Below are 264,800 nucleotides of genomic sequence, written 5' to 3'. Positions count from 1 at the left end.
GGTATTAACCAACTGTACGTCATTCGAAGCCTATAATAAATGAGACGTGTTTGTTATCGTCTGGTGGGGTTTATTTATGATTTCTAGCCAATGTGATGAAATGATCCTGAAGTTACTTAATATCCCAAGTGATTCCTTGGGCCTATTGGTAAGTATCATGTATGAAAAAACAAAATGGCATGAAAAGGTATGCAGTCTTCAGAATCATTATGTTTCACTAGAAAAATAACTGGTAGTAAGTCTTATTTGGTATTATTAGCTGATATTGAACTGAAAGCAATAAAGACAAGTATATAGTTATGTATGTTCACTTACTACCTATTATGATTTATACAAAAGAAACCAAGCTAAGGAAAATCATATGATGCTAGGAAGCTTAGTAAAAGATACTTCTTAGCTCAGTTTCTAATCAGGGAAAGCCGGGATAAGCATAACTTGTGAGAAATTAAATGCAGACCTCTAGTACTAAACAGCATTTATTGTCAGACTCACAAAAATCATATAATGCAAAGTTTTCAAAAACATCAGCACATCAGTTTGTACACAATACCCAAAATATTTTATTTTGAGAAAAACACTTATGAAATACATCAACCACTTGTTAATATTAGACATATTTTAAACCAATCTCCTTATATTTATAACAGTAATCATTAGCTACCTCTAAGGATAATCACATTATCCCTTTGTCCGGCAAACTCCTGTAGACAGCTCAGCGGGAATATGAAACTTTAATTTAATTGACAGAAACTATATAAACTCTAGCAGCTCAAAATTGTGAATGTCAGCCGAGGGATTATATAATATGATAACAATGTATTCATACATAAATCTAATTCATATTTACATGTGTTAGTTTCTTCAGCTCATTAAGATTGATTAATCATCACATTCTAGTTTCCTACAATTATTTATAATTTCTATTTCTGAGGGATTAAATTCTTTGTGATTTAATAACTTTGCTACAATAACGATACAGCAATCTAGAGATCATATCATGCTAAAACACACTTTGGACTTGGTCCCTGTCCGTTTACACAAACCAAATGTACAGAAACATAAACAGACATCATTATAGAAGATCGTAAAGCACCAAAATGGTGTTTATAAACAAACAAATCAATACAGCGTTATAGTTTATTCTTGAGAAAAACTTAATGATATTTTCATTATAATATACATGTAAATGTGGTTATATTTATAATCAGTCATTTTAGTATAAATTATACTATTATAGAGGCACAAACGAGGACACCCCAGGTGTTTGGGGCAAGTTTATTGGTTGGATTTCACGGCGGTAAAAGCGAGTAAATGTGTCCTGGCTACGCCAGTTACCTTGTGCCAAGATGTCGTCTAGAGGTAGTTGTAGCACCCAGTTTTTGGATGCCACCGCTGGGCGAAGACTCCCTGGGCTAGCTTTAATGCCTGCCTCGTTTAACGTCCGTTTCACCCATCCAGCAATCACTGTACGTGATGCGGGTTTTGGTGGTCCACAGCAAGTCAGAAACAGGTTGTCGTTATTGCACACACTTCGCCGGTCTGCAGACAATGTAATGACCCGCTTCACCCAGTGAACTGGGTCAATATTAATGTTGTTTTTATTGCGCAATAGGCGCCAGCCAGATTGCCTTTGCCTCTCATTGTCTGTCTTGGAACCAAACATTGGAAAAAAGGAGACTGAATCTTCCTCTATTACACATCGGTTTTGATTTATTGACAACAATGTCAGGTCGTGAACCCTACGCCCTGAACATAGCAACAAAAGTGTTGCCGTCCTTTTGGAGCACTGAAATAAGTTATTATCATCGCATCTATTATTTATGAGATAATTAGTCAAAATATCTGTATCCCAAATTGGTGGTTTATATGTTTCGCGTGGTTTTTGAATAGCTATTGATTTTAGAATTTTCTTTACCAAGATATTTGAGCTTAGCCTGTCTGATAAATCGGGATTACATAAAGTAGCAATTGCCGATTTATAAACTAAAATAGTGCGATATGATAACTTATCTTTTTGGTACAAATCAGAGAGAAATCTAGCCAATTGTGACCCACTAGGATCATAAGGAGACGATATATTATTAACTGAGCACCATTTTAACCATTTACTCCATGCATTTTTATAGGTTCTTAGAGACGATTCGCGCCAACCTGATTGTAAAAGTAATTTTTGTTCTGGAGTCCAGTCTGTTAATTTACAAGTCCACCCCCACATCTCCAGACTTGAAGAGTCATTTCGTGGACTTTCTTGGGGGGCAGACCCGTTAGCGTATCTACTAAGACCCGGTGAAGGCGGTGTATTGTGAAAGGAGGGCTCAGGGATCTGTTCCGTATATCCGGCTTCCAAAATACTTTCTCCCATTTGGGAGCTACAATCAGATAGGTCCCTTTGGCCGAATTCAGGTGAGAAAGTACTTTCGGAATTAGGAATGGCGGAGGGAAGACCCACGCTAGAGGGAAGTCCCAATTTCTGCTGAAAGCATCGTGAAACAGTACCTTTTGATCCAATATGTCCAGACTGACATACTGGGGTACTACATGAGCTGTTTCTGATGCCATCAGATCGACAAGGGGCACTCCCCATTTTTGAAATATGACTCGTGTTACCTCGGGAAGAAGATGCCATTCCGGATCGGTCCTGAGACGAGATATGTGGTCCGCTTCTCCATTGAATCTCCCTGGTATGTGGTGAGCCGTCAGGTAAATGTTGTACTGGTCCAATAGTTTGAACACTTTCCTGGTTATGCTCATCAGGCTGGTGGACTTCGTCCCGCCTTCCTTCCTCAAGTACGCTATTGTCGTCTTGTTGTCGCATTGTAACATCACAGACGAATCCTTTAGGTAAGGACCTCGTTCTCGCAAGACGTGGAACACAGCGAGCATTTCCTTTTGATTGGAGTGTAGGAGAGTCTCCTGCGGTGACCATCTGCCCGATAGTTGCAATTTGTCTAGCCGCGCTCCCCACGCCAAGTTTGATGCATCGGTCGCCAGAAAGTGATCGATTGGTGGCTTGTGTAGGGCAGACGGGCAGTTGTGATGTCTCAGCCACCACCTTAATTCTTTTAGACTCTGCTTGGGGACCTGATAGCGGCGAGAGAAATTGTTGGCCGGTAAGCTTAAGGAAAATTGGATTAGATCTCGATGGTTTAATCGACCTCGCGGCACTACAAAACTTGCGAAGTTTATAAGACCTATGAGACTTTGAATCTCTTTTAGCCGAACCGATTGTCGAGACAAAACTTGAAGTATTTTCTCTTTCAATACGGTGCATTTTGCATCTGGGAGGCTCTTTATCCCGTGCCACGGGTCCCATGTGATCCCTAAATATTCTAGACGTCTTTGTGGGGTCAGTATGGACTTTGCATAATTTATCTGCCATCCTAGGGTTTCTAGGAGGTGTACAGCCTCGATTGCTTGTACAGATAGAATCTGCTTGTCTTGGTGGGCTAACAAAAAATCGTCTAGGTATACTATAACCCTGAGACCCCTTTCTCTTAATTTTTGGGTGACCCAATTCGACAAGCTGGCGAATACCTTCGGTGCCGTGGCCAACCCGAACGGCAATGACGTCATCTGATATATTTTGCCTTTGAACATTATTCGTAAGAATCTTCGATGTGACTCCGCAACGGGGAGATGAAAGTACGCGTTGGATAGGTCGATTTTTACTAACCAATCGCGCGGCTGAATAAAATCCGGTATTCGTTGGATATTTATCAGTCGAAACTTGGACACAATTAGGTAATTGTTCAAATTGCGCAGATTGAAAATCGGACGCATTGTCCCATCCGATTTGGGAGCCAAAAACATCGGGGATATGTAACTTGGGGATGGCAACACCGGCTCCAGTGCCCCGATTTTTATTAATGATTTTACAGCTACCTTCATTTCGCATGAGAATTTTGTTTGGTGCTTGTGATTTTTCTTTGGCCAACAAAGAGGCACTTTTTGTTTCAGAGGTAATCGGTACCCTCGAATCATTTTTATTAAGGAGTCTGGTGCCTTCATTTGCTCCCAAACATGAATAAATTCTTGAAGGCGACCCGCTATGAAAGTCTGCGCGACCGAGTCAGAATTTTCGCTTGCCTCGAAACCTTTTGTTGTCTCGACGGCCTCTAAAGTTAGAATTTGGCATTTGTTCGTCATTTTTCGGGGTATTACGATTTTTATTATATTTCTTATTTTGTTTGCCATCTCGATTTTGCGAAAATCGTTGCGGCATATAATAAGGCGCTTGTTGAGAAAGCGGATTCATAAAATATCCTTGCGGAGGATATTGGTAGTATGGGAAACCATGCGCTGGTGGAGCTGGCAAAGGTTTGCCAAGATAGCCCGTATTAGGATAATTGTTTGAGCCCTGCGCGGGCTGTCTAGCACGAGACGGTCCGGCTTGCGCAGCCGGCCAGTTAGACTTTGATGGAGTTTGACTTGGTAACGGCCAAAGGGTTTTCGCAACCCCGCCGTTTTTCTCCAGCTCGGCTGATAGCAATTGCTTATCAAATAACGCTTCGCAAGTTGGCGGAATCTTACGAAGGCTCGCGCGAACGAATTTGTCCTTGACGTATCTCAGAATACCGTCGCGTCTTTGTTGAATTAGATCTGCTCTATGTCCACATGCCATTTGGAGAAGGTCCACGGAAATTTTATTAAACGACCCAGCAATAAAAATTTCGTTAAGTTTCTCTCTTAAAACAGCTACAGTAACATCTTCAGTAGATGAGGAAATCCACGAGAGTAAAGACTCTAACCCAGATTGCAACGAATCCTTTTGTTTGATTAATGCCTGAGTAATGGCGGCAAAGCCCTTCTCAGTAACACTAAGCGAGATATTTCGGTCGTACGGTTTCAATTCATCGTTACACTCGGTTTCGATGAAACCTGGGGTTGAGCAATAAGTTTTCTGGACCTCCGCGTATCGCACGTCAGCCCAATCAGGCGCGCCAAAATGCTGGACACTATTTAAAAAATCAATATGAGCTTGGCATGACTGAGGAACTGTCGGCTCTTTTACAGTAGTACTAAACGGCAAATTAATGCTTAAATCTGCCGATTCAGTTGTACCCGCGCCACGTGTTTCATTGTCGGGGCAAAGTTCACCGCTGACATTTAGGCTGATGTTATCGTCCCCATCGTCTGAGCTAAGATTTGACGAGGGCATGGGCATGGGCGGCGGAGCATGTGGGTATACCATTGAGGATAAAAAGCGTTTTACCTCACTCACCTCTTTGGCGAGGTTATGAAACATACCATCTTCTCGACGTTTCCTTTTTGAAGATTTGTGTGGCGCTCTCCGTTTCCTCTTTGAAGGCCCTGGTATTGACGGATCCACCGATTCCATGCTCGTTTCCGAGCTATCTGAAGATGAGGAATTACCCTCGTCGTCGCCCATCGTACGTACTGAAAAACAAAACTAATTAAAATCTATCATACGAACGGTTACACCGTTAAAATTTTTTCAAAATATATATAAATAGATATGAATAATGAAAAAATAGGCACTTATTTTTTACCAGATCGCAGAAATATCGAGCGTGCTTTCTGGTAACAACCGTCTAGTCGGAAAACAAAATTGCCAATGAAGCTCGATTTGAATTCGAGAATCCATTATGGCTGCCATGGTGGGGTTTAAACGGAAACAAATGGCGGGAATGTAGGGTGACCAGTACTGAAAAACGGCACTTCAACCAACATAGTCTCGGAAATCAGTGTTGCTACTCATTTATTATAGGCTTCGAATGACGTACAGTTGGTTAATATTGATTGACAGATTGACAGTGACAGAGTGACAGACAGATAATAAAATTATGTTGCGTGTTAAATAAATAATGAAAATATATTTTGATATTGTTTCTAAAGAAAATACTTATTCAATCAAAACACAAGCCGAAAGTGGAAAACATTATTTATTTACTTATTTTTAATTTTATTACAACTAAAAATTAAAATAAAATGCAAGTGTATCATAGATAAAGTATTAAAAGTTTATCGATTTCCGGCTTTCAGTTCAAAGAATTTTCAAAAGTGTCTTACTATTTAAACGACAAATTAACAGATTAAATTATTCGTTACTAATCAGCGCTTAAATAATTAGAAATGAAATATATTCTCAGTCTCAATGCACTGAAACGAGAAGTAATTTTCTCTGTTGCAAGTTTAAAAAATGTTTATTTCCGGTGTGATTCAGTTCTAGAAACATAAGAAAGTGTACATTTTCATTTATTTTCTGTCGTCAATTTTAGCCACGGTAACGTGTAAGCGATTGTTGAAAATTAATTTTACTTTTATGTTCGTTCGGAGCCAGTCGTAAACCGCGTTCTAATTGTGTGCGATCTCCTTTTGGAGAGGTTTCACGAGGTGCTTCGTCATAGATAGTGGAAGGTACGTAAAATCGAATTCGCACACCATGTTGCTATGGTAGATTATTTATGTAGGTATTCTAGATCCGTAGACCACGTTTTTGCCAGCTGGTGCGTACGTTGCGGGAGTAGAAATTGGTTAGAATAATAGTTTATAGTGTTAAGCCTGCTAAAATTGATTCATTGAGTGTTAGAAAGTGTATACTGTGGTTGTTATAGTGATTTTGTGTGCACTGCGGCAGGTTCGCGCGGCCGGCGACTGCGGAGCCGTGTTTTCCTGGTGCCAGCTTCAGTGAAGCCAGGATCAACGATTCATCCAGTCTGTCAGCTCTCGTCCAGTGGGGCGTTACCGTTTTATATGACTTTAGCAAGATATATAGGTGAGTACAACCTTTATTAATTGGTATTCGCTTATTGGAAATCGTATACTAATTATTGTTGTTGCCAATTTTATCAGTCGCGAGTCGTGCAGTAATGTTACTGCATTTTCACCATTGTTTTGTTTATGGGTGTGTTTATTAATAATAAATATCTATGCTCTAATCCAAACGGTAAATTATAAATTATGGAAATGTTAAGCTCAACTATGGAAAATTATGAAAAACTTAAGACAGTTTCATAAGGTATTAATTTTCCATCATATAATTTTTCTATTAAATTACATATTTGTATTAAATATCATGGTGAATACCTTGAAAATAGTTAAAATAACTTGATGAGATTGATGATAAGTATTATTGGTATTGTGCATAAAAATTAAAACTATAATTTTCAGTGTGTTAAAATAGTGTAAGCATTATTTTGAGGGAACCAGAGTGAATACTTCTATAATGTGAGGTGCAAACAGAAAGTAACAGGGTATTTTCAAAATATTATTTTATAACAGAATGGAAGTCCACCCATGAAAAAAATATAATTTATAAGTAATGCTTTCGATGAAATCGGTTATTCCCATTTTCCATGAAATTACTAAATGTTTCTGACATTCATTGTTATATTGTTAACAAATAACTTTGATTGTAAGCATCACAACCAATATGAGGTTCCGGTATATTACAAACTTTACGCACATTTCAATGGTCTGTTCTGTGCAAATTGGTATTTATTCAATGAAAAGTATTATCATCAGTTGTCTCATTCGTTTTTGGTTTATTTCTCATTTCATATCATTCTGTATTCATCACTTGTTCTTTATTTGTCTTGTCTTTGTTATTATCTTCTTTGGTCACAGTCTGTAACTTGTCTCTCTTAATGTCTTATTAGATTTTGGTCATGGTCTTCCATGGTCTAGTATTTATATATTTAAACTTTATTGCACAAACAAAGAAAAATGCACACATGGCAGACTTAATGCCAAAAGGCATTCTCTACAACTCGACCAAACAGAGCCATAAATGATGGTGCAGGAGAGATTCAGAAATTATAACGAGAAATTGAACCGAAAAGTCACATCAAGTCATTTATGTACATAATTACAAACATTGATATCCATTTTGGTAAAGCTGGTGGATTGCTTCATTACATATTCCATACAGTATGTTCATTAGCATACCCCGCGGGAACACAGGCTTGGAAAATGTATATTTATGGGATCATGCTAATTTCCCTCTCACCTATCACTGAAATATCTAATTTATTTTATAAAAAAATTAAAAATGCCTAAAATACCTACATTCTACTCTTCGAGTTGTGTAATATTACATAGCTGTGTTAATATATCTAGTGTATATGAATTAGATATTTCCACACGCTTCAGAATGTCAGGCAATCCAAATTTAAATGTAAACTGGACAAGTGCGAGTAATTGTTTGCCCCTGTTCATCATTTTGTCTGTTGTTAGAATGAGACAAAATTTAACAGAGGTTTGTAAGGTTGCAAAGTTTTATAAATAAGGGTATGAGTAGTACTTTGTATGGAAACGGCCGCTAAATTATGTCACAGCTATCCTTTGAAATATCCTAAATATCCTTAGAGCTTAACATTGTGCATTTGTTGGTTGACTTCTTAAAAAAAAACTTCTCATGGCATACCAGTAGTTCCCACTTGTAACCAAGGCCATTGATAATTTAATTAATTAATAATGAATTAACGGGCGATAATGCAGAGATGTTGATTGAATCTTGTGATCATTCTAGATTCTAGATAATTGTTAGATACATATAGGTAAGTACATTCTAGGATTTCTAGGTTATTAAGCTTCCTAGTTCCTACCGTTATTTAATGCCTATTTAATTTTGAGGGAGCGATGCTGTTTGACTGATGACATATTCAAAAATATGAATGACCTATTCACAATTCTGCTGGACTGGATCAGAAATAAATATTATCAGCTATTATATAGAAATAAATATTTTTCATTTCTCATGCTCTGAAAGAGGGTACTTAATTGTTGTTTTAAAAAGTGTGCAGAAAATGATATGATTCTGCAGTAGAGCATTTTTAGGTTCCAAGTACAATTTTTTTTTACGACAAGTAATTGAAATTTGGGTATAAATGGATTTTTTTATACAATTACCATTCTGATATTTGGTTCCCCATTTCATAAATAACGATATTAGTTGCCTAAATTGTTAATTGAAAGTATCCTCAAAAATACTATGAAAATTCATATGTAGTTTACTCATATTCAAAATGAAATGTAGAGTGTTTAACTCGGGTGAAAGGCATCATTTCAGCCTCGGACATACATATAATCACGCCTATTTCCCGGAGGGGTAGGCAGAGACCACGGGTTTCCACTTGCTACGATCCTGACATACCTCTTTCGCTTCCTTCACTTTCATAACATTTCTTCTCAAAGTTACCCTTTATTTCTGAGAACCCAATTCTTTTCCCCCCAACGATGCCTTTTATCGGGCATTTGTGTCAAAGGCACTCACTGAGCCGTGTATAATAAAATCATGCCACTTGGGATGCTACTGCGTATTTGCGAGAAAAATATGATATTGAATTACTGTTGCCTGTTGCCAATCGGTGATGACATTTCTCGTACATTCGAGAATTTATTACATGGGATATAATATAATCCTATTAGAAGATGTGACACCTTGAGGGTGGTATTCCACTTGTCCAATTCCTTTGTCCAATGTCTTTGCTTCTCAATATCTCATTAAAGCAAAATGTGAGACGCAATACACAAAGAAATTGGAATACCACAGTAAGGTACGTTTGTTCTCCGTTGATTTCGAATCCCATACGAACCCGCTGCCAAAAAGTACGACTGCGCCTAGGTTCTTGTAACTCTTACATTGAAAACTAAAACGTGACATTGACTCTTCGTGGCAATATACACGAAGCCTTACGGCTCGGCTACGACATCGAGCGACTTGCGACGGCGGGAGCGATAACCATAGGTTGGAGCGTGACACAGCGATCGGACCTTTCGCTCCAACCTATGGTTATCGCTCCCGCCGTCGCAAGTCGCTCGAAGTCGTGCGAGTCAGGGCTGATTTAGACGGCGCGCGAACTCTCATGCGCCTTTATAGTATTGCGGACTGATGATGATTACGTCCAATTCGACCGACCGATCAAAAACCGCAATTTAATGAAACTTGCATCGTCTAAATCAATCAATCAATCAATGTCTTGATTTTGCATAAAAAGTGCCCTAAATAAATGAGCCCTTATGCCCCCTACAGTGCAGTGCCACGCATGGTATGTTGGCTCGGCCTAGCCAGGCCTGGAAGTCACGTATGCGTCGCGTATCGATCGGCGCAAGGATGCACCCTCCGCTTGACACTGCTATGTTTCATTTGGCTTTTGTCCCCGCTACGCAATATTTCAGCTTTTCATGAACATGGTCACAGAGAATGTTGCATTTTGCTGGATGTTCCATACTATAACTTAATGTACGAAATATAAACAAGTGCGAGTCGGACTCGCGCACGAAGGGTTCCGTACTATAATGCAAAAAAAAAACAAAAAAAAAGCAAAAAAAAAAACGGTCACCCATCCAAGTACTGACCACTTCCGACGTTGCTTAACTTTGGTCAAAAATCACGTTTGTTGTATGGGAGTCCTATTTAAATCTTTATTTTATTCTGTTTTTAGTATTTGTTGTTATAGCGGCAACAGAAATACATCATCTGTGAAAATTTCAACTGTCTAGCTATCACGGTTCGCGAGATACAGCCTGGTGACAGACGGACGGACGGACGGACAGACGGACGGACGGACAGCGAAGTCTTAGTAATAGGGTCCCGTTTTACCCTTTGGGTACGGAACCCTAAAAACGGGACAAGTGCGAGTCGGACTCGCCAACCGAGGGTTCCGTACTTTTTAGTATTTGTTGTTATAGCGGCAACAGAAATACATCATCTGTGAAAATTTCAACTGTCTAGCTATCACGGTTCGTGAGATACAGCCTGGTGACAGACGGACGGACGGACGGACAGCGGAGTCTTAGTAATAGGGTCCCGTTTTACCCTTTGGTTACGGAACCCTAAAACGTAGGTGGGTAGGTAATATTTACATTGTATAGAATATTATGACATGTTACGAAGAAACGCGTCCAATGAAACTTGAACGTTAGGTAACCTGTTAAAAAGTGTCTTCGTCGTTTTCAATCTTGACTTGACAAGGTGACAAACATTGTATCAGACAGTCAGTGGCGTGCAGTGCATACAAAAAAAGGTAGGCACTAGGGTAGGCAGTCCATACAAAATGACCAAAAAAAAAGTTGCCGATTTTTATAGTTTGCGTTACATTCCTTCAAGAATGACTCTTCTAGAGCCCGATTTAAGTCTTATCTCCACTGCACGCCACTGCAGACAGTTGTATCAACTTTCTGATATTGAACAAAGGCACATTCATTGCCTCCTGCATGACTGAATACATCAGTTGACGGCAGGGGTAATATTCTACACTAATGATTATGAAAACAATGCTAACTAAACAGCCTTATGTTATACCTTAGCTTAGAGCTGTCCCTTATCTCTGATAAAATATCCTGCTTCTTTCAATTTCTTAGTTAGGGACCTCCGTAGCTTGGTACCCTTTCCCTAGCCCGCAAAAATCTTTCTTGATAATCTAATAGCCACAACCGAATACAGAACCTCCTCCTTCTTGGAACTGAAGTCAGTTAAAATGCGAATGCTGGGTGCTACTTGTGCAAAGTTGACGCTAGACGCGTACCTGCGTCTAATAAATCTACCTCTTCGCCGAATTTCGTTAATCGATCATTTCCCCTTCAAGCACATGCACGTAATGAGGCAAGCGTGCCACGTGTTATGTGACTTGCAAGGCGGCAGACATCCCTGAACCACAAAAAAAAGTCGCCTCGGCAAAAAAAAATTCGCTGTGTTCATGTTAATCGATCATGTTCTCTTGAAGCAGACGCAATGAGGCCTGTGTGCCACTTGCTAGGACGCTAGACGAGAAAGGCAGGTCGTTGACCGCCGTGACATAACAGCGATTCGGCGACTGTAACATTTTGTAGGTTCACCTAGTTCATGCCGAATTTGAACCTTATTTAATGCTGTTTAAGGTTCATAGTCCTACGTTGAACTCGCTGAACTGATCCTAGAGAGGCATTCAGCAAACTTACTTGATTTTAGTTTTAACCGAGTGGCCAGAACAAGTATCAGTTTTGTTCCTACACTGCACACTGTCTTTGTAAAGTTCATGATGATTTTATGTTTACAGACCTATTTTTATTTAGTATGGTAAATAAAGTACACTGTATAGTACTGTATAGGTAAACTGTTTCCCGCCCTTTATATTGCTGTGCCCAATATAAAGGGAGGCATCATCATCCCAATATTCGCAATATAAAGGCAGGCATGCTCATGCATGAAGACCAGAATGAAACTCCTCGACAGCAAGCATTTTACGCCTGGGAGCAACTTGTAATTGTTATGAGACTTATGAGATGCACTATGGTTGTAAAAATGTATATTAAATGGCATTTCAATCAAACTGTTTTGAGATGTCCCTTTTTTCTATTGAAGATCTTTAACATATTTAAAAAGCTAATATTATTACTCTGGACGTCTGGGGAGTGTGATACGTTACATTACAGCATATAGCATATCTGTGTTATTGACACTGTGAAAAGTGTATGTATGTTTATGACCGTGACTGTAGCCACTGCCGTGTCATTGTCGCCATTGTTGTGACTATTGTCACACAATAGTCGTTGGTAATATTTGGTTTCCAGTTTCAGTTTTGCTTGGTGCTGTGGTATGGGATATATGCTTTCAATTTCTATTTTGTTGCCAGAAAGAAGACCCGCCCCGGGTTCGCACGGGTAAACCTTATCAAATTATGTACTTAAACCTTCCTCATGAATCACTCTATTGATAGATGAAAACCGCATGAAAATCCGTTCAGTAAGTAGTTTTTGAGTTTATCGCATACATACAAACAGACAAACAGACACACGCGGCGGGGGACTTTGTTTTACCTATAGCAAAGACATATGTAACTTCGTATAAGATGAATAAAGTCTAAGGAAAAAACGTGCCTCGGAAATCAAGAAAAAGTCATTCTCGGATAGATGGCGCACACACCTTTAGCCTATATATGCTCGGCTAGATGGCTTGATATCAGTGAATGAACATGGGTCAAAATGATATAAAAATAATAAAATCATTTATCCATATATATACATTTTAGTCTGTAGTATAGAGTTTTAGTCTGGTGTCGATAGATGGCAGTAAATTTACTGTGACTACAAAATTTACTATGACAGGACCCCTCTATACTATCTATTCTCTTTGCCTATAGGGTCCGTGCGCGTTGGAGGGTCTGCCATCTTGTGGGCTGAATAAAAAACGTGCACATTTACATTGCCAAATCAAGTGCTACCATCTACCGTTCTCGTCGTTTCATTGTGCATAGTAGGTTCTGCCATCTTGTGGGCTACATCGGAGCATAAACGACACATTTACGCCTCGCGCCATTAATCTGACGGCTCCTATGCTGCCCCCTATAGTTCATGCACGGGGCCTATAAGATGTAGTGATACCTACCTATTTATACCTGTTTACTTAAATACTCGTCTTCGTCAATTGACAGGTTTAGATAAACGTGCCACAATTGATGTAAAGGTGTGACATAATTGTCCCCTACGTGTTAGGTTGCATGTTTCGCTTCATTGACAATCGCGGTGATTAGCTAATAGGTAAAGAATATACATACATTAGCAGGTAGGATAGTGTAGGGCAGTCAGATACAGAGGCACCAGATACATTTTATCTCTATCTGTACGGATATGATGGTCGTTCTTGTCTACATGTCAGCGTGATAAAACGGTGTCCGTCACTTTCTATTCCACGGTGTTAAAAAGTGACAGATATTTTATCACGTGAATAAAGATGGATAAAGCTATCCATAATACGCCGGCTGGAGTAGCCCGACCAGGCTTCATCTTCTAGCTAGAAGACCACTAGTATGTGTAAGCGGTTAGGGACCTGCATTTCTCCCTTAAAAGTTTGAATTCTCTTATAACTAACGTTTAGAGCCAATACAGACCGACGGCAACCTGACTGCTATTTGTTTGGGAACTACTAGGGACTGCACGCCAACTGCAACGTTCCTATACAAGTCGCAGTTGGGTTACATTTCGTCTGTACCGGCCCTTAGTTGACCAGACGCTTGGTTTTCACCGTAGTGGCAGAAAAACGTGTAATCATCAACAACACTTTATCAAATAAATTAGAGATAATTATTATGTGATGCTAACGTTACCTAAAGATAACAGTTGAAATATGAAATTGAATTATATGACATCTTGCTTGATAAGTTGACAGGTCACTCTTGCTCGAAAAAATATCCGGTTAAACAAAGTCATTAACTAGACACGTTAATGTCAGTTATGCAAGCGGATGCTTGGCTGAGTCAGACTCGATGGAGCACCAGAGTGTCATTTACGAAAAATACTCTTTAAAGTTTTGTAAATGCTAGGTTTATAAATAATAAGGTAATAAATGTAATAATACATATAATGACAGAATCTATTTAATATCTTCACGCGATCAGGATTCTGGTAAAAAAACTTAAATAGTCTACGGAATTTCAAACAAGTTAAAGCTCTTGAAAAAAGGCCGAAATGTTTGGTAAATTTCAGACCTTGTTTGATACGCTAGTTTTGCGAATTGTCCCATTACAATTCCTTTGGACAATGACATAATGACCCAATCGCCGAAATAAATTGCAACAAGTTCCCAACCCGAGAACTTTTCGGATTATATCTGATTGTAACTGACGAATTCCAGTTGTTGTATGGTGAGTTTGGTGAGATTCTTACTCTGTTGTCATACAGATACAGTCCTATCTATTGAAAACGCGAGTATTGGAGAATGTTTTTGTTTTGAGTTTAATTAAGTCAAGTAATAATCATTAAATTGTACAAAACAATATAAGTAACAGCAGATATACATTAGGAAGTACCTATAAAGCGACCTTATCCTTACTATGAGGGATCTCTTCCAGCTAATCTCATACTTCATTTCATCATACATAATTATGTAATTTACCTTGTGCAGTAAGAAGTGCATTCCGAATTCCGAAGCTGCAGTTTCCTAGAGTAATACTTACACTGGTTTTGTGAGACATAGTCCGACATTTGGACCCACACTTAGGAAAAATGTGACGAAATGTTTCCCAAATTTTTGAGTTATTTGACATATATTATAAAGAATGTTTTAAATTTCAAGGTCTTGCCTTCAACGGTTTAGGCTGTCTGACAGTATCTGAGCAACGGAATTGTTTTATAGCGGAGGATAATATAACGTTGCTATAGTGTTATTTCGTCATGCCTACATTTAAAGGTGTCGTTCGCTCCAATTTCTATATATATAGCGGTTTTGAGTTTGACCTAATGATTCGAGTGCAACGCAATATGCCTAACTAAAGACATATTAGTTATAATGTTTGTTTAATTAAGAAATTGAAATATGAGCCATAGAACCAGTATGCAGTAATTTTCAACCTGTTATTAACATGGTGGGTTTAAGTACTACGAGTAATATACGGTACGGTAATAACAAATTTATTAAGAAAAGTCATAACAACAATAGATTAACATTTTGTTCCAATTGGCGACATTACGCTCATCATGAAAATACGAACCGTTGGAAAAATCCAGATCTATATATCGTGATGTCTAAAAGTCAGATCAACATTCGACTTATTCTAGCATTATTAGAATTAGAATTACGAAAGCAACACATATGGACTATTTCTGGGGCGGCTAGAAATCAAGACTAGGTTTACATTTACATCTCCGAAATGTACAAAATTTGTGAGCCAACAATGTGATCGATATTGGGCATATTAATCCGTGTTTCCCACCCATTTGTAATTGGATTTAGAGTAACGCGTCCAATTTCACGCACCACTTGCCGGCAGAATGGATTCAGTATAAAGGTCATATAACAACCCCCTACAAAACCCCACTTATTTAGATCTACTTTAACACTCTTAATTAGCAAACCAAAATTACCTGTGTCTACAATTAATTAAAATGGCCATAAAGAAAGTTGTGATCGTCTAGTTAATGGAAGGACTCCTAAGTTATGTGTAATAAACCAGATTCTTTTTACATTAGAAGGATAAGCTAGCCTGATAAAATAAAGAGTATAGAGACAAGTACATGTAAGAATTTTAAGATTCTAAAGATAACTATGTTAATGTAGTGATAAGCAATCGATGGTAAAGTTTTATATGATCCCACAAGGGAGTAAAATTTGTATAAATTAGTTTAGCTTAGGTACACAATAAAAATAAAAAGATATGAATATTAGTTTTTTATATAATTGGGGTAAAACCTCCTACCCACTGGAAGCTTGTTATAGGAATATATATATCATCTATATCAATTCCCCAGCTGAAGCGTGTGAGTAATTGGAGTTGTCGGACTCAAATTTTATATTCTTAAAATTGAGTAACGGTTCCTTAGAACATTTATGGAGGGGGACTCTATAGTAGTGTCATAACACTTTTGTGAGTACTAGAATTTAGTACTACAAATAAGAAATTTACTTAAGGAACACTTGATCCCTGAAATAATTTTGATTTGTGGGATATTTTTGTTACAACCACTCCAATCTTTCTCGTCGGGATGAAGACGGCTTCTAATCCTATTTTCATTCTAGCAAGGAAAGCGGAAGATCCCTCAGGATAATCCTAGTTGGACCTTTATCATACAGTCATCTTTTAATTCTAACCAAAATCACTCTAATGAGTATACATCCATCAAATGGCATGTCCTTAGACTCAGATTCCTTCAAGTAAAAATAATGTTAGACAGGCCTTAGCCTTTATGGAAATATTCAAAATTCCAGACTATAAATTCCTTAGGCATGTAATGATACCACATTCCAAGTATAGCGGACCACTACCTAACATTGTGTTACACATAGTCAGTGCCAGAATTGTCTATTATTCTGAATAGTTCATTTCATTTTATATAATTTGATAGGAGGAATTATTGCTTCTAATTCATACCATTATCAGTAAAATATACAACAAACAATCTGCTTTATGCAAATTGAGCTCTTGATTTTATTCTCAATCTTTCAGTGATAGAAATGAAAACCTACCATAATTAAATGGCCTAAGCAATGAGAGATGTGAATTTAATAAAATCTCCAAGACTGTTCTTTAGAAGTTAATGATTCTACAGATATATATCTAACAAATTTCACTATAAATATCAAAACTTAAGCATAATGCCATCCCATCTTTTTGTAATTATGGAATTTTTCAATAAAATTACTCAATGAATAAAGGAATTACTTCAAAAGGAATACAATAAAAATGATTCTATAATTTAAATAAATTATATATGTTAAATCAAAATGGTCTTATTGTCAGAGTTTCACTAATCCTGTTATGTAATGAAATGCCAAAATTTAGCCAACTCTAATTTCTCTTTTCGAAAGCTAGCTACAAGAGGAAATAAGTATACATAATTTAAATATATAATTTTATAGAAAATAAATAATTACATTTTTTTAATTATTTTATAATAAACATATTTTAAATTGTCGTTTAATTGTTTTAGAATGTATACATGGAAATTGAGCAAATAGCTCAATAGGTTAATGAAATAATATTTGATTGAGGATAATGCAGATGTTAAGTAAAAGCTTAATTCTGAAAAATAAACGCTCTGAAATTTACACAAAATTAAAATCATCTTGAAACGTAATCGTCTTCAATTTCTAAATTAAACGCTCTGAAATATTAAATTTATCTATAACGCCCTAAAACTGGATAAATATTTACAAAATCCTGAAATTACACACAAACACTCATCTCATATTTCATTATCATTCACTTCCTGAAAATTAACACAATAAGGGCTAGTTGCAAGGAACTGAGAGTAACGTTAAAGTTCTCTACATTTTTATGTATGAAAGGTTCCATAGTAAACGCCGAGGTGAACCGGCTGACGACGATCAGTCAGTTAAACATGTTTCGCCTAAACTAGCCTTAAATTAATCACAGTTTTTCTAACTAATCTCTTACCGAATCAGGATCGCTTCGTTTCTCGTACCACTTCAAATTCTATGTCAATCTGACTTATGTTAGTATGCTAATACTTCCCTACTTCAAAATGGCATCTGCCTGACAATCACTTCGAATCAAACATAAATCACTTCTGAAACCACTGTTTAACCAAGAGACTTCGTTGGCATCGTTATACATATCCGTCCCCAGTTAAACAGCGTTATTAGGGTTAGTACACAGTTATATTTTTGTTAACCCCTTACTGCATGTAATAATAAAAAAATATATGTTGAAATTTGAATCTAATTAACCGTCTAAAGAGCTAAATATAATTACTGCCACATATGGCTTTATAAGCGGTAAAGGGATAAGGAATTAATGGAACTTTATTTTATCAAGTTAAAATCTATTTATTTTATTTAAAAAAAAACTAATTTATGATTCTTTATCTGATATTTTAAATGAACTATAAAAGATATAATTAAAGGTCAAAAGTCTTTCTAAATATTTACTGAATTTGAATAAAATCTGAATAATTAATTAATTACTTATTAATTTTAATTAAATAAATTAACTCACCACCCCGCCGATTTATTCACTGGATCTTACTGCCTACTGCTCTCCGCTGACGCTCCGCCTTGGTCCTAGCTGTCGCTCCTTGCTGTAGCTCTGCTGCTCAGCTACCTCCAAACTCCTCACCACATGCTCCAACTCCAGCAACTCCTGACCGAGCTCAATGCCTCTCGACGCGATAGCAGAGCTTTCTTTAATTAATTTGTTATTAATTTAATTTAATGAACCTTAGAGCAAATAAAACCGATGTTCACACGGACAGAGTTTCCCCTTACGCGTCTGAATTTTGAAAATTGAATGTCCCGAAATTTTAATTACTCCCCCTTTTATAGCTAATATTTTTCTATTTCCCAGACTAAACCAATTCCTACTTTAATACGTATGAGTTATGGTTCATTTTTATCCAAACGGCTAATCATGTTAATCGGGCCAACAGGGCCAATAGGGTTGATAGGGCAAATATGGTTAGTCATGCGCAGTTCGATCCTTACAGCATTGGTCGACAACCTTTCAGCAGCCAAGGGGTCCGTAGCAGTTTATGATTTAAACGCGTACCTCCTGTTTCCGATCTCTGATTACGGGGATACCAGTTATAAATTTAAATTTCCCAATAAATTTTATTATTTAATTAATGAAACCAGTGGGGAAATTGTAGATGCACGCAATATTTGATTTAATTGTTGGATGTCTTTAATAATTTTATCTAGACTTATGAAAACAATTCTGATTAGAATTACTTCCAGTATTCCATATAGAGATTGCACCTTCTGTTTTATCATGGTAATTTCGCCTATTTACTTTCACATTAGAAGATTTTACACATTACCATTACCATAGTCTTGACCTTAACCAAACCAAGTCTGCACCACAGACGTTTGTTATCGACCGATTCCCATATATTTTCAAATATCCTTCCGTATACATAGAAAACTCCCACGATCTCGTAACATACATACATGACCACCTTATGTTATACAAATGTTTCCCATCGGGACCCGAACCCGGAACCTCCACGTAAGACTGACTTAATAAATGATTAATTTATCAAATATAAATGAGTACAATGCAAATAAATAAAATAGCTAATTAGTGTAAACTTCTTAAGATAATTTAATATTTTTAACTCATAATTCTCCCCAAAGTTGACCAATTCTCCCGACGTTCTAGGGTAATTTTAAACATATGGCATCCCCAAAATTCTCTTCGAAACCATGGCAACGGCCTTGACCTACATTCCCCAACACGCCATGATACCAATGTCGAATTTCTTTCAAGTTTACTGATTATATTAATTTTTATAACATTGTATTTATGTTTTTAGACTTTTGCCGACTTATTTACTTGTAAAATTATATTTACATAAGCTTATTTATGAACTTGTGATTATTTACTGTATGATGATGCTTTTTCTAGACTTTAGAATAAAATTGTCCGTTGACTTACTGACTTATTTATCAAAATAAATGTTGATTATATACATACACTTAATTATACTTGTTATATAGTTAATATCTGTACGGGAGCCCGTGCGGTCCGTTACAGTCACCCTGCACAAGGATGGTATTCCAATCGCCGTTATAACTCATCGCCTCCAAATCCGTACCTCTAGATCAGGGGGTTCCAACTAGATGCCTCTACAGCACACTCGCTAGTCTTCTACAACGGACTCTTAACTACGGCCCGAGAGCACTTTCAAGGCCTTGCCGAAAGAAAGCAGAAGTAACGAAAGACTGATTGTAACAGTAGCAGAGAAAACCTATTTTTAACTCGCACGAATTTATCTAAGTAACCGTCCTACGGCCAAAAAGTTTGCAGTCAAAAACGGTGCAAGATAAAGTTAAATGTCTTGTCATCAACAAGCTAAATGTGTTAAAACGTTAATAACTTTACCTGACTCCCGCATATTTTGGTATCGAACTTACCGGCATAAACACCAGTAAAATTTAGAGCCAAAAAACCAATTAATCAAAATCGGCTCAATAGTTTTGACGCTTTTGCGAATAACAATACACATATAAGCCTACAATCATCAGGCTTTTAGACTGTGAAACTGATAAATGTGAATTGAAAATGAAATCCCAATCTCCCAGTTTCTCTTTAGATATTTAACATAAAATCATGTTTAAAGAAGTGAGTGAAGATATGACATATATCATGGACAAAAAAGAAAGAGAAACCTTGCGTTGAATCGTATTCTGCTTTATTTAAGTATCCTTGCGTGCTACTGACACAACAGTGTAAATAGCGCTCCCAAATAAACGCGATCTACTCTACGTTAGTCATATGCGAAACAAATTCAAGCGTAGCACATAATACTGGCACATTTCTAAATGGCACCAACACGGTTGTTTCCACTATTTCTACCTGCTCCCAGGGACTTCGTTACCAGTTGTAAAAATTTCCAGCTACTGAAACAAAAGTGAATTTAGGGTTAATAATATAATAAATGCTAACTGACAGGGGGATTAACCGAACATAGCGCATTCGATATTCGATTCGAGCGCTTGATGGAGATTGAAAACGGCAGAAATATCGTATAACTGTTGACCGTAATAATCTCAGGGGCCGTCCCGGGACGTAAATCCCAGATTTTACTGACTTTGACCCCCTGACAACACATGCCAGTGCGAACTCACCCTACATATTGTGGGTGGTATCGATTATAATGTGGGAATTGCATATATTCCTTGAGAGAAATAGAGCAGAACACTAAAGAATGTTCCACCAACTGCTCGGCTGTTCCTTATGCTCTATTCTCCTCAAGCTTTTACTGTTGCGCCAGCTTACCGACTACTATATATGTAGTAGAATCAGGTGGCTCAAGTCTTTGGAGTCTACCTCTAGTTATTCATAAACGCGCTACAAGCCTCAATTAGCTAATAATCGTTTGTCTTTATCTATCATTTTAACTTATGTATTTGTAAGAAAGGGATATACCATAGGTAATTTAACCAAAACATGCCCGCAAAGTTTTATGAATAAGGGGGTACATCTTTAAGTCGCCACTCAGTTTTTGATACAGTTTATTAAGTCGAAGCTTGTGTTCTTTATTTACTTGTCAGAGACAGAAAAGTCTGGATGGTGTCTGTACAGATTTCGTCTTATCAGGAGTCCCAAAATTTTTACAACAATTGTCTTGTCAAGGCTCTAAAAAAACTTTCTCGACTTAAGGCTCTAATTTCTTATTAAGCTCGGAAAATTCAGCCGAGTTCTTCAAATTCACTCTGAAATTATTAGAGTTATTTCAGTTATTACCAAATTGAGTGACTTATTAGTCTGCTGTTTTCTCATCTTGGGGGTTTTGAGGTCTGACAAAAACGCCGAAAATTTTGTAAGCAATGGAGCGGAATATCTCTTGTCTCTCCCTATTGTGAGCCATTCAGGCTCAGCCATAAGGATATCCGGGCTTATGCGATTAATCTTATAGCTCCATTATTTTGCGGCTCGCATTTTGGTAATCGCATAAACGTTGTAGAGCTTATCATTAAGAATTCATTCATTAGAGCTCGGTTACTCTGTCGACCATCGCTATGGGTTTTCATCAATTTGAGCTCTGTTTTATGTCCTAGATACTAAAATGACGTTTCGATTAGCCAACTTAACCACTCGATCATCCGGCTTTTGTACCAATGAATGTCGAACAATTTGGAGAAATCAAATTGTCATCAGGGTTATAAGAATAAGCTTTAGCCTAAGGGCAACGACACCAGCAATGGATAAAGGGACAATTAAACATTTATTTGATCATTCTATTTATAGCTGTAGGATATTTAAAATAAGAACGGAGCGTCCATCATTGTTGAATCTCAGCATAAAGTTTCCAAAACTCGCGCCATCATAGTCCGTGGTCTTCACTTAATTATACGGCAAATGATGATGATGGAATTTCCTTTTGAAGAGTTGCTCCATTTGTCTCTCAGATTGATTTAAGAAGGCCCCAAGCCAATCGAATTTTTGATGCAAAATTTTGACTTAAGGGTGACTCAGGGGTGCCCCCCAAAATTTGTAAAAAAAAAGTTTTGCCTTGTCGTTAAGTTTGGTATCATTTTCGTGTAATTTAAGGATGCTGAATTCATTTCTGATTTCCTAAATCAATCTCTAAGTCAAAAGGAGTAACTGTTTAACTGTGTTCCATCATCATCATTTGCCGTATATCGCACTTTTTTTTCGTGAGCGGCACGGACTATCAGTCAACAGTCCAAAGGCAGTCGAGTGTAAATGCGCTCTCTGTATTTTCAGGGCTTGGGACTTTTGTTACGTTTTATTCCGTTTCTGTGAATTTTAATTAAAATTTTTCGAGTATTATGTGCGGTTTGTTTCTCTTGAATCCGTTTTGTTGGAATGGAGGCACTGACCTGGTTTTACCCCTGACTTAATTTAATTTTAAAATTTATTTCATTCAACAAGGCCCATATTAATAGACTAACATGCATGTAAATTTCAATAACTTAAAACTAAACCCTTTCGCGATAGAACGGCGACTTGAACAGACACAGACCAATTCTCTTTGGTATTCTTGAGAAGTGGTTTTGCTGCTCTTATCAATCAATCAATCAATCAAAAATATTTATTTGCATAAATAAAGGTACAATAGCTATATTCTGGCTATATGTACATACATGCATTCTTATAAGCTAAGTATATGGCACAATTTTACACAAAGCTAAACTAATTAGTATGTGTTGTGACCGTATGAATTGACAGATTAATATGTATAAATGAAACAAATTGGTCATTATTTCAGAATGTTCAGCACATCTTACTGCGTTAAAAGCACAACTTGGTCATATCCAATAAAAGTCATAGTCGTGTGTGCTAGACGTGCTAAATTATAAGTTTACTTGCTATAAAACTTCTTGTAAAACTTGTGAAATTGTTTTATCGCAACAATTTTGACTGAACTTCGCCCTCTTTGCTAAGTTACATTAACTTTTTCAACGCCAATCCCGTAATTTCTTTATACAATAAAGTTTTCCTGTTGTAACTAGATATAGGTCAAGTCAGTGCCGTTTACGAGGACGTTATTTTTTTTAAAGTCTGCGACGGAGTAGCGTGCAGCGTCAATCGATAGTTCCCACCGCGCATGCTCCCCGCTCTGGGCCTTAGGCGTCCTAGCGTTGCGATCCGTTTACAGGCGTTCTACTGCATACTCGATCTATAGCCAATTTAACTGGGACCTGGAACCTACTTTATAAAGCTCAAATTTACAAGTATATAACACTTTAAACTCTCGCGTTTTGTACGCATATTTAATTACACAAACGGGTCTACCGCGATATAATTTTATTGTTTTTATCTTAAATTCCGACGTTTCAGCTGAGTTGCACCAACTGAAGTATCATGATTAATACGAACGCTTTTGAGAAAATAGAAATACGATGGCAAACAATTATGCACTACATATCTGTTGTGCGTATTTAGAGATCATAAATAAATTGGTTTGCTCTAAGCGAGAACTCTTACCTTTTGGAATACCTAGCCTGAGTCCTTCCAGGCCCCAGAGGCTTCAAGAATCGTTTCAAGTGTCCATTGTTCGCTTATGAATATCCCCTTTTCCAGTAAAAGGATTGCTGTTTTGCTTACTGGGCTTTACAAACGTTTTCTATTGTACAAAAGCAACACTCGTAACTGTACATCGGTGCACCTTATTACAAAAGGCATAAGGTCCACCGATGTACACACACAACACACAGTAACAGTGTGGGCGATGGTTGTTACTGGAGGGTGCCTCTTCAAGACATTTGAATGGTTTCGTCTGTCCTATAATGCTTTCGGTTTTGTCGTCATTACTTCTTCTAAAAATTTCGAGGATCGACTTTTATTGCATGTTAGTGAGATATCAAATAAGTATTAGTTTCCTCCGTGACATGGCAACGGTGATAATTAACAAGCCACTAATGCAACCGGCCTTGACTGGAAGAGTCATACATAGCGGTGTTGACCGACTTGTTAATTTGATCGACTGATCGTTGACACGTCTGATCGACATCACCGGTACTGTATACATGCCACTGCAGGGCAGCGACCTAGTCGAAGGTTTGGTCTGTAAGCCTTTTTTAGTCTAATTCAGATTGAGGATGTTATAATCCTTTCAAAATCAGTTTTCTAATATTCTTAATATAATAATATTGATATATTTTATGATAGATAGACTAGAAGTTTCATAATAACCTGCTTAGTCAAACGGCTCAAAGTTAAACTTACCTAAAACCCTGACTAAGTTAGAACGACAACTTGTCAACCGATAAAATTGTCTTGTTATTATACTTGTTAGATACACTTTCATCCTTGTAACTTTATTGCTGAAGCGCAAGCTATTCGAAAACTTCAACAAACCGGTATATGAATTCTTTCTCATTAGTCTCATTCTCATTACATATATGTACAATGTGTATGCACTTTTTACCGCATTTGAATAATTTATCTGGACTTTGGCTTTGCAAATCATGTTTGCAAAGATCATGGTTCAATGGTTTGGCTATGTTTTCGTCTCATGCGATACAATACCGGGCATTAACCGGATTTGTCCACCACTGAAGCCTTGGCTAAGTGCTCCCGCCCGCCCTGTCAATTTTAATACGAACGGCAAGACGCTTACGATGTTATCCTAGTAAGCAATTTGATATTATTACGAGCCCCGATGCAAATTATTTCGTCTAGTTCCACGCAACAATTTTGTTTATTTTAATAAATTTTACACATGAACATAAAATGACCCAGTAATGGGAACCATAATAGCAATGTTTAATGTAGTTTATTTTGATCGTATAATAAAATTGCATGAGACTTTTATTGCTGAAAAAAAGGACTTTTCAAAAACGTTGTCCAAATCATATTGTCCTCTCCTACAGCACTGCTGCATGCATGGGCTCGAAACAAAATTGTCAGTACATTGACAGAGCCCTATTGCTTTCCCTAGTAATAGCCCTTTTCACATATGTTGTAATCCTACCCGTCAATAAAAAAATAAAAAAACATGATATTTTTCCTTTCAGTACAAACGGTATTTCTTGTGTTTGGATTTAGTTATTGCAGAGTATTATCATATAAAATTAAATTACATTAATATAAGCATTAAATATTAGTAATTTTTAAACAAAAACATTATTTTTGAACAAACACGAGAACCTCAAAAAATGGTCTCACTAGACGAAAACATATGCATCGGGGCTCGTATTATAGAAGAGATGCTCTAATTAGGGCGTATATATTAGAGTCTAATATATACTTCCTATCGTCTGCACTGTTAGGAGTGGGGGTGGGGGGGGGGCAAAGCCAGGAACAAACAAAAGAAGAAGAAGGGGACAAGGAAGAAAGGCATGGGATTTGACTTCTTGTGTGATCCTCCACAGCCGGACCACCTCGTCCGATTGCGCTCAGTTTTTAATGGCGAAATGTACCTCTAATGTACTTCATGTACCTCGTCGGAAATTGAACGTACCTCTGTAGTTTGGCAGATATATGCGTTTAAAAGGGGTCCGGCTGGGGAGTAAAATCTGCAGCCGGACCACGCCTGGATCCGATCATATCTGTTATTTTGAGATATAATTTAAATATCAGATGAATGTACCTGTTACGTACCTCCGAAGAAATCGTTTTTTTATTTAAAAAATGGTCTCATAAATGAATTTTCATACATTTCATTTTTTGAGTATACGCGTAAGCGCCTGTCAAAAAATAATAGCAACATAGTAGAAAACAAATGTATTCAATTCGGGCAAGTCGTCTAACGCGTCAACTAGATACAAATGTGGGTGGTTATAGGGAGTGTTTTAAACCGACACGAGTTGCGAATTACCTTTTCGCACGTGTATTGTACAACGTTTTACAGTACACAGTTGAAATTCGCAGAGATGTTGCCGCTATAACAACAAATACTAAAAAATAATAAAATAAATATTAACGTGGGGCTCCCATGCAACAAACGTGATTTACTTTGCCTCTTTGTGCGTAATTTATAAATAAATATTAAGTATACGGAAATCGATTTCCGCTCATGTCGTCCGGGATATGGGTGAATATGGTATCAATGCATTCAGTGTAATGCCTTGAACCCAAATATATGAGATGACAAGCGCGAAAGTGGTGGGGATAATTGCTGTGACGTCATAAAGTCGGCAGTACAAATATATAACGTACTGTAACATTTTCAATACTTGGTCTAACAAATTATTAGAAAACGTTCAAAAATTTCACAAACCACAGTTGACTTCGAACTGCTATAAATTGAAAATGGCTGAATGGATTAGTCCAAAATACATACCAAATGACTGTGAATATCCTTTACATAATGTTAAAAAATGATTGACCAGATATATCAAAAAATAAGAAAAGTATATCAAGTTGGAAAAAAAGTGTAGGTCTCACAGTGTTTTATAGAAGCCAAAAAAGTGACATCCTCATTTTATTGCAAATTACTGAAGTTTAGATCATTACAAATGCGAGACTAAAATTCCCGCGTGTCCAATTTGCGTAGTTTTTGTGTAATCATTTTTTGGAAATCGTGTTTTAGGCACCCGGATATAACGAAAAACTTAAAAAAAATTGCAAATCGTTTTATGAACTTTCCGTTGTTTAGTATTATTGGATAAACCGTTTGAAGACGCAAATTTAGAGGCAATTGTGACATCTCTAGGTATATTGGTTACAAAGATATTAATGAATTTATTGTTTTTAGTTTTTATTTTTTTTCTTCCATGTTCCGCCGTAGTAGGAGCTCATATTTGTATGACAGCTTCATTTATACGTCTTCTATCTACACTGTTTTTTACAAGACCTAATTCCGTGGAAGATTGAATTTAAAGCCAATTAAAATTTTCGGTCAGGGCTGCCACTACCAATATCCGGGTTCAGCCGGATATAATATTAACGCTGTATACATAGTATAGCACTTTTATGGGTGGTAAAAACAAACTTTAATATGTTAATAAAAACCTACACATATGAAATAATAAGTTTTTTTAAGATTTAGTAATTTATTAGCTATAGATAACTTACAAATTCTTCCGGTAGATAATATTTACATTTTGGTCGTTAGCTGTATGACAGTTAACTACAAAGAGACGTATACACTTTTGGACCTCATTACCATGCAGTAAGGTGAAACACTGCTGTATATATCTGTTTTTAGTCGGGTCATCATTTTCTACTTCGAGGCTCTCTGCCCCATCTTGCACCTCGTAATAACTGTCGTCTGGACAGAACTCGGATGTTGGTGTTGGGGTTTCCTCCTGAGCCTGTGGTGATTGCGGTGCATTCAATAAAGCTACTGCGGCAGATGGTAGGGGACGTTTTTTAATATATTTTATTCTCTGTGACATCTGTTGTTCGGAAATTACTGGATCTGATGAGACTAGTGCTCTGTGAAACAATCAGACATTGTTTTTATCCTATCCGATTTCCGAGTATGGTGTTCTCGATCGTGACGCCAATATTTGTTCCGTGACTCTGCTGCTTGCTCGGAAAGCATACCAACTGGAACAGACGAGTTTCGAATGATTGCAGCGCCATGGGCCAAAATTGTATGTATGGTGACTGTCATAGGACACCATTTGTAAGTATTGACATATTTTTGGACTAGTTCTTTACAAAAATTGCCAAACTTCTCTGCGTCTATTGGAAGACCACTCGACAATACAACTAGAACTGTGTGGGGATCGTCCAGAAGCCACTTCTCTAAGCCAAGGATGTTTGCAAATGCTTCACGATGTTTGTCAGACAAAACTGTTCTCGCGGTATTGCCGTCATTAGTAGTGCCACTATTGAAACGTACTGCCCTAAATTTAAATTCCAATTATTGAATGTTTAAAAATTAAATTAAATAAAGTTAGGGTCAAGTACGAGTTGGAGTTGCACATTGAGGACCCGTGTCATCGTACACTGTATGACATGGTAAAATTTTTTTAGACCCTTCGTGTGCGAACCCGACTCTCACTTGCCTGATAGGTACTTACTAAATCAGTTCTCGAAGCAGTGGGATCACATTTTCTTCCATATGAAGTCGAAACCAGATATCCCCAAGAAAATGGCGTATAAATAAAAATACCGAAGTGCCAACCCTAGCGGCCGGATAACCCGGATATAGTGTTTCGATGATTACTTGAATGTTTCACGGAATTAGGTCTTGTAAAAAATAGGGTGGATAGAAGACATATAAATGAAGCTGTCATACAAATATGGGCTCCTACTACGGCGGAATATGGAAGAAAAAAAATGAAAACCAAAAACATTAAATTCATTAATATCTTATAACCAATATACCTAGAGAAGTCACAATTGCCACTAAATTTGCGTCTTTGAATGGTTTATCCAATAGCACTAAACAACGGAAAGTTTACAAAATAATTTGCAAATTATTAACGTTTTTCGTAAAATCCGGGGGCCTAAAACACGATCTTCAAAAATTTATTACACAAAAACTATGCAAATGACTAAAATGAAATGAAAAAGACTATGCTAATGAAAAAGACTACTAACTAAACTCGTGTCGGTTTAAAACACTCCCTATAACCACCCACATTTGTATCTAGTTGACACGTTAGACGACTTGCCCGAATTGAATACATTTGTTTTCTACTATGTTGCTATTATTTTTTGACAGGCGCTTACGCGTATACTCAAAAAATGAAATGTATGAAAATTCATTTATGAGACCATTTTTTAAATAAAAAAACGATTTCTTCGGAGGTACGTAACAGGTACATTCATCTGATATTTAAATTATATCTCAAAATAACAGATATGATCGGATCCAGGCGTGGTCCGGCTGCAGATTTTACTCCCCAGCCGGACCCCTTTTAAACGCATATATCTGCCAAACTACAGAGGTACGTTCAATTTCCGACGAGGTACATGAAGTACATTAGAGGTACATTTCGCCATTAAAAACTGAGCGCAATCGGACGAGGTGGTCCGGCTGTGGAGGATCACACTGACTTCTTATCTCAATTGCTCTGAAAAATCTACTTCTGTTTAAAATTTGTATCAAAATATACTGTTGTGGTATGAAGTAGGATTACAACGAACGTAACGATTACAACTCAAAATAAAAAAAATTGACATGTTTTCAATCAGGGCAAGCATCAAAATTTGAAGATTGATCTGCCTCTCTTTTTTCTAAATGGAGAATGAAGATATACAGACGGTCTCTAATTTCCCATTACGTTCCTCGGATGGGTCCCATTACGCCGGTTCGCCCGCGCTCGGTGTGCATTGACAATAGCAGCCCTGATGAGTTTCATGTCGCCAACGCGGTATCAGTATCCGGCGGGTGTCAAAACATCGATATTACCTGCCAAGCGTCTATTCCTGCACCTTATTCCACCGACTTAAGGCTTACCAGTGATCAGTGGTGTGAGTGTTGTTAGTGTTAGCTTCCGGACGGCATACAAAGCGACCGTCGTCACTCCGCTCGATTACTGATCATGTGTCGATTGGCAGGAAATATCGGAAACATGATGCGTGGAAACGCTAGAAATGTGCTGTGATAAAAAAATATCATAACTTGTTTTAAGTCGACGAGGTTTTAGGGCTGAATTAGACGGCGCGCGAACTCGCATGCGATTTTAGTTACATTGCGGACTGTTGGTTACGTCCAATTCAACCGACCGATCAAAACCCGCAATGTAATGAAACTCGCATGCGAGTTCTCGTATCGTCTAAATGAGCCCTTAAATAAATACTATCTAATAGGGGTTTGACTTTCAACTTTGTAATATGGCCTAATATGTTCAACAAGACTTTGGTCTGTAAAATTAAAGGATTGAAGCTTCTTGACAATCTATTTTATGCGATCCGATTTGTAAAATGAGAGTTATTCTCTTCACATGTAAAACATAAAAATGTTATCAAAGTTATTTATCACGATTGTTACGTGACTTTTTTACTAAGCATTATCCGATTTATGCTCAGAGAGACGAGTCATATCGAGCAGCGAGCTCACGCGGGGCGAATATTTGCTACATGTTTTATTTAAGGGACATGTCCCAATGGGACGTTTGGCGAGCTTTGACATTGGCAGAACATGCGAGTAAAATTATACCGGGTGTGGCCTGTAATATGAGCAAAAATTTAAACTGTAGGCTGTACTCCTCATACTGACCAACATTTGTTCAGCGACTTTTAATAATAACTTGTGGTATAATTTTAAATACACTTTAAGTTTATTCTAAGACGCAATGTATAATCACAATGAAATGGCGTGGCGATGGCGACCATTGAAGATAATATTTATTTTGTATGAAAAGTAGGAAGTCTAAATACTTCATAATTTTTAAAAGTTGTTGAACAAAAGTGTCACCGTTTGAGGAGTGCAATCTATGTTTTAATTACTTGCTCATGTTACAGGCCACACCCGGTAAATGAAAATAAATATTATTTTATAAATGTCACATCAGGCATATATCAGTCAAATACGTCAGAAAACTGTAGTACCTATTACTTATTTAGTTCCTCAATTCTTATTATTAACATACACGAAATGTTCTTCAAGACCTTATAATATATAAATATTTACCCTAATTGACCAGAAATCTCTTACAATGCACAATGTAAACTACCTACATCTATTCCTGTTTGATGGAAACCTAAGACGGGATTTGCAAATGGATTATCGATTATGTCAGTCCATTACGCCCATTTGGAGAGTCCATTAGGTTCCTGTTGTGGACAAGTTTATTATTTGCTTGTGACTGGCAAGGTCAGTAGATACACTAATCGGGTGGGGTTGGATCTATTTATTGTTGCTTATGTAAGTTATGTATAATTGCAAACACATTGTTTTGTTATGATATAATCTTAGTCCATAACGTTTTTAAACTGGGGTATCCTTCCATTTACTTCTTGTGAGGTGTAATCCGTGTAATTAAGAAGTATTTTCCCATAGAAACCGTGAATACTCTTCATTAGGCGGCTCTCCACGTCCATTGAGCGGTGTTCCACTTTGTTCCATCTTGGGATGTCGTTCTAATCGCCAACCGAGCTAGGGCGAATCAAAGGCTCACGAGCCTGTATAAAAAGGTTTAACTTTACGTACCCTATACTTGTCCAATTGTTGTGTTGTTGTTGTCGGGCGTCCCGTCCTAGGTATCGCTGGAGCGACGAGGTTGAAGCGGACTTGCGCGATCTTCAAGCCGATAACTGGCGGGAGATTGCGCTTGTGAATCGATTCCGGAGGCCGAGACTCGTTTTGGGTCGCTGCGACATTGTGTATGTATGTATACTTGTTACGGATCTGAAAGACACAAGCCACTAAAGTCTAAACCCAAGTAGCCAATGTGCAAACTCGCAATAAACACTAATCAATGTGTAAACAGGCCCCAATGTGCAGCCCAGCCACACTTAACCGTATTGACCTTACTTGAGCTGGTGGTAATTCTTAAAGCCTTATTTTAAATTACAAGGAGAACTCATTCCAGCTCTACAAGACAAGACCTGTAGGACTTGATCTTTTGAGGCTTCGGACCAGTCCTTTGTGTGCTTTGCTGTGTGACTCAATTGTGATTGAAATTTGATGCAAAAACTCGATTCCTCTGAAGAATTATCTCGAATTTCTCCATCAGGAGACCAAGTTTCTAACAAGTTTGTACTCGAGTTTCAAAACTGAGTATTCGTAAATATGGACTCCAAAGGCCTTTTCAAAATACACTGGTTTGCCCAACAGTCGTCTCGTGCATCCAACAAGAATGTACTGCCTGCGGGCCGCAGTCCAATTAGCTGGAGCTGGAATAACTAAGCAATTCCAGCTCCAGCTAATTGGACTGCGCTCGGCTCTTTGCTTTGCTCCGTCCAAAATAGAGGCGATGAAAGATGGCTTGACACACGCGCCTAACACGAGTTGTGTTTTCTCGTGTCCCTTTAATGTTGCGTTAAATAGAGAAAGAAGACTGGTCAACAATCAAGTGTCAGTCATAGATATCTTAGTGCTTTCTAAAGGCGCTCGGGGTCCGCTTTGACAACTTTATCGTAAAAATTGTTTACAAAAGCGACTACTACCTGAGTTAATTGGACTTTCGGGTTAAATGGACGTTCGAGGAATTGGACATTCGAGGAAAATGGACATTCGAAGAAAATGGACATTCGAGGAATTGGACATTCGAGGCCATAATCGTCTACCTTATAATCACGAGGGGAAACTAGTAACCTGAATATCTATTATGAATGCCCTTTACTCCTGAAACCCCTTAAAAGCATAAAAGCAAGTTAAACTTGATTAGGTACATTAGATGCTCGTAATCTTTGGCCTTGACTCTGAAGCCAATATTCGTACGAATATTTTACACTAAAACTGTCTCAGCTCCGATATTTACAAACCATACACTTAAAAAATTATTTTACAGTACATGTGGTCCTATTTTTCCGCACTAGTGCGTAAAATAGCACTTTTCGTGCGATGTCAAAAGTTTAAAGGGCCATATGTACTGTAAAACGTTGTACGATACACGTGCGAATAGGTAATTCGCAACTCGTGTCGATTTAAAACACTCCCTTCGGTCGTGTTTTAATTTATCGCCACGCGTTTCGAATTTCCTCTTTTTCGCACTTGTATCGTAAATAACTATTAAAGCAGCAGAATCTTTAGAAATTTAGCTGAATTATCTACGCAAACACGTTGAAAATACCCAGTCTTTTCATGTTCACCACATGGCCCATGACGTCACATATTCACGTATCTCTCCTGTGTCTGTTTTGTTACCTGCAATTAACTTTCCGTGTGACGTGCCACCTACAATGGCATACATTATAATTTCGCTGCTGTAGTATTTGTTCAGCTGACACGCGTGGTGTGTAAACACCGTAACGTAGATTCATAACATAACATATTTAACAATGATACAGGGTTTATTTTCTGTATGTAATAGGTATCTAAACACGACTTTGTCAAGGCTGTAGAGTACTTGTTTACATGTTTTTAAACACCCGTAATATACAAGACTGTGTCCACACCGCTTTTCTTTTAAATTCGTTTTTTTTTTGGTTCCGTTAGGAATGGACGGTACGAAAATTTTATGGAAATCTTTTAGGTAATTTTTCCTTTTGTAAAGATCGAAATGGCTGGTGATTAATTGAAAACTCTCCTAATAATAGCCCACATTTTTGATGGATACTATAAGTAAGTACTATACTAACGGCAAGTTACTTAGTTGCGCCACAGTTGAACGATTCTCGCATCGCCATAAAACGCGTGAATTTCCTGCGTATCAAAACGCATGCACTTTAAAGAGCGCGCCGCCCAATCACGAGCCTCCCACCAAGGCTGCCGCGCGATAGCGACGTTTGACAACACTTTTTAATTTAAACAACCACTTGCTACTCACGAGTACGGCTATACCACCTATGTGTTGTTTTAAACTGCTTTTTTAATCCTTCCTGGATTTAACCTTGTGAAATCTGGCCGTTAATGGTTTCAGCTGATCTACATATTCTACATGAAGGTTATATAGTCTGTACTGTAGGCTCCAGAGCTAATAATCAATATTTACACTTTTATTTCTTTCAAAGTAAGTGACTTGTTAGCTACTGGAGACTAGTTTTTGGTTGTAATCCGAACCTTGATACCTTTCGCCGTGTTGACGTCAGTAGTGACATTATCAGATTATATGGAAGCTCCATTCATTATCAGGTCTGTCAACATTTGCTTACACCTACTTACTGTGGCTTTGTGCAGATTTTTGCTTGCGTCAACGTTTACGTAGTTGCTAGTTGCTACCGAAATGTTTATCTGGATTAATCATCTTTTTAGTATCACTCGTTGCCATGGTTACGGTTAGTTGTCCAGGGCAACAAGAACTACTTAAATCCTGATTTTATAAGCTCGAGCTCTTTCCACAATGGTCTACGTTAGTTAAACAGTTAGCGACTTCGTACGCACAAAACGATAATAACTGTGATAAAATGTATATATTATTAAATTGACTCAAATTCCTTACAAAATTTCGTTTAAATCGGTTCAGCAGCTTAAATGATAATGAGAGTTAACTGACAAAAATGCATACTGAGTACTTTCGCATTTAGGTATAGTATTATGTTAGTAGCGATATATCACACAATGTTATATATTATTTTGAAGAAATTACATGTATTTGTTGTTTATCTGCGGTTTACAATGAATAGTTAATAACTCGCTCGATGAAATTGAACTAGAACGTAGATAGATAACGTAATCTCGTAGCAAGTAAGTACAAAGGATGGATGCAGTGACCCAATGACTGTCAAGTGTCATGTCGTTAAAATTATTGTTTATAGATTATACTATGTATCGTTTGTCTTTGTACTTTGAAGTAGAGTAATAAACGTTCTACACTATTTTGTTCGGCTTATTCTGCCAACAAGTATTCTGCTGAATTTATCTATTTCTGCATTCAGCGTAAATGTCAACTGTTTTTATCTGGGTGGTAGGTACAGTCACCATCAAAAGTAACCGATCCACCATCCTATAAAAACTTAACTAATATCAGTGGGGAGACACTCCTGACTTCGGTCGAACTCGGCTCAGCATTGCTCCGAGCAATTTTTAGGGTTGGCACCACGTGACTTCCGTTTAGGTGCACGACCACAGATAAAATAATCACTTGATTTTTGACAACCCTACAATGGGAATACATAGCCGAAAGGGATAGTGCCATGTATTAGAAAGAGATAGCATGATTCGACCCTGAACTGCTGTCAAACTTCGGGTTTGTAGGAAGTGTCTTTTCTGTACGGTAGTACTATTATTTCTTCTGTGCTAATACTCGTATGTGATATTAGAAACCGAGTCGTACCTACATTTTACACTATGCGACAAAATTTCGGACAATGTGTAAATCACACGTATACGAATTCTCTGCGGTGGTGACCGATGATTTCTTGCAATCTCTTATTAGAAATATAGGACTCAGCAGGCATTTACATTTGGCTCTATCATGAGCGGCCTCGCGGTCACCACTACAATTTTTTTAGTTAATTTGAGCTGAATCAGAAATTTACAAGTTCCAATTCATTATTTAAGAGTTATCTGAAGTTTTGTTTAACATTCGTCTTGCATTTGTTACAGAGACATCAGTACAGTGCGAGGAGAGCGGTCGGTGCGGCGCGACGAGGAGAGCGGCCGGCTGCCGTCGAGCGTGCATGACTCACACAACACTTAGCACTACTGCTCGCAGGTACAGTTACTGTCCCACCCGCGGCTGTGGCTGTAGCGCGACAGAGACAGCAGTACCTCCACTATCCACCAAACAAAAAATTGTTGCGATAAAACAAAACAGCACAGCTCCCAGTATAGCATAGCCGTCGAAGGGGTTGGTAGACCCATGGGTGTTGGAGCTAGCATCCGGATCACTGTTAGACTGGATCTCTTTGTTGCGTAAGCCCATTTGGATGCGTCTTGGCGAAAGTTGAAGAACGTCCAATAATTCTTAACTCTCATTCGGCTAACAGTTCAAAAATAACAATCAATTGTCGGTCTTACTCATTGAATATTGAACTAATTACATGTTAGAAGTGACTAAATAGTCGCTAAATCGCCTCTGCTATGATACGGGCTAAAGTACCTAACCTTAAGCTTCTCATTCGCCTTTAGGAAGAATCGACAAAAAGCCATTATCGTCCGCCTCATAGACGTTGAATTACGTTTTGCGCTTAGAGAATTCATTGCACAGAACAGAATACACAGCCCGCAATACGTTACCGGCTACCGGCTAGGTTGCATTGCGAGCGCTTCAGCCGCAAGATTAAATTTTAGAAAAGGGGTAATTTAATGAGAGTCGACTACAGCGCTGTAGATAGACATTAGATAGACCCAGGCAAATGATAATATCCCAAGTTCTACATAATATAATTTATTTTCTCTGCTGAACTGAGGTTTTCGTGCATAACAATGAAATAAAGTCATTGATATGGTGTGATGAATGTGATGATAAAGAAGGAAGGTTATATTATTTGAGCATGTTAGAAGTACCAAATTATGTTTTTATTTGTCTGTATGTAATAATCATGGCTGATGCTTATCCAAGTATAGGTAACCCAATGGGGTTATGATGAACTAATGATCCCAATAACTAAAATGATAAATTAATGTCGAGACAAAAGCTTGTCAAGACTCGTTTGTCATTGATGCATTGTCATATCAGACGCCACACCCCGACCTTGGCCCGGTCGCCGGGCGTCCAGTAGCCGTTGGAAGCACCGTTGGTGCGTGTTCTGTTTCAGAAGATCAAAATTTTGCAGTAACCGCCATCGGAAGCTGCTGCCGCTGCGGCAGACGTGACTGCAGCCCGCTGTCGCGCGCCGCGCCACATGCCCCGCTAGCACTCCCAGCCCGGAACAAGGTATCTCACATACACCTGCCGGCCTAGCCAAGGTTACAATCGCTATCGCTTCGACAACGAAACGCTTTGTGTCTCTCTATCACTCTTTCATAAAGTGCGACAGTAACAGTTGCGTTTCGATCGCTACGGAGCGTTAGCGATTGGCATGTTGGCTACGCGGCCTGGCTATGGCGTTATTCTTAAACGCGTAAAGATTGGTTTCCCTAGGATAGCGGTGCCGTCATATAGCGGCCCTCTCCATACTAAATAATACGGCTAAATATGGATGTCGTAGTATTTGTATGGAGACGGCCGCTATATGACGGCAGCGGCACCAGAAACTAAATCAGGCCCGTAAAGTTTTATGAATATGAGGGTTACTGTACACAATCCATTTTTAAACTTACTTTTATGTCAGGTCGGCAAATCGCAGTTCCCCACTCGCATGCTGCTCTTTGTAGGAACAGTTATGGCTCTTCAAGCCGCCCTGAATATTGCATTTACGGCTCTTTGAGACACCAAAAACTGGTGATACCTATTGCGATTGGCTCTACTCAAAAGTTTTCATATCCTTGTTTTTGGTAACTACTACAATGTCAAAGGATTAAGCCAAGATATACATTATAAATCCGTTTTACATTATAAATCCGAAATAATGACATCAGCACAGCATAGAAATTATGTACATTATTTGTTGGATTCTAAACTTTGATTAGGGTACTGAATAAAAATAAAGATTGACACTGATTTGCACTGTTGTCCATTTCAGAAGCAGTGGGTAGCCCGGTTTAGTTAGTTAGTTGTATTCATAAGCATCAACCATGGGTTCCCTCAACGTGAACCGCAATGTCGCCGACGCCTTCTACCGCTACAAGATGCCGCGCATCTGCGCCAAGGTCGAGGGCAAGGGCAACGGGATCAAGACCGTCATAGTTAACATGCCCGAGGTCGCCAAGGCTCTTGGCCGGCCAGCTACATGTGAGTTTCACTGCCCTCGTTGTACTATACTATAATACCTATGCTAAGGTCTAGGGCATGGCATCAAGGTCATCCTCTACATGCCCTTAATCGTTAAGGCTCTTGGCCGGCGAGCTACATGTGAGTTTAACTGCCCTCATTGTACTATACTCGTAATACCTATGCTAATTTCAAGGGCATGGCATCAAGGTCATCCTCAACATGTCCTTAATCGTTAAGGCTCTTTTCCGGCGAGCTACATGTGAGTTTCACTGCCCTCGTTGTACTATAATACCTATGCTAAGTTCAAGGGCATGGTATCAAGGTCATCATCGACACGCCCTTGATTGTTAAGGCTCTTGGCCGGCCAGCTACATGAGACTTTCACTGCCCTCGTACATATGCCAAGATTAAGGGCACGGCATCAAGGTCATTATCAATATGCCCGAGGTCGCCAAGGCTCTTGGCTGGCCAGCTACATGTGAGTTTATTTTCTTTGCGCTTGTGTTCTTGACCTTGGCATCTTATAGTACACAAAATGCCAAGGTCAAAGTCAACATTCCCGAGGTCACCACAGCATTCTGCCATGCTACATGTTTTACAAAATTCTCGTCAGTGGACGGTATAAATGACGCGTGATTCTTCCATTAGGCTATAGATTAAAATTTTCGTATGAAATAAGTTTTTGTTTTACCTCCAGACCCGACGAAATACTTCGGGTGCGAGCTGGGCGCGCAGACGCAGTTCGACTACAAGAACGAGCGCTTCATCGTCAACGGCTCCCACGACTCGGCCAAGCTGCAGGACCTGCTGGACGGGTACGTGGCTCTATTATTACTTTACTGGTCCTTGCCCATATTTTTATTTTACAAGCTTTTATTTAGTTTCACCTGACCGTTGTCTGTCTGTCTGTCTGCCTGTGTGTAATCAAATCTTAGCAAGTTAAATTTGATCCACTTCCCGGTTTCCGATTGAGCTGATATTTTGCATACATACGTAAGTCGGGTGACAATGCAATATTATGGTGTTATCAAGCTGATCTGATGATGGAGACCGGAGGTGGCCATAGGAACTCTGTGATAAAACAACGAAACCTAATTGTGTTTCGGGTTTTTAGAATTGTCTCGATGAGTATTAGTTGCCTGTGGAAAAAATTTTTTTGCCAAAAACTTATACTTTTTTATTTAGAAATTTAATTCAGGCAACAAGGCCCATATTACAAATACCTTACAGACTAACATACATATGTATTTTATAAACATAAAACTATATATTCCCAGTTCATCTGGGGTCGGGCCTCGTAGTGCAGCGGCGCCAGGACCTTCCATGCCAGGTTGTCATTGGCGAAATGTCTTGGGCCTTTAGATCCCTCTCGACAGTTGACCACCACGTGGCAGGTGGCCTGCCTCTTCCCCTGGGCTATGTTTTAATGTTGAGCACAGTCTTTATAGTGATGTTGAGCACAGTCTCAAATATTACTAACAACAGCATTTGGTATCGTCTTGGGACGTCCCATTCGTTTTTCGTCAAGTTCTTAAATTAGTCCTATTCTGCTTTCGTCACGCATTCTACATTGAAAGGCATCGACGATTGTGACGAATGTAGAATGGGTGACGAAAGCAGAATAGGACTTATTTAAGAACTTGACGAAAAACGAATGGGACGACCCAAGACGATACCCAGCATTTCATGTGCAGTGGATTCAGCCAGCAGAGTTTGTGAAAAATCGTAGCGCTATTTTATAACAATCTTGTGGCCTTTTTCAATTAACTTCATCGTCTCGAAACCTGACTAAGCAACTTTCGCTTGACGGAAAAAAAACCGGACAAATGCGAGTCGTACTCGCCCACTGAGGGTTCCGTACTTTTTAGTGTTTGTTATAGCGGCAACAGAAATATATCATCTGTGGAAATTTCAACTGTCTGTCTATCACGGTTCATGAGATACAGCCTCGTGACAGACAGACGGACAGTCAGGAGTCTTAGTAATAGGGTCCCGTTTTAACCCTTTGGGTGTGGAACCCTAAAAACGAAGAATTGAAACGTGTTGTTTGCATCAGGTTCATCCGCAAGTTCGTCCTCTGCCCCGAGTGCGACAACCCGGAGACTGAGCTGATCGTGTCCACCAAGCGGAACACCATCTCGCAGGGCTGCAAGGCATGCGGCTACCACGGGACCCTCGACTTCTCCCACAAGCTCAACACCTTCATACTCAAGAATCCGCCCACCAAGGACCCCAGCACTGAGGTATTCAATCAATCAATACTTGGTCACAGAATAAATAATAGTACTAGGTACAGAAGACTCACTCTCTAGCAAAACGCTTCTGTCACGATCAGCACAGATATGGCCGCTAGGTGGCGACAGCGCCACGCGCGGCTTATGGGAAACCCCAAAATTGGGGTCGAACGGATGGACTTTTAGCTACCTGTAGCAAAGCGACGAAATCGCGGAGTGAGCCACGCCTGACTTGGTACAGATACGACTTGACGACCGGTCTGACCTAAGTGGGTGGGACCCTGTCTGTGAAGCCGATTTCTTATATTAATAGCTGATTGAGGCTTGTAACGCGTTTATGAATAACGGCATTAAGGCCTGTGCACACCGGCTGCGTGTGCGTGCGGCGTTGTAGTATACAGATTCTTATGAGAGACGGCACAACGCTTGCGTGATGTGTGCGTGTGCGGCTCCAACTTTTTAGCGCTCGTGCACGTCACGCACACGCAAGCCTTTAAGGGCTGTGCACACCGGCTGCGTGTGCGTGGCGTGCACGTGCGCGAGCGGCGTTGTAGTATACAGATCCATATGAGAGACGGCACACCGCTTGCGTGACGTGTGCGTGTGCGGCTCCAACATTTTAGCGCACGCACACGCGCACGTCACGCACACGCAAGCCTTTAGACTTCCTGTGTGACTTTGAATAATGTGTGTGTGTGTGTGCAGGGCTCGTCGCTGACGGAGGGCAACCGCGGCAAGCGCTCCAAGCGCTCCGGGCCCGGCGCCGCCAACGGCAACCACGACGCCGACAACAACGACGCCAAGCCTGTGAGTGTACCCACAAACTGTAAACTGAGGTTACTTTGAATCAAATCGCGAAAAAAACTTCTGCCGTCTCATAGTCATCAACGTTTTCTATAGAACAGCAGATTTTTTTCGAGACGTCGTGGTTGGCCTGACCTACATGTCCACCACTCAGAGTATGGTCAGAGAACAATTTCACCCTGTATAGGAATGTTACGTAAATCACGTAAATGTTCATACCAAGTGTACATGTACAGCGCCTACGCTTTTAATAACGACGCTCCAATACGATGCAATGTAAACGCCAACCGCTATAAGGTACCTTTACCCGTGGAACATCACATTTGGGATAAACAACAGGATTTTATAAGTTGCCATCTGAGGATGTACCACGAAAGCATAGAGAAATATAGTAAGACAAGAGTGCTCACTCCATCAGTGCGACATCTAACATCGAGTAGCGGAATTATCAGTACTGCTACTTGACAATAGATGTAGCACCGACCAGATAATTCCGCTACTCGATGCTAGCATGAAAATAATAGTCTTGGTACCAAAACTGATGTATAGTATAGAGTGAGCAATCTATGTATTTCTCTATGACGAAACTAAGGAGTCTCATGTACGATATGATATTACAGGAAAGCGAGACGCCAGCCACCCCCGTGGCGCCGACGCCGAAGAGCAAGAAGGAGCACAAGCATAAGCACGACGACGACGATGACGACGGCACCTGGACCGTCGACGTCAGCGACGCGGCCGTGCGGGCCCGCATGCAAGGTACACCCGTCTCACTTACACACCACCAGCATGAGTAGGACAGACGGAAGGCGACGCCATGCAATGCCCATCCGTGCCACTCACACTATACCGGTTACCATGAGTCACTACTCAGCATGAGCACAAACACAAGCACGACGATGATGATGACGACGGCACCTGGACCATCGACGTCAGCCCCGCCGCCGTGCGGGCCCGCATGCAAGGTACGACCGTCCCACCCGCACACCACCACGACGAGCAGGACAGACTGAAGGCGACGCCATGTAATGCTCATCCGTCCCACTCACACACTTTACCCGACTCACTCGCAGACTATTCGTCTCACTATGTCGCGCGCGCGTGGGAGACAATTTATTAATGTACTAATATGTGTTTTCAGATCTAACGGAGGGCGCCAAGTCGATGACCCTGAGCGAGGATAGCGAGAAGAACGAGAAGCAGCGCATGGACCTGTTCTACGCGTACCTCAAGCAGAAGGCCGCGGCCGGGGACGTGACGTCCACCAAGGCCTGCACTGACTTGCTGCACGAGGCCGAACGGTCAGTATTGTGTGTGCTCTGGTACAATAGTCTCAGGAACGAGAGGCAGGGAATGTGTGATGGTATGAATATATTGGGATATTTTTTTTGATTGACAACCTCTATTGTCTTTCTTAGATTATGAAAAGATGTATGTTGTAGGTATTTTTGTAAAACCTTTTAGGTACATATGGTAAATAAAACCATCATCGGTGTAAAATTGCTCATTTCGTTTACTCATTATCATCATCCTGCCCTATTCCCAACTTCAGTTGGGGTCAGGCCTTCCTCTGCGTCTGCGCCAGGACAATCCGTCCCGTGTTGTCAGTGGTGGGGTACTATTACGTCTTCAGGTCGGGTCAGGTTTCGTTTACTCATTATATAATCCATAAATGAATGAAAATAGTTTTTACATGTTTTATAAAAGCTTGTGTTTGTATTGCAGGTTGGAGGTGAAGTCGAAGGCGCCGCTGGTGCTGTTCGAGGTGCTGGTCCGCCCCGCCGCGCTGGCGGCGGACGTGCGGCGCCACCGCGCGCTGCTGCTGCGCTTCACGCACGGCGACGCGCGCGCGCAGCGCTCCGCCCTGTCCGCCCTCGACGTGCTGTGCGCGCTCAACCCCGGCCTGGTGCCCAAGGTGGCCGGCGCGCTCAAGGTACACCCCCCACCCTACACAATATGCCACATCGCAATACACGACGACTTTCGCGTCCACATTTCAAGTGTTCACGAACCGACTTTATAAATGTTTCGTACAGACGGTATTCCACATATCCAATTTCTTTGTCCAATATCATTGCGTCTCTAGTTCTGCGTTATGCAAAATGTGAGACGCAAATACACATTAGACCAAGAAATTGGACAGGTGAAGTACCATCCTAACCACAGAATAAATAATAGTACTATCGTACAGAAGGGGAACTTCCTACAACACCGAAGTTTGACAGCAATTCAGGGTCGATGATATCCCTTTCTAACTTATAGCACTATCCCTTTCGACTATTAAATTTAGGGTTGTCAAAATGCAAGTGATTATCTTATCTGTAGTCGTGCACGCACAAGGACGTCAAGTGGTGCCAACCCTAATATATTGCTCGGAGCAATGCTGAGCCGAACGGAGCCGAGTTTGCCCCGAAGTCAGGAGTGTCTCCCCACTGTCCTAACATAGATGATATATTGCTAACAAATATTGAACACGAGTATATTTTGTCAGTTGCTGTACGACCTGGACATCGTGGAGGAGAAGGCGATCGTGGAGTGGTTCAACAAGCCATCGCGCAAGGCGCTGAGCAAGGAGGTGGCGGCGGAGGTGCGGCGCCGCGCGCAGCCCTTCCTGGACTGGCTGCAGCAGGCCGAGGAGGACTCGGACGAGGACGACGACGAGGAGGGCGAGCTCGAGGTGAGACCACTGTGCTACCAGTGCAGGATACTTGTCCACGATCATCCTCAGAAGCCTCTAGAGATCGCGTGTATGGTACCGCTGGGATTACAGCGATCGTCGCGACCGGTTCGACTCGGCCTCGCAGTCCTCAGTTACTTTATTCTTTCGTGTGTGATACGGCCAACATATTTGTCTTATAATCCAGTGGTTACCAAAGTTGACTGAGCTCCGACCCACCCACCTAACAAAAACTGCCTATTCGAGACCTCACCTCTTGACTGTAGGGATCATGAAATATTATTAGTACCAGCTGTTAAGCCGAATCGTCGGCATGTAGTCTTATGTTTTAGGGTCCACTCAAATTTCACTCGCGTCGCGACCCATAGTTGGTTCGGCTCGTGACCTATAGTTTGGGAAATGTATAATCAATATCGATCCCTTCATCAATTACGATTATGCTACGCGCAACTCTTGTTAATACCGTCGTGTATGTTTGCAGATCGAGTACAATGACCGCGCCGCGGCGACGCCGATGAAGGCGCAGGCCGCCGCCGCCGCCGCCAAGCCGGCGCCGCGCGACGACGACGACAACGACCTCGACATCGACGCCATCTAACCTGCACCCTCCACCCCCACCACCACACACACACACGAGCCCGCCGTCGGTCGGCAAACAACTACTGTCTCTAGGGTTGCCAGGTTCACGACATTCGAAAGGCGAGATTCAAAAATGCAACCTTATGTCGACATCAATAACGGTAGCGTTCACAAATATATTATATGCGGCGCCTGGTAATTTGAATGTCGATAAATGGATCCTATTTGACTCCATTTGGTTTACTGACCGACGGGGCGCTCTGAAACGTCGCAATAGAAATAAGAGTATATCGCTTTTATAAAATACATATTGAGCATTTTACTCCATCTTAATCGAGTCATTAACTGATTTTTTAATTTCTCGTAATGTGCAGCTGCCGTTTGGTTTGATTGTTCCTATAAAAACGTATACCTCGTTAAAATATCACAATCATCAAATAACTTTAAATACCAGCTCGTCACGCGAATCCCGTGCATTTACTTATCTGGGATTTCCGTTGTATGAAGTATTTACAATTTCAAAAACATTCATGTGATATAGTTTTCAACCCAAATTACACATTTGGTAAGGAAACGTAAAAACTATGTACTTTATTGAAGCGATATACAAGTACCCATGGGAGAAAATAATCACATACAAGAACTGTTTAATTTTGACTTATTTTTAAAATTTATTGACAGATACCTAACGAAAATATAATTAAAAGACCCGAGTCTGGACGTTAATCAGACTAAATAAGCCCCAAGTTTCCAGGTTAAATAATGTACAGTCACCTGCAATAATATGTTACTCTTCGAAGGCCGCAAAAATATGTGACACGCTCTTATGGCTCTACAAATAAGATCGTGTCAGATATTTTTGCGGCCTTCAAAGAGTAAGATATTATTGCTGGTGACTGTACAAGAGGCTAACATGGATATTTCGCTCGGATTATGTATAGTTCGGGTCTTTTGAATGCTCGAATCAGCAATTCGTTCACGGTTTTCGTTGGGTATACATACAATACAATACGACCATACAATCATCTACTACACCCGTAACTATAATACCAAGTCGAACCAAGTAGTTCGACTACTGATTGCCCCACCTGTGGCCGATTGTTTGATCTCGTCACATTTAAAACAAGATCGTTTAGACATTATTTATTCGCTTGGATTGCCGAACTGTATTCAAATCCATATTTTTTACCTACCATTTATTTCTATGCAATGAATCGTTTCATTTTTGATGATATTCTTGTAAAAATATAATTATGAGAGTCGAATTATGTTATTAAACCGTCGATATGGATGTACGTGTGCGTCTCGTGGAGCATTTTGAGGAGTGCGCGCACTCGCGCAGGCGCGGCGCTAGGCTAGTCTGTAGGTAGAACCTAGTACCCGGCTTGTACCTAGCTAGGCTTAGATCGCTACCATTTTCTATTACCGAAACCTCGTTCCTGTATCTATGTAGATAATTTTATTTGATATATTTAATATTATATTCTGATTTATACACGCGGATTGTCACAAAATGAATGCAAATAAAATGGGATCGAGCATTTTAATGGAATAAAATTTATAGATATTGGTTTAGAGTTAATTGTACAGGGAATGGCGCGCGGGGTTCGGCGAGGAAACTAACGGAATTGTCATTGTTTGGAAAATGGACCTAGTTTACTGTACAATAAGGTGCATTACAGTTTCTAATAATTAAATACATAGTATATGGCCGCTGGCAGCTAAGAAGTTTATCGTAACATCTTTAATTTGAAAATATTTTACCACCTGTGTCGAAATGATATTTCAGCGTCTGCGACATGTCATTAAAAATAGTCCATATTTCATAAATTTCAACAATTTTAAGCAGCAACGTTTGAGATCTGATGTTATTCAAGTAAAGGTAACTCATATGTTGGTAACGCAATATAGTTTCCTGGGCACCGCTCGCGCTTTACCACATGTAACTTAGGTTAGTTTATTTCCTATCAAGCCTCAAGTACTGCGTTATTTAGTAAAATATCGACCTTATGATCTAAGTAATAAAGACCCGAATTGTAATGAAAGTGATTTTCATGTCATGTAATTAGAAATATACTGAGTAACGCAGCTTTGTAAGTTTCGTGAAGCGGCCGTGCGTAGCCTGCCTCTACTATCAAATTGCCACCTGACAACTAAGCGTTTGTTTTGTATTCAATACATTTTTGGATTCTGAATATTGGAGTTTTATTTGCTTATTATTAAATCCCAATATCTCCGTCTCTATAGACATGATACAGACTGCGGGCCGGGTGCATGTTTCGTTGATCATCGCATCCCGGGCGAAGTGGTTATGGGCGATGTGTAACCCTCGTGGACGTCAGCTGCCGCTCCGTTGCTGGGTGGAGGAACGGTAGCCACACATACATATAAAACAATTGTCATCGCCTCTCGATTGCTAATGTCGCTGAAAAAATTATCAGCCGGTTTGTATCGCGGTGGAAAGACCGTCAGCTGATGCTTAGACATTTGAAATAACTGTATTGAAGGTAATCTTTTTTTTGACACTTGATGTCCAACAACAGTATGTTGGAGTGGTCTTACGTATTTCATTCAAATACAGTAAATTATTTACTGTATTTGAATTATCTCAGCCTACCTAACCCTTTAGTGGCTTTAGTCCGTCGTACCTGCAACATACTTGCCATCATACTTAACCCTTTGACCGCCGTTGTCCGGTATAGAAGACAACGATAGAACGATACGCTGGCGCCGTCGTCTTGTATACAAGACACAAATTCAACCACTGAGTTAATGTGAAAATAATAACAATTGCAATTTCATTTACACTCGTGTTCATATTTAAGGTCTTTATTTTTTCATTTATTTGCTTTTTAAGCCGCTATATAAATCCCTTCTTTTATAATAAGGCATTTAAAAAAATTGCTCCAATTTTCAACATTTTTCATGTTCCTCGTCGCCGTTGTCTTGTATAAAAGACAGCTAGGGATGGGAATGTTAACTCGATATGGTAATTTTTAAAGTAAATATAAAGTCAGAAATATGTTTTTATCTAAGTATTTGAACACTTGTTAATCGGCAATTTTTTTCAACGAATAGTAGGTAACTACTTACTAGAATACGTAGAACGAGAGTCAGATAGGCATAACTATATTTAAAGTTCAGATAGCTTCTTTAGCTCTATAAAGTAGAGTCAGACAAGTAAATTTGCCATTGTAGATTGTGGACTATTTAATTGCAGAAGAGATAAATAAAAAAAATAATTGATGTTATTTTATAGCTTAGTGGGAAGGGATACACCGCAGCGACCGCTTCGCACAAGTGTGGTACAGGGACATACCTGTTTATCAGACTTTACTTTTATTGTTATAACATTGAAGTTAATGTGTAATTTTTTTGTAACAAGTCGTTGAACGTTTTTTTGATAAGAGTTTACCTATAGATTAATGTAAACCAAACTGAAATTATAATGATAGATTCTAATTCCGGAATAATATCTTCACTCATTAAAAATTCAACCCACGTGTAATTTTCACTAAAACAGTTCCGGTATATTGACTTTATCGACACATGATGCGCAGCTTTAACGTTACGCCAATAAAGTTTACGTACCGACAAGCGCTTACGCCGTTGACCTAGAGACTATTATTACTTGATCCGCGCGGAAACAGTCCTTGTCGGTCTGCATTGCGGGCAGTCCATGGGCGCCGTTGTCTTGTATAAAAGACTTCTGGTACAGCCTAGTGCGGCGATATCACGTCTTGAATCGACATTGTTTAGTGGTTGTTTTTTATGTTAAATCCCTATATTTTAAACATTTTCGGGTGTAAAACATATGTTTAATTTTGGCAATTTGGAATGAAATTAAAACAGGATAAGAACAAAGCTAAATTAAAAAGATTTTTACCATAATATTGTAAATATCGATATCACTATTTGCAATCCCTAAACTTTTTATTAGTTGTTTACTTAAAATTTGCTCTGGCGTGTGAGTGAGCGTCTTTGCGGACTAGGTCCGGCGGCCAAAAGGTTAAAACAGAAACGCATCACTATACTCGTAAGAATACGGTTCGAAATCGATTGACTAGAAAGGAATGCCAAATGGTTAAATTTTAGTACCGTGAACTGGTACAAGGTTAGAAAGAACGTGAGTATTATATTCTTTGGAAAGAACATGGTAACTACTATAGTTAAGTAAAGCACCAATAAAAGCTGCAATCAGTCTAATTGTTTTTAAGTTTAAATACTATAATTAACAAATGCAAATTCTAAAACGCTGATAAGCGGCATGCGAGGTTACTATTTTTAGTACCTTGCGATTTTTAATATAACAAATATGTCGCGCACACGCCATCATGATCGGTATTGAAGTTAACATCGCTTTATCCGCGCATAACGGTGTCTTGCTCACACACCGGAGCGGCGTGCGGATCCACATCAGTGTGATACTTATGTAAATAGCGTGAGTCGGACAGAGTTGAATAACGATAGTTGGCCCTTCGAGCCGGATTCCAATTTTAACGTTACCTACCTATTCGTACCAGCCTATAATAAATTAATAATACAGAATTCTACCATGTTATACGTATGTACAGTCAACAATAGAGCTATGAATACAGGCAAAGTGTCAAAAACATGTATACAGTACTTTATTGCCTGTACATTAAGGTCGTGTATACATATTTTTGGCACTTTGCCTGTATTCATAGCTCTGTTGTTGACTGTACGTACAGCTGTGTGAGGTACAGTCAACGGTAAAAATATGGGTGTAGACAACTTACTCAAAAATATGTCCCATAGTTCTTAATTCACTGACATAAGAGTTATGGGACATATTTTTGAAATGATTTGTACACCCATATTTTTACCGTTGACTGTACCTAATTAACTAATATAGGTAGTTTAGAATTATTATTAATTATGTATTATTAGTTGTCAACTAACTATGCGTTATGCGTGTAATGAGTTAGTACGCATAATCTCGGAATTCGAATGAATCAAGAATCACTCAATGATATTAACACGCTCGAGTTATTTTTAGCGATCATCTCATTAAATCAATGGCATTATCTTGCTTGTCTGACATTAGTTCAGAGTCAACGCCCTTACAGTGAGGGAGCAAAGCTCATTATCTCTTAAAGTAATTCTTAACAGGAACCCGTACATACTCGTGTAGGTATATAGGGATGTTAATTTTTTTAAAACAACGCTGGATAACCAATAGTTTGAACAAGTACCTATAAGGAGTTCGTGTTTTGATTACGCGTGCCTAATACGGGTCATATGTAGAAAGTATAAATACACACAGATAATTTTCTGGTTGACTTTATATCGGTCAAAACCAGTCCCATCGTTGTATTTTGGGCCTGGCAAAATTTAAGACATGCTTCACTAATGTCTGCCTGCCTGTCGGCAATAGAAAAGTTACAATGGACGAGAAATCTTAAGCTATAAAATTAAATTAGAGCCTCAAGTCTCTATATAACTATGACTCATATTCATGCCGAATCTTTGAGCGAGTTATAGTCATAGTTGTCTCTCCGTTGAGTTTGCATTGAGCGTACGACTAAGATGTAAGCGATGAGAATCCGCATCGGACAGCATCTACGTTGCGTTGGTCATTAAATTAAAAACAAAACTTAAAAGTAAACTGCAGTGTTGCTACAACATCCGCGCGAAGCGCACGCCTCGCGCTCCAAAATTCACGCGAACTAAATTGTAAATAAATAAAAAAATATTGGTGTTAGTGAATATAATATGGCTACGGAAACTAAGTTGGATATAATTTCGGAGTCTCCGAAGCGGTCGCCGAAGCTAGTGAGTCCGTTGGACCATGAGGCCGTGGAGATGGTTTTTGGGAAGCCGACATCGCCGAAAGTAGAACCGGAGGTGCATGCTAAGGGTGAAAAAGATAAGGATCCAGTAAGTTACATTTTATTAAAATTTTTTTTAAGTGGCAATGTTCCCATGTAAGTTGTCTTTAAATATTGCAAGCCAAGTTTCGACCACTTGTTGCCATCTTGTTGGTATTTAATTAATTAAGTTGATATTTGGCATTGTAAACCCGGTGTCACTGCAATACGGTGGAACCTCGATAATAGAAATAATCCTCGTTAACACGAGATAAAATAGGTACTATTATGCTGCTTAATTAAAGCTTTAATACGTTACTATCTAATTTAATTTATCCGCAGTTTTTATATGGTAGGTACCTAGCTAATGTACCTGATAACGATAAACCAACCTACCACAATATTTTAAACGTTGGAAATAAAGGAAAATGGGAAAATTTGCAGTCTCATGGGAGTCGAGAGTTCGAGTGTCACCCGAGACAGTGGATTTTTCTATATTTCAAACATTGCTAATAAAATAAATACTTTGAATAATTGAATAGGTATTCACTGGCTCAAAAGCGCAAAATTTAATTTTCTTTATCCGCAGGTCCATACCTACGTTAGGTAATATGTATTAACTGTACTTACCTATTTTTTTTTCTTAGCCCGCTTTGGTGTCCCACTGCTGGGCAAAGGCCTCCCCTCGTATTCCTCACTCGACCCTGTCATCGGCATTTTCCCACCATTTGGGGTAGAATGCGTCCAAGTCATCCCGCCATCTCCTTTTCGGTCTGCCTAAACCCCGGCCTGCACCATCTATTGTGTTCCGTGGGTACTTACCTATCGTCATTCATTCATTTTCATTTTCATTCCTCTCAGTCTTGAGAGAACGGATGTAGAGCCAAGATTACTTCTAGGCCTATTCGGATTTCGAGATAATCATAAGATCTAGAGACGATTTAGAGATCAACTAGATCTACATTAGATATCGACTAGATGTGACTTGGATATCTAAGTCATAACTTGTCGAAATTGTTCAAGAGGACCTCCAGAATCGCGGAAACGTCTGACATATCTATCTTACAAATATCTTTCAATTATCCATATCGTAACTTGTTGAAGTCTAGTAGAAATCTAATTCATTTTCCGAATCTAGCCGTCAGTGTGTTAATTTTTATTCATTGCGGGAGAGTTTGACCTAGGTATACTTTTGGCAATAGGTACATTTCATGTGTTGCCAAACATATATATACCTAGTCATCACAATCTTTGCCGACCGATTCGGCATTCGCTGAAATCAGATCAGTACAAATCTCGCCTATGATTACACAAAGTTAAACAAATCAAAGTCGAGAACTTTAACGAATCTCGAAGTTCATTAAGAAATTAGAGGTAAGTAGAGGCACAGAATAAATAATAGTACTAAGTACAGAAGACTCACTCTCTAACAAAACGCGTCTGTTACGATCAGCACAGATATGGCCGCTAGGTGGCGACAGCGCCACGCGCGGCTTATGGCAAACCCCAAAATTGGGACCGAACGGATGTACTTTTAGCTACCTGTAGCAAAGCGACGAAATCGCGGAGTGAGACACGCCTGGTAGAGGTAGAGAAGCAATTTCATTGTGCATACTTACAAGCCGATACACACCGATAAATACCTATTAGCTTAAGTAGGTATATATTCACAAAAATATAGCGAATTGCTATAGTAGGCAATATAGTCCGGTCACGTCTGAAAATATCGAAACGAAAGAAGTGCCAAAAATATGTATAGGTACGCCAGTTAATGGTATTGTTAAATGTCCCATGCATAAGTAAGCTGATAACAGCTACAACAACATCAAGTTAACTAGGTACGAATATCCTCATTCTTACTTCTGTCCTTAATTTCTATTGCCAAAAATATAACGCCATAATAAACTTCATCATAACGGTCGAGCGGGTGGAGTAAGTTTTGGATTTTAAAACCGGGCAAGTGCGAGTCGGACTCGCGCACGAAGGGTTCCGTACCATACTGCAAAAAAAAAAAAAACAAAAAAAAACCAAAAAAAAATGGTCACCCATCCAAGTACTGACCACTCCCGACGTTGCTTAACTTTGGTCAAAAATCACGTTTGTTGTATGGGAGCCCCATTTAAATCTTTATTTTATTCTGTTTTTAGTATTTGTTGTTATAGCGGCAACAGAAATACATCATCTGTGGAAATTTTAACTGTCTAGCTATCACGGTTCGTGAGATACAGCCCGGTGACAGACAGACGGACAGCGAAGTCTTAGTAATAGGGTCCCGTTTTACCCTTTGTGTACGGAACCCTAATAATTAGGATAATTGAAGCCATGATTCACAGACCGCCATCCTTGGACCCTCGAGTTCATGACTAACCAACTTGTCCCTTGAAGCTCGTCAAATGAATTGTTTGACATGCTGGTTTAATGAGGTTTATGACACTGGTAGAACCGTTACTCGTAGCTTGCGTCTCTGTACTTTTTGACCGTTGCAAGTTTAGCAACTTTGGCTTTAGCCTGTCCGAAATGAGATACGCGTATGAGGGTGCGTGCAGTAATTCGCGCGTCGTGTGTGCGTGCCCATACGGCCCATTTCTCCGAGCACAAGCACGATATCGAGAGAGTGGCAAATTGCAACCGAGAAATCGGCGCTCGATGAGTCGAGGAAGATTTATTCCACCACGGTAATGAGAATGCACAACATTACAGTTACTTTAAGTCACGGTTCGGCAAAGTTTTGAGGAGAAATGTAGCTGAAATCAGCAGTATCATCAATCTCAGAGTCATTATTTTTTAGGTGACTTGAAGAACAGGAATAGTAGATTGTTAACCAAGGGATGAAAGGCACTCATTCCTGCCGATTGTCTTTCACCGGAGTTAAACACACTACTTGTCATTTCGAATGCGCGGAAAGTAAAATGCATGTGTTTTTTTTTTTTTAAACATGACTACGTAAGAATTTTTTGAGGGTACCTTTAATTAACTATTTAGGCAAAAGTATCGTTATTTATGGAATAAGGAGTCTAATATCAGATTGGAAATTGTATAACAAATCCATTTATACCCAAATTTAAATTGCTTATAAGTACGTATAGTTAAAAAACATCGTACTTGGAACCTAAAATGCTCTAGTGCAGAAACGTAACATCATTTTCTGCACACCTTTTAGAACAACAATGACCCTCTTTCAGAGCGTGAGAAATGAAAACTAAGTAATTATATTGAAAATTGAACAGTTAACTAATATTTTCCATTGCCGAGACCACTACCTTGAGCCTTGGAGGCACCAGTCATCTTACAGGACACAATGACTCAATATCGCTATGCCAAGGATATTCACTTTGATAGTCTACAACTTTAATTACTCGGGAATAAGGGCTAGTCCCTTGGTAGCAAACAGACTATGACGTACATAAATATTAATTAGAAATACCTACGTTATTGTAATAAAGTTGTAGTTCGTTCTAATTAGATAACTTGAGGAAAACTTTTTTCACCTCATAATTAACCTTTAAGTAGTTAGGTAATTGAAGTAATTAAGTATATATACATAATAATTAATAACATGTACGATTAGGTACATCATAATATATATACTTACTGTACAGCACAGCTTTCGGCACATCACGAATGGAACTATAGTCGCACTTTTGGTAGGCAATCTTATAGGTACATTATAGATTTGTGGTCCGGAGTTAGCTCGGTCTGAAACTAGTAGAATACTGAATAAGTAAAGTAGGAACTGTATGTATACAGGGTGTGTCTGACCATGGGCTTTAAATCCAGGGCTTAGGCCAGGGGCCAGGGGCTTAGGGCAGGGGGTATAGGTTCTGTAGTAATTCTCAAGATATTCTCACGTCATAACGCCTTCAATGTTATCAGTTCCCAATAACAAGAAGCTTCCAATAAGGAAGTATAATATCCCCCGTTGGACGAGTTGCCCACTCGTTGATATGATTCATTAAGTTGAATGGAACAATAAACATTGTGTTGGTTTGGTTGATGGAAGCAGACTGATAGGAGAGGTGACCTGCGGTCAATATCTTTATTTTACTTTATTGAAGTAACTACTAATTAGAGTTATATTCAGGTCAGAATGTTCAGACACATGTTCACCTCGATTCGAATTTGATTCCATAGTCATAAAAGTGGTGCGTGGTACTGTCATTCAGGGGGCCTATTTGACTCGAGAATGTGATGGAAGTTGAACAGGACAGCTACTTTCGTGATAATTAAGTAGCGATGGCTGAAATGTATCCAACCAAGTACAGTCAACCAAGAAAGTGGTCTAGCATTTTCGACTCTATCATCTGATTGATAGAGTCGAAAAGTGGTACACCACTTTCTTGGCTGACCGTACCTGTTTAGCCACTAGTCAGCTCACTTTCTGTCACTGTCGAGTTAAGTATACCCATTAATAATAATTTGAGCTACTTAAAACCAAGATTTAATAAAATTATTGACTGATTTGATATCAATCCGATTCTGCAATTTTGAAGGGCAATCTTTTTCCATACTGGAAGCGAGGACCTACCTATATACATATATATAACTTAAAAAAGGCGAAACAAAAGAATAACATACAGTGCCCTTTTAAGAATCCTGTCGTCGAATACGACGTTGTTATTCGAAAGTATGTGTGCGTGGTGTGGTGTGGAACCGGTTGTAATATATATTATTGCCTTCGCGTCATTTCTCGTTCGCAGCCTTTTGCGGAGACTTAGATCCCTGTGACGCGGGGTTCGGGTAAAACCTCGTCAATCATTTAATCAAACATCAAATATTTGCTATGGTGAATGGTGAGTCAGCGACTATTCCTACGATACCCAAATATTTAAAAATGATTTATAACCAAATTACTAATTTGGTATTTATAATTTCAAAACTTTGATTATGTAGTAGAGGTATCTACTTCAAACTGGTCTTGAATAAATTACTTAATAAGGCATGTATGATGTATTTAAATTAGTCTTTAAATCAATTCATAACATAAAGATTCCCTTACCCGTATAAAATTAGCTCTTCAGAAAGTCGAATCGTAATTAACTACCTATCATAAATAATATGGGCTTCGCCCCAACTAAAATCAATACGTACTATAGGTAAAAATGGGTTAAAATATGTTAAGTATTTCTCTACTTAGGTACAGACCTACTTGATACGTAATCGAAACGTAAGGACAGAAAAATGCAATTGCTTTGCATGCTTCAAGTCATTACACATTTACACAGCTATGTGTATTACATTACTTCGATATATATCTAGTTTTTTATTTATTTTATGTTAGGTTTAAGTTTAAATCTAGCCACAACCAAATCCTGATGGAAAACCTAAGAAGGAAGACACCCTTATCCAGGAGACGCCTGTTATATTGCATAGTAATTTAAATGATGAGATTATTGTTTGATCGTCATTTCATCGTTTATCCTATAGTTCGTTTTGTTTAGCATTAGAAAGAACTCCACAGAAGCAAGCGTGCAGTTTTTATCAGGGTCTTTAATTTTTAATAATTATTGAATTATCTAAAGTAGCATGGTCAATACATATAATTTACTTTAAATTATTACCGCTAAAAGTGCCGGATTTGGAACCACAGGCTTACTTCTGCGAAGATCTTTCTAATGCTAAAAAAACGAACTATATATATCTGCCAGCCTTTATTATAAGTACCTACTTACAGTGAGATCGAGGAGTTAACTCTAACACACAGCTTGGCAATTCTAAATACATATTAAGACAATAATGGACCATTTGCTGGCATTTCGAATTTTTTACATTTGAAAACTATCGTCATTTGTTACAATATATTTTTTATCGTTATATTTCAATAGTGCATCAATCAGGGTTGAAATTACTTATTCTTCATCGATCGTCATAATTTATTTATTTACATACAGCGTAAGCAATTCTATAAAGACAATCGACTATTTTGCATAACTATCGTGATTCCTGACAATATTATTTTTTATCATGAGCTTTAAACTGATTCAATGTCCACGGTGCCACCCACACCACTCAAGCGTAAACCTAAGTACCTTGTATATCAATAATGTGATTAAAATATTTCATTTCATCTTTAATAATCTGCACCTAATGCAACTTCCAGAAAGGCTACAACAAGTATCTAACCGCTTGAATCTTCAGGATGCTCGAATATAGGTACATATATCTACCTAATTGAGTATTCTAGGAATAAGTATATAAAGCGACTATTTCCAAATCATGTGAAACGGTGACGCAACAAATCTAAGCCTACTTACAATAGCCTCATAGAGTTTTTAGGGTTCCGTACCCAAAGGGTAAAACGGGACCCTATTACTAAAACTTCGCTGTCCGTCCGTCCGTCCGTCCATCCGTCCGTCCGTCCGTCCGTCCATCCGTCCGTCCGTCGGTCCGTCCGTCCGTCCGTCCGTCTGTCACCAGGCTGTATCTCACGAACCGTGATAGCTAGACAGTTGAAATTTTCACAGATGATGTATTTCTGTTGCCGCTATAACAACAAATACTAAAAACAGAATAAAATAAAGATTTAAATGGGGCTCCCATACAACAAACGTGATTTTTGACCAAAGTTAAGCAACGTCGGGAGGGGTCAGTACTTGGATGGGTGACCGTTTTTTTTTGGTTTTTTTTTTTTTTTTGCTTTATGGTACGGAACCCTTCGTGCGCGAGTCAGACTCGCACTTGCCCGGTTTTTTTGTTAACCGAAGGTCGCTATACAATATGATAAACAGTTGAGTCAATATGTGTAGGCGGGGTCGATGTACTGCGGATCACCTCCCAAAATATTAGAAATATGAAAATCTGATCTAGGTACTAATCTTTAGGAACCATAAACATCATCAACATCATATATATTAGCTCTCCTTTATACAGTTTCACAATGACAGATTTAGATATGGCTAATTGGCCATCTGATGGTCCATGGTTTTTAGCGTAGGTAAGCACTGTTTTTTTAATTACATCATTGAACACTAAATTGCCTTAAGCCTAATGCCTTAAGGCATTAAGTCCGCCATTTGTACCTTCATGTATTGTGAAATAAAGATAAAAAAATCAGGAGACAAAACATAAAGATTTCAGTTAACACGGATTCTAAACCGGTAAACGCGGACCCGCGACCCGCGGACCACTTGGTCATTGTCATTAGAAGCTCTTGATGTGATCCGCGAATTTATAAACAGAACTTTATTCTCGTAGGGTACCCTAGGCATTACTTAAGTTCAAAACTGTTAGTGGTATCCCTAACAAACAATTAATTGTGTCGAAGAACCCCTTATCACTGAAAGATTAAGAACCAAAGATATCATTGAAAATAAATGTTAGCCACAAAACTTCGTCTCTGTTTCTGGTCAATACGCAGCTGTGACACTGTACCATTAGCGGTTGTGTAGCCATGAAAACAACCGGCGTTGACCTCGATCATTTGTGACTTGTCAAACTAAGCTAAGTCTAAGAAACAATCGAAAAATAACTCTTAATGGCTTTACTATAAGGTCATTATGTCATTATCGCTACTTTTGTCGTCTCCGTGTCTAGCAGATGCTTATTAAAACAGTTGAATACAGATGTTATATTCTGTTTTTAATGGAAGGTAAGGAAGTTGTAGTTTGTTTATTTTTATTAAAAGGAATTTAAATCTCTACTGAATTTGCTGAATTTAAATCCAAATTGTAAAGTTCAGTTATCGATAAGGAATCAGGCACATTATATAATACCTTACCTAAGATAAATACTTACCTAAGTTCTATTTAAAATCGATGGAACTTTTCCGGTTAAATAATGCATTGAACTGCTTCCTACCGTGTCAGGGCCGGACTGCCGATAGCAAACTATGTCAAATCAGTGTACTTTAAAGACTTTAATGAGGTATTTATTTAGCCCAAATGATAGGTACCTAATAATTACACACATGGTAGAGAAGATAATTCCTGGGGGCCTAGCCAAGTGACAATTGTTTATATAGAAAACGCAAAACGAAACTTAAAATAATGTGTGGTGCTCTGCTCACGTCACTTTTCGTTGCTACTGTCCTCCAATTTTCACTTTTCGATTGAAGTTAGCTCGATGTGTCTTCCTAGTTTTAGAGCTTTGTTGCAATCTTATCACTCATATTTGTACCTAGGGTAAAAGCACCAGTAGTCAGCCTTATAACGAAATTTCTATGTTCAAGATCGTATAATTTGCACACTTATGGACCAATAGGTATTATCAATGTTTTTTCTGTTCAAGAATTTAATAAAGATTAATTTCTGTAAAGAATAAAACTCAATTGAATTCAACTTTTGGAAATATTTAATTAAATATAATAAAAGGGCATTTTTGCCAGTAATCAGCCCCCTGTATACCAATACACAGCCTTTAGGTACCCAGTGCCCAGCCATCCCATTCTAATGGCTGATTAGTGGGTTCGAATAGAGTGAGCTTATTGTCCAGTGGTCGGCCACAGGCTGACTACTGGGTATTTAATGTATTTCAATCAAATAAATTCATAATAACGTAATTTTTTAAAGGAGCTTGATTTAACGACTTACACTTCATTTTAAAATAATAACAAATCCTAAATCCTATGATCAGCCTCCCCCGGCTGACTTCTGGGTTTACGACCTTGTTAAAGGGCATTTCTCAGGAGCGTCATTTTTACGTATCTGGGGCAGAAATTGATTGAATTTACTGTTCAATAAATCTGAATTAATTTAGGCATGATCTTCAGCTTATATTCTGTCTGGGACACTATCAAATTATTTATTTATTATTTATATAATACAAGAAAAAAAAAATCAAATGCCATAAATGATGTCCGGTGGGCGTGTCCCGCACCCAGATTTTATGAAACAAAAAATTATTACTCAAGATGGGGCATTAGATCGGAGTTATTATGGGTATTCACGCATAAGGTATTAGTTAGCTTATCATATTCTTTATATCACAATAATGTGTTTGCTCAACACATTGAATAAAACCAAATTTACGATGTGTCCCGGGCTAGTGACTGATATCGGTGTAATTTGCAAAACATGTCGGTACTCCTTCAAAGTTGTAGACCAGGAACTCAGTGTCTCAAACATAGTATGCTTTAGTTGTGCCTTAACCGTTGAATAAAGTAGAGGTACAGTCACAGTATAATAAAGTGATTTTTTAAAAGTTTCTCCGTCCTTCGGTGGGTTTGGTTCTATGTTTTTTTGAGATCGGTGGTGCAATTTACTCCGAAAGTTTTAGTGCAATTATCGTTATGCAAGTGATTAGGAAATCCTCGAAAGTACGTTAATCCACCATTATTACATATCCTCTGTATCATTCATGCTATTTCTGTAATTGCTAAAAAGCGATTAATTTTGATATCGCTGGTGTTGATTTCCTTGGTTTCGGTGGATTTTTTGACCACCGATATCAAAAATGTGGTCACTGAATTCAAATCCTGCTTTGTAAACTAGTTTATTGTACTAATTTATCATATCTAAAAAGTGAAAGATACGTTGTATAAACGTAAAATTATGTTTGTAAGTAAATTAAGTCATAGTAGGTACACAAAATCACTAGTTCAGTATGAGAAGTTTTTTTAAACCAGACGTGTAGACTCAATGTTTCTTTCTGTGTCTTGATATTATTTTCAAACCAATTAAGTAAATTATGTTAATTGTCATCCGTATCACCTGAGGCCCTACACCTCAATACCTTTAAACATGTCAGCCATGTTAAATAAATATAGTCAATTAGATCCCACTTTTTTTTAAATAACTTATGTATGTAAGTACTATGCAAGGTGCACCCAAGGGACAGGATGTACAGAACAAGGGATTAAAAAAAAGGGGCCTTCTAATGTCGAGATCGCGTCAAAGGCACTGAGCGTACCTACTGATCGATATTTGTAAAGGATAGCCATAGACATAAATTGAATATAGCAAATGTTTTAACAATCCTCAATGTCTTATGTCTTTATGTCTAAATATAGGAGTTACAATTTAGCTCAAGTGTTTGAGGATGCTGGAGATCATAATTAATTGGTAATTAGATCTTCAAGCATTACTCGACCACATCAAATTTTATAGTTTTAAATTGATGGGGTTCAGCTTTAAAACTCTATTATTAAAAAATACTTGTTTTCCGTATTGCATCACATTGCTTTATAAGTACATTAAATATTTTTTGAGCATTGAACACCACTCAAGAGTGTATTGTTTATCGGGTGCAGGTAGCATAAATTTCTTTTTGATGCGTGTGCGGTCGGATTGCGTGAAACAAACATCTTCTCTTTCATGGCTATAATAATTAAATGATTATAATGTGCGAATTTGTGGTCGACGTGTCTAAAAGTCGTTCCAGGACCATATATCACCTTATTATATGAGGACAGTCATATATAGTGTGGGCTATCTTCTAGACATGTTGATTTACAAGCCGTAATTTGTTATTTTAAAATATTGAGTGTAATTATTAAATTTATGTAAGCTTTTGAGATCATTAGCCTTGTTACATTGCTTATCATCAAATAGGAATGAAAAATATGATTAAAGTGTAATATAATTGAGATATAAAACTGAAATAGGTTTTTTGTGTAAGCATTATTGAATTCGGTGACGTAAATTGATTTCAGTGCCTGCACATGATTTCAGTGTTTTTTAAATCTCAAATATCTTGAAAACTATAAGGTTCTAATGGAGGCCTCCACTACCAATATTTTTTATATTAAGGGTAGATTTTTAGGAAATAAAGCCTCATATCATATAAGTTAAAAAAAAATTTTGGCACCGAAGTCAGGCACCGAAGGTCATCTCTGAGAATCGCCCTAAAATTACTGCTTCAAACCCAGTAGTCAGCCAGGGGAGGCTGACTATTGGATTTTGTACAAAAAAGTTGTTTCCAATAGTCAGCCGCCATAAAAATGTTACTTCCACATGGATTAATATTAATCTTTTACGTTTTTCAGATAGTTTAGGTATTAATTAGGTGAAGCAGTCCATATTCTTTTAAAAATAAATCACAATTCGGCTGCTATTGTCTTATCAAAATACCATGTCACATTCCAAAAAAAATGGCGCATATCTCTTATCCTTTCATGTCAGAAGACACCGCCACTTTGAATTTTTTTTTGTGGATCATCGTAGAGTATTCGTTTAAAAATTAAGGTATTTTTCAATGAATAGCTTATCAATCTATAATATTACCTAGTTTTCACATGAAAATTAGAAAAACTATATTATATACAGCCAAAAATAGGCAAGAAAGGCTGACTACTGGTGCATGGCTGAGCACTGGTGCCTTTACCCTACATAGTGTACACACCATGGTTTGCAATAATATAAGATTTAGGTACTTACTCTTGGAGTTTACCAGATCATTATTGATAGGTACGCGTTGATTTCATGAATAATTTGGCAACAGAGAGTTGTGGGTGTGTTGACGTACGAAAATAAACAGGAATTCTTTGAACGGGGGAAACCCCGCTTTCATGTGATACGTCACAATGTAAATTTTGATGGCTCTACAAATGTTAGTATTTTCCTGGCGTTGGTTTGGTGAAAATGTTTATTTCACCCGAGAGCAAAGTCTGTTTAACCCTCGTCTTGAAACCCTCGCAACGCTCAAGATTCCAAATTGTAGGAATTCTCCTTTATAAACGACTAAGGGTTCCAGGAAGATATATTACTGGATGGATATTCCAATATTAACCGTTGTCAATTACGATTCCAGCACATGACGCAGAAGGACAAGGACTCGGAGCCTTCGCAGCCCCTGCTGGAGCCACATCGAGAGAAGCAGCAACCGCCGCTAGCTGGTAAGGCAGCTTAATTAACTCTTAACAATGTCCAAAGTAATGGACACTCTAGCCACCTTTTAGCTTGACACTCTAGCCACCTTTTAGCTCGCTAACCCGCTCGCTTCACCTACGGACGCCCTTAATCAAAAATTATGAAACTGCATGAACTCTTTTATCCTTCGAGCAACACCGGCTTCCGACACACCGGCTTCCGAAGCTTTTATCCTTAAATTCGATTTGGGTAATTAGTTATATAATTACATTATAACAATTATATAAAGCCTGATGAGTGCACTTGGTAGTGCGCTGCCTTCTCCTGGATTCTCAAGTATGCGGTTATGGCCGACCTAGTATTACTTGAACATTAACAATAAAGAGCTAATGAATCATAATTATAGTCGTCACGTCATAGCAATAAAAGCCTTGCACGCATATCCTGTCTTGCAAATGTATGTTTGTATGAGCCGCTTAACAATGAATTAAAAATTCTTTAACCATACACCGCAGGCGTACGTACAAATATGTTGGATTAATCTATCACTGGCCATGATAAAGTTAGACCAAGAAAAGTCTGCAACGATTTTGATAACTTCTATCTATGAAATGAAATTATGACAAGCTAATACGTACTTGAGTTAAAGAAAACAAATAACACAGCAAAAATTTATTTGCTTAATTTTCTTTGTTATAAGTATCAAAACTTGTTTTTGTAACTTTCTCAATTTTATTTGCTTTCACGCACGCTTTTCATGCCTTCGTGCAGGTCCCGAGGTGGATGACCTGGACGAGACCCCAGCAGCCGCCGCACCGTACCCCGGCATTGATGACGGGCTACTGGAACCCAGCGACAAGAAGCCAGATCTTGATGCAGGTTGGTTCTACAGGATATTGTTTTAACCCTTTATGTTTTGAGGCAGCTGTCGGCAACAGGCGGCCCGCGGGCCGCATGTGGCCCGCGTACCTCTCACTTGCGGCCCGGGAGGCCCCTGGCCAGTTTGTGTGTATAAACGAAAATGTCTGATAATGTCACACATATTAACAAAGTGCGGCAATCGTCAACTTTGTTAACTACTATGTGGCCCTTGGCTACTAAAAGGTTGCCGACCGCTTCTCTAAGGGGAAGGGGTGTATACGATAAGAACACGACAATTTTAGGCCCGCAGCACGCATCAGCGCTAGATTTTATACCTATGTAATTTTTTGGTGTTTATTAAACTGCGCTATTTTTATCACGTCATAAATTTTCCGACTGCGCTCTCATAACAAAGACCTATACATATAAGGAGATACAATTATATTTAACACACAAAAAAGGCTGTTATCTATTTGCCACAAACCGCAGCGATAACGTTGTTGGTTTGAATTGAGCTCACCTATATACCTAAGTACTTACTACGGCATTGTGATAAGTGCACCAATTGTGGCAATTGTTGTTACATTTAAAATCGGAGTAATTTACCTACCAAACTTCCTTTTATTTGCCCGAGGGATGTTAATAGTCCATCGACTCTTCAATCGTTCGAAGTTGTCGACTACATATGTACTTAGATGGGATTTCTCCCATGGATGTAATGTATTTGTAATTTTGTATATGTATTGATGGACCTTCCCGCATTAGTCCCATAGGTAAGCTGCTAACAAATCGAGAAAAAAAGTGACAATCGTGGAGTCCTAAGCGCGCGAGAGGACCTCAGAGAAATGACTAAGAACCGTTGACTCGCTTGTCACCAATAAGTAGTTCGAGCATCACTTCCGTCTTGCTTCAAGACGTTATACTTCCTACTAATTTTATCACTAACATTATATGAACGCCATTACCCCTGTTTCCCATATACTATTTATTAACATCATATAGGTATACCTACTGTATAGCTCTAACATATTTGAGATGAAATTGTTGTTGGCTTGGAAACCTTGGCGTCAGGAAGTGGTGACCCGCCGTCACCCGTCGTCTATCCTTTGGATAACGGTGTCCTTAACCAACATAAAGTGACAATGCAATTGCTAACTGATAATATATGACGTTCAATTATTATACACACTGAACGTCGGACACTCTGTGTATGGTAATTTTATTACACATCTTTAATAAGTTCTTCGAATTCCTTAGAGCAGCGGTCGGCAACCTTTTAGCAGCCAAGGGCCACATAGCAGTTAACGAAGAGGACGCGGGCCGCACTTTGTTAATATTTATGACTTTATCAGACATTTTCATTTGTAAATTTTACATACAATATAGCCAGGGAGGCTCACGGGCTGCAAGTGAGAGGTACGCGGGCCGCTGGTTACCGACCGCTGCCTTAGAGGAACTCCTATCTCCTATAGACAGCTAACATCACTAGATAGCCATGACCAAGGCATGACACGATGGTCATGTACTCCTAAGACTAGATGAATAAGGTATAAACGTACTTTGGTTAGCGTCGAGACGTGGTCCCAGTACATGTCATCTTGAAACTTAAGTCATTGTCAATAGAGGTGACAGCAAGCTGTCATCTATTGGGCATTAGCATGTCGAGCACTAGTACGTTTACCTTATATTGTATGAAGATAACGTTGTTCTCTCGGCCACATTACCTCGGACGGGGCAGGGGCACCTCTCCATTGATCAAGCTTCTTCGCGCGGCAATTTCCTCGCGAGGTGGCTCGTTCTGTGTGGAATCGCCTATAAATGTATTTATTCTTTTGTACAGCCTGACAAAAAAGAGTAGAAATTAAAAAGTGGCAACACTGTAGTGTCGTCCCGTTCTCTTATATAAATTGATTTGAAAGGGACGACACTACAGTGTTTTGCCACTTTTTAATTTCTACTCTTTTTGCCAGGCTGTAACTAAAATTGTTTGTTTGCTTGGTGTTCCAGACAGCGAGGAGTCTCACAAGGAGCCGCCGGACTCCGAGCACGACGAGGGTAAATGGCTGTGGCCGTCCGGGGACGACGTGCCCGACTATCCTGGTGACTGGACGCACTGTCAACAATGTAGTTGAACGACCACTCTGGAACTTTATGCCAATGAATGAATGAAAATCTTTATTTCAGGCAACTAATGGCCCATACATAAATACCTTAAAACTAGCATACATATTATAAAAATATATTTTAAAACTAAACACTACAAAACACATTATGGCTGCGATGCATTACGCAACCCCGCAGTGTCAGGGAGCCGGCCGCGGAACCGCCGAAACTTGACACCCTTCGGCCAAAATTCCTCCTTGGTGAAGGCGATAGAGATTGAACGAACTTTGCTAATAGAATAGCCCCGTCGGCACCAATCATAAGACCGATAATATACTTTCGTGAGACATATTTTAAACTGTTTAGACGACAACGGTTTCACTCACTTGAATTTTTAGTCGCTATTGATGACATGATTCGGGCCCTTCGGGGTCCTTCCTTCCTCAGGCTCGAGTGCTAAACTTTTGAATACGTTTCATTATTATATTTGATATTTGATATTTATTGAAATCAAATTTTACAGCATTACAGCTAACACCAATGCACTGTAAAATCAAGTAGTATATAGTCACACGTTCATAATATGTGTGTTTACCGAAGGTGTAGCAGAAACGTAAGCTGACCTTACGATTCTTAAGAATCAATCTTCATCTGTAATCGAATATTACAAGTTTCTAATGTGATCGCTCCGAACGGCTTGGCGTCACTACTGGCACAAAAATAGTACTTAGAAACTTATGTTTACCGATTTTTGAGTTTCTTATATTAGTTCGGATCAGTCGGTCGGTATTTGGTAGCTGTTTAATTAAGTACCTATTATAGTTATTTTCCAGAGTGGTCTTTCAGTTAGTGATAAATACTTACGTGACAACGATTGTTGCTTTCCTGGCTCGGTCACATAGCCAGGAAAGAAGGTCATAATCCTGAACAAGTCATAGTTACTTGCAAGATTGGCAAACGACCTAGAGGCCGTAGCGAACAAGGTGGGCAGATCAAGTCCGTTCTACCCTGGACACCCAACTGCATGTCGCCCTTCACGATGCCAAAAACAGGCACAGACGGCGGGACACCGTCAAAGAGATTCCTTCCCCGGGGATTTCACGACCCTCAGCAGTGAGGAATGAGGAATACGACGCGAGGAGCAGGACAATCAAGATTAAGTTGCAAAATTAAAAAAATCATTTACTATTATACGAATTATGATCGATGTCACGTAGGTTGATGTAATTTGCATGTTGTTATTTGTCTATGTTGTTGACTACAAAACTATGCGCCACTATCTCGGAGTAATTAACAATGGAGCCGCCATTAACAGGCATTCCCCTCTGTCGAAAATAGGCGGCCAATGGTCAACCATATGTATGGACTGACGTTTATCTGACATGACGTACCTATACATTTGATGTTCCCCTCCCCCGCAAAAAACGGCAGACTATTTTGTACCGAAAATTTTAGACATGGCGTCTCCGTTGTTAATTACTCCGAGGCCACTATAGAATAATTACGTTACACAACGGAAGAATTAAAATTAAAGCTAGCTTCGTTAAGGTGGTTCGCCTAGGTTACTCAAAACTTAACTTTCGCTAGATGGCACCACTTTTGCAAAATTTCAGATTTTATTTTTTTGTGAAATGGTCTTGGTATTTGTATACTTAAAAGTATGTTTCGCGCACTCTTTAAGTAAATATTGAACTATTAAAATAAACATTGAATACTTCATTGTGCAAAAACCACCTTTTTAATTCGACGGAGTGTTGCTGTCACGCTTTTTCCTACTATTACTCACACATGCAAACAGTGTTTCCGTCATCCTTGTAGTAGACAATTTCACACAACGTAACTATGTTGCAATAGCGTAACGGTATGTTCGTGGAAATACGTGCAAGAGGATTGGGGTTCAAGACTGGTGCGAGTAGGTAATTTCTTTTTGTTTCTCCTTTGTGTTATCTTACCTTTAAACGAGCAATTATTAGATATATAATTATTTATTTATATATTTGGATGGTATCAGAAACGGCTCTAACGATTTCGATGAAATTTGCTATAAGGGGTTTGATCTCTTAGCTAGGTCTATGAGAAAACGCGCATTTTTGAGTTTTTATGTTTTGTAAGCTTTGGTCGGTCTCCCAGATATTCAATCTCCGCTTGGCAACTAATCCCAGAATTGGCATGCGCACTAGTTTTTACGAAATCGACTGCCCTGACCTACCAACCCAGAGAGTAAACTTATTTGGATTAGTCCGGTTTCCTCACATTGTTTTCTTTCACCGAAAAATAGGTATCGGTGTATAAATAGGTAGGTATCAAATGCTATTTCGTACAAAAGTTCGAAAAATCATTGGTACGAGCCGGGGTTAGAACCCGCGACCTCCGAATTGCTTTCCGCTAGGCCAGCAGCGCTTCCCCCACATACTCAGTGTTATCAGGTTTTTTAAAAATCAAAAACGATTACTTATGAAAGCAGAAGAATATAAATGATCGTATTAGATTTATAATTGTTAAATATTTGCCGTAACTTATTTTTAAAATGTGTTTTTCAATTAAAAGACACGTCAAGATTCCATTATTTTTAACCACAGGAAATTTTATACACTTCTTTTTAGGGTTCCGTACCCAAAGGGTAAAACGGGACCCTATTACTAAGACTTCGCTGTCCGTCCGTCCGTCCGTCTGTCACCAGGCCGTATCTCACGAACCGTGATAGCGTAGCGTTCACAGATAACGTATTTCTGTTGCCGCTATAACAACAAATACTAAAAACAGAATAAAATAAAGATTTAAGTGGGGCTCCCATACAACAAACGTGATTTTTGACCAAAGTTAAGCAACGTCGGGCGGGGTCAGTACTTGGATGGGTGACCGTTTTCTTTTTGCATTTTTTCCGTTTTTTTTTTTTGCTTTATGGTACGGAACCCTTCGTGCGCGAGTCCGACTCGCACTTGCCCGTTTTTTTTTTGCTTTTTTTTGTTTTTTTTTTGCATTATGGCACGGAACGGAACCCTTCGTGCGCGAGTCCGACTCGCACTTGCCCGGTTTTTATTGCAGTGAGGATGTCCTGATTGTAAAAATCAGAGAGATTAGGTAGAGTATAATTTCTAATTATCTTTGTAAAAATAAAAGAATACGTGTAGCCCATACTTAATAATCGATTTATGATAATAAGAAAAATTAAATAAAAATAAAAAAACAATACGAAATTTAGGTGTAACAAAAATACAAAAAGTTATGTTCCAGCATACAATTACTGGGGATCGAACCGGGAATCTTCCGTTTGCAAGCAAAAAAGCGACTGCTTGCATAACACGCCATGATAGTTCTTAGCTAAGCTGACGAACTTCTCGCTTAGGTCAATTAACTACCTGTCAAATATCAGTGTCAATAAAATTGCACTAAACATGACGGCACTCCAAATTCGAGCCGTGGTCAGCCCGGCAACGTCGGAAATGGTATGGCAACGTCGCAAATGTATCTGTACACGACATTTGTGACACACACATACGTAAAATTGATGAAAAGTTAACTATGATTTTTGCATGATTTCTGTATGAAACATTGTTTTCCTGTTAATTTCGCGCAAACGAATATTCGAAAGAAGATAAATGCGGAAATATTTGTGTACTAATAGTGTGTAGTTACTTAATGAGCTTTGATTGAATTTTGTATGAAAAGCGAACCACCTTAACTGTTATGGCTTAGATCCAAATTTTTGTATAGTTTGTATACTTATATCTGTAAAAAGACAAACAGTTTCAAATCGATAGAATTATATAAGCTATTTCAAGGAAATTGGCCGATTTCAATTGTTCCTCACATCATATTTACTAGCATGGCATGTCGCATGTTACAAAGAATCTAGAATGAAGAATTAAATGTTCGTATATTTTACATACAAGTTAGAGAACGTTGAACATCTAGAATAATTTCAGGGCCACATTATGAATGAATTCCATTCACAAAATGTGTCCATGCAATTTTACAGCTTGCTCATACCTACGTACCCTGTCCATCTCAAATTTAAAATAGTATTATTATTTATTTTACTCTTTAAACGGGATCAGATATTTTTTACTTAATTTTGATTTTAACTTACGCATGCTATCAATATTCTTGCATAATAAAGTTTATAGTACAGTCAGCGTCAAAAGTAACGGACCAAACTACGCGTCAAAAGTATCTACATCATTTCCTAATAGCTTCAAAAATATGGGTCCCTGTCCCTATATGTGGAACAATTAACCGGCGTCAGAAACTTTAGAACGTGAACTGTAGATACATATCTCTATTTGGAAAATAATTCCAAGACGGAAGATATTTCTGGAGTGTTGTTCCATCTGCTACTATTGATGCTCACTGCACATTGCATTCAATTTTATCTGGTCGAGTCAACAGCCGGAGTGGTTAGCTACGTGATTGTAGTGCTCAAAATTATGCAGATCAAGATTTTTTTAAGTAGGTACTCTGCACGTGGGGGCTTTATCTCTGAATTTTTTCGCTGTAAGTAAATACTTATTTAGCGAAGTTATAATTATAATCCTAGTCCGTCTTATGGCTTACATACCCAGAGCATGTCAAGGGTGGGTTCTTGTAAAAGTGTTCAATACTAATCATACCAATGTGTGATTTCAGATGGCGTTCACGGTTTCAGCAACGGTCTGGACACGCGGTTTGGCGTTGACCGTCCCGGGTCTCCATTTCCACCAGGGGTAAGAATATAGCTTATCAATTACAGCTTATTTAAACATTTGACCGCTAATGACGTCAACTGACGCGAGTGGTTGCCTATAGGTATTCCTGTGGTTACCTATAGTACCTATAGGACACGCGACAAGATGACGCGCCGCACCGATCAGCCGTCATAGAAAATGACATGGCGGACGCCTCGGCCCGGTCTAGCGTGAGTCATCCTTTAGATAGGTAGTCTTGTTTTAGATTTTTGTAGGTACATCCATCTTTAATAGACCATTTCCTTACATTCACTGATTTCAATTTAATGTTGTAGTAATTAATTGTTACCTAAATCGTGTTCCAGTCGATACCTGACGTGAACACCTACCAGCAGAAGAAGAATTTGGCCCAAGGCATGATGGACTTGGCTCTCCTGTCAGCCAACGCGAACCAGCTACGATACGTCCTCGAGTCTTCCACCTCGCACCCATACTTCTACCCGAGCCTGGCGTTTATATCCATCAGCATCCTACTGCAGGTTGGTTATTTATGAGTATTCATACAAGCCACGGCTTATATCACGATACAAGCCTTCGCCTACAAGTATACAATGACTGGGTTGTTCTGTCAGCCAACGCGTACCGATGTGTCCTAGCACGAGTCTTCCATCACGCACCCATGTTGCTACCCGAGCCTGACGTTTTATTAGTTTAGGTATACATAATAGTTTTTTTTTTTAATAATTAAAAATTGTTCATAATAGTTATATTTTATTCCTAGTACTATGATATCTATCATAGTCGTTCTAGCCAACGTCAACCAGCTACGACTACGATATCTATTCAATACACCTTTTTCTACGAAAGAGAAAATCTATACGCGATTTGATTCATTATGGTTCACCAAAGTGTAGTATGTATAATGAATTTATTATAGCTGAGTCGGGAACTCCATAAAGAAATAGTACATTACTACAGAGGCCGGGACGAAAGGGGTTGCCGGCCGAAGACATATACCGGATAGGTCTGAGCGCGGGCAACCCCATTTCCCGCCGAGGTATGTATAGTGCTTTTCTCAAACATGCAATGAAATAAATAAAATAAAAAATCCACGAAACCCAAGTTTTATTTATAGAAAAAAACTAAAAGTAAACTACACCCAAAATATAACCAGCACGTACCTATATCATTATCACGCGTATGTTTTACACGAGTCGTGTATTTTTACTACCCGTATATTTTCATGTATCTTTGATTTTTTCGCCTTGTATCCGTCTGACTGTCGTTTTCGTCACATAAGTTTACATAGTCTTTCATATTGATATCATGTTTCACATACATCGTTGCTTTATGCATGGAGTAAATAAGTATAATTTCCACAGTGTTGACGAATTTGTAGTTACATTCATTTAAAATATGCCACAAAACTGTTTCTAATATACTGTAAGCCATTTTTCTTAGTTTCTCAAATAATAAAATTGCCATAAGCAACCATATACATACTTCGTCTTTGTCTTGGCGGCAGAGGCAGCAAGTTATTTAAAATCAATTCTGCTTACGCTGCCAATTCCAACACCTACGATTACAATTAATATTAATTTCATTATTTCGTCGGAACTCATATTAAAGTCAAAAAATCAACAACACACCATAAATCCAATAAAACAGAATGAATATTTTTCAACTTTACCTCCATAACATTTAAAAAAAAATATAACTACGCGTGTTTGAGTAGACCTTTTTACCGCTAACGTTTAGATGAAATATTTTAAATGTTTTTATTTGTGTAGTTAAATTTATAATTTAAAATTATAAAATTATATAATGTATTATTTATTAAGTTCATGTTGATTTTATACAAATAAAACTGCAAATTATAGCAAACATTGTTTTTTGTTTTTTTTTTATAGGCGTAGTGGCAGAGTGTCATTACGAACCATAAAGCAAATACTGCCTCTAGTTTTTTTTAATGGATGAATGCCACGATGCTGTGTCACAAATATCTGTGAAATGAAAATTAAAAAAGAGTACTTTGCCGGCCTAGGCCTGCAAGATGTGTATGAAATTCCATTAACTACCTTTTGTCCTAGCCGCACCTGAAACGTCATACTTCGCAGCCTATTATAAGGAACATAACATTAATATTTCATTGCATGTTTGAGAAAAGTACCTAACGCTAATATAATTTTTGGTTTCGGTACGAATAGAACAGAAACAATAGTGTTAACGTTATTTTTTCCATGTTTCCAGATAGCAGTAGGCGTGGGGCTGATAATGAACAGCCGTTACGACGTGAACGACAAGAAGGACATCTGCAAGGCGGACAAGATCAACAACATGACGGTGCTGGGCGTGTTCCTCGTGACCATCGTGAACGTGTTCATTACGTCGTTCAGCGTGGCCACGCCGCAGGTCACCACGGCGATCAATGGCGGTTAAACGTTTAGGGGCGGTCGCTAGCGTGGGCACAGTGGGATATAGGGTCGGTTGCACTAAACTCTTCGTATCGTGAGTTCGCTAAATTTTTATGTATGGAAAGCTTCATAGTAAAGCACCGGGGCGCGCCGGCTGACGCTGATCAGTCTGTCAAATGTGGTTGGTGCAACTGGCCCATAGTCTGTCGATTTGTAACAGGCTCCCACGGCTAATCCTTTGTAACCCGCTCGTGCTACCACCTGCATAAAAATTCGTTCGTTCACTTTAACCGGTTATTGAGTTACAACTCCTATGGAAACTGCAATAAGATTCAAAATGAGTAATGGAAAAATATTTATCTGACTGTGTGTACTACGGTTACTGAGTGTCGGCGAGTAGACGCTACAGAACCAGTCTAAAATGTGTCATGGCGATGCGTAACAAAGGCGCATTATCGGAGAGCGCACCTACACTGGTTTTTTGAGCGTTGGACTAGCCCGCGCTCAGGTGCCAATTAGAATAATTAAGATCCTTTTTTGCAGGTAAGTAGCACGTGCGGTTTTACTTAACAATAGACAAAAGATTAGCCGTCGGGGCCTGTTACAAATCGACAGACTATAACATCCGTTGCACGCGTCCGCGCAATTTAGTAACCCTCATACTAGTCATACTAGTTAACCCGTTCCGTGCAAGAGCCCCAGCTAACGGTACCCCTTGTACCTACAAATTTCAGCATCTGTACCATAGAGCAGCGGTCGGCAACCTTTTAGCAGCCAATGGCCACATAGCAGTTAGCGGAGGTGACGCGAGCCGTACTTTGTTAATATTTATGACTTTATGAGATATTGTCGTTTGTCACTATTACATGCAAAATAGCCAAGGCGGCACTCGGGCCGCAAGTGACAGGTTCACGAGTCGCATGCGGCCCGCGGGCCGCAGGTTGCCGACCGCTGCCATAGAGGTACCTACCTAGATCTGTTACCAAGGTTCATAAGTCTGGAACCTCTGTGTACCACTACCACTGTACAGTTAGCATATTTGTAAAAAGTAAAGCATACAAATATGTATGCAGAGGTGCTAAAGCTAATAGTTTTACCCGATTGAACGAAGAAAGTTGCAAATAAGATCTACTAAGTATCTGTTAACTAAAATAATGAATTAATGATATTTCATGCAACTATTATAACATCAAAACATATTCTTATGACCTAGATCTAAATTAGTGTAAGTACCTTGTACTTAAAGTACATGTAGGTATGCAATTTAACTTATGATATTCACTTAAGTGCCTGACAAAAATAGTTTACTTACTGTAACGCTAGACGGAATAATAATTATTTTTAGCTAATTATTTTACTGCCATACCTTGATAAACAAGGCACAAGCGTTGATTTCTGTGCTACCGTATACCGTATGGCGCATAATGATTTCGTGTTTTGTATTTCCGACCGGGACAATATTGTAAAAGTAAGGGTAGGTACTTTTTTTTTTTTATTATTTTTTATTACTTACATGATGTACAGTCGCCATCAGATATATCGGAGCGGCCAAGGTGCTCATAAATATCTGAACACGCCTCAATTGTCAGGGAGTTAGAGCGCGTGCTCAGATATTGTGAACACCTTGGCTGCTCCGATATATATGATGGCGACTGTACTATGTAGCGTATATTAGGCCCCCCCACATCTGGCGTCTTTCGAGCGTCGGCGTCTGTCGGCGTCGGTCCAGCGCTATGGAAAATGACGTCGCTGCGCAGTTGCGTCGACGCTGTGTCGACGTTGCGTCGTCGTCGGCCATAGAATTGTAGACGCCGACGCTCGAAAGACGCCAGATGTGGGGGGGCCCTTAAGTACACGACACGGTCTTTCAAGCCAGACATAAGATCCTTTTTTTCCCCCTCCCTATATTATATAGCTCTTTTTACACTGATTTAAGTGAGGGTAATACCTAAGGATCTCTGTAAATTGATTAATACGCATTTAACCATTCATTGAATCTCAGTTATGATATTTAAACCCTATACAGTGTTATAATTTCAAATAAGCTCATAATAATCTTGCATTTATACTTTTTTTAAGGCAACGTAGTACCTATGTTATATTTAAATAAGAATTCCATTCTCTTCTTTTGATGATATAAAGAAATATGGGACTAGAAAAAACTAAGTCAAGCTTTGATCTGTATTTTTTCATATTTAGTATGAAAGTTTTGTTACTTAAGTATAGGTTACAATATAAATTGTATGTATAACGAGTAAGTTCTATGTAAATACCTAGGTACATATGTATTATATTTAAAAGAGTTGTAAAATTTATTTATTATTATACCTCCTTATTCATAAAACTTTACGGGCCTGATTTAGTCAAATTATATTTTATCCCTTTCTTACAAATACATAAGTCAAAATGATAGATAAAGACAAACGATTATTGGCTAATTGAGGCATGTAGCGCGTTTATGAATAAGGGGGAAAGTATGGAAATCTCAACATATAAACTAAACATATTTTCGTGTTGAATGTAATTTATATGACTTGAAAGTGCAATAAAAATATTTTTTTACCAATGTGTTTCAAATGAAATGACCCTCTATCTCTATTTTAGGTACAATATTCTATTTTTATCAAATAAATTAATGATTATGTTACCGTATAAACCAGTTTTTAGTTAAAAATCCGTTTTCTCTAGTTAAAACTAGTTTTCACTAAAAAGGGTTTTTTTTACCGTAATAGTAAGGTATACACAAATTTCCGAGACCGAAAACCGACCTCCAGGTTTCGTGAAATATTACGCTACACTAGCGGAGCGCCCCTAGTGGCTAATTCAGACAACTCTTATCTTATCGGCTCTAAGAAATCAATGGGCTATACCACTCGAATATAAATTAAGACGAGCGTATAGGTAGCCTTATCTTCAGGATCGATAGCACAGAATAAATAATAGTACTACCGTACAGAAAGGAAGCTTCCTACAAAACCGAAGTTTGACAGCGGTTCAGGGTCGAATCATACTATCCCTTTCTAATATATGGCACTATCCCTTTCGGCTATTTAGGGTTGTCAAAATTTAAGTGATTATCTTATCTGTGGTCGTGCACGCAAAAGGAAGTCAAGTGGTGCCAACCCTAAAAATTGCTCGGAGCAATGCTGAGCCGAGCGGAGCCGAGTTAGGCCGAAGTCAGGAGCTTGGCACCCCTGTCGATAGGTACTAAAATCAAAACAACCTCTAAATTTGGGCAAAGCCACCTTTATTAATAAAGGCAATATAATTGAAAAAAATAAGCGTCTAACAATTACATAGGCACCTAATCAATATAATCATACAACTTAAGGTTATCAAGTAATGTGCAAAATCACATCAAATATAGATTTTTTGAAGTATATTTCATAAGTTTCTTTTTATAGAATGGGGTTACGAGAGACAGGCGGGGTTAATATAAACAGATGTTTCGACTATAAATAAGAGATCCTGAGGCTGGTACAGGTACCAAAATTAAAATTGAGTTTTCGAAATCATTTCTAGACCTCGTCAGTATTTCCATTGTCTACAGTAGCCCCACATGTTTCTCATTGCCCCATTTGGCCTGTAATTTTCGAGTTCTGAGTGTCAATTTTAAAACGTTTGATGGATTTATCAATATCACCAAATATTTACAAATTTGGTCGCATAACTCGCATCGCAAATATGAATAAAAATCTGTTTACATATTCTTAATTAATTATACCTACACTTATAAATGCAATAAAGGGTTTCTCGTAAATGTACATAAGAAGATACATGTAGAATAAGTAAATTGTATAACTAATAGACATAATTATATATTTGTATCCCTTTTCATAAATTGTAATATTTTACAAAAGGCGCACAGAGTGGACGCAACGACAGTGATTAGTGAATTTTCAATTTCAATTTGTTTGTGTAAATATTTGCTCAGTTTTGGATAGATGACATTTTAAGTACAATATATTATTTAGGGTAGATTTACATGAAACTATAAGCAATGAGCTACGTTTTTGAATCTTATGGAATTCTGTGTAAAATTCTTAAGAGTAGGAAAACTCTAGAATCTTCACAACTTTCAGTAAATTCTTATGTAATAAACTTTAAGTGTTATTTATATATTTCAATAGACAAAATTATTATTAAAATTCAAATATAAGAACATTATAAATTGTATGGCAGTATAGATATATCACCATGAGAGTGTAAAATTGGCAAATAGATTCTGGTTGGCCAGATACAAAGTAGGTACTTTTCCTACGAGGGCGCCTTTTTGACTAGGTCAAATCAAATAAAAATACGTAAGTACGTTAGCATAATAATATACGAATATGTACCTATACGTATTAGGTTAACATTTATAAAATGAAATAAGTACTTTAAATATAATTTTAAAAGTCTATTTAGACCATTATTTCTCTATCTCTCTTGTTTTCGTGCACATTGTGTGCAATGTTGAACTAAAAATAAGACATTGTATTTTGTAGTATAAAATGGATATTATTAAATCATAGGTATATACATATGTAGAATTTAACGTAGTTACCAATCGCAATATTGGCTGAAATAATATTGACGTACAATATATTATATATTATTGAAGTTTACAATTTTGAACTTGTACATTTATATTAAAAACCTTATATCCCCAACAGACAACTATCCATATATTTACTGAATTTTTATGTACAAATTGGACACAATACAAAATACATCTTAAATAATTACGAAAGTAACTATCCGTCAAAACCCGTTCCTTATCGCTTCCGGTGCAAAAGTGCCCATAACACTCACGGCATTACCCCGCTGAATGGCTATGGACAGCCTCTGCACCAGAAATGATTCGGAGCGGGGATCCTCTCCCTTTTGCCTGAGTCGACGGCCTATGTCACGCACAAATTGTTTCGCGTCAGCACCCCAGCAGCCCGCCGTTTCCACCGCAAAAGGGACGAAAATATAACCCGAGCCCAAGGGAACATACTTTTGGCGCTTCACCGCCGCCTGAGACTCGGCCGCCGCTCCGGCCGCGCGTGCCGTGCGACTGATATGAGAGGCGGCGAAGGTGCTGACGCACGTAGCGTCCCAGACCAGGCACCGCCCTCTCTCCCACGGCACTAAGGTTAGGCCATCAGGCCGCTTGCCGTCCGTGCGACTTAGACCCGGAGGCTCAAGCACGGATGGAACACCCGCTGATCTGAGCGCCCTCTGGACAATATCGTTCAAGGCATGGTGACGCGGATGCCTCCCGACGCATCGACGGCAACTCAATGCATGATGGCCGTCAGCCCCCACCGTGGAACCGCAGATGCATAAATGTGGTTGACATACATCGCAGCCCAGGCGGAGAGCGACGGACACCCGCAACGAGTCACCGTCGAGTAACGTACCCAGTTGAGGGGAGGGTAACGCCTGCAGCCAAGCCCCTGATTCTGGCCGCGCCACTGCCAGAAGCCTTGCGCGGTCCACACCCGAAGCGTTCCCAACCAGACCGTCCAAGGTGGCCTTACACCCTACCTCATCCCACGCGCGCTGGAGTCTTGGGTTCTCCGGGACGGACGCACCTGGGTTGATAGCCAACCACTGTCTCACAGCGTCGGCCACATACGGTATGCTCACCCCGTCGCCATTTAGTGATAACATTTTAGCAACTAGGTCAGCAACCCCATGGGCCGACGCCAAGAAGGCCGGCAGGCTAATGTCCCCCACACGCCGCACCCCAATGCCTCCGTGACGGATTGGCAAACCTGCTTGTGTCCACTGAATATCATCCAGGGACACATTGACCACCGACTCAATCGTCGACTTAATCGCCAAATCAAAGGTCTCAATGTCACCCGGGAATAACCAAACAGGGGCCGTGCGCAACAGGTACGTGATCTTGGGAACGGCGAAACACTTTTGCAATAGAACTAAGGCCACGTGCGGGGTCAAACCCTTGAGACGTTCGCCCGCAAGGAGAAGGAGATTCCTACGAATTTGTAGTGCCTCAGGAACTGCGGAAGGAAAAATCGGTGCACCAAGTAGGCAAAAAGAATCAGTATGCAATTCCTTGAGGCCGGGAAGTAAACCCGAGAAAAAAGAGAAGAGAGAAGATGACTGCGGTCCACAGGGGAAAAACTCACATTTGGAGGTGTTCACTTCCAGCCCCATATCCTTCAGGCGCGGCAGCAAGACGAGCAAGTCTTGCTCCACCTCTTCCGGTTTGCCCCCAATGGTACCATCATCGAGGTACCAGATGTTAAGAGGGGACTTTAGATCGGTAATGACCTTCTGGATTGCGAGGCTAAAAGTGAGTGGACCCAGTGGATCCCCTGCTGAGCCCCCACTTGTGACAAAATCCGGTCAGTTCCGTAAAAAAGGTTGGAAGGTGAATGATAGACCTGGTGAAGAAAAGAATAGAGCGTAGGAATTTTCTCCTTAGCCTCACCCAGCAAAACGTCCCTCTCCACTGTGTTAAAAGCGTTTTTTAGGTCGAGTTTTATAATGACGCTGCCGGCATTCTCCGGTTTTAATGCAAAGGCACGTACCGCATGTATCGCCGCTTCGCACCCCAATTGCGTCCCAAAACCCACCTGATGCGGCTGAAGATAAGAGGCCATCTCCCCTCTCACTGCACGGCACCCAAGCTTGGCCACGAGTCGACGGAAAGTGCTCCCCACGGCTATCGGTCTCAGTCCCCCTTCTTTCTTATTTAATGCTATGGGCACTATCCATATATTTATTAAGACTTAAACTAAGTACAATATTAATAAAAGCAATTATTTATTAAGTGTTATCTTGCATCCAGTCTTTCAAACACGCATTCAGTGCTTATTGTTTATTATCATTATATTATATCATTTTATTTTTCTTACTAACTAATATAATTCCCATATTTAGTGTGATCCCATCAGAGAAACACTTTATACATATAATCGTAATTATTTGCTTCGAAAAATAACTACTCCTCGAAATAGCTGTCAATAAAATTAAGTAAATAATTTTACTGACGCATCGATCATAAGCGTTTATCCTTTTTTACTATCAGTAGTTACTTAATCATGTATCTTATTTTCAAAAAAGTTACAAATTGGCTCAAGATGAGACCAATCTAGATGGGATAACTTCCTCACAAATATACCTTTCAGAAGTAAACCTCTATTGAAGCACTGCTCCGGCTATATAGGTCTACCGAATGTAATTTATTATTAACACGAGTGACTGGCCCTTACATCTATGAGGGCTATAAAAAATAGCTAAGAAAATATGACAAAATTATTCTGTAAAAGGGATATTTCACGATGTTGCTTATGAAATGCCATTTTTCTAATACTTTGAGAAAGCGATATCTGGTCTGGTTATATTTAATTATTCGTGTAACAAATTGTCCGTACATTTCGAGCTATACATATTATCAAACTTTACTCATTCGATTGAGGTAGCCGCCATACAAGGCGAAAGGATTTCGTAAGTATATAAGGAAAATGCTCAGCGTTGCAATGCAAATCGATGGGAAGTTATATGTACGCCCCGCCACCAAGTTGTGTATAGGCATAAACTAGGAATCATCTAGACGGAGTTTAGAGCAATTATTTCATGAAACCGATGCTGCCAAAAATACAGGGGTGCGGGGGACGAGGTGAGCGAGTCCCGTGCCGTGATTGGTCCATTCAAAGATACGGGCGTCACACAAAGACACTTTGACTCGAAAATGGAGTAAAATTACCGTATATTTGTGGCAGAGGGGGTAGCGCTACTATGCTCAGTAAGGAGGATGTCTTGTCTGTGTGTGTACCTTCACATGTGTGCGATCTAATAAACCTTGTTAGGTCCTTCCATGTCTTCCGCACTGCGCAGCATCAGGTAGTAGCTGTGGACGCACAGGATGCAGTACGCCAGGAAACCTGCCAATAAATAGATATGATAGAGCGACTTTTCTGCAGTCGCCATCAGATATATATGGGAGCGGCCGATGCTCGCAAATATCTGAACTCGCCTCTATTGTCAAGGCGTTAGAATGCGTGTTCAGATATTTTTTTGCACCTCGGCCGCTTCGATACAATGACACGAGTTGGATAAAAATATAAAGAAAGGACGCTTATCAAGAGGAATTTCGGACCTGCGTGTTCCGTAAGAAACTACTGCTCAAAAGTAAAATTATGTTTGAAACTTAATTTTTTCCAGAGTCAGGGTAATTGCTAAAAATAGCAAAAATAATTTGTATGTTCTAAGAGTAAAGGAACACGGGATGCAGCCACACAATAGGACCAATAGAACCAAACTGCAGTTGTCTCGAAAATTTGGCCACGCCTTACAAACAACAAATGCTAGCGATGGGAGTTAAAGATCCTGATCTGTTACGAGTCGGAAATGTAGGCTAACATTTGTAAAATGGTAAATAAGTACGAACTATCCTGCTAAAGCCCGGCCATACAAATGCAAACCAAAAATTTGTCACTGAACTATGCACCTATAGTGCAGGGAATAGAGTTGATTTTTATTTGATAGAAAATTTATCAAAACAATAGATATGCAACTCTGTTCCAATTGCATATGGTTTAAATTTTATCGAATTGTAGAAGTACTATAGGTAGGACCTTCGGTCTTGGGAGGCTACAGTGAACGCCATTAGACACTCACCAAAGACCAGCACAGCCTCCAAAAAGGCGAGGAACACGTCGGAGCCCGAGCCGCTCAGGCCGCGCATCGCCGCCGTTATGATGATGTAAAGCAGGGCACACACGTACAGTATACACATGATGTACACGTACGCGCGGAGGACCGTCATGTGACGCTGGAAAAAAAAAGTTTATTCAGTAACATAAAGTAACATTTCAATATTATCCATGCTCTTTTTATGTATACAAGATTCAAGTCTTAAGAGACAACCGCTCTTCCACAGAGGTTAAATATATAAATAAGTTTTTATTAAACATTTCGATCTGATCAAGCTTTTATCGCTGATTGTATTTTTACCCGACTACGGCAACGCAAAAGGAGGGTTATGATTTTGACCGGTACGTATGTGGGTATGTATGTATGTATGTATGTTCATCTGTTCCCTCATAACTTCTAAAGTACTTATTATAATTAAACTGTGGTGCCGAGGAACAGAGTATCCGACATATTTTCCAAGAGTGCCCATCTACTCGATATACTGGAGGCCCCCCGGAAGACCTGATAAAACTGAACGACGAAGCTATCAAGTGGATTAATTCTCTGGAGTTAGATTTATGATATCTCTGTATCTGTAAATATAATGCCATACGATTAAATAAATAAATAAATTATAATTTAACAAACGATGTGTCATTCGAATCGTCTTAATCGTCCGCTGGTTATATGCTATATGGCGTCACAAAAAAATGAACACTACACCCTCTAGAGGTCATAAAGTCACGAACCAAAAAACTAAAATAAAGTAATGATGATGTGTTATACATCATTGGAAAGAGCTCAATTAGCACATTTCAAATATATAAATATTGTTAGCTTTTGCATCCGGCTTTGCTTGCATGCGCCAGATAAAACATTAATTTATCGGTTAGGTGATTCGAACTATGAATCTACAAGCGCTCTGGATTCTATCCGCGTGTTACGCGACTACAAGAAGGTTTTTGCAAAATAAATTTGTTTGGCCGCTATACATGGTGTTTTTAATGTCCTGCAACATTTTATAACGTGAATAGGTATAGAAGTCCTGATCAGCCAAAATGTATGAAACAGTCAATTTTTTTACAAGATACGTACGCGTTCCGAAGCCGGGCACCTTCGGCGCCCTCGTACTAAAATTCGTAGCCCGACGTACGCGTTCCAGAGCCGGGCGCCTTCGGCGCCCTCATACTAAAAGAGTCGGGCGGAGCCCGACGGACGCGTTCCAAAGCCGGGCGCCTACGGCGCCCTCATACTAAAAGAGTCGGACGTAGCCCGACGTACGCGTTCGAAAGCCGGGCGCCTGCGGCGCCCTCATACTAAAAGAGTCGGGCGTAGACCGACATACGCGTTCCAAAGCCGGGCGCCTTCGGCGCCCTCATACTAAAAGTGTCGGGCGTAGCCCGACGTACGCGTTCCAAAGCCAGGCGCCTTCGGCGACCCAGTACTAAAAGAGTCGGGCGTAGCCCGACATACGCGTTCCAAAGCCGGGCGCCTTCGGTGCCCTCATACCAAAAGAGTCGAGCGTAGCCCGACATACGCGTTCCAAAGCCGGGCGCCTTCGGCGCCCTCATACTAAATGTGTCGGGCGTAGCCCGACGTACGCGTTCCAAAGCCGGGCGCCTGCGGCGCCCTCATACTAAAAGTGTCGAGCGTAATCCGACGTACGCGTTCCAAAGCCGGGCGCCTTCCTCATACTAAAAGAGTCGGGCGTAGCCCGACGTACGCGTTCCAAGGCGCCCTCATACTAAAAGTGTCGAGCGTAACCCGACGTACGCGTTCCAAAGACAGCCGCCATCGGCGCCCTCATAGGCACTAAAGAAGTCGGGCGTAGCCCGATATAGGCGGCGCTCTGCGTGCATTTCTGTACTGAGGACGCCCTCGCAAAAGTAATATAAAGTGACTTCAAAAAGTTAGTAACGAAATCATGACCCCAAAATTAATTAAATAAAAAATAAGTTCAAAAACTAAAACCCGACTACTGCAAATCGCGCTCTAAAAATATGAAACAAGATAGAATTCTTATCTAAAATTGGACGTAGTTTAGCGTAAAAGATCCATCCTCTAAAATTTGTCATTTAAATGAACGACTTTTCCGTTTGACAGAAAGTTCAAATTTCACTAACAGATTTTTGTGGATTGGATCTTTTACCCTAAACTATGTCCAATTATCAAGCAGGAAATATTATAAATGTTACCATTTTTTTATATAAAAATACAACGTAATATAATTTACTGATATAATTTATTTTTTATATATTTACAGAGATTCAGAGGATAGCCGTGGTCGGTCGTATGCCACATTACTTTTAAGTTTATAATCGTGGCATACGACCACGGCGATCCTCTGAATCTCTGTAAATATATAAAAAATTCAGTAAATTATATTACGTTGTATTTTTATATAAAAAAATGGTAACATTTATAATATTTCCTGCTTGATAATTTTAGATAAGAATTCTATCTTGTTTCATACTTTTTAGAGCGCGATTTGCAGTAGTCGGGTTTTAGTTTTTGAACTTATTTTTTATTCTGTCAACAGGTTCTTTCAATCGGTATTAGAATATTGAACGAACACGTTAAACCTCATATATTTACTGCGATATTGTACTACGAGTAGATGGTAGACGCTATTAATTAGCGTTATTAATATACGTGTGTCAAATCGAACAAACCGTTGGTAATCGTTTGTCGCTATCCGTCTATTTGAGTGCATTTCGTTTTGTTAGAGACTAAATTTAGCGATCCGGTACCAGAGGGAGTAGATGTGATCTCCTTCCTTACCTTATACACAGCATATAACAAGGCCAACGCCAGTAGGACGTGCACCGTGGTCAGCACGGCTGCGCCTATAGCGATCCGGTACCAGATGCAGTAGAGATGGTCCCCTTCCTTACCTTATATACAGCGTATAACAAGGCCAACGCCAGTAGCACGTGCACCGTGGTCAGCACGGCTGCGCCTATAGCGATCCGGTACCAGATGCAGTAGAGATGGTCCCCTTCCTTACCTTATATACAGCGTATAACAAGGCCAACGCCAGTAGCACGTGCACCGTGGTCAGCACGGCCGCGCCTATAGCGATCCGGTACCAGATTGAGTAGATGTGGTCTCCCTCGTCCTCGATGGTGCCCACGTAGGAGCCAGCGTCGTGCGCCATTAGTGAGGTCACAATTAAGAGGCAGCCTGAGGCGATCTGAAAAATAAATAAATATTTGGTAAATTAAAATGTATTTTATTGTAAAAAATTACATTTTTGATACAAGCTTTTTATGACTGACTGTACTTTTCCCTCAACCGGCAACTAATACTCCTCGAGACAATTCTAAATCCAAACACAATTAGGTTATGTTGTTTTATCCTCTAGCCGCCCAGAGACCTATAAAAAGGCCATCGTTCAATTGATTGATTGTTGTTTATGTTGTTTTTGTAAACATCCCTTCAATTGCATTTTGAATCTTTCTTATGACAAAACAAAATTGCTTCTGTCTTGGCAAGTTGTGGTACGTGGGCGACTATAGGTTATCACAGTCAAATAATGATGTCTCGATAATGTTTTCGCCTCTTTCTAGGTATACAAGCGTCGACAGAAACAGAATTTATTTCGTGGCAAACGCGAGTTAAATTGGCACACAGAAAGCTGAAATCCTTCACATCATTATGATACATCAGCGAATCGGAATAATGAAAAAACCGGGCAAGTGCGAGTTGGACTCGCGCACGAAGGGTTCCGTACCACAATGCAAAAAAAAACAAAAAAAAGCAAAAAAAAAACAGTCATCCATCCAAGTACTGACCCCTCCCGACGTTGCTTAACTTTGGTCAAAAATCACGTTTGTTGTATGGGAGCCCCATTTAAATCATTATTTTATTCTGTTTTTAGTATTTGTTGTTATAGCGGCAACAGAAATACATCATCTGTGAAAATTTCAACTGTCTAGCTATGACGGTTCGTGAGATACAGCCCGGTGACAGACGGACGGACGGACGGACGGACGGACGGACGGACAGCGAAGTCTTAGTAATAGGGTCCCGTTTTACCCTTTGGGTACGGAACCCTAAAAACAACTACTAGAAGTATTTAACAACGAATATGCTCTGGTTTAACTGATGACCATAATACTAATACCTAAATCAAGCCTATTATGGATCGCTTTATCCACATTTATCCACGTGATAAAACAAATGTCACTTTTTAACTCTGCGGGATAGAAAGAGACGAACACCGTTTTATCACGCTGTCACGTAGACAAATACGACCATCGTATCCGTACAGAAGTCTATTTGTGTCCGTGGAGACCTAATAAAAGCTTCTACTACAAAAAGAAGCTCCAAGTAAGCGCTGTTGCATTTATAAATCTATATATATAAATGCAAGTGTCCTGACTGACTGACTGACTGACTGACTGACTGATTCATCAACGCAGAGCCGAAACTACAAAAGATAGAAAGTTGAAATTTGCACACTAGATTACATTTATAAAGTGTACAAGAGATAAGAGGCGATTTTGAGAAATTCAACCCCTAAGGGGGTTAAAAAGGGGATGAAAGTTTGTATGGGGTTCAAGTTTTATTTTAAGCTAGGAATTTGAAACTTCGTAAAAAGATATATTATTAAAATACAAGAAAACTAATTTCAGCGTTTTTGAAAATTCATCCCCTAAGGTGGTGAAAAAGGGGTTGAAAGTTTGTATGGATATCAAATTTTTTTTCGAACGCGGGACTTGAATCTTTGTATTTGGGGATATTATTAAAAGACAGGAAAAGTAATTTCAGCGTTTTGTAAAATTCATCCCCTAACAGGGTTAAAAAGGGGTTGAAAGTTCGAATCCATTACAAATGCTTTGAAACTTCTTAGAAAGGCGTAATAGCTGATTAGAAAAAAAAGTAATTGCAACGTTTTTGAAAATGCAACCCCTAAGGGGGTTAAAAAGGTGATGAAAGTTCGTCTTGGGGTGCAAATTTTATTTTAAGCTAGGAACTTGAAACTTTGCAAAAAGGTATTAAATTAAAATACAAGAAAACTAATTTCAGCGTTTTTGAAAATTCATCCCCTAAGGTGGTGAAAAAGGGGTTGAAAGTTTGTATGGATATCAAACATTTTTTCGAGTGTGGGACTTGAATCTTTGTATTTAGGGATATTATTAAAAGACAGGAAAAGTAATTTCAGCGTTTTATAATATTCATCCCCTAACAGGGATAAAAAGGGGTTGAAAGTTTGAATCCATCACAAATGCTTTGAAACTTCTTAGAAAGGCGTATTAGCTGATTACAAAAAAAAGTAATTGAAACGTTTTTGGAAATTCAACCTCTAAAGGGGTTAAAAGGGGATGAAAGTTCGTCTTGGGGTGCAAATTTTATTTTAAGCTAGGAACTTGAAACTTTGCAAAAAGGTTTTGAATTAAAATACAAGAAAACTGCCTTCAGCGTTTTTGAAAATTCATCCCCTATAGTGGTGAAAAGGGGGTTGAAAGTTTGTATGGATATCAAACATTTTTTTTTCAAGCTTTCAAGCTAGGAACTTCAAACTTGGTAAAAGGGCATTAACATTATATTAAAAGTTTGTATTATAAAGTTTGCATCGATTAAAATTATAGGTACTCAAGATGTAAAATGTTCAAGATAAAAGTCCACGCGGACGAAGTCGCGGGCAACAGCTAGTATGTTTATAAAACCTGTTGCTTTGCACATGATCTTGACAATAAGCAGTTTTTATTGAAGGATATCGCAAGGTCTTGCGTGAACGGTGCTATTTAGTCTATTATAAAATGTTTACACTTTATTTAGTATATGTACAATCTCTCACTTCGAACGTCATCGGGACAAACAACTACATACTAAAACTTAATTGAATATGCATTTATATTTTGCGTACTTTTTAGTTGTCCGTAGCAAACTTACTACTCGGAATACTTATGACATCATTTCACAGTCTGACCTCCCAGGCTTTTTTGCATGCATCTATATTTACCTACTTTAAAATGGTTTTGAGTACATTGGTAAACGAGTCAAATAAAGAACACGGTATTTGATCGGTAGTACACGAGAGCGCCGCGACAGTGTTTTAGATTTTTTATTTTTCTAATAATATTAATCAGAAACAGACGGGGACCAATCAATCAATCAATCAACTACACCGACGGCGGACTATGGCGGTACACTCATGCCAAGCCTACTAAATAAACACATTCTGAGCAAAGTTAAAAGATTTCGTCCCCTCCGATCCAGCCTTATTATATCTATCTATGTAAAGGCAATAATAGGCATTAGAAAAAGTACAATAAGTAAGTATCCGAATATTGATAAATTTTATGAAATGATAGATGACTGACCGTTGTTACAAAACTGTTATTCCGTCTGTGTGTCCATTTGCTGTTTAAATATTTATATATAATGGCAAATTATCTCTAAATGGACATTGTATTTCATGAATTTATTTAGTGTTATGCTTCTAATACTCTATGTATTCAAACACAATTGACATTGTTTATAAATAAATATCTTGTATCTTGTATGCCTGACCGATATCAAATATGAAATAAATTATTACGCTTGTGGGCTATCAAGTATTCATTGATTGATAGTTACTCAACATAATTGAACAGAATACTTAAAAAGGATGACTCATTCCCTATTTATTGACGGGTTGAAGGCAAAGGGCGGTTCCAGACTTTCCTTATTATGACTCATGTGTCATGGTAGACAAATTTTACACCCGCCTTGCAATGAACAGATTTCTGAAACAAACTGTTGACGCGTAGGCGGTAAATACGGCTCTATAGTCTGACTTTTATCATATAAAGATTCTGCACTTTGAAGTAAAATAATACGTATCTAACTCCAGGGCACATAACCGCCGATATCATATTATACGTAAATATGGGTTGATGATGGTTGGGAATGATGAAGGAATAGAACCGCACATAAAAATAAAATGGAGATAAGAATTCTAAATTTAACCTCTTGGGGTTCAATGTCCTAATACTAGTACAAATTAGCTCCAATGAAATTTAAATCTTAATGGAATGGAATAGAGTTGCTTTTATTTTGTTTCGTTCGATTTTAAAACAAAACGAATTGAACTCTATTTTCTAATACCGTTGATTCAAATTCGATTGCCAATTTTCTTTGTATGGTGGGCCGCTAGAGGTTAAATTTGATGCTGATAGTTTCATGTATGGACAGGACTGTTAATTGTGGTTACTCTCCAATATTAAATACCTACCTGCACTGTAGCACTGTAGGTACTTGTGCTGCACAAAATAATTAATAGTAGGTCCTAGGTACAACAGAATTAGAGGGATAACGATCGCTCTAATGCACGAGTCACATGACGCTTTTCCTTTTTTTTACACGACTGCCCAAAAACAGGAGTGTATTTTTTTTATTCAGCAAGTAAGCATGCAATGTGCTTATATGAACGCCAAATAAAGCTATCCTAAATTGTAGGAGGCATATAAATCTTCTCGCTCTCTAGATTGTGCCTTACTGACAGCTCGAAGTATTCGTGAGCTGAACGCTTGAGTGAAACACCACAGCCTGTAGAAAAATGTTATAACTCACCAAATGCATGACGCCGACGACTCTGGCGCCGCTCTCCAGGCCCATGCACCAGCAGAACGACGTGATGTGCGGGAGACCCATGCTCTCTTCCTTGTGGTCCCTGGAACAGAACAATACCATTATCAGGAGGTTTTTTTGTTGCGGACACTATATTCTGTATCTTTAGGTATTTCAATAAAAGTAAACAAAATCTACCCTCAAACGGCTCCTTAAGCCAGTTGAGGGTAGATGAAAACATTACATGATCAAATAATGTAGGTTAAAGTCAGGTCGTTCAGTGACAGATCCAGGCGGTTTTGTATTTGGTTGGTTGACTAATAAATGTTATAACTACCCGAAAATGTACAAATTGTTAATTTTTATTTAAATACAGACTATGGGTACTTATAGGATATTATATTTATAACACAACATTCGGGATTTGCCACGAAGAATATCGTAGAAAACCCGGGAAATCTGCCGATCCTAAATAATCATTTGCTACAATTCTTTGTAAACTATTCCCTCATTTATTGTATAGGTACATTTCATTTATTTACTTTTAAAGGGAAGCAATGTTGTACATGGACAAATTTAGAGGTACGGAAAAAAAGTTTAGTTACTAATTTTGAAATAACTTTAGGTGCTGTAATCCAGTAAATAAACCTTTTTTTGCGTTCCTCTAAATTTGTCCATGAGTATAATATGATAATATCCAGAAAATGATCGGACAAATTACAGTAAACGAACTGACATTATGGTCATTTTAGCGTTTAGGACATAAAAACAATGATTAATAATTGTTTAGAGAAACTCACTGCCTAGCTTCCGCGGCCATTGTCGGAGATGCACTGAAATGCATCTGCATCTGGGCAATTATCTGCCATATTGTTACCTACATACAAATTATAAATGGCTGCACAAAAAGACGCCCTTCGCTCGATCTATCTTGTCTTGACTAGGGTTAAGTTACGAGCGGATTGCATGCTAGGTTCCTACTCTAACTATAATACCGTAACTTTATATCTACATTTATACGAGGGAAAATCGGCTATTTTTTATACAGTGACCTTTTTAAGTACCTCGTCTCGTACAGTGTTTGTTTTGCAACAAAACAGAGCCAACAAGGGAAATACTAATTGATAATTGCGTTTTTATTATAATACCATTTATACCTTATTACGCAAAAGTCTTTCAATATGATCTACACCTAGCAGCATACTTAAAGACGAAAAAAATTACCTTACATAGATTGTGATTTTCGATGTTTTCTATGTGCCAAATTTTCCCCGATTTCGGCGTTGGTCCTATAGTAAAAGTTGCCTAGCATGACCTATACATATATTAACCTCGCAAAATATGACTTAGGGTTGAGAAAAAACCCCGTACTTATATACAAAAAGCTCTATGAGGAAAATACCTAAGTGTATGTTGGACTATTGTTGGTGAATCTGGATCCATTGCACGCGTAATTGTGCACACGCATGTAGGATACGTCATCGAGCAGATAAAAATAGAACAATCACCTTGCTGCAAAATGTTTGTTCCTTGGGGAAATTTTGGGGAAAACATCATCTTAGTCACGGGAATTTGTAACATAGGGTGGTATTCCACCTGTTCAATTTCTTTAGGGAAATGAATTAGAGATTCACTAGATATGAAATAGTAAAGATATGTGACGTTCCACGGCAAAAGGTACCATTGCCCCGGTTGAATATTGGAGCTGTGTTAATAACAGCGTAAGCGCGAGCCGCTATAAGGTACCTTTTGCCGCGGAACGTCATATATCTTTACTATTTCATATCTATTGAATCTCTAAATCATTTCCTGAATCGCGCCGTTTGTCCAATGTCAGTGCGTCTCACTCTCTCATTTAAGCAAAATCGAATGCCGCATGTATCCTGATATAGCCCTTCAGTGGCGAAAGCTGCGATCTGTAGACTTGGACCACTGCTGCAACAATTAAGTACCGTTATACAGGAGCCCAAGGTCACACGTCTCGTTAATTGAGAACCGTTGGAATATGGAAGAATTAAATGTCCTGATAAAAATCCTGACATCACCCTAAAAATCCGGACATTTCTTTTTACAGAGATTTGGCGTAGCTTGAACGACGACCCGGCGGCGCGCTGCTCTCTGCGGTGTACTGTATCGTTGAAAGAAATATTATTGTTTTCGTTGATTACTTACTAATACTTTTATGTATCTTTTCATTCATGAAAACTGTGTTAACTTTGTAATAAATATATATTTAAACATTGTTTTATAAGGTCGTTCCTAAAAGTCCGGACACTTGCCAAGTCCGGCCGCAATCCGGACAAAGGGTCAAAAATCCTGACATGTCCGGACAAATCCGGACGTATGGCAACCCTAACCGGGTAGAGAGCCTACCGCGAACACCGAAGTTCGCAAATTGCGGGCATCTTTCTCGTTTACTCCAATTAAGGTATTAGGTATTAGAGTGTAGACAAAGATGGCATTTTGCGAACTTCGGTGTTCGCGGTAGGCCCTCAGGATAGTCAGGATTGACGACACGGTGGAATGGTCTGCGAACCCGTGGCGTCCCCCAATAACGGTAACGCGGGCAACGCCGCAGGGGATGTTAGTGGGTATTCTCTCCCCCTCCCTCTGCTTAGCAGAGGGAGTTATGGGAGGAGCGAGTCCCACATACCACCCCCTCCCATGAATGAGAATGCATTTACCCCTGCGTCAAAAAAAAAAGAAGGCCCGCAGGATTAGACTCACCGGTAACCACAACGGTAATCTACACCATTTTTTTTTCAATATTTTTCACACGGCGCTGTTTGGCATGTATTTTTTGCGAGCCCTACATGATACGTAGGTAATAATAATAATATTTCATACAGAATGGTCAAGAACACGAACCCCGCCCCGAAGAGTCAACACCCCGCTCTGACGCCGACTGTCTAACCTTGGTGAAGTGTGCCACAGTTTCGTCGTGTTGAGGACATGAGGACTCAAAAACAAAGTAAAAAAAACATTGTAATTTGTACTAATATCCCCATTATCCGCTCTTGCAACGATGATAAGATAAAACCAGTTTACTTTATACAAAGTGTAAGTAAACAACTGAGACATATTTTTAGTAATTTAAAATTAAGTCTAAGATGTTAGGGATTATGAGAGTGTAGGTAACTTCAATTGTATGGGAGCGGCTTTTTGGCGGCGGGTTAGTGTGGCTCTTAATAATGTACTTACCTAGTATCAAATAGCTGTAAACAGTGGCGGATTTGCCCTTAGGCCCAGTAGGGGCGGCAAATTGTGACAAAAAATTTCGCCGATGGTAACAAGAAATAACTTAAAATGTAGTCAATAATAATATGATGGCCTGGTCAATGCTATAGGGCCCGGGGCCTAGGGCGGCAAAGACTACAAATCCGCCACTGGCTATGAACATTATGAAGAGATTGAATTAAGCATCTGAGAAGATTTAATAAACAACTCATAAAAGTCATAAACACACATACTTTGCATTTGCACATTCCAATGCTTTAGACAATAAGGCATTAACCTATGTGACCTACAAGAATCCAACTAACTTAGACAATGCACTCTGTTACAAAGCCGTAAGGTCAAAATTCGTTTGTCAATTGATATCCTTTGGACAATGTTTGTCGGCGATTATAATTCAACCTTGAGACAGTGCTAGACTTATGGTGTTGTGTACCTATAGCCTAAATTACAATTTTATTATTTAGGAACACATTCCATTTGAAACTACCTACATTAAATTTCATTTTTATTATCAGAAACTAGGTACAAACTTACAAAGGCATTTATGTTAAAAACAACAGTTCATTTTCATTTTATTTTTACCTATAATGACAGCGTTTTACACAAAAATAAAACGCTAATTAAATAACTTACCCTATTCGGAACCTAATAATAATATTGAGAGTGGCAACACTGTTGTCGGTCGTATTGTCCTTTTCTAGCATATACGTCCCTCTCTCTCCCACACTCCCACCACACAGCAGTTTGCTTTTTGGCGGTTGTCGCAAAAACAAATTTCCAACTCATTGTCTCAAAATTATACATATTTACACCAGGCAGGATTAAAACTTTAGGTTCCGAATAGGGTAAGTTATTTAATTAGCGTTTTATTTTTGTGTAAAACGCTGTCATTAAACAACTGTACCGCTATTCGGAACCTAATAATAATATTGAGACGTGTTTGTTATCGCCTGGTGGTGGGAAGACGCCAAGCCAATGTGATTATACATGTACTTATTATGTATATGTAATATTATTATATTATGAGTGTTTAATTAATTATGCAGTACACCCTTTATTTTAACACCTGTGAGGAGAGAGGTATTTAGTAAAGCATACAATTTGATATTCCATTATATTATGATACTAACTTAACATTTTATATACGTACTTAATGTACTTATAAATGTTCAAAAAGAATAAGTGAGTCACCACAAGGGTGCTATACTTAAGTACTTAAATGTATGTGAAAACTAGGTAAAAGAAGATGTGATAAGTCAGTCTACTCTTCAAGGAGCATACACATCTGTTATAAGGAGTAATGTAATTCAAGTATGAAAAGATGAAAATAATAAAGTACTAGAGTAGTTTTTATTTATAAGTCGCAATTATTATCAAATTTGATAATAATTATCTATAATAGTAAAGTAATCAGTTGCAGGAATATAACAAGGACAGGACATTTCTTATTTCCAGAATCCCTCGGGCTTAAGTAGACGAATATTTTAATTATTCGTTATATCACTATCACCACAAACAGAGTTAATAAAATTAGGTACTTATTGAAATGTCATAGGGAATCACTAAATTTATTTAATGACTGTAAGCCATATACTTGGTTATAGGTTATAGTTATAGCTATAAAATGCATTTAACCCTTTTAAACGCTTTACTAACGAGAACGCAAGTCAGTGTACATAAATAAACCTTGCTTAAAAGTGTGAAGGTTACTATGAGAGCTTAAGCCACAACACTCATGTGTTCACTGCGCTGTGGCACTAGTTATGACGCTTTGTGGTGTTCTTGTGTAGAATTGCTACAGAACTTTATCAATAATATTTGCAGAGTCATTCTAATTAAATTCATGTTTAGCTATCATAACCTTAATTTTACTCAAAAGTTTGTATATATGTAGTAAGAGTAATTTCTTAGTGGTTTACTTTATCTGGTGCCTACTGGTAGACATAAGCCTTAAAACTTTATTGGTTCTGACCGCTAAAGTGGCATAATTTCTGTAAACTATTCATAGACATTGCTTAATTCTGAATATTCAGTTTTCTCTATTCAGTGTGTAAATTATAAGGAATCAGATACTTGATTCGAAACCCTAGCTCATCGCATAGGTGCTTTTAACCGAAATACAAATTTATGTGCTTATTTCGTGATTTTACATTATTTGCTGTGGGAAACCAGGGGGTTCCCTACAATTTGCCGGGCGCCTGTGGCCCCAAAGCCAACAGCGCAGAGGCCCTTTAAGAGGGAGCTATTTTATCCAATGCTAGAATCAACACTTTGTCGAATCTATTAGATATTCAGGTATACTTATCCTCCTTATGAACTAAGGATAATTGTTACTTGTTCATATTTCAATAATAGCAAGATTGTAAATTATTTTATATTCTGAAATATAATATTACCTAATTTGGGCCAGTGTACTTTTGTATACTATATCTCTGGCCTACTACCTACTATAGGTTAGTCTAATAACATCCCGCCTCCTGGGAGGCAATATACAGAGTTCTTGGATATATATTCACGATATCGCTAAGTGTGTGGACCTAGTTTTCCGACACTTGACTGCATGAAATTATTGTGTAAATTTTTTACAGGTCTCGAGCAAGAAGGGTACCTATATATAGGTTGACGTCCTTAACTTGTGGATTTGGTAATAGGAGCAAGACACAGACGGGGTGTAAATTAATTGATCCACCATGTTTCAAGAGATTCATGTGCATTGATGCCTTCAAGTTACACTGTACAGACAGACTATATAACTCTTTTGCAGAGTTTTGCCAACATATTATAATAAATGACTGCATTTGTTTGGGTGTACTTGTTCCACGACAAAAACATATTTATATATATTACAATGTATTTTTGAAAAGTACTCTTCTTTCAAAATAGCTTCGCCTTTTCGCAAGGCTTGCTGCTGTTTCACATTGTGCAAAGCAAACAGTATCGCAATGCTATAATTTTGTATAAATTGAGAACTAGAGGGTCATGCCCTAGACGTGACCGCCCAGAAGTTATACTAGAATCGTTCTTGCAAACCATTAAGTCACTGTTTATTAAAAACCTTATGACTGGGTACATTACATTCCACGGTGGGTACATTTGTTAAACGTATAGTATCAAACTATGACGAATAATGATAAGTGAATTAAGTGATAACAATATTTGGTCCGTGCATAGAAGCACGTGCCCTTGAGATTAGTGCATGGGTAGTTTAAAATAAACTTAATCTGTGCATAGGAGCACTTACGATCAAGGTGATTCGAATCCTCAAGGTTCACAAGGCAGACATAAGGGTGTAAAATAAAGCATTCATAAACGCCCCGTTAGGTCAGTTTTGTATATTTTTATTTCCAACATGCTTGTGCAGCACATGACAATTTTCCTATACCATGCCAGTCAGGGATATAATAATTAAATAGGTAACCTTGGTTATGTCGTGTACCTACATAGGTAGGTACTCGTAAAAATGTTAACTGAAAGACTAGTGCTCTCGAGGCAAATATAATTTATATTAATTTCTAGTCTGTCATAGCAGGCATAGACTTCAAAAGTTTTTAGATATTCATAGGGCCGCTAAACGGAACCCTTTGTACACCTTGAGCAGGCTGTTTGTGCTCTTGTAATTTTATTTTCACACCATGAGTGATATTAAACATAGCTTATTTCAGAATTGAACCGTAAGCTATGTTGTGTCGTGAGCTTAAGTGAGCCTGATTTAATTAGAGTCCACAGATTATCTGGACCTTGGAGGATTGACCACACCTTATTCTAAATATCAATATTCTGCCTGGGCTTATGGTCGAATTTAGGTGACTAAATCCATGCCACCCACGTTATGAGGCTTAGCGTCTCCAGACCACAATTTTATATTAGGGTGCAAAGATTTTTTCATCTTTAAAATAAAAATGAGTCGAGATAGGCCTGGAATCTTAGGTTATTTTATACCTATTATATTATAATTTTAGAAATGTTAATTAGTCCAATTTTGGGTTTAGCCAATAGGGTGTCCGGGACCCTTAAAATAGATTGGTAAACAAAAATGAAACCTCGAATAACGAAGCCTATTTCGACTGATTTTTACCCAGAACATTATTTTGTTGGAACCCTTTTCACTTGTCCTTTGTCCAAAAGGAGGTATTTACATATTCATCTTTGTTATATTTTTATGATTGTGGCCTACTCGCTCGCCTGTGTTATAAGCATATCATTTAATTTCTGACATGCCTTGCGCAGGCTTAACTATATAGGTTGTAATATCATCATCAATAACTTGATATCAGTTTGTGAATGAATCAAAGATTCTTTGGCACACCTTACGCAGGTGGAAACATGGCAGCCTTGCGCAGGCTTAAATAGGTACACAACATATTGGTTTCATCACAAATAACTTGACGTTAGTTTGTGACTGAATAAAAGATTCTCTTAGGCACACCTTACGCAGGTGGAACCATAACAGACATAGCTTAAGAATATCATTCAAATGAAGTTTATGTACTATTTATGTAGGTAGGTGGGTAGGCTTAAAGATTGACCGTCTTGTATGTACCTATAGTTACATATAGAATGAATAATCAAGTTATTCAAATCCAAAATAATACAAGCACATATAGCAACTACATGCAAGAGTTCTTTTAAGCTGTTAGTACCTGTTATTTATTTAAAGAGATACCTATCTACCTACATTTTAAACATTTTTTTTTTTTTTTTTTTAATCAAAGATCTAGTTGGAGAGATATAAATTGGTAGATAAGGAGTGAAATACTTAAGGATTTCCATGTCATTCTTGCGCAGAGCCATGCTAATCTCTCTCTTTATCTAGGCAGACTTAAGTTTACGTACTGCCGAAGTACTCACTTTCCACAAAAATAAATGCAATGCTTGCGATGTAGGTTTGTTCGTTACCTTGTGACCCTCAGAGCGGAAATAGAAGCCCCGCGAAGCGGGGCTTCGTCGACTCCTAAGCGGGTACACGTTATTTATCAGCAAGTTTACTACCAAAAAATTTATTTTGCAATATTATATTTAACCCGGAACGGGATAAACCGACAAGTTGCTGATAGATACTTGGACAGATAAACCCTACACGTCTATAAGCTTCTACCTTAATACGTAGGTTCTACGTAACACGTATTAACTATCCGATCCTTTCGTATTCGAAAACACAAATCACTTGAAAACTGAAGGGTATGCCTCCACACATCACCATTTAAGTGTTATACCTAATTTCAACCGTTATTATAGACACACAAAGATTTAAAGTAATAAGTAATAAGACTCAGAAGAGACTTAATGTAGGTATAATATTAATTAAATTCTAATGGTGACAAGTGCACGCTTTACCAGCTCGATGTGTTTTCTAACATTATGTGTTTTAGTATTTTCATTAGCATAGCCATGGTGCGCGCAGGCAGCCTTTGAAAACTTACACATTACTATTCCGGATCGTTTTTATTTGCTAGATAGTTTAACGGACACTAAATTTAAATATTTATTTCGAACGGCAAAAGCCGTTAGAAACTGTTTTTCAATATAGTCAGCTAAACTGAGGTACAAATTCAAAAACTCACCAGCAGTTTAGCTTCACGACCTTCCAGATGGAAAAACAGCAAGCCAATGAGTTGGAAATTTGTTTTTGCGACAACCGCCAAAAAGCAAACTGCTGTGTGGTGGGAGTGTGGGAGAGAGAGGGACGTATATGCTAGAAAAGGACAATACGACCGACAACAGTGTTGCCACTCTCAATATTATTATTAGGTTCCGAATAGCGGTACAGTTGTTTAATAAATCATTAATTTTAATTTAATGTCTATTTTTAATTTATTTCCAATTGCATATCATAAACCCTGCATACTGCATACCAGGGATGTTGCGGATGCAGATTTTTAGACAGCTGCAGATGCGGATATTTAAAGCCTCACATCTGCGCCGGTGGACTGCGCACTGGAAGAGGCCTATACCCACTAGGGATTCATTCGTAAAACACATATTATAAGTTTTAGTTTTATTTTCAAATTTTTATGTAAACATTTTACAATGAATAAAGGGCTTTTTACAAGCTTTTATTTACTTTCACCTGACCATTGTCTGTAATCAAATCTTGCAAGTTAAATTTGATCCACTTCCCGGTTTCCGATTGAGCTTTAATTTTGCATGCATGTATAAATTGGATGACAATGCAATATTATGGTACCATTGAGCTGATCTGATGATGGAGACAGGAGGTGGCCATAGGAACTCTGTGATGAAACAACGCAACTTGTGTTTGGGGTTTTAAGAATTGTCACAATGAGTATTAGTTGTCTGCCATAAGAAAAGTACAGTCAGCGATAAAAGCTTGTACCAGAAATGAAATTTTTGCCAAAAACTTATATATTTTTATTTTATTTATCTGTGCAGGTGGATGTCAAGATTACTTCAAAAGAAATTAGTATCTGGGACAATTCCTGGACCTAGGTCCATGTCAAAAATATTGGGACAATGCTAGGATGATGATGATTAATAAATAAGTAAATTTTATTATGTAACATGTAAATAGTCTATAATTCACTTGATCTTTGTAGCAGAGATCATTACAAATTTATTTTCTTATTCAACCCATTCTTTTCAAGTATTTCATTTCTTCATTCAAGTAGGTAATAGCCTACATTTTTATTAGACACCTATAATATTTTGTAGTATTGTAGCAAATATGTAGTAGCATTATAGCATTGGTAATTGTTTATGCTACTGAAAAAATTGGTAATATTTTGCGAGCCCATGTATTTGCTTCAGTATATCAGAATGATGCTATAATTTAACACCAACTAATTTTTTGGAAGTATTCTAGAGAAATAACATTAGTTTCATTAGTTAATAATCCATTTGTTTATGCTAAACAGGCTGTGACTACATATTTTTGTTTGTCTCAACTTAAATGCCAGAGTTCAGTAAAAAAATGTCTGTTATTTATCTAGATTCTCAATTCTTTGCTTCTGACGACAACAGTGAGATAACAACTCCCAGCCACGGCCGGGTCTTAATAAAAAGACTAAATTTACACAATCGATTCAATGCAAATGTAAATAACATATTTAAAATTACTTACTTTTCAAAAAATTACAACGCAGTTCGTTCTAATCCAATTGTTTTATATTAATAACACTTGAACAGTTCACGTAAGCTTTGTTAGTTTATAATTTCACTGATTTTGTTCACGCAAAATTCACGTAAACACACAAAACACGAACGTCTGTGTTCGACTGCACCGCCAGTTTTCTGTTTTCTTTCATCGAACACCTTCCCGCCCCGATATTTTGGTACAGAGCGAAATAAAAGATTGACGTAGGCCGTGGGGTGAAAGAGAAACAAGAAACAAATCGTGAAATCCCAATGACGTCAGCTTGATAACGCGTGACGTGCGATGCGTTTTGTTCACTATGCGTTTCGTTTGTCCTTTATGAATGACGTATTTTGTGGACTAACTTGCAACTTGGAAATTTCAGTTTAATTATAGCCCGGCTAGTATTTTAGACTCTGGAAAAGATTACTAGCCTTGGCCTCAACTGTGGCTTGAGGTTGGAGCATCTTGATTTTATAACGAAGCATTACGGGTGGCTTATGTCTTACCCCTCATGAAAAACCTTTCAAGCAATACAATATTGTAAGTACTTATAGTTTATAGTTGGTCAAGCAAATCTTATCAGTAGAAGAAGGCGCGAAATTCAAATTTTCTATGGGACGATAACCCTTCGCGCCTGACATTTTTTAAATTTGGCGCCTTTTTCTACTGACATGATTTGCTTGACCAACTAGATAATTAAATAATCTCAAATAGCATATATGTTAGCTGCTAGCTCCTCATCCAGAGGGTTCTGACACTTCTGACGCTCCGCTCTGTAGGTATGATAGAGGGGCACGGGGCACATAAGTAGGTATGAAATATGATAATTTACCATTTTGCGGTTTCGGTAAACATAAACATCGTTCGGAAATTGTACTAAACGGCTAAACCCAAGGAGACGTAGTTTCCCTTCTGGATTGGAAGGTCAGATGGCAGTCGGTTTCGTAAAATAGCGTTTGTGCTAATTCTTGGGATTAGGTTGCCGAGCGGACCAATTGAGCCATGGCCGTGGCATAATGCTGCGACAACAATAGTCTAACCGTTCTTACAAGTATAAGATTCTTTATTTATAACCATAAACATAATACTTACATTGGATACAATATTAAAACTAAAGTTAAACTAGAAATAACAATAGTCGACGATGATGATGACATCGTAGGTATGCCCTTCCCTTCCCGTTTACGGTGTAAGTATGTAATTTAAAAGCGTCTTCATACAATCTGATACATTTCATACATTTAATTTACTTATCTAAGGATCCCCCTGTTTTAACGTGACGTGACGACCAGAGGGGCTACCGCGAAAACCGAAATTCGCAAATTGCGGGGATCTTTCTCTTTTACTCCAATGAAGGCGTAATTAGAGTGACAGAGAAAAATGCCCGCAATTTGCGAACTTCGATTTTCGCGGTTATAGGCCAGACGTTGCCGTTAAAAATGTTGGACGTCCACGCAGAGTTAAAGTCGGTTGCACCGAACCGTCTGACACCTTTTAACTTTTCATGTTTCATTGTATGGAAAGTCTTACAGTTCACTACCGAATGGCACTGATCTGCTCGCAGGGCGTAGCGTGAACCAATCTAGCCGGGGGTGAAAACCACATCTGCGAGGCCTTTTTCAATGTGTTTTCCCAAAGTAATAAACAGGTCGGCTTTGCGAGGCCCCCCTAAATGCGAAGGCCCCATTTGCCCACACCAAACTACGCCACTGTCTGCCCACTGGGTAAGTAATATAATATATACCAATTATTAATATAACATTGACAAGATATACGCTCACTTTGTATAATTTTGAATAATATAAGTTTTGCATTGTATAAAACCCAAATAGTATAATGTCAAAAGGGCTAATTTGTTTTTGAATAACATTCAATGTAGACAATTTCATATTGTATATAGTACATTGTAGGAGAGGACGGAAAATCGCTAAAAGATGGACGAGTGAGTTCGAGGGCCGACACGTTAGTGGAGGCCCTCGAATAATACGAGTCCATCTTTAGCGTTTCCGGCCGAGGCATTACATAGTGCTTTTCACGATTACTGCGAGGAAATAAGAAAACATTTGCATAACTATAAGTACTAGCCCGCGATTTCTCTGGTAGCAAATTACTAGCCACTGCCTGTACTGTCTCTTGAATTTCGGTAGGCGTAAGAATATCATTTTCTTCACTAGAAGAACTCATTTTTATAGCGAGCGTAGATACGCGTTTCTTATATTTTTTAGTCAAACATAATTTACACTATCCAATTCAGTAGGTATTTTCAGATCCCGCCTTTTTTTACTTTTTTTACCACTTTTAAGAGGCGTTTTTCTGTTATTTGTTTCAAACCGACTCTAAAATTAGAAGCGTTTTTGCTAATAAAACCACAAACAGCTACAAAAGTAAAAAACGCCTTAAGCGTGAACTGAATGGATAATTGTTAAAAAAAAATTAAGAGAATGGTTTTGATATTTCTTTTTTTTTAAACAAGAAATTGGTGCTATAAATAACCTAATTTTATTTTTGAAGGAAAAAATTGCGCAAAAAAAGACCTTTTATTGATTTTTATGTTTTAAACGATACTCATTGCTGTAGCGAACTGTCACCAATGACAGATGATGACAACAATGAAACATTGTAGTAGTGGTGCTTCAGGTGCTACAGCTATTGCCTACTTTCCAGCTTGGTTTTAGACCATCTATTGCCACATTTCCGAACAGTGGCGTGAAAAAACTTGAATGTCATAAAAATTATATAGTCGAACGATCAAAAACTATATCAGTTACTAGATCTAAGAACATGAATGAATAATAAATTCTGGTAAGTTATTAAACCATGGACCAATTTCGTTCTGGCGCTTCGCCGGCCGCTGCCGCGGCACGCTCGCTTCGCTCGCTCGGCTCGCGCACTGTTTGTTCGCAGTTCAACCTAACACTCCTCCTCGCTTCGCTCGTCGTCGTACCTAACGGAGACCTGCTTTAGTAAAGAACAACCGGCAGAAGATACTAATTACTTTGTTACATGTATGATCATATATATTGGAAGGTATTTTTCTCATGTAATTGTTATGTTATAATATATTTCAAATATCTTTATTTGTAATAATTCCTATAAGTTATGAATGTTATATAAAAAATAATTAGCCAATACAAACTTTATATTATTTATTAATATATACGAAGTATGTTAGAGAATTTCTACCATATATGTTATAAACATATATTATTTGTTGGTAGCCCCAACGTGTGTTATATGTTGTGAATGATATTAAAATTAGATTATATTAAATGTTGGTATATATTATACGACGCACCCCTGCCCACTATTGTGCATGCTTCGTGCAATTGGCCCTTAGGGCCCTTAGGGCCAGTTGCATACGCTCTTCTCACAGCACGATCCTCCCCCATCCTCTCCAGGTGACCAAGCCAGCGGAGTCGTGTGGGTGTGGTTTCAAGCAATACAATATTGTAAGTATAGCTGGTCAACCAAAGGTCCTTAGGGCCCTTAGGGCCAGTTGCATACGCTCTTCTCACAGCACGATCCTCCCCCATCCTCTCCAGGTGACCAAGCCAGCGGAGTCGTGTGGGTGTGGTTTCAAGCAATACAATATTGTAAGTATAGCTGGTCAACCAAAGGTCCTTAGGGCCCTTAGGGCCAGTTGCATACGCTCTTCTCACAGCACGATCCTCCCCCATCCTCTCCAGGTGACCAAGCCAGCGGAGTCGTGTGGGTGTGGTTTCAAGCAATACAATATTGTAAGTATAGCTGGTCAACCAAAGGTCCTTAGGGCCCTTAGGGCCAGTTGCATACGCTCTTCTCACAGCACGATCCTCCCCCATCCTCTCCAGGTGACCAAGCCAGCGGAGTCGTGTGGGTGTGGTTTCAAGCAATACAATATTGTAAGTATAGCTGGTCAACCAAAGGTCCTTAGGGCCCTTAGGGCCAGTTGCATACGCTCTTCTCACAGCACGATCCTCCCCCATCCTCTCCAGGTGACCAAGCCAGCGGAGTCGTGTGGGTGTGGTTTCAAGCAATACAATATTGTAAGTATAGCTGGTCAACCAAAGGTCCTTAGGGCCCTTAGGGCCAGTTGCATACGCTCTTCTCACAGCACGATCCTCCCCCATCCTCTCCAGGTGACCAAGCCAGCGGAGTCGTGTGGGTGTGGTTTCAAGCAATACAATATTGTAAGTATAGCTGGTCAACCAAAGGTCCTTAGGGCCCTTAGGGCCAGTTGCATACGCTCTTCTCACAGCACGATCCTCCCCCATCCTCTCCAGGTGACCAAGCCAGCGGAGTCGTGTGGGTGTGGTTTCAAGCAATACAATATTGTAAGTATAGCTGGTCAACCAAAGGTCCTTAGGGCCCTTAGGGCCAGTTGCATACGCTCTTCTCACAGCACGATCCTCCCCCATCCTCTCCAGGTGACCAAGCCAGCGGAGTCGTGTGGGTGTGGTTTCAAGCAATACAATATTGTAAGTATAGCTGGTCAACCAAAGGTCCTTAGGGCCCTTAGGGCCAGTTGCATACGCTCTTCTCACAGCACGATCCTCCCCCATCCTCTCCAGGTGACCAAGCCAGCGGAGTCGTGTGGGTGTGGTTTCAAGCAATACAATATTGTAAGTATAGCTGGTCAACCAAAGGTCCTTAGGGCCCTTAGGGCCAGTTGCATACGCTCTTCTCACAGCACGATCCTCCCCCATCCTCTCCAGGTGACCAAGCCAGCGGAGTCGTGTGGGTGTGGTTTCAAGCAATACAATATTGTAAGTATAGCTGGTCAACCAAAGGTCCTTAGGGCTCTTAGGGCCAGTTGCATACGCTCTTCTCACAGCACGATCCTCCCCCATCCTCTCCAGGTGACCAAGCCAGCGGAGTCGTGTGGGTGTGGTTTCAAGCAATACAATATTGTAAGTATAGCTGGTCAACCAAAGGTCCTTAGGGCCCTTAGGGCCAGTTGCATACGCTCTTCTCACAGCACGATCCTCCCCCATCCTCTCCAGGTGACCAAGCCAGCGGAGTCGTGTGGGTGTGGTTTCAAGCAATACAATATTGTAAGTATAGCTGGTCAACCAAAGGTCCTTAGGGCCCTTAGGGCCAGTTGCATACGCTCTTCTCACAGCACGATCCTCCCCCATCCTCTCCAGGTGACCAAGCCAGCGGAGTCGTGTGGGTGTGGTTTCAAGCAATACAATATTGTAAGTATAGCTGGTCAACCAAAGGTCCTTAGGGCCCTTAGGGCCAGTTGCATACGCTCTTCTCACAGCACGATCCTCCCCCATCCTCTCCAGGTGACCAAGCCAGCGGAGTCGTGTGGGTGTGGTTTCAAGCAATACAATATTGTAAGTATAGCTGGTCAACCAAAGGTCCTTAGGGCCCTTAGGGCCAGTTGCATACGCTCTTCTCACAGCACGATCCTCCCCCATCCTCTCCAGGTGACCAAGCCAGCGGAGTCGTGTGGGTGTGGTTTCAAGCAATACAATATTGTAAGTATAGCTGGTCAACCAAAGGTCCTTAGGGCCCTTAGGGCCAGTTGCATACGCTCTTCTCACAGCACGATCCTCCCCCATCCTCTCCAGGTGACCAAGCCAGCGGAGTCGTGTGGGTGTGGTTTCAAGCAATACAATATTGTAAGTATAGCTGGTCAACCAAAGGTCCTTAGGGCCCTTAGGGCCAGTTGCATACGCTCTTCTCACAGCACGATCCTCCCCCATCCTCTCCAGGTGACCAAGCCAGCGGAGTCGTGTGGGTGTGGTTTCAAGCAATACAATATTGTAAGTATAGCTGGTCAACCAAAGGTCCTTAGGGCCCTTAGGGCCAGTTGCATACGCTCTTCTCACAGCACGATCCTCCCCCATCCTCTCCAGGTGACCAAGCCAGCGGAGTCGTGTGGGTGTGGTTTCAAGCAATACAATATTGTAAGTATAGCTGGTCAACCAAAGGTCCTTAGGGCCCTTAGGGCCAGTTGCATACGCTCTTCTCACAGCACGATCCTCCCCCATCCTCTCCAGGTGACCAAGCCAGCGGAGTCGTGTGGGTGTGGTTTCAAGCAATACAATATTGTAAGTATAGCTGGTCAACCAAAGGTCCTTAGGGCCCTTAGGGCCAGTTGCACCATTCACTAACCCGGGTTAAACCGGTTATAACCCGGAGTTACCATGGTTACCAGTACAATTTGACACGGTTTAACCGGATAACCCTGGGTAGTGGGATGGTGCATGTGGCGCTGGAGTCTACTCCAGATAAACAAACAAAAGTTAAGATAAATAAAGGTATTTATTTCTTAACTTTAACATTAAAGGTAAAACAGCACGCCTGGGACTCGTTGTCTGCATTCCAGAGCTTGAACTTCACTGGGAATTTGGCCTGGAACAGAGTTTAATATTTATAAGCTTCTTTGGATTGTACAGTCAACTACACAAATCATCTCAAAAATATGTCCCATAGCTTTTATGTCAGCGAATTAAGAACTATGGGACATATTTTTGAATAAGTTGGCTACACCCATATTTTTACAGTTGACTGTACCGGTTGTACAATGTATTTACTAGGTACAGATCTACAGATAAATGTTCCTTTATCTCAACAGGTCAGACCAACATAATTGCCAAAAAACTGAGGGGCTACTATACTGCGAAAAACCTCTTTTGCATATTCGATCGATAGACGAATAGAGAGGCAGATAAAGAAATTTAGTTTTTCACGGTCGGCCCTTCTTATCATGCAGAGTACTTACAGATTGAAGACATACCGCGGATATCTCTATCACCGAGGCATCGGCATCAACTCGCAGAGGCCGAGATCAGTTTTGACAGTCGACATTACTTACAGTGCCATGAGTCTTAATTGTCAGCGTAAAGTGAAGGTTGAAGAACCTCGGTATATATCTTTGTCGACCGGACACGTCATCAGGTCGCAGGGGTCGGCAACACTCATCAGTGTGGTCTCTTTAATTTACAGCGCTAGGTATGCTATAAGGTCACAGGGCTCGGCAAACTGTTTCTAAAGTGTTGTCTTTAATACTTACAGTGCCCTGAGTCTTGTCCAGCTTAAGTGGAGGTTGAAGAACCTCGGTATGCCTTTGTCGACTGGACACGTCATCAGATTGCAGGGGTCGGCAACCATTTTGACAGCGCTCGTGACTTATCACGAAAAGTCTGCAGCGATTTTGATAGCCTACGCAGTGCCAGTGTTATTTATACGTCATAATTTCATAGCAGTTTGACGTTTAAAAAAATAAGTCTTGCACTGCTTGGGCTACCAAATCCGCTGCAGACTTTTCTTCGTCTGAGTCTACTTACAGTGCCATGTGTCTTGTCCAGCGTAAAGTGAAGGTTGAGGAACCTCGGTATATCTTTGTCGACCGGACACGTCATCAGGTCTCAGGGGTCGGCAACAGTTTTGACAGTGATGCCTTTAATACTTACAGTGCCATGTGTCTTGTCCAGCGTAAAGTGCAGGTTGAAGAACCTCGGTATATTCCTGTCGACCGGACACGTCATCAGGTCGCAGGGGTCGGCAACAGTTTTGACAGTCTTAGCAAAGCTTCCGTCGTTGTTGTCGTCGGCGTACATCGCTAGGCGCAGGTTTCGGGCTGAGAACCCTGGAATCAGATGTTAATCACGGTAAGAGATAGGATAGGTAGGATTATTATATAATAGTAGCCATTGGCGTCTCTAGGGCGGAGTAGAAGGGGAGGGGTGTAGTTGCCCCTGGAGATTAAACGTTACATGCACTGTATCTCCTAGGTAATAGTAGGTAAAGTAAACACTAAAGAATATTTGTATAATTTGTATTGTATTGTAAACACTATTTATAAGGGCGAGCAGTACGCGTGCTTGCACCTCCAATACGAATCCTTTACGCAGTGGCGGATTTGCCCTAAGGCACAGAAGGCCCGGGCCTAGGACGGCAAATTGTGGCAAAAAATTCGCTGAGAAATAACTCAAAATGTAGTCAATTTAATATTATGGGTGCCTTGAAAGGAGCGGCTACAGGGCCTGGGGCCTAGGGCGGCAAAGACTGCAATTCCGCCACTGCATGCCCTTACGGGATTACGATAATTATAGCTGTAGCGAGTCCGAGAGAGATTGAATCCCGTAAGGTATTCGTATACCGGGTGTGGCCTGTAATATGAGCAAAAAATTAAACTGTAGGATGTACTCCTCATACTGACCAACATTTGTTCAGCGACTTTTAAAAATAACTTGTGGTTTGATTTTTAATAGACTTTAAAGTTTATTCTAAGACGCAATGTATTGCGAATTTTGTTACGTTTAAGGCGTGACAAGCAACGTCAATCACAATGATATGGCGCGGCGATGGCGTCCATTGAAGATAATATTTATTTTGTATGAAAAATAGGGAGTCTAAATACTTCATAATTTTTAAAAGTTGTCGAACAAAAGTGTCACCCTTTGAGGTGTACAATCTATGTTTTAATTATTTGCTCGTGTTACAGGCCACACCCGGTATATAGGTGGTTTAAGCACTGTAACTATAGGTACTGCTCGCTCTTAGAGTTGGTCAAAGACGCCTAGTCTTACTAAAATGGCAGTAGGTCAGTGGTGGATTTGCTTTGCTGGCCGCCCTAGGCCCCAGGCCCTTTAGAAAGTACCTACTAGCCATCCCATTCTCAGCACCCTTCAGCACCCATATATAGACTGATGCCGCCTTGCTGCCGCCCCTAATATCTTGCCGCTCTATGGCCCGGGCCTACTGGGCCTTAGGGCAAATCCGCCACTGAAGTAGAATATCTCGATTCATTGTTTGTTACAAGCATAGGAGAAAACATTGTTCGAAAATTTTAAATACTACAAAACATAGGCAATTAGTAACAAGCAGACACCAGCCAGACTCGAAATATGCATTATAGATGATCAAGCAAATCTTGTCAGTAGAAAAAGGCGCGAAATTAAAATTTTCTATGAGACGATATCCCTGCGCGCCTACATTTTTCAAATTTGCCGCCTTTTTCTACTGACAAGATCTGCTTGACCAAGTATATTTATAAAATGTCTGATCCCGACTACATAGTAATTAGAACATTTAGAACACGAGGCTGGTTCATTAAACTTTATTGCTATGTTACAATTTATTTAGATAAGGTAATGTACTTAATTAACATAATAATTCATATAAATTACATCTAAATTGCTTGCAATCGAACCTTATCGCAATTCAATGAAATAAGGTCAAAAGCTAGACTTAAAGTTAGGTATAGGTATAATGACAATGTTTTAAACATCTGCTTTCAAAGTCCAGCAAATGGCATGTGTATCCGGGAACGCAACCTGTGACCTTTTAAGGATGACGACTCACGTTAGAATGGCCCGGGCCCGGGCCGAGGCGTCCGACACTTCGTTTTCTATAGAAAGCATCACATGATCATCGCGGGCACGTCTTAATACGACATGATTCAAACTTTAAGATACCGTCAAAAATTTGCTAAAGATACGATACGGTATCTTCGAGCAACATCCGAAGTACGATATGGATCGGAAGAAAGTTTTAAAGTTTGAATCAGGTCGATAGAAAATGAAGTGTCGGTTGCCTCGGCCCGGATCAGGGCCGTTCTAGCGTGAGTTATATATCCAGTTGTAAATCGACTTCAGGTCAGCGGCCCCTGGTCCAATTGCCGTTTACAAATTGGTCGATTTCAAGAAAATTACGTTTTTCCGGCGATAATATGTCAAGGTGCACATCTCGACCTACATAAGAGATTCTCGAAGATAGATTTTGCATGTTTTTAAAACAAAATCAAAATTTTTTCATTCATGCCTTTTGCTGTATAGGTACTGACAAGGTCGCTTTGCCAGAGTACCTGTCTTTGGTTTTGTTTTGTTTGGTTTTGTTTTGTTTGTGTTTGGTTTTGTTGTTTGGTTTTGTCTATGAGATTTGGCATTAAGGCATCAGCCGGCCTAGCCAAGGTTACAATCGCTATCGCTTCGACAGCGAAAAGCATGATGTCTCTCTATCACTCTTCCATATTAGTGTGACAGTGACAGTTGCGTTTCGATCGCTACGGAGCGTAAGCGATTGGCATCTTGGCTACGCGGCCTGGGCTAGCAACCATGCCATAAAAAAAAACAAGAATTTGACTTTATTCGTAAGATTTACAGGTAAAACCTATGCTGACGTCATTGTAAAATACCAAACCTATACCGGCCAAACCTATTGATACTTATTTGGATTCTATAAATAGGTTATTGTGGTTAAACAAAAACCGGACAAGTTCGAGTTGCCGAGAGTTCCGTACTTTTTAGTATATGTTATTATAGCGGCAACAGAAATACCTACCTACATCATATGTGAAAATTTCAACTGTCTAGCTATTACGGTTCATGAGACAGTCAGACGGATAGCGGAGTCTTAGTAATAGAGGGCGGGTCCTTAAACCGTAAACTACTTACTTGGAGTGAAGTCGACGGAGAGCGTATAGGGCTTGTTCCTGTAGAGACTGCAGAAGTTGATGCCCTTAGGGCACGGGTCCACGTCCACGCTGTGCACGGTGCAAACACCCGGACTCACTGGAAATATGTTCAATATTGCTACTTACTTGGAGTGAAGTCGACGGAGAGCATATAGGGCTTGTTCCTGTAGAGACTGCAGAAGTTGATACCCTTAGGGCATGGGTCCACGTCCACACTGTGCACGGTGCAAACACCCGGACTTACTGGAAATATATTCAATGTTGCTACTTACTTGGAGTGAAGTCGACGGAGAGCGTGTAGGGCTTGTTCCTGTAGAGACTGCAGAAGTTGATGTCCTTAGGGCACGGGTCCACGTCCACACTGTGCGCGGTTCAAACAGCCGGACTTACTGGAAATATATTCAATGTTGCTACTTACTTAGAGTGAAGTCGACGGAGAGCGTATAGGGCTTGTTCCTGTAGAGACTGCAGAAGTTGATGCCCTTAGGGCACGGGTCCACGTCCACGCTGTGCACGGTGCAAACACCCGGACTCACTGGAAATATATTCAATGTTGCTACTTACTTGGAGTGAAGTCGACGGAGAGCGTATAGGGCTTTTTTCTGTAGAGACTGCAGAAGTTGATGCCCTTAGGGCACGGGTCCACGTCTACACTGTGCACGGTGCAAACACCCGGACTCACTGGAAATATGTTCAATATGACTTTATAGGAAATCACTTAAAAATCAATATCTGGGAGACCGCGCGAGGTTTGCTCGGGAACATATATAAAATAAAAGCACAAAATGGCGCGTTTTCCCAGATATAAGACCTATAGCTAGATCGATTATTGATTATTCACCTCCAAAAACCCCCATATGGCAAATTTCATCAAAATCGTTAGAGCCCTTCCAGAGATCCCCGAAACTGGTAACGCAATTGTCCCATATTTTGTGTAAGTTTAATAAGGTAAGTATACCTAAAATAACATTTTGATACGCCTTAATCTTAGTTAGACGCAGATTTAGCCTTTAAAGTTAAAAAAAGAAATATCATTTTGAACATAAGTTTTAGCTTTAGAATATTTAACTATGTATGTATGAATACTGTTAAATATTCTAAAGCTAAAACTTAAGTTCAAAGTTTTTTATTACCAACTTATGTTGGTATTTTTCAGGGTCCCTTTGTATATAAACTCAATGTTGACTGTCCTTGTTGATTCAGCTGTACCTATTAGTTTATTTACCTACGCCGTCTGCCCTCTCCCCTCTAACTCCTGATATTCCAATTATTTTTTCATTAGTATATATAAACTGACTGCATTATTAATTTTGCAAGTTTTGCACGACAGTGTTAAACTCACCATCATCACAGAACTTCTTAGTAACAGCTTCGCAGACGACCGCAGTCGCACAGACGAGCAGACACACGGCGCGGGCCCACATTTCGACGAACCGTTGTGAACTAACCGAGTGCGCACCTTTAGCATACATGCCGATTTTATGTCGTGTTCATTGGTTACAGGACCTACTGAGACGAGCATACCAGTATAAAGTGCGCTCTCCACTACGATTTATAAAAATCTAGCCAGCGAACAGTGAATCTGAAAAATTCCAAAATATTTAAAAATAGGGATGTTGACGGTAGCCGTAAAACAAATTATTTCACACCCTAAACCAGCGGTCGGCAACTTGCGGCCCGCGGGCCGCATGCGGCTCGTGAACCTGTCACTTGCGGCCCGTGAGCTGCCTTGGCTATTTTGTATGTAATAGTGACAAACGACAATGTCTCATAAAGTCATAAATTTTAACAAAGTACGGCCCGCGTTACCTCCGTTAACTACTATGTGGCCCTTGGCAGCTAAAAGGTTGCCGACCGCAGCCCTAAACCAAATAAAGCAATATATTATAATGGATTTACCAAATGTTTCCAAAATTCCGCTCCAGCCAAGACAAGGTAACATTGGACCGTCGAAAGCTTTACCCTGGTCACCGTGCAATAAATACTCTTTACGGCTTTATGAGAGGTTTTTTTAATGATATAGGAGGCATACGAGCCGACGAATTGCCCGATGGTAAGCAATTACCGTTGCCCGTGGACTTCCACAACACCGAGGGGTTGTAAGTGCGTTGCCGGAATTTAAGAATCCCAGTACCCATGCTCTTTTCTTGAAAGTTTGGAAGTCGTAAAGTTCTGGAAATACTGCTGCTGCTGCCATGCGGTAGAATGAGATAGCAATATCACTTGCTCCCTCTAACGCATAAATGCGTCCCTTGGAGTGGCCGGCGTTGGCCCATCGTGCAGAGGAGCCATTAGCTGTGCGAGGCAACCATCTTAATACTAGGCCTACTACTAGGCCCTAGGGCCACTTGCACCATTCACTAACCCGCGGTTACCCGGTTAAACCTGGCATTACCATGGCTACCATACAATTTGACTTTGTGCTAACGGTTTAACCGGTTAACCCCGGGTTAGTGGAAAGGGCCAGTGACGCTGTGGTGATGATGGAAATGTTGTTATTTATATATACTTATGATTCTGGTTCATCTGAGCGCTCGACTCTACTGCGTTTGGGAAGCAATATATATATATAAGAACACACAGCCTGGCCAATTCATCATTCCCATATTCCACCGTCGTAGTATCGTCCAAGCTCCTTAACCACGTTCACAAAAAGCCTATAATCGCTTGTCCCGTGTTCAAGTTAAGTTGGTAGTCTGTGTAAACAATCCGTGCCAATAATTACTCTGTTTCGCGGGCAATTTAATAAGTATTTTACGAAATGTAGGATATTTCTAGTAGCTCTTAGGCACTTAGTACGTTTTTTCGAGAATAACACTCACCACGAAACATTATTAGGAAAATAGAAACGTTGTTTCACGGGTTATGTTATTGACTGAATATTTAAGTGTATAATATCTACCCTAATACCTACCCTATGTATGAAAGTTCTTAGTTGGATATTTGCCTTTTCGTTTTAAAGATGGACTTGACCAAGAAGAATGACCAGGCGTTGATATTTTACAACGTAACATTGTTTCAACTTGTTCATTGCAAATATTAAAATATTAATATTAAATACTAGCTTTTGCCTGCGACTTAGTCTGCGTGGAATTAGTGACAGCAGCTAAAGGGGGCCACTGATGAACAGTCCGCCGGACGGTATCGGCCTGTCAGTTGTTCGGAACTGTCAAAATTTTGTTCTCACTGACAGGCTGATACCGTCCGGCGGACTGTTAATCAGTGGGCCTCTTAAGTAGGTATAGCGCCTGGATAATGCTAATAGCAATCATTCAATTCGCGCATTGCTTACTTCAATTATTAGGCAATTCATTAACTCTTTCAATTCCACTCCCCTTTTGCACTCTCTTCAGGGATGATTTCCGCCGTAAAAACTATCGTCCCCGGGACTCAAACTATCTATCTCTATACCAAATTTTAAGGTAACAGATAGACAGACACACTTTCACCTTTATAATATTAAAGTATGGATTAGGTACCTATTTTTATTTTATTTAATGGTAATAATTGCCGCTTCTCTTTTTAGCGCTTGCAGTCAGACGCAGTTGTGGCGGCTTGTTGTGTCGGTTTTTTAACCGACTTCCATTTCATAGAAGGAGGAGGTTGTGTATTCGGTTGTGGCTATGTTTTTTTTTTTCTAGTTCACTTTTTTTTCTATGTGGTTTGGGTGTTTTCTTAAGCAACACGAGCATTTTCTCCCGGAAACCACCACTTTGATCAAGTATTGTTACTACTTGGCTTGGCACCGACTTCAAACATATCAGTTGGTAACGCATAGACTTAAAAAGGATAATATTTTATTTCATCCTTTTTGAAGTCGGTTTTCTTTTTTTTGTAAAAAGTTTTTTTAATGTTTTCACTCCATTAAACAAAGTGTTGATGAAATTGTTACTGCCTACATGGTCACAGGTTATTTTATAAACTCCTTTGTTCTCGCACACGGATGCTATCAGTAAACACGATGGACTGGGATGCTCTTGTTGACCCGCTCTTATCATTCAGGTTACAGTTATACATGATTATGACGTTTAAATACCTAACACTTGCACAATCTGGGCTATCAAAATCGCTGCAAACTTAGCTTGGTCTAAATCTACTTTAATTGACGTCTCTTTTCACTTGGCCATGTCCCTTATCCAGTAGGTATTTTATCACATTAACCCGTTCAGAACAGACGGCGGAATATTGTATGGGAAATGGGAAAAAAACCGGGCAAGTGCGAGTTGGACTCGCGCACGAAGGGTTCCGTACCATACAGCAAAAAAAAACGGAAAAAAATGCAAAAAGAAAACGGTCACCCATCCAAGTACTGACCACGCCCGACGTCACTTTGGTCAAAAATCACGTTTGCTGTATGGGAGCCCCACTTAAATCTTTATTTTATTCTGTTTTTAGTATTTGTTGTTATAGCGGCAACAGAAATACATCATCTGTGAAAATTCCAACTGTCTAGCTATCACGGTTCGTGAGATACAGCCTGGTGACAGACAGACGGACGGACGGACGGACGGACGGACGGACGGACAGCGAAGTCTTAGTAATAGGGTCCCGTTTTACCCTTTGGGTACGGAATCCTAAAAACCTTATCTGAGAGGCTACCGCGAAAACCGAAATTCACAAATTGCGGGGATTTTTCTGTGTCACTCTAATTACGCCGTCATTGGAAGACTTGCTACACGGTCGCCGACAAGCCCCCAGACCGCGTGGCCTTGGCCGGTCCCGGACCGTGTAGACAGTTGTTACCAACAAAATTTGACCAAAACTGACCAAGGACAGACCAAGGTCAGACGGTTAGAAGGCTTGTCGGCGACCGTGTAGCAAGCCTTTAAAAGAGAAAGATGCCCGCAATTCGCGAACTTCGATTTTCGCGGTTATCTACCTCGAATCGAATACCTACTCGTACCTATGCAAGAGCGGTAGAGACTTGATGTGATGTACTGTCAATTATTGTATCTCGACTCCGACCACTTTAGTTGTTGTTTGCATTTCCGTCTTGAGTGACAATGGTCTCCTGGGGCCGAGCGAGGCCGCGCCGATAACTCCGGGGAACCAGGAATTATTCAATTAATACATAGGTACAGTCACCTGCAATATGTTACTCTTCGAAGGCAGCAAAAATATGTGGCACGCTCTTATGGCACTACAAATAAGATCGTGTGAGCTATTTTTGCGGCCTTCGTTACGTAACATATATTGCAGGATTTGCAGGTGACACTTTGACATCCTACTCTTACTTGTCTTTAGTACGGTCAAGGGCTTTAAGAGCCAACAGGAGTGGTCATTTCTCCATACAAACGTACTCGACTGTTTCCTCTGTGGGTTTTGATGGTAGAGCAATGATTTTTTCGACACAGATTAATATCGTCAATATATGCGTCGGACCGTTTTGCTTTTATTGATATTTTTGTTTTTTAAGGCGCTAGAGCCCTTCAAAAATGGCCTAATTGACTATGCCGCAATGAGAGGCGTAGTATTCAAAACTGATATCAATTAGCCAAAAAAGCAAAACGGTCCAACTCAGATAATTTCATAATCATTTAGATTTCCAAATTTGGTTACGATTGCTTAAGTTTTGGAGGAGGAAACAGTCGAGTACGAAACCTCGATTTTTGAGGTTTTTACGCAGGATTTTTCGCCTTGTCCTTATCGTACTAGTTTTAGGAGCCGCTTCCGTTAGCGAGACGGGGTATATTTACCTAAAATATTTAACGCTCAGCTCCTGTTTCGTCTTAATTTCAGTACCATTTCGTAACTTGCCACACAGTGACAATAGTATGAGGTCCCTAGCGACTTTCGTATTGATTGTCATTTATGATAAGGTATAAGGTAAACGGCCCCAAGTTCGTGTTAGTACGTTATTTCGTTAGTTTTTTTTCTGGCGCAAATAATAAGGAATTCAAATATCTTTTATTCAAATTATACATATGAAAAAAATCTGTATTATTTAATCTCTTCAATAAAATGATAACCAATATTTTAGTGATTAAACTAAAAGTAATACGACGGTCGAAACTGTTAGACGGCCCCGAATAGCTGTGTTGTATGCGTGCACTTTTTTTAGGCGTAAGGTGCGCGCTCTCACTTGTTAAGCTTATAGGAAGGAAAAGCTAAACCCATTCGAATAAAAGTTCTTGGGAGTGTTTCTGTGGGTTCCTTAGTAAGAATAAGAATAAGAATAAGAATAAGAATAGTTTATTGCTCACATATTGATCTTACTCTAAAAGTACAATAAGATTACAATATGTTACCCTACAAGGGCATTGCAAATACACGTGCATATAAAATATGTATTACACATAAGAAAGGTACTTACACTATAATTTATCTATTTCTATGCCTATAATATATAACAAAAATATTATTTTAGTATCTTAGAATTATACTTATTTTCATTGAAAAATTCTTGCAGGGAGTAAAAACTATGGTCTATTAGGTAGGTTTTTAACTTGGTAACAAATTTTGTGTATGTTTTTTCGTTGGTTATTTCTTTTGGAAGGTAATTATAAATTCTTATAGTCATAACGTGAGGGCTCTTGTTTCTAATTTGTAAGTTACTTGATGGTATGGCTATTTTATCTTTATTTCTTATATTTATGGCAATTGATTTGATAAGAAAAAAGATTGAATATACGAGGGTCGCACTGAAATATTCGGGAATGGGACACTTAGAAATAACATAATAGAAAGAGGCATATAATTTATAAAAATGTAACTCTTTATAAAACTTTTAAGGTATATTTCATTTGGTTGTCATTTGTATTTAAGAATTACTGGCAATTTGAAAATTGTATGTCGAACATTATTTGAATTTTTGGCAAAGTGATTTTTCCGATCAAATTTTTAAACGGTTTTCAATATGCCCTCAGCGAACAAATAAAAGTTACAATGGGCTTCTGTTATTTTTTTATGAACTAGAGTTCATCGTACGCTCGTTTGCGGTTAAAATTAAATATGAAAGTCACTTTCATTTTATCCCATAGATGATCTTAAAGAAGCATGTCATTCCAAAGCGACGTCAAAAATTAAAATCGCATTTGTGCTGTTAATTAAAAAGACTGCCAAAAAAGTTGCATATCGGCAGATTTCGACATTCCTAAATATTCATATGACAACAGTAAAAAAATATTATATATATATATATATGTAAAAAAAACTTCAATTCCGTTGGCTACTCCACGAATTTCATACAAAACCACTAAGGCTCCAAAATCGCCATACAAAAAGGACTTTGGGATTATGAGCCGTGTGCATTACAGAATGATTACTTTCAAAAGAAAATTTATATGCGTGGTCAGTTTGAGATTAAGTATGCATTAAAATAAAGATTGACTGTCTAGATGCGACAGTATTCTCTATTCCCGACATTTTCAGTGCAACCCTCGTATGCATAGAAATAACTTAAAATTGCAATAAATCGACTCACGAAATAGCGGTCATTTTATCTTACGTGTGTCTCCTATTTCGTGCCACTAACGAATCAAGGATTTTCTAGATACATTTTGAGTGCTTGTTTTTAAATATAACAACAAAGATAATTAAAAAAATAAATTAGAAAACAATTAATGTACTTCATGAAGTTTCGTATGAGCGAAATTCGGTATATGTTTTTTTCACTAGAATTCTCATAAAACGAGTTTGAATGTGACCCGAGTTAAAAATTTTAAGGTACAGTAGAATCCGGTTAGTACGACTTCGCTTATAACAACCAACCGCTTATAGCGACGTAAGTATAGGCACTTGTTTGGTTTTAGTACAAACGACTATGAAAGAACAACCGTTTATTACGACTCCGCTTATAACAACCGACCGCTATTAACGACGGAAATTGACACAAAATCCGTCCGTCAAGTCCGGTTACAGCGACAAGCGACGTAGTTTCTACAAATAAATTGTTGGTAAGAAGCTTACTCCGTCCCGCTCACCCAACTCCCCTTTTGCCTATACGGAGCAAGATGAAATAGTCACGTGACTTTTCGTAAACTTGCTCTTCTTACTTTCGTAAACTAAATAAAACCCAATTCCCATTATTCATTTGAGCTTAAACTTCACATAAGTACATAATTATGTAAGTTGGGTATCAATGCAATATTTGGTAGGAACCTTCGAACTGATCTGATGATGGACACAGGAGGTGGCCATAGAAACTGTGTGATAAAACAACGTCATCTTGATTAGATCTCCAAGCATTAAGTACGTCTTTTTATTTTACGGAATTCGAGTAATTTGCGGATGACGAGTGAGTACGCATATATTGAAAAGTGGCTTCTTCTAAACACACAAGTCTCTCCATTTTGACAAGGTGTCGTAATACTAACGCAAAATAATATTTTAATGTTTTTTTTTCTTTTTTCTTTAATTGTCGCATAAGTATTAATAAATAAAAAATGATGTAATTATTTTGATTGAAAAAATATATTAAAATTGGCAGTTTGTTTTGTACGACGTCCGGTTAGTACGACGTAATATCAGCGGTCCCTTGGGTGTCGTTATAACCGGACTCTACTGTATGTTCCACGTATATTCTCATATTAACTACTAGCACAATTTTATTTATTATTGAAATTTGATTTATTTTTGTGTATGTTTATTTTTAACGTATAAGATAGTAAATTATTTTTTGTAAATAATTATTACTATTTTTAATTATTTTTTATTTTTTAATTTTATTTTTTTATTTTTATTTAAATTAAATAGTTTGACTTTTAATCAAGTATTAAAGTACCCATATGGTTTACCTAAGTCTTAATTCAACCATTAAAGTCGACGAGTACAAAAAACTTTAAGCTAGCTCTCAATTTAACATTTTTTTTATTATTATTTTTAATTTGACCTTACAATTATTCGTAAGTAGGTAAGACCGTTAAATATTTAAAATGATTATCAGCAAATTATCAATTTTTCACCAATTACTCTAAGAAAACTTTATGCCGAAACAGGGGACACGAATTCACGAATTTAGGAGCTGACCTAAATTTGTATCACGAAATGGGAGCCAAATAAGAGGTTCACGAAAAAATTCATATAAAAAAAAGTTTCAACTAAAACCCTACAGTTTATACATTAAATTATTAACAAAGAACTAATATAACATATTCAAAAGCTTTCAAGGTATTGATATGCTTAGTAATATTAAAAAAAATACACAAACTCTCAACTCACTCTCAAGAGCCTTAACCTGCCGAAACAGGGGCCCTTTACCTTACTAAATATCAAAAGTAGCGGATCAAACAACGCGTCAAAATTATCTACCATTCTCTAACGCGTATTATGGATGACTTTATCCACCTGATAAAATAACTATCACTTTTTAACACCGTGGGATAGAAAGTGACGGACACCGTTTTATCACGCTGTCACGCAGACAAGAACGACCATTACCTATATCCGTACAACTTAACAAAATGAGATATGCCATGTAACGTCTTTTATGTATGTATACTTTTGACAGGGATGCCAACTTAGTGGTTTTACCACTAAATTTAGGGGGAAATAAACCAGCTAGGGGTTTTTTTAGGGGCTAAATATTTTGTGGTTTTTTTAGGGTAGAAAAAGGCGGCAAATTTGAAAAATATAGGCGCGAAGGGATATCGTCTCATAGAAAATTTGAATTTCACGATTTTTTCTACTGACAAGATTTGCTTGACCATCTATAACGTTCATATGTATGTATGATCACAAAAATGTCGAACCGGTTAAAAAACATAACAATGTACTAAATTCTGGAAAATGTATAAATAAAGAATGAATTATCGTATAATTTCTTTTATTTTTTATTTAGTGGGTTTTCCAAAATAATAGTACAGTTTTAGGGGTTTTTAAGTTGAGCTCTAGGGGTAAAAAAAAATTGGAGTTGGCAACCCTGACTTTTGAACGCTATCTATAGGGATATACATATAATTACAGGCAGGTAAAAAAAAATACATAAGTAATTAAGTAGGTTTATTAATTATTGAAGCCTGATTCTGGTGATGAAGCAGCACATCTGCTCACGCTGGGCCTTGTTCCACAGCTCCCATTTGATATCGTAAGAACCCTGGAAAAGGAGAGGAGATTATGAACTGAAATAGATGTCGTATATTTACAATAGAATAGAAAGACGTGTGACGAATCACACAGGCACGTTTTCCGGGCGGCGCGTGAGCGTTTTACATATAATACGCTCACGCGCCGCCCGGAAAACGCGCCTGTGTGACGGAACCTTAAGAGTGCCGACAGCGCGTAGCCAACGTGTCAATTCGGTTTTATGGCGCGAGTCAAAGGACCGGCAATATGATAATGACTTCGCGATTAATCGCGCGAGTAGGGCAGTGTGTGGCCGGAGCGGGCAACATCACGGCAGCGCGAGGAGCATAAAATAGTGTGGCCTCAGTATTAACGCTCCTATAATAAGCCCCGTGCATGAACTATAGGGAGCAGCATAGGAGCCATCAGATTTTTGGCGCAAGGCGTAAGGCTCCGTCACACAGACGCGTTTTGCTGTCGGCGCGCGCGCCGCTTTTTTACATATAAAACGCTCACGCCGCACTCACGCCCCGCCCGGAAATCGCGCCTGTGTGACGAAACCTTAAATGTGCCGTTTATGCTTCCGATGTAGCCCACAAGATGGCAGAACCTACTATGCACAAGGCAACGTACCGACGAGAACGGTAGATGGTAGCACTTGCTTTGGCAATGTCTTCTTCTCCGTCGAATTACTCTTGGCAGAGCAGTCGTGGTCACGTTGAACGACGAACGATTCTACGCCAGTTCTCCCTGGCAGATGCTTCTCTGGCACATGTGTTAAGTGGGGGGTTGCTTTGGCAATGTACATGTGCACATATGTTTCCGATTTCGGCCACAAGATCCTCCAACGCGCACGGTCCCTTTAATAGCGTGTCGTAGTCATCTTCCTCTATCACTCTTCCCCACTAGTGCGACAGTGACAGTTGTGGTTCGTTCGCTACGGACATCACCGGGCAATTGGTTGACGCCCGACACCAGCGGTCGTTACTTCGGAGCTTCGGATCATAGAAGAGTATTGCCTTAGCTACTTCGGCCCTTAGCTGCAGGTTATAGCTGAAGTTCTGCTTCTTGCCAGCTGAGACGGGGCACGCGGTGGCCTTGCAGCCGTCCCTCTTTAGCCCGGGGAAGTTTTGTTTGACGCCCAACACCAGGGTCGACACTTCGGATCATAGAAGAGTATTACCTTAGCTACTTCAGCCCTTCTTAGCTGCAGGTTATAGCTGAAGCTCTGTTTCTTGCCCAGTGGCGGATTTGCAGTCTTTGCCGCCCTAGGCCCCAAGCCTTGTAGCCGCCCCTTTTTCAGCATCAGCAGCACCCATCATATTGACTACATTTAGATCAGGCAACGAAAAGATATATTATAGAGGGAAATGCTTGGGCCACATTTTTTATTTAGTAACTTTTATGGAACTATTCGTCCTTGTGACATGATCATAGGAATATACTCGTAGATTTGACGAAAAAAATAAGCAAACACTTATTAGTTTTAAGTGACAGTTTTACCAATAATTTAAAGCAAAGTTAACCAACTTCATTTTGTACTTATAATGATCATGTCGTTAGAACGCATAGTTTCCGAGATATAAGCGAAAAACTGAAAAATGTGACCTTCAAACCTCTCTCTTCCCCCGGCTCAAGGGCTACGGCCGGGGACTTTTGATATGTTCACCTCCTAGATAGTCCAAATAAAGTTAGGTACATTTCCCTCTATAGGTAACTTTTTTTGTGAATTTTTTGCCCTGCCTAATTTTGAGTTATTTTTTGTTATCATCAGCGAATTTTTTGTCACAATTTGCCGCCCCTAATATCTCGCCGCCCTAGGCCCAGGCCTACTGTGCCTTATGGGAAATCCGCCACTGTTCTTGCCAGCTGAGACGGGGCACGCGGTGGCCTTGCAGCCGTCCCTCTCTAGCCCGGGGAAGTTTTGTTTGACGCTCGACACCGGGGTCGATACTTCGGATCATAGAAGAGTGTTACCTTAGCTACTTCGGCCCTTCTTAGCTGCAGGTTATAGCTGAAGTTCTGCTTCTTGCCAGCTGAGACGGGGCACGCGGTGGCCTTGCAGCCGTCCTTCTCTAGCCCGGGGAAGTTCTGTTTGACGCCCGACACCAGGGTCGATACTTCGGATCATAGAAGAGTATTACCTTAGCTACTTCGGCCCTTCTTAGCTGCAGGTTATAGCTGAAGTTCTGCTTCTTGCCAGCTGAGACGGGGCACGCGGTGGCCTTGCAGCCGTCCCTCTCTAGCCCGGGGAAGTTTTGTTTGACGCCCAACACCAGGGTCGACACTTCGGATCATAGAAGAGTATTACCTTAGCTACTTCAGCCCTTCTTAGCTGCAGGTTATAGCTGAAGCTCTGTTTCTTGCCAGCTGAGACGGGGCACGCGGTGGCCTTGCAGCCGTCCCTCTCTAGCCCGGGGAAGTTTTGTTTGACGCTCGACACCGGGGTCGATACTTGGGATCATAGAAGAGTGTTACCTTAGCTACTTCGGCCCTTCTTAGCTGCAGGTTATAGCTGAAGTTCTGCTTCTTGCCAGCTGAGACGGGGCACGCGGTGGCCTTGCAGCCGTCCTTCTCTAGCCCGGGGAAGTTTTGTTTGACGCCCGTCACCAGGGTCGTTACTTCGGATCATAGAAGAGTATTACCTTAGCTACTTCCGCCCTTCTTAGCTGCAGGTTATACTGAAATTCTGCTTCTTGCCAGCTGAGACGGGGCACGCGGTAGACTTGCAGCCGTCCTTCTCTAGCCCGGGGAAGTTTTGTTTGACGCCCGACACCAGGGTCGTTACTTCGGATCATAGAAGAGTATTACCTTAGCTACTTCGGCCCTTCTTAGCTGCAGGTTATAGCTGAAGTTCTGCTTCTTGCCAGCTGAGACGGGGCACGCGGTGGCCTTGCAGCCGTCCTTCTCTAGCCCGGGGAAGTTTTGTTTGACGCCCGACAACAGGGTCGTTACTTCGGATCATAGAAGAGTATTACCTTAGCTACTTCCGCCCTTCTTAGCTGCAGGTTATACTGAAATTCTGCTTCTTGCCAGCTGAGACGGGGCACGCGGTAGACTTGCAGCCGTCCTTCTCTAGCCCGGGGAAGTTTTGTTTGATGCCCGACACCAGGGTCGTTACTTCGGATCATAGAAGAGTATTACCTTAGCTACTTCGGCCCTTCTTAGCTGCAGGTTATAGCTGAAGTTCTGCTTCTTGCCAGCTGAGACGGGGCACGCGGTGGCCTTGCAGCCGTCCTTCTCTAGCCCGGGGAAGTTTTGTTTGACGCTCGACACCGGGGTCGATACTTCGGATCATAGAAGAGTGTTACCTTAGCTACTTCGGCCCTTCTTAGCTGCAGGTTATAGCTGAAGTTCTGCTTCTTGCCGGCTGAGACGGGGCACGCGGTGGCCTTGCAGCCGTCCCTCTCTAGCCCGGGGAAGTTTTGTTTGACGCTCGACACCGGGGTCGATACTTCGGATCATAGAAGAGTGTTACCTTAGCTACTTCGGCCCTTCTTAGCTGCAGGTTATAGCTGAAGTTCTGCTTCTTGCCAGCTGAGACGGGGCACGCGGTGGCCTTGCAGCCGTCACTCTCTAGCCCGGGGAAGTTTTGTTTGACGCCCGACACCAGGGTCGACACTTCGGATCATAGAAGAGTATTACCTTAGCTACTTCAGCCCTTCTTAGCTGCAGGTTATAGCTGAAGCTCTGTTTCTTGCCAGCTGAGACGGGGCACGCGGTGGCCCCGTCCCTCTCTAGCCCGGGGAAGTTTTGTTTGACGCTCGACACCGGGGTCGATACTTCGGATCATAGAAGAGTGTTACCTTAGCTACTTCGGCCCTTCTTAGCTGCAGGTTATAGCTGAAGTTCTGTTTCTTGCCAGCTGAGACGGGGCACGCGGTGGCCTTGCAGCCGTCCTTCTCTAGCCCGGGGAAGTTTTGTTTGACGCCCGACACCAGGGTCGTTACTTCGGATCATAGAAGAGTATTACCTTAGCTACTTCCGCCCTTCTTAGCTGCAGGTTATACTGAAATTCTGCTTCTTGCCAGCTGAGACGGGGCACGCGGTAGACTTGCAGCCGTCCTTCTCTAGCCCGGGGAAGTTTTGTTTGACGCCCGACACCAGGGTCGTTACTTCGGATCATAGAAGAGTATTACCTTAGCTACTTCGGCCCTTCTTAGCTGCAGGTTATAGCTGAAGTTCTGCTTCTTGCCAGCTGAGACGGGGCACGCGGTGGCCTTGCAGCCGTCCTTCTCTAGCCCGGGGAAGTTTTGTTTGACGCCCGACACCAGGGTCGTTACTTCGGATCATAGAAGAGTATTACCTTAGCTACTTCCGCCCTTCTTAGCTGCAGGTTATACTGAAATTCTGCTTCTTGCCAGCTGAGACGGGGCACGCGGTAGACTTGCAGCCGTCCTTCTCTAGCCCGGGGAAGTTTTGTTTGATGCCCGACACCAGGGTCGTTACTTCGGATCATAGAAGAGTATTACCTTAGCTACTTCGGCCCTTCTTAGCTGCAGGTTATAGCTGAAGTTCTGCTTCTTGCCAGCTGAGACGGGGCACGCGGTGGCCTTGCAGCCGTCCTTCTCTAGCCCGGGGAAGTTTTGTTTGACGCTCGACACCGGGGTCGATACTTCGGATCATAGAAGAGTGTTACCTTAGCTACTTCGGCCCTTCTTAGCTGCAGGTTATAGCTGAAGTTCTGCTTCTTGCCGGCTGAGACGGGGCACGCGGTGGCCTTGCAGCCGTCCCTCTCTAGCCCGGGGAAGTTTTGTTTGACGCTCGACACCGGGGTCGATACTTCGGATCATAGAAGAGTGTTACCTTAGCTACTTCGGCCCTTCTTAGCTGCAGGTTATAGCTGAAGTTCTGCTTCTTGCCAGCTGAGACGGGGCACGCGGTGGCCTTGCAGCCGTCACTCTCTAGCCCGGGGAAGTTTTGTTTGACGCCCGACACCAGGGTCGTTACTTCGGATCATAGAAGAGTGTTACCTTAGCTACTTCGGCCCTTCTTAGCTGCAGGTTATAGCTGAAGTTCTGCTTCTTGCCGGCTGAGACGGGGCACGCGGTGGCCTTGCAGCCGTCCCTCTCTAGCCCGGGGAAGTTTTGTTTGACGCTCGACACCGGGGTCGATACTTCGGATCATAGAAGAGTGTTACCTTAGCTACTTCGGCCCTTCTTAGCTGCAGGTTATAGCTGAAGTTCTGCTTCTTGCCAGCCGAGACGGGGCACGCGGTGGCCTTGCAGCCGTCACTCTCTAGCCCGGGGAAGTTTTGTTTGACGCCCGACACCAGGGTCGATACCTCGGTCTCCAGCTCTGTGGCGTCGAATTCTGGAATATTGAGATATTCTTATAGTATTAAATATATAAAAATAAAACTTAAATAGATATATAATTACGTTAAAAAAAAAAACTTTATTCTTTAGTTTCGACAAAGAGTATACAGGATTTTAAAAGGTCGGCAATGCCAGTGACGGATGTGCCGTGAGGCCCAGTAGGCCCGGGCAGTACTCTTTATTATATTATACTGTTATGGGCGGCAAATTACAAGAAATAAATCAAAATGTAGTCAATATGACGGGTGCTGAGAAAGGGGCGGCTACAGGGCCTGGGGCCTACTACGGCGGCAAAGACTGCAAATCCGCCACTGGGCAACGCGCATGTAACATCTCTGGAGTTGAAGGCGTCCATAGGCTACGGTGACTGCTTACCATCAGGCGGGCCGTATGCTTGTTTGTCAACGATGTGGTATTAAAAAAAAGAAGAGAAGATGACTAAAGGGGTATTACCTGGAGTAAAATCAAAGCTTATGGAGGCGTTTTTCCCAATCTTAAAAAGGCATCGTTCCTGTTTAGAGCACGGTGTGATCTGCACGTTGCTCACTTCGCACTGGGTCACCTCGCCTGTAATTAGTAAATAATATACAATTAATAAATCAGGGGCCAAATTCGACATACTGTGCAACTGTCAGACTTCGCATCCACGTCAAATCAACAGTTGATTTTATTGCATACTGAGTGTTGATTCCATCAACGGTGGATTTCATTCGGTACAACTAAAAGTCAACTCTAAACTAAGGGTGGTTCGGTTTGGTTTGCTTGTCACCCTAACTGTGGATTGTTAATGTCAAATTTTGACATTGTACGTATTCGAGAACTTATGATTTCCCACACCAACGGGAGATCAACACGATACGTCAAACGTCGCTTGTCGAATAGGGGTCCAGGAACTTGGCTGTACTGAAACAGAGGTGTGTATTTGGGTGTACGACGGCAGTGCTCTCGCAAAGTCGAGCTAAACAAAGAAAGTAGGGCTATAACTGCGAAAATTGATCATTTTCGCAGTAGGCCCCCAGCAGAGCCGTACCCAGGGCAGGACCAACCCAGGGCTTTCCGCGAAAACCGAAATTAGCAAATTGCTGGGATCTTTCTCTTGTATTCCAATGAAAGCGTAATTAGAGTGACAGAGAAATATGCCCGCAATTTGCTAACCTGGAATTTCGCGGTTATGGGCCTGTTTTCTCGACGCCCGCCATTCAGGATATTTTTTAGCCCTTTCGACCGCCCTCAACTTCGTTATGGATACGTGGCTGTAACTGCGAATATCGAAGTTTGCAAATTGCGGGGATTTTTCTGTGTCACTCTAATTACGCCTTCATTGGAGTAAAAAAGAAAGATCCCCGCAATTTGCGAATTTCGCTTTTCGCGGTAGCCGCTCAGCTATAAGTCTGACTTTTCAGTGACCAAGACGGCATAATGATAAGTAGATATTTACACGAATCGGTTCGTGTAAAACTAGTATTACCTAATACTTATACATATATGTGCCTGTGATGTAAATTGTTAGATTTTTTTTCTTAAAACATGGAAATGTAAATGTAACTACCCTTGGCCCGTGGGCTCCGAACGCGTCTAGCCTTTTTAAGGACCTATCAAAAAGAATAGCTGACGCCACTGGTGACCGTAGATCTGGCAGCTTCCTCGCACAAAGAATAAGTCTTGCGAGGAAATGCTGCCAGCATCTACGGCACCATGCCGCAGGTGGATATTTTGTATTAATTTACTTTAAGTTTAATTTTATTTATTTTTAGATATATTACCTAAGTAGTTTAAGTTTTGTAGGTTAGTTATTTAATTATGTTTTTTTTAAGTATGTATATTAAGTACGTATCAAGTACGTATGCACTAATAAATCGACTACCGGATACCAACAAGTCGTTAAAGTACGAATGCGATATAGTGAACGCAAGTTTATCGCGCTTGACCCGGCTGATACGACTTGAACACATTCTGAATACGGCATACGAGGACCAATCCGCTTGTACCTTTTATTTAGGTGGAGTTTGTGGACGGCCGCTTCTCTGTACAAACGTAGTCCCAATATTCCTCCCTGGATATATATAGTGGATATGGACATTATGGAAAATATTATTGCACAATTTCACAATAGGTATCATATAGCTGAATAATTAAGAGTTAGGACCGTTAGGAGCGAAAAACTAATTCCATACAATGTTTAAAAGCTCTTAAATTACAATTAAAAATAATACAGACCCAGACAAGGCAGTTGCGAAGCTGGGTTCGCTAGGGTTCCCGCGATAACGCACACGAACACGAAGAAGCACACCGTACGAGACATGGTGACCGTCACACCAGCAACACCCCGACTGCCGGACTGACTCCGCTTATCAACTTTAAATAGAACTCCGTATCGGCTGAGATGTTCTTCCTATAGCTTCGTATTGTTTAACAAAACAATGTAACCTCAAAATCTATAACAACTGTGTGCAAACCGAGATCTCCTTATGTTGGTTCAGTAGAAACCAGTTAGTATAGGTACCTTAGCAATGTTTATAACACCGTTGATATTCGCAACCTATTTGAACTTTATACAGTTGGTATTGCCGTATTTATTTAACCAGCATATCTTAAAAGAAAGAGATCGAATTACTGCGAATGTTGCTGGTAATTAATGTAATTATGGTCCCATTATGTCTATTTTGATTTACTAAATGTACGATATTGCAAATGAGTTTATTTGCTTGATGATATGTGAACACTTCCTAGTATTGACTGTGAATTTATTTTACTTAGGGACCTAAGGAAAACAAAAGTGGCATTAGCAAGTAAAAATACATTATGAACACTAGAAATCTCATATACAGTGTGGAAAGATAAGTCGGGCCCTGGAGGGAAACTACCTTAAATCCTTAAGCTGGCTCATTCTACTTAAAGGAGACATTCCTTTATTTTTAAAAAGAAACAAAACTGCATTCAAATATTTTTCTTTTTTGCTTCAATTTGGCTTGTCTAAAAAAATCTTGAGTACTAAATATTAGATTTTATGGATATTTTATACGACAGACGAGTGTAAGACCTAATGTTTCTTGGAGAAATGTTATCATTAACATTAACTGTATCGTCTAGTAGAATAAAATTGCGAGTTTTTATTTTTTTGGAATTTTTAGTCGGTCCGAATCCCGGGCGAGGCAAGCGAGTTTTAGAAAATCTTTGAACACAGCTTTGTTTCTTTTTAAAAATAAAGGAATGTCTCCTTTAAGGAAAATGAGCCAGCTTAAGGATTCAAGGTAGTTTCCCTCCAGGGCCCGACTTATCTTTCCACACTGTATATCGTCACTGCGACAAGGTACAGTCACCTGCAATAATATGTTACTATTTGACGGCCGCAAAAATATATGACACGCTCTTATGGTTCTACAAATAAGATCGTGTCAGATATTATTGCGGCCTTTGTAGTGTAATATATTATTGCAGGTGACTGTACAACATGAAATGGTACAGAAACCAAATTACATTTCCTAGAGTAGGTATTCCCGTAGATTTCATTGACCGCTATGAAACAATAAAATGGGTACAGTCAGCAGCAGAAGTTGCTAAGCGGGCGAGGTGTTCAAAATTACCTTGACGCGCTCTTATTCTCTTATCAATAAAGTCACGTCAAGATCATTTTAAACACCTCGCCCGCTTAGCAACTATTGCCGACTGTACTGCTATTGCTAACACACTCTTTTATGAATTATCCGGAAGCAAAATACTCTGATATTGATTTAAACTAAGGGATCATCCATTAATTACGTCACAAGAATTTCTAGGTTTTTTGACCCCTCCCCCCTCCTTGTCACACTTGGTCACATTTTGCAAATCCCTCCCCACCTGGTGTGAAGTCACATTTTAGGCAATTTTGTTTTCAACGAAATCGGCAATAATAACTCGGCATTATTTTTTTAATAAAAATATATTTTTGGTGAAAGAAATTATAGTAATTTTAGAACACAGAACCAATTAGGAACGAAAATTACCTACTTCCAAAACCTCATTATTTAAATGTACAGCGAATAAAAAAATATAAATTAATTTTCGGTCACTGATGTATAGTGATGAAGTTAAAATGACGTCACAATGTTTGTGACTCCCCCCTCCCCCGTGTCACAACATGTCACATTTTCTTGACCCCCTCCCACCCCCTAAACGTGTGACGTAATTAATGGATAACCCCTAACACGATTTCCACTCATACTTTTATAACTAATACAGGACTTAATCTATTAAGTCCCGTGTTACTTACTCGTAGTTATAAAAGTATGAGCAAAATACTCAACTTTATCTATGTGTAAATGACTAATTAAAGTACGTCATCACCCGTTAGATTCTGGATACTCAATGAAGAGTTTTGGATCACGTAATATTTCTGGCTCAGTCGAAAATAGCCCGCGGGATAGCAGCGTCGCGCGCAAATAAAACAATATGGGTTGCGGCACTTGTGTTAAAGTTATAGTTTTCATCACCAATATATTACTTGCAGTGAGTACCACTTGTTTCTTATACAGTAGGTATACTTGTACACGGTGTAAAAAATTCTGTACTTAGCTTCAGCAGCGGACAGAACGCGCTAAATGTATTCTGACACTCTCTAATGGTTTTACAAATAGAAATAATATTTATATCTCTACTGTTGTCATATCTTTTTTTGTAAATATTAGAGAATTGTGGAATGTTGCACCAGCATTCTTTGATTGTGGGAACAGAAAATTCAAAAGAAAAACCGACAAGTGCGAGTAGGAGTCGCCCACCGAGGGTTCCGTGCTTTACTTTTTAGTATTTGTTGTTATAGCGGCAACAGAAATAAATCATCAGTGAAAATGTAGAGAGAAATAAATGTATCAACTGTCTAACTAATCACGGTTCATGAGATAGAACCTGATAACAGACAGACGGACAGACACTACGGACAGTGTAGTCTTAGGGTCCCGTTTTTACCCTTTGGGTACAGACCTCTAAAAACTAAATTAACTAAAAAAAGTAGGTATTAGCGCGTTTATGAATAACGCCATTAAAATTAAAACGTTTATTAAGCATTTAGTGTGTTTGGGTTCTGTGTGTTGTTTGTTTTTGTTTTTAATGGATGATCTCAGTAGGTAAATTAGGGCAAGGTCGGGATAGCAGCTTGGCTAAAACAAGTGCGTATTTCTGAGTTTCTACTATAGGTACCTATAGTAGTATACGCAAAAAAATTTATGAAGCAATTTATATTAGGTAAGTATCCTAATATAAATTGCTTCATAAAATTTTTTGCGTAGCGATGGTAGCGGACCGTCAACTTCCATCAGAGATTATTAAATGAGAAGACTGGTAAAAACTAAGAGGCAGCAGGCGTAGCGTAAAAAATTCAAAACAGTCGCTGTGCTCGTTGTTCTTAGAAGGCTCGTTGTTCTACAGGCGGTGCAATTTGCAATCAATGGAATGCGATTTTAGATCATTGCTGGTAAAGTAGGAGCAACAAACTCAATCGTTCGACCAAATGCTGCAATGTATTGCAAACCACATGCGATTATCGCTTATGTTTGGTGATAAGAGGCCGCCGGCCGTTAGGAGAGAAATGGCCATTCTGTGTTTACAAATTTTACACTCGCAACTATTATAGTTGCATGCGTCTATTAAATGTGTCACACCCATTAATTCTCTCTGAAGTGGGATGGCCTCATTGATTTTAACGTTCCAAGAGGAATAAGTAATTTCAAATTGTTTTTGACCGCTTGTGACTTGGAAAAAGCGTATCTTTTATGGTTGCATGACATGATAAGGGGTCATCCATTAATTACGTCACACGAATTTCTAGGTTTTTTGACCCCTCCCCCCCTCCTTGTCACACTTGGTCACCTTTGGCAAACCCCTCCCCCCCTAGTGTGACGTCACATTTTTTCTACGAAATCGCCAAATCGAATTAAGTAAATACCTATATATATAAGTATTATTAATATTTTATCAAAATATTTTTGACGATATAAATATTAGTAATTTTATAACCCAAAACTGCTTAGGAAAGAAAATTAAACGAATAAAAACGATTATCGTTTTAAAAACTTGTTATTTAAATGTACAGCGAATAAAATAATTTAGGTAAATAAATTTTCGGTTACTGATGAAATTAAAGTGACGTCACAAAGTTTGTGTCTCCCCCCTCCCCCATGTCACAATATGTCACATTTTCTTGACCCCTCCCTCCCCCTAAACGTGTGATGTAATTAATGGATGACCCCTAATTATATAATTATTATGTGGCAAGGGTTAAATGGGTAAACTCTATTAACAAAATATAAAAAAATGTAACTTCAAATGGCGTATTTTTAATGCCTATATAATGGCATTACAACTAGCCGATCGTCAGACACTTTCTGCTGCGAGAGACCGAGTTATATCATCATCATCATCATTTCAGCCTATATACGTCCCACTGCTGAGCACAGGCCTCCTCTCATGTGCGAGAGGGCTTGCCCAATGCGGATTGAGAACTTCACATACACCTAAGAATTTCTTCGCAGATGTATGCAGGTTTCCTCACGATGTTTTCCTTCACCGAAAAACTAGTGATAAATATCAAATGATATTTCGTACATAAGTTCCGAAAAACTCATTGGTACGAGCCAGGATTTGAACCCGCGACCTCCGGATTGAAAGTCAGACGTTATATCCACTCGGCCACCACTGCTTTGCCAAGATATATGTCATTTCCCTATTGCTCTAGCGAAGATGTAATAAGCCCTAAAGGTGAGTCTGTTCTGTATAAATGTAAGGTAATGAATATGACTTATCTTGATCTTTTCTCTTAGTTGGCGAGCTTGGCGCTGATCGGCGTCGGCGTTGCGGCGTTATTGATCGTGGGCGGCGATGGCCCCATCGTTGTCATCGTCGTCGGCGCCATTGCCTTCGTCATCTCATTCCTGGGCTGCTGCGGCGCCTTAATGGACAGCCAGTGCATGTTGTTCTCTGTGAGTATAATAATTCAGCCTATATATACGTCCCACTGCTGGGCACAGGCCTCCTCTCGAGCGCGAGAGGGCTTGGACTATAGTCCCCACGCTAGCCCAATGCGGAATAGGGACTTCACATACAACTTTGAATTTCTTCGCAGATGTAACTATGCAGGTTTCCTCACGATGTTTTCCTTCACCGAAACTCTCTTCCTCGCGCTATCCCGACATTTTGCCACGGCTCATGGGCCTGGGGTCCGCTTGACAACTAATCCCAAGAATTGACATAGGCAATAGTTTTTACGAAAGCGACTGCCATCTGACTTTCCAACCCAGAGGGGAAACTAGGCCTTATTGGGATTAGTCCGGTTTCCTCACGATGTTTTGTTCACCGAAAAGCAACTGGTAAATATCAAATGATATTTCGTACATAAGTTCCGAAAAACTCATTGGTACGAGCCGGGGGTTGAACCCGCGACCTCCGGATTGCAAGACGCTCTTACCGCTAGGCCACCAGCGATCTATGTGAGTATAGTTCGTATTAACTAGTGGCGATGTGATCTGTAGACCTCACGAAAGGCCCCATGGCTTCGACAATTTCAAAAAAATACAAAATATAATTGAAGAAAAAATCCATCTACATATAGAACCTTACAAAATTTCACCAAATTCTGTCGAGAAAAGCTGTTCATTGGAAAAGAACAGCCGAACACAGTGGATGCATTTTTGCCCAGCTGAAAAGAAGACGCTAATTAATACGCGCTCGCTCAGTCACTGCAAGCTGCAAGAGCAAAAATTAAGGGCCGACCGCGAACCGCGTTCGACGTGTTGCCTCTCTGTCGCACTTGTTCGTACGTAAGTGTGACAGGAAGGTAACACGTTGAACGTGGTTCGCGGTAGGCCCTCAAATCCAGGAGGTGGTCGAGAGCGGGCCTAATAACAACTTTTTTAATTTAGGTTGTTTTCTTTACCAGAGATGTGACTGATTTGAAATAGGTATATATGTACTTGCAAATACAAAATGCAAAATACATATTTTGTATTTAAATACCTTTTATTTTATTTGAAATAGTTTTTGGGACCTATTTTCTATTTTCAAAATACAAAATACTTTATAGTAGGTAATGTAGGTAGGAGTTACAATCTCTTCTGATGTTACAATCCTCGCAACTCTCTCATTCTTTTAACATGGAACTGTTGAATCTGTTTAGTAACGTCGCACATGACCACAAGCGTAGCGAGTGGTTAAAAAAGTGGAATCTTGAGTGTTGAGAGTGTTTCAAGGCACGAGAGGAGAACAAACTTTTCTGCACTGGTGAAACACAAACGAGACGTTTTCATCACACTAACGAGAGGTATAAATACTAACTGTAAAACATTACAACTCTAAATTAATGCTTTAATAATTGGCCGTTAGAAACCATCATCCATACAACCTACCGGTTAAAATGAGCAAACAACTAGAAATTTAGCTCTTTAGATAGAGGACTGATTTCAAAGAATAAAGAGTCTTTTCAACGCGGAAATTCCGAGTAATACTTTTTAAATCAGACTAGGTATCCACTACTCACAGTACCTTTTATCGCAAAGTATTTGTATTTTTTTAAAGTAATTTGAAAATACCTATTTCGTATTTTGTATTTTAAATACAAATTCAAAAACTATTTTGTATTTTGCATTTGAAATAGTATATCAAGGAAGTATTTGTATTTTGTATTTAAATACTTTTTATAAAGTATTATTCACATCTCTGTTCTTTACACAATTGAGGACTAATATCTCTCCATTGCCTACAGTACTCGATCCTGCTGATCATCCTGATGAATCTGACGACCGCATTGGCGACGGCGATCGTGGTGGCCCAAGACTCCATAAAGACCACAGCTACGGCTCTGCTCCAGCAGCAGTTCGATGCTGACAACCAGTCCATCTCCTGGCTTGAGGACGCGGTGAGTTATTTTTGACATCTAAAGGCATATCCAGACGGGGACGAATTTCGCCAATCTGATTAAATTGTCCGATCAAATCAGGCCGTGCGGACGCAAACGCCAATTTGGCTCGCCGAATTCAACCGATAATGACCGATATTACCGATAAAAAGAGGTGCGCACGCAAGTATACCAATTTGTGACGACAGTATTTTTGTTTTGGGATATTTTTTATTTTTATAGGTGGTGATTAAATTGGAGATTGACGCCAATTTCATTTCTGCTCAAATCGGTCGATTTGATCATCCCGTCTGGACACCGCTTACCACTTTGAACTATGACAGCGACTGCTACCACCTTTATTTCCTGATTCTTAATGCAATAGTATCCTGCTACTTTATCCCGCCTATCATCCGAAAAGTCAGAATCTTTTTCTTTTTTTCCATCGGATCTTCAACCCTTACGGAAGGATAGCCCAGGGTTTCAACAATCAACCCGCTCAGTCATTTGTGGGGTGACCAGGTCTGTCAAGCAGTGGAGATGTACCGTAGCTCACAGGAGTTACTTTGTTTGCCAAAGCAATAATTGTTTTAATTGACAGCGCTTTAACCCAATCTTATTTTCTTCCAGTTGAAGTGTTGCGGCACGCACGGCGCCCGGTCGTACCCGTACCTGAAGCTGCCAGCGTCTTGCTGCAGCGAAGATAACTGCACCATCGTCAACGCCTACCCTGGCTGCAACGGAGCTCTGAATGAGTTCGTCGAGGACTTCGGGCTGGGCATCGCTGGCTGCTGTGTACTGCTGGTCGCCATTGAGGTGAGTTGCACCGTGTGCTACATTTTTTTTTTGTATTGTATATAAAGATAGGTTTCTAAAGGACAAGCTACAACATGTTTATTTAAACTGAAATAAGGAAATAAAAATACATATAATGAAGCGAATTGGTTGGTAGTGGTGGGTTAGGTTAGGCCTAGGCCTAGCTAGGGCTGCGGTAGGGCTACTCCGTCGTCAATTTCTTCATTTTCTGTACGATGGAGGGGATGGGTCAGTAGCATTTCCCCTAATTTCTTTGAGCACATTATTGCCCAAGCTTTAGGATGCAACCGTAAAGCACTATAGTTTGGCAAGCCATTTCCGTCAGTAGAAAAAGGCCTCAAATATAAAATGTCGGCGTGAAGGGTTGTCCTCCCGAAGAAAATTTGAATTTCGCGCCTTTTTCATGACAAAGTGGATTTACCAGAGTATAATAAGAACACTTCTCTGTTTCAGTTGATCGCAGTGATCTTCGCCCTTTACCTGGCCAACCACGTGGCAAACAAGTACAAGAGCCGCTACTGATTTCATTGGTAAAGTGCGTGGTGGGGGAACTAGAAGCGGTCGCACAACTGTGAACTTTAGCGGGCCAATATTCTCATACTGTTGAGCACAACTCACAACTACTCCCAACTAGCTAAAGCAGGCGTGGCTCATTCCGCTCACTCCGCGATTTTGTCGCTTTGCAACAGGTAGCTACAAGTACATACATACATCCGTTCCACACCAATTTTGGTGGCTATCCATAAGCCGTGCGTGGCGCTGTCGCCACCTAGCGGCCATATCTGCCCTGATCGTAACAAACGCGTATTGTTAGAGAGTGGGTCTTCTGTACCTAAGCTAAGTACTATTATAGATGGTCAAGCAAATCTGGTCAGTAGAAAAAGGCGCGAAATAAAAAAAAATTATGAGACGATATCTCTCCGCGCCTACATTTTTCAAATTTGCCGCCTTTTTGTACTGACAAGATCTGCTTGACCAAGTATATATATTCTGTGGCTAAGGCTAATATCTGGTCCATCGTTTACAATATATGCTATAGAAGCTGAGCTAAGTACTTACCTTGGTAGGTAATTGGGTAGGGTAGGGGTAGGTATAAGGCCCCCCCCCACATCTGGCGTCTTTCGAGCGTCGGCGTCTGTCGGCGTCGGTCCAGCGCTATGGAAAATGACGTCGCTGCGCAGTTGCGTCGACGCCGCGTCAACGTTGCGTCGACGTCGGCCATAGAATTGTAGACACCGACGCTCGAAAGACGCCAGATGTGGGGGGGCCCTAATATCAATTTTAACCACTTGTTAATATGGCGGGTTGTTTTTTCACGAGTCAAGCATTTCACTTTATATTGTAAATAAGTTTGTACTTATATTAATGCTTTTAAATAGTTATTTATGGTACAAGTTTGTAAGTAATTGTACTTTATTGTGCGAGCTAAGTTTTCGATTGTATAATTTACCTAGGCCTACGGTTATACGTGTTGGGACTTGGGACAATACTGTCCTATTGTAATAGTTATTTTGTTTTACAAGGGGGCAAAGATGTTGTATAACCCCTCGTGTTAATATTGATACCCGATTAAGCGAATGATTCCAAAATTAAACCATAAGCATAGCGAGTGGTTCGAAAAGTGAACTCTTGAGCGTTGCGAGGGTTTCACCCCGCGAGTGTTAAACAAACGTTGCTAGGTACTGATTGAAATGCAAAGTTTTTCACCACACCAACAACGCGAGGAAAATTATACAATCTGTAAAACAATACAAATCAAATCCAAATAAATATTATTATATATATTAAGTATGAATATATTTATTACTTACGAGTGTATTATTTTTTCATTGTTAATGTTAATATATTATTTTAGTAAAATAAGTCATTTACAAATATAAAAGTATTTTTATAAAGTTATGTGTTTTATTCAAGCCCAAGTAGGGCGATTCATCCATAGAACTACCGTATTCCTAATATCCCGTATCATTCTCTTTGCACATCATCAAACAATTTTACAGTTTGAACAGCCTTCCTCTTTATCTGAAGACAGGATCACAGGATCGGGATAGAGCAAGGATAGGGAGCTATACTCAAACACACCCAGCAAAAAAGGCGCGAAATTAAAATTTATATTGGAAATCAACCCTTCGCGCCTACATCATGAATCTAGGATATACCTGGATCTGGCATGAGTGGTGGGGGTAACTGACAGAACGAGATAGTCTTATGTATCTTTCAGTAGGAGTAGCAGAGAAAGCGGTATTATTGCTTGTCCTTGTCACAGTCTCACTTTTTGTTTGTTCCCCACCTTTTTATTAGTATGGAGAATGGTGGGCAACAAATGAATTCGACCAATCACAGTGTCGCATTTGCGTATGTTTTGTCCCTCACGGAGGCACGCGTATACCACTTCTATGCGATCCTACCTTCTATATGGCCTACATTTAATAAACTTGACGCCCTTTTCTGCTGACAAAGTGGCTGTGCCAGAGTATACCTGTTGGAAGATATAAACAGTGTTGCCAGATGGTCACAAAAGTCACATTTTTCGTGAATTTTGGCCTTCTCGTGTGACATGTGCGTGACTTTCGATCATGAGGCAATTTTTGTGACTTTTTAAGCTAGTCGAATTTTGGACAAGTTTAATTCTGCAATTCGTATTATTTAGGAACGCAGTGAACGCACCCAAGTTGACACTTGCAGTGGCACTTTGACGTTACATCCACCATCACGTTTATTATAATAGTCGTGGCATTATAATAGTACCTTGACATGACGGTGTTATTTAGTTTGATAGTATACCTAGTAGTTATCTATACGCCTCTGGCGGCCTCTGATTCGATCGGGCAGTTTAATCAGATTGGCGAAAATGTGACTAATCTGAATACGCCTTAAATCGGAGATTGACGCCAATTTTATTTCTGATCAAATCAGTTGATTTGTTGATCCCGTCTGGATATCGCTTAAAGGCTCTCGTGATTGTTCAAAAACTGATAAGAAAGTTGCATTTTATCCACATGTGAGGCAAAGTAATCAAGTGCAAATTTTGCTGGTAGAATTGATTATTTTCAGGAACAAAAATATCAATAGATTTATGGTGATATTAGATATTAGTACACCTAAATTGAAAAAATGCCCCAAAAAGAACATACTGGCGTCACAAATTGGTATTATTGCGCCCGTATTCCGTTTTGTCGGTAATATCGGTCATAATCGGCGATTTAATTCGGCGAGCCAAATTGGCGTTTGCGTCCGCACGTCCTGATTCGATCGGGCAATTTAATCAGATTGGCGAAAAATTGACTAGTCTGGATACGCCTTAAAATTCATGAAATCGATCACAAATAGCATTAAGTATGAAAATGTGTGTTTCAAAAAGAAAAATCATATAAAGTTAGTAGATTTTTTGTGAAATATAGTATTTTCTGAATCGGAAAATCGATTTAAAGTTGGTCAAGCAGATCTTGTCAGTAGAAAAAGGCGTCAAATTTGAAAAATGTAGGCGCAAAGGGATATCGTCTCATAGAAAATTTGAATTTCGCGGCTTTTTGTACTGACAAGATTTGCTTGACCAGCTATACCTACCCATACAATACAATAATATAAAAATGTGACTTAAGCAGCAAAAACGTGACTTTTAGGGAAACGAAACGTAACTTAGGACTCCAGAGCCCTGGCAACACTGGATATAAAGGCGCATCCCGACTAGATGATCAAATTGACAATTAAATCAGAAAAAAAATAGCGTCATCCAGCGTCCACACGTACATAATATCATAGTGAAATCGGCGAGCCAATTGATCATTGTCCTTCAATTTAATTAGATTGGGTAAAAAATTGTCCCGTCTGGATGAGCTTTTTATCCGACATTTGTCTATGAAAAGTGAAATTTAATAAAAAGTGTTATTCTCGGTGTACTTTCGTTTCGGCCAAATACATTTCGCCAAATTTCACTTCCCAACAAACTTATCGCAATAGTTTCATTTCCCAAAGGAACCTTTAGCAAAGTTACACTTCGTATATAATTTATTTGGTCAAATTATCATTTGGCATGATTTTACTTTGTCAAATGTTATTAGGACAAAAACTTATTTAGCAAACGTGTTTTATTGTCTAATATTATATTCCAAAAAGATGTTTGGTCAAAATTGTCACTTCGCAAATTTGACAAATAGGCATCTCTATTTAAAGTACTTTTTGTTATGTTATAATAGGTACGTTAAATTCTACGTAATTTGGGTGGGTTGGGTTAGGTTTGAACTGCGATCCTCACAAAACGGAACCGCTATCAGAAAAGTGGGTTAGGTTAGTTACGCATCGCCGATGAGCGTCTGGCTCCCAGAGAGTTGGAGGCTCGGCTTGATGCGGAAAAAAAGAGAGCAAGAGATCGTTGGAAAAGCCAGCTGGAGGACGAGCCCTATGGTACCTATACCATAGCGGCGCTCCTCACATCTTTTGACAGCTGGCTAGACCGAAAAAGTGGTACCCTTACGTACAGACAAGTGCAGGTAATGACTGGACACGGCTGCTTCGGTCATTACCTGTACACAATAAGGAGGGAACCTTCGCCGGTTTGTCACCATTGCGGGCACGATGATGACACTGCTTATCACACGATGGTGGAATGCCCATCCTGGGCTCCTGAAAGATGGGAGCTGGAAATGGCCCTGAACGTGGATGATCTCTCGCTGCACAATATAGTAGCAAAAATCCTTGTCAGCGAGAGATCCTGGGCGGCGTTCCACAACTTTTGCGAAAAAGTAATGAGAAAGAAGGAAGACACGGAGCGGGCGCGCGAGGACAGAGCCGATGCGCATACGCTACGACAAAGACGGAGGGGAGTCAGGCGGCGGCAATTCGTCAATGCCTTGATTCCCCAGTAGAGCTGCGGGCTGGGGACCCGTAAATAAGGCTCTACACGCTCGAGGAGGGGTTGTAGCGTTACACAATCCCTCCTCCTCTAATCTGAGGGTGCCCCCGGTGAAGAGCCGGGACGGCCGGGGGAGCATCGTGGTAGAATATTAGTGACCTCACGGTGCTCCCCTATAACGGCAGAGAGGGTAACGCCGCAGGGGTTTTAGTGGGTATTCTCCTTCCCTCCCTCTGGTTAGCAGAGGGAGTTACGGGAGGAGCGAGTCCCACATACCACCCCCACGATGGGCCTCTCCAGCCCGGGGTGGATGCATAAATGCATTTCCCCTGCGTCAAAAAAAAAAAAAAAAAAGTTAGAACTGCGGTCGTTATAGAAACGAAATTCTATGTAGTAAAAAAAGGTCATCGAGTGGATCGAAATTGCATGACATTTTAAACTAAAATGTGGTTTGAATATTGGTGGTTATTTACTATTTTTGGGTTACAATGATTACTTTGGTGTTATTTGCTTTAATAGAATAGCAAGATGTAACAAATTTGGTTGTTATTTTACATTAAAATGGAGTTTTAATTTTAGTGATCATTTACTACATATTTTTGGCAATAAGAATGTTTTTTTTTGACGTTACATTTTACTATGTATATGTAAGGATCAGTTAAATACTAGAAAAATAAAATTCTGCAGCCTCCACTTTATTGGTATGTAAATTGTATGCCATGCAATATTTTGGGACACGTAAGTTATGCTTAATGATACATTTGACTAAATAATATTTGGTAAAATGAAGCTTGTTCAAGTAATTATTTGCTAAACAATAACTTGCCAAAAAAGACTATTGCTAACTGAAAATTTGCGATAAGTTGTTTTGCCAAACATTTTTTTGGGAAATGATAATTTGGGAAACATAGTTTGGGATGTGATACTTTGGGAAACGATTTTGGCCCATTCGTTAGTAAACCGTTATTCTCTATGGAAATTTGACAGTGACAGCTGATAGAAGTTCATTGACATGAGTGACAAGACAAAACAAAATGTCTTTCGTGTTTTCATTTAGGAATATTTAAAATATTACAATGATTCCTAGCTTCCAATAGCTATATGAGTATTTCTGCATTTCCATACAGTACAGGTTTTTTGGTTAATTGTTTTGAGGTTATCCCGGCCGCCATGGATTCTTGTATCGGAGTTGAACAAGATTTGGACAAAGCGTTAACTAAATTCAATGGTTTACACGAACACGCAAACAAGTGCCTCGAGGATGTTATTAAACAGGTTGAAGAGCTGAAGAAAGAAATAGCTAATCGTAAGTTTTCCACGCAATATCGGTTTCTTTGTTCTCCTTGATGTGACCTATTTGCGTACTTGATGTTTGTATAATAATAGCCTAAACTCTAAAGTGAATTGATACTAAACGGTGGTTTATTATTGTGTGCATCTTGCTATAGTATTTTGGCTCTGGCGCTGTTTTCTTACACTAGTTGTACAGGGTTGATATCATATATATATATAAAAGCAAAAGTGAAAGGCCTCTTTAGTATTCTAGACCAAGATTTCAATGCATTAAATAACTGTTTTCAACTACAGATTTTTTCACTTAACACTTTTTAGGAGATCGTTTAAAATGTACCATGTCACCCAAGCCAACAAAAGAATTGACACCTGATTTGTGGTTATACCCCGGGTTGGGTGCAGGAATTAAAGCCAAAAAATTGTTAAAAACTGTAAACACAGAAGCTATTTTGACAATTTTAATCACATTTGTAGCTTACTATGTATTTTAAATTTATAGTTTTGTAACAATTTTACAATAAACATAGTTATAAATACACAAAATCATTCCTGCACCCAAAACCCCCGGGGTCTGTTCATGACCGTATCAGAATCAGAATGCATTTATTCGTATAGGTACATTGTATCATCAATATGATGCATATGGTAGGAATACCCACATAGGTGTTTATAGTACCATCACGCTCTGCGATTGTTGCGCCATTTAGGGTCCTAGCTAATTTGATTATTCAATACTTACGCTATAGAATTCCCAATTTAGCAAAAACCATAAATGGCATAACAATCCCATGTGCTCACTGTACAGAACACAAAATGATGTTCATAGATAAATATACATGGTAAAACATAATATATTTTTGGGTTATCAAAAAGCTTTTATGTTGTATTTGGTTCCAGAGCCTGCCAACTCACCGCTATCACAAGAGCAGTCCGCAGCCGTGAGCGAGCTGGTGGCTTCCATCAAGCAAAATGTTTCTAATCTCTCTACAGGTACAAACAGCAACACTCGTAATTGTACATGGGTGGACCTTATTACAAAAGGCATAAGGTCCACCGATGTATGTAAGGTGTTAACAGTGTGGGCGATGGTCCCTAAACATTTTCTCATAAGATTAACAATGTTGTTCATTTTGGTGGCAGTATAAATATTATTATGTGTATCTCCGTTTTGAAACTCTCGGGTCTTTCGAGCCCGGTCATTTATAAGGCGTGCGTGGGGATATAGATCCAACACGTAGAGGGCGTTTGGAGAGATTTGATGTCATGTAGAACGCCTACCCGTGAACTGGTTTTAGCAGGCATTGGAAGCTATTGTAGAGAATATGGACAGAGTACTGGTCTATGGTTTAAGTTTGGATGTAAAATAACACTGGGCTATTGCAAAGAAGTGACACCTGCCATAACATTGTTTGCACAAGTTATTGAGACAGGTGGTGACTCGCCACTCATTAGATTTATTATTATTTTATAATTATAAATGTACAAGTGTACATCGCTCAATTAATTTTACAATTCAAACCAAATTGTATGAATAGCCAATGTTTGGATAGCAATATATTCCTGCTATACCAATGTCTAGAATGTCTAGATGAAAGTTCAATTAATGGTGTTTGTTTGATATTTCAAAGTTACTTAATTAATGTGCTAGTCATTAGATAACCCAATTAAGAACATTTGTAAACTCGTTTATAATTGTATTTAGACTTTGACCCTTTCTATGCGGGCCTGCATATTGATGTAAACTTGGCATACTTGCAAAATAAATGGTTAAACTTCTAATTCTCCAAATGTAGACTGTAGACCCATAAATTCCAGATCTTAACACAGCCCGTGTGTTAAAAACAGTTGTTTCTTTTCCATCTTGTGGATTGTTGAACTACCATGTTTGTGGAACTACCATATTGTTATAGATACATGTCAATTTGTGTAAACTTAATGTACTTACATATGTTTGCAATAAGAAATCCGCAATGCAGGCTTCGTCCGGTGGCTACAAATGCAAATCAGCAACATGCCTCGTCCCAAACATACCAAGGATGATGTCCGCAACAGGCTTCATCATTATAAAATCTAAGAACTTAACCAATATTTAACCGTCACGAATCCTACCTGGCTCAAATGTCCCCATTACGCTGGCAGCGTTACCGCGCTGAATGGCTAATGAGATCTGTTGGACCAGGTACGATCCGGAATTTGTGTAAGAATGTCCCTGTAATATTTATTTCTTTATCATGAAATGTTTTTCGCCTTTATTATGTAAACTGTGAGCTTTTTGGTTCAGCTCTGTTATACTTGGACATGGTTTTAAATAAATAAAATTGAAAAAATTTAACCAGATCACAGAGAGCTGCACGCGACGGTGTCCCGCGTGGGCAAGTCCATCGACCGTCACTTCATCGCGGACTACGCGTCCGTGGCCCCCAAGGCCGAGAGCTTCTGCAATGATGCCAATCGGCCTATCATGGAGCAGGCCATAGCGCAACATCTATACCGACAGGTAGGCTTTAGGTCTAGCAGTCCGTAGCTCCCAAAACCGAGAGATTTTGCAATGATGCCAAAAGACATCATGTAGTAGGCCATAGCGCAGCATCTATACCCACAGGTAGGCTTTACCGAGGTCTAACAGTCCGTAGCCCTCAAATTGAGAGATATTGAAATGATGCCAAAAGGCATCATGGAGCAGGCCATAACGCAGCATCTATACCGACAAGTAGGCTTTTCATCATACGCACTTAACACGTCGCACATATATTTTTATAAAGCCTCTATTGTTTAGATATTTTTGAGTACCTTGGCCGCTTCTTTAAATTTGATACTGGCGATGTATACTGGCGTTCAAAAGTGCATGGACATGTTTCAACCGTAATATTAAGGCATTACGGTCGACATCTATCCATGCACTTTTGTACGCCACTGTACGTGTTTTGATAAGTTTTTTATCGACAGGGTCTTGAAGAGGCCGGGGATGCATTCGTGGCCGCCTCCGGGTGCGGGCCGGTAGCCCGAGCGTGCACGTTCGCGCTGCTGCAACGCTGCGCCGCCGCCTTGGCCGAGGGCGACCCCTCTGCTGCATTAGAGTGGGCGGAGCGCCATGCGGCGGACTTACAGCATAGCCCGTTGCCGTTTACTCTACATCGTATGCAAGCTCTAAAGGTGAGTAAAGTAGTATTTCCGAAAGGGACTAGAGATATCTTGTTGTTATATTGGACGCATTCGCATTGCTGCAACGCTGCGCCGCCGCCTTGGTTGAGGGTGACCCCTCTGCTGCATTAGAGTGGGCAGAGCGCCATGCGGCGGAATTGCAGCATAGCCCGTTGCCGTTTACTCTACATCGTATGCAAGCCCTAAAGGTGAGTAAAGTAATATTTCCGAAAGGGACTAGAGATATCTTGTGGCTATATTGTACGCGTTCGCGCTGCTGCAACGCTGCGCCGCCGCGTTGGCTGAGGGCGACCCCTCTGCTGCGTTAGAGTGGGCGGAGCGCCATGCGGCGGACTTGCAGCACAGCCCGTTGCCGTTTACTCTACATCGTATGCAAGCCCTAAAGGTGAGTAAAGTAATATTTCCGAAAGGGACTAGAGATATCTTGTGGCTATATTGTACGCGTTCGCGCTGCTGCAACGCTGCGCCGCCGCGTTGGCTGAGGGCGACCCCTCTGCTGCATTAGAGTGGGCGGAGCGCCATGCGGCGGACTTACAGCATAGCCCGTTGCCGTTTACTCTACATCGTATGCAAGCTCTAAAGGTGAGTAAGTAGTATTTCCGAAAGGGACTAGAGATATCTTGTTGTTATATTGGACGCATTCGCATTGCTGCAACGCTGCGCCGCCGCCTTGGTTGAGGGTGACCCCTCTGCTGCATTAGAGTGGGCGGAGCGCCATGCGGCGGACTTGCAGCATAGCCCGTTGCCGTTTACTCTAAATCGTATGCAAGCTCTAAAGGTGAGTAAGTAGTATTTCCGAAAGGGACTAGAGATATCTTGTTGTTATATTGTACGCGTTCGCGCTGCTGCAACGCTGCGCCGCCGCGTTGGCTGAGGGCGACCCCTCTGCTGCGTTAGAGTGGGCGGAGCGCCATGCGGCGGACTTACAGCACAGCCCGTTGCCGTTTATTCTACATCGTATGCAAGCTTTAAAGGTGAGACTAGTGTGTAGTTCTCATTTTTGTTGGTGGGGTTACTCAAAGGGTAAAAACGGGATCCTATTACTAAGGCTCCACTGTCCGTCTGTAACTCATGAATGAGTCATGAACCGTGATAGCTTGACAGTTGACTTTTTCACAGATGATGTATTTCTGTTACCGCTATAACAAAAAATACGAAAAGTACAGAACCCTCGGTGGGCGAGTCCGACTCGCATTTGTCCGGTTTTTGTGTAAAATTATCTCATGAGGAGCATGCCACGGGCTGTCCCGTACAAGCGCATTTTATTTTCCTGTCTTGCCACTTTGTTTCGGCATTTAAAGCAGGCGATTTCTCTGTGCATATTTTTGACCATCTGTTAAAAGGAAACTCTTATAGCTGCAAATCTTCAGAAAATTCACGTCTGTACGGAACAAACGGTAGACAATTTGATGGAATGTTCCACGATTGTTTCTCTTGTATGGGACAAACGGTAGACAATTTGATGGAATGCTCCACGATTGTTGTCTCTTGTACGGGACAAACGGTAGATAATTTGATGGAATGCTCTATGATTATTGTCTCGTCAGCTGGGGCGCGAGCAGGGCGTGGGCGCGGCCATAGAGTACGTGCGCTCGGTGTTCCCGGCGCACGCGGCGCGGCACGAGCGCGCGCTGCAGGCCGCCGTGTGCGCGCTGGCCTGGTGCGCGCCCGGCGCGCCGCCGCCGCCCAACCACTACCGCCACCTGCTCGACCCCAAGGCGCTGGGTGAGTGCTATAACTTGAATTACTATACAAGTCTGACTAGAGCTCAAACATTAAGTACCCCATGCTACACTATAGGCCAAAGGAATGGTGCAATCTTTTCGAGCGATGGCGCCATAACCTTCAGCCTACTCTCGAGTAGATGGCGTTAATATTAATATTTAACAAGTTAACACATATCAGTGAAACAATAATAATCAATGTCAAATGGCGTTCTAGCAGTTTTAATCGTCTGGTGAAACATGGTAGTAAATGTACTGTAGCTACACAATTTACTATGACAGTAACTCTCTTTTTCAAATTCTCATTGGTAAGTATATATTCCGTCGCTGTGTACAATTTTTTGTACATATTCTTAAGTCTATTTTGAACTTTAGTTGCATAATTAAGGGTTCCAATTTCAAAAACAAAACAATTGCTTCTGGGTCTTGGGGGTCCGACGGCTATGCTGTCATCAATACAAGCTATAACGATGGTGTGTGTGTAAGGCGCGGAGGCGGGCGAGCTGTTCGTGCGCGAGGCGTGCACGCTGCTGCGCCTGGCGCCGCTGTCGCCGCTCGCCGGCGCCGTGCTGGCGGGCGCGCGCGTGCTGCCCGCGCTGCACGACCTGCGCGCCAAGATGACGCACCCGCACGTCGTGGCCGCCTGGGCCGACGAGGAGCTGCCGCTAGAGGTAACTGCGGTACGGCTCATTCACCTTTTGGACGCCAGTGACCGATATTCCACACCTCAGGTTCAACGCCAAAGACTGATTAATCGGTCACAGACCTACATAGACCTACGTCATAGACTAGGAATCCTCTAGACCGAGTTTAGAGCAATTATTTCATGCAACCGATGATGCCAAAAATGCGGGGGTGCGCGGGACGAGGTGAGCGAAGTCCCGTGCCGTGATTGGTCCGTTCAAAGACACGGACGTCACACAGACACTTTCGACTCGAACATGGAGTAAAATTACCGTATACATGGCAGAGGGGGTAGCGCGACTATGCTCAGTCTGGAGGATGCTTCGTCTGTAACCTATGTGCATTATGCATAAAGTTCAATTTCAGCTTTGACACTTCATTGACGTGGCGTCCGGGTGACAGCTTTTGTGTTTGACACGGCGTCGAAAAGGTTAAGGACTGATTTAGACGGTGCGAGAACTCGCATGCGAGTTTCATTACATTACAGTATTTAATTGGTCGGCTCAATTAGATGTTACCAATTTTCCTCAATGTAACTAAATTCGCATACTAGTTCGCGCGCCTTCTAAATCAGCCCTTAGTGCCAGTTGCAATATCCGCATTTGACAACTTTTTTTTTGACGGAGTGGGTATGCGTTTACGCACGGTGTGTGGGACTCGCCGCTCCTTTCCCCTCTCCTGGCAAGAGAGGGGGAGAATTACCCCCAACTAAACCCACTCCGGCGTTTCACCCTCTTTGCCGTTCATGAGGAGACTGTGTAGCGAAGTCTTTAACGATGACAAACAGTTTGGTGCTTCGAGCAACACTGGCTTCCGACACGTCGGAAGGGAGGGGCCCAAGCGATATCTCGCCGTACAAATCTTTCTGCCATTTTTCGCGGGGGGAAAGGTGCACACAGTCGCATTTCTCACACACTTACATACAAAATCCAATCTGTAATTACGACACAAATACATAGAAAATGACACACGTCAAAGACAAATCTTGCAAACCTCGATCTCTTTTTGTGTACGGACGAGTGACTAGTGTCACTCGTCGTTCGTTGAAGTATGTCATTGTATTCTGAGAGATGAGAAGTCGGATTTGTCGCTCGACCGATCCGCAATTTGTACTGAGCGAGCAAAATCGATAAATCCAACAATTACTTGAGACTAAAATATAATAATTGTATTTAAATGTAATTTAACGTATGATATGTAAAAAAAAATATTACATGTGAAATGTAACACTTTCTTTTTGTAAATTTGATGTCCCCGACCTCTTTTTATAACAAAAAACCGAGCAAACAGGCATTTTTGTGCAGCAGTGTTCACGCGCGCGTCTGGACTCGGTCTAGTGAAAAATCCAAGTGCAACTAGTTTTATTACCCGCGCTAGATTAGATTGACGCGCTAATCTTGTACCTCGGCAGAGGGGAAATAGTGCGAATGCCGCCTCCCTTCCGTGTTGCTCGAAGGTTTGGTGCAACCAACCCTTAAACAGTTACTAAAAACGAACTGCATTCCTGTTGCTAGGGAAGTTTTGGGATTATACTGAGCAACTTTTACTATGGGACCAACCCTGAAATCGCAAAAAAAATTGGCTTATTCATAAATTTTTCGGGGTTGATCCCATAGTAAAAGTCAGAATACCTACCAGAAAATACTCCATCCAAACAAATATGAGATGTCAGCTAGGGAATGCAAATCGGTTATTTTCGGTTATTTTTTGTATGGAAATAATCGGTTATTAACCGAAACCGCGGTTATTTCCATACAAAAAATAACCGATTTGCATTCCCTAATGTCAGCGTATAATGGACGCGGTTATGGAGCCATAATGACACAAAACTGCGATGTTTTCTCTATCACACCGGTACCTCGATTAACCACGTCCATCACACGCCCTTACGAAGCAAAATTGAACCGTGTCGAAGTTCATAAACCTACAGGTGGACCTCGGCGAGGACGGCGGCGGCTACCACTCTGTCTTCGCCTGCCCCATACTTCGCCAGCAGGCTTCGGAACACAACCCTCCCATGAGGCTGTTATGCGGACACGTCATCTCCAGAGACGCGCTGAATAAGCTCGCCATGGGCGTGAAGTGAGTAACTTGACAATGACGGCTATTACTCGGTCTTCGCCTGCCCCATACTTCGCCAGCAGGCTTCTGAACACAACCCTCCCATGAGGCTGTTATGCGGACACGTCATCTCCAGAGACGCGCTGAATAAGCTCGCCATGGGCGTGAAGTGAGTAACTTGACAATGACGGCTATTACTCGGTCTTCGCCTGCCCCATACTTCGCCAGCAGGCTTCGGAACACAACCCTCCCATGAGGCTGTTATGCGGACACGTCATCTCCAGAGACGCACTGAATACGCTCGCCATGGGCGTGAAGTGAGTAACTTGACAATGACATCTATTACTCTGTCTTCGCCTGCCCCATACTTCGCCAGCAGGCTTCGGAACACAACCCTCCCATGAGGCTGTTATGCGGACACGTCATCTCCAGAGACGCACTGAATAAGCTCGCCATGGGCGTGAAGTGAGTAACTTGACAATGATATCTATTACTCTGTCTTCGCCTGCCCCATACTTCGCCAGCAGGCTTCGGAACACAACCCTCCCATGAGGCTGTTATGCGGACACGTCATCTTCAGAGACGCACTGAATACGCTCGCCATGGGCGTGAAGTGAGTAACTTGACAATGATATCTATTGCTCTGTCTTCGCCTGCCCCATACTTCGCCAGCAGGCTTCGGAACACAACCCTCCCATGAGGCTGTTATGCGGACACGTCATCTTCAGAGACGCACTGAATACGCTCGCCATGGGCGTGAAGTGAGTAACTTGACAATGATATCTATTACTCTGTCTTCGCCTGCCCCATACTTCGCCAGCAGGCTTCGGAACACAACCCTCCCATGAGGCTGTTATGCGGACACGTCATCTCCAGAGACGCACTGAATACGCTCGCCATGGGCGTGAAGTGAGTAACTTGACAATGACATCTATTACTCTGTCTTCGCCTGCCCCATACTTCGCCAGCAGGCTTCGGAACACAACCCTCCCATGAGGCTGTTATGCGGACACGTCATCTTCAGAGACGCACTGAATACGCTCGCCATGGGCGTGAAGTGAGTAACATGACAATGACAGCTATTACTCTGTCTTCGCCTGCCCCATACTTCGCCAGCCGGCTTCTGAACACAACCCTCCTATGAGACTGTTATGCGGACACGTCATCTCCAGAGACGCGCTGAATAAGCTCGCCATGGGCGTGAAGTGAGTAACATGACAATGACAGCTATTACTCTGTCTTCGCCTGCCCCATACTTCGCCAGCCGGCTTCTGAACACAACCCTCCCATGAGACTGTTATGCGGACACGTCATCTCCAGAGACGCGCTGAATAAGCTCGCCATGGGCGTGATGTGAGTAACATGACAATGACAGCTATTACTCTGTCTTCGCCTGCCCCATACTTCGCCAGCCGGCTTCGGAACGCAACCCTCCCATGAGGCTGTTATGCGGACACGTCATCTCCAGAGACGCGCTGAATAAGCTCGCCATGGGCGTGATGTGAGTAACATGACAATGACAGCTATTACTCTGTCTTCGCCTGCCCCATACTTCGCCAGCCGGCTTCGGAACGCAACCCTCCCATGAGGCTGTTATGCGGACACGTCATCTCCAGAGACGCGCTGAATAAGCTCGCCATGGGCGTGATGTGAGTAACATGACAATGACAGCTATTACTCTGTCTTCGCCTGCCCCATACTTCGCCAGCCGGCTTCTGAACACAACCCTCCCATGAGGCTGTTATGCGGACACGTCATCTCCAGAGACGCGCTGAATAAGCTCGCCATGGGCGTGATGTGAGTAACATGACAATGACAGCTATTACTCTGTCTTCGCCTGCCCCATACTTCGCCAGCCGGCTTCTGAACACAACCCTCCCATGAGGCTGTTATGCGGACACGTCATCTCCAGAGACGCACTGAATAAGCTCGCCATGGGCGTGAAGTGAGTAACTTGACAATGATATCTATTACTCTGTCTTCGCCTGCCCCATACTTCGCCAGCAGGCTTCGGAACACAACCCTCCCATGAGGCTGTTATGCGGACACGTCATCTCCAGAGACGCACTGAATAAGCTCGCCATGGGCGTGAAGTGAGTAACTTGACAATGATATCTATTGCTCTGTCTTCGCCTGCCCCATACTTCGCCAGCAGGCTTCGGAACACAACCCTCCCATGAGGCTGTTATGCGGACACGTCATCTTCAGAGACGCACTGAATACGCTCGCCATGGGCGTGAAGTGAGTAACTTGACAATGATATCTATTACTCTGTCTTCGCCTGCCCCATACTTCGCCAGCAGGCTTCGGAACACAACCCTCCCATGAGGCTGTTATGCGGACACGTCATCTCCAGAGACGCACTGAATACGCTCGCCATGGGCGTGAAGTGAGTAACTTGACAATGACATCTATTACTCTGTCTTCGCCTGCCCCATACTTCGCCAGCAGGCTTCGGAACACAACCCTCCCATGAGGCTGTTATGCGGACACGTCATCTTCAGAGACGCACTGAATACGCTCGCCATGGGCGTGAAGTGAGTAACATGACAATGACAGCTATTACTCTGTCTTCGCCTGCCCCATACTTCGCCAGCCGGCTTCTGAACACAACCCTCCCATGAGGCTGTTATGCGGACACGTCATCTCCAGAGACGCGCTGAATAAGCTCGCCATGGGCGTGATGTGAGTAACATGACAATGACAGCTATTACTCTGTCTTCGCCTGCCCCATACTTCGCCAGCCGGCTTCGGAACGCAACCCTCCCATGAGGCTGTTATGCGGACACGTCATCTCCAGAGACGCGCTGAATAAGCTCGCCATGGGCGTGATGTGAGTAACATGACAATGACAGCTATTACTCTGTCTTCGCCTGCCCCATACTTCGCCAGCCGGCTTCTGAACACAACCCTCCCATGAGGCTGTTATGCGGACACGTCATCTCCAGAGACGCGCTGAATAAGCTCGCCATGGGCGTGAAGTGAGTAACTTGACAATGACAGCTATTACTCTGTCTTCGCCTGCCCCATACTTCGCCAGCAGGCTTCGGAACACAACCCTCCCATGAGGCTGTTATGCGGACACGTCATCTCCAGAGACGCGCTGAATAAGCTCGCCATGGGCGTGAAGTGAGTAACTTGACAATGACAGCTATTACTCTGTCTTCGCCTGCCCCATACTTCGCCAGCAGGCTTCGGAACACAACCCTCCCATGAGGCTGTTATGCGGACACGTCATCTCCAGAGACGCGCTGAATAAGCTCGCCATGGGCGTGAAGTGAGTAACTTGACAATGTCAGCTGTTACTCTGTCTTCGCCTGCCCCATACTTCGCCAGCAGGCTTCGGAACGCAACCCTCCCATGAGGCTGTTATGCGGACACGTCATCTCCAGAGACGCGTTGAATAAGCTCGCCATGGGCGTGAAGTGAGTAACTTGTCAATGACATCTATTACTCTGTCTTCGCCTGCCCCATACTTCGCCAGCAGGCTTCGGAACGCAACCCTCCCATGAGGCTGTTATGCGGACACGTCATCTCCAGAGACGCGCTCAATAAGCTCGCCATGGGCGTGAAGTGAGTAACTTGACAATGTCAGCTGTTACTCTGTCTTCGCCTGCCCCATACTTCGCCAGCAGGCTTCGGAACACAACCCTCCCATGAGGCTGTTATGCGGACACGTCATCTCCAGAGACGCGTTGAATAAGCTTGTGATGGGCGTCAAGTAAGTATCATCTGGTTATCTACTGTCGGAGTAACATTAGTTTATTTTTTAGTCACGCAAACTCGCGGGCACATACATTATACAATCGAAGTTACCTACGCTCTCTTTGTAAAACGTTATAATTACATGTACAAGATTGGCATGATCATTTACGTAACATAACATCTAAATATCCGGACTTAAATATTTTTTGTTGATAAAAATTGTTATACAAAAAAATTAATGCGAGTATGCAAGTTTTGTATGTAAATCTCGCTCTAATTCCTTTGTTTGCAAGAGATATTTTGTGTGCGAGTTATACCAATCAAACCTGACACTGACTTACTCGTTACAGGTTGAAATGTCCGTACTGTCCGATGGAGCAGTCACCGTCGGAAGCCCGCCAGATCTACTTCTCCTGAACGCGCGTTGTCTCCACAATAAAGTATGCTAACTACAGTAACTACTCTTCAAGCACCACTGTCTGCCAGTTGTACCAACCTGCCTATTGGACGGAATTTATTGCGAATTGTCATTGTCAAGTGACAAAATGTCAGCATGACGAAATAGGGGCCTGGTCACTATACTCACTATTCTTTAGAGTTAGACCAAGAAAAGTCTGCAGCAATTTTGATAACCCACGCAGTGCAAGTGTTACATTTACGTCATTATTTTATTCAGAAGTTTGACGTTTAAAATAAAATAACACTTGCACTGAGTGGGCTATCAAAATCACTGCAGACTTTTCTTGGTCTAATTCAAGAAGATATGTAATTAGAAGTGTCGTTGGTGCAACTGGCCCTAAAAGTAGCTGATTTGACTTGTCAGTAAATAGATTTTTAGTCGTTTTTGTAGGAAACGACGGACGCCCTATACAAGCTAACCTTTGGCTGCCATTTATATTTTAAAATGCGCTGATAGCTATATACATATATGGAAATTATGGAATCTAGGAAAACAGTGAAAAATGAGACTGGAAATTATGGAAAGAATGTCATACGAAATGAGAAAGTTATATAAAAAAAATATATGGCTTAAATATTTTTGTAATAACATTAAACTTTGTATCTTAGCAGCGTACATGTTTGTACCAATTTAAGATTTTCATAAAAGAAGCAATGGAATCTAGGCTCCATTTGGCTAGGAAATTAAATTTATATTTTGGCACTGTCGTTTAGGGTAGCCTTACTCAAGAAATTATAATACGGGCCAAATTACGCTTGAAAATATTTTAAAAATATGTACTATTTTAAATACACGGCAAAATGATATACTCCCTCATTCATAACTCTATTAATTTTATTTGACGCGAAAAACCGGCTAACTCGGCCATCCCTCCATACAAAGGTCAACAATTTTTCTTCTAATTTTTCCTTTTCAAAACACGATACCGAATATGCCCTTAAACGGATCCCCACTATTTTTGTACCACCACCACCTGTAAATCTAAATGACAGCGCTAGTGGCCTAGCGGTAAGAGCGTGCGACTTTTAATCTAGAGGACGCGGGTTTAAACCCCGGCTCGCACCAATGAGTTTTTCGGAACTTATGTACGAAATATCATTTGATATTTACCAGTTGCTTTTCGATGAAGAAAAACATCGTGAGATTCGTGAGGAAACCGGACTAATACCAATAAGGCCTATTTTCCCGTCTGGGTTGGAAAGTCAGATGGCAGTCGCTTTCGTAAAAACTATTGCCTATGTCAATTCTTGGGATTAGTTGTCAAGCGAACCCCAGGCCCATGAGCCGTGGCAAAATGTCGGGATAGCGCGAGGAAGAAGAAGGTCTAATAAATAACACATTAATACAAGCGGTTCTTGTACCGCATTTATGAATAACGTCGTCAGTCAATCAATCAATAAAATCGAAACTAAAATGATTATTGATTATTGTCTGATTAGCCAAAAGAAAGAGTCATGGCCGAAAGACAACGTTGGATGATGACATTTTGTTAACATTGTTTTAAATGACAGACATATATAATAGAGACTGTCCATGATATCATATGATCATATGATATTTTAATTCATCATAGACCTTTTAACCGTTGTACATAAGTCGATGATATCATTTGCCCTATTTGTACTCTTCGAATGGTAAAATCATATTATTTTTATACTTATCGGATCGATTTTTTAGTAATTTAACTATGAATCGCGCCGGAAATTAACATGTATAGAAAAGATAAAGTATGAAGCCAATTTAACATTAATAACTTGAGCCTAGTTTAACTGTAAGATATTATACTATGTAGTAGTTATAGCTATTTGTTTTTTATATGGAAAATGGTGGTAGCAATGAAAGCGAACAGTTAAAAAAAAAGGTATATGCAAGTGTGCACTGAATTTCATTTAAGTCAAAATAAGGCCGAGTTTACTCTTAGCGTATAAATCATTTATAATTTTTAAACATACAGATTACAAGTTTGATATAAGGTGCAGGAGGGGCAATTTCGACCACGGGGAAATTAATCGTAGGTAATATCTTCCATGTTTGACATTATTAACTAGAGTCGCACACAACGCATCTTTTTCGCTATCTGGATATATGGCACTTTAGTTAATAATGTAAAATATGGAAGATATTTCGATTAGTTGAAATTTCCCCGCAGGCGAGATTGCCCCCCTGCACCTTACACTAAGGTTGTGGAATTATATCTAGACATTTTATTGTAATACAGCAAATGTACGTAGAGAAGCGAAAATAAAATAAGATACCTACTCAAACGATTTTTTCCTTTCCTTTTTTGCCAAAAATTGACAACTTTTATATGAAGAGTAGACGAAAAAATATGGTTGTCTGTAAAGTCGGTTTACGGACGATAATTTTGCGTGATAACGTTATAAAAGAAAACGTGGCCATAACCGTAACGTTACCATGGAGATCTGTCCACAACGTTGCCATGAAGATTAGTCCACAACGTGACACTTTTTCGTGCATGCTACCGGTGTTCATCGATTTATAAGACGTCAAAAATAAAACAATAAAAATATGTACAGAATGGAACACATTATAATATTGTAAATATCTACATTGAGGATAGTTTTGTGCTGTTCAGACAGCTCAAGATTTATAATCAAATATACATAAATAAGGGGTACATTAATATGGTAAATAAAACAACAGATACATCTAAAAGGAAAAATATCTACACATTCCTAGAAATAAAACTGTAGATTTTTTGAGCTCTGTCCTTTTAGATATAAATGTTACATCTGAGATTAAACAATGTTTAAGTTTAAACTTTATCCACTTTTATTTTGTAGGTACTTCGTCGCCAAAGTTACTTATTTTGGACAAGTGTTTATAAAACGGTTATTTAACCTCTAGCCGCCCAGACGTCAAAACTTGCCAAGACAAATGCAATTTTGTTTTATCAAAACAAAGATTCAAATTTGAATGGAACAGGAGACCTTTTTATAGGTCTCTGGGCAGCTAGAGATCAAAATCAAAGATTTAATGTGTAAGAATGTATGTAACAGCCCCTTGGCGTGAAATAACAACAAAAAAAAGGGGACTCCACATTTGAGAATCTATATAACCAAGATTTTAATAAAGTATTTCATACCATTTGTGCGACATATTCAAAACAAACGCAGTGTATTACAAATTGACAACATGTAATTTATGAGTTCATCGCATTTAATTTATCCTATTTGAAAAGACAAATTTAAATCTTAAAGCTATAAAAAAATGATAGATGAATGACATTAACTAGACGAATATCTCGACGTAATTTTATGATATCACAGTGCCGTCTACCTTCGCCCTGACAATTTCACTGTACGCATTGGAAAATTATTTTCCCATGATTCTTTTTCAGTTAAAGTAAAATTCACTGTAAGGTAAAGTGCTAGTGCTCGACATGCTATATCCCAATAGCATAACATTCTGCACTGCTGTCACGTATACTGACTGACTGGACTCATTCCTTTTAATTATTTATTTATTATGTGTATTTATTGTGTGTCTACCTATATCTGGTTTTATCGGACCATAGTGATTCACATAAAAAATAACAAATAGATTTCCATCCATAAAAGTTACTATAGAATTAGGTATGTATTCAGTGAAATTGTCAGCCGATTCAAACACTTATGTACTCAGTCATTGCGAGATTTTGATCTTAAAGGATCACAAACCTCACCACTCTATCCTAGGAATGAAGAAGTAAACATAGAGAAATATGTAACTGCATGGCAAAAACAATGCACTAAGTGTGTTTTATCTCAACAAAAACATGCCAGAAATATTCCACGTTTGAAGAAAAATATCAACCAAATATTTATACTACTTTATATCAACTTACGTATTTAGAGGCAACTGATTATGATTAGTTTATTAAGTACGTAAAATATTGAGTAAAAACGAGGATTAACAGCAACACCTTGTCTTAGGTTGGTATTGCACCTGCCCGTTTCTTATTGCGTTTTACTCTCTCATTAAGCAAAATGTGAGACGCAAATACACATTGGACAAAGAAATTGGACAGGTGGAATACGACCCTTAGCATTAAGGTGTACAAATTGTCCGTAAATTATATGGACTCTGATTTACAATAATCTGATGAAAACCCATACCAAATACATAGTTGAACTCCTTTGAACTCCAGTATCATAAAGTATCTAATTCTAACCACCATATAATGGATAGTTAGTAAAAATAACTTTATTTTAATGGCTTTAAGGTAAAAAATCAAATGAAATAAAATAATACTCAGGTGTCATATTGTAACCTACACCCCACAGCACGCTTCGTGCCTACAATCTCACAATAAGTGATATAATTTGACTAGAAATATCTACATTCATTAATTTGGCTACATTTATTGAATCGTATTCTTAATATTAACCATTGAGACTAGTGGCGATACCGGAAAATATTGTCATTTTCACTCGACATTTTACAATACTTTTAGACCCCTCACTATTTTATTTGGCAACACGAAAGATTTACGAGGAATTATATGTACAGTCAGCAGCAGAAGTTGCTAAGCGGGCGAGATGTTCAAAATGATCTTGACGCGACTTTATTGTTAGAGAATAAGAGCGTGTCAAGGTAATTTTGAACACCTTGCCCGCTTAGCGACTTCTGCTGCTGACTGTACTCCCACGGACGCTCCGGCTGTGGAATAAGCTCCCTGCCGAGGTTTCCTCAAGGGGCTACACAGGAAAAAAAGAGTGTCTTCTTCTTCTTCCTCGCGTTATCCCGGCATTTCGCCACGGGTCATGAGAGCCTGGAGTCCGCTTGTCAACTAATCCCATGATTTGACGTAGGCAACTAGTTTTTTTTTTACAGGAAACAAACAGGAAAAAAAGAGTGTACAGGTTTTTAAAAGGTTGGCAACCGCAACACCCCCTGAGTTGTAGGTATCCACAGGCAATCGCTTATCATCAGGCATTTGCCCCGACGTGGTATTAAAAAAAATATTATTCATAATATAATTACAAAATGTTGCCTTTAAACAATTGTTTTAGCAAAAATAAACTTCAAATACGTCAAAAGCAACTGCTGGAGACAAAAAAGTGGGTATAAAAGTATTTTGAGTGAAAATTACGACATTTTCCTTGAAATGAGATCTAGACACGAACAATATCAAAAACGGAATTAGAACAATAGTAAGGCTAAAGAAGGCTCTATGATCACAACTTTAGTGTTCATGTATACTTGATATAAAATTAATAATTATTAAGAGAAAATTTCGAAACTAATTACGTCGATCGATAAAGACAAAGATTTTTTAACCACACCAACTCGGAAAGGCTTACTTTGCACTTCAAAAACTGATAGCAACGTTGCATTTTATTCACAAAGTAATCAAATGCAAATTTTAAGTCGATTTTTTTATGTTTGCTTGTAGAATTGAGTTTCAAATGACGATTTTGGATGATAAATATTTAATAACATTCATTTGGATTTGATTTGGTTTGATTTTATTTGATATTTTATATTTAATATCTTTTTGAATTGGTGTGGTGAAAAATATTGTGTTTCACTCGGGGGAGAATTTTGTTTAACACTCGTGCTTTGAAACCCTCGCAACGCTCAAGATTCCATTTTTCGAACCACTCGCTACGCTCGTGGTTCAATTTTGGAATCTTTCGCATGCTCGGGTATCAATAATAGCACGAGCGGTTTTTAAACAACTTTGCCCCCGAGTGAAACAAATAACTATTGATATCTACTAATTTTAAAAGCAGAGTAATGATCTTACTGTGGTCTTACTCGGGCATTAAGGGAATTGAGCAGCGGTTTACTTGTTGTTATTTGTAATGTATTAGTCGTATGATTAAGAACCAACCATATTTTATCCGTCTAAGGCCCAAGGTCCTACCTATAGTACTTATTCAGTTTAATGAAATTTAAATCATATTCGATTGGAACAAAGTTGCTCTTTTGCTTTGTTTCGTTCAGTTTATGAACAACGCAAAATCTACCCTATTTCCTACATTTTACGTTCAAATTTCTTTGGCAAATTTTGCATTTTTTACTTGTATGGCTGGGCCTTAGGAGGACATATCTGATTTATGGGCCAATAATTGGAATCATGTTATAAATATAGAATATGCCACTTTAAGGCAATAAAGTTTTGACCCCTACCCCATCAGTTCACGCACTCTCTTGAGCTCTAGAGGCTGTACGGATGTGCCGCCGGAAAATTTACAAAAATAATAATTATGGAATATTTCGGAAAGTTTCCATATTTTTGCACATCTGTAAGGGGATGACATTTTCACTTAGCCAATAAACAGGGGGTCTTCTGTGCTGCCCCCTACAGTTTATGTACGATCCTTATACATAATATGGTTGACTGGTAGATAATGCCATTAGACATTAAGTCCGCCATTCGTACATGATTTTGTTTATTTTAAATAAATAAAATAATTTGACAGCTAAAATCCTCGCAAATATGAGAATATGGCAACATTTGTATTAATTTCAAATGTTGCTATATCTGAATGTCGTTATCAATTGACGCAATTATTTAATATTAAAAAATACACACACAAAGAGAGCATTACTTAAAAAATATGTACATAAAGTTGAACGTTATCATTAATAAGATTAAAGTTTAAAAATAAGTAAATCGTAAATGATATTACTGGAAAATAGATTGTCTTAGTCAATACTACGCACACTCAAATACTTCATAAGTTCCATGACTAGAATTTAAAGCAGTTTTAAATCACAATATTATCAACAAGGAAATTATTATTGTGCTAGCTTATTTTAAATAAATTCTGACACAATAGAGGGGCCCACTGGTTACCAGTCCGCCGGACGATATCGGCCTGTCAGCACAGAATAAATAATAGTACTACCGTACAGAAAGGAAACTTCCTACAAAACCGGAGTTTGACAGCAGTTCAGGGTCGAATCATGCTATCCCTTTCGGCTATTTAGAGTTGTCAAAATTCAAGTGATTATATTATCTATGGTCGTGCACGCAAAAGGAAGTCAAGTGGTGCCAACCCTAAAAATTGCTCGGAGCAATGCTGAGCCGAGCGGAGCCGAGTTTGGCCGAAGTTAGGAGTTTCGCACCCCTGCTGTCAGTTAGAAGATATCGTCCGGCGAATTGGTAACCAGTGGGCCCCTTAAGATCTGAATAACACACAGAGGAATGTATAGGCCACCTTATATATAAACATATGTTTTTACGTCGATTTGTGCGAATTTGCCTGCTTACGACATTTTTTTCTTCATTTTACTATATAGTTACTCAACTTTGCATAAAATGTTTAAAAAATGCTTGGCTTGAAAAAAAAATGAGTTTCTTTACTACTAGAGACCCGCCCCGGCTTCGCACGGGTTAACAAATTATAAACCTATACTCAGTATCTTTAGGTATTTGCATAAAATAAACAAAATGTACCCTCAAATGGCTCCTTATGCCAGTTGAGGGTAGATTAAAACATTACACGGTCAAAATGTAGGTTAAAATCTGGTCGTTCAGTGACTGATCCAGGCGGTTTTCTAATTGGTCGGTTAGCCAATACATGTTATAACTACCCGAAAATTTACAAATTGTAGGTTCACTTTTATTTAAATACCTAAAAGATACAGACTATAAACCTTCCTCATGAATCACTCTGTTGATAGGTGAAAACCGCATGACAATCCGTTGAGTAGTTTTTGAGTTTATCGCGAACATACAAACAGACGGACGCGGCGGGGAACTTCGTTTTATAAGGTGTAGACAGGTGCAGTACCTGTCTAAGTATAACGCCGTTTGGTATAGAATCACTGCTTTTTTAGGATTCCGTACCCAAAGGGTACCTAATAATAAGATTAATAAGACTCCGCTGTCCGTTTGTCCGTCTGTCTGTCACCAGGCTGTAACTCGAGAACCGTGACAGCTACAGTTGAAATTTACACAGATGATGTATTTCTGTTGCCGCTATAACAACAAATACTAAAAACAATATATAATAAATATTTAAGTGGGGCTTCCATACAACAAACGTGATTTTTTGTCGTTTTTTGCGTAATGGTACGGAACTCTTCGTGCGCGAGTACTACTCGCACTTGGCCGGTTTTTTTCATGACACGCAATGTTTGGCATAATATGCAATGTTGAGCACGTTTATGTATTCTAGAAGTAACTTGCAAAAACTGGTCTCAGACTTCGAGCAACACCGAGAAGGAAGTCGGCCTTCGCACTATTTCCCCTCTGCCGAAGCCTTCGACGTGTTGCCTCCCTGTCACACTTACGTACGTATTCACAAGTGCGACAGAGAGGCAAGACGTCGAACGTGGTTCGCGGTAGGCCCTCTGGGCATGCACACAACTAGCGCGGTGCGTGTTGTGACTCGTCCGTACACAAAAAGAGATCGAGGTGTGCAAGATTTGTCTTTGACGTGTGTCATTTTCTGTATCTGCACAGAAGAAATAATAGTACTACCGTACAGAAAGGACACTTCCTACAAACCCGAAGTTTGACAGCGGTTCAGGGTCGAATCATGCTATCTCTTTCTAATACATGGCACTATCCCTTTCGGCTATTTAGGGTTGTCAAAAATCAAGTGATTATCTTATCTGTGGTCGTGCACGCAAAAGGAAGTCACGTGGTGCCAACCCTAAAAATTGATCTTAGCAATGCTGAGCCGAGAGGAGCCGAGTTCGACCGAAGTCAGGAGTGTCTCCCCACTAGTATTTGTGTCGTCATTACAGATTGGATTTTATATGTAGTGAATGAGAAGTGCGACTGTGTGCACGTTTCCTTCCGCAAAAAATGGCAGAACGATTTGTACGGTAAGATATCGCTTAACCGACGAGTCGGAAGCCGGTGTTGCTCGAAGGTCTCAGATGATTTTTCTTCTAAGTCAATGTATACGCCCCAATTCTTTAACAGCATAAAACTTCATATCGTCACTTTTTCTTACAAATTCAGTCGTCTTAAACACGCCTCTCTATTTGCTATAGTCTGTCAAGCCATTTCCGTCAGTAGACAAAAGCGGCAAATTTAAAAAATGTAAGCGCGAAGGGTTATCGTACCATAGAAAATTTGACTTTCGCGCCTTTTTCTACTGACAAAGTTGTTTGAAAAGACTATCCCCCTTATTCATAAATCTTACGGGCCTGATCTAGTTAAATTATGTTTTATTCCTTTCTTACAAATACATAAGTCAAAATGACAGATAAGGACAAACGATTCAGGTCTGTAGCGCGTTTATGAATAAGGGGGTAGACAATCCTTTTTCTATATCACGCTTATAACGTATTTTGGTCTAGCACAATTATTTATTCTCCAATTCAGGAATATATGACACGATTGTAGGTTGATATTTAATATCATATTTATGTCTAGCTGGATATTTGAGCGTTTGATCTATATTCATATTAATTTCCACGTATAACACGTACTATATCAGAGTATTTATCAACTGAATAATTATTTCCGTACGTCCAGCGCAAGAAAAGCGCGTTGATAAAGATTCACATAGACTTTAAAGCTACTATTTATTTCTATTAAAAAAAAACTATGCGTGAATTGCTTCTCAAGATATGTACTGGAAGGCTTAGACAAGATGACAATCGTAGACATCGACGGACTCCTAACGAAACCACAGAATAAATAATAGTACTACCGTACAGAAAGGACACTTCCTACAAAACCGAAGTTTGACAGCGATTCAGGGACGAATCATGATATCCCTTTCTAATGTATGGCACTATCCATTATGGCTATTTAGGGTTGTCAAAAATTCAAGTGATTATCTTATCTGTGGTCGTGCACGCAAAAGGGCGTCAAGTGGTGCCAACCCTAATAATTGCTCGGAGCAATGCTGAGCCGAACGGAGCCGAGTTTGCCCGAAAGGAAGAGTGTCTCCCCACTGACGAAACTAAAAAATGTATCGCCATATCATGCTACGAAAAGTCATACATTATTTAAGTTTCGATTGGCGTTATCTATCAACGATTGTCACCTTGGCTAGGCCCTTTGGTCATCTGAAGATGTAGTCATGCCAACCAGTAATAAAATTAAAGAATATTTTTTTTCTAGTGATTCATATCGTTGGGTAGCTAGCCTGTACTAGCAGAGCTAATACATGTAAAGACTTACCCCCTTATTCATAAACGTTTACTAAAGTTGACAAGCCGATAATAATCGTTTGTCTCTTTCCATCATCCCAATACGTCGGAAAGGGACAAACGATTATTATCGGCTTGTCAACTTTAGTAGACGTTTATGAATAAGGGGGTTAAAGAGTAACCCCCTTATTCATAAAACTTTACGGGCCTGATTTAGTTAAATTATGTTTCAACCCATTCTTACAAATACATAAGTCAAAATGACAGATAAGGACTAACTATTATTAGCTAATTGAGATTTGTAGTGCGTTTATGAATAAGGGGGTAAATAGCCATTCTAATTTTACCGACAAACGATAATTTGTCAAATTGAGCTAATATTGATATTAACATCGTATTATTTTCAAGCAAAAGATTCAGATCGTCTTTTTATGTCGCAACAGAACTACTTCTAAACGAAACTAAGCCTTATCGAGCCGGCATAAGAGCGGAATCAGAGGGCCTACCGCTAACACCAAAGTTCGCAAGGCATCTTTCTCTTTTACACCAATGAATACGTAGAGTGACAGAGAAAAATGCCCGCAATTTGCGAATTTCTGTAGGCCCTGAGCTTGGTCTGTAGCAAGCGCGGAGCGTCGGACCATCTCTGCCACTTAAATTGTGTAGTAAGCTTTATCTCGACGACAGAAGAACGGAATTAGCTTGGCCCAGAGAAGCGAAGATGATGTGACGGTTATGGGGTAGTTTGCAGCCAAGCGCGGAGCTCCGAGTTCCGAGCGTCCGAGTTGTACTTTAAGCTTTATCTCGACGACATAAGAGCGGGATTAGCTTGGCCCAGAGAAGCGATGATGTGATGGTTATGGTGTAGTTTGCAGCCAAGCGCGGAGCCCCCGGGCTCGTTCGGCCACGCCGTCAGAGTTGTCTTGCAGCGACTGCTCGGGCTGAAACAAAAAATAGTAGATTGTACAACAAGGGGATAAAGCGATCCATTTTTATCTGAGGCAATTTATTATAGTTTGTAGGTTTCTAATAGAGCTCGACGGCTAATCCTATTGTCTATTGTTAAATAAAACCGCTCGTGCCACGTGCCACAACCACCTGCATAAAAAGTACAGTACTTCGGTTACCGAGTGCCGGCGAGTCGAACGCTACAGAACCAGTCTAAGATGTGTCATCGAGATGTGTAACAAAGGCGCGTTATCGGAGAGCGCCCCTGCACTGATTTTTTGAGCGTTGGACTAGCCCGCGCTCAGGTGCCAATTAAAATAATTAAGACCCTTTTTTGCAGGTAAGTAGCACGTGCGGTTTTACATAACAATAGACAATAGGACTAGCCGTCGGGCTCTATTAGAAACCTACAAACTATACCCTAAAAATATACTTACAGCAGAGAGAGTCAGCCGAGTGTGCGATGTTGTTGGTGCGTTGCACGAGCTGGACTCGGGTGAAGCTGTTATGGCTGCAATAAAAAAACAACTGGAGATAAAATATTGTATTCTCATCCAATTTACGATTTATACATGTAAAAATTTAAATTTTACTTGAAATTGGCTGAAGCTCAATGTTGGCGGAAGTCGAGAAGTGGATCAAATCTTGGAAGCTAAATTTGACCCACTTCCCGATTTAAGCGCCATCGTTTGGAATTAATATTGTTAAGCACAACTACTTATTCTGATGCCAGATGACCACACAACCTTAGTTTCTCATATTAGTGTTGGCATGACAAGACAAGAGACGCCAGACCCAGCCTAAAGCCAATATTGGAATGTAGGTGGGGTAGGTGACAGCGAGCCCGACGACCCCGACGATGACGTCTCCTGATAGTACAGGTATAGGTTGAGGAGTAATGAGTGACCTGGTACTCTGGGCTCCCTGGCGTCGAGCGCGCGCCAGATGTCGCGCACGTCGGCGTGCAGCGCGCGCAGCGAGCGCAGCACGGCGCCGCCCGCCGCCGCCGACAGCGAGCCCGACGACCCCGACGATGACGTCTCCTGATCACACAGGTATTGGTTAACCCTTTAACCATTTCACATTCCTTCCTAGTCATTCGATTTAGAACCATAAACTAGGAATCCTCTACACCGAGCATAGTCGCGCTACCCCCTCTGCCACGCATACGGTAATTTTACTCCATGTTCGAGTCAAAAGTGTCTTTGTGTGACGTCCGTGTCTTTGAACGGACCAATCACGGCACGGGACTTCGCTCACCTCGTCCCGCGCACCCCCGCATTTTTGGCATCATCGGTTGCATGAAATAATTGCTCTAAACTCGGTCTAGAGGATTCTTAGTCTATATTTAGAACCGTAATTCTTATAGTAGAGATGCGTTTTTGTTTTAAGTATGACGGCAAGTATGTTACGGCTATGGACTAAAGGGATAGAAGACGGGCTGGAGTTATTGACGTAAAACAACAGAATAAGGGCTGATTTAGACGGCGTGCGAACCCACATGCGATTTTAGTTACATTGCGGACTGTTGGTTACGTCCAATTCAGCCGACCGATCAAAACCCGCAATGTAATGAAACCCACACGCGAGTTCTTGCATCGTCTAAACGAGCCCTACGTAGCAAATTGGAATTAATATTTATAAACAATGTAAAGAAAGTGCAAATTAATAAGTATACAATTTTTGAGAATGAACCGTCAATCTGAACCATAGGGAAGAAATATACTTAGGTGTAATTTTAACGTTGTGCATACAATCTGGAGAAATTAACCAACCAAACAGCTAGACGGTAGAAGCTAACAAAAACATGAACTTGTATTCGTTAAACAAATATCTTGATAAAAATTGCTAATGACGAAAGAACTACATGAACAAAACAAATCAAATTAATACGATAACCAACGTAGCTTGAAAGTAAAATATCAGAATCGAACTTTGGAAAAAAGCATGAATAGCGGATGACCTATACAAAAGTGAACCAATAGGTGAATGCATCGATCCGACTCAAGCACATTTAAAGCAAAACTGAACTAAATATTAGAAAGTGACAGTAAAACTAAGAAATAGAAATGAATTAATGCGATGAATTGAACCAAAAGTCTGCGCGGCGAGCGGCTACACCCCGATCGTTTTCTTGCCTAACAGCTCTTGGAAACGGACGAGTGTGTGCAAAACTGAACCAAAATACAAAGCGAATAAATGAAACTTGCAAGGTGACGATGTTTACAAGCGAAACTGATTCGAATTACTGCAAGAGTGAATAAAAATTGCAAGAAGAACATTGATATAGATATCTAGGGACTGGCTTTACGGGCAATAATAAAGAGGCATGACAGGGGCCAGTACAGCGGTGTGAAACCGCTACAACGCGATTGGTTGATGAGTTCGCATCACGGGCGCGATTGGTTGATGAGTTTGCATTACGCGCGCTATTGGTCGCAACTAGTTGCGTTAGACTGCACGATTGGCTGGAATTCGTGAGTAACACCGCTGAACTAGTACCATTTTTAGTGCCCATAAAGCCCGTCCTTAGATAATATGCGTCGATGAAGAAGAAGTTGATGTTTCAAGCGAAATTGAACCAAAAATCTATATAAACAAGTTAGATTATCGCTGGACCTGCACGGCGACCGGCGGGCGCGCCGCCAGCGCCCGCAGCGCGCGCTCAATGTGCCGCAGCCGAATCTCCTTCTCGCCCAGCAGTGCGCGCGCTCGGTGTAGAGCGACCTCCAACTCTGTGGACTCACGCTCCTCCTGCCCCGTTTAATAGCACATCAGAGTTCAGACTGACATCAAACGGAAAACAAACAATAATATATGCGTTTGTAAAATATCAACACGTTTAGTGAACAGTAATTTTGTCGATGGTGCAATACGATATCACCATGGACAAAGGACACCGGTATTATGTAACTTACTCGATATAAAATCTGTGGTCGTTACCACAGCTTACTATAACAGACTTCGCAGCTTGCAACCGTCAATAAACTTACCAGTCAGGCAGCTAACATTAAAGCCAATAAATACTATTAGAAGTATTAGAACAAATAGGCTACATTCCTACTAGTCAAATCAGCTTCTTTTTTAGAACTGTCAAAACCATTTTCTAATATGGAATTTATATGAAAACGAATGTAGTGACGTCACGGTAAACTCACCTATTTGTTATATTTCAATCAGATTTATTAAATACAAATTGTGTTTAAAAATAGCTGCTATCTATGTTTTTCTAATAATTATCTGGTGCTTTATTTCGTGCACGGTTTGAAATAATGTATTTTAAGTACAGGAAACATCACTATTAAATTATTTTTACAGGCACCAGAGGACGCTGGTTCGATTCCAGCCTGGGGCACTGGAGGGCTTGGTCACTTTTTCTTAGTATATGACATTTATTTCAGTTTATTAAAGCCAATTATAGTAGTGATGCAGGTAAACTCGGATCCAATGTTAGAACTTCGAGGTCTCCAACCTCCTCCCGAAATTGAGTGGATTGGCTCCCTCATTCAACTTTTTTTCCATGAATACACAGCTGGTCACCTCCTAGTAGTATCATCCATGTCAGGTTCAGGGCAGACGTTCCGTCGGCATATAAAGTTAGGTAACAAAAAATATAATAGTTGTAACTTTGAGGCCACTAAAACACTAAAAGAAGAAAGTCAACTACTGGTAGCAGAGAGTTAAAGTTTTTCGCTAGATCCTGGGACCTATATAGAGAGATGACGGCACCTGTAGGATCCGGAAAAATGCCGAGATCGAGGAGTTAGCGGCCGAACCCAATATCGTCGGCGAAACGAAAGCTCACAGACTTCGCTGGTTCGGTCACCTCCCCAGCATGGGAGAGGATCGGGCTGTCAAGAGGGTGTTCTTGGGACGACCGACTGGCAGCAGTCCGGTGGGTCGGCCCAGGTATCGCTGGGAAGACAGTGTGACGGCGGATCTGCTTTAGCTTCGCGTCAGTAACTGGCAGGAAGTTGCGCAGGATCGGGACAGGATTCTCTTTGGATCGCTGAGCCAAAATAGTTAGTTATCACTTCGATTAAGTTTCTTAACGTAATAAAATAACTTACGCTAGGGGCTCTATGTGGTTCTCTTTCGCTCCTGGTCTGTTTGAGCGCTGCTCTGCGCCGCTTCAGCACCGCTCTCGCTCTGCGCATGCCTTCTCGCTCTATTAAGGCGCGGTGCCGCACGAATTCCAACTCAGGCGTGTCGGCGGTGGCAACGGCTCCTATTTACAATGAAAGAATAATTGTAGTTTATGTGACTCATACATAATGAAAGTCATTAAAATACGAGTGTGGGCTTATGAAACTCTCTTTCAGCTGGATTCATAAAAACATTATTCGAGTGCTGATGAGAGTCAGTGTCGCAAGGACTCTAGAGGGTTGGACCTCCGCCTCTGGATACAGCATACCTAGTTCTGCGAAGGGGCACCGCAGGCTGTAGGCAGGCTGGCATGCTAAGTCAGGGAACTGGTCTTCTAAGTCGTTCAGTTTTCGAAGTCGCTGTAAGGACTCTAGAGGACTCAACCTCCAGGATACAGCATACCTAGTTCTGCGACGGGGTACTGCAGGCTATAGGCAGGCTGGCAGGCTAAGTCCGGGAACTGATCTTCTAAGTCGCCTAGTTTTCGAAGTCGCTGTAAGGACTCTAGAGGACTCGACCTCCAGGATGCAGCATACCTAGTTCTGCGAAGGGGTACCGCAGGCTGTAGGCAGGCTGGCAGGCTAAGTCCGGGAACTGGTCTTCTAAGTCGTCCAGTTTTCGCAGCTGCTGTCGTAGGGATTCTAGAGGGCTCGACCAGCCTTCGCCTCGTCTGCAATCGCACAAGTTTATTCAAATCTTATAAATACTTAGATATTTCAGAAAACATAACAAACCATATGAAAATTTAAAAATGCCTAATGGCTTCAAACTTACAGGTTCTTGACATTTATTATTTATTTATTAATCAGGGGGTTAAAGGTAGACGTCCATACTCCATAGGGCCGCATCGCATGCAACGGAGTGGACGCACTTGCCTAACTTTCTATAGAAAGAATACTAAAATCCATTGCGTGCGATGCGGCCCTGTGGACGTCTACCTTAAGTAGTCTATTCTGTACATATATGATTAGATTATTATACGTACTTCGGTGAGTAGTTGAGTCGCGAAGTGGACGCGGACTTCAGTCTCGTGAAGCACCTGCGCCGCCCGTGACCTGCAAGGCCACGCACCCTGAATTATATCTTACGACACAAGGCACTAGGTTCACTACTAAAGCCGGGTTCACATTTGTCTGTCGTGTTATGATGCATCAGAACGGTATCGGTTTAAATAAATAAATATTATAGGACATTCTTACACAGATTGACTAAGTCCCACAGTAAGCTCAAGAAGGCTTGTGTTGTGGGTACTCAGACAACGATATATATAATATACAAATACTTAAATACATAGAAAACACCCATGTCTCTGGAACAAATATCTGTATCATCATACAAATAAATGCCCTTACTGGGATTCGAACCCAGGACCATCATTCATACATTTAATATGGTTGCGTTCACATTTCTCTGATGCCATGTGTTGTGACGGCTTGTGTTGTGTCGCATCACAAGCGATCCCGGTCCGCGTCAGGACGGGTGAGGTGCGGGGGGCGGTGCAGCGACACGACACCGCGCATCAGACCAGTGTGCACGCGCCAGTGTTGTGTTGTGACGCGTCAGAGCCGCATCAAGTATGGACGAGGAGTGTGAACTCGCCGACAGCCAAGACGGAGCTGATAAAAATGCATCATAACACGTCATATAGATGTGAACAGTATGCCATCACGACAGAGAGCATCACAACACAACACGACAGACAAAATAAATGTGAATCGGCTTAAACATGTCTAATCGGCTTTCTTGTCGAAATATCAAAATGGTTTATCATTTCATGATGTGGCAATCATTTTATGAAATGATCGGTTCGCACATTATAAAAAAGTCAAACCTAACCATATCTTGAAGTGAACAATTTTAAAATGGCATTTCATAAAATTATCAAATTCTGTGGCCTCGACATATTGGTCAAGGAATGTAACTTAAATACACTTAAGTCACATTCACTTATCTTAAAACTCTTTTTCAATAGGGAATATTACGCCTCTACCACTATCCACTTGGAGGATATAACCAACGGAGACGCCATGTCTAAAATTTTCGGTACAAAATAGTCTGCCGTTTTTTGCGGGGGAGGGGCACATCAAATGTATAGGTACGTCATGTCAGATAAACGTCAGTCCATACATATGGTTGACATGTAGTTGACCATTGGCCGCCTTTTTTCGACAGAGGGGAACGCCTGTTAATGGCGGCTCCATTGTTAATTACTCCGAGACTATCCATCACAATCTGGGGGTCTACCGCGAAACAACCAAATCGAAATTTCGTTACCGAACCTCTCTATCACTCCTGCATATTCGAGCGATAAAGAGACAGATAACCAAATTTCGATTTTCGCGTTTCCTGGTAGGCCAGGTAGGTTGGCTAGGTAGATTGTTAACAAACCGCCTTGATGCATCAATGTCATATTTTATTGTCTGTGAAAACTTGTCAAAAACAGTTTAGGGCACAGTATGTATAAAAATAGTGAATAGAATCAGGCGTTACTTTGCGAAAATCCATATTAATTAAAACCAAAATATTACTTTGCTAATCCGCGTAAAAAGATAACGTGCTATAGTTCGTTTTTTTTAGCATTAGAAAGAACTTCGCAGAAGTAAGCTTGTGGTTCCAAATCCGGCACTTTTAGCGGTAATAATTTGAAGTAAATTATATGTATTGACCATGCTACATTAGATAATTCAATAATTATTAACAATTAAAGAGCCTGATAAAAACTGCACGCTTGCTTCTGTGAAGTTCTTTCTAATGCTAAAAAAAACGAACTATAGTCAATCAGTGCTAACCCGTTATACTTACTTGCGTATTTTTTGCATGCAATTAATATTCCCACCCTCCCACCGCAAAAATAAATACGCAAATAAATATAACAAACCACCACCAAAAGAATAATACTCGACACGTGTTTCGCCTCACCGTCACACCGTTAACAGCTCCTGAGGATGCCTCGTAGAGAGGCGAAACACGTGTCGAGTATTATTCTTTTGGTGGTGGTTTGTTATATTTATTTGCGTATTTATTTTTGCGGTGGGAGGGTGGGAAAATTAATTGCATGCAAAAAATACGCAAGTAAGTATAACGGGTTAGCACTGATTGACTAGCACGTTATCTTTTTACGCGGATTAGCAAAGTAATATTTTGGTTTTAATAGTATATATAAGTTACTCTATGGTTTACTAGCTAGCTTAGTGCTGCACTCTGGCGGCAGAACGTTGCAGTAATACTCCCTATTAGTATATAGTTTATGTAGCGGTAATCATTTCTCCTCAACTCTCTTGCCGATGAATTAAAACCACTACTAGTTTTAAGTGCAGTCTACATCGCTATTGGTCGGCACAGGCCACAGACAAAACATCCTCCAGAGTCAGCATAGTCGCGCTACCCCCTCTGCCACGCATACGGTAATTTTACTCCATGTGTAAGTGTCTTTGTGTGACGTCCGTGTCTTTGAACGGACCAATCACGGCACGGGACTTCGCTCACCTCGTCCCGCGCACCCCCGCATTTTTGGCATCATCGGTTGCATGGAATAATTGCTCTAAACTCGGTCTAGAGGATTCCTAGTGTATGGCACAGGCACAGTATTACCGTTGATGGGCTCCTTCGGCTTGTCTTCAGCTGTTGTCGCGTCGGATGAATCTTGGAAGTCCGTGGTAGCTGTAAAAAAGTCATATTTTTAATAAATAACTTTATAACCAGCTTGAAATTTTCAAAAGAAGGCTTGCAATACAATAATAATTGGTGTCCTGTCACCGGTAGTAGGGTTTGATTATGTAAGCGAATGTTGTTAGTTTTAGTTTGAGTCTTATCTCTTTCATGTGTGCGATGTGTGTCTGTGTGTCTGTGTCTGTGTGTGTGCGTGCGTGCGTGCGTGCGTGCGTGTGTGTGCGTGTGCGTGTGTGTGCGTGTGTGTGTGTGTGCGTGTGTGATGCGTGCGTGTGTGATGCGTGTTACTTAAGTATATGTTTTTACTACATAGCTATTTGCGAGTTCCTGTAATTGGCTCTATATATCTATTTAAGATTCCATTGTCATTTAGTTAGCTGTTGGATCTCCTTATGTAAATAAATAAATACATTTGTAATTTTTTGCCTTCCACTAGAGTTTACTTTTCGTTAAGAATACGAGACTCAGTATATTTTTGATAGCATTTCTTTAGGGTACTTTCAACTAACCATTTAGGTAAAAGAATCGTTATTTATGGAATGAGGAGTCAAATATCAGAATGGAAATTGTACAACAAATCCATTTAAAACTAAATCTCAATTACTTATCGTAAAAAAATTAAACAAAAAGTACGTATTTGGAAAGAAAAATGCTCTAGTGTAGAAAAGTATCATTTTCTGAACATTCTTTAGAACAGCAACTACCCTATTTCAGAGAATGAGCAATGTAATAGTTATTTGTTTTACAAGGGGGCAAAGTTGTTGTTTAACCGCTCGTGCTAATATTGATACCCGAGCAAGCGAAAGATTCCAAAATTGAACCACGAGGGTTAAACAAAATTTGCCCCCGAGTGAAACACAAAATTTTTCACCACAGCAACCCGAAGCAAATATTAAATGTAAAATATCAAATGAAATCAAATCAAATCCAAATGAATGTTATTAAATATTTATCATCCAAAATCATCATTTGAAAGTCAATTCTACCAGCAAACATAAGAAAACAACACAAAATTTGATTATTTTGCCTCACATGTGAATTACTGATGTGAGTTAAGTGCAAAGTAAGCCTTTCCGAGCTAGTGTGGTGAAAAATAACGTATAGTCAGGGGTGCGAAACTCCTGACTTCGGCCAAACTCGGCTCCGCTCGGCTCACCATTGCTCCGAGCAATTATTAGGGTTGGCACCACTTGACTTTTTTTGCGTGCACGACCACAGATAAGATAATCACTTGAATCTTGACAACCCTAAATAGCCGAAAGGGATAGTGCCATATATTAGAAAGGGATAGCATGATTTGACCCTGAACCGCAGCCAAACTTCGGTTTTGCAGGAAGTTTCCTTTCTGTACGGCAGTACTATTATTTATTCTGTGGTATAGTGCAGGTAGGTACCAGCGTCTCTGTCCCTGTGGCGGTGGTCGCGGCGGCGGCGCGGCGGCTCGCGGAAGGCCACGGCGCTGCGGCGGGGCTTCGATTTGCTCGGCGCTGACGCGTCTGATGGCGCTGACTGAAACCATCACACAGGCTTAACCCTTTAGTCCGTAGCGGCAACATACTTGCCATCATACTTAAAACAAAAACGCATCTCTATTATAAGAATTACGGTACGAAATCGAATGACTAGAAAGGAATGTCAAATGGTTAAAGGGTTAGCCGCCGTCTCTTCTATACAACCTAGGGCCAGTTGCACCAACCAGACTGAACAACGTCACGCAGCAGAGATATGTGACACTTCCCATGCAATAAGATTTAGCGAACGCTTTAACGGTGATAGAGGGTTTATTGGTGCAACCGACCCTTATTGCTGTACGTTCCAGGCCCTATCGCGAAAAACGTAATTCGATTTTTATTTATCTGCCTCTCCATCTCTCGAATATGCAAGAGCGATAAAGAGGCAGATAATGTTTTCGATGCTGGTAGTAGGCCCTCAGACGTCAAACGGGCCCGGAAGACGAAACCCTCCAGCAAATAATCTCTTTCGCATGAATCCCATACGTAAAAAGTATAGTTGCAAATATTTCACAGTTGTCGTAATATGTCTCTTGATGAAAATACGACGAAGAAAATGTAAACTGCTAATTGTATAAAAACTGAAAACTAAAGTTCAATAAATCTAAGTAATAAAATTTGCTATGAAGATAACCTTAATGGACTTATACCTAGTAAGGACGCCAAGCACGAACAATTTCGAATATTGACCCAACTGTTCCCACGCCCGCCCATGATGCCAGCGGTCAATGACTCTGCGAGCGGGACAGCAATATAATTATGCGCGTGCAATAGAGATAGGAACAGGCGAGTCAATGTACGAAATTCTTCGTGCTTAACAAAAGACAACAATAGACAAAATTGTTAGTCACAGAATAAATAATAGTACTAGATACCTACCTGGTATAGTGTAGGTATACTGACCTGTTTGCAGTGTTCGTTGTTGTTGGCGTTGTTCTCCGAGCAGGAGTCGTTGTCGTTGTTGCGCACGACCAAGTTGTTGTTCACCCTGGTCGGCTCCTATTCTATCACGGCGCTCACCCATGTCTCATTCAACTTAACACCTGGTATAGTGTAGGTATACTGACTTGTTTGCATTGTTCGTTGTTGTTGGCGTTGTTCTCCGAGCAGGAGTCGTTGTCGTTGTTGCGCACGACCAAGTTGTTGTTCACCCTGGTCGGCTCCTATTCTATCACGGCGCTCACCAATGTCTCATTCAACTTAACACCTGGTATAGTGAAGGTATACTGACCTGTTTGCATTGTTCGTTGTTGTTGGCGTTGTTCTCCGAGCAAGAGTCGTTGTTGCGGACGACCAAGTTGTTGTTCACCTGGTCGGCTCCGATTCTATCACGGCACTCACCGATGTCTCATTCAACTTAACACCTGGTATAGTGTAGGTATACTGACCTGTTTGCATTGTTCGTTGTTGTTGGCGTTGTTCTCCGAGCGCGAGTCGTTGTCGTTGTTGCGGACGACCAAGTTGTTGTTCACCCTGGTCGGCTCCGATTCTATCACGGCGCTCACCGATGTCTCATTCAACTTAACACCTGGTATAGTGTAGGTATACTGACCTGTTTGCATTGTTCGTTGTTGTTGGCGTTGTTCTCCGAGCACGTGTCGTTGTCGTTGTTGCGGACGACCAAGTTGTTGTTCACCCTCGTCGGCTCCGATTCTATCAAGGCGCTCACCAATGTCTCATTCAACTTAACACCTGGTATAGTGTAGGTATACTGACCTGTTTGCATTGTTCGTTGTTGTTGGCGTTGTTCTCCGAGCAGGAGTCGTTGTCGTTGTTGCGCACGACCAAGTTGTTGTTCACCCTGGTCGGCTCCGACTCTATCACGGCGCTCACCGATGTCTCATTCAACTCCTTGCACCTAAACAATAAATATAGATCACAAATTAAGTCACGAGAATCCGCCGCCGAAAAGCCGCTCCCATACAATTCAAGTAACACTCTTATTTTTCTTGAGTTATGGATGTTGTCTATGTAACTATAAGCATTTATTTAAAGCTATATATCATAATTATGTGTCGTGTTCAAGCAGAAGGTCGCATGCCATAAATATGCTCTGACAGGTTATTTACAGAGCCCGGAAACGGTAGCTATGTATTTGCCTTATAATATGACGTAAAACATGTCAAATTATAAGGTAAATAGCTCGCCCTGTCCGACTTCTGGTTATATGCATAAATGTACAAGCGAATTTCGTCCTTATGGCGAGCAACAAAGTGGTAAATTTTGCTTAAAAACGTTACATAAATATTTACCACTAGGACTGGTATGTTGTTGCCCGCGTAAAACAGGGCTGATAATAAAGTTACCTTTCCAGCGACTGGTTAGCTTTGTGGGAGTTAGATTTCTCTGTCTCTGATCCCGTCGTCATGCTCATTTCCCGACGCTTGTTCCGCCGCTCGATGGACATCTGTGTACATTCAATATTAATTTAAATAACAAATATTATTCGTAACAAAACTCCTTTTTGAAAGATTAATAAAGTTTTGCCAAAAAAATTATTTTTGATAGGAATGTGTAGAAATAGAAATCTGTAGACATGGAATTCTGTAAAAGAAATCTGTAGAATTGGGAACCATTCATACAAACTGTACTTTTATTACTACAGGCAACTAATACTCATCAAAACAATTCTAAAAACCCCAAACACAATTACGAGTAGGTTGCGTTGTTTCATCACAGGACATGTCCCATCCCTACGCTTACGCGTAACGTCGCGCCATATTTGGAACGACCAATCGCAACGCCGTTAGCACCCGTCCCACCCCTCACCACTTCCTTACAGTTTGGTGACATGCGTCGCGAACAAAATGAGCAATATTATAGGCGGTTTTCTGTGACTCTAGAGTCTCTAGACAGTCCGACTTCTATAGTTATTCCTAGTTCATTGAGTATTACCTTGACGTCGTGTTTGAGGCGCGCATACTTCTCCTTGAGACAGCGGTATTTGTCGGGCAGTGTGGGAGCGAGACGGTCGGATGCCAGTCGCCCGCGCAGCTCTTCTAGGTGGCAAGCGTGTTGGGTGCGGATTCGCTCCACCTGGGACAGAATGACAATTTGAAAAATATTAATAAACTCTATTTTTTAAATACGATTACGAGTATACTCTATCAAGCCATTCCCGTCAGTAAAAAATTTAAATTTTGCGCCTTTTTATACTGACAAACTTGTTTGACCGGCTATAATTAGCATGTAGATTTGCGAGAAAAACCTTCGGCCACGCCTAGCTAGGCCACTTTCTGGCGAGACTCGCATTCGCAGAAATGTTTACAAGAAAGAAGAGAAATTCGAAACATTGCTACCTCTGCCCTATAGTCGTGTCGCAGTTCTGCAACCCTGCTGCTGTGCTCGTCCCTGAGGGAGTCTATTGTGGCCCTGTTCTCTTCCATCATGCTCGCTCGCTCTCTGTGCAGATTGATGTCCTACCTCTGCCCTATAGTCGTGTCGCAGTTCTGCAACCCTGCTGCTGTGCTCGTCCCTGAGGGAGTCTATAGTGGCCCTGTTCTCTCCCATCATGCTCGCTCGCTCTCTGTGCAGATTGATGTCCTACCTCTGCCCTATAGTCGTGTCGCAGTTCTGCAACCCTGCTGCTCTGCTCGTCCCTGAGGGAGTCTATAGTGGCCCTGTTCTCTCCCATCACGCTCGCTCGCTCCCTGTGCAGATTGATGTCCTACCTCTGCCCTATTGTCGTGTCGCAGTTCTGCCACCCTGCTGCTGTGCTCGTCCCTGAGGGAGTCTATAGTGGCCCTGTTCTCTCCCATCATGCTCGCTCGCTCTCTGTGCAGATTGATGTCCTACCTCTGCCCTATAGTCGTGTCGCAGTTCTGCAACCCTGCTGCTGTGCTCGTCCCTGAGGGAGTCTATAGTGGCCCTGTTCTCTCCCATCATGCTCGCTCGCTCTCTGTGCAGATTGATGTCCTACCTCTGCCCTATAGTCGTGTCGCAGTTCTGCAACCCTGCTGCTGTGCTCGTCCCTGAGGGAGTCTATAGTCGCCCTGTTCTCTTCCATCATGCTCGCTCGCTCTCTGTGTAAATTGGTTGACAGTTGTTCGCGTAGCTCGGAGAGGGCGCGTTCGTTTTCTAGAAGAAAATAAAAATGAGAGAATTTTACCTATAATGACGTAAAAAGTTGATAATAAAGAATAGTGTTCACTTAAAATCGTAAGGCCCACCATACAAATCCAAATGCTAATAGTATCTGCTAGCTATGCAATGTTCTGCCGCCAGAGTGCAGCACCGAGCCAGCTCTATTGATAGGTCAAAACCGCATAAAAATCCGTTCCGTAGTTTTCGAGTTTATAGCGAACATACAAAAACAGACAGACGAGGCGGGGGAATTTGTTTTATAAGGTGTAGTGATATCTATGGATCATACCAATTTCAAGTTCATGCTGTTGCTCCTTCAGCTTGGTTCTGTATTGTTCTCGAAGTTTCTCCATGGCCGCTTGGTGTTCGCGCTCCGCCGCTTCGGTATCGTGTATTATTCGCTCCTGAAGCGCTTTAGCGTGCTCCTCTATCGCTTTTTGGTGATTTTCTTCTGCTGCTGCTAACACCTGTCACAGAATTTTGATATTTTTTTTATTGTTTACGATGTGAAATAAATGACTTTAAACTAACATTACGTCTGAAAAGGCATAAATAAATGTTAACACCCATTTACCTCTAGTTCGTTTTTTTTAGCATTAGAAAGAACTTGCATCTTGACATGTCTTTTAATTGAAAAACGCCTTTTAAAAATCAAAAACTATTACTTATGAAAGCAGAAGAATATAAATGATCGTATTAGATTCATAATTGTTACATATTTGCCGTAACTTATTTTTAAAATGTGTTTTTCAATTAAAAGACACATCAAGATTGTTTACCTTATTTCTAATGCTAAAAAAACGAACTATAGTTGTAGCAATTCGTGATTGTTTCAATAAATATCGTAAATTTTTTCCCGCCTAATCACATTTGGAAACAATTTGAAATTAAGAAAAAACGCCTTATGTCAATGTTTAATGGTCATAAACGTACCTCCTCCATCTCCCTCTTATGCCTTTCCGCCTGCTCCTCCAACCTCAATTTCTTCTCCGCCAAAAATTTCTCCTCTGCCTCCTTTAACTCTTCTTGCAACTCGGCCTTCAACCTCTTCTCCTTCCCCACCCACTCCATTCTTATTGTCTCTATCTCTTTCTGCAACGTCAACTCCAGTCTTCTCCTCTCATCTCCTTTACTCCTCTCTATCATCTCTCTACCCGGATCAGGTAAAGGCGATTTAATTTTCGAAAAACTGTCTTCCTGCTCAAATTGGTATACAACTACTACGTTATCTGTACTTGATTTACCTTGGGATAGTATAACGCCATCTAGGCGAGGGCTTGTTAAACTTTTTCCTAAACTGTTAGCCGAGTCTGAAGATTTTAATGCAACGGGTTTCGGTTTAAATGTTAGACCAGACCACGGTTTGCTAAAATCTCTTGGAGATCTATCAGGATTTGGAGACAATTTTAACTGAGGGCTTTTTAAGGCCGCCTCTAAACTATCCGACCTAGATTTGAGCTGCGGACTTTTCAAATCTACACTGTCCGATCTAGAATTAGTTTTCGATTCGTCATTCTTGAACTCTTTGAATTCTGATTTAGGGGAGCGGAAGAAATCTAACTTAGGAACTTTTATATTTGGCATTGGAATGTTATCTATTATTCTAGAAGATTTTGACTGCTTAGAATTAGTGGAATGTTCTGATAAGTCTTCTTTTACGCTCTCTTTTTTATCTTCTTTTTCTGGGTCGTTCTCTTTCTGGTCGTTGGAGTCGTCAAGGTCGTTTAGGTCCAGATTGGCAAATTCTCTGTCGGGAGAATCGATGGAGGTCTCAGATTCTATGCTCTCCATGAGGTTGATGGAGATTTTGTTCTTTTGAGGTATCATTGGAGATCTGTAACAAATGTGTAAGTTACCATAATACTCGCTAGTATGCATGCCAATGAATATGGGTCTGAAACTACAAGGCTTTGGATAGTTCATTTTGTATTTGAGAAAACATCTTGCTAAGAACAATCTTATACTTACACAATTTCACAATACCTCTCGTATTCGATTGAACTTACCTTCGATTTATAAAAAAAACTTCAGATCATGTTTATTTTTTGTTTTTGGCTTAAAAATATATAAAAATTGTGTAGTTAGTGATCTTGGAATTTCTCTAAGTCCTGCTTATAGTCCGTTTTTTTTAGCATTAGAAAGAACTTCGCAGAAGTTCGCTTGTGGTTTTAAATCTGGCACTTTTAGCGGTAACAATTTGAAGTAAATTATATGTATTGACCATGCTACATTAGATAATTCAATAATTATTAACAATTAACGAGCCTGATAAAAACTGCACGCTTCCTTCTGTGGAGTTCTTTCTAATGCTAAAAAAAACGAACTATAGTGTATTGCCTAGGTTTAACTTCCTTCTCCACCGAAGGCTCCTCCAAGCTGTTAGCTGAAGCCACACTATTCGCCGAAGATTCTATATCAGTAGACCGCACCAGATTAGCCATCTTCTGGTAGTTCTGGAACTGGTCTTGCTTGATGTATTACAGAACTTACCTTGGTCTAACTTCCTTCTCCACCGAAGGCTCCTCCAAGCTGTCAGCTGAAGCCACACTATTCGCCGAAGATTCTATATCAGTAGACCGCACCAGATTAGCCATCTTCTGGTAGTTCTGGAACTGGTCTTGCTTGATGTATTACAGAACTTACCTTGGTCTAACTTCCTTCTCCACCGAAGGCTCCTCCAAGCTGTCAGCTGAAGCCACACTATTCGCCGAAGATTCTATATCAGTAGACCGCACCAGATTAGCCATCTTCTGGTAGTTCTGGAACTGGTCTTGCTTGATGTATTACAGAACTTACCTTGGTCTAACTTCCTTCTCCACCGAAGGCTCCTCCAAGCTGTCAGCTGAAGCCACACTATTCGCCGAAGATTCTATATCAGTAGACCGCACCAGGTCAGCCATCTTCTGGCAGTTCTGGAACAGGTCTCGCTTGATGTATTACAGGACGTACCTTGGTCTAACTTCTTTCTCCACCGAAAGCTCCTCCAAGCTGTCAGCTGAAGCCACACTATTCGCCGAAGATTCTATATCAGTAGACCGCACCAGATTAGCCATCTTCTGGTAGTTCTGGAACTGGTCTTGCTTGATGTATTACAGAACTTACCTTGGTCTAACTTCCTTCTCCACCGAAGGCTCCTCCAAGCTGTTAGCTGAAGCCATACTATTAGCCGAAGGTTCTATATCAGTAGACCGCACCAGGTCTGCAATCTTCTGGAAGTTTTTCTGGAACAGGTCTTGCTTGATGTAGTCAGCTGCTGGTGGCCGTAGTAAGCGACGGCGGGGGGACGCGCCACGGGAATCGCGGGTTTCACTCTCTGCTGAAAATAATTAGTACGATTATTTATTTATTTTTAAGAGCCTAGAGTGTCCCACTGCTGGGCAAAGTCCTTCCTCCCTTTCCACGTATCCCGGTCCTGACCCGTCTCCCACCAGTTCCTATCGAAGGCGTCAAGATCATCTCACCAACGCCGTCGAGGTTTGCCGCGACCCCGGGTTTGATGTGTGACCCAATTGATTGTTATTTCAGCCTACAAGTCATCCGGCATACGGCAAACGTGTCCCGCCCAGTCCCACTTCAACTTGGCGGCTTTCAGCCACGTCGGCTATTTGAGTTTTGAAACGTAGTACAGTGTTTTTGATGCGATCGGTCAACTTCACGCCGAGAATACTACGCTCCATGGCGCGCTGGCTTATCTTAAGATTGGATTCCTGATCTTATATTTTTTAATTAGGTATTTTTATGTCAGAGGAAAAATATCAACCCTCTTACCGACATAATTATTGTCGGACACTCTATTTCGAGGCTTTTAGTTGTGCCTGCAACCAATTAAAGTGCTAAAATATTACTGAAAATACTTTTTAGCGAACTCACCAACAGAATCCTTGTCAGACCTCGGACTATCAACGTTCGGCCTCGGCGGCAGCGGCGGCCTCGTGGCCAGCGGGGCCAGCAGCACCCCCGGCCCCGGCAGCACGGGGGAGGACGGGATCACGGGCGAGGGGATAGAAGGAACGATGGGGTTGCTGATGATGGAGCCCTCATTCTGTTCCGATGAGCTGTTTGAGCTTGGGCTGATAGTCGGGTCTGGGAGCGTTTCTAGTTTGAATCTGAAACAATAATGATAAGATTTTCACTTAACGTTGACACATTCACTGCCCCCGACGCACATGTGCGTTCACCTTTGTTCCTAGGGCACGCCCCCTGGCGTGAATGCGTTAAAGTCTCAATCAAACACGTTATAGGCCCCGTGCATGAGCTATAGGCAGCATAGGAGCCGTCAGATTTTCGGCGCGAGGCGTAAATGTGTCGTTTATGCTGCCGATGTAGCCCACAAGATGGCAGAACCTACAATGCACAAGGAAACGAACAAGAGAACGGTAGATGGTAGGACTTGCTTTGACAATGTACAGTCAACAACAGAGCTATGAATACAGGCAAAGTGTCAAAAATATGTATACAGTACTTTATTGCCTGTACATTAAGGTCGTGTATACATATTTTTGGCACTTTGCCTGTATTCATAGCTCTGTTGTTGACTGTACACATATCGCTTGCCATGTTACATTTTCAAAATAGTTGAAATTCGACTTAATGTCACTATGACAATGTTCAAATTTCAGTTCGATAAAACTGAAACATAGAAATATTAATATTGGGCCATCGATATGTTTCCGATTCAGGCCACAAGATGGCAGACCCTCCAACGCGCACGGTCCCTATAGTAAATAAATTGTAATAATGAAGTTTTGTATTTGATATTGGGCTATTAGGGCCCCCCCACATCTAGCGTCTTTCGAGCGTCGGCGTCTGTCGGCGTCTGGTCAGCGCTATGGAAAATGACGTCGCTGCGCAGTTGCGTCGACGTTGCGTCGAGCAGCGGCCATAGAATTGTAGACGCCGACGCTCGAAAGACGCCAGATGTGGGGGGGGGGCCTTAGCCGCGCGCGTTAGTTGACGTCTTTGACGGTCCAAAAATTAAACATGAGTTTTTGAGGTAGAGCTATTTTAATTATGCGGCGTCTGACTTTTTTTTATAATGGTGGCGACACTGCGGCTGTGTAGAAAGACCGAAGCCCGCTTACGCGTCTGGCCAACTTTATTGTAACACCTGCAGAAGTCTTTAAGACCAAGTTCGGCCTGGCCAGGCACATTCGGGCTCTTAACAGGCATAGTCCGTAATTACTGAGGTCGCCGTCATCGAAATCGATGAGGAAGACTATAATATAGGGTGACAAGCAAAAGTCACTAAGTACCGCCACAAGTTCATAGCCATAGAGAAGCATATTAGTACTGAAAGAAGGTCGATTTTTGTTTAATTTTTTTAGTAATTAGTGAGTTTTGCTTGTTACCTGATTATATATGTGGTATACCCTGCAAACGGCTAACCTGACGCTCTTCCGATCGTCGTCCAAGCTAGCGGCATGCCGCCCGAACACGGCGCTCTCGGCTTTCCTCTGCAGCTCCGGCTTGCCCTCGCGCAGGATGCCCTTCGGCGGGTCGCTCTTGGTCACAGAGTCTATGGTCAGCGATTTGTCTGTGTCCGGACTTGGCAGCTCAGACTTCAGTTTTAGAAACATGGTGCCTCTTCCTAAAATTAGCAAAGAGAATTACAGTACATTTACTGCCATCTTTCGACAGAAGATTAAGACTGTTAAAATGCCATGACTTTGATCATTATTTTTTCACTGATGGTGATCGGGGATTTCTATGCCACTTGGGGTGAATGACCTCAATCATTATGCTAGTATTGGATATGCCGCGGGATTCCGGGATTCGTGTGCGATATAGGAGAGTGTTTTGGCATGTTACTGTTAATCAATTAATCATGCATTATCTAAGCCGACTGAATCACTTCTTCAAACGCTTATCTTATCTATTAATTATTAGCACCGTAGAATGACATTGTAAATACAAACCGCACTGCAGCTGCTTTTTGCACTCATTATATTATTAAGTGCAAAAATACCACGTGTTTTAATGACAAACAACATCCCGACATAACTGTTAAAATAGAAATACGTACAAATGTACGGTTTTTTAAAAATGTTTTACTTAAATTATTATATGTAAGAACATTTTTGTATAACTTAATAATTTTTTTGAATAATATTTTTTCTATAAATCATAACCAACACTGTTTTTTTACAGTCCTTTATTTTATAAACGAATTACCAACACCGAAATAGCGTTTACTTTTCGAACAGTTTTGTTCCTATCGCGGGCCAAGCGGCGTATCCATATTACCATTTCGACTTGATATCCCGCGGTGTGGCATAGAAATCCCCGATCACTGGTGATGTGTGTTCTTCTTCTTCCTCGCGTTATCCCGGCATTTCGCCACGGCTCATGAGAGCCTGGGGTCCGCTTGACAACTAATCCCATGATTTGACGTAGGCACTAGTTTTTACGAAAGCGACTGTCATCTGACCTTCCAACCCAGAGGGGAAACTAGGCCTTATTGGGATTAATCCGGTTTCCTCACGATGTTTTCCTTCACTGAAAAGCGACTGGCAAATATCAAATGATATTTCGTACATAGGTTCCGAAAAACTCATTGGTACGAGCCGGGGTTTGAACCCGCGACCTTCAGATTGCAAGTCGCACGCTCTTACCGCTAGGCCACCAGCGCTTCACTGATGTGTGTTAACTTGTTAAATATTAATATTAGCGCGATCTACCCAAGAGTCGGCTGAAGGTTATGGCGCCATCGCTCGAAAAGATTGCACCATACCTACACCTGCTACTACTGTCGAGTAGATGGCGTTAATATTAATATTTGACAAATTAACACATATCAGTGAAAGAATAAGGATCAAAGTCACACGGCGCACTAATAGTTTTAATCGTCTGTCGAAAGATGACAGTAAATTTACAGTGGCTACATAATTTACTTTGACAATCCGCCTCTATAAACTCTATTTTCTTTGGTATTAGTATGTAGTAGATTAATAAAAAAATATATTGAAATTATTATTTATTATTTGGAAGTCTAAACTGTAAAATTATTCAATGTTACATTACAATACAGGGCAACGAATCATTGCATCCATACGGATGTAGTGAATAAACCTTTACCATAGTATTTTCACGGGAACGCACGAAGGTTATGTTATTTCCGTCAATCTCATTACATAAAGTACTGTCGGTCTAGCATGAGTTGCGTTCTCGCGCGCGACTCCATACATCTAGCGCGACTTCAAGTATGACTGATTTAGACGGTGTGCGAACTAGCGTGCGATTTTAGTTACACTGCGGACTGTTCGTCATCATCATCATCATCATCATCTCAGCCATAAGACGTCCACTGCTGAACATAGGCCTCCGCCTTGACTGCGGACTGTTGGTTACGTCCCATTCAACCGACCGATCAAAAACCGCAATGTAATAAAACTCGCATGCGATTTCTCGCATCGTCTAAATGAGCCCTCCTAGACCCGCCTGAGGTTGACTGAAGTAACATGACAAATAGGAACGTTTGCAAGAAAATACTACGGCAAAGGATTTTTCACTACAAAAAGCGGCCAAGTGCGAGTCGGACTCGCCCATGAAGGGTTCCGTAACAGCAAGTAACACAATAAAATTGCTGTTTACGGTTTATGACGTATTAAAAAAAAACTACTTACCAAATCTTGTTCAAACCAATTTTCGGTGGAAGTTTGCATGGTAATGTACATCATATATTTTTTTTAGTTTTATCATACTCTTATTTTAGAAGTTACAGGGGGGGGGGACACACATTTTACAACTTTGGAAGTGTCTCTCGCGCAAACTATTCAGTTTAGAAGAAAATGATATTAGAAACCTCAATATCATTTTTGAAGACCTATCCATAGATACCCCACACGTATGGGTTTGATGAAAAAAAATTTTTTGAGTTTCAGTTCTATGTATGGGGAACCCTAAAAATTTATTGTTTTTTTTTCTATTTTTGTATGAAAATCTTAATGCGGTTCACAGAATACATCTACTTACCAAGTTTCAACAGTATAGTGCTTCCGTTTTTTGCCATTTGGCTACGGAACCCTAAAAAAGCGCTGGTGGCCTAGCGGTAAGAGCGTGCGACTTTCAATCCGGAGGTCGCGGGTTCAAACCCCGGCTCGTACCAATGAGTTTTTCGAAAACTTATTTACTAAATATCATTTGATTTACGTGTTTGCCAGTCGCTTTTCGGTGAAGGAAAACATCGTGAGGAAACCGGACTAATCCCAATAAGGCCTAGTTTCCCCTCTGGGTTGGAAGGTCAGATGGCAGTCGCTTTCGTAAAAACTAAACTAGTGCCTACGTCAAATCATGGGATTAGTTGTCAAGCGGACCCCAGGCTCCCATGAGCCGAAGCAAAATGCCGGGACAACCCCAGGAAGAAGGAAAGGATTTTTCACTACATCTGTACTTGCAGATAAATGCAAGTATGTATGCAATTATTCTTTGCATCCATACTTTAGGCCTAAGGTGTGGGTAAATAGTATATCTTATCCATATACCTACTAGGAATCCTCTAGACGTAGTTCAGAGCAATTATTTAATGATACCGATGCTGCCAAAAATACTGGGGTGCGGGGGACGAGGTGAGCGAGTCCCGTGCCGTGATTGGTCCGTTCAACACACGGGCGTCACACAAAGACACTTTGACTCGAAAATGGAGTAAAACTACCGTATCTTTGTGTCAGAGGGGGTAGCGCTACTATACTCAGTATGGAGGATGTCTTGTCTGTGATCTTACCTGACAAAGGTAAAGGCAGTCCTTTCTCAACCTTCGCCGCCGCCAGCAACGGGTTATATTTCTCCTCCTCCGGACTCAAAACACTCATTTTCAAGTCGATAATGTCCGTTTTAAAGGACGTCGGTCTGCTAAGCAGCTCCCTGTCTGACGTGTTGCGGAAGAGGCTGGGTTTGGGCGATACTGAGCTTTCTGCGCTGCGCCGTAAGGGTGAGATTCGGAGCTCGCCCAGTTTCTTGTCAAGTCGGCCTAGGGGGGCAAGTGGTGGTCTCCCTGAAATTATTAATAATTAAGTATTAACAGCCTCCTATAGTTCGTTTTTTTAGCATTAGAAAGAACTTGAAAGAATGTAAGCGATCTTGACATGTCTTTTAATTGAAAAACGCTTTCTAAAAATCAGTAACTATTACATTTATGAAAGCAGAAGAAAATAAATGATAGTATTAGGTTCATAATTGTCACATACTCGTATTTGCCGTAACTTATTTTTAAAATGTGTTTTTCAATTAAAAGACACATCAAGATTGTTTACCTTATTTCTAATGCTAAAAAACGAACTATGTCAGTAGTGACTTTTGCTTCGTAGTCTTTGTTTGCACTTGAATTGTGCTGCCACAATTCAAGTGGGGTAATCTTTGAGCTCTATTAAAACTTTATTAGGTATATTTCTTTGGCTGAACTAGATCCAACTTACCTTCTTCTTCTTCCTTGTCATATCCTTATGGCTGAGGGACGTCAAATTGTGGACACTCTTTACCAGTGCTCACCAGGGGCCCGTTCATCGAAAGCTTGTAACTTGTAATACAAGTGGAAGTCCCTTTCTAACAAAAGCTGTCTAAAAGTGACATCCGCTTGTATTAAAAGTTACAAGCTGCTTTATCCTAGCCCAACTGCATGCTAGCCTACACTTTGGCGCTTGTCTCTGACGTTATTCTGTCCGCCCAACGCGTGGCCATACGTCCATGTCAAACTTACCCACAGAATAAATAATAGTACAGGTACAGAAGATTCACTCTCTAACAAAACGACGATTAGGACAGATATGACCGCTAGGTGGCGCAAGCGCCACGCGCAGCTTATGGCTGGCCACCAAAATTGGTGTGGGGCGGATGTGCATGTAGCTACTTGTTGCGGCGCGGACTGAGCCACGCCTTACTTACCTAAAGGTGCTAATCGTCTTCCCGGCATGATAGCTGACTCCTTGACATCCGAGGGATGTTCAGCGCTGTCCGTCGATAGGTCTTCGTCGCTTTCTGCCTTCGTTTCCACACGCTCTAGATGTTTCGTGTTTTCTTCTGATGTTAGAAGTTCCTGAAATCAGAAGTCATTATTGTAATTGTTGTGTTTAGTTATAAATTTAGTTGGCATTTATTATGTATTGTATCATTGTTCTGCATTTATTAATAACATTGTATTGTGTCTAATTTAATTGAATTAATAATAGTACAGGATTATTGTAATGTCTAGTAGTAGTAATAATAATCACTTTATTGCACACAACACAGGTTTACATAATATTTACAGAAATAAAGGTACAAAGGCGAACTTATCACTGTAAGGGATCTCTTGTAAGGGATGTTTAAATCAACGGGCGTGTATTACATGAGATTACAAATGTATTAAAATGGGTCACTGACATTTTTAGGTCAAAAATGCTCGACATATTTCGCTCCATAACGAGCAGCTTTAAAAGGAGCACGCGACCCATTTAAACCTATTTTATTTTGGTGGTTTCGATGTTTTGAAAATGTTCAATATGGTGGAATTTGGCATAAAGGACTTGAGTCTCAGTAGAGTTTATGGCATTTAAGACCATTGTAAGTTCACTGTGATAATGACTCAACGAAGTAAGTTTTTTAGGGTTCCGTACCCAAAGGGTAAACGAAGTAAGTTTTTTAGGGTTCCGTACCCAAAGGGTAAAACGGGACCCTATTACTAAGACTTCGCTGTCCGTCCGTCCGTCCGTCCGTCCGTCCGTCTGTCACCAGGCTGTATCTCACGAAACCGTGATAGCTAGACAGTTGAAATTTTCACAGATGATGTATTTCTGTTGCCGCTATAACAACAAATACTAAAAACAGAATAAAATTAAGATTTAAATGGGGCTCCCATACAACAAACGTGATTTTTGACCAAAGTTAAGCAACGTCGGGCGTGGTCAGTACTTGGATGGGTTTTTTTTTTGCTTTTTTTTTTTGCATTATGGTACGGAACCCTTCGTACGCGAGTCCGACTCGCACCTGTTTTTCTTTACTTTTTCAAACTTATGAAGGTTATCGCGCTGACAGAGCCACTAGTTATAATTTTGAGGTCAGTATGTCTAAATAAGAAAATTATTTTCAGACTGCTGTCAGTTTATTCATAGGTCCAGTCAACTGTAAAAATATGGGAGCACAAATCATCTCAAAAATTGTCCAGCTCTTATGTCGGCGAATTAAGAACTATGGGACATATTTTTGAATAAGTTGGCTACATCCCTATTTTTACAGTTGACTGTCCTAAATATATTTATTTATTTAATCTTTATTGCACAAAAGAAAAATCTTACAGTACAAAAGGCGGACTTAATGCCATAAGGCATTCTCTACCAGTCAACCTTAAGGCTAAGCAGAGAGATTGTGAGCGGTGCTATAATTACAACAGCAAAAACAATCAATAAATATATATATCAGTATACAACAAGAAGGTCACAAAAGGTCAACGTCGTCAATAAAAACAAATGCCGGTCATAAAATAGCGCTTAACAGTGTTTGTCACCTTCATTAGTGGCGAATGACCATCGGTAGGGCCCTGTAGGACCATAAAATTGCTTGATTTACTTTTCATTATATTAGCTTTTGTACTTCTTTTTTCAGGTCATGTTTTTTTGGCCTATTTTAGTCGATATGGTTATTTAGAGATGGAATCTGTTCTCTTAGTCTAAAAAATATTAGTAAAAATATTAATATGACTCTAAAATATTAATGCCATTTGCTGGTTAATTGGATATTTGATATTTATTCAAGGATAATTTTACAGCATTACAGCTTGGGGCGCCAATGTGCTGTAAAATTAAATATAGTAATAGTAAAGCTATAGTAATGAAATTATGATATGACAATGATTAATATAACAATTTACTTGAATCGTCTTAGGGCCAGTTGCACCGACCACATTTGACAGACTGATCAACGTCAGCCGGCGCGCCCCGGTGCTTTACTATGAAACTTTCCATACATAAAAATTTAGCGGACTCTTTAGCGATACGAACAGTTTGGTGCAACCGACCCTTAGTCGTACGTCGACTATTAGGGTTCCGTACCCAAAGGGTAAAACGGGACCCTATTACTAAGACTTCGCTGTCCGTCCGTCCGTCCGTCCGTCCGTCCGTCCGTCCGACCGTCCGTCCGTCCGTCTGTCACCAGGCTGTATCTCACGAACCGTGATAGCTAGACAGTTGAAATTTTCACAGATGATGTATTTCTGTTGCCGCTATAACAACAAATACTAAAATCAGAATAAAATAATAGTATTTTATGCAACAGTTTTATAAGAGGGGTCAAAAAATGTGAGTGGCGTGGGTAACAATGTGAGCCGAAGGCGAACATTGTTAATAAATACGCCATGAGCATTTTTTGACTACTTATACAACGTTGCATACAATGCTTTTTCTATGAATAGGCAATATTAAATAAAATACAAAAAATTATAAACAAAATTTTATTTATGAAAATGTCAATATAAATTTTGGATAGTAGGTATTACTATATGTATGTAACTCTTGTCTGCGACAAGCACCCATAATACCAAATATTACTGCAACCTGTAACAAGAAAAAGGAGAATTAAATAATATTCAGTTTCAATGCAAAAATATAAAATGTACATAAAAATAGCCTGTTGTACTGTGTGCCCTAAAAATGTGTATCAAAAATTATTATAACATATACCAACCTTGCTTAAAAGATAGATCTGATCCGGTGCTTCCAATTAGTCTTTGAAAATACACCAAAGACGTTTTCAGAGAATGACGAAGTTTTGTGCTCCAATCTCCCCGCCATGCACTTCTCATAAGATTTGTCGTATAGGTGCTGAGATTTAGTACTTAGGCAACAAATTTTCGGTCGCTGCTTGTCCTGCAGCGGATATTTCTTCAGGTGTAGAAACAATCTAGTCCTCTTTGTCCATTTTCAACACTTTTTATGAACGCAAAACAAATAGTAACGCCAAGTAGGTACTCAAAGAACAAGAAATTACCGGGAAAGGCGGGAAACGAGAAACAAACGAGTAATGTCTATGGTTATGTTTTTTTTAAAGCCGTTACACACTACCGCACCGCACCAGGATCGTGGTGCTGTAGGTTATAAAAGTATTTTTTATTATGTTGGTAGCAATGAACTCAGTACAAATTTGTTTCTTTTTTAATAAAAACCGTATGCATTCAATCGTGTGTCACGTTGGTAGCAATGTACCGGTATGTGGCACCTGCTACCCTACACTAGCTTACCGTATCGTAATGTCTCTAAAACGACACAAGTGCTTTTTTGGGCAATAGACTATAGACTTTTAAGGAGTATTAATAATGTATGCCCTTATATGTTCGTTCGTGACTATGTAAATGACAGATAAAAGTACCCGAGTAGAAAAAGATTTAAATGGGGCTCCCATACAACAAACGTGATTTTTGACCAAAGTTAAGCAACGTCGGGAGTGGTCAGTACTTGGATGGGTGACCGTTTTTTTGCTTTTTTTTTGTTTTTTTTTTTGCATTATGGTACGGAACCCTTCGTGCGCGAGTCCGACTCGCACTTGCCCGGTTTTGATTAGTTGCCGAGCGGAATCCAGGCTCCCATGAGCCATGAGCCGTGACAATAAGCCCAAAAATAAGTCTTCTTCATCTCGTCGTTATAGTAGTAGTGGGTAGCGTACCTGCACGGACGCACACGTGTCGTCCATGGCGGAGGCGTCCCGCGCCTTCCGGACGAGCTCGCGGTACACGTGGTCCAGCGGGTGTTCCCATTGCGTCTTCTTCGTCTCGTCGTTGTAGTAGTAGTGGGTAGCGTACCTGCACGGACGCACACGTGTCGTCCATGGCGGAGGCGTCCCGCGCCTTCCGGACGAGCTCGCGGTACACGTGGTCCAGCGGGTGTTCCCATTGCGTCTTCTTCGTCTCGTCGTTGTAGTAGTAGTGGGTAGCGTACCTGCACGGACGCACACGTGTCGTCCATGGCGGAGGCGTCCCGCGCCTTCCGGACGAGTTCGCGGTACACGTGGTCCAGCGGGTGTTCCCATTGCGTCTTCTTTGTCTCGTCGTTGTAGTAGTAGTGGGTAGCGTACCTGCACGGACGCACACGTGTCGTCCATGGCGGAGGCGTCCCGCGCCTTCCGGACGAGCTCGCGGTACACGTGGTCCAGCGGGTGTTCCCATTGCGTCTTCTTCGTCTCGTCGTTGTAGTAGTAATGGGTTTGTAGTTTTTCGTCGAAGCTGTTCAAAGAAAGAATGGTCACTCAAGTTGGTATTTTGTATTATAACATCTTATAATCTTCTACATCATCAGAGAAGACAAAATCAGGGACAAAAGACCTTATAGAGTGGTACCCAAGGGGGCACAAAAGGAAGAGAGGAAGGCCTACTCTTCGATGGTCAGATGACATTCAAAGGATAGGCGGAGTGGACTGGCCCAGGAAGGTCAGAAACTGCGGTACCTGGAAGGACTTGGAAGAGGCCTATGTCGGAGGACAAACTGAAGTTGTCGATGGAAACTAGAAAATAGTAAATAGTAATATATAATTGTTTAGTGATAAGGTATATTTTTTAAGTAGATAGAGTATTAATGTTACAAAACTTCAGTATTAAAGGCTATTTTTATTTTATTTTATAATCTTCTAAATATGAGTATTTACTATGTAGTAGTTTCCGTTTTTGCAGTCAACCTAACAATTGTTTTGTATTCTTAAGCACACTGTAAAGAAGATTGGCCAAAAAGAAAAACGAAACACTATAATAATTATGCCCCGAATAGTGATTTTGGCCGAATACCGAATATTCGGCCCCTCTCTCGGCCAAAGCGCCAAATATTCGTGTCATCTCTAATAATAATAATTCTTGTGGATGTGGAAATAGCTCTATACATAACATATTGTGTATTGTTCTCCCATTATATTTTATCTACTCAACCGAGTAACTTTCAGTGCTTAGTTCAACAGTAAATACAACTTACTATGCCTTCCATGGTGCGGGCAGAGCTTGCATCAACCCATCTCTCGCCAGCGGCAGTAGATGGCTCTCACTGTCCGGGTCAATGCCGAGCTGCTGGGCATAATCTGATACCTCTGTTGATGCATTCAAAACACAAGTCTTATGAATGAGAGATTTCAATGACATTAATACTCAAATATTTCTTGCAAGTCTGCTAATAACTAATAAGAAACAATATTTGAGCAAACTTTTTAGAGTTTGTTTCTGAAGGGTATTATGTGTTATCATATTAAATTGTTTTTCTAGAACAGTACAATAACTAAACATTAAATATATATACCAATTATATGTACGAGGTGATTTTATTTATTTATATTTATTATATTTTATAGGTGATGATGGATTATAAAATAAATTATACCTACTTCATAAAAAACAGACTCAAGTAAACTAAAAACCCTGTGCCCTCCGCGCGTTAGTCCGAATAGTGCTTAGTCAGTTTTTTTTAACCCTTAAAGCGTTTGTGTCACTTTTTTAGTACAGGTACTAAATGTGGCGCCAAGTTTAAACACTAAGTGCAGGCTAGAAAAGAAAGTACGTTAAAGAAAGTGCGAGAATTGTACTTTTTTTCCTAGTTTAAGACAATATCAGACAAAATTCGGTTATTGCGCAGGCGGCAGTTGAAATTTGAAATTCGCTGAATTTGCGACAGAGTATGTTCCTGACGCCATAGAATATAAAGTAAATAGCCAAAGTGTTTTCTTTCTGTTGATATTATTACTAGATGAGTTAGATATTGTTATTTTATATAAAGCTCATTAAATCATAGATTGGTTCTGTGTCAAAAATTGCGAAATATATCTTGTCCCATTTTTGTGACATTGTCGATAGTACTGGTAACAAAGTACCATTTAGCACGTCCTAAAAAACGGACAGTGCCGGCTTGTGCGGAGACAAGATTGTGACAGAAAACGGACATTGCCATACATAGGGAATATACTTTTTTTTCATTTATCGTCGTTTTATAGGCTATTGTTGCGTTGGAGTTACGTTATACATAAGTATATGTGTACATTTTTTTTATATTTTAATTTCAGGTGGTTCCACCATCTGACTCAGAAGAGTGAGATAGCAAAAAAGACGACAATGACGAAATTTTACTAGAGGCAGATTGTACATCTGCCTTGCCCCAATCTGACTCTTTTTCAGCCAGGTCACTTTCTAAGAGGATGTCAAATATAATGGACAAATATATGTTCATTTATGAACACGCGTGCTTTTATTCCTATTGTCATGCTATGCTGTATTTAAATATAATTTCGAAGTCTAACGTGGTCCTTGTGGGAAAAAAAGTTGTTCATAATAATCGACCTGATGACCTAAACACGACCTGTCCTCTAGTACTCCATCTACAAAACTTAATTCCTCGCCATTAAACGCATAACTCGCTTTAGTATTCAAATTATTGACACGTCTTGAAATGTCCTACGGTTAAAACTTATTTCAAGTCGATGATGAAGATGCTACAGTTCCTGAGGCCTGTAAAATGTTATCTCTACGAAATTAAGGAGAGTAAATAGCTAATTTCGAATCTAGTCTTTCATATGTCGGGCAGACGAAGCAAAGCATTTCTACTAGGGTACAAGAACATATTATTATAGCTGATGATGTCAAATAAAACCGCCAATTAAAGCCTGCGGTCTGGGAGCATGACATAGATAAGACTCTGGTTCTCGCCAAGGAGGAACCTTATATTCCCAAAATGTTGCCAGAGGCCATTGAGACTGAAAACTATCTAAACTTTTACTGGAACTACAGCTACACTCTACCACCAGCTTAGGTTCCAGATAGTTCGGGTAATAAGAAAACAAGCAAGACATACAACTCTGAGACCATAGTGATAAACGGTGTGGTCATTTAAGTAAAGTAATATTACTTACAATAATTGTAATGTGTAACTAGCTTTATGAGCCTATTTTCCATGTATACGTAGCTTTAAAATGTATATTTTTTGTTTAATATACCTGTACTTGGGTCGTTTTACACATCAACACTAGAAGTAAATATGGTATTATTATGTTTCCCATAAGTTTTTTCTTCTTAGTAATCGAATTAAACATTTTTTTCAAACATTCACTAGTGTTATTGAAATAATTTTAAATTTTCTTGCCCTGTAATTCTTTAAAAGTTTTTATATTTTTAAACTGTATAACGGCATTGTCCGTTTTTTAGGACAACCTTGGGAGCAATCAATATATAAGGTTCGTGGCAATGTCCGTTTCAACGGACGTCCTGAAAACCCTACTTTCAGAATGCTTTTAATTTTTTTTTCTTAAATATAGTACTTTTTTACTCATTACTATCCCCAAAAACATTCCACGTGATAGGTGGATACATTATTTCATGTCTTGCCATGTTAAGGGTTAATTTATTATGCTGCAATTTTGAAATCCAATAAGATTTGGTTTTCTGTATTAACATTCTGAGTCTGTAAGAGAAATACTGTAAGTGCTGCCTTCCCATAAGCAGTGGTGTGCCAGCGCTAGCACTACGATCATAATGAAGTATTTAAATTTCTTAATTATTAATACTGAACTGTGGGCGAAACACCGAAATCTAACGGTTAACTTTATTAATTCTAAAGACTCTTAAATAAAAAATCAGCAACACTAGAGAACCTCTGGATGTATCAGGCGTGCATTATGACCCTGATATACTTTGTTATAAAAATCAGAAGGTATTTAATTAATTATAAAAGGTACAAACCCTCTGCAGATGGTTGACTATTCTCGTCGAATACTTCGCGGCACACGATCGCTGCTGGAGAGCTCATGGCTTCCAGTATCACATTTTATTTAACTCTGAACGAAAACGGCTTCACATAGCCAAAGAATTTCAAATTCGGTAAAAAAATCATTATCTTGTACGCTAAACCCAAGAAGAGCAAACAAAACCGAGCAAAATCTCGATGGAAACTTTGACATTGACAGATCCAGCGCGTTTGAGTAAACGGTAATAACGACCACTGACTCTTGTGTTGCCGTGTTGCCGACAATCTGGATCTGTGATGATTGTCTATGGATTTTGCAATTTGACAAGTCATAATGTACGTTCAAATACTTTTAATACTATCCCGAAGTTATTAAAAAAACCATATTTATAAATACTCAGAAGCCTTTAGTAAATAAATTTATCTTGTGAACAGTAAAAAAAATTAATATTATCTTATTTGAAAGGTGGATCATCATATTTACATAAATAAAAACAGTGACAGAGTAATAAATATAGCTAAGAATTCACTTTGTGAACAGACTTCGACAACCTCAAATTTGTTGTGGAACGGGAACGAGTCAGCGTAAAATTTTATTCTCCAAATTTAATTACATTTATAAATCGAAATGGCTTCTGTGACAGAAGTTGCGTCTTTATACCAAAATCTGAAAACCGAATGGGCAAAGAAGCCACGCAAGCTAGACAAGTGCGGGGAGCTGCTGAACAAAATCAAGGTACCTTCCGTTGTTTAGAATGACTTGTCAATTTTTGGATGTTTTTCTTCTAAAATCCGTTTGTTTTCTAGATTGCGTTGACGCAGTTGACTTTCTTGCCTAGTAATAACACGGCGGCTAACCAGAAGGAGTTGATCTTGGCGCGGGATGTCTTGGAAATTGGAGCACAGTGGGCCGTCGCCGCAAAAGACGTGAAGGCGTTTGAGCGCTACATGTCACAGCTAAAATGCTACTATTTCGACTACAAGTCAGTATGTTTTACATATTATAAGCTAATTTATCTTCTGTAATATGCAAATCCAGTTGAATTATCTAGTCCTATTACTACTGGCTACTTGAATGTTCATTTAATTTTACAAGAAAGTTTCCCTCAAAGATTCCAGTGGCGTAGGCATGGGCGATGTGGGCCCTCGCCCACAGCCTCGCACTTGAAGGGGCCTCCGGAAGCCTTCCCTTTTTATTATCTTGGGAATATAGATTGAAGAAAAGGGCCTCGCATATGTGACTTAGTTTACGCAGATTAGTTCATGCTACGCCACTGAAGATTCCAATGAATAATAAAGCCTTTTTGCAGAATTTATTTCTTTGTTTCTCTTACTCAAAATCAATAGGACATTTGATATCCAGGTGGCCCCATTAGTATAATAATTCGAACCTAAAACAACTTTATTCTTAATTCCAGAGAGCACCTCCCAGAATCAGCATTCATGTACCAGCTCCTAGGCCTCAACCTGCTGTTCCTGCTGGCTCAGAACAGGGTAGCCGAGTTTCACACGGAGCTGGAGCGTCTGCCGGTGGATGTGATCAGGGCCGATCTTTATGTGAAGCACCCGCTTGCACTGGAGCAGTATTTGATGGAGGGGAGCTATAATAAGATCTTTTTAGCTAAGGTGTGTGATATAAGACTTATATGAGCTAGTAAGACTACAAGAGTCATAATTTCATAGAAGTTTGATGTTTAAAATAACTTGCACTGCATGTGCTATCAAAGTTGTTGCAGTCTTATCTTGGTCTAACTCTAGAACATATCTGCTCAATGATAAAATCAGAGACTAAATAGAATTGGCGAAATGTTACTAAACTCGGAATAGAAGGCTTATTAAAGTATTTTTCAAATAGCTTGGATATGGTGATAGATGTATAGCAGTGGCGGCCCATCCATTAAAGCCGATTCCCACCGGCGTGCCTGTTTTTGGACGTTTGAGCAGAGTTTTAAAGGAAATATGTAAGCCAAATTAGCCCAGGCTTGCCTATGGGTATGTTTGACGCGCCGCTACTGATGTATAGTTCGTTTTTTTTAGCATTAGAAAGAACTTGCAAGAAGGTAAGCAATCTTGTCTTTTAACTGAAAAACGCTTTTTAAAAATCAAAAACTATTACTTATGAAAGCAGAAGAATATAAATAATAGTATTAGATTCATAATTGTTACATATTTGCCGTAACTTATTTTTAAAATGTGTTTTTCAAATAAAAGACACATCAAGATTGTTTACCTTATTTCTAATGCTAAAAAAAACGAACTATAGTGATCCAAAAGACTCCAGCCTTTTAGCTCCTTTTTTTAGGGATTGCCTCATCTCTTGACGCGTAAAAGGTCAAAATAAAAGCCTATTTCTATTTAATTAGTAAAATAAGCTAAAAAATAAGTGTTCCGTGAACAAAGTTTTGTACGGAACACTAAAAAGAGCTATAAGACATGTCTTTTGGATCACTAGAACTAGACAGATGTCATCACAATACAATTTTGCGAGATTTTAAGGTTACAGGTAAGGGGTCGTGCACAAATCAAGCGAGGTTCGATGGGGGGAGGGGGGGTCACGAAAAACTCACGATAGATCACGTTGGGGGAGGGGGGTATAAGGAAACCTCACGTGTATTTTTCTACAGTAAACAAATCTAAGAAAATAAAACCAACCACATGAGTAAATACCTTTTCTCGGTTTCGTTAAACATAAATCTTCACTCTGCACTTCAAAATAGCGAATGTATTTAACGAAAATAGAAAACTAAACAATTTTTCTAAATACAACACTATTTATCTTAAAATTAGGTCGAATGAAAAAAAATCAAATAAATACACGTGAGGTTGCGTGGGGGGAGGGGGGTAGCCAAAAACCTCACCAAATATCACCAAGGGGGGGGGGGGTCAAAAAGTAGCCAAAAATACCTCGCGTGATTTGTGCACAACCCCTAAATTGTATTGAGATTACATCATATCACAGTACCCAAACTGTTTGAAAAATACATTTTTGGCAAAAATTTAATTTTTGGTACAAGCTTTTATCGCTGACCGTACTTTTCTTACGATAGACAACTAATACTCATCGAGACAATTCTAAAAACCCCTAACACCATTAGGTTACGTTGTTTCATCACCATACCTCGCAATCGAGCTAGCAAAATCGTATTACATTCAAATGACAGTTGAATGTAAAGGTTAGCGTTCATATGTCATGAATCATCATCATGACTCATGATAACATAGTCACTATTTTTTAAATTTTAAAGTTAAATTTGTGTTTCAGGAAAGTAAATTATTAAATTACTTCTTTAAATTTTTGTTTATTTGATCTCAATTTATTTACTCTTAATTTGAATTACAAAATAAATTCTACCTACTTATAACGTAATGATGTGTGTATAGCACAAGGATGTAAATACCTTATTTAGCGTAATCACACGCAAACAGATCTTAAATAATTATTTAAAACAGTTTTTGTCTTAGTAAATACGTATATATGCGTCAACCTTAATGTGCAACTGCTACGGTTTTGCTAGCTAGCTCGATTGCGAGGTATGTTCATCACAGAGTTCCTATGGCCACCTCCTGTCTCCATCATCAGATCAGCTCGATGGTACCATAATATTGCATTGTCATCCGATTTATACATGTACACAAAATTTCAGCTCAATCGGAAACTGGGAAGTGGATCAAATTTAATAACTTGCAAGATTTGATTACAAACAGACAGACAACGGTCAAGTGAAACTAAATAAAAGCTTGTAATATAATTTACCCTGCATAACCTATAAAGAATTTTTGATTTTTATTTTGAAACATTCCATCTTTTGACCGTACAGGGCAATGTACCAGCAGAAAGCTACACATTTTTCATGGACACCCTCCTGGACACGGTCCGTGGGGAGATAGCGGCCTGTATTGAGAAGGCGTATCTAAGCATCACATGCACCGAGGCTGCGAGGAGGCTGAACTTGTCTTCGCAGCAGGCGGTGCTGGAGTATGGAAAGAAGGTAAGATCGGTGTTTTAGATTTAGTCTATCTATCAATTAACTTGACTAATAGGTCTTTAACTAGATCTTTGATATAATATTCTATCGAAGTCGAATTCGTAACTCGAAAACCATGAAAAACGGCGAAATGCTATTTTTTGAAATACGAGCGATAAAAATGGGAATCTAGTGGTATTGACCACTCGTTTTCAATTCTATTTTAATGCCTAGTAGTGGAGATAGTATTGAAGGGACACGAAATCGAGTGCTTGAAATTCAATAATCGGCCTCTGGCGTCGTAGTCACGGCATTCCGATGTCGTGCCTTGACAACTATGGTGAATCAAGTCAAGCTAACTCTTTAATCTGATTTTAGCGTGGATGGGTGCTTGGTCCTGACAACTGCTACCATTTCAACGCTGCCGAAGAGACGTCCGCCGCGGCCGCCGGCATCCTACCCTCTGCTGAACTGGCCGAACAGACCATAGAGTACGCTAGGCATCTTGAGATGATTGTGTAAAAGTTTAAAGTATTTTAATCATAGATAATAAAGATTTTATCTATCGTCAGGATTTTATTTGCTTGTTGTACCGGTAGACGTGAGATCCGAAATGCATGATTTCTAATGTAGAATTTAGTCTCTTTAAAATGTCTGACAAAATATCATAGAGAAATCTAGTATGAACATCACATAGGTAAGTAGGTATGTATAGTGTGTCAGGCCATTTCCGTCGAGTTTCCGTCAGTAGAAAATAGCGGCAAAGAAGAATGGTTATATTCCCATAGAAAATTTGAGTTCTGTGCCTTTTTTTTACTGACAAAGTTGTTTGACCAGTGGCCTATTTTATAAAGCTACAAGTTACAATTTACAAGCGGAAGTCTCGTTCTAACACATAGGGTTAGAAAGAGACTTCCGATTGTAAATTGTAACTTGTAGCTTTATAAAAGAGGTCTCAGGTTGATAGGTTCAATTGAATGAAACACAGATAAACTTAAAATTACTCTTATTTATAAGTAAACTACTACAATTTGTTACGACGCTTGTGGCGCTGGCGTGCTGTCTTTAGGTGACGACAACGGCGCTAGATCGTCTAGCTTGAGAAGCATAATGTAGTAATCCAGCGCGTTCCGAAGATCCCAATTTTTTAGTTCCAAGCATCTGAAATCAAAAAGGCCATAAATGAAATACTGATTTAAACTTTCATACATTATTATTAACTTTAACGGAAATTAATCGCATATAGGTACTTAAGCTTCAAAATTACCTCCGACGTTTCGAAGACGGCATTGTCCCTGTGGCCTCGGAGGTTAAAGTAATTAATAATATCTTAAATTAAAAATATACTAGAAGATTACCTTGCCCCGCGTTTTTTGTCAATATCGGCTAATTTGACGAATATATCGGTTAGTTTAGACTTCAGCTCCTCATCTGGTGGCGACTCCAATTTGAGACTTAGTTGCTTTGGCCGTACCTGAAAAAATACATTTTAATATTTATTTCACATTGTATTTAGATATAGATAGTCTGTGAAGCCATTTCCGTCATAAATTATAACCGGCCAAACAACTTTGTCAGTAAAAAAAGGCGCGAACATCAAATTTTCTATGGGACGATAGCCTACATTTTTTAAATTTCGCGCCATTTTTTATTTTATTTGCCGCTCTAGTAGAAATACTGACGGAATTTGCTTGACAGAGTATATATTTGATTAGAAGTGGCCAGTTTAATTTTACTTTGAACTCTGATGACGTTTATAAATGTGACTCGAACAGCATGAACTCACATCATAGACAAGCAAAAAATTGAGTCTTGACTTCTTGAGTCTGACAATTTCGGGAGCCACTAATGTACGACCAAATAATGCTCAACCCAAGAATGTACAGCCCAATAATAGGCGTCCATGGTGGACGCGTATTATTGGGCTGTACATTCCTGGGTTGAGCATTCTCGGGCCGCGCAATATTGGTCCGGGGCGATAATACGAAGCCACTCTTTTCACAGGGCAATAATGTACGACCCCATAATTCGCGTCCAATAATTTGAGTCCCTTGGCTTTCAATTATTGGGCTGCGCATTATTGGTACAGGTCGAGAAAGCCCGACCCAATAATGTACGACCCAATAATAGGAAGCCAAAAACCAGAGAGATTCTTTTTTTTAAGGGAGCTGTCAAAATTAGTAGGGACGTTCTGACATTAGCTCTTGACAATTTAAAAATAATCGGTTTTTTCTAGTGCCATCTTTCAGTGACATTGACAGTATTGTATTGACACTTGTTGGTTTACAAATACAATAAAATGAATTCTAATAAAAGAAACAGTAGACTCAGTAGAGGTACGAGGTACTGAAAAAATATTAATTAATGGAGAAGCCGAAGTTGGAGGTAAGTGCCGCAATTCAACAACTTAAGCTAAAAAAATCTTCGTGTCCGCATGGTATTCCCTCGTGCGTATGGACTGTACAGCATGGTGCTGGCGGAGCCGCTATGGCACATATTTAACCTCTGTCTCGAGCTAGAAGTATTCCCAGAAATTTGGAAAATTACTTGAGTGATGACCAGTATTGAAAGGTGGATCAGGAGATAAGGCAAGAGGGTTTCGACTTTCGACCGACACAAAGTTTGTACCCCACACTTAATTTTTTTAGACTGCATGAGAGACAGACAGCAGTAAGTATGTAGATTATGAAGGGCACAGATTGAAACCAGCAGTGACATGGCAGTTTGTTCAAAAGAATATCTTGGTTATATTTGACAACCAGTCTGGCCTAGTGGGTGCCTAGCCTAGTGACCCTGCCGGTGAAGCTGATGGTTCTGGGTTCAAATCCTGGTTAGGGAATTTATTTGTTTGATGAGACAGATATTTGTATATTGAATAATTATATTGTTGTCTGGGTGCCCACAACACAAGCCTTCTTGAGCTTACCGTGGGACTTGGTCAATTTGTGTAAAAATGTCCCAATATATTTATTTATATTGAGATTGACTGAGAAAACAAGGTGTATGCTACAAGGTGGAGGTTTCTGCAAAACATATTGGTGAGTCCATTAAGACAGCTGTTTATCAGAAAAACTGAGACTGGGTCACTGATCAATGGGTCAAACACCATCAAAAACTACTACTTAAGAGCAAAAAAATTGTGTTTATGGGGTGGCCCCAGCTCCTCCATGACACCTAGCAGTGTCTTCAGGTCGCTAACTGCCTCCTTCAATGTGCACGGAGTCCCTAGGTATTGGTTCCTGTATACTTCTACCTTCTACCTACAGTGTAGGAGAATATGCTTTACTGTTTCTTCTTCTTCCATGCACACTCTGCACATGGGGCTGTCTGTTTTACCCATATTATGTAGGTGTTTGATTAGTGCAGCGGTCGGCAACAAGCGGCCCGCGAACCTCTCACTTGCACCCCGCGTGCCTCCTAGGCTATTTTGTATGTAATATTGACAAACAACAATGTCTGATAAAGTCATAAATATTAACAAAGTGCGGCCCGCATCAACTTCGGTAACTACTATTTGGTCCTTGGCTGCTAAAAGGTTGCCGACCGCTGGATTAGTCTGTTATGACCTGTGATTAATCCTACTATTTTGCGTAGTTGGTGTGAAATGAAATGAAATGAATGAAATGAAATGAAATGAAAAATTTATTGATAACAATTTGTTACATGTCTTTTTTTCCATATAAGTACTAGTATTGGTCTAGTATTCTATGTGCATATACCTGTAAACATAATCCAAATTATATAAATAAAATTAATCGTTAAAATTTGCAATATATCGAAATTATTATTAACAATGAGAATGTAATTTATATCGGTACTATACAAATGTCACGCCTGTATTAATTATTAAATTACTAGTGGAATATTAAAAAACTCACTGTAATCGTAAAACGTGTCTGGGTGTTTTTAGTAATATTTTGGTGTAAGCTTGTAGTTTTGTTCTTTGGTCTGCCTACAGGTGTTCATTTTAGTCCAGTACTTATTGTGACACTCTTGGCAGCAGTCCGTCACAAATGAACGACGAGCGGTCGGGTTGAGCTGGAGCGAGGCCAGAGTGGTCGCTGAAGATAGGAAGGCGTGGCGCGAGCTTGTGAAGGCCCTTTGCACCTCTGGGGTGCCTTAGGACAACAACAACTTATTGTGAAGCTGGTTTCTGAACCTTTCCTGGCCAGTTCATCCGCTGCATCGTTTCCTCTTGATCCACTATGCCCCTTTATCCATTATACTGTTACTTTGGTGCCTTCTTTGCTCACTTCAGTGAGGCCTCGATGTCATTCAAGTATGAGTTCCGATGTAAGTTTGTAGCTACCTAGTGCTTGCAGTACTGATTTACTGTCTGACAGTATTAGTATATTTTCTTGTTTTACTTCTCGTCTTTTTATCGCTTTGCAAGCTTCCATTATTCCTACACATTCAGCTTGGAATCCCGTATTGTGTTCCCAGTGTAACCCAGGGGTTTTGAGATGTATATGTTCAGGTCCTCCGAGAAGACACCACATCCGGTCCCTTCATTTGTTTTTGAGCCATCTGTGGATATTCTTAAATTTGTTTGGTATAGTCCTTGTACAAAAAGAAACATAAAACATGAAAGAACACACATCATTAGTACAAAGGCGAACTTATCATGTAATTCATGTATGCGGCACCGCGATATAATACATTCGGTAAAGACACACTGAAAGAAAACGAACTTAAAGATGTTCTTCTGTTCTGCAGGAAAACAAGAAGATTCGAGGAGAATGGTGTGGCACTTAATGCCGCCGGGACAGTAACCTAGCTGCAGCTCCAACTCTAGGGAATTGGGCTGAATGAACGCAACACGTGATCGACAGCCCACCTGCTTCCTGCCGAGCGTCCCTACACTACATCTACATGGATTCGCTTATTCTGCTGTACAAAACTTCTGTAAGTAGAGAATGCACAAGTGCAAGAGTTGAAGGATTGAAAGAGCTTATTTTAGCATTTACCTTAATTAATTTAAATGATTTTAATAATTATAGTCCTTTTTAGGGTTCCGTACCTCAAAAGGAAAAAACGGAACCCTTATAGGATCACTCGTGCGTCTGTCTGTCAGTCTGTCTGTCTGTCTGTCTGTCCGTCTGTCACAGCCGATTTTCTCCGGAACTACTGGACCAATCAAGTTGAAATTTGGTACACATATGTAAGTTTGTGACCCAAATATGGACATGTAACGTAAACAAATTAATTTTAAACATGGGGGCCACTTTTGGGGGGTAAATGAATAGTTTAAAAAAAAAAATTTCAAATTATATCATGTTACATATCAAATTAAAGAGCTTATTGTAAGGATCTCAAATATATTTTTTTTATAATTTTCGAATAAACAGTTTAGAAGTTATTCAAGAAAATAGGCAAATAATGACCATTCCCCCCCCCCCCTTTATCTCCGAAACTACTAAGTCTAAAATTTTGAAAAAAATACATAAAATAGGTCTATACCTATAGATGACAGGAAAACCTATTATAAATGTACAGTCAAGCGTGAGTCGGACTTAATTACAGTTTTAGATCCGACCCCTACGGATTTTTTAAAGAGATTTCAATCACATATTTAATTACACAAACGGGTCTACCGCGATATAATTTCATTGTTTTTACCTTTAATTCCGACGTTTCAGCTGAGTTGCACTAGCTGTGGTCACGGAAAGACTGACGTCCCAACAAACCCACAAACGCCAACCAAACGCGCGTCCAAACGCGGTAGACCCGTTTGTGTAATTAAATATATGTACAAAACGCGAGAGTTTAAAGTGTTAGATTTCACTCACGTTTCACATAAACAATACATTGTTAACAGTGCCGGATTAACCAATAAGCAAAACAAGCACGTGCTTAGGGCACCACGTTCAGGGGGGAGCACCAAAATGCCAGGATTCGGGCCTGGTTCGGCCTAAAAGTAAAATTGCGTTTTTTATATCGAAACATTTTCGCGCTCGCTTCGCTCGCCTTTTCAATAACTTTCTAAGGTATGACAAAGGTGACATTCGGGTGACGACTGCAGCAACATTACTCTGTTGCAAAGTACTGTCAACTTAGTTAAGTTAAATATAGACCTGTTTAAAACAGCCAACGAAGTATTCCTAAGAAATACTAGGAACACTAACAGGCTGGTCATAAATAAAATGCAAAGAACTGCCACTTTTAAGAAAAATTGTTATGCTATGTGTGTCAATATATTTAATAAGTTACCCAACAACATAAGAGAATTGCCCAATAGTAAATTTAAAAGAGCACTTTTTCAATGGCTGCTGTCTTCGACATTTTATTCTATTAATGAATACCTTGTAAATCAACAATCTAGTTTTTAAATTATGTTAATTGAAGTGGTTTTGTTTGAGATAGATACATGATATATTATTATTTCATAATTGACAGTGTATTTTTATTTCTATTGTTGTTGATAATTAATTTGTATTAAACTAGTTTAAGTAGGTTAAGTTAGGTATATATTACACTAAAATTTGCATGCTGCATAGTCAGTTAAGAAAGATGGGACTTAAAAATGTATAATTTTACAGAAACAACTTGTATATAACCTTTTTTATCGCAAATAAAATGACAAAAAATGATTAAAACTTCCGTGATAAAATGATGTGACTGATTTCCATACTAAAAGTAAAAATGTACAACTGTCTATCATATTGCGTTTTTATATCGAAAAATTTTCGCGCTCGCTTCGCTCGCGTTTCAATCACTTTCTTAGATATGATAAAGGTGTGACATTCGGGTGGCGACTGCAGCAGTATTAGGTAATCTGTTGCAACATTACTGCAACGGCACTGTCAATTTTCGTGATAAAATGATGTGACTGATTTCCATTCTCAGCTGTAATGCGGCATTGAACTTCTCTCAATTTACCAAAAAAAATCAATGTAATCTTGATGACCCTAGGGAGAGGGGGCACCATGGTCTAGAAATGCTTAAAGCATCAAAATATCTTAATCCGGCACTGATTGTTAAAAATTGTGTAATATACGGAACCCTTGGAACGCGAGCCCGACTCGCACTTGGCCGGTTTTTTTTTCAGATTACCTCAATTACAGTATAGGTACTACAATACAATTCAAATACTCTTTATTGCACACCTCATTACAGAAAACAATACAAATAATACAGGAAGAAGAGATTAAACAACAGGCGGTCTTATCGCTAAAAAGCGATCTCTTCCAGACAACCTTACTACTTTTGAGGTTAGAACAACCCACGAAAACATTTAATGTAAAGTGTTGCCAAGACTAGTTGCATAAAGCTTTTACACTAAAAAAGTTATCAGATCCCGTAGTAGGTACCAAGACTTTTACTCTGTCATTCCTAACTTTATAAGCTCTAACAGTATAAAGCCAACATCTTGGTCAAACAGTACGGCTTGGCCGTTTCGTTGGTGTCATACTCATATGGACAATCCCGTAATGACACTTTCAGAATTTAAAAGACCTTTGTTGCTACTTTGTACAACAAGTCCACTGAGGGAGTGTTTGTAAAAACGACATATCAGTTTATATAAACTACGATAATACAAGGTCATATAAGCAGCCATAATTTTAAAACATTTAACATTTAGGTTTTCAGAAAAGTTACGTACCTATTTCTAGCGACATCTATGTATGTGGGGCCTATATAAAATAAGCCAGGAAAGTTATGAAAGTGAATTAAAGTTCATGTTGCACTGATAAAATCATTTTAAACAAATATTCTAAATATAATTATTCTCAAATTTCAGGAGCTGATACAAGCAGCCAGAATGAGTCTCTGCTGAGTCGCCGGCGCCGGACGTGCGTCGCGCGCCTCGGGCGACTGACGTCTTCGTGTGAGTCGCCAATTGCAGGGGAAGATACGAATAGTTAGGTATAAAAGCTACTTTAGTCAACCTCGCCTCAGTACTGTTTGTATTGACTGAAATACAAGTAGCATATATGAGACGTTCGGACGTATCCGTGAAAATACGAAGGTAAAGGAAATTGCACTACATTTTTAGAACCTATTCACCTGTCAGTAAAATATTGAAAAGGAAAGTTCATGAGTTTTATTATTTTCTTTCCTCCAACAGCTTCACATGGAGCAAATGTAAACCTTTTATGTTAATAATATCAGTAATGTCAAGGTACAACGCTCTTTAGAGCATATTGCCATTCCTTTTACTCGAGTGGCCTGTGGGTTAACTATACGAAGCGAGCCTACGATGCATTAAAAGTGCAGTATAACAATGCATTCAGAATGCTGTTGGGCTTACCTCGTAGATGTAGTGCATCTGGCATGTTTTGCGAAGCTAGAAGTTTTCTGGCAATCATGCGCAAGAAAATAGTATCTCTGCTAGGTCGAGTTAGAAGCAGTCCCAAACATACATGTTCGAAAAGTAGAACTCCCTTAGTAGGCCAAGCAATAAGAAGTTATAGAGGGAAATGCTAGGAACACAATTTTTGACTACGTAACTTTGTTTGGACTAGTTAGGAGGTGAACATATCAAAAGTCCCCGGCTGTAGCCCCGGTGCTGGGGGGTAGACTAGTTATAGTCCAAACAAAGTTACGGAGTCAAAAACTGTGTTCCTAGCATTTCCCTCTACAACGTTTTTTGAGCATTCATTTCCTGACCTATAGATCGTGTTTCAATTTATCGCCTCTCGTTGGCAATTAAGGTGGTTCGCTTTCCATACAAAAAAAACAATTACATAAGTACCTAATAGTGTGTAATTACTTAATATAACGCAATTGTTTTTTGTATGGAAAGCGAACCACCTTAACTATTCGCACAACGTTTTGTAGTTGCAGTAAGTACTTACATATGGCCGGTTAAATTTTCGAAATAGGTATGTATTTACGTACAGTGCTAATTGCCGCACATAGAATAATTAAAGTTTGATCAATCGGAATATGTTCCTAAGTCACTTATTACATTTCGAATTATAAGTCTGTATTTTACAGCTTTAGATGTGCATGACTGCATATGCACATCTAAAGCTGAAAAATGCTTTCATGAAATTATGGCTAAATTATGTTAATAGGGACAAATGTATCATTTTCAACCAAATGGGTTCTTATTATCTGTTGTCAATAAGGCGCTATTTCCATAAAGCTTCAATTTGAAATCAGCCTCGTCGACAACCGACAATGTTAACCTTTTGGTTGAAAACGTCACAAATTATGGCGATAGAGAATACAATGTTCTGTTGCCAGAGTGCAGCACTAGTAAAACCCGTAAACGAGTGAATTGCAAAAAAGTGTAGGTAACACAATGGAATATTCACAAAAATATGAAAGAATGTAACACAAAATGAAGAAAATGTATGTGTTTTTTTTGTGTTACGTCACACAAAGGACGCCAAAATCGACGCCGCAATATTTTTCACGACGTGTAGAATAAAAGTGGCGTCGAATTCAGGAATCCGCAAATACTATGGTAGCCGATAGCCAAGTAATTTATCAATAGAACAATGTTAAAACAGTAGTAGAAACGGTGAGCTTTGCAAACTTTTAGTAGATTGGTTTGGTTTTGGTAGATTTCTCGGTTTGGCATGCTTGATGCTCTTCACATCACCACAGACGGAGGTCGACAGTTCGAATCTGTCTTGTTCAACCAATTGATGGAGGCACATGCACGCATACGAAGTATACGAACCACATATTACACTACCATCCTGGAGCTAATTGGATTATTTGCATCTACTATTATAGTATATACCTATGCCTTATTTTTACGCCTAAGACCCTAAGCTTTTAACAAAAACCATTATTTCTTTTATACCTACGGGCGGTTTAGCTCCCGTACCTACCTCTATTATACCTAGCCACGTGCTAAAGCAACAATGTCCTTTAAATCCGTATCCCGTATCGTGATAGTATTAAGATTCAACTCGTCTACATCGAGGTGGTCGATCGTCCTAAATACATTACCAAAACATGTTAACTCGTATGAGCCGTTACATAGATTTGAACCTTAATACTATCATGATAATTATTGATTAATATTTTTAAATAATTTGTTAAGCATATTTACACTTGCAGCATTCTAATATTATGGTATGGTAAACATATAACATGTTATATATTCGCGATTCATGTCGACAGCCAGTGTCAGGCCCCCGCCCGCCGCGCCCGCCCCCGCCCCCGCCCGCGCCCCGCAGTAACAGTTATCTGTTTCCCTCGGGGGCAAAGTTGTTGTTCAATCGCTCGTGCTAATATTGATACCCGAGCAAGCGAAAGATTCCAAAATTGAACCGATAGCGTAGCGAGTGGTTAAAAAAATGGAATCTTGAGCGTTGCGAGGGTTTCAAAGCGCGAGGGTTAAACAAAATTTGCTCCCGAGTGAAACACAAAATGTTTCACCACACCGACCCGAAGCAAATATTAAATGTAAAATATCAAACAAAATCAAATCCAAATTAATGTTACCTATTAAATATTTATCATCCAAAATCATCATAAAAGTCAGTTCTACCAGCAAACATAAGAAAACAACTCAAAATTTGCATTTGATTACTTTGCCTCACATGTGAATAAAATGCAACTTTGCTATCAGTTTTTGAAGTGCTAAGAAAGCCTTTCCGAGTAGGTGTGGTGAAAAATATAATGTTCTAATGCTGAAACGTATCACTATCACTGTTTAGTTAGAACAACATGAACCTCATAGAACCCTCTTTCAAGTGCTATTGAAAGAGGCGGCGAATAGTTATTTACGATACAAGTGCGGAAAAGAGGAAATTCGAACGAGTGGCGATAAATTAACACGAAAATAAATCCACACGATTTGCAAATTACCTATTCGCACGTGTATCGTACAACGTTTTACAGTACATGGCCCTTTAAGCTTTTGACATACGCACGAAAAGTGCTATTTACTAAGTATATACTTTAAATGATATTTTTATTATTAATTTGTATAAATGAATGTCATTAGTCATTGCCTACATTAAATGTACTTAATCTATGCTTCCATAAATATATTTACTATCATTATCAATATATTACAAGACGTTGCACATATGTCGTTGTTTCACTTATATGCACACCAATATAGCCTAATATAACTGGAAAGCCTGGCAGGCTAATCTTTTAACACGTTGGCTGCCATGAACATTGAACTTCACCGTTGGGATCACGTAATCTTCTCTGTGTGCCCATGAGCATCACCAGTAGAATCGAAAGCTCGTTACCTCTTTATTGACCTCAGTAATAAATGTATAGTCAGATGCTGGGATCACTAAATTTGTAAGGGGCGTGGGAGATACACTTTAGGTGAAGGATGGTGGGCAGCCAATGTGTTTAATACTTCGTTTATTTTTGGTAGGCTTAATTTTGCTGCCCTTTTTAGGGTACTTACCGTAGGGAACTATATACTACGTTAAAAAAACCTATGCTAAAATAAAAGGTAAAAAAACCTATTTCTATCTAAAGAGTTTGTATAGGTGTAACTGGGTCACAGCTGAATTCTTATAATGCAAACCGAAGGGCTATATGCAAGAGTACTCGTATGGAATAACAAACACCTTACGACAAAGACCATAATAACTGTCTACCAAACTTGTGTCTTTAGAGAATACTCTTGTAGGGGGCCGAAACCTGGACGTCGTAAGCTAATCAGGAACGAAGACTTAATTAACACCTTCCACGTGCGCTGCCTTCGGAGTAGGTAGGTATGGTATAGTAAACATAACATGGAAAGACAGGGTTACTGGTTACCAACGAAAGTGCGCTGGAGTTTGCTAAGCTTCCTAGTATCACCGCGCTTATAATCTGAGACCGCGCTACTCAAACAGAGACGTTTGCGGCGGCTAGGGCATGTTTAACGAATGGACAGTGCTATTAGGCAAGTGCAACGTAAGACGTCATTACTCCGCTTTAAAGACTGCGTAAAGCGTAATATGATTGCGTTTAACAATAAAGCACTGCAACTCATGGAAAGACCTAGCAACACACCGCGTTGAGTGGAAGAACACCTTTTAAGAGGTCGCGTAACCAATGTTAGGTCCTGGTTTCAAGACTTGGCCCGAAAACGAGCAATAAGACATATATGTGCGATGAGGGTCGCCTTAATGCGAACCAGGTATGTTGCGGATGCAGATTTTTTATGACATCCGCGGATGCGGATATTTAAAGCCTCACATCCGCGGATGCGGATGCGGATGTCAAGATTTGGTACTCAAAAAACGTCAAATGTTACATATTTAGTATTTTTTATTTAAAAAAAACGAACCGTTTAGTATTTGAACAAGAATATAGGTGACGTTCCACGGCAAAAGGTACCTTATGGCGGCTGGCGCTTACGTCGCATGGCGCCGCAATAATATTGGAGCGGCGTTAATAATAGCGTAAGCGCCAACCGCCATAAGGTACCTTTACCTGTGGGACGTCACATAGGTGTGTTTTATTTAATAAACAATAACTTGGCCGGTTTTTCGGGATCTAGACGATTTCGTTATATATAATGACGAAATTACCTAAAGGCCCCAGTACACAGTGAAGGATGGGCCATGCCACACCCTGGCCATTGTGTACAGGGGGCTATGCTATGGTATGCAATGGCGGACGACTGCCGTCAGTTGTATCAGCCGTGGTGAGCAATCGGGGAGTTGTCGGTTTTTTGGCACACTTCAAAGGAATCGTGGCGTACCGTGGCCTGTGGTGTTCACACAGTCGCCATTGTTTGTTTAGTTTCTTGAATTTTTGACCGCTTGATTCAATGTTAATAGCACAAAATGTCATCATTGTGGAGCAATGAAGAGACTTATCAGTTTATTATAGATTTATATGAATCAGAGCCTGCAATTTTTTTTTTTTTTTTTTGATGCACCATTGTGTGAACACCTACGTGATATAGGCCTACTGTTGCGCATTGCAAAGCATGGCTTGGCATGGACCATCCTTGACCACTGTGTACTGGAGCCTTTACACTTACGCCAGCGGTGCCGTCTCTAATACGTTCCTGTTAGGTACCTACTTGGTCGACATCCGCATCATGCGGATGCTCCGCATCGATTTTATGCGAATGCGGATGTTGAAAATAATGCGGATGTTCCGCGGATGCGGATGCGAATATTCGCAACATCCCTGGTGCGGACCCTCGTATTACTTGACAGAAATGTGGACGATTATGCCGTTCAAAAATTGTGTCATATATAATATAGCCACGAGCGGTCCTGTCGCTAGATCACAGATGCTGCTTAATTATTTTAATCATCTGTAAATATATAAAAGGCCTGATGATGATGCTTTACGCGGCCATTGCCAAGATGAGGGGGGCGAAGTGCACCTGCCGTGTTAATGCGTCGTTTAATTGTACATAAGCCCGAAGTACGGTAAAACCTAGGATTTACCGGAAAACCCCAAGTTTTACCGATGCTGATCGGTAAAAGCCCGAAATGTCAATCAATAATACCGGTAAATCAAAGAAAAATCCGGTAAATTGAGGGCCGCAAGAACCGTTACGGGTTTGTATTTGTAACGTCATAGAAGCGTCGGTTCCGCCAGCATCGTTGTTTAATCTCTCTCCTCACACAAAACTAGTGTCCGACCGAAGGTTGGAGTCTGTGCTCAACTACTTATCCTGAAGCCTGAAGCACGGCTTTGACTCCACATGAAAGTTCCCCTCACGGGGGCACTTCAGACTTTTAGGCCCAGGTGAAGATCGATACCCAGCCTTGCGATATTGTCAACAAAAAATTTGGGGCTCGCTGCGCTCGCGTTTTTGGCTGTTTTGGTTGACCCTGTATCTACATGTTAGCTTGACTGGTGAATGAATAGAGTTAGACCAAGAAAATTCTGCAATGATTTTGATAGCATTATAAGCAGTGCAGTGCAACTAGTGCAAATGTTATTTATACGTCATAATTTCATAGAAGTTTTGACGTTTAATAATAGTCCGGTGGCCGGCTGCATGAAACAAACCTCATCAAAAAATAGAATATACCTACCCTGTAGAGGTACCTGACATTTAGTAGCTTCCAACGCACTTGGTCGGCCTAGGCTTAACCTGGCAGATTTTGTACAAATGGCAAAAACGTTGGACAAAAATTCATCAAAAAAAACCTCATCGAAAAATAGAATGAAACTTGTATGGTAGGATACCTGACCTTGAGGACAGTAAAAAAAAGTGGTCGGCCTCACCTTAGCCTGGCAGTTTTTGCAGTCCGACCAGATTTATTGGGTCACGTGAGAGCTACAATTTACCTCATCGAAAAATAGAATGAAACAAACGGATTATAATAGCTAAAATAAGCCTGTTGACGTATGTCTTGGTCGGCCTCACCTTAACCTGGCAGTTTTTGCAGTCCGACCAAATTTATTAAAAAATCATCAAAAATTTTTTATCGAAAAATCGTATGAAACTTGTATGGTACGATAGCTGCCTTTGAGGACAGTAAAAAAAAAGTGGTCGGCCAAATCCTGTGTTGGCAGGTTCCTGTGTCCGACCAATTTTGTGGTACCACGTGAGACCTACAATTTACCTCATCGAAAAATAGAATGAAACAAACGGATTATAATAGCTAAAATAAGCCTGTTAACGTATGTCTTGGTCGGCCTCACCTTAACCTGGCAGTTTTTGCAGTCCGACCAAATTTATTAAAAAATCATCAAAAATTTTTATCGAAAAATCGTATGAAACTTGTATGGTACGATAGCTGCCTCAAAAGGACAGTAAAAAAAAAGTGGTCGGCCAAATCCTGTGTTGGCAGGTTCCTGTGTCCGACCAATTTTGTGGTACCACGTGAGAGCTACAATTTACCTCATCGAAAAATAGAATGAAACAAACGGATTATAATAGCTAAAATAAGCCTGTTAACGTATGTCTTGGTCGGCCTCACCTTAACCTGGCAGTTTTTGCAGTCCGACCAAAATTATAAAAAAATCATCAAATTTTTTTTATCGAAAAATCGTATGAAACTTGTATGGTACTATAGCTGCCTTTGAGGACAGTAAAAAAAAAAGTGGTCGGCCAAATCCTGTGTTGGCAGGTTCCTGTGTCCGACCAATTTTGTGGTACCACGTGAGAGCTACAATTTACCTCATCGAAAAATAGAATGAAACAAACGGATTATAATAGCTAAAATAAACCTGTTGACGTATGGCTTGTTACGGATGGCTTTCACAAATTCAATGTGGCGGTGTGCGGCAGAATCCACTTGCATCAAATTTGATGCCACACATTGTGACTGGACATTAAGAGATGAAATGTATAAGATAAAACTTTTTACAAAAAAAAGAAAACCGACTTCAAAAAGGATGAAATAAAATATTATCCATTTTAAGTCTATGCGTTACCAACTGATATGTTTGAAGTCGGTGCCAAGCCAACTTTGGAAGCATACCATGATTTTGGTGCGAATCGATAAGGATGTACGTTGGTTTGCCTTAAACGACGACAATTAACGTACTTTCTGTAGGTACAGTTGACGTTAAAAATATGTTTACACTTTTCGTCTTATTACAAAGGAGTAAGGTGCAAAAGTGTAACCATATCTTTGACGTCGAATGTATCTAAGAACACACCTCAGAACACACGATCAAACCTTCTTAGCACAGTCCGTACCATGTTAGTCGGCACGCAAGCGTGAGATTGGGACTGAAGTTATTTCCCGTCCCTTATTCAGAGAACTACGCTTCATAATATAAAACAATTCAAGGAATTTACTTTCTTGCCAAATGTCACCTGAAGCGGTTCAGTTGTATAGCCATGAAAAGGTGACAAAGAGGCAGACAGAATTACTTACACATTTATAATAGTTATTAATACAGTTCTAATGGGATTTATAGTCATAAGGCTGATTATATTTGACGGGTATTGTTACTACTTGGCTTGGCACCGACTTCAAACATATCAGTTGGTAACGCATAGACTTAAAATGGATAATATTTTATTTCATCCTTTTTGAAGTCGGTTTTCTTTTTTTTGTAAAAAGTTTTTATTTTTCCATTTTTAGTTTTAACGCATTGTTAAGAGCGCGACGCATGAATGAAAAACAACATCATGATTAACACTAAATTCGTGTATCTACTTTAATAAATATGTAATCAGGAATTTTCTCGAGTCCGTCTGGGAAATTACAATTCCTGTCACTACACTAAATCCATCCTCCGCCCCGCCACTGACCCAATCTCTCAACCCCCCCGATCACTCTACCTCACAGCGTATCAACTCCTGATCCATGTACCCCTCGGCCCTGAACCAGCAGCCCTACAACCACCATTACCCGACCCCTTTATCCCCGACCCCTTAACTCCTAACCCTAACCCCCGATCAGTAGCCTTACCAGCTTTCCAAGAGTTTGACATTGATTTATTCGCTAGCGTGTGTGTAACTTACTTTCTTTGCATCTCGCTCGTATTGGCATATTAGTGCGAGCGAGATGCATAAAAAGTTAGTTACGAAGACGTTAGCGTCGCTAACTTAGCGAATATGTCAATGTCAAACTCGTGGTAAGGCTACACTTGCACTACATCAAATTGGCGGTGTTCGGAAGCAAATGCTTGAGTTACTTTAGAAAACACCGAAATCACTTTACACGTGCCTTTAAAAACTGAGGAGTTCCCTCAGTTCCTCATGGATTCCATCATCAGACCAGAACCAAAAATAATACGAAAACACCTAGGAGGCAACTCCTTCCAAACAAAAAAAGAATTACTCAATTCGGATCACAGGTGCCGGAGTAATCGCTGAACATACTACATTTAAAAAATCATCATCATTATCATCAAAACAATCATCATCATCAGGTCTACTTCATCAAAGTGGTGGTTTTCGGGAGAAAATGCTCGAGTTGCTTAAGAAAACACCCAAATCACCATGCATGTGCCTTTAAAAATTGAGGAGTTCCCTCAATTCCTCATGGATCCCATCATCAGAACAGAACCAAATTAAAATGGGACCAACTCGGAGGTAGTTCCTTTCAAACAAAAAAAGAATTACTCAAATCGGACTACGGATGTCGGAGTAATCGGTGAACGTACTACATTTAAAAAATCATCATCATTATCATCAAAACAATCATCATCATCAGGTCTACTTCATCAAAGTGGTGGTTTTCGGGAGAAAATGCTCGAGTTGCTTAAGAAAACACTCAAATCACCATGCATGTGCCTTTTAAAATTGAGGAGTTCCCTCAATTCCTCATGGATCCCATCATCAGAACAAAACCAAATTAAAATGGGACCAACTCGGAGGTAGCTCCTTTCGATCAAAAAAAGAATTACTCAAATCGGACTACGGATGTCGGAGTAATCGGTGAACGTACATAGAAAAAAAAAAAAAATAGCCACAACCGAATACAGAACCTCCTCCTTCTATGAAATGGAAGTCGGTTAAAAATGGTTTGAAGGGCACATAACGCCTTTGCGAGTCGAAGAAATAACAAGATGATTATGATTAACAGTAATTATTAACAATAAAAGGGTTATTTCCACTAGTTCCCACCTTTTACCACTGGTAACTACTGAGAAAAAAAAATCCTAGTAGTTACCACCAACTCGGTTTGGTGGTACCTACTGGGAATTTTTATTCCCAGTAGTTACCACTGGTAAAAGGTGGGAATTTTTTTTCTACTAACCGAGCTTCGAAGGAGAAATGCTACAGTTGATGGAAAAAAGGCTGATTTGATACAAAGATAATCACTTAATATATGTGAGGTTATCTTGTGTATTTTACCATTTATTAAAATTTTGGAAGGCTCACGTGCAGTTTTTCCTGTTATATTACAAGTGTTCGATTGAAAACTAAGCTTTGGTGTATACCTAGATCACCTGCATGTACAAGAAGGCGTTTCATATACGCCCGCCCATCAGATAGGTACACAAAGTCATGATGCGTATGGAATACAGCATGTGTAGCCAAGCCATTATGCCCTAAATTATGTACTACTTCGTTAAAACTTAGCTTACCTGTGTATTTACTCTTTCCGAAATATTTATCTTCCTTAAATTGCAGCCTACACAAACGGTCTTTGTCATTTGCCTTAGTTTTTGGTACTCAAAGCTTTTTCTCACCGATTTATGCATATCGGGTCCTTGGGAAAAAAGGGAGATCCTATAGGTATATTTCCACAATTTGTCGCACACTATTGCAGTATTGTGGAGAAAAAAAAACATACAACCGCATTGATAACCTCTTCCTTTGGGATTTGGAAGTCGGTTAAAAAAGGAGAATGTTTACAATTTATTGGAAACAATGTATGTGATTTGACAGTGACAGCAACTCCACTATGGAGGCGCCAGCTGGCGTGATAAAATGTCAGTTATGCCTCCTCATTCTATCTGTAGTGGAAAAGTAGGATATACGATTCAAAACTTGTCAAAAATCGATGAAAACCTTTTTATTTTTGACATCTGTGAGACATCATCTCAACCTAAGTGTTACTCTGAAACCACGTCGGTAGTTAGAAAACGTTATTTAGATATTAAGTAGATAGATTTATGAATAAAATTTGAACTGAATGTTTTCTTTTTTTTTAAAGCCCTCTAAGACCTCCATGGACTCATTTACTTATGACTTTTTTCAGTTAGCATTATTAAGTTAAGTTCAAGCTGCGAAGAAACCATATTTTCAATAAAGAAATTATTATTCTTTATAAATGTGGTCGGACTGCAAAAACTGCCCGGCTAAGGTGAGGCCGACTAAGCCATAAGTCAACAGGCTTATTAAGCTATTATAATCCGTTTGTTTCATTCTATTTTTCGATGAGGTAAATTGTAGCTCTTACGTGGTACCACAAAATTGGTCGGACACATTAACCTGCCAACACAGGATTTGGCCGACCACTTTTTTTTTTTACTGTCCTAAAAGGCAGCTATCGTACTATACAAGTCTGCAGCGGATTTGATAGCCCACGCAGTGAAAGTGTTATTTTAAACGTCAAACTTCTATGAAATTATGACGTTTAAATGACACTTGCACTGCGTGGGCTATCAAATCCGCTGCAGACTTTTTTTGGTCCGACTCTATGAATTTTACACGCTTTGGAATGAAAATTGTCGAGTTACGAATTTTTTTCAAAAAAATGTATGGTGCAGAAACAAGAAATCATTATTAAGTACCTACTCAAGAACCGCAAAACAAACCGTAATATTCTCGCAGATGGTTATACTACGAATTATTTGTGATTTTTTGGCATATTACATATATCCGTCACGGGTGCAGCTTTTTAAAAAAAAACATTAATTGTTTCTATGGAAAAAGCACGAAAACCAAAGTCAACTGTTGTGAGATATTTTGATTTTTTGTACCGGCTAAATACATTTTATTTGAAAAAATATCATAACTAGTATTTTCGACTCAAATCGTCTGAAACTTACAACTTAGCATAAACATACTGGGCAAGACCCATTTCAGTCAAAAAAAATCTTAATATATATTATGTTGACTTTGGTTTTTGTGCTTTTCCCATAGAAACAATTAATGATTTTAAAAAAAGCCGCACCCGTGACGGATATAATAATATGTAGTATGCCAAAAAATCACAAATAATTCGTAGTATAACCACCTGCGAAGATATTACGGTTTGTTTTGTTTCTTGACTAATAGACCAGCGGTGGAACAAAAATGGGTTTTGATAACATTAAAGTTTTTTCTTTTTTGATATGTTATTGTAAGCATGTTAAATAACATTCATGTAAAAAGTTAGAAAATTTTAGGTGGAGCGTTCGGCCATATTTAAATTTTCAATTTTTGCTAAATAACTATGTAAATATAAAATTAAAGTTACAAAAAACATTAACATATTCAATAACACTTTAATTTATTCACACTATTCGGTTTTTAGAAATCTGGAACAGCTGCTTTCTGGTGAACGTAAAAACAGGAATTATTATGAAAATACAGAATTAGAGTAGCTGATATTGCAAAATTACGATATTATCTATCAACTTAGTATACATGTAAAAAGTTAGAAATGTAGACAATGTGCTTGTCTAGATATTGATTTCTCGTTAAGCAGTATAGCCAATATTGAATTAAAGTTTGTAGAGTTAATATTACACGGTCATAATAAAGATCTTACTTCTCACACAAAAGATTAGAAATATAAAATCACGGCGACACTAAATACTGATACGTAAGTATGCATTCCGAGCTTATATTAAGTTACATTTCAAACGCGCGGCGTTTGCGCGCGCCGCGCTGTGCGCCGTGGCAGGAGGCAGCGATCGACGGTCGCGGGCTAGCGGTTAGCGCGGTGCCCTTAAAAATACGCAAAGCGTTTATAAAATTATTATCAATGGTAAATAGTTATTTTACACAGTACACTAATGGAAACTTACCTTCCCTTATTTATTTCTATATGTACTAGGGATTGCCCGCGGTTTCGTTTACGTAGAATTCGTTATCGTGTTAAGTATAGAAATAATAGATACATTTAAAAAAATATTTTAGGTGCATTGTCATACAGATAACTACCCTTGTTAAAGTATTCTTCAAATTCAATACACAGGTGTCATTTCAATATAATTTTGCGTAATTTGGCGCTTTTAGGTTATAAATGACTAGCGACATATATTTTTTAAGAGCGATCATCTCCGATAATATTTACTTTATCATAAAATCAATTTCAAACTGACGTTATTCAATATTTATCATTTTAAAGTCAATATTACCAACCAACTGATCCAATTTACCTACGGTAACAACTCAAAATTTGCATCAAATTAAATGCCACTTTTCTTATCCGTTACGAACAATCAAGAGGGCCTTTACGAGCTGATGTGGTGAAAATTTTATTTAACCTTCGTCCCTTGAAACCTTCACTACGCTCAAGGTTCAACTTTACGAACCACTAACTACGCTCGTGGTTCAATTTTAGAATGTTTGAATTTGTGAATGTGCTTCCTGCCTCGCACAGCCAAACTGTGGAATGAACTGTCCGATACGACCTTCAAACCTTCAAAGACCCCCATCTTAAAGGTCGGCAACGCGCTTGCAACCCTTCTGGTGTTGCGGGTGTCCATGGGCGGCGGTAATCGCTAACCACCAGATGATCCGTCTGCTAGTTTGCCTCCTATTTAATAAAAAAAATGTTTCGCTTATTTGGGTATCAATATTAGCACGAGCGGTTAATCAACAACTTTTCCCCTTGTAAAACAAATAAATAAGGTAGGTGAGGTGCAGGCATATGAGGCCCGGCGGGTAACAAGGCCCAGCATTCAAAAATAGCAGTTGCTCCCTATTATTCCCAATTATTCTGAATTTTTACTTGTTGCTAAGAAGGCCCACTGTCAGTGCAGGTAAAAAGGTCTAGTCCCGGGCCTTATTGAACGTATGAGATGAAATATTAGATTAAAATATTTTAAGATAATTTTCAATATTTTTAATCTCTTATTAATAAGGTCGATTTGAAGAAACTTCTATGAAATTATGACTTATAAATAACACTTGCACTGCGTGGGCTGTCAAAATTGCTGCAGACTTTTCTTGGTCTAACTCTAATAATTTTTCACTTGCTTTATTGACCTAAAGACGTTTTAAAGAATCAAAAAGTCTAATAACATTGAGGCACTTATACTTTTTAAAGGCAGTAACTAATTACAAGTGACTTTTTTTTGTTAATACATAGGTAGGTATTTACTATCATCATCATATATTTAAGAGTATGACTCTTGTCGGTGGAGCAATTTCCATGTTTGGCGGTCCTCCGCCTTCTCTTTGACAGCCCGATACGACACGACTTTGATCTTTTCCTTTATTTGATCCATGTACGCTCTTCCAGACCAAGGTCTTCCCCTCTTCCTGTTTGCTTCAACTTTCCCTTCTATGATATTTTTGATAAATTCGTCGTGTCGTATCAGGTGCCCAAGCATCCTTCCTCTTCTATTGTCTATTGTATAGTTCTTAACAAACTCCTCCTCTCTCCTACTACATAGGCCACACTGAATGTTTTGCACTACTGGCCACTGGTAAACATTTAAATTATGAATTGTATATTTAAAAAAAATACAGGCTTTTGATTATGGAATGTGACAAATGTTGGCGACAAATCGATCGTCTTTTGTTTTTAATGGCTTGTCAAAGTAAGTCAGTGCGTTGAACGTGGCTTTAACGCGAAAATATTTTTAGAGCTATGATTTTGTTATGATTTTAAAAGTTCGCTTACTCCGCAAGAGTGTAGTGCTTGCCTTCAAAATGCTTTTGGGATTGAAGCACCACATCTGAGCATCGTGAGGCGTTGGTATGGTGAATTTAGTAGAGACAGTATTATTCTAGATAATGATTTTCGTGAAGGTCGACCGTCCACGGCGATCATTCAAGGAAACGTGGCTACTGTGAGACGACTCATTGAAGAAAACCCACGAATCACCTATGACGAATTTGAGGACAATTAGGGATAGGTATGAGACAAATACAAAAGATTTTACAAGAATATTTAAAAGTCGGGAAGCCTTGTTGTCTTTGGATTCCTCACGAATTAACTTCAGTCCAAAAACAGGTACTTTTTGACTGGTGCCGAGAAATGCTGCGTAAGTACAAGCAAGAAAGTTCAAAACCTGTATATAACATCGTTAGAGGAGATGAAATCTGGATTTTCTGCTACGATCCGGAAAAAAGGCATTAGTCCAGTCAAGACCGCGAGAGACGACCGAGAAGCCGCATCCTCCTGCGTCATAATAATGCGTCCACCGATACCGCAATAAAGGCAAAAACATTTTTTAATTACGAAAACGTGGAAAATGTCTCTTATACGGATTATAATCCAGACATTGCACCATGTGACTTCTATCTATTTCCCAAAATTAAGGATTTAATTTGGGGTTTGACATTTAAGACCCCGGATAAGGCAGTTACTACGTTTCATCACCACGTCGAAAACATGCAGTCAAGTGATTGGGCCTCATGCTTCCAAAAATGGTCTGAGCGAGTGAATATGTGCATAGAATGTAAAGGGAAACATTTTGAGAAGCAATAAATGTATTATTATGGTTATAAATGATTTTATTCAAAAGTTACGCAAAACTTTCAGTGCGGCCCTCGTATGCGTAAAACCTCTTCGTTAGTTTTCTTTTCTTTTACGATAGAATTGCGAAAAATAGATATTTTGCAACGAGTGACGAATTTTAAAACACGGTCAAAGGGAGTGTTTTAACGTGCTTATTATAGCACCGGTCGTAATGTAGCACCAGATGTACTGTAAAAATTATGTTAAAAGATAATACTTACTGTTACGAATAAATATTTTTACTGTAAAAAAATATCCCACCAAACACATTTTCATGTAAATTTTGTTGCTAAGACGAAACCATAAGACTCGCACTGTCAAAAAGTTGTCAGATCTCTTGTCGAGCCAAGCTTCAAACTCTACAAGCCCTAACTTCACTAACTCTACACCTTAGTCAAAATATGTGGCTTGGCTGTTTCGCTACCGCCACATGGGCATAAGGTGAAAAATTTATTAAATTCATTATTTTTAGGGTTCCGTACCTCAAAAGGAAAAATACTGAACCCTTATAGGATCACTCGTTTGTCTGGCTGTCCGTCTGTCACAGCCTATTTGCTCCGCAACTACTGCACCAATAAGTTGAAATTTGGTAGTATACACATGTAAGTCTCTAGCCCAAGGACATACACGTAAAGTAAATAATATAAATTCAAATAAAGGGGTCACTTTTGAGATTAATGATAAATAGAAGAAAAAAAAACTATATCTTGTTATAATTAATATAAGAGAATTAGAATATGAATTAATATAAGAGAATTTTGTTAGAATTTTAATTAGTATAAGATAAGATAGATATGTATATTGTCATGTTATTTTCTCGAACTCCCCATCGGCATACAAACCTCCTCAAGGTTTTGCCCACGATGGGTCTTGTAATAATAATGTACTTTATTTAGCTTATTGTTCAATAAATAAAAAAATATATATATGTATATATCAAACGAAGGGGCTCATTGTAAGAATCTCAGATACATTTTTTCGTAATTTTAAAATATATTTATTAGTTGTTTAGAAGTTATTTAAGAAAATACGCAAAAAATGACCATTCCCCCCCTCCCCCCTTATCTCCGAAACTACTGGGTCTAAAATTATGAAAAAAATACACATATTAGCTCTCTTCCTATAGATGACAGGAAAACCTATTAGAAATGTGCAGTCAAGCGTGAGTCGGACTTAAGTACCTAGTTTTCCGATACCTACGGATTTTTTAAAGACTACTCACTTTTCTCTAAAAAAAATATATTGTTAAAAATTGTGTAATGTACAGAACCCTTAGAACGCGAGTGCGATTCGCATTTGGGCGGTTTTTGTATTATACTTACATATAATAGTTCTTGTAGAAACGAAACGGCCAAGCCACACACTTTTGGTGTAGAGCTAGTAAAGTTAGAGGGCTTGTAGAGTTAGAAGCTTGGCAAGAGATCTGATAACTTTTTGACAGTGCGAGCCTTATGGTTTCGTTTGGGCAACATTGTACATCAAAATGTTTTTGGTGGGATTTCACTTCTTTTTGTAAGTTATTTATGACAATCTTCCATCCCCTAATTTAAAGGGTTGGGGGTGATTTACTATTAAAAATCCTGAAATAAGTATCTGGGGGCATCTGTTACACAATGTACTTCTTACTGATTCCCCATATAACCCTTCACCCCGTAAGGGTAAACTTTGGGGTTGAAATCTGCCTTCACCCCGTAAGGGTAAACTTTGAGGTTGAAATCTATTCTATATCCTTCCCCATAACAATACCTATCTACATACCAAATTTCAACTAAATCGGTTCAGCGATTATTGATTTCCCATACAAAATTAAACCCCATCTTCATCCCCTTAGGGATATTTTTTTTTTTTATTTATTTGTTGTTTGGGTACTAAAACTATCTTACATACCAAATTTCAGCTTCTTAGAGGACTTCAGGAAGTACCCGGTATTGATGATCATCAAGTGAGTGAGTCAGTGACGAAATCGAAGTTTTTAGATATGAATAAAATCTAAAGTATAAGAGCTATGCAATTGATATGCTTAATAAGTCCGAGAACTTTGTTTATCTGGTATAATCCAACCCCAAGTTATGAGGGTTCCAAAAAACGACGAAGCGCTTCGAGAAAAGGTAGATAGTGCCCTTGCGCTTTTCTCGTCTTGGCGGGGGCACTGCCGTGCCCCCAGATGTTAAAAGATGAGACTACTGTAACTAATAAAGATTTATGTTTAGTTACCTACTATTTTCGCGTAAACTAGACAATTTTTATATCTTTAGTTATTAAGACCCAAAATAATTATTTTTACTTATTATAAATAAATCCTCCTGTTATGAAGTATCAAATATTGTTATTTGTATATGTATAACTCTTAAGTTAAAAACTGTCACATGTCAAAATGATTATTTTTTGCGGGATTAAGTAATACACTGGTAGTGTTCAATAAGGCCCATAATAGGACTTTTATAAAAGGTATATTTTCCAAGAGTATCGTGATATTTTTATAACTATTTTGGTATAATGAAGAAACTTAAATAAATGAGAAACCTATTTGAGTGAGTTTTTCATACTTCATATCCTGTTTATTAAAAAAAAAAACCATTTTAATTTAAGGTGGGCTGTATATAGGCATATACGGCCCACACGGAATATACAATAAGGTAAGTGAGGCCACTTACCTTATTGTATATTCAGGATGTATACCGTGTAATATTGATCAGTTGGTTTATAATATACATATTATGATATTGACGTTGAATAGGACAGGACATGACAATAGGAACCAGAAATAGGTATAGTTGGTCAAACCAAAATGTCAGTAAATAAAAACAAAAAACTATATTCATCCTTTTCTTTTGGGTGCTAGTACTAGTGTAAGTCAAAGATAGTATGATGATTCTCCCTGTCTATGTTTGAAATGAGACAGTCCTTTGACAAACTATGTATAGTAAAAAATAGTTGTGAATATCTTGTACATTTTTATTACAATATTAGTCAAGATAATGAAATATAGCTGGTCAAGCAAATCTTGTCACTAAAAAAAGGCGCGAAATTCAAATTTTCTATGGAACGATATCCCTTCGCACCTACATTTTTCAAATTTGCTGCCTCTTTCTACTGACAAGATCTGATTGACCAGCTGTAGGTATTTTTACTTAATAAGATATTTTAATTTCACGTAATGTCCGCATCTAATTTATATATGTGCACGGTAAACAAACAAATGAATGATAAGAAAAGACAGACAGTGTTACTGAGCGGGAGGTGGGGCGAGGGGCGAGGTATGGTAGGCTATGATGATAGGCTCTCGAGCGCCGCGCCGGCGACTGACGGACCAGCGCGGCGTATGTATGAATTTCGCGCCTTTTTAACTAGATTTTACTATTACAATGCAAGCTACACACAGAAATTTCTTACTTTCCATAATATGGCTGCGTATATTATTTTATAGTAATAGACTTATTTTTACAGACTCTAATTCAATATTAGATCTTATAGGACAAAAAACGTATATTAATTCTAAAGCATATATCTTATTCTTCTAGCTTTTTAGCTTGCCTATTAACTTATAAATTTAGATATGTTGTTGTGGATTTATTAAACTTTAATTCAATATCGACAAAATAATAAGCTAATTGTAGTTTGACAAAGAAGCACGTTAAAAAAATTTCTAATAATTTTACATTATAAAGCGTCATACATATTATAGACAATGGAACTTAAACATTGCACTTTAATTCAATATTAAAAGATCATTACTAAAAATATATAAATACCTAATTTATATCTAACGCTCGTTCTAACTTTTCATCATATATAGCATATATGCTTAAAAATATGTCCTATATCAGATAAGTATCACTTTTTCAACTTTAGAATTATCAAAACTTTTAGTGCAAAAATCCGGTCCCACTATTGAGCTATAAGTAATAATGATTTTTTGTTCCTGCTCCATACATTTTTTTGAAGTGAAAACTTCTTTAGCGGCGCTGAGCACTTTTTGAGGTGGGGAAAAAATGATAAACTAGATACAGCGTAACACATAACGCGTAACGACGACGACGACGACGGCTGACGTCATGTGTCACGCACAATGTTATTCACCAAAGAACTTTAGTCATAACCGTCATAACGTATCATAATCAGGTGAATTATTTAAAACTGGAACTTTTATATTATTTAAGCAATAAAGCTCAATGTTCTAATCTTGTACGGGCTGAAATACGAGAATCTCAGTTACATTCTAACTTTAGGTATTCAAATATAATTCAATAAAGCTGCATCTTGATAAAATCGCTAATAAAAGTGAAAACTCAGAATATCATGACCAAATATATTTAGATGCGAGGTCTGCAAGGTAACTTTACAATTTCTATTCGAATTTTAAACAATTAACGCTACAAATTTAAGCTCACTAGCCAGCAATTTCGGAACTAAAGTTTTTCAATAGTAAGGAGGATGGGTCAATTATACATAGGTAGTGCTGCAGACATTTTGGACTAGTCATTGAGTTTTCACTTCTGTCGGCACTCCAGGGGGCCGATTTTTGAAATTCGATCGTTCGATCGTTCGGAAATCGGTGGAAAACGGCGAAATGCTAATTTTTGAAATACTAGCGATAGAAATTGGGAATCGAGTGGTATTGACCACTCGTTTTCAATTCTATTAGTAGAATTTAAATGCCTAGTAGTAGAGATATTATTGAACGAAATTTAATACACGAAATCGAGTAGTCGAATTTAAAAAATCGGCCCCCAGGAGTGCACCCCGATTTTTTTTTTAATTCGTAACTCTCATTCCACAACTTTCATACCTAATCGTCTAAAATTCATAGGTTACTATAACAATGCCTAGCAAAACCGATTTCAATCAAGAAAACATAAAAATAACTTCGGTTTCTATGTCAATGACAGCCTAATTTCAGCCCACAGTGTGGCGTCAGTCCTCACAAATTGGTATTCAACCGTCCGCACCTCATTTTATCGGTAATATCGGTCAATATCGGCGGTTGAATTCGGCGAACCAAGTTGGTGTTTGCATCCGCACCTCCTGATTCGATTGGGCAATTTAATCAGATTGGCGAAAAATTTACTAGTCAGGATCTGGTCAGGATACGCCTTTAGCCCCCATTCCCACGGGCGCTTTTACAACGCGCGTTAAAAAAGCGTTTGAATGACACCAATAGATACATGTGTATTTATTCACACGACAGCGGTGGCGCTAAATAATGACCGTAGTTATGCAGAAAACGACCAACTCAATTTTTTTATCAATGCAGAAAGAGACCAAAGCTACTGAGTTAGGGTGTAAGTCACTTTGACAAATATAAAAAGTTGGTCGCTTTCTACAGAACTACGGTCTTTTATCACGCGTTGTTAGATTTTCGACTTACCTAAGCCTTGGTCATTAAATCGAATTTAGAGTGCGGACAGATTCAAGCGCTTTTTAACGCGCGTTGAAAAAGCTCTCGTGCGAATGGGGGCTTAGAGTCCGTCGTTGCGACCGGCTGTAACGACCGATTTGTAAAAATGCATCGTTAAGCCCGCTCCACACTCGTGCGCGAATCGCGGCGCGAAGCCGAGTCTGGAGTCGATTTCGCATATCAGCGAACTAGACTCCACACTCGCGTTCGCGGCTTCGCCCGCGATTCACGCGCATAGTCTGGAGGGCGCTTTACATTAGGTCCGTGTTCTATGTATAAGCCCCTTTAGCAATCACCGCTACCTGATTGGCTACTAGGCTAATCAAATTCAAATTTTTCAGTTATGACATTTATAATGGGACCAACTTCGTAATCACTTAAGCTTTTTTGGCCGTTTCATACATTTTGATCGAGTGGATGTCGACGTTTTCTATGGGAAGGCCAATATTTTTTTTGGGATTTCGGGGTTGGTCCGATAGAAAAAGTTGTTCAGTATGACCCAGTATGACGGGCGTAAGCCATAATGCTATGTTGGGGGCTGCAATAGTGTCCTGGCTGCTCCTTCGTCGGATGCTATTGCAGCTTGTACGAAAGGCTTTAGTATATAGAATAAGTTAGTTGTAAGAATGTATAAATTTGTAGTTTTTTATGGAGCGACATGTTCACCTCAGTGACAAGCTCTAAAAATAAATAGAAAAAAAAAGTATGACGGGCGGCTATACTAATCTGTAGACACATATTATTAATCTGTGAGCTAGTTCAGCTAATATTTCACGTGCATCTGTTATTTGTGCACGCTTTTTGGAAATAATTATATCTCTGGCGTCAACAATCGGAATCTTTTTTTTGAGTTGAGGGATTGCGATGTTGAGGCTTGATTTTTGATCTGAAAGAAATTCAATCAAGAATAATTTTATCATGAGCAATCCAAGCTATAGTCCGTTTTTTTTAGCATTAGAAAGAACTTCGCAGAAGTAAGCTTCTGGTTCCAAATCCGGCACTTTCAGCGGTAATAATTTGAAGTAAATTATATGTATTGACCATGCTACATTAGATAATTCAATAATTATTAACAATTAAAGAGCCCGATAAAGACTGCACGCTTGCTTCTGTGGAGTTCTTTCTAATGCTAAAAAAAACGAACTATATTCAATAGCAATACACAACAGTATAAGCAAGTTACCTTTTATTTTAATTCCGTCGTATTTGTATGATATCCTTTAAACTCTTGTCAATTAAAGGCATATCCAGATTAGTCAATTTTTCGCCAATCTGATTCAATTGCCCGATCGAATCAGGAGGTGCGGACGCAAATACCAATTTGGCTCACCGAATTCAACCACCGATAATGACCGATAATGACCGATATTACCGATAAAATGAGGTGCGGACGCAAGAATACCAATTTGTGAGGTTAGTATTTTCGTTCTGGGGCATTTATTCAATTTCATCATCATCATCGTCATCTCAGCCATAAGACGTCCACTGCTGAACATAGGCCTCCCCCTTTTTTGGGGGGTGAATGCCATAATCGCCACGCTTGGCAGGCGGGTTGGCGATCGCAGTCGAGTACACCGAATTTGAGGGACGCTGCTGCCTGTCCACCGGTGGTCTTGGACGTGGTTTAAGGACATACCCGTTTATTCAATTAAGAGGGCTCTAATATCACCATAAATCTAAAATTGGAGATTGACGCCAATTTCATTACTGATCAAATCGACCGATTCGATCAGTCCCGAAGGAATAAGGAAGTCTTCGTTAAATAATACAAAAAGAGAGTGTGTAACTCAGAAACTTAGGTCAGATCCAACGGTCTACTTCTGTTAAAAACTATTAATAAGAATTCTCTGTAAAGGCTTCGTCACACAGGCGCGTTTTCCGGGCGGCGCGTGAGCGGGGCGCGCCGCGTAACTAAAGCCCCTCATTCACACTCCTACCTTGTCGTCCGCCTCGTAGGACTACGGTGTAAGATATAGCTCACACACCATCCTACTTTGTAGTCCGCCTCACAGGACTACGGAGCAAGAAATAGCTTACACACGGTACTAAGGGCCTACCGCGAACCACGTTGGACGTGCTAGGCAGCACCCCTGCCCTGTCACACTTACGTACGAATTTACACGCGCGACGGAGGGGCAACACGTCGAACGTGGTTCGCGGTAGGCCCTCTGTTTTGCCGTCCATCACCAGTACCAGTACTATGGCATCCTACTTGAGTTTGTAGGACGGCTCGTAGTCCGCAACCCCCATACACGATCCTACCCAACGAGGCGGATTACGAGGCGAACTACAAGGTAGAGTGTGAATGGGGGGCTTAACAGACTATCGCACCGTACCGTGACCTTGGAGTGTCGCACCCATAAGTGAGAGCGAGAAACGTATATCTCTTTTCTTTGTTAGTAGAAAAAGGCGGCAAATTGGAAAAATGTAGGCGCGAAGGGATATCGTCCCATAGAAAATTTTAATTTCACGCCTTTTTTTACTGACAAGATTTGCTTGACCACCTATAGCTACTTTACATATAAAACGCTCACGCCCCGCTCGCGCGCCACCCGTAAAACGCGCCTGTGTGACGAAGACTTAATTATAGTTCGTCAAACATATGTATCTCTGGTCAAACCAATTTGACAGTCAGTAAGCCCCCATTCGCACGACAGCTTTTTCAACGCGCGTTAAAAAAGCGCTTGAATCTGGTCGCACTCTAAATTCGACTTAACGACCAAAGCTTAAAGTCTAAAATCCAACAACACTGAATAAAAGCGTCACCGTTGTCGTGTGAATACATAAATGGTTATCCATTTGTGTCATTCAAACGCTTTTTTTAACGCGCGTTGAAAAAGCTGTCGTGCGAACGGGGCCTAAGAACCAGGAAAACTATACTCATTTAAAGTAGCTAACACACTATCGCACCGCACCGCGACCCTGGTGCGTCGCACTCATGAATGAGAGCGAGAAACAGATATCTTTTTCTCGCCCTCACTTACCGGTGCGAAGGGTCGCGGTGCGTGCAAATTGCAGGCACCTTTCTCTGTCATTCTATTCTAATTATAGCTGGTTTTGCAAATCTTATCAATAAAAAAAGGCGCGAAATTCAAATTTTCTATGGGAAGAGATCCCTACGCGCCTAAATTTTTCAAATTTGCCGCCTTTTTCTACTGACCAGATCTGCTTGACCAAGTATACATTTCATGGATCGAACAATTGTTTCCGTCTGGAAAGCCCCCTCCACACTCGTGCGCGAATTGCGGCGCGAAGCCGCGAACGCAAGTGTGGCGTCGATGTTCGCAGACAGCGAAATCGACTCCACACTCGCGTTCGCGGCTTCGCCCGCGATTCACGCGCATAGTCTGGAGCGGGCTGAAGAAAAATATATCTCTTTCTCGCTCTTACTTATGGGCGCGACGCACCAAGATCGCGGTGCGGTGCGATAATATGTTAGCTACTTAACCTTACCATTATCTGCTTATTTTTTGCGCATGGCAACATTACTGAATCGTAAACTTAAAAATCGTCGCCCCATCCCTAGAATATCACTCTATGTGTCAAATATTTATAGTCTGTGGTGTGGAGCGAAAAGTGGACGCCAATTATTGGGCTGTACATTCTTGGGTTGAGCAATCCCGGGTCGAACATTATCGGTACGGGCCAATAATATGCGACCAATATTCGGCGTCCACTAAATGGATTCGTATTATTGGGTCGTGTATTATTGGGTTGAGCGTTATCAGGGTGTACAAGCTCGGTCCGTGCCAATAATACGAAGCCACTCTTTGAACAGGGCAGTAGTGTACAACCCAATAATACGCATCCAAAAAAGTGGACGCCTATTATTGGGCTGTACATTATTTGGTCGTGTATTAACCGGACTCACAATTTCCATCGATTCGGCGACGCACGCACGCACGCCGCTGTCAAACGTTGCGAAGGAAACAAAATAGCAACAGTATTCGCGTAATCTCAATTGAATTAAAATGAAGAAACAAGGGGGTCAGATGTTTAATGACCCGGTTATGGTGTCGCGGGTCAAGAACTATCTTGCGGAAAATGTGGACAAGACCTTCGTTGACGTCCGCCAAATGGCGCACACTCTGAAGGAACGATATCGTGAATACGCTAATAGAAGCGACAGCGCTTTCCGTAAAAGCGTCGGCGGTGCCTACAAGATGGTTCTACAGAGCTACGGTCTCGACGACGCGTTTACGTCCGAAGGCTCCGAGGAGGAATCCGATTTGGAGTTGCTAGACGAAAACAACAGTGCGCTCAATAACCGTCTACTACAAATGTACAAAATGCAAGACAAGAAGCGGCCGGCAGTAACAGGGACCCGCAACAGCGGCAAGTCTGGCGAACCCATCGACATCCTGAGCAGCGACGATGACGGCTCCGCGGCGCCCAAGTTGCCGAAAATCAGCGACCAAATCACAATAACACCACACATCCCCACCCGCAAGGCGAACAGCGGGGCGGCCGGCGACTCCCCGCGGCCGCAACAGAACCAAAATAGTTCTAAAAAACGTAAACCAGAGGTCAATAAACCTGCAGTACAAAAACCAAAGTCTGAAGTTGGCACATTGAAGAATGTAAAGGTTAGTTTTGAGGACATAGGCGGTATATCAGATATTATAACGCAAATTTGTGATCTTGTCCTGCATATGAAGCATCCAGAAGTGTATAAAGAGTTGGGCATCAAGTCACCTAGAGGAGCTTTGCTTCATGGTCCACCTGGGACAGGCAAGACCTTACTAGCACATGCAATTGCTGGTAAATTGCAATTGCCACTAGTTGCCGTGTCCGGCACAGAGTTAGTCGGGGGCATGTCTGGAGAGTCGGAAGAAAGAATCCGGGAACTCTTTGAAAGAGCTATTTCTTGTGCCCCAAGTTTATTATTCATAGATGAGATAGATGCCATATGTGGTAACAGAATACATGCTCAGAAGGACATGGAAAAGCGAATGGTAGCTCAGTTACTTGCTAGCTTAGATAATTTGGGTGAAATCAATGCATCTATCTTAGTTCTTGCTGCCACAAACAACCCTGATACCTTAGATCCCGCTTTGAGAAGAGCTGGGCGACTTGAACAAGAAATAACTTTAGGCATACCCACATTAAAAGCTAGAAAGGAAATCCTTGGTATATTATGTAAGAACATGACACTGGGCAATGATATTGATGTGAACCATCTAGCTCAAATCACACCTGGTTTTGTTGGTGCCGATCTGCAAGCCCTTGTGAATAAAGCAAGCACTTATGCTGTCAAGAGAATTTTTATAGAAATTCGCGCAGCAGAGGATGAGGAGATTGCCAAAGAAGAGGAAAAAGAGGAAAGCAAGGCCAGAGAAGAAGCAGCTGCTGCTGCTGCTGCTGCTGCTGCCGCGACTGCTATTCCTAATGGAGAGAATGAGGGGGAGGCGCCCGCAGCAACAGAGACGCCAGAAGAACCAACTGAAGCTGAGCCAAAACCAGAAAATGCAGAAGCACCCACCCAAGAAGTCAATGGTGATGTTATTGCTGTTGAACCTGTCCAGCCGCCTCAAGAAACTGTCAAAGTGAAACAACCCCTAGACCCAATGGCTGAAGTGCTGAGTCTGCTAGAAGATAACATGCCTTACACAACTGATGAGTTAGCTGGAGTTTGCATAAGGCAAGAGGACTTCCTTAAGGCACTGAAAACAACTAAGCCGTGTGCCGTAAGAGAAGGTATTGTTACCGTTCCAGATGTGACTTGGGAGGACGTAGGATCGCTAAATCAAGTTCGCAAAGATTTGCAGCTGGCTGTGTTGGCACCAGTGAAGTATCCTGAACAGCTGAAGAAGCTAGGATTATCTGCGCCTAGTGGCGTTTTGCTCTGCGGCCCGCCGGGTTGCGGTAAAACGTTGCTAGCTAAAGCTGTAGCTAATGAAGCCGGGGTGAACTTTATCTCCGTGAAAGGGCCAGAGCTACTGAATATGTATGTCGGTGAGAGTGAGAGGGCAGTCCGGACGTGCTTCAGACGAGCTCGGAATTCTGCGCCCTGCGTAATTTTCTTCGACGAGTTTGACGCGCTCTGTCCGAGGAGAAGTTCGCACGACAATAATGGTGCGGCGCGAGTTGTCAACCAGCTTCTTACGGAAATGGACGGTATTGAGAGCCGCGAAGGGGTGTTCGTACTTGCTGCATCTAACAGACCTGACATCATAGACCCGGCAGTGCTGCGACCGGGCCGTTTAGACCGTGTCATGTACGTTGGAATGCCGGCTAGAGAAGACAGAGCTGACATCTTACAGAAACTAACCAAAAACGGAACAGAGCCTCAGTTGGGTCCGGATGTAGATTTGACAGTGGTCGCTGGTTTAACTGAAGGCTACACAGGCGCTGATCTGGCCGGCTTGGTGAAAGCGGCCGCTACTAATTCTCTCACGACTCACATTGCAAACGGTACCCTAGATGGCGAGATATACGTAAATTTCGAGGACTTCCGAATGGCCTTGTCTAAGTGCAAACCGTCGGTATCGCCAAAGGAGCAGTTACATTACGAGAAACTGCGATTGAAATATGCTTCTGGGCCCGATGAGAAGGACATGGAGATGGAAACTGAAGCGACGAACGAAGAGTCCATGGACACCGTGTGAGAATCATTCAGACTTTGGATAATACAGACTTAGTAGTCTCCTTTAAGGCCCTTAGATAACTTTGGTGTGCCAAGTTGATTTTAATTGCATCATTATTTTATTTCTGACCGGTCTTCAGTTCCTTTCCTTATTAAGTTTTCTTTAGTAGATTTAAGATGTACCTATCCACCTAAAGGTGCATTTAAACAGACTTTTTTTACAGCAATTTGTTGATGGCAAGTATTGGAGTCTTTAACATCAAGCCCGCTATATTGTCGTAAAATAATGCTCTTTTAGATGCGCCTTAAAAATCAATCGGCTCTGTATATTCCTATGTAAAAACTGTAATAAAATCTCCATAAAAGAATCCTTGACTTTCCTTATTAACATTAGTTTTAACTTATAATATGACCATGTATTTCTTAGTTTTAAACTGCATCAGAACAATTGTAAAGGGATTATTTAGTCCTAACGTATAAATACAGTGAGTGATATAGAATAGGTAAGCTCTTAAAGCTATTTCAGAAATAAATCAGCACATTTATCTTTTGGTCAAGTAAATAAAAGGAATATTTTCTCTTATGTCTTGTTTTCTTTATGTCGTTTCCCTAAGTGTTCGATCTTGACGTATTTTTATTGAAAAACGCTACACAAGACAGCATTATTATACAGGGCAGGCCAAAAATACGTAGGCAGCTAGGTAGAGAAACATTGAAGGCAGTCCTGGTGACCTCTTCTCTCGGCACGTCCCAGTAGAGCATCTCGTTGGTGATCTTATACTCCGCCCCGTTCTTAGAGAGTGCAGCACCACGGTTCTAGTGAACGTTAGGAGTTGGTCTTCGGCTAAAGACTTGGCTGCGAGTTTGGCGACCAGGTTACTTCGAATTTGGCTTCTAAACAATGTGACCTACTTCGCCAAAAGGCGTAGGATTGTTTTTACCGTGGTAAAATTGAAGGCAGTCCTGGTGACCTCTTCTCTCGGCACGTCCCAGTACAGCATCTCGTTGGTGATCTTATACTCCGCCCCGTTCTTCGAGTGCAGCACCACGATTCTAGTGAACGTTAGGAGTTGGTCTTCGGCTAAAGACTTGGCTGCGAGTTTGGCGAACAGGTTACTTCGAATTTGGCTTCTAAAGAATGTGACCTACTTCGCCAAAAGGCGTAGGATCGTTCTTACCGTGGTAACATTGAAGGCAGTCCTGGTGACCTCTTCTCTCGGCACGTCCCAGTACAGCATCTCGTTGGTGATCTTATACTCCGCCTCGTTCTTCGAGTGCAGCACCACGGTTCTGGTGAACGTTAGGAGGTGTTCGTCCTCGGCTAAGGACTTGGCTGTGAGCTTGAGAATAAGGTTACTTCGGCTTCTAAAGAATGTGACCTACTTCGCCAAAAGGCGTACCGTAGGATCGTTCTTACCGTAGTAACATTGAAGGCAGTCCTGGTGACCTCTTCTCTCGGCACGTCCCAGTACAGCATCTCGTTGGTGATCTTATACTCCGCCCCGTTCTTCGAGTGCAGCACCACGGTTCTGGTGAACGTTAGGAGGTGTTCGTCCTCGGCTAAGGACTTGGCTGTGAGCTTGAGAATAAGATTACTTCGGCTTCTAAAGAATGTGACCTACTTCGCCAAAAGGCGTACCGTAGGATCGTTCTTACCGTAGTAACATTGAAGGCAGTCCTGGTGACCTCTTCTCTCGGCACGTCCCAGTACAGCATCTCGTTGGTGATCTTATACTCCGCCCCGTTCTTCGAGTGCAGCACCACGGTTCTGGTGAACGTTAGGAGGTGTTCGTCCTCGGCTAAGGACTTGGCTGTGAGCTTGAGAATAAGATTACTTCGGCTTCTAAAGAATGTGACCTACTTCGCCAAAAGGCGTAGGATCGTTCTTACCGTGGTAATATTGAAGGCAGTCCTGGTGACCTCTTCTCTCGGCACGTCCCAGTACAGCATCTCGTTGGTGATCTTATACTCCGCCCCGTTCTTCGAGTGCAGCACCACGGTTCTGGTGAACGTTAGGAGGTGTTCGTCCTCGGCTAAGGACTTGGCTGTGAGCTTCAGTACGCCGCCCAAGCGGAGGATTGTTGTGAAGTCCTGTTGAAAATCAGAAGTTAAGAGGAAAGGGGACGAACTGTTCTCCGTACAAACGTAGTCCCCAGTTTCCTCTCTCGATATTGACATTATGGAAAATATATAACATTGAAGGCAACTGATGATTAATTAAACTTATTAGTTAGTCTCAATTTATTTGTATAAGAAATGCTTTCTGTTAACCTCAACCGTAAATAGGCTTCACCAAAAAGTTATCATTTCAATTCTATGCCTACACGCCGTAGCGAGACGTCTATACTAAAAGTAAACAAAATTTACCCTCAAATGACTCCTTAAGCCAGTTGAGGATAGTTTAAAACATTATATGATCAAATAATGTAGGCTAAAGTCAGGTCGTTCAGTGACTGACCCAGGCGAGCTAAGCGATTCAATATTCAATAAAAAACTCAAATGTCTAGACCAAGCATGTTATTCTGTTGACGACTTCATGAAAGAGAAGATTAAAATTTTACTGTATTAACAATTATTGCACGATCATTATTCATTAATTAGAGATTTGTAAACTTTGACCAAGGTAATTATTTTTATCTAGAATTGTAAAATAACTATCTTATTTCAAATGTACCTTGTGTCACCTGTAAAATATTTTTTACCAATAAAGAAATTAAACTAAACTAGGCGGTTTTGTATTTGGCGTGACTTACGTCATGATGTATGACGTCAACAGAGATGGTGTATCTGTCGTGCTCGATGTCGGACAACTTGCAGATGAGCGAGGTTGTACAACTAGCGGCCACATTCGGCGAGTGTGACTTACGTCATGATGTATGACGTCAACAGAGATGGTGTATCTGTCGTGCTCGATGTCGGGCCACTTGCAGATGAGCGAGGTTGTACAACTAGCGGCCACATTCGGCGAGTGTGACTTACGTCATGATGTATGACGTCAACAGAGATGGTGTATCTGTCGTGCTCGATGTCGGGCCACTTGCAGATGAGCGAGGTTGTACAACTAGCGGCCACATTCGGCGAGTGTGACTTACGTTATGATGTATGACGTCAACAGAGATGGTGTATCTGTCGTGCTCGATGTCGGGCCACTTGCAGATGAGCGAGGTTGTACAACTAGCGGCCACATTCGGCGAGTGTGACTTACGTCATGATGTATGACGTCAACAGAGATGGTGTATCTGTCGTGCTCGATGTCGGGTCACTTGCAGATGAGCGAGGTTGTACAACTAGCGGCCACATTCGGCGAGTGTGACTTACGTCATGATGTATGACGTCAACAGAGATGGTGTATCTGTCGTGCTCGATGTCGGGCCACTTGCAGATGAGCGAGGTTGTACAACTAGCGGCCACATTCGGCGAGTGTGACTTACGTCATGATGTATGACGTCAACAGAGATGGTGTATCTGTCGTGCTCGATGTCGGGTCACTTGCAGATGAGCGAGGTTGTACAACTAGCGGCCACATTCGGCGAGTGTGACTTACGTCATGATGTATGACGTCAACAGAGATGGTGTATCTGTCGTGCTCGATGTCGGGCCACTTGCAGATGAGCGAGGTTGTACAACTAGCGGCCACATTCGGCGAGTGTGACTTACGTCATGATGTATGACGTCAACAGAGATGGTGTATCTGTCGTGCTCGATGTCGGGCCACTTGCAGATGAGCGAGGCTATGGAGCTGGCGCCCACCACGCTGTCCTGCTCTCCCTCCTCGAGGCTCCGGGCGCGGAGGAACAGGTTCCGGAAATACCGGAATGCTGTGCCGTAACCTGTTAACGAGTTTTGAATTTTATTCATGGTTTTGCAACAAACAAAACTTAAATTGAGCGTGGGCGCTAGATGAGATGACGCAAATTTCATTTCTGATCAAATTGGCAATTTGATTGTCCCGCCTCTACTGGGTTTTAGAATGTTGTTTCGTCAATCGTAAATAGGGTGCCTACCTAAGGTGACAATCTCTTGCGCTATATACGACTGCACGCTTTGTGTCTCTCTATTACTCTTTTGCTCTAGTAACAGTTGCGTTTCGTTCGCTAAGGAGCGTAAATAATTGGCATGTTGGCTACGCACCCATATCCCAAAAGTATCAAAATCAATACTCACGTAACTTATATCTAAACGTGATAGTCAAGACAGCCTCTTTGTCATATAAGTCCTCGATCGCGGCTCGGTCGTCGTAGCCCGCCTCGAGCAGGGGGAAGAACGTTTCTAGAAACTTCTCGACGACGGCCGCCGCGGCCTCCGGCAAGTAGTTGCGTCTCATTGATGGCAGGTCGCCTTTTAGAGTGATACGGACACCATCCTATGGGAAAAATAAGAAACCTTTAGTACAAGTATTAGGTGCGGTGGATTGCGTTGCGCTCTGTCCGCCGCACTGACGTTGTGCGAGCGCTGACAAAACGCCGACGCTCGACAAACGCCATTGACGCCGCGTCCGAAAGACGCTAGTGAACTTTGCGTCGGCGCTGCACGGGCGTTTACTCGACGACGACGCTCGAAAGACGCTAAGTGTGCTCGGGCCCTTAAATTATAAACCCCCTAGCCCTACAGTATATCATTTTATGCCAAATATGCCTTACATTATTCAGGAAAAAAGCTGATACTCTTGATTTCTATCAAACATAGCTACGAACCTCGCAAGGAAACTCACTTTCACGTAAAAAAAAGCACATCGAAATCAGTCCATCCGTTGGAGAGCTACGATACCACAGACAGACAGACATTGACGTTAAATATCACCCCTCTTTTTGTATCAGTTGAAAATGCGCTTAAAATAACAAGTAGGTATATATTCAAAATATTCATTATCTCAAAGGGAAAATATCCAAAAAATGTGGAACGCTTCACGATTTTGCGTGTCATCCTTGCGCAGGGGCCATGCTAATCTTCTCTGTATCGTTCCAATTTTAGTATATGTACTGCCGAAGCAAGTACACTTAGCATTGACATCCATTTCTATATATACTAACCAACATCCAAAACTTCGTAAGCGCGAGTTACGATTTTTGTATTTTAAAATATGTAAATACCAGTAAATAGCGATTGTATCGTATAAAATGGGTAGTATATCTTAATAGCTATCAGATACATGACTTATTAATTTACTTAAATGATTATTCTTTGAAATAAATGAACAAAATCGTAATAATTTCAGTGATTAGTGACAGTGGCGCCATCTAGTGGTGGGCTGGGCAAACAAAGTTGATGACGTCTCATAGAGTTACCTTGTATTTATGCTAATTACTAAGCCTTGCCAAAAGATGGCGGTAAAGTCTAAACTATGCTACTTACAGAAAAAAACGATAGTTTTTCAAATAGATACTTTTGGATTGTTAAGTTGCGTATTAAGATAAGCGCTAAAATGCAATTAAGCATTAAGTTTGTATATGATTTTTGTATTTTGCACAATAACGTGTATCAAATCTAACAAAACGTTGATAATCCGTCATTTTGACATTTCCGTTTGTTGGAATGAGACAAAATTTAACAGATGTCTATAAGAATTTGCTAAGTTTTAAAATAAGGGGGTCAATAAATGAATAAACTTACCAACTCCATGACCTCATGGAACATCATCCTAACGACCTTGATATAGTGGGCAGGATCGATGTAGTCGCGACACAGCGGGTTGCCCTCAAGTCTGAAATTCAAAAAAGAAAAAAAAACTGCAAGTAGGCCTCAATAAAACATTTACTTACATGAAAAAAAAATGGCAACATTTATAAATACAACTGCCAATAAATCTTAAAATACATGACTAGGTAGGTACTCCAATATGAATGATATGTATAATATACATCATCATATTATGATTAATTTTAACCTCTCCTATCATAAATTCTAAAGTAAAATAAAGACTTGGCTTAAAGTACTCGCATCCAGGCCATAGTTGTAAAAAAATAAATTAAAATATACGGGGTATCTGTTGAAAGAAAACTACAGTCAGTGATAAAAGCTTGTATCAAAAATGTCTTTTTTTTTATTATTTAGTCTTGAGGTATTTATTATTTATTTTGAGGTAGTTGTGGTAATTATTTAGTCTTGAGGTATATTTTTATAACATGTTAGTTTTAAGGTTTATTGGGCAATAGTTGCCTGAAAATAAAGATTTGTTTTTTTTTTTCAAAACTATGTCAGTTTTCATCCTACCTGAGCGAGCGGAGCGGTAGGTCGCGAATAGGTAGCAGCAGGGTGACCTTCTCCAGGTAGTTGTGGGACAGGTCGAGCCGTTTGAGGCGTGGCGTGTTCTTGTGGAGGTCGAACCCGTCAATGGCACTGGAAGAAAAGACATTTGTGAGAAGGGTGAATCAATGTTTTAGGCCCACTTGCACCATTCCACTAACCCGGGGTTAACCGGTTAAACCTGGAGTTACCATGGTTACCAGTACAATTTGACACTAGGTTTAACTGCTTAACCCCGGGTTAGTGGAATGGTGCAAGTGGGCCTTAGTGTCACTTTTTGCATTTATCGGCCATCTTGTAGAGTGCTGCTGACTGACTAGCATGACGGCCCGGCCACGACATTGCGCGACCAGCGACGGTGGCGGCGGCAAAAACAGGCGGGAGCATACTTGGAGTCGCCCAAGAATCCCAAGATGTAAGGAGTTGCGCGTTGATAGTTGTTATTTTAAATGTCAAACTTCTATGAAATTATGACGTTTAAATAACGCTTGCACAGTCTGCGCTGTCAAAATCGTTGCAGTTATCTTGGCCTAACTCTAGCAGGTCTATTGGTGGTTGGTACGCCCGTGAGCCTATTCACACACTCACATGTTGAGCTGATGTAAACCTTATCACGAAGATATAAGGCACACCTTAGTGCTGCCGGTAGTTGGTACTCACGTGAGCCTGTTCCGAGACAGGTTGAGCTCGGTGAGGTGCTCCCACGTCACGGCGCTTTGCAGCTGGATCAGTTCCATCTGGTTTGTAGGACGGTTTATAGGGAAGTACACGAAGTGGCTCACATGTTGAGCTGATGTAAACCTTATCACGAAGATATAAGGCACACCTTAGTGCTGTCGGTAGTTGGTATTCACGTGAGCCTGTTCCGAGACAGGTTGAGCTCGGTGAGGTGCTCCCACGTCACGGCGCTTTGCAGTTGGATCAGTTCCATCTGGTTCGTAGGACGGTTTAGAGTGAAATACACGAAGTGTCTCACATGTTGAGCTGATGTAAACCTTATCACGAAGATATAAGGCACACCTTAGTGCTGTCGGTAGTTGGTACTCACGTGAGCCTGTTCCGAGACAGGTTGAGCTCGGTGAGGTGCTCCCACGTCACGGCGCTTTGCAGCTGGATCAGTTCCATCTGGTTCGTAGGACGGTTTAGAGGGAAATACACGAAGTGGCTCACATCTGGAAAAAATAGCAATAAGTATGTATTTAGAACTGTTCTCTACAGTTGTGGCGTCAGCCGCGACGACGCTGGTTAGAATCTAGTCTCGGGTACCGGAGGTATTTATTGGTTACTTTTTCTTTCGCAAGGTCCAACCAAAGGCCCATCATTCTTTTTATTATGTTTAATATCAACTTGGAATTTTATATGGTAGCGAACATGGAGGAAAAATTTGAGCCCATACACACTAAAAGTATGAAATTTTGAAAGTAGGCTTAAAAAACCGGCCTTCCTTGGTGCAGGTATTTTATATGACAGTAGTTACAACCTATGGAAGGGGTGTTTTGAAGCGCGTATAATAGGGAATCGCAGGGGCTGGCAGGGATCCGTTCCATGCCTTCATGATGGTGGCATTTACCTCTTTTTAATGAGATGAAAAGTTTTTTTTTTGATCTCTTACCCTTTTCAATGAGGAACTCGGTGAGGTCGACGTTGGTCTCGTCTGACATGATCATCAGTCTTCTGCGTAAGACCAGGCGAGGGATCAGATCTATTTGGTTCAGTCCTGTGTCTGTGAGCGATATGCTCAGCGTTAGTTCGACGTCATCCTTTATAAAATTGAGAATAATATTATTGTCACAATAATTAATGCAATAAATTAAGCGAAACACAGTGATACAGTGTGACGAAAGACGAAACATTTATAACAGGTCAAAATACAAAATCTGTGGCTCTAGTGAAAAAGGGTACAAGTCTCGGGCAGCGCAGGTATAAAAGGGTGTAAGGTCCGTGTAGCACTTATGCCCTTTTAGACCTAAGCTACGCGAGACTTGTATCCTTTTTGACTAGGGCGACAGAAATATATCTTATTTTACTTCAATTATGTTAATTTTGTGTCGCCGATTTCAAAAATGTTCTTGTTTAGAAATATTGCCACTTTTATAAGAATCCTAATTAAAAAAGTTATATAAAAATGCCGATATCTCAAAAACTATGAGATTTTTATTAAGGGTTCATCATCATAAGGATTTATATTAATTCATTTCATTAAATTAAATTTGCTTAATCTTGTAGCTGTTCTATAAGCCCTTAAAGTCTTGCCATTGGTTTTAGGGACACCCGGTATAATATGAATAAATATGTATAACGTACCTTGCGTATGCAGAACCCCACTTTATGTATGGCGACCAACGCAGAGTGGCAGCGGATGACAAGGAACCTGCATCTTTGCGACGTGAACTCTATGAACAGCGGTATGAAGCTCTTGCCCTTCACGCAGTCTAGCACTGCGTCGAGGACGTCTTCTTTCGTCCATGTCTTCGGGTATCCTGTTACCTAAAACCAAAGAGAATTGAGTGCATAGAGACGGATTGTCAAAGTAAATTACGTAGCTTAAATGTATTAAATATTAATATTAACTCCATCAACTCGACTATTATAGGCCAAAGGTATGGTGCAATCTTTTCGAGCGATGGCGCCGTAACCTTTATCCTACTCTCGAGTAGATGGCGTTAGTATCAATATTTAACAAGTTAACACATATCAGTGAAAGAATGATTGATGACCAAAGTGAAATGGCGTCCTAACATTTTTAATCGTCTGTCGAAAGATGGCAGAAAATGTACTGTAGGTAGGTACATAATTTACCACGACAGTAACTCTCTATTTCAAATTTACATTGGTTGAGTAGGATCTGTATAATCTAAGACAATTTCGTGCTCCAATCTGACCGGTAAACGATATGGCGCTAACTCTGACTGTCAAAAGATGACGATTGTCAATTCAGTGACCGCAAAACATATGGCCCAGTGCAGCGCCATCTGTTTAGGATGTCAAACTAAGGGGCACGTATTTTTCTTAGACTTTACCTCTCTATTACAATCAATTATCTTTGCCTCAAAAAATAATGGAGAAATGCAAAGATTGAGCGTAAATTATATTTTTAGGAGGTTTTTGTAATTTGTATTTTACGTTTAGTTGTGAGACTTGTGAGCTATCATTTAGCTAAATAAAATTTTTTTTTTTAACCCCTTGCCTGTGTATGATGGATTCAAACCAAATGTTTAATTAATCTTTTAGTTTCAATAAAAAAAAATATTGAACCAAAATAAAACAACATGATAATAACAGCATATGTACCTCCAGGTCCACAGCGCAGGCTTCGTCATCATACAGATAGCTCATCCACCTTAGGCCCCCCCCCACATCTGGCGTCTTTCGAGCGTCGGCGTCTACAATTCTATGGCCGACGTCGACGCAACCTCGACGCAGCGTCGACGCAACTGCGCAGCGACGTCATTTTCCATAGCGCTGGACCGACGCCGACAGACGCCGACGCTCGAAAGACGCCAGATGTGGGGGGGGCCTTAGGTTTCGCCAGGTTTAGTTTAAATTCGTCATCACATTAAAGAAAATGTATGTAATGTATAGAGAATGTTGACTTACCACGACCTGTATAAACACGTTGTCTTTTTCATATCCCGCCTCCATCTGTTCTTGTTCCAAAAGCATAACAGACTAAAACAAACAAAAAACAATATTCATCAAAATTGTTAATCTCAGCGTCACTGTCAAGCGTTGGTAACCACCAACGACGTTAAGGGTATTGTTCGTAGGTTTCTAATAGAGCCAGACGGCTAATCCTATTGTCCATTGTTAAATAAAACCGCACGTGCTACTTACCTACAAAACCTTACCTGGGTCTTAATTACCTATAACCTAGTCCAACGCTCAAAAAACCAGTGTAGGTGCGCTCTCCGATATCGCGCCTTTGTTACGCATCTCGATGACACATTTTAGACTGGTTCTGTAGCGTTCGACTCGCCGGCACTCAGTAACCGAAGTACTGTAGGTACTTTTTATGCAGGTGGTTGTGGCACGTGGCACGAGCGGTTTTACTTAACAATAGACAATAGGATTAGCCGCCGGGCTCTATTAGAAACCTACGAACTATAAGAGACTACCAGATAACATTTATTCAGAAAATATGTCACATGTACGCACGCCATAATACCGGGAAACGCTGACGTTGGCCTGAATAAAAGAAAATAATAACGTTTATTTGAATAGGCTAGATGACAAATTTTAATTTATAGTAACAATCGATCAGGTTTGTTTTTAGGATCAAATGTCTATACGGGACCCATTCATTAACAGAGGTTTCATTCATTCATTAGCCGCCCAGAGACCTATAAAAAGGTCTCCTGTTCCATTCTAATTTGAACTTTGTGTTGACAAAATCAAGATTTCATTTTGCTTGGCAAGGTTTGACGTATGGGCGGCTAGAGGATAAATTAATGGGGTCCCTTTGTTTCCCATAAAGTTTTAAGTCATAATGTATTGTTTGTCATATAATCGTTAGTCATAAAACTGAAACCGTTAACTTTTCAGGATTTTCCTAAGGTTATTCTATAGATAGGTTAGGTTAGGTTAGGTTTGTTTTATGGCACTCCTGAAAAGTTACGCGTTTCTGAGAAAAACCAATTATGACTAACGAAAATTCGGACAAACAATACATTATGACTTAAAACTATTTGGCAAACAATAGAGACCCTAAATTAATACAATAGTCAGAAATGATAGTCAAAGTCCGACAGACGTACTTCACTCGCGAAACGCTTCTAACAAAACGATAAGTGAACGTGACTTCAAGGTCACTGAGAGTCCATCTTGAAGTGTGGACAAAACAAGAAAATTGATTTTTTTGTCGGTGAAATATTGCGTTTATGTATATAGTTGCTATACAATCTTTTTTTGGATAAAATGTAAGGAATCGAATGATATCCTTACTTATTTCCTTTTTGGAAGTTGGAAACAAACTTAAATTTTGAAACTTTCAGGTCCTGTAAATATTATTTCATTTCATTTTAATGTCCACATTATTGTGATACAAGGCTCATTTGCTATCTACTTTACTATATTTTGTTATAAAATTCAACATGTCGCTGGCCCAATATTACAGGGTTCTATGTTTCACTTTTATTGAACTGAAATTTTAACATTGTCATACATAGTGACATTTAGCCGAATTTCAACTATCTTAAAAATGTAACATGTAATAAATAATAGAACCCTGTAATACAGGGTGATTCAGGAGACGTGAGCAGGACTAACACTGCGCATTTCGTAAATTTTAAGGAACTGTTTCGTATCAGTATTAGTGAGGTTAACGTTAATTTTCTAGTCGTGATTGAAAAAAAAGTTATTAATTTATTTACGACACGCATGGTCACCCTACAATTAGAATACTAAACTACCGATATTCTGTGTCAAATTGAATGTCATCACGGTCTGGTTACTTTTGAAAACTCGTATCTCACTCAAGTTTGGCAGTTTATTTTCTTCGTAATCATAACGCTGTCATTACAGTTAAAGAGGTTTTATGTTTATTAATCAGGTCTTGTAGGGTGACCATGATTGTAGAGAATTAAATTTGCCCTCGCCAAAAAGTTAAAAAATAGGAAAAAGTGTGGTTGTTTCACCTAAAATACGACGGTGATCGATCAATTATCAGTTACTGAGTGTGCAGGATTAGTCCTGCTCACGTCTCATGAATCACCCTGTATTAGGCCAGCGATGTGTCATCATCCCTATACTGGCAGCCATATTCGAACTTTAAGATACGTCAAATAATAGATATGGAAACGATATAGATTTGATATGTCAGTGACAAACAAGTGTCAAAAGTGACGTTTTTGTTTGAAGAAACGTCGCTTTTGACACTTGTTTGACACTGACATATCTAACCCATATCTTTTCTAGATCTATTAACTGACGTATCTAAAAGTTCTAATTGGGCCGTGGGTTTACCTTAGATAACCTAGCGGAGACGGTCTTCCTAAGCTGCAGGTTCTTCTTCCACGGCCAGAAAGGCAGGTATTTCTTGACGATCTCGTCCTCGCTCTCGAGTATGTCTTTGCGGAGGTGGACGGGCACGTAGCGGAACGATTCGTCCGTCTCATCCACCACCTCTCTGTGAGTGAGATAAAAAATATGAAAACGTGGCCAGAGATGTAATAAAGTTGCAACAACTATATGACTTCTTGCACATTGCAAAGAATTATTAATAGTGGAGGTATACAAAAAAAAATGTGCTTCGAACAGGGAATATTACACGAAACTCTGCGTAGAGGGCGCTATTAGCTCAAACTGAGGGCCTACCGCGGAACAAGAAATTCGAAATTTCGTTATCGGCCTCTGTCACTTCTGGATATTCGAGCGATAGAGATAGGCAGAAAACGAAATTTAGATTTTCGAGTTTCGCTGTAAGCCAACCGCCTTGATGCATCAAAATCATAGTACAAACTTGTCAAAAAATTGTTTAAAATGAGGTTTAGACTAGCAAGAACTTGTATCTGATAAAATTTTTGAATGCAGCTTACCTTAGTAGTCGGCAATGTAACGTAAATTCCATGCAAGTTCTTGCTAGTCTATGCCTCGCTTAAGGCATGTATGTATAAGTTGTAATCTATGGTTTACAATATGCGCTAGTGCTGTACTCTGGTGGCAGAACATTGCATTAGTACCCCCTAAACATCTGAATTTTGTGCTCAGATCTCTTTGATCTCAGATCGCCTCGTCCGAGCCGAGCGACGTCTGTTGACATATTTACCTGACAGCCTGGTCCTTATTCAGCTGCAAGTTGATGGTGAGTTTGGGCTTCTTCGGCTGCGTGAGGGGGCCGAGCCGAGAGAACGCGCTCTGCCGTTTCTGGCTCTGGAGGAGGTCCGGGGACTCGGAGCCCTCTCGGAGCTCTAAAACACATCATTATTGATTTTAAATAGATTTTTCCAAATATATAGTTTGGCAAGCCGTTTCAGTCAGTAGAAAAAGGCGGCGAACTTATTGTCCAGTGAACGCAAATTCGCAGTTAAATAAAAACGTCTACTCCTTATATTATAATTATAACACTACGAGTCTCGCAAAAAAATAACTGTCGTATTATTTACAACAAGTATTGTTTCTGATTCAGCTAAGAGTTAGTTACGGGTTAAGGGAATTATTTACCGTCATCACCACTCTGATCCTCTGAATACACGTCAGTAGGAGAATACGGCCGTTCTACACGTTCCTGATGTACAAATGGTAACATCGGAGGAACGTTTAGCGATAAGTTTTCTTAGATCTGATTCAGCTAAGAATTAGTTAAGGGTTAAGGGAATTATTTACCGTCATCACCTCTCTGATCCTCTGAATACACGTCAGTAGGAGAATACGGCCGTTCTACACGCTCCTGATGTACAAATTGTAACACCGGAGGAACGTTTAGCGATAAGTTTTCTTAGATCTGATTCAGCTTAGAGTTAGTTACGGGTTAAGGGAATTATTTACCGTCATCACCACTCTGATCCTCTGAATACACGTCAGTAGGAGAATACGGTCGTTCTACACGCTCCTGATGTACAAATGGTAACATCGGTGGAACGTTTAGCGACAAGTTTTCATAGATTTGTCGTAGAGATTCGGTTAAGAGTTAGTCAAGGGATTTATTACCGTCATCAGCGTTTGACCCTCTGAATACACGTCAGTAGGGGAATACGGTCGTTCTACACGCTCCTGATGTACAAATGGTAACATCGGTGGAACGTTTAGCGACAAGTTTTCATAGATTTGTCGTAGAGATTCGGTTAAGAGTTAGTTAAGGGATTTATTACCGTCATCAGCGTTTGACCCTCTGAATACACGTCAGTAGGAGAATACGGCCGTTCTACACGCTCCTGATGTACAAATGGTAACATCGGTGGAACGTTTAGCGATAAATTTTCTTAGATCTGATTCAGCTAAGAATTAGTTAAGGGTTAAGGGAATTATTTACCGTCATCACCTCTCTGACCCTCTGAATACACGTCAGTAGGAGAATACGGCCGTTCTACACGTTCCTGATGTACAAATGGTAACATAGGTGGAACGTTTAGCGATAAGTATTCTTATATCTGCCGCGGAGATTCAGTTAAGAGTTAGTTAAGGGAGTTATTTACCGTCATCACCTCTCTGACCCTCTGAATACACGTCAGTAGGAGAATACGGCCGTTCTACACGTTCCTGATGTACAAATGGTAACATCGGTGGAACGTTCGGCGACAAGTGTTCGTGGATATGTTGTGGAGGCTCGGGGGGCTGGCTCGGCAGGATCCAGCTAGGCAGGTCCATGTAGGCTGGTTGGGTTTGGAAATTGGGGTCTGAAAAAAATTACATTCTGTTATTTTATGTCTCACATGGACAAATATTACAAAGACATTAACCCCTTTATTCATAAAACTTTACGGGTCTGATTTAGTTAAATTATGTGTTATCTCTTTCTTACAAATGCATAAGTCAAAATGACAGATAAGGACAAACGATTATTAGCTCATTGAGGTTTGAAGCGCGTTTATGAATAAGGGGGTAAGTCGCTAAGACGGAGCCAATGAACGCTTGGCCTTCGAAATGTATCTACCTACTTAGTTTACGATTACGTTTTAAATTTTTAATAGGCGTTTCTTTATTATCCGTTATTAAGATATAGGTAATACGTCTGCAAAAAAAGACAATAATTATAAAAAAATAGCAGTTTGTACCTATCAACCCGATTTTCCCGAATAATTGAGTTATTATGGGTATGGATTAGTTGCAACGGGGCCAGAGTGTGTGCAGATGTTTTTGTACACCTCGCCCGCTTAGCTACTTTTGCTACTGTACCTGGGATCTGTAGAGGTGTGGGCTGCGACATCTCTTGCAATCTTAGTTGTTCTTGCTTTAAGAAAGATCGAGGTATACCTGGCGACGAAAAATAACATTATTTAAGGAATTTTGAGTTCGTCTATTATATTTATTATTAACTTTCGCACGATGATCGCCGACATCCGATAGGATATGGCACCATAAGAAGATTTATTATTAATAATTAAGTAATATCATGTCAATTATCATATTTACCTACTGTAATGTATGAATTTTACGTCCAATCTATGACAATGTCAATTTTAAATTATGACATCTTAGGGTGGTATTCCACCTGTCCAATTTCTATGTCACTGCTTCTCAATCTCTCATTAAATCAAAATGTGAGACGCAATACGCATTGGACAAAGAAATTGGATATGTGGAATATGACCCTTATGCCAAACGTCACATAGGTAGTGTGTGACAAGTACACTGGCGTTCAAAAGTGCATGGAGATGTTTCAACCGTAATATTAAGGCATTGCGGTCGACATCTGTCCATGCACTTTTGAACGCGACTGTACCTACTCTACCTAATTATGTTATATGGAATGAAAATCTTACCTGCCGGAAAGCTACAACCTGTAAATAAAACAAGAAATTAATTATACTGGAATAAAATTAATTTACTTAATTACAGGCGTAGACTATAATAGGAATCCTCTAGAAGTCTAGACGGAGTTTAAAGCAATTATTTCATGAAACCGATGCTGCCAAAAAATACAGGGGTGCGGGGGACGAGGCGAGCGAGTTCCGTGCCGTGATTGGTCCGTTCAAAGACACTTGGGCGTCACTAGGGTTTGCACGACGGATCCGAAATGTATGGGAAGATCCGCGGATCCGGATCCAGATCCGGATAATTTCATACATTTCGGATCCGGATTGCAAACCCTAGGCGTCACACAAAGACACTTGATCGAAAATGGAGTAAAACTACCATATATTTGTGGCAGAGGGGGTAGCGCTACTACTTAGAGAATATAACCAAACGGAGTGGTCATTAACAGGCGTTCCCCTCTGTCGAAAATAGGCGGCCAATGGTCAACCACATGTTGACGTTTATCTGATATGTATATGTATACATTTGATGTGCCCCTCCCCCGCAAAAAACGGCAGACTATTTTGTACCGAAAATTAAAGACAGGGCGTCTCCCTTGGTTATATCCTCTAAGCGCTACTATGCTATGTCTGGAGTCTGGAGGGTTCCTAGTCTATGATTACAGGACGATGCGTTAAGGAATCATACCTGGGATCGGAAGTGGAGCAACAGGATTGTTTTCTTTCGGCAAGAATGATTTCGGTATTCCTGGGGAAATATCATATCACTGAGCGGCGTCTTTAAAAAAACAACTTTAACGTGTTAGTGTTAAGGTGGAGAATCGAATAGATTAAAATAAAATCAATCCCTTCAAGTAGCAGGCCGCCAGCTCATTTTTTTGGGGTTCCATATTTTATATAAGTATTCATATTAATAATATTATATACCCTGTACGTTGCATAATGTATTATGCACTTACCTTTCGGGTAGTTTTCATAGGCTGAAACAAAATTAATAATTTAATTAAAAAAAAAACTTAATATGATACCATTTTAATTTATCATGTAGGCCATGCAGTTAATATTAGGGTGGCTACATAGTCTAATAAAACATGGTCTTCTCTTCCCAGAGTGACACAAGTCTACGTCACAATAACATGGCCGCTATATATAGCGCTATCGCATATTATCATATAGCGCTGTCGCATGATGACGTAGGCTTGTGTCAGTCAGGTGACCTAGAAAAGACGGGAAGAGAGTACCAGGCGGAGTATATTATTATACCATGGGTGGCTATAAATATAAAAAATGGATTATGTTGACATTCATTTCGAACATAGACGATCATACTGGATTTGTCTTACATTAGTACTAGCAAAAAAGGGATAGGTATGTAATTATGTAATATTTGTCTTCTTATTTACTTACTGACAAATTTGATTTGGCATATTATACTTACCCTTACCCATGTTGGGCAGATGAGTATTACTGTGAATATTAGGGGTAGGTTGGGGTAGGGTGTAACCCGGGGTCGCGTTCCGCACTCGCACGTCTATTGGCTTCAATGCTGGAACATCAATAAAATTGATGAATACCTACATACATTTAAATAATTTAGCATTTTTATCTTCCTGCAACATTATTAAGTGCTCTACTCTTGTAAATTAGCCATTATAATTATTATTTCATTTAACGGGACTTGATTGCGTACCTATACTTAACCTCTAGCCGCCTATACGTCAAACGTTGCCAAGCAAAATGTAATTTTATTTTGTCAACACAAAGTTCAAATTAGAATGGAACAGGTGACCTTTTTATAGGTCTCTGGGCGGCTAGAGGTTAAGCGTCGCTGAGACCACGTGGACAATGCCGTCCTTAAAACGTCAGAGGTATTAAACCTTAAGTATACGCGATTAAGGGTACTTTATAAAAATAATATGTGAAAATCAAGACATATAATAATTAACTCGACAAAACAATTGAAAACGATGACTGGTCTTCACATTGGATGCGCATCCGGATGCCGCGCTGGTGTGCGGGAGACATCACTAGACACGTTCACAGCGCTATCTCGCTCACACACCGGAGCGTTTGGATTTGGAGAATCTTCTGTTATTCTGATGTCAATGCAATAATATCGTCGGGTGACAAGCAAAAGTCACTAACTAACACCATTAAAATTACTTATTAGACAATAAACCGTGTTACAAGTGTAATAAAGTGCATTGTTACATCATTTTTTTGATAGTACTTAACTTTAGTGACTTTTGCTTGTCACCCGACGATATGCTAAAATGGAACTGATCTTATGATGCAGTCGGAAGGTAAAAAAAGGAACTCAGCGATGGAAAAACACTAAAGACATCGAGTTTAGGCTCATTAGAAAGGTCTCGAGAAGCACCTACTTGATATACATGCAAATGAGAAGAAGTACAGTCAGCAATAAAAGTGTGTGTGCTAAATTACTTTTGACAGTAAGTTATTGAAAGTTCGACAAAGAAAATAATTTGATGGAAGAATCTTTTAGGGACCGTACCCAAAGGGTATAAACGGGACCCTATTACTTCGGGGAGTGTACTGCTTCTACTATCCTTATGCGCACTGCCAAGGAATGGAATTCCCTGCCGGCGTCTATATTTCCGTGTTCTTATAACCCGGCAACCTTCAAATCAAGTGGGCGAGCTCGCTCCATCGTAGGCCACGTCTACGCCTCGGCTAGTCTGTGGCCATGAGTAAGCCCATTCATAATAAAAAAAAAAAACTCCCGCTTTCTGACAGTAGAAATTTTCACAGATGATGTATTTCTGTTCCCGCTATAACAAATACTAAAAAGTACGGAACCATCGGTGGGCGAGTACGACTCGCACTTGTCCGATTTTTATTTAAACTGAACTGAAACCTACGTATCTCTGTTGACTTGAGTTGAGTTGTTTTTAGTTCGACTTTCGGAGTTCCCGCCCGTTTCTGTTGAGTGGCTGTGACTGTTTGCTGGCTGATCGGAGGGATCTGTATTCGAAGGTTATTTGGTCCTGAAAAAAAAACAGCGAGGTTAAATCGCAGCAGATAATTAGGGATCTATTGGGAACGTGCGAAGTCGGTGGCGCTGATCGTCACAAACACAGGTAATCTTATGGAATGTCCGACATTAGTACTAGCGGCAGCCGCTTGAACGAATTTTACTCCATAAGATTTAACGTAGAAATTCCGACAAAATGAGGGCAGCACTAGTCGTGCACATAGCGAATCGCCGACTCTAATTGGCCTGTTGAAGGAATTTTTTTTGAGAGGTCTCAATTCTCACAGATTCTAGCGAAATTTTGTGAGCAGGTTTAGTACTTACAAACATTTTTGTTTTGTTTTTCGGAAAATGTTAAAAATAGTGGAAATGGGCATAAATTACTGTGAGGCAGTCAGCCGCGACCGCGACCAGTGAAACCTGTGTCGAAACGTCGGTAAATCAAGGTAATTGAATAAAATTCGCGTTAGACCCGTCTATAAATGTGAGTTAATATGTGTTCAAAACGCGAAAGTTTAAAATATTTTGACTGACTCAAACGAAATATTTATTTTTATAACACATTCATTGCCACTAAAGGGGCCCACTGATTAACAGTCCGCCGGACGGTATCGGCCTGTCAGTTAGAACAAAATTTTGACAGTTCCGAACAACTGACAGGCCGATACCGACCACAAGTATCAACCGTCCGGCGGACTGTTAATCAGTGGGCCCCTTAAAGTGCTACGGGTTACCGCCCGTATGAAGCGCGTAATCGCTACGAACAGTTGTACCCAATTGTCAGGTTCTTGGCGCTGAATGTGTTAACCGATTCGGGGCTGATGACACGCCTGCCGTGTCATCAATGTTTTTTACGTGTGGCGTATGACACGGGAGGAGTGTCATCATATTCTATGGCGCATGGCATGGCTGCCGTCTCATGAAATGATTGTTCCGCGCCACAGCCATAAGTTTTCGAAAATGGAACACGCAACGAATCGGTTAAGCTTATGAAGCGTATCGTGAGGTCTACAGCTCACAGAGCCTCTAGTTCTAGCTCGTCGGGTAGGTACAGGTTAAAACTACGGCTACAATATACCATCTGGGACTATGTTTCAATTATGTGATGTTGGTTAAAATAAAAAGTCATACAAGTATATCAAATAAAACGTTTAATCAAAAAGTGTTATACACAATCTAGTTGCGCAAAGATAAGACAGTCATCTTATAAAACTTAAATTAGTATATCAAGTGTTGAGCACATATTGAAAACGTTAAAACATTTATCAAACATATAGTTTCTTGCACAGAGAACAGCACCAGTAGATTAAAAAGGCGAAGTTTCCAAAACTAACTTGGCACAATCTTATTTTTAACCCTTCGTCTGTCTAAGCACTGATCAGTGCTTAGACATACGAAAGGTTAAAAGAATAAGTGAGTGTTGAACTCGCAATTTTTGCCACAGACTATATGTACATATCTTATTTCATTTACATTTTATTAAAGTGTGTTCAACACAAGTATCATTGAGATCTTAACTTACTTATTATGCAAAATCACAGAAAAATCATTATGATCTAATCATAAAATATTTTGAGTTATTTTTACGACAGTTTATGACTTTAATTCTAGTAACAAAAATTACTCTAAAGGAAAAATTTAAAAAAATATAGCAGCGCCATCTGGCGAGTTATAACCAAAGAACTACCGTTGGTGTATTACACATCCTTTTTAGAAGAACATTCAGTCTTGACTCGAACGCAAGCATACAAAGAGCCTTGTGATCTGTTACGCATATACCATCTATATATTCTATATTCCGCTGTAATGCCACACTTCATTCTGTTCCAATCAGTGAAAAATTAGCTTAGACTAACATACATAGAGTCGCACCAAGAAAAGTCTGCAGCTGATTTGATAGCCCACGCAGTGTAAGTGTTATTTATACGTCATAATTTCATAGAAGATTGACGTTTATAATGACACTTGCACTGCGTGGGCTATCAAAATCGCTGCAGACTTTTCACAGTCTGACTCTAGGTCATAGATACTGTTGTATATGTAGGTACGTAAACGGTTGCTGGCCAACCAAAATTGAGTTTATACTAGACAGTGTAATGATACTAATGATTCCATCTCTGTCTTTATAATAACAGAGTTAACCGTCAGAACGAGATAGTTGGCTCTTGCTATAGTCAAATCAAAACGAATTCATTTATAACAATACCTACTCTAGGAATGAAACAGGCATACCCCTAATTTTTGTGCCTCTAACAATCATCAAATTGACAGAAACTCAAATAAGGCAGCCCGTCCATTGACTAGGTACATACATTATCGTATTTTAGTATTTTTATCATTAATATGCAATCGTTTTGACATGTCAAGCCTATTTCAGTTTGGATGGCCAAATTTAAACACTATTTACACATTACTTTTCCGAACGATGATGTACAGTTAGGGAACTAAGTATCCATCTCGCCATACTAGCTGTAGAAAAGTGGATACTATGTCAGGGCACCAACTGTATATTATTTATAGCAGAGGTCTGCAACCTTTTAGCAGCCAAGAGCCAAACAGTAGTTACCGAAGTTGACGCGGGCCGCACTTTGTTAATATTTATGACTTTATCAGACATTGTCGTTTGTCAGTATTACATACAAAATAGCCAGGGAGGCTCGCGGGCCGCTTGTTGCCGACCGCTGATTTATAGTATTAGCTTACAGTCTCAATTCCATTATTGGAAAAAATATTTTTTGCTTTAGGAGGACATTCTAACGAGAATACATACACTCATGCTAAAAAAGTTAAATCATTGGTTGAGAAGTGAGATCACATTTTCTAGTACAGCAAAATAAATTCGTACTTTCTTAACTAGGCATAAAAAATACTTTGTGTTTTGAGGACATTGTGTGTATGCTGTAGAACCTTAAAATTCATCTTATTTCATATTAAAATCTTATACAAAAGTAGTGAGATCACATTTTTATCAGACCATTATAAGTTAAAAAAAATACTTAAAAAACAACATTTATAAAAACTATAACTCTCACTTTCATTGTAACCCTATTTTAAAAGTATTTATCTTAACTTATAAGTTTATATTAAACACAAATACTCACATTTCCACAGCCATTAAGTTAAAATTATTCTATTTTAATATCAGCCTTTACATAGCCAAGTAAAAAGGAAAGACGGCAGTATTTCTCCTTAATAAGCCGTATGTGCTTATGTGGTATATAAAATACACACATAAGGCCATTAGACTTAGCGTCCAACCATGTTGAAAACAGCGTCCAAGAGTCCACGTCGCACCAAGCATTCTGTCTTTTTAGAACTTTTAAAATAAATGCTCCATCTTCGGTAGTTGGTATGGACACAGTCATTCTAGCTCTCGGTGGTACAGCACCTTGCTGTTTAGTAATCAGCTTAGTTCCAATAGCCGGTGAAACTATTGACACTACTGCTTCTCTCAGCCATCTCAAGTCTCGGTCGCTTTCACACCAAATCTTTAAGCCGCCTTTAAAATGCCCTGGACAGCCTCTGAATGCTGGTATATATTCACTCTCTGAATAAACATCCTTCTCTAACTTGTACACTAATGCTAGCCTGATCATTTCTACTTCTAACACAGTCAGGTAGCGGAATGGCTCCGTTAAGACACATACTTGTAGATGCATGGCCGTGTTACGGTATTTGAAAACCTTTTCAGTATCTATAGTGTCATCATCTGAAACTATAGCGAAGATGGATCCTAGCGAGTAAGCTACACGTCTATCCCTGTTGTCAATAATCATAGCTTGCATCTCGGGAACGCGATATTCTAAACTGTAATTAGAAGGATCATCTCCTTGTTTCTCACTTTTAACAAGCATCCATGTACTCATATCATACCAATGGTTTTGCCTCTGCAAAAGATATTTCAGTTCTTCCAAATTGCCTGAGAAGTTAGGCACAAATAGTTTGACTTTTATCATGTTGGGTATTTCGCTCTGAGGTTTGATCACTAAATTGGCGTTTGGTATTGGTGAGGGTATGCTTGAAAGTGTTTCGTGCAGCCAAATTAGGTCTTTAGGTCCTTGGCAATTGAGTGGTAGGTGTCCTAAATTGTGTACAGGAAAGTCTTGGAAGGTTGGGATGTATGATAGCTGATGGTTGAAGATGGCATCCTGGATTATGTTTACTAGGGCTTCATCAATTTCTTTGACCTGGTCATCATTGAGGTAGAGGTAAGGTTCGGTGGTAACGGCCACATTCAGCTCCTTCATGTTGATGTGGTGGGTCGGGAGTTCCTTCATCTCAACATCTTCTTCGAACATGTATCCTGTTAGAGACAGTTTCTACTACATTTCCATGTTGCACAATTGTTCATAATACAAAGTTGTTAGTTTCACTTATGTCATAATCACTAGCACATTTGAATGATTTTTTTTATCATAAATCCTGTTAATACTTTTTACTATATAAAAGTTTTTTTATTTTATTTGTATGGCTATAAAAAAAAACCATTATGCAGGTACAGTTTAAAATGCACCTTCATGCAATGCCAAAGTTTTACGACTATGTGTATAAAATAGTTTTAGTCAAAATCAGGACAAGAAAGCATCACACACATGTACTTACCAGTATTTATAGACTGGTCCTTATTGGGTTCCTGTTTGACCTCCTGGCTGCCTTCATCCTCGTGATCTGGAGAGGCGCCTCCAATCCGCTTAAACTTGTTCTGGTACTCAGACCAGTCTGGAGTCTTTGTTTGGGTGGTTCTTTGGAACCTGTAAAGTTAGGAGGAAAGCTTTGTAAATATAAAGAAATGGAAATATAAGACAATGTTACACCTAGTCCCATAGTAAGCTCAATAAGGTTTTTGAACTGTTATAAGTACTGGAAAATAAGTTAGAAGAACTGCTGTACCATGTTCAACAAACATGCTTAGTAGTTGTCCCATAATGGAAAGACCTTATAACTACCAACAAATTCAAGTTTAGTTCATTTAGATACGAAAAAACTAGTATTATAGGAGTGATCCAGGAGACCATAACCATGGCAACTAGTGACAAGAAAAAGTTGATTCAACCTGTTACCACTTTTTAATTTCTACTCTTTTTTGTCAGTATCATCTGTCTTAGAGATGCAGCAAGTGCAGTTTATTAAAAAAGAACTAACTTAAAGTTTAGTTTATTTTCCGCTGTCAATGGCAGGGTCTGCGTCGCAGGCTGCTGCTGCCCCTGCCCCATGTGTGGGGCCAGGTCATCCGACAGGTCCTCCGGCTCATCTTGATGTGGGGCTTGGAACTGGCTCGTACTACTGCCAGGTTTGAACACTTGCACATTCTGTATTACAGTGTTCTTTTTTTTGTTGTTTCTCGCCCCTCTTCTGGTTCTGAAATATAGTTATTTATAAGTAGACAGTAGTCTTGTTTTTTTACATCATTGTTGCAATTTCTATTTATAAGAACAATAGAGTGCAATGCTAATATTTTTTTATTTCATGGACATAATGGCCTCAGCAGCGCCTGTCTATCTCTTGCTAAATGTTTATTATAATAAACTAAAAGACTCAATCAATTTACTTTATAATAGTTTAAGACAAACGTAAGATTTCGTTACAGATTTCGCTCCAATTTACGATGGCCTATGAAAATGTTGTACCAAATATCTCATGTTGTATAAGACTATTTCAACAGGTTGAATACTATTATAATATATTAAATTCGTTTTAAGGGGTTAAGAAAACCGTTTCAACGTATTATTTTCAAATATATACGTATTATTTTAGAAAAAAGCAGGTACAACAAAAATTAAGTTCTGCCAAAATAAGCAGCTCGATCTACAATCTTCCGTGTATTGTTTTTTCTAATTAAATCTCAAAGTACTTACCTATTAAAAGGTAACATTTTTAACGATAACCACGTAATTCAATATAATAATATATTTGGTATTAATGGAAAAATGAATATAAACAATTTCCTTCAACAAGCGGCGATATGACAAGCAATCAAAGCAAAAGTAGTGATGAGTGACATTAATGACATTGACGTATCGGTAGGGTTGCTATTATAGAAAAAAAAAAATCACGAGAAATCAACGGGAACTTTTGTGTAAACTTCGTGGTTAGTTGTTGTTGCATCACTTTTGTTTGACATGTTGAGGAAAGAGATGCAAATAGTGGAACTTTTAAGATAAAGATAAAAAAAAATAGTTTATTCAAGTCATTCAAGTAGGCATATTACAATAAGAGGTATGATGACATGATTAGAGGTATGTAAGAGAAACAAACAAGAACTTACAACGAGTACATAACGAGTAGCTTTATAAAACGTGACACTAACGTTTGATTGAGTTAAAACATGTTTGTCAGAAAGAGAGGCAACCTAAATCTGTAACCTTGTAGAGCTAGACCAAGAAAGTGCAAACAGTATAATTTTAAATGTCAACTTCTATGAAATTATGACATTTAAATATCACCTGCACTGTCTGGGCTACCAAAATCGCTGCCAACTTAGCTTGGTAATCTCTCTGTATCTTCATTATTACTATGGTAGATGGAATTTTCGCGCCAACCTACATTAAAAATGTTGCCTGTTTTTCTACAGCCTGGCAAAAAAAAGGAGAAATTAAAAAGTGGCAACACTGTAGTGTCGTCCCTTTCAAATCAATTTATATAAGAGAACGGGACAACACTACAGTGTTGCCACTTTTTAATTTCTACTCTTTTTTTACCAGACTGTACTGACAAATTGGGTTGCCAGACTATGATGTACCAAGCATGTTCGGATTTTACATCCGGGGTTCGGTACATGGTTGAAAAGTCATCATTCCTCGCATTATCCCGGCATTTTGCCATGGCTGGAGTCCGCTTGGCAATGAATCCCAAGAATTGGCGTAGGCACTAATAGTTTTTACTAAAGCAACTGCCATCTGACCTTTCAATCGAGAGGGTAAACTAGACCATATTGGGATTAGTCCAGTTTCCTCATGATGTTTTCCTTCACCGAAAAGCGACTGGTAAGTAAGGTAAGTTCCGAAAAACTCATTGGGCAGAGCCAGGGTTTGTACCTGCGACCTCCGGATTGAAAGTCGCGCGCTCTGTTGGTTGAAAAGTAATATTTAAAAAGAATTACTTACATGTCAGAAATACTTGGATTGACAACATGGGACTGGTTATGTTGCTGCTGCAAGCTTTGTGCTGGTGTCACAATGTCTTGTGTGAAGTCCTCACTGCAAAAATGGTTACATATGTAGGACAGAAGTACAGTCACCTGCAATAATATGTTAAGGTAGCAAAAATATGTGACATGCACTTTAATAAGATCGTGTTAGATATTTTTGCGGCCTTGGTTGTGTAACATATTATTGCAGGTGACTGTAAAGAAAGTTACTATTTACTAATACAGAAATATCCTACTAAATATATGAAGAATGGGATATTTTGCATGTTTGTTCATTCTTTGCACAAAAAAGCATGAACGGATTGTAATGAAGTTTGGCAAACAGTTTATAACTTAGAAAAGTATATAAGATACTTTGGCCTGGTTTGCAACTGTGGACACTCTCGTTAAGGTTCTTTCTAAGAGAAAGGGGGTGGTATCACGATGTAGGTAGAATCTGCGAATTTTTTTATAAAAATTGTCATTAATTATGACTTTGCCACACTTTACAATGCAAGAGATAAGAGAAAATATCTGGCCGCCCCGGGCCTACTGTGCCTTAGGGCGAATCCGCGAGTGGCATGAATTATCTTATGTGTGACTCTTGTATTGAAAGAAATATATATGAATCTTACTCCTTTGTTTCTGCTGTTAAAGTTATTACAACTGGTTTTTGTAGTGCTGGATTAACAGATTTTTTGGATTTATTGTTGATGATTGACTGATGAAGTATAGCTAAATGTTGTAACTGCCTTGAAAAGTTCATTCGTTGAATATTATTCATTTCCCGCGCTATTCTCTCTTTTTCTGTCTGGTTAGCTTTAGCGGCAGCTTTCTCTATTTGTTGTATCAATTTCAACTTATTTCTAGCAGGCTTAGTTTTTCGTAGTATTGAGTTGTGAATCACACCTATTTCTTTGTATTTCTTTAGGTCCGAGTCCATTCGGTCTACTAAACTCATCTCCCATGCTATTCTTTCTTTGTCTGCCCGGTCGGCAACAGCAACAGCTTGCTGTATTTCGTGTCGCATTAGCAACATTCTTGCAGCCTTTTTGCGTGCAAGTGGTTGCTTTTGATTTGGCTTGAGCGCAGCATTCTGTCCCATCATGTTTTGGTGCATCCCAGGCATCGTGTATAAACTTGGTCCCCCCAAATTCTGAGCCAGATTTGGAGGTACAAAGTAGTTTAGTCCATGGTGCGGAGCAACAAACAGGGCTGGGGTTGCATTATTAAAATTTTGGAAGTTATTTATCTTCTGTTTTTTCTTTTTTTTATTGAATGTATTTGGTTGATTTTGTTTTTGTTCCTTCTTTACATCAGGAGGTACTTTTATATCTATATCATTAGGCCTGTAAATAAAATTGTTATTAATTTAAAATTAGATTAGTTCACAAGAAGTTTAATATCCAGTAAGTATTCTTAAGTAAGTTACTTCTTCTTAGTATTCTTAAGTAAGTTACTTCACGCTCAGACAGTCTATAATTTATTGTGTAGGTACATAATCTTAATTAGCAACAGCTAGAAAATAGATACAATCCAGCCTATTAAGCCTTTTACTTTTAAGCTAAACAATAAATGATGCTGGATAAAAATCTTCCAAAGCTAACTCAATCTTAAAAAACTGTTCTTAGGGCTATGATCCAGTCAAGATCACAAACTTTTTTACAAGACAATATTCCAAAAATATATTTACACACCTGGCAATAAGAACGTGTTATATTTTTGGAACATTGGCTTGTCAAAAATGTTTGTGACCATACACCATTTTTCAATCTTAAGGCACTGGTCCCACCGCGAGCTAGTAAGCTATGAGCTATCGGCTATAAACACGAACAAAAGATAAGCACTCCCGTGTAAATAAAAGAGACACGGCGATATTTATAGCTCACCGCTGGGCGAGTAACTATAAATATCGCCGTGTCTCTTTTATTTACACGGGAGTGCTTATCTTTTGTTCGTGTTTATAGCCCATAGCTCATAGCTTACTAGCTCGCGGTGGGACCAGTGCCTTAAATTATACAGTTCAGTGGTCTAACTCTTCTAACTTAAAAAAAAATACATAGTTAAATATATCATATTAAAGTTACGATCTAAATGTGTCGATTTAGACATATTCATTATAAAAAAGTAAATAATGAATAGAATTCGAACACTAAACAAGAGCACTAGAAATGATTATTCAATTAATACTTTCTCATGTCGGTACCACGGGTAACGAGGAGGCTGACCGAGCGGCAAGACTTGCAAAAAATTGACGGTATTCCGTACTGTTGTCTACCAGAAAACAGCGAGGTAGGTACTAGGAAAGTTGCAGCCAGGTTTGGATGGAATATTAATTAATGAATAGTATAGTATTAAGCAATAAGGGAATAAAAAACATTTACTCATTTTTGATGTTGGCGCCTTTTCCAGTCAATTGTATATTAACTAAATTTGTGGTCATTTTTGTTCGGGAATAAAATATACACGAAACGAATAGCGATGCACTAACGCCACTGACACACTGCACTGACACTACTGACAGCATGACAGTGACATTGACAAACAGACATCACAACAGACAACGACTTTGACGTTTATGTAGACTTGCCATGTGTTGTTCTTGGGCTGGGGTTGCAATTGACCTTTCTTTGCACATTGAGCATATATTTACGTTACGCACCTTTGTAGTCTGTGTTACGCAATTCGGGTATTATACATTCATATACCTTAAAAGTCTAAAAGCGACCCACTTGCTTACCAGTTAAGGCAGTTAAAACATGTTGCTTGCACATCCCCCGCGAGTTACACAGTGCTACATGAGCATAGGTATATAAACTTGGCCAAGCAGATCTTGTCAGTAGAAAAAGGCGGCAAATTTGAAAAATGTAGGCGCGCAGGGATATCGTCTCATAGAAAATTTGAATTTCGCGCCTTTTTCTACTGACAAGATTTGCTTGACCATCTATAGTTAAATTTTTTTAAGCAGACGGTTTAGGACTATGAGAGCTCATAATATAGTCTAAAGCCCGCTCCACACTCGTGCGCGAATCGCGGCGCGAAGCCGCGAACGCGAGTCTGGAGTCGATTTCGCATATCAGCGAACTAGACTCCACACTCGCGTTCGCGGCTTCGCCCGCGATTCACGCGCATAGTCTGGAGGGGGCTTTAGATACAGCTCTGAGGCCCTACCGCGAAAAACAAAACTAGATATTTCTTTATCAATCATATGTTTAATAGGGTAGAGCTACCCTTTTCATCGGAAACTGCTGCTCTGCTCATCGGAATTTGCAGAAAGGGTTGGAAGACAAAAGTAGGATTTAACGCGTTTTAGAATACCATATTTCTCGGGGACTACAGTAGGTATACCTACACTTCAAAAAAATTACCTAAAGCATTCTTTAATTTTGGCAACGTGACGACCAAAAATAAAGTGTAAAAGTCGTAACAGACTACCGCACCGCGACCACCTTACACACTATCTATACAGCCCGGCAAAAAAGAGTAGAAAATAAAAAGTGGCAGCACTGTAGTCTCGTCCCGTTCTCTACATAAATTGATTTGAAAGGGACGACGCTACAGTGTTGCCACTTTTTAATTTCTACTCTTTTTTGCCAAGCTGTACGTGCGTGCGCCTCTCAGCGTCAAGGTCGCAGTGCGGTGCGGTAGTCTGTTACGGCTTTAATAGTAATCGTGTTCATAGCGTTGTCTCGGCCTTTTTTTGCCACAGCTGACCTGGAGGGCCTGCGGTCGACTCGGTATTCTATTTAAAAAGCAGGCACGGCCACAGAACAAATCATAGTACCTACTAAGTACAGAAGACTCACTCTCTGACAAAACGCGTCTGTTACAATCAGCACAGATATTACTGCTAGGTGGCGACAGCGCCACGCGCGGCTTATGGCAAACCCCAAAATTGGGGCCGAACGGATGCACTTTTAGCTACCTGTAGCAAAGCGACGAAATCGCGGAGTGAGACACGCCTGCCACGGCCACTACTTTTAAGAAAACGACTCCTATCAGTCCTATCTGACCTAAAACAGGTAGAAGTATAGGTACAGGAACCAATACCTAGGGAAACCGCGCACACTGAAGGAGGCAGTAAGCAACCTGAAGACACTGCTAGGTTTCATGGAGAAGCTGAGGTGGCTAGAGAATTCTTTCAAAAACTGCGATTAGTAAAATATCAAACGTTATTTCGTAGTTCCAAGAAACTCAAAATATAGTCTAATAACGACCGTAGGTATAACGCTTCAATTAATTACTCAATTATACTCTTGCGACCATAACTCTCAAAATACCCCAACAGACTTTCAATAGATAAAATCTATGGCGAGTTGTTATATTAAATTTCGAGTCGAGAATAAACACAGCTCCTTAATAACGACGCCTGTAAACAGCCTTGTAATATCGCCAGAGATTACATTAACATTGCAGATACACCACTATTGAAAAATACATCCTAGACCCCGACCACACTAACTTTGCACCGACTTGGCAGTGACAATACGTGAAATACTCCATGTAAAACTTAAGAGGGAACTCTTATTTTAGCTGCGGCGCGCGGTTCGCATTTCGCAAATCAATTTGGCTCTCGATTTAAGTATGTCCCTAAGAATCCTAAGATAACGCGCGTTGCAATATGAAACCGACACACAGACTTTAAAATTAAAAATTCAGAGTTTGGAGGATTCCATAGAATCCTTAGAAAATATAAATGAGAGTTCTAAAAAGGTGATTAATGAATATTCTTTGGCCATGGATGATTTAATATCCCAGATTAAGCTTAATTCAGAACGGTTTGAGTCACTGACCAATGCCCAGTCATGTACTTGTAAGCAAGTGACTGAACATTCGTCGACCAGTTTGCTCGACCTAAGCCTGTGTGACGGTTTACCACAACAGCATGTAAGTGATAATAGCTCCTTCCACACTACACAACAAAGCACACCTAAACCTAATGTTATTATGTATTCTGATGAAATTGGAAGCAATATGAGCTCATTTTTAAGCTTTTACCTAAAGGGACTTAGTACAATCAGCAATTGTCTGCCTCACAGTAGCTTTGAAAATATCTTAAAACAAATTTTAAATGACAGTAATATTAATTCTAAGACAACACTGCTTATTCTTATGGGGAATAGGGGTAATGTGAACAAAAATAATTTAATTAAATACTTTGAACAGTTAAACTCGCTTGCAGTGCATGAAATTATTTTTTTCACATTCCCCTATTGTGAGCAAATGTCAGAGGCAGAAAATACCACTAGACATAAGTTAAATATATCTCTATATAATCTTTGTACATATAGTAGTAAGTTTAGCATAATTGACACTAACAATTTTGTTAGTAAATACCATATGCCTATGGTGTTTTTGACTAAAGGCAAGTGTTGCCTTTCAAATTATTATAAAAGACAAATAGCTTTATCGCTATCCTATTTACTTGACATTTCTGCCAAGAATTTGGCAGACAATTCTGCTCCTATTGAGCAGCCCAGTATGAACTTGGAATTGGTTCCAGTCATAACTCATAACCAATGATTTAATAGATTTAAACTAGCTGTTAAGACAAAAGATTCTGTCTCTGGCAATTTAGTTTTAAATAAATATAATGAAAAATACTGCAAACATGGAAAGTATATCCACCTGGTGCATCAAAATATTCAATGTATTAGAGGAAAAAATTTGCAGATTGAACTTTTTTTGAATGATTTTAATATTGATATTTTATGTCTTACTGAACATTGGTTACATAATAATGAATTAATGCCCCAATTTAATAATCACCAGGCGGGAAGTTCGTTCACCAGACTTAGTTCCATACATGGTGGGTCATTAATTATATTAAATAGTCAGTTAAAATTTAAGGAACGTAAGGACATTGTATCCATGTCTGTTGAACGGACTATAGAACTAAGTGCAGTTGAATTAGAGCAATTTATTGTTGTCTGTGTGTATAGGCCGCCATTAAGTAATTTTTCTCAAACATGCAATGAAATATTGATGTTATGTTCCTTATAATAGGCTGCGAAGTATGACGTTTCAGGTGCGGCTAGGACAAAAGGTATTTAATGGAATTTCATACAAATCTTGCAGGCCTAGGCCGGCAAAGTCCTCTTTTTTAATTTTCATTTCACAGATATTTGTGACACAGCATCGTGGCATTCATCCATAAAAAAAAACTAGAGGCAGTATTGGCTTTATGGTTCGTAATGACACTGCCACTACGCCTATAAAAAAAAAACAAAATACAATGTTTGCTATAATTTGCAGTTTTATTTGTATAAAATCAACATGAACTTAATAAATAATACATTATTAACCAAATTTTATAATTTTAAATTATAAATTTAACTACACAAATAAGAACATTTAAAATATTTCATCTAAACGTTAGCGGTAAAAAGGTCTACTCAAACACGCGTAGTTAATTTTTTTAAATTGTTATGGAGGTAAAGTTGAAAAATTTTCATTCTGTTTTATTGGATTTATGGTGCGTTGTTGATTTTTTTACTTTAATATGAGTTCCGACGAAATAATGAAATTAATTGTAATCGTAGGTGTTGGAATTGGCAGCGTAAGCAGAATTGATTTTAAATAACTTGCTGCCTCTACCGCCAAGTCAAAGACGAAGTATGTATATGGTTGCTTATGGCAATTTTATTATTTGGT

General features: G+C 40.0%; 12 protein-coding genes, 1 long non-coding RNA gene and 1 other non-coding gene across 21 annotated transcripts; 7 read left to right on the top strand and 7 right to left on the bottom strand.

The window, feature by feature from the left end:
• The first annotated feature begins 6,137 nt into the window (after positions 1–6,137).
• Positions 6,138–44,689, top strand: LOC134671239 (eukaryotic translation initiation factor 5). 6 transcript variants are annotated; one of them, XM_063529038.1, is made up of 13 exons: positions 6,138–6,378; positions 6,599–6,736; positions 35,419–35,527; positions 36,591–36,691; positions 37,440–37,648; positions 38,328–38,445; positions 39,687–39,873; positions 40,570–40,671; positions 41,289–41,427; positions 41,810–41,969; positions 42,394–42,601; positions 43,160–43,345; positions 43,827–44,689. In XM_063529038.1, exons 5-13 carry the CDS (start codon positions 37,492–37,494, stop codon positions 43,941–43,943), a joined length of 1,374 nt encoding a protein of 457 aa, XP_063385108.1. In that variant the 5' UTR covers positions 6,138–6,378; positions 6,599–6,736; positions 35,419–35,527; positions 36,591–36,691; positions 37,440–37,491; the 3' UTR covers positions 43,944–44,689. The 6 variants fall into 6 exon arrangements, with proteins under 6 accessions (XP_063385108.1, XP_063385112.1, XP_063385107.1 ...); XM_063529042.1 differs by having other exon boundaries at positions 36,573–36,691; positions 43,833–44,689; XM_063529037.1 differs by having other exon boundaries at positions 36,573–36,691.
• Positions 44,690–49,636: 4,947 nt separating this feature from the next.
• LOC134671195 (ninjurin-A) lies at positions 49,637–71,578 on the top strand. 3 transcript variants are annotated; one of them, XM_063528984.1, is made up of 7 exons: positions 49,637–49,825; positions 61,438–61,522; positions 62,268–62,375; positions 64,365–64,412; positions 69,087–69,163; positions 69,490–69,667; positions 71,379–71,578. In XM_063528984.1, the coding sequence occupies exons 1-7, from the start codon at positions 49,661–49,663 to the stop codon at positions 71,561–71,563; spliced, it is 846 nt and encodes a 281-aa protein (XP_063385054.1). In that variant the 5' UTR covers positions 49,637–49,660; the 3' UTR covers positions 71,564–71,578. The 3 variants fall into 3 exon arrangements, with proteins under 3 accessions (XP_063385054.1, XP_063385053.1, XP_063385052.1); XM_063528983.1 differs by having other exon boundaries at positions 64,365–64,457; positions 69,490–69,663; positions 71,375–71,578; XM_063528982.1 differs by having other exon boundaries at positions 64,365–64,457.
• A 6,646-nt stretch (positions 71,579–78,224) lies between these two features.
• LOC134671194 (uncharacterized) lies at positions 78,225–98,211 on the bottom strand. The gene is made up of 5 exons (XM_063528981.1): positions 98,045–98,211; positions 87,733–87,832; positions 83,180–83,365; positions 80,158–80,311; positions 78,225–79,421 (listed from the first exon to the last, which is right to left on the bottom strand). Exons 2-5 carry the CDS (start codon positions 87,811–87,813, stop codon positions 79,330–79,332), a joined length of 513 nt encoding a protein of 170 aa, XP_063385051.1. The 5' UTR covers positions 87,814–87,832; positions 98,045–98,211; the 3' UTR covers positions 78,225–79,329.
• Positions 98,212–104,295: 6,084 nt separating this feature from the next.
• Positions 104,296–109,910, bottom strand: LOC134671271 (MD-2-related lipid-recognition protein-like). The gene is made up of 4 exons (XM_063529084.1): positions 109,813–109,910; positions 109,035–109,151; positions 105,466–105,641; positions 104,296–104,404 (listed from the first exon to the last, which is right to left on the bottom strand). The coding sequence occupies exons 1-4, from the start codon at positions 109,892–109,894 to the stop codon at positions 104,315–104,317; spliced, it is 465 nt and encodes a 154-aa protein (XP_063385154.1). The 5' UTR covers positions 109,895–109,910; the 3' UTR covers positions 104,296–104,314.
• Positions 109,911–118,416: 8,506 nt separating this feature from the next.
• LOC134671259 (MD-2-related lipid-recognition protein-like) lies at positions 118,417–126,162 on the bottom strand. Its single transcript, XM_063529072.1, has 4 exons — positions 126,008–126,162; positions 124,244–124,357; positions 123,613–123,785; positions 118,417–118,503 (listed from the first exon to the last, which is right to left on the bottom strand). Exons 1-4 carry the CDS (start codon positions 126,090–126,092, stop codon positions 118,417–118,419), a joined length of 459 nt encoding a protein of 152 aa, XP_063385142.1. The 5' UTR covers positions 126,093–126,162.
• Positions 126,163–128,151: 1,989 nt separating this feature from the next.
• Positions 128,152–134,046, top strand: LOC134671068 (23 kDa integral membrane protein-like). The gene is made up of 5 exons (XM_063528850.1): positions 128,152–128,275; positions 130,582–130,740; positions 132,519–132,671; positions 133,281–133,466; positions 133,920–134,046. Exons 1-5 carry the CDS (start codon positions 128,219–128,221, stop codon positions 133,986–133,988), a joined length of 624 nt encoding a protein of 207 aa, XP_063384920.1. The 5' UTR covers positions 128,152–128,218; the 3' UTR covers positions 133,989–134,046.
• A 5,251-nt stretch (positions 134,047–139,297) lies between these two features.
• LOC134671270 (E3 ubiquitin-protein transferase RMND5B) lies at positions 139,298–153,671 on the top strand. The gene is made up of 8 exons (XM_063529083.1): positions 139,298–139,624; positions 140,509–140,601; positions 141,948–142,108; positions 142,558–142,764; positions 144,321–144,498; positions 144,984–145,168; positions 147,112–147,263; positions 151,298–153,671. Exons 1-8 carry the CDS (start codon positions 139,420–139,422, stop codon positions 151,362–151,364), a joined length of 1,248 nt encoding a protein of 415 aa, XP_063385153.1. The 5' UTR covers positions 139,298–139,419; the 3' UTR covers positions 151,365–153,671.
• Positions 153,672–159,733: 6,062 nt separating this feature from the next.
• LOC134671567 (centrosomal protein of 164 kDa) lies at positions 159,734–193,736 on the bottom strand. Its single transcript, XM_063529426.1, has 25 exons — positions 193,495–193,736; positions 190,751–190,862; positions 189,867–190,014; positions 185,712–185,862; positions 184,555–184,824; positions 181,221–181,422; positions 179,706–179,941; positions 178,938–179,151; positions 176,769–177,669; positions 176,125–176,302; positions 175,672–175,829; positions 174,648–174,788; positions 174,059–174,159; positions 173,469–173,610; positions 173,305–173,436; positions 171,636–171,750; positions 170,164–170,232; positions 167,558–167,627; positions 167,109–167,242; positions 166,497–166,654; positions 165,046–165,180; positions 163,334–163,469; positions 162,864–162,937; positions 160,094–162,419; positions 159,734–159,815 (listed from the first exon to the last, which is right to left on the bottom strand). Exons 1-24 carry the CDS (start codon positions 193,559–193,561, stop codon positions 162,336–162,338), a joined length of 4,128 nt encoding a protein of 1,375 aa, XP_063385496.1. The 5' UTR covers positions 193,562–193,736; the 3' UTR covers positions 159,734–159,815; positions 160,094–162,335.
• Positions 193,737–194,033: 297 nt separating this feature from the next.
• LOC134671255 (26S proteasome non-ATPase regulatory subunit 8-like) lies at positions 194,034–198,029 on the top strand. The gene is made up of 5 exons (XM_063529069.1): positions 194,034–194,234; positions 194,306–194,481; positions 194,917–195,124; positions 197,317–197,487; positions 197,842–198,029. The coding sequence occupies exons 1-5, from the start codon at positions 194,127–194,129 to the stop codon at positions 197,983–197,985; spliced, it is 807 nt and encodes a 268-aa protein (XP_063385139.1). The 5' UTR covers positions 194,034–194,126; the 3' UTR covers positions 197,986–198,029.
• A 425-nt stretch (positions 198,030–198,454) lies between these two features.
• Positions 198,455–245,894, bottom strand: LOC134671234 (nuclear RNA export factor 2-like). The gene is made up of 14 exons (XM_063529032.1): positions 245,774–245,894; positions 245,379–245,520; positions 244,577–244,739; positions 242,213–242,284; positions 240,920–241,102; positions 240,228–240,375; positions 239,664–239,787; positions 238,583–238,708; positions 237,983–238,073; positions 236,537–236,735; positions 236,030–236,202; positions 234,263–234,463; positions 198,822–198,937; positions 198,455–198,624 (listed from the first exon to the last, which is right to left on the bottom strand). The coding sequence occupies exons 1-14, from the start codon at positions 245,856–245,858 to the stop codon at positions 198,498–198,500; spliced, it is 1,950 nt and encodes a 649-aa protein (XP_063385102.1). The 5' UTR covers positions 245,859–245,894; the 3' UTR covers positions 198,455–198,497.
• LOC134671275 (uncharacterized) lies at positions 199,362–207,472 on the top strand. The gene is made up of 3 exons (XR_010099203.1): positions 199,362–199,848; positions 202,180–202,368; positions 205,205–207,472. It is a non-coding gene; the product is annotated as an uncharacterized LOC134671275 (long non-coding RNA).
• On the top strand, positions 229,650–232,955 carry LOC134671228 (nuclear valosin-containing protein-like). The gene has a single exon (XM_063529027.1). The coding sequence runs from the start codon at positions 229,758–229,760 to the stop codon at positions 232,392–232,394; it is 2,637 nt and encodes an 878-aa protein (XP_063385097.1). The 5' UTR covers positions 229,650–229,757; the 3' UTR covers positions 232,395–232,955.
• Positions 237,261–237,367, bottom strand: LOC134671628 (U6 spliceosomal RNA). The gene has a single exon (XR_010099237.1). It is a non-coding gene; the product is annotated as a U6 spliceosomal RNA (small nuclear RNA).
• An 842-nt stretch (positions 245,895–246,736) lies between the features above and the next one.
• Positions 246,737–260,640, bottom strand: LOC134671565 (uncharacterized). Its single transcript, XM_063529425.1, has 12 exons — positions 260,531–260,640; positions 258,782–259,495; positions 258,124–258,216; positions 256,163–256,378; positions 255,623–255,771; positions 250,908–251,033; positions 249,464–249,571; positions 248,985–249,005; positions 248,714–248,773; positions 248,032–248,049; positions 247,445–247,522; positions 246,737–246,945 (listed from the first exon to the last, which is right to left on the bottom strand). The coding sequence occupies exons 1-12, from the start codon at positions 260,587–260,589 to the stop codon at positions 246,737–246,739; spliced, it is 1,851 nt and encodes a 616-aa protein (XP_063385495.1). The 5' UTR covers positions 260,590–260,640.
• Between the last annotated feature and the right edge of the window lie 4,160 nt (positions 260,641–264,800).

Source organism: Cydia fagiglandana, chromosome 15, assembly GCF_963556715.1.
Source record: "Cydia fagiglandana chromosome 15, ilCydFagi1.1, whole genome shotgun sequence".
NCBI classification, from domain to species: domain Eukaryota; kingdom Metazoa; phylum Arthropoda; class Insecta; order Lepidoptera; family Tortricidae; genus Cydia; species Cydia fagiglandana.
Note: the sequence above shows the minus strand (reverse complement) of the source record. Positions and strands in the feature narration are given on the sequence as shown.

What these genes read in the sequence shown, in the direction of transcription:
- LOC134671068 (XM_063528850.1), top strand. Translation starts at nt 128,219, where the DNA reads ATGGGTTGCGGCACTTGTGTTAAAGTTATAGTTTTCATCACCAATATA. An exon ending in TCACCAATATATTACTTGCA is followed by an intron (nt 128,276 to 130,581) that starts GTGAGTACCACT and finishes CTTTTCTCTTAG; the next exon opens with TTGGCGAGCTTGGCGCTGAT. An exon ending in TACTGCTGGTCGCCATTGAG is followed by an intron (nt 133,467 to 133,919) that starts GTGAGTTGCACC and finishes TCTCTGTTTCAG; the next exon opens with TTGATCGCAGTGATCTTCGC.
- LOC134671567 (XM_063529426.1), bottom strand. Translation starts at nt 193,561, where the DNA reads ATGAGCTCTCCAGCAGCGATCGTGTGCCGCGAAGTATTCGACGAGAAT. An exon ending in ACAGCATGAACTTGAAATTG is followed by an intron (nt 175,830 to 176,124) that starts GTATGATCCATA and finishes ATTTTCTTCTAG; the next exon opens with AAAACGAACGCGCCCTCTCC. An exon ending in CCACAGGGACAGAGACGCTG is followed by an intron (nt 170,233 to 171,635) that starts GTACCTACCTGC and finishes ACTTTTTTACAG; the next exon opens with CTACCACGGACTTCCAAGAT.
- LOC134671234 (XM_063529032.1), bottom strand. Translation starts at nt 245,858, where the DNA reads ATGTTACCATTTGTACATCAGGAACGTGTAGAACGGCCGTATTCTCCT. An exon ending in CTGTCTCGGAACAGGCTCAC is followed by an intron (nt 238,709 to 239,663) that starts GTGAGTACCAAC and finishes CTTTTCTTCCAG; the next exon opens with TGCCATTGACGGGTTCGACC. An exon ending in TCCATGAGGTCATGGAGTTG is followed by an intron (nt 236,736 to 237,982) that starts GTAAGTTTATTC and finishes TTTTTCCCATAG; the next exon opens with GATGGTGTCCGTATCACTCT.
- LOC134671255 (XM_063529069.1), top strand. Translation starts at nt 194,127, where the DNA reads ATGGCTTCTGTGACAGAAGTTGCGTCTTTATACCAAAATCTGAAAACC. An exon ending in TGCTACTATTTCGACTACAA is followed by an intron (nt 194,482 to 194,916) that starts GTCAGTATGTTT and finishes TCTTAATTCCAG; the next exon opens with AGAGCACCTCCCAGAATCAG. An exon ending in TGCTGGAGTATGGAAAGAAG is followed by an intron (nt 197,488 to 197,841) that starts GTAAGATCGGTG and finishes ATCTGATTTTAG; the next exon opens with CGTGGATGGGTGCTTGGTCC.
- LOC134671259 (XM_063529072.1), bottom strand. Translation starts at nt 126,092, where the DNA reads ATGTCTCGTACGGTGTGCTTCTTCGTGTTCGTGTGCGTTATCGCGGGA. An exon ending in AAGCTTTGATTTTACTCCAG is followed by an intron (nt 123,786 to 124,243) that starts GTAATACCCCTT and finishes TCAATATTCCAG; the next exon opens with AATTCGACGCCACAGAGCTG. An exon ending in GAAGGGCCGAAGTAGCTAAG is followed by an intron (nt 118,504 to 123,612) that starts GTAACACTCTTC and finishes CTCCTTTTCCAG; the next exon opens with GGTTCTTACGATATCAAATG.
- LOC134671271 (XM_063529084.1), bottom strand. Translation starts at nt 109,894, where the DNA reads ATGTGGGCCCGCGCCGTGTGTCTGCTCGTCTGTGCGACTGCGGTCGTC. An exon ending in TAAGAAGTTCTGTGATGATG is followed by an intron (nt 109,152 to 109,812) that starts GTGAGTTTAACA and finishes ACATATTTCCAG; the next exon opens with TGAGTCCGGGTGTTTGCACC. An exon ending in CTCCGTCGACTTCACTCCAA is followed by an intron (nt 105,642 to 109,034) that starts GTAAGTAGCAAC and finishes ATCTGATTCCAG; the next exon opens with GGTTCTCAGCCCGAAACCTG.
- LOC134671195 (XM_063528983.1), top strand. Translation starts at nt 49,661, where the DNA reads ATGGCTACGGAAACTAAGTTGGATATAATTTCGGAGTCTCCGAAGCGG. An exon ending in GTGAAAAAGATAAGGATCCA is followed by an intron (nt 49,826 to 61,437) that starts GTAAGTTACATT and finishes TTACGATTCCAG; the next exon opens with CACATGACGCAGAAGGACAA. An exon ending in GAAGCCAGATCTTGATGCAG is followed by an intron (nt 62,376 to 64,364) that starts GTTGGTTCTACA and finishes TTGGTGTTCCAG; the next exon opens with ACAGCGAGGAGTCTCACAAG.
- LOC134671194 (XM_063528981.1), bottom strand. Translation starts at nt 87,813, where the DNA reads ATGGGTCTCCCGCACATCACGTCGTTCTGCTGGTGCATGGGCCTGGAG. An exon ending in TGTTATACGCTGTATATAAG is followed by an intron (nt 80,312 to 83,179) that starts GTAAGGAAGGGG and finishes TTTTTTTTCCAG; the next exon opens with CGTCACATGACGGTCCTCCG. An exon ending in GGAGGCTGTGCTGGTCTTTG is followed by an intron (nt 79,422 to 80,157) that starts GTGAGTGTCTAA and finishes ATTTATTGGCAG; the next exon opens with GTTTCCTGGCGTACTGCATC.
- LOC134671239 (XM_063529038.1), top strand. Translation starts at nt 37,492, where the DNA reads ATGGGTTCCCTCAACGTGAACCGCAATGTCGCCGACGCCTTCTACCGC. An exon ending in CTGCAGGACCTGCTGGACGG is followed by an intron (nt 38,446 to 39,686) that starts GTACGTGGCTCT and finishes TGTTTGCATCAG; the next exon opens with GTTCATCCGCAAGTTCGTCC. An exon ending in CGTGCGGGCCCGCATGCAAG is followed by an intron (nt 41,428 to 41,809) that starts GTACACCCGTCT and finishes ATGTGTTTTCAG; the next exon opens with ATCTAACGGAGGGCGCCAAG.
- LOC134671565 (XM_063529425.1), bottom strand. Translation starts at nt 260,589, where the DNA reads ATGACCACAAATTTAGTTAATATACAATTGACTGGAAAAGGCGCCAAC. An exon ending in GAAAATAAACTAAACTTTAA is followed by an intron (nt 255,772 to 256,162) that starts GTTAGTTCTTTT and finishes CTAACTTTACAG; the next exon opens with GTTCCAAAGAACCACCCAAA. An exon ending in TCTGCCCAACATGGGTAAGG is followed by an intron (nt 249,006 to 249,463) that starts GTAAGTATAATA and finishes ATTTTGTTTCAG; the next exon opens with CCTATGAAAACTACCCGAAA.
- LOC134671270 (XM_063529083.1), top strand. Translation starts at nt 139,420, where the DNA reads ATGAGTATTTCTGCATTTCCATACAGTACAGGTTTTTTGGTTAATTGT. An exon ending in TGTTTCTAATCTCTCTACAG is followed by an intron (nt 140,602 to 141,947) that starts GTACAAACAGCA and finishes AAATTTAACCAG; the next exon opens with ATCACAGAGAGCTGCACGCG. An exon ending in ACGAGGAGCTGCCGCTAGAG is followed by an intron (nt 145,169 to 147,111) that starts GTAACTGCGGTA and finishes ATAAACCTACAG; the next exon opens with GTGGACCTCGGCGAGGACGG.
- LOC134671228 (XM_063529027.1), top strand. Translation starts at nt 229,758, where the DNA reads ATGAAGAAACAAGGGGGTCAGATGTTTAATGACCCGGTTATGGTGTCG.